The sequence below is a fragment of the Argopecten irradians genome, chromosome 6, assembly GCF_041381155.1.
Source record: "Argopecten irradians isolate NY chromosome 6, Ai_NY, whole genome shotgun sequence".
NCBI classification, from domain to species: Eukaryota; Metazoa; Mollusca; class Bivalvia; order Pectinida; family Pectinidae; genus Argopecten; species Argopecten irradians.
Genome location: NC_091139.1, coordinates 5,526,434 through 5,759,586, shown reverse-complemented (window position 1 = coordinate 5,759,586; position 233,153 = coordinate 5,526,434). Strand labels below are relative to the sequence as shown.

Genomic DNA, 233,153 nt, shown 5'->3' with positions numbered 1-233,153 from the left:
TCGCTGTTTCCCGTCTGGTGCAGTGATAGTCAACTACCGTTTGGTATAAGGACGAAGGCGGGAAAGATAAGACGACCCGCGTTATGAAAATTTACATTTTATTTATTTTATCATATTATTTTTTTCAGAAAATGACCATGAGTGTAGTATTAACGGTAAGTTAATAACTTTTGCGACTCTACAAAATGATTGATTTTGTTTTACATTCCCATTTTAAAAATTAACCCTAGTAATGCTGAATTGTCTCCTATTGTGATAGCGCTAATCAAATTGATTAACGGCAAGTTAATAACTTTTGTGACTCCACAAAATTATCGATCTCGTTTTACAGTCCAGACTTATACATTAAAAGCCGTTTCGAAATAGTAATGGGCCTTTAAGGAATGTTCGTGAAACTGGGCTCAGTAGCTGGTCATAATCTTAAGGCAGGCTAGCGAAGATGGAGGTCTAGAAGGTAAAATAATGGGAGACAAATCTTCGATCAGAGGTCTCCCTCAGTTTCTTCCGCAATCGGGAGCGAGGTGTCGAATGCTCAAGATTGTTCTAAAACAAGACACGTTTCAATGTAAGGATAGAAACATTATCATAATGTGACAGCCCGAAGTGTTTTAACAGAAAGTATCGGTGGAAAAAAGGTTAAACATCATCTACTGATCTAGTTACTGTAAAGTGTGTTTTGTTTTGAATACTTACGACTTCACATAACAAGCAGGAAAAAAACTTCTCCGCGGCATTGTATATGGGTCACATTACAAGTAGAGGGAAAGTACATCAACTAGCACGACGTGTCAGCTAGAAAGAAATGTCTGTTTCGTTTGTATATTATTTTTAACTTCTACATGTTTAAGTTTAAGTCAGACGATTTATTAAACTGTTACAAACTTTTAAACTGTCGGTTTATTTTAAGTAACACTTTATACTCAATTTTAATAGAACTATGAATCCAATATCTTATATTGAAATCACCACATGTTTTCACTCTATGTATTTATCTTGTATTCACCAAATGTTACTATGTACACGTCTTTTTCTAAATTTAATAATTCTTGTTTTCGTTAAACTTTACATATCTTGTAAAAGGTGTTTCCAGTGCCGAAGTTTTAGTTTGCCTAGATGTTTCCAGTGCCGAAGTTTTAGTTTGCCTAGATTTTTCAGGGAAATGAATTTATATAAGCTCTGAGCTTGTTTTTCGATTTCGATATATGCTTATGTATTTATGTATATATATCAATATATGAATGGGGGTCAAAGAAGTAATATCAACAGGATATTCCAGATGACACGGGATTCAAAATAGCCTCGAAAATTTTACAATTTTGTTTTGTCCACACGGTTGGAATTACTTCCTTGTCCCATATCAATATATGAATAAAATACTGTTTAAACTAACGTGTAACAGAATTTAGAGAGGAATAATTCATGCTTTGAAACAATGAAATGAATATACAAAAAAATCCCAATGTTTAAAAACATAAACAAAATATACTAAAACCATAATTCAGACTCGTGAGATTTAGTGTATTTTTACCTAGTATATATATATTGTGTACAGCTGTGTTTTTTACCAAGTATATATATATATTGTGTACAACTGTGTTTTTTACCCAGTTTACATTTATACTGTGTACACCTCTTAAGCTATCCAAGGAAACACACTGGGGTATAATTTGTAAATCAAATTAATTGCACACCTCGGAAATTGTAAATATTTAATAATACCACAAATACCATTAAACAAATCACAAATGTTGTGTATTAATTAACACCTGTTTTATACTACAGCTATCATACAAATAACATACATACGTTTTATTTCAACATTTCGATTGTTTAATTATGACGAGGCTCTAGATTGATAGACGTATTTAAAAGACCGGAAAGCAAAGGGGTACAACGCCTCTAGATATGTTTTTTGTTCTGTATCGAAAAAAATGACCAAACTGACGAATTGTTTGTTTTCATTGTACATCATTTCCCGTTATGATATCTATAGCTCCGCTAGGCGTTGTCTAATGTAAACATGACCGCACCTTAAGCGTTAGTAACACAGTTTGTATGTTTTTTGGCACTGTCGACATTCGATCTCTACTGGTTGGTTGTAAACCCTTAAGATGTCAACTGTTTGTGCGTGTTTCACTTATGTATGTATCGTAATTGATCGCCGGCTATGAAAATCACGTGACTTTCATTTTCATCCCGACCGCGCTGTTACTACATGTACATTACACATTACAACTCTACTGGCGCTACGCTCAGCATCTTAACGGAATTATGAAGTCTGTTTTGTGTATTGTTTTATTTTCCTTGTCAGTGACATCTGGTAAGTAGCACTTTTATTTCTGATTGCCTTTTAAGATTTATACTTCATAATGAATTAAAATTTCAGTGTTGAAATTGCAGTTATGTACATACTGTATAATGATGGCAGCATATACATGTATGCAGATCCATGGCAGCGTTAAGCGTTTGATAACAAGCGCTTTAGGCAACATGATGCATTACGCCTTAAATAGAATATATACCGTGTCAAAGACGTTTTCAGAAAAACAATATTCTTAAGTTACAATTTCCAATTTATATTTACCCAGAAAATTGTTATTTAGTTAAGTCCATTCGAGCTATTAGATATAGGAAAATGACTTGTTTATTAAATGTGCCATGCCAAAACAAATAATATCATAATGATATTTCATAAACAATGTCATTAACATATTTCAATGCACAATATCAAATAAGATTTGTTACTCGGTTTCAATTAAAACCCGGCCTGTTTTGAATAAAATAATCAGCGAATGTATGTGCCTGTATTTTGATGGTTAACTAAACTTAACAAATCTAGCACGTCACAAGTTAATTCACACTTTCAAAAAATTATGATAATAGATTTTGTAGAATTATGACGCACTTAATATCCGTTATAATTACACAGTCTGCTTACTCAATGGGGCCATACATCATCCACTCTCTCGGTGTATTTAATGTCAGTCAAAGAAAACACTCGTGTGTATACGTGGATATAAAACAGTGGAGTGTGGTGATTGAAATAACAGTTGTACATTTCATTTCAGTTGTGAAATTGACAACGGCAAATTTTCGTAATGCTTTCCAGCTGTTTGGTCGACCTATGATACAAGCAGACAAATAGTAGTAATAGTATATATATATAATCTACTTGGTATGCTGTTTGTAGTTTTTAATTATAAGCATAACTTAATTTTCTTCCCCTTCAGAAGATCTAGATGTATACTTTCACTATAAATATACAATAATTGACATCCGATTTAATAGGCTTATCTTTTAAGTTTTTTTCTCCTGTTACTTTATACTGTCGCCCGAGCGCCTGGCATCAAGTACTGCCCGAGTGGCTGTTATTTAGGAGCTCGACAGTCGTCGTTATAAAGATTATAACGATATAAGTTTATCATCTACATCAAACTATAGTCTGCAGTTCTGTCAAGTCACAGAATTATACAGGGAGGGGTTTATGTATAGTGCACGGAGTAATTAAGGAGGGGTGGGGGTAGGTAACAGTTGTCGCCCCTGGTTTTGGTAATAATGCCTTAATACTCACATAGTTTGTCCCTAATTCTCATGTACTCGTGTATTATTAGTTTAGTTTTTTTGTCTTTTTGTGTCGTTGTTTCATTCAGCTGTCTGGTGCCTTAAGATTAAATCTGGTAATATCACAATTAAAACTTAACAGAAGTTGTACCGGCTCGGAGAACAGATTGGGAGGGCAGACTTTACAGTGTGGTCTTATGTAGCGAACATTAAATCATTAATACTAACGACTTTTATACTCAAATGACTTATATAATTGGCTACGTGGAGGCAATTATAACAAAAACCAGAATATGACATTAAATTTACATGTACATGCAGTTACAATATCCATATTTAATGTCAAGCCCGTATGCTCGTGTATTTTTGCGGGAGAAATTAATACGATAATGTTTTAACGTAAAATTAGATGTGTCGTTCACATGTGTGTTTAGCGACTACAATATTTATGTTTTGTCCTAATGGTAGAAAAACGACCTGATACATAACTAGCACATACCATATGTACTTGGATATCTTAATTACGAAAAAACGGAGCGTATTTCTAGCCCTGCCTCGTAAATCCTGCCCCGTCCTCCCCTAGCCCTTTCCTTACTCCTTTACCCCCCCCCCCACCCCCCCCCCACCCCTTTCCCCGTCCACATATCCTCTACTATTTCCCTTCGTCCTCTCTCCCTCCTGATATTTCTTATCCTACATGCCTTCTCGTATTTCTCCATCTTGTTCGTTTTTGTCTACCTTTCCTTCTAACCTTTACATATATAGTACATTATGTATATCCTATGTCTATCTACATACTATCGCCCAATGTCCGTTTTTATTTCTTTCTTCTAATATACTAAATTTAAACACTCTTAAAGGTACATAATTATGCACATGGTTTAATTTATAACCGAAAAGCAGCTTTTAATTTCTAAAATGTGAGTGTAAAACGAGTTTTATGTATATTTGTAGAGTCGCCGAAAGTGATATCATCGCTTCTCTAATACAAATTAAATGTTAATTTTCACTGATAACGCGGGCCGTTTTATGTGATCCAATCATAAATTTACATATAGGGAATCTCGCATTTGTTCAGTTTTGTAACTTCATTTTAGGCCATCGATATACTTTCAGATGTTCTGACATTATAATTGTTTTCAATATACATTTAATTTTTCCTTTCGGAAACGAAGTAGGCTTTTACCATAGATTTACATAGGGAAACCTGCATTTGTTTTATGATGTAACTTTATTTTAGGCAACCGATTTAGATGTGCTAACTCTAATAATTGTTTGCAATAAACATTTAGTTTTCCGTGTTTCGGAAACGTCTAGTGTGAATTTAATAGATCCCTCTCATTTCATAAATTCCCCCTTATCCCTCTTACTAAAGACATGCTCCATTCTTCCTCACTAACAGTATATTTCCGAATCAACTATAATCACTCACGATTATTTTTTATATAATTTCCCCCATCCCACGTATCTGACTAATACACGTCAATTTTCTGTCTTTATTTTGTCTTCCTTCCTACTTCCCAGCCTCCCTATGAGTTCCTTCCCTTACATCCCCACTACCCCGGAGAACAATAGTTTTTTGTTTACCCCGATCGGCGGTGGTCTGTGTAATTTCCTCGTTGCTTTTTTATGACAGAGTTTGGCGGTAGTGAGGTGAGGGGGCACGGATGCACCTTGAAACAGCCCACAGACTTGTTTTAATCACTCTCAGTACTGATAACTTATCGCTTTACAAAGTCGACCGAATTTTTTCCCTACTTCGTTTTATCATTATACTTTTCTTTTATAATTGCTGTTTTGTGGATGGTATCGTATTTTTGTTGATATATACTCGATTGGGTATCACTTCGGAAGTCTAGTATCGTTGGATTTCTTCATGACGCCTGTTATGATTTTTAATCCCATCAATTTTGTCTAGATAAACCCGGGTTTACGTAGTGTATCGTGACAATACGGTCTTTGTTCCATTCCGTTAATCACTCGCTGAACTCTCAAAAATCATTCACGAAACCGAATGTTGTGACTTGTTTTCTTCTGTATATGTTCATATCCATGAACACAAACAGTATACAGATAATTTGCTATTCATTAGATTGTGCTTTCCAGAGCGATATTTTAGAAAACATCGATTGCGTTTTGTTTATATCTTTATCGTATTCAACAAATAATTCAGAATCTCTTTCTCATATTCTGACCTATACGTGCTTTACTAGGTAGTAACCTATATAGGTAAATTAATAAAATCCAGAAATGCTGATCAAAATGTTGACGCAAAGTTTTCTAAGCTGTATCTTCATTTATTCTGCCGATCTCTCTCAGATACCCTCAACTAAATCCACCAGGATATACATAAAACGCGAAGGTGCAGTACTATCTTACAACCCTTGTACAGTTTTCACAAAACCTTGAAAGATTTCTTCATTTCATTTAATAAATTTTTGAACAATGAAAGTCTTATTTCGTTAGCTGTCAAACCACTGGATATATATGACGTATTCCCGACAACTTTTGACGAGTTTTCATACGTATAATTTTTTCTGCTCCATCGTGCTCTAACTGATTTTATACCGGGATCCTGTAATTAAGCTTAGGGATTTATCTATGTACAGGAGCGGATATCACAATCGGAAGAACAATGTTCTACGCAGGATAATGTAGGCCTGCACAAAGTACGTATATCAGTAATTAGTTTAAAGTACACGCATAAAAAATACTGCAGTAGTAGTCAGATAGGACTGAGTTAGAGGGAGGGCCCGGGTGGGGGGACGAGGCGAGAAAACATGCAAGGACTACGAAGGGGTGGGAACATCAGGGACAGGAGGAGCATGAGGAGGGGGTAAAGCGGGAGACAAGATTGACTCAGGGACGGAAGGAACTCGATTGCGAAAGGTGTTATAAGAAAGACGAATCAGGACAAAGGTTAACGCAAACATGGAAACATTTATCATTGTTATTCACTGAGGTAGCCACTAGCTGCTACGTAAACTAGCTACACTACCCCCAGACGAACGTCCTTCTGTGATAACAAATGGAACACCGTTAAGATGTATTCTAATCAGTAAACTTTCACGCTGGATATTAGAGAAATTAACACCGAAAAACAGAGGTATGGCTTATCTCGGTTGACACCGGAAGTGACGTGTGCTGTCGAGCTTGCACCACAGGCGTCAAACCGATCATGATGAAGAGAAACATATTTAACCAGACCAGATGTCAGACATTCCACAACTCTAGCTGTAGTACATCCAATACCTCGCGGTCCTGACAACTCGCAAACCACATAAACTGGATCTGCTGCTTCAACGTCTCCAAATTGACGGATTCGACACCGGATATTGGTAATCAACAGATGCGCGGTAAAATGATTGAGGTATCGTGCCCATGGACACGGTTACATGAAATGCTTCCGGGATTGAAATGAAAATTTACCGGACAGTATACAAACTTATTTACGCAGTTGACAATAATATGCGCGTGACTGCTGAAGAAGAAATAGGTACTTTCTGTGATGACACATCCGTTCCATATTTAGTCAGCATAGAATATGAAAATACTCCGTCATAAGTTTTTTTTCATTGTTATTAAGTGTCTGATTAAGGTTTGAATTTGAAATAAGATACATTTACATTGTAAACATGGCCTTCACGCCCAAGTAAAGAGTGCTGTTTCCGAGTATGTCATTAAAAGATGAGTATACAACCGATGAATTCAAGTGGTTGTCTTGATGAAAGCCGTAAGAATTATTTAACTGTAGTTATAATGAGAGGCCATGCGTACCTCTGCCTCTCTTTGTTTAGTGTGTACACTAACCAGATGTTTTCTGACCTTGACCTTTAGGGAGATAACTAACAAGAATTGCATTGTAAGGATTAAAGTCATGATCATCAGTTTTGCCCAGATTTGACGTAAATTAAATGAAAAAGTTAAGTCTCTATCAAAGTTGTCATTCTTTTTCTCTGGATGGTTTTGTACCGGGATACACGCTATAAGTATATATTATAACAATATACAATGCTTGATTGCGGTTATTTAAAAACCTGTCATCAGACGTTTATCATAATAAAATTGCGCTATGTCATTCAAAGTGCTTTAAAGATGCAAATGTATGTTGAGAACAAAAGCTATATGTATAGTAATATCTCTGTTTGTATATTTTATTGGTTTGATGGGAGAAATTCATAATGCATTCTAAAATATAACCAGACGAATGACGGTGAAAAATTTACATTTAAGACTAGAGCTTACATGTTTACATCGTCACGAAAACCCCGTCATAATATGTATACAATTAACCTACAGTGTGGGGATGTACATGTATTTGTAGATATGTAATTCAGATTTAAGGCAGGGAACGCGATCTAAAGACTTTTCTGCAAAGACATCGAGGTCTACTTGGGGTTATCGGCTTTTCAAGGTTTACAAGTCTTAAAGTGCAGTTCAAACGAATCGCAGCACGGAACATGATAGACGGCCATGTTAGTCATTTTCTTCATGCCTTTTAGTATAACTATACAGATGTAGTTGCACATGTAAAAAGAACTTATTATATGATCTTAAGTTGATCTAATTATAGAGAATTTATCTTAAAGACTGAATATTGGCAAACAACGTGGGGAAATATATATTTTATGTGTATGCATGCTGTCAATCTAATACCTTGCTGTCAATCTAATACCTTGCTGGCAACGGACAATTTTTGTAAAATCTGACAGATTATGAACTCGGAAGGAATATTTTTAATGCATAGAGCAAAAATAACGATATTTTTGTGTACAGAGAGTTAAAATAACGATGATGGTGGTCTGAATTACAAATAGTATGATGAGTTCTTAAATAGTTGGTTACTAGGATTTAGGGTTGGACTGTATAGCAATACAAAAGAAATGAACCTCGTGACCTGTATATGGCAATATGAAAGACTTGAACTTTACATGTGATGATATATATTGCAGCGACAGGGAAGTATACCAATTATTAATATTTGGTGGTACACCAGAAATAACTTATAACACGCTCAGTCATTATTTAATTCTACAAGGGTGGTATAATACCGTATTATTAGAATTAGAGGGCTTATTTTCGAGGTATGGACTTTGTTTAATTGATCATATCACTTGATAGGCATATTAATAATATAAGAACGATAGCCTTAGAACACCGCCCTGTAGAACTCAACGTCTGTGCTATATATTTCAAGCCAATATCGGTTGGTTGCGACACAATACTATGTTTCTAAAATTGGAAACACCGAGTTCACATGAAAAAATATAAACCTTCACTTAGCCAAGTACAAAGAAGTGGTCAATGAAAAAGGCAAATCAGAGCAATTATAAAGTAAATGAGTCTTGAAATGTCTGAATACGAAACGAGGATGAGAGGTGGGCAAAGATTTTTCTATACCATTAGGTACAACAAAACATGTTTTTGTGTTTTGATAAAAGCATCTCCTACATAAGAAATAAAAAATGTTGCCATCCAATGACAATTTGACATTTCATCACGTGACTTACTATAAGGCTCCCTGTTTGGAAAGTTAAGTAGGTAACATCCGGTTTTCTTTATGGTTTATCACGTGATTGTTTTCGTTAAAAGCGACCACAACCATCTCTAAAGAGGCGTGCTACCACTGAGGTGCAGTTTCCCGCCATCTTCGCGACTTTGGTGACAAAGTCTACTTAAAGGGCCTTATCTATCTAAAAGACTCACTTAATCTGTATGTTCCTTGTCTGCCACGTGACTTCGTCTTGCCCGGCGCGCGCAATAATCGAGACCCTCAAACAGATATCTTACTTTTGTCAAGATGGCTGCTTGACCCTATTCGAATCCAAAAGCTTAATTATAACACTAAATGGGAACAATATCATCAAGTACTTCAGACTTTGTATATGTTTTGTTAGGTCAAACCGGGTGACACTATATATTGTCTAGTACTAGAAATTTTATAGAGTAACGACCTCTCTGACACGACGAGTATTTTGTAAAACATTGCCCCAGCAAAAGTGCCATTTGCATAAGAGACGATGATATGAACGCATCATTTTTTTAAAGTGGCAAGCTCTGTAAAATGAAATAATTTTTAAAGGGGAAATAAAATGTTTTAAATTCCAACCCTAGTGTGTTGATGGCAAAAACTAAATGGATTATCAAGCGTTTTCAGGATTTATTATGAGTAAAATTAATGTTGTAATTTGACAAGAGACCAAATAACTTCATCCATGTAATTTTCATGTATGCTGAAGGACTTACCATTTACAAATTATTGAAAAGATGAACTAAGAAATATATGTGTTGTTTTGTTTGTGTTGTGTTAGTAAACCTGATATCAAATATATAACTTCATATTTCAAAACTGCTGATGTTGCTACTAATGCTAATTTGAGCTCTTTAGTGTGTATTTTTTTATTGGTACTTTGAGCATATGCCATGCAATATGAACGTATAGTAAAAAGCCAATATTCAATGAACATTGTATTGTGATCAAATCGAATTCTTACCGCGCAGTAACGGAGTTTTGTGATATCTAAAACAAAATTGTATCATTTTATGAAGGAACATTTTTGAGTATCGCCGGAGATGATGTTGGACAGGAACTGATGTTTAAAGCTCAACTTTATTTATTTATTTACTTATTTCTTTTTGTATTCTAGAGATAAGAGTATAAACAACGTATTTTATTCCATGTATTTGTAATTCCGGTCCTGTTTTTGTTCAGAAGATGAAGTATGCCTTAGAAGCAAACCAATGACTGTGTATAAAGCTCGGTTCTATTTATTTATCTATTTACTTACTTCTTACATTCTAGAGAAAAGGGGTTTTTAGATTTTATTTCGTAGATGTGGTTTTCCGGGTCTGTTTTGATGACGAAGTATATCGTTGAAACTTGCCAGATAGAATCAGTCTAATCCGTCTTACGCTATACGAGTTTTACCTGATCACCCATCCCTCTCAAAGACTCCATTGTAATATATCATTTACTATCCACGCTCCGAGGGATGCTCCCATACATCGTCAGACTTAACGTTAGATAACAAGCCATTGTTTAAGAGTTGTAATCGCGGCCAAAATCAACATGTGTTTTTTTTCGTATGAAGTTATTACCTAAAGGATTTCCGCTCTGGTATCATAATTTTTACCTTTTTTTTCTATTATGCTCAAAATGTGTACATCAATCTTTTTTTATATCTACTGCAGAATAAAATGGCATTCATCAATATGACGTCATTATATAATTACTCATATAGCGGCGGGTAAATACGTAATTGAGTAGGAATGACGTAAATATTTCAGAAATATTGTTTTTCATTTGTTTGTTTTGTTCGATTGCCTTTTGATTATAACAAAAACAATATGGCCATTTTAAGTATGTGACAACTGAAGCTGGAAAACGTACAAATCTTCCATCCTCTCTCAGTTGCCTTTGTTCTTCCAGACACGTCCTTGCATGACAATTCATTGAGACTGATTCTGTTACATAATCCCGAAGCAAAATATGGCATAAATGTATTGTTCTTCATTCCTTATAAAACAATAACAAAAAATATTGAAAAATTCCATGACATTGCTTAGTATTTTAATTTTTACCGTTGAAATTCAAAATCATAAGGCAATACCATTCAGCAGGTTCAGTATGTACGCTGTACCCACACCCGAGCCAATGTCACATCAGTAAACAAATGCAATACATAACCATCGACGTGTTGATACAATTGTAGTTTGACAGGAGCATGCTCCAAATATGGTAAACACACTTATGTAACAACGATTTCAATACATCAAGACAGAGATTGATTTACTCTACAAGACGTCAGACCATGTGTAATGGCGGACAGCGAGCGAGTTTGAACATTCCACACACAATTCACCAAAGTAGGATTTTCTAGCATGTTGCAGTAAAACCAATCAATCTGACTTCAGTTAGAACTGGTTTGGAACTGGAACTGAATTGTCCCTTTTAACTAATAAAGCCCACAACCAAACCTTCCTGACCCCCAACTGCATCATCTGTAAATATTTTTGCTTCTTTATAATTTGACTTTTCTGTAAGGTTCAAGTCTCTTTTGAGACGGCATTACTTGATTCTGCCACTGACCGTCCGCTTTTCCGGAGTTTCCTTGGCACCATCTTAAACGTATCCTTTTCGATTTTCCTTTTTCCTTCCACATTTTTCTCAGTTTGGATAAAAATAGCTGAAAATGACAACATCTGGATGTTTAAAGTGTACACCAGATGTACAGAATAGATATATTCCGAATGTTAATGCTCTGGTCAAATATTTCTGTATGCACCAGTGCTTCAAAGTTCATAGCAATTCCGAAGACATCGTATGTATACATTATCAGACCTGCAATCGATTCTTGTCTACATATCGCAAGTAAACAAATTGTATGCTTGCTAACGACATGTAATTTTTGAGTTCATCGAGTGATTTGCAGCATTTGGGAATGGCACAATATCGTTTCCTCCCCAACGAAGCAGCTCTGGATCATTATTATATTCTCGCGAGCTCTCAGCAGCGTTGTAATTATGTTTTGCGTATCCTGACATATCTTTTGTATGTACATGTGTATGTACATGCCAACATGTATTTCAATACGAAGACAAGTTCACCAAGTGGATGTGACCCTGTTCCATCCGAATGGTAAACAAGTTGGACCGGATGTGGATGTCATTCAAGTTGTTGATGTATTCGTTTGCCGGAAGTGAGCCGCTACTGCGCACTTTAAACCTTCTAATTACGGCAGCGAACGGAAAGCGCCAATGCTTGTCAAGTAGTGGTCATTAGCTACTGTGACGTATTCTTAGACTACTGAGGGGTATAATACGCCTCTCATCGTACAGTTAATTTTTTTCGTGAAAATTATTTTCTTTGAAAAGTTTGCGCCCATGGATGTCATTCTAGCAAAGAGTCATTTAAAATGCAAGGAAAATTTCCACATTATTACAAAGTGTTTCCCGCCTTCGAGTTTGGTCTCCAGCAGTTTTGATAAAGCCTGAAGTCAAAACACTACTTCCTCGCCACGCCTAATGATTAAATCTTAAGATGTATATCTATATGCACTGAGCGATAAGACAACGCGTGTGTTTAAATGCAGTAATACGGTCACTTACATTTGTGTAATACCAGTATTTACATGATAATACCGGTGCCATCAGAATATTGAAAAAACATTCGAGTTATTTTGAGTTACGTTGCATGGGGTTTTCTGTGACGTTACAATGGTTTTTCTGTGACGTTGTATGTTTTTTCTGTGATATTTTTTCTGTGACGTTGTATGGTTTTTCTGTGACGTTGTATGGTTTTTCTGTGACGTTGTATGATTTTTCTTTTACGTTGCATTTCGGTGACGTCCTGACAAAGGAATGACAAATGCTCTCCCCTATCAAGTCTTTTTGTGGTCAAAGTTCATGGCGTTATTGAATAGTTCATATGACGTCAAATTATATGGCAATGATGTGAAATCTGTCACAAGTGTGGGATTAACAGACATATCGTTGCCTTGGGCAAAACATTGAAATGATAAATGGGGTTATCAAGTGGAAAGACAACCTAATGATGGATTACCTACTGTATGTGTAGGAGTTTAAACTATATGCCCATTGTAAGAAGTCGTATTATTTTGAAATTCATTAAACTGTTATATAATTAGTGAATAAGCTTTATTTCATTAAATGCTTTTTAAAGAAATCCCTATACCGGTTATATTCATTCCATGGTCGAGTGGTTAAGGTGTCCTAACGTATTACCAAAAGCCCTTCACCTCTGGGTTGTGAGTTTGAATCCCATGTGTGACAGTTGCCAGGTACTTACCGCTGGACGATAGTTTTTCTTCAAGTATTTCGACTTTACTCCATCATCTAAACATGGCATGTCCTTAAATGAATTAATCATACCAAAACATTCCTGAGAGACTGCTAGAAGAACGTGGCTTACATATTGTTTAATGTTAAAGTGAATAGTCGGGCAAAGAAAACCAGTCTAAATGCGTTCATTGGCCTTCCAAAAGTTCTCACATATTAATACGACGGCCAAGTTCTGCTTACGTTTCCCAGTTCTGACCATTAAAGTAAAGGAAAGTTGAAAGTATTGAAAGCGAGGCTGCGTGTAAATGTAACCACGGACATAGTCAGCCGGGAGGACGTATTAGGATTCCTATACTTTAAATTAATTTCTTCGTACGCAGACAGATTTTGGCGAGAGATTTTATTTTTCCATTTCATAAGAAATTATACTGGATACATTCACACCATTTTTACCGACTTTAGCCATCTTTGCCCGACTGTTCACTTTAAAAACACTGACTTCATATTTCTTGTTGTGGACCAGACTATCAAACTAATTGACGTTGAGTATATTTATCTTAAGTTCTTCCATACCATCAAAGAATTTTGTGAAATGGAGAGTGTGCGAATTAGACGTGACCAATCTTTCAACAGTTTTCGCGGGAGTTTCTGATCATGCGTTACGAAATCTCCGACTGAGGGAGTAGATTAAACGCCTGCCGACAGTTTTCACCGCAGATTTTGTAAAATCACAGTCAACAGTTTGTTATCATGTCAATGCTGGTTCTCAGAAACCACATTCGATAAAACTTCTCAAGATTTGTCGAAGTATGGCAATGGCAGGTGTGTGGGATAAACTAATATAGAGACTGTTCATGACTCACTATCCAGTCTCGTATTATACTGCGAGGAAAGATATACTTTCGTGATTCAGACATCACTCAAACTATTTATATTTGGGTTTTTTATTGTAAATAATAAATTTTATAAATATGAAACCTCGAAAAACAATTTGAAATTTTCTGTTATTATAGAAAAAAATAATTATTTTTAGCATTCCGTTTTTTTGGTCATACTAAATGCCATTGGTTGTAACGTTTCGTTTACGTGCTATCAAAACGCAAACATTTAACAATGGAGGCGGTTGGCCGGTAAATGCGAACCATAAGCCAATCGCAAGTTAATTAAATTGTCAGAAGACATAAACTGCCAAAATCTATTGCTGAATAATATGTTTATGGCAATTTGTTGGGTGTGGTGTCCTTTTAATGAAAGCTATCTTTCTAAGAGGTTTTAAAATAACAAAATGAACCAGTTGTTTATTTGTTTGATGTATGTAAATGTTGAAAACCTTTAATCACTTATGATGAAGGATGTTCCTTGGTCGCCATGGCTTTGTGGTCAGTATCAGGACCATAGAAACGTTAAATTTGACGAATTAATTTATATCATCATGTCGTTATAGTTCTAAAAAATGCATACGTGAGGAGTGCAAATCGGATCACCTCGGACAAATTTCCGCCAATCTTCGGAAATTCCGAAGTTTGACGGAAAATCCTCCGAGATGTCGCGATTGTGAGGAGTGTAAGGCCTTCATTTTACATGTACATGTATCTGGTGACAAGTCGATACCCCCATATCTCGGTATGGCTACCACTTTGATACAGCTTCTGGTTGTAAAAGGTTTTCAATTTCACTTTTAAATATTTATACAGCAATATTTTGTATAAACATATGTTCTGCTGTACACTAAGATGACGCTATCTCAAGCCTACCACGTATTGCTGTGACATTGGCTTTCCCTGAACTCCCACCCCAATGTTACACATACTTTTAGTACGTATACGGCCACACCGCTCACTATCTCTATTACATTAAGGAACCCTGCCTCTGTACTACATGCTGGGTTTACAATAACTGGTGTGTGTCACAGATTCCACGTGTGTTTCGTGATTAAATTCGATATAAACTTTCCCATAATTCCATTATATTCACAACGTCAACATAATAACAGAAGATACTACACATCAAAATTACACAAAGTTTTGATACCAAAGTGATTTTCATATCTCTAAGCTTGAGTTAATTTTACCAAAAACTAACTCTACTCAATTAAGCCTTTCTTCTGGCTGGGCGATGTCGGCCCTTGGAACAATGATAAGCGGTATAACTTTTCATAGAACAGAATAATATTACTTTTAATATTATGATAAGATGATAAAAAAAAGAACTTTCTTAAGACATGGCTGTCCAGCCTTGTTTGCTCCGAAGACGCCCATTTGCTGCGGCGTTGAGTTATCAAAATAAATTACCACATAACAAAGTTTTGTAAAAATTCTGGAACAGTTACAAGATAAGAGTAAGAAGTCTATGTTCTCTATGAAGTATGATTTCCTTTTAGTTTTATTATTGGATTTCTCTAGTATTGGTTTGTAAAATGATGTATGCATGGTGAACGCATTTGACCGAGATGGTGAGTCAAGAGAAATGACCAGTAGTGCGTGGTCAGTAGTAGATACTTTTGGTGGTCAAGATGTTTAAATATCACTTAAAATACCACTGCTAAGGGTTAGCAAGATCTGATTCAGTCTGGATTGCCATGAACATTTCGCTTCCGTAAGAATTTTTACGAAACGAAACTGTGTGCTGGAGACGACCAGTAACTTTCAACAAAACAAACAGCATTGAGACTCATCATTATAAGCACACAATATGTTTTTTATTTATTGATTGATTTACCACAACGGTAGATCAAGAATTGTAAAATATTAAATGTTGTGTGCTAATAGTAATACAACTTATAGAAACATACATTATTGAGTTGCCAGAAGTCACAATTGTTTGGGAAGAGCGCTACCGGCAAAGTTTTCTCGGACTACCACCAAGTATAAAACAGATTATTATAGCCTTAACATGTCATAATAGGATAATCAAGCGAAATCAATTGTTTTCAGTAGGCTTTATTAAGTTTACATTATTTAAGAAATGTGCAAGAACGATAAATCGTGTGTTTTAAGTAGCGCGTAGTGTAAAGGAACGAGAAATCGTGTGTTTTAAGTAGCGCGTAGTGTAAAGGAACGAGAAATCGTATGTACGAGAAATCGTATGTTTTAAGTAGCGCGTAGTGTAAAGGAACGATAAATCGTGTGTTTTAAGTAGCGCGTAGTGTAAAGGAACGAGAAATCGTGTGTTTTAAGTAGCGCGTAGTGTAAAGGAACGAGAAATCGTGTGTTTTAAGTAGCGCGTAGTGTAAAGGAACGAGAAATCGTGTGTTTTAATTAAGTAACGCGTAGTGTAAAGGAACGAGAAATCGTGTGTATTAAGTAGCGCGTAGTGTAAAGGAACGAGAAATCGTGTGTATTAAGTAGCGCGTAGTGTAAAGGAACGAGAAATCGTGTGTATTAAGTAGCGCGTAGTGTAAAGGAACGAGAAATCGTGTGTTTTTAAGTAGCGCGTAGTGTAAAGGAACGAGAAATCGTGTGTATTAAGTAGCGCGTAGTGTAAAGGAACGAGAAATCGTGTGTTTTAAGTAGTGCGTAGTGTAAAGGAACGAGAAATCGTGTGTTTTAAGTAGCGCGTAGTGTAAAGGAAAGAGAAATCGTGTGTTTTAAGTAGCGCGTAGTGTAAAGGAACGAGAAATCGTGTGTATTAAGTAGCGCGTAGTTTAAAGGAACGAGAAATCGTGTGTTTTAAGTAGCGCGTAGTGTAAAGGAACGAGAAATCGTGTGTTTTAAGTAGCGCGTAGTGTAAAGGAACGAGAAATCGTATGTAACGAGAAATCGTGTGTTTTAAGTAGCGCGTAGTGTAAAGGAACGAGAAATCGTATGTACGAGAAATCGTATGTTTTAAGTAGCGCGTAGTGTAAAGGAACGAGAAATCGTATGTTTTAAGTAGCGCGTAGTGTATGGCTCACTTTATCTGATACGTATGAATCAGACTTTTGATTTAATGGGTTAGATAGTTGAACCATTTACACAATTTTATAGTTATTTAATAAATTACCCGATAAAACTTCAACATTTACGAAATAAATTACCTTGATAGCCTCGTTACCGCAGTGTTATACATAATAATTTGTAATTATACGACTTCGATATCAGAACTTCCACCATCCAAAATATCACGAATAAAGTTTGTTAAAATTTTATGCAGTGTGATCCTAACAATTTTTCAGTGCACACTGTGAGAAACGACTTAAATGATGATAAGAAATGATGGTCAACATGAAAACCTCGTTACTACTGCTATTACCACACGCAAACCTCGTTACCATTGCCATTTTCCGAAAACCTCGTTACAATTAACATTTCCGGATGAAAACCTCGTTACCATTGCAATTCCCGGATGAAAGCCTCGTTATCATTGCCATTCCCGGATGAAAGCCTCGTTATCATTGCCATTCCAAGATGGAAACCACGTTATATATATATCAATGCCATTCCCGGATAAAAACATTGTTACCATTACCATTCCCGGATGGAATCCTCGTTACATTATCCAGTTATAAATTTGTAATCAGTTCTAATAAAAATCTAGATAAAAAACTTAAAATGGTGCACTTAAAAACTTTCTCTGTGTTGTTACGGATTTTAACGTGTTATTTAAACAGTCTATATCTAACTCAATCACCTATCGTCTTAAGTACCTTATTTACTTCGTAAAATTAAATTCTAAATTTATTCCGTGAGCAAATTGAATTATTTAACGTCAAATATTCCATAGATTAAATTGGACAAATTTGATAAGACTTTAACCCCTGCGATGCATTAACGGCATGATACCATGTTTTTTTTCAACGGCAATACATAAAACCGTGTCTGGTCCAAGGAATTCAAGGGAACGCGGAGATTGTTGATTTGTTGTTTTGCTAAACGTAAATCTTCCCTACAGATGAAAAGAGAAACATTGTTCTCATCTGACAATTTCATGAACTTCTAGAGTAAATGATACAATCAATATACATGTACGTTAGGTAATTAATAAGAGAAAAGAAATCTAAAATTTGGACTGTTATCTAAAACGTTTTAACAATATTTCAGAGGAAACTGCTTATTACTTCTATCGCAATGACCTAGTGAAAGTTTGTCATTACCGAATGTCTCTATCGTAATGACTTAGTGAAAGTATGTCCTCACAGAATGTCTCTATCGCAAAGACTTATTAAAAGATTGTCATCACAGAATGTCTCTATCGCAATGACTTAGTAAAAGTTTGTCATAATGGGATGTCGCTATCGCAATGACTTAGTGAAAGTTTGTCATCACAGAATGTCTCTATCGCAATGACTTAGTAAAAGTTTGTCATAATGGGATGTCGCTATCGCAATGACTTAGTGAAAGTTTGTCATCACAGAATGTCTCTATCGCAATTACTTAGTAAAAGTTTGTCATCACAGAATGTCTCTATCGCAATGACTTAGTAAAAGATTGTCATCATTGAATGTCTCTATCGCAATAACTTATTGAAAGTTTGTCATCACGGAATGTCTCTATCACAATGACTTATTGAAAGTTTGTCATCACGGAATGTCTCTGTCGCAATGACTTAGTGAAAGTTTGTCATAATTGAATGTCTCTGTCGCAATGACTTATTGAAAATGTGTCATCACGGAATGTCTCTGTCGCAATGACTTATTGAAAGTGTGTCATCACGGAATGTCTCTGTCGCAATGACTTAGTGAAAATTTGTCATAAGGGAATGTCTTTATCGCAATGATTTAGTGAAAGTTTGTCATAAGGGAATGTGTCTATCGCAATGACTTAGTGAAGTTTGTCATAATTGAATGTCTCTATCGCAATGAGTTATTTAAAGTTTGTAATTGTTGTTCCTGGTAAAAAAAAATGAGCGGTCACTCCTTAAAGAGCAAAGAACTCAACCCACCCGACGTTAAGCTTAATTGGTACACGGACACGGTGCTCATTTTACTATAATTTGAAATTTAAATTCATCAATATCATTGATAAATATATGTTGAATAAAAGCAAAAAAAGCGTGGAAACGTGAATTGTGTAGAAATGATAATCTGCACGTAGCTATGCTCTGAGAGAGTGATTTTCCATATTTACCCACACACGGGGAGCTGATTAAGTGTATGGATTTGTAAGGAGAATTGCTTTTCAACTTAAACTTAAATTTCAATTCCAAGTGCAGTGCACTTCATGATGCAGAATGTTGCATTTTGTTAGTGCACTTACTCCCAATACACATAAACTTAATAAAAGACTTGCATGGGGTGCCCGTTAAAAAGGACATACGGTTCTTGTCAAATGGTTATTAATAAAAAAAAAGTGTTTGAAATTTTTTCTTTGACATGTGACGTGGTACACATTAGGGTGTTTTGGTCCTGCTAAACATTGACAGGTGAAGTTGACTAGGTTATAGTGTTAGGAATGTGATATGTCCCGGGATTGGGGAGGGGGTTGTGGGGGGTTGTGGGGAGAGGGGATATACATATACGATGTCTGGGACGTTTTACAACCCTCATTCCAGCTGTGATATTATTGGTAAGCCAGCACGTACTGCATGTCAGGAATGTTCTCCAGACGCCGAGGATTTAAAATCACCAAAATACTCGAACGTATCGCGTCTTTATGTAATCCTGCCTTTGTAAGAAAAAACGAGTGTGAAATTGAAAAAGCATGTACATGTATACACCATTTTAAAATTCGGAGACAAAGTAACGATCAACATTCTCGGGTCAGAGGCAATCGTCTTGCATCCACTTTCGAGTGTTTATCGCTAAGATGTATTCTCTACATCCCACTTGAAACGCACAGTTTATCGTTTTACAAGTGTAGTCACTTTCGGATGGAAACCATATGGAATAACACAGACAATTCATGGAATATCACAGTTACATTGTAGGGTGGGGGGAGGGGTTCAAACAGTCCGCTATTGACAATGCTACGCGAAGGTTAACCCCCTAACAAAGTAATTAATGATTAACTTTATTGGCTTTATTTGTAACTGTCACTTTGAAATGAAACATGCCTGTATGAAATAAAAAAATGTCACTAAATCTCCGGTTTGATTAATTTCGGATGGAAAAATGGAAGACTTCTTGTTATACTAGGGTTCTAAACTAAATTATAAAGTTCGTTAATACGCAAGACTGTTTCATACCATATTTGGGATTGTCAACGAACCAACATTGTATGTATGTGCCCTTTTGCCCAGGAAATAACCTAATAATCTAGACTGAAATGCAAAATTTTCTTTAAAAAAGAGAGATGTAATATGATCATTATCATATTATATACAGAAAACAAACTTTCTTTCGCGGCTAATACATTTCACGATTTCCATTTCAAAAGTTCGCAAAGATAAATATTCGCAGATATAACAATTAAATGATAATTCCTATCAATATAGATGACGTAGTTATTAATTCGCGGAGATAAACTTTCGCAAATTTACTTAAAGAGCGGAATTCGCGATTGAAAGTTGGTTTACACATCATATGCTTTATAATAATAAACATATCGTAATATATTTAGATAGCACCCTTTCCAAATGTATGAAAATTCAACTAAAATATGTCCAAAATACTAAGCTCAGAATTTAACCACACAAGCCATGAATTATGAATATGTAGTTATGATAATGATAATCTATCATCAAACTTAAGCATGTAATCTAGGTACTAACTAAGATGTGTTTCCGCCTCGTCCGAGGCGAGTCTGAGACTGTGAGGGCGTGGTCCCATTGGACATTGATCACACTGATGAATTACTTCCGGTGTCATCAGGGGCACTGGAGTCACTCGGTCAAGTTTCATTTTGGACTTTTTCCAAAGTATTTTCGGAGCTGATGAAGTATTTATAGCCGGTGTTAGTCAGATATACAGCGAAATGGTTCGTATACCATACACCATAAACTGTACACAGATAACCTATAGACCATATGAACTTACATATAACTTCCGTATATAGATGTGTGTATTCCAGTAACACTACAGAGTTGTGGGGGTGTGGTACACATACAATGGAATGAACTCTAAATAAACCATCAATAGGCATGATCGTCACCAACAAGCTTTTATTAATTATTTCAGTAAGACAATAACCTAGGATATGTTTACTATAACGAAATGTATTGTTTTTGTTAAGAAATATTTATAATCCAATTGAAGCAGTCAATTATAATTAACGCAACTAAAACACTATATATTTGCCAAAACAAGACTTTTCTAAAAAAAGGTCATTGTCCTTTTTCTGTCTCCTCCATAAATTGACATTCCCTCCTTCTTCCCTCCCCAATTTCTCATTCCCTCCTTCATTGTCCTCCCCTCCCCTCCCCAATATCTCATTTCCTAGTTCATCGTCCGCCCCTCCCCTCATTACAATATCTCATTCCCTCCTTCATTGTCCACCCCTCCCCTCCCCACGATATCTCATTCCCTCCTTCATTGTCCACCTCTCCCCATAATTTTTCATTCCCTCCTTCATCTTCCTCCCCTCCGCTCCCCTCCCCACAATTTCTCATTCCCTCCTTCATCTTCCTCCTCTTCCCTTCCCTCCCCAATATCTCCTTTCCCTCATCCATTGTCCTTCCCTCCCCTCCCCTCCCCACAATATCTCATTCCCTCCTTCATTGTCCACCCCTCCCCTCCCCACAATATCTCATTCCCTCCTTCATTGTCCACCCCTCCCCTCCCCACAATATCTCATTCCCTCCTTCATTGTCCACCCCTCCCCTCCCCACAATATCTCATTCCCTCCTTCATTGTCCACCCCTCCCCACAATTTCTTATTCCCTCCTTCATCTTCCTCCCCTCCGCTCCCCTCCCCACAATTTCTCATTCCCTCCTTCATCTTCCTCCTCTCCCCTCCCCCATATCTCATTCCTTCCTTCATTGTCCATCCGCTCCCTCCCCAATATCCCCTACTCTCCATCATCATCCGTCTCCACTACCCTCCCCTATTGTGTATTCTCTCCTTCATCGTCCATCCTTAACCCCTGTTTCCCTCCCCATTTTCTCCTCCTCTCCTCTATCTACCATCCGCCCTTCTTCCACCCCCTCCTTCCCCTCCAGTCCACACACCTGTTCAGGTCGTAATAAATTACCTTAACCTTAAATATTTACGACCAAGCTGACGACGCCTATGCTGACCTCATAAAGTTCGTGAAACACACGTGCACCCACGTGAACTTTTGGAACACCTGTCGTAATTTATGGAATACTGGAAGCGTTGGTCACACAAACGTTGATACCTGATGGGAGTGAACTTGTTCATATAACAAAACATTGTAAACGTTTGTTTATATACTGTTAATGATATAACAGTTAAACACCATTATAATTCAATTTTGCTTGTTACGAGCATTTTCATTGGCTTAAAAATTTACTTTATCAGCCCATAAAGGAAAAAATGGCGTCGCCGTTTGTAACATTGCTTCTGACTGACTGAGATGACGGCGTAATGATTTCATAGACAAAAGAGTCCCAAAATGAATTTTGAATATTGAAATGATTATATTTAGTAAATTCAATTATAAGGATTAATTTGAATAGATTTTTATGTTATGGAGATATAACACAAAGATCTGAGTGTACTTTCATCATAAGTCACTTCGCGGTTTATTTAGAGTACACTCAGATTTTTGTGTTTTATCTCCATAAAATAAAAAAATCTATTCAACTTAATCCTTAAATATAACATGTAAACCACATTCAGTAGAGGTACATAAAGCACTAGTTGCCGACTCTCCCCTTATGTCAGTTGTCATTAGCGCTCATTCTCTCCGAACACCTGGGCTTATTTCCCATCTTCATTAACGTAGTGGCTTTGGGCACTGTTGAACATTTATACTTTTTCATTTAACATTGTGGCTTTGGACACTGTTGAACATTCTTACTTTTTCATTTAACATTGTGGCTTTGGACACTGTTGAACATTTATACTTTTTCATTTAACATTGTGGCTTTGGACACTGTTGAACATTTATACTTTTTCATTTAACATTGTGGCTTTGGACACTGTTGAACGTTTATACTTTTTCATTTAACATTGTGGCTTTGGACACTGTTGAACATTTATATTTTTCATTTAACATTGTGGCTTTGGACACTGTTGAAATTTTACTTTTCATTTACATTGTGGCTTTGGACACTGTTGAACGTTATATTTTCATTTACATTGTGGCTTTGGACACTGTTGAACATTTATACTTTTTCATTTAACATTGTGGCTTTGGACACTGTTGAACATTTATACTTTTTCATTTAACATTGTGGCTTTGGTCACTGTTGAACGTTTATACTTTTTCATTTAACATTGTGGCTTTGGACACTGTTGAACATTTATACTTTTTCATTTAACTTTTTTCATTTAACATTGTGGCTTTGGTCACTGTTGAACATTTATACTTTTTTCATTTAACATTGGCTTTGGACACTGTTGAACATTTATACTTTTTCATTTAACATTGTGGCTTTGGACACTGTTGAACATTTATACTTTTTCATTTAAAGTTACCAACATTTTAATAATTACAATACTTTCAATGCACAGGTTTCAATTTTACAAGTACAATTAAGGGCTGAAAAAGATTTCGGCAGCACTGTTATGAAGCCAACTTGTTGTCTACAATTTCATTTCACATTTTTACAGTATTTCTAGGAATTATTAAGTGATTCCTGCAAGTATGTTTCCATCTAAACATACATAAAGCATTAAAAACATGAATTTTACAGTGCATAACATCTGTCTTCTAACTAACATTTATAAGGTATCATATACTTATTTTCGTTTGCCCATTTGAATGATTTTTACAGCTTTATTCATCAATCCAGATGCTTTTTAATATTTTACTGAAGAAAACATAACATGTCAATTTTTTTGCCCAGTTACGGCACATATCACATTAATATTAGTCATATTTTAAGATTTCCCCCTTTTTATTGCCAGTGACTATCGGAGGAAAAGTGCGATGTCCAAAAACATGGGTAAAGGTCCATAGGGCCTGTTATAAGTTCATGAAGGAGTACCAGACATGGGACTCGGCGACCGCCAAGTGTCTAGAAGAGGGAGCAAACCTCGCTTCCATCGGATCCATGGCCGAAAAGGTAAACAACAACAACATGTCTGGATATGGTGCCATGGATACGCGGCCTTTTTGCACACAAAGTAAATAAGGTTGCAGCAAGAAGCATTTCAAATTATCAATAAATCAATATCCAATATGGCTTATTAAAACGTTCAATGAACACAATTTATTTTAGTTTAAACGTGTTTTATTGCAAACAAATTTACAAAAGGATTCAAAGGATTCATAATTTATGAATTCATGAAAACAAATTTATCGTATGATAATAGTATTTCTGTTGGATTTTCATTTAGTAAACAAAGGGGAATTGATTAACCCATATTAGGTGCAAATAAGCAAGACATTAGTGCTTCAAATTACCACAACTCGGAATACAGTTATTCGAATGGGACTAGTTCACGTACCACGTGATACCCGATAACGTGCGGGACTAGTATCTTCAGAGGTGACGGAACGTAACTCTCTGTAATCTTCCTGCTGAAATAAAAAAAAATAGTCCCGTACAAACGTTATCGGGTATCAAAAAATATAAAATATCAGATGGAAATAATACACAAATGAATGCAAATCACGTATTTTAATGCATCGTCGGAGACCCACGCACGGTTGATTGATAGGTCAAATAAAGTTATTCATTGTTTTTCAACTTATATTCTAATATGATATTCATGAGATTTCCTTGTTTGTAAACAGATGAAGATTATGAGGCACTTGACGTCTATCATAACCAAACCAAACCAGGACCGTTGGTGGGTGGGATTACGTCACAACCAAAGTCGCGCCGTCTGGCGGTGGTCTGATGGTGCGGAGCTCAACGGACGCGTCACGTGAGTATATGATTCACGAATCACAAACATGTGAAATTCCAAGTGAATATCGTCTGAGAACGAAAACAAAAACGTAAATGACCGCCTTTTGCTAATAAGCTAATACCTTATTTCACAATTCCATATTCATATTAAAAGTAAAGGAATAAATAAAAGAAAACATAACGCGTTTTTATTGTTTTTATGCATACCTAAAAGACAAATAAGGTCAATTCTGAGTCGTGTACTTATTGATAAAAATTATAAATCTTAACAATTTCCGTTTCATTTTTCTTTATATTTAAATGCTATCGGTGGTATGTCGCGAATCTATAACCTCAATGACTTATTCAGAGCGCCCCGTCTTTGTTTTCCAGACCTTGGAGTCCCGGCGAGCCCAATAACGGACGTGGTAACGAGTTCTGTGCGGAGTTCCACATCAGTGGCAAACTTAACGACGTACAATGCAGCTCGCATAAGTTTTATATCTGTGAATGGAATAAAAGTAAGTAAGAAACAAACAAACAAACAAAAATCAAGTCTGAATTTTGATAAATATTTAAGAGGCAACAAACCCAAATGTTGATTTATACTGCAATTATTCGTTATGTAAATGATTGCATCGAGATCATCATATTAACTGGTGACCAGTTCTCGGCAAGTACCATATTGTATGGAAATATGGATGACCTTTTCATATGTAATGATACAGATAGGCATTTGGCGAAAATGTGGTCACCAGCCAGTGGTCAACGTAAGATATTCAAGTATATTCTTAACATCTGCATGGACACCTGATTGAAGCAATTGTATTGTATAAAAAGAAATTTGAAACGTGACAATAAGTTCTCAAAATGAACACCATACTTAAAAAATACTGTATATATTTTATTTGGAATTTCACTCTAGTTCCTTACAAATAAATAAGTGTATTCTAACCCTCCTACCTGTCTGTCTGTGTTATGTCTGTCTGTCGTCTTTTTTCTGTCTGTCTGAGTTGTGTCTGTCGTTGTGTCTGTCTGTCGTGTCTTTAAGCTGTCTATTCGATGTCTGCCTGATGTTGCGTCTGATATGCAAGATATATTACTGTATGTGTGGGGATGTGTGTAGGTTATTGTGAATGTGTCTTCTCTTATGATGAATGTAATTAAATATTGGAAAAGTGAAACAATCATAAAAAAGTTCCGAAACTGATTACTCCAGTTACACCTGCGCCGACTCCATCCACTACATCTGTCCCGTTGACCACAACCGAGAAGCAGACGACACCTACAACAACTCCTGCTACAACCACAACAACCAGCACAACCACTGTCAAGGTCGTTACTACAGCTAAACCAACGAAAAAACCCAATAGGAAAACCACAGTGGCCAGTGTTGAAAGATCGACATATTTTACAACAAAGAAAGTACCATCTACGTCATCTGAAACGGTAGACTCTCATGAAACTCGTATTGCAAGTACAACGCCGTCTGACCGTGAAACTCCGTCTACTGTTTCCAATCTTCTAGAAGAGAATACATCACCAAATATGGTTGAACAAATCACAACGAACCAACCCGATACAGATCTAACAAATGAAAGAAAAAGCACAAAGATTCCAGGTCCTCGACAACCAACACATTGTCCTAGGCGAGTGGCTTATGGATTAATCTGGCCAGAAACAAAACAAGGCGAAAGCAGGACAGTTCCATGTGAGAAAGGATCAGGTAAGTTCTGATATGTTTTTCATATTTCGTCATTAAAATATTAGACTTTGTAAAGCCTTCCTTTGATGTTTTGAACATTACGTATTGGAAACATAAGAACAGCGTCTGTAAATAATTCAATTGTCCTTGTAAAAAGCATTTTCATTGGTTTAAAAATTATGTTATCACCTCGTAACGTAAAAAATGAATTTGCCATTTGTAACGCATCTCTGATTGACTGAAGCAACGGCGCAATGATTTCGTAGAAAAAATAGAGTCCTCTAAGAAATTGGAAATTTCACGAAAGTAGATTTAAAGATGCTCCAACGCTGACGAATGATATTTTTTCTCAATAAAAAACAGGAGCAGACGAATAAGTATTTTTCTTCAGTTACAAAAGTTACTTACTTTACACCATTACCACCATTGAAAAATTGATCTTCTAATTTTACTTTAAGATAAAAATATTTAAAGATAATTATTTGCGCCCCGAAAAAATTCCGTGGCACCATGTTCTATATGGAATCAAGTACTGATTGGTCATGCACTAGAGGCAAATGAATATGTTATATAATTTTTTGTGTTAATATGACATACATAAACGATTAAAACCAATTATTGTTCAAATGATATGTATCGTTTATACTCTGTCGGCGGTGGAGCATCTTGAATTACTTAAGATTAACTTGAAGAATTTTTTATGTTGTGGATCTTAAACATTAAAACCAGGGTGTACTCTTATCACAAATCAATTATAGAACATTCTGAGGTTTGGGCTCCATAGCTTCAAAAATCTATTCTGGATAAATCCATAAACATGTAAAATTACAAATATGGAAGGAATTAATTTTGATGTTTTTTTACACAAGGAACCGCTACATGGCAGTGTGGGCGTAACCCGGTCAGATGGTCAAAGAAACCGGACACACAAGCATGTGCATCAAAACAGTTCAAAGACCTTTTGACGAGGGTGAGTACTTGTGCGACAATATCAGTCCGCCATAGATATGTTATAGTGTTATATACGTTATCAGGAGTATAAAGATAGATCTTACCCGGTTTTATCATCAAAAATTTTATACAAATAATATAAAGGTGAAGACTGACTTAGATCTCATAATGGCGCAATATTTTTCAATTTTGTTATGCTTTATTCAATGTTGAGATCCCTCCCATGTTGGTGAAATGTTGGTAAAAGTTTCCAATGAAATACAATTATTTGCCAATTTTACATCTGAGATACAAAGACTGGTTTCTTGAGCTTTATGCAGAGGAGCATAAACCCCGACACCAGCTGATTCGGCGAGAAGTAATGAGAACCATGTCTATATAGGAATATACCCTGTAACGAATGTCTTTCGTAGGTTTCGCCCGGGAAGTCAGACACCTCCCCGATTGTAACAAAAGAAGCCATAAACATAGCCAAGGACTTGGTTACGAAAACGGATGTCTCCAAACCAATGACTGTGGCAGATCTGGCCATCTCCACGACGATCCTCCGGAAAGTGAGCAACGTGCGTCCGAAGTCCAAAGCCGAGGCCGTTACACTAGTGAAGGTAAGCGTCCACTGAATAAAACACAAAAGAAAAATATCATGTCAAAATATCAGTACAGTTAATGAAAATTCAAACAGAATTTCTAGCAAATCTCCTTTAATTTCCGTCTTTAAAAATGAAATTGAATTACTTAATTTAATTTTTGTTATTCGCTACAGGAGCTGGTAAAGGCAGGAAGTAATCTAGTCTCAAACACGGAAAGGTCGGCCGACGTGAGACAGCCAGACAAGCGTCGTGCCGCCGCCAGCATCCTGTCCGCCATGGAGGACAGTACAATGTCTATGGCTGAGGCAATAACAGTTCCAACCGTGATCAAAACCTCCAGCGAGAAACTAGGTAATGTCAGTGTTCCATATACAGATGTAAGACGGTGAGGAATAACTTGTTAGTAGGTTTGCTGTTATTTTGTTTGATGAAACTATAACCTCGAAACCTCTACTCCCATGCATAGATTTATGGATCATTTTATGCATTTCTTGTTTTATGGCACCATTTTGACAAAAATCACATATTAATCTATAGGGTATCTTATTGACTTCTGTCATGATAACTGGTTCTCAAATTATTAATGTCTTACTCCATTTGAAGGCATTGCCTTTTTCATAAGTATTGGATATGACATTGATAATTTGTCTATTTGATGTTGTTACAGTATAACGTAGAAAAATTATTTTCCATGCAAAATTTTTGTGTTTGGTCTTATAAGGTATTAATTATGACATTCGGTATGCTGAAACAGCGTGATTTTGAAGTCCCAAGTGACCTATTCTAATCGCCTTTTGTCCGTCGTATGTCCGTAAACAATTTACATTTTCGATTTTTCCATAACTGCTAAAGCAATTTCAATGCAATTTTGCACAAACCTTCTAAGGAATAAGGCCAATCAAAATTGTGAATTTTATGGTCCTCACCCCCAGGGGATGTGGGAGGGGCCAAAAGGGATAAAATTGACTAAAATTTCAAAAATCTTCTTCTCTACTCACAGATGTGGTAGAATCAAATACTCTTTATAGATAGAAAGGTCTTTAGACCCTTTACAAAAATTATGAATTATGTGACCCAGGGGTCTCTCCTTTCCCCCTGGGGAAGGGGTTGAGTGTACCATAGTTTATGTAGGGAAAACACATTTTTTGAGCATTAGTTGGTCATTAGTAATAAGAAATAAGTCAAATGTTACATAAGAATTTATCAATATGGGCTGGCCATTATATCCTATTAACAAATTTTCTATGACTGACCCCCAGGGGCCTTAGGGGCGGGGTCAAAAGGGGGTTAAATAGGCTAAAACTTCAAAACTCTTCTGAAATTCTGGAAATGTTATAATCAAATACTTTTCATAGATAGAAAGGTCTTTAGGTCCTTTACAAAAATTGTGAATTATATGACCCTGGGGTCTCATGTTTCCCCCCTGGGGAGGGGGTCATATTTTCTTTAGTTTATATATGAAAAACACATTTATGAACATTATTTGCTCAATTTTCATAAGAAATCAGTCAAACTTGATTAGAATTATTAGCCAGAGATACAATGTATAGCATTTTAACATCCATATCGGTCCTCGCTGACCCCTTAGGGGACCAGAGGGATGGGACCAAACAGGGCCAAAATGACTAAAATTAAAAAAAAAAAATCTTCCTCTTGGCTCTTCTAAACTAAAAGGTCAAATTTATAAAATCACTGACTAACTTCAAGGCCCAGTATATAGTGTTTATATGTCTTTAATTTGTTTCATTATATATTCAAACTCAGGCGACCGTAAAGGCTCTTGGGCCTCTTGTTAGAACTCGAGTTATTTGTCTATTTTTAGAACTCGAAGTATTTTTCTATTTTTAGAACTCGAGTTATTTGTCAAGTTACATTGTGTATTTGTCTATTTTTATAACTCGAGGTATTTGTCTATTTTTAGAACTCGAGTTATACGTCGTCAACACGAGCGACGTGTCGGAGGCTCTGGTGTGTGGCGACGCTGAGGACGAGGACGATATAGAAGGGGGAGATAAGGTGTCCATCCCGGCGTCCGTACTACAACATCTTAGCTCAGGTAAGGCCATACTACTTCTGGTTCAATGCAAGAAAAAATGGAGATCTCAACAACGATAACACACGGAAAACAAAGCAGTCAAAACGATCCCGTGAAATATGATATTAACACATCATATGTGTCAATAAAGTAAAGTGATAGGTTAGGAACAGGAATGTGAGGAAAAACTATGGGGTTAATGGTGTTGTAATGCAAAATCTGTAATTTTATGCCTAGATTGCTCAGAAACTAGTCTTCAAGTAGTAACTTCTCTGTGTTTCGAGTTTAAAAATAGAATAATCGATAGAAGTACTCTTTTTTAAAATAACATTTTCGCGAGCTTGAAAGAAGTCCCTTTCACTGTCTTTTCATTCTGTTATATAATTATGATTCCAGATTGTCATTTTCATTTTGCTTCGTTTTACCAGACGACCTGTCCAAAGTTGTTTTTATGAAGCATTCTGACATTGGCGAGTTTCTGGTGTCCGAGAACGAGTCCGAGAGCGCCAGACCACAGATAGCCAGTCATGTGGTCAGTGTGTCCATTGGTCACGCCGATACCAGTAAACTACCACAACCGGTTACATTCTCTCTCAAGCTGCTAGAAGTAAGTTCTAACTAGAACAGCATAAAAGATGGAAGACAGCGTTTGCAATACACTGTTATATATTAAATTAGGAGTTGTTATTTTTCTTATCTGCACGAATGGTCGAAGACAGTGTTTGAAATACATTGCTAAATATTAAAAAAGTAATTATTATCTTTTTCCAGGCAAGTCTTCATAATGTATCCACTTAACAATGCGATTTTATAAACCCTTGTTAACATTTATTAATGCAGATAAAATTTAATTTAAAGATGCAATTTTTGAAATGCTTAATCCATTTGATTTTGATTAACGTTATCGTTCCTTGTTCGTAGTATGCATCATTGCTCTGATCAATCTCTTGGCAAGCTCAAGACCAATTGCAAAGGAACTCTGAAAATGGCTTGTTCTGCTGCCAAAAATCTCACATTCATATTTCAATGTTGATCAGCTGGCTAATATTTTCCATGTTGTAGAAAATGTATTTATTATTTGACAAAGAAAACTAATCTCTTACATATATAATATACCTGAACAATTTCATATTTCAGCAAATCGATGGAGAATACGTTCCTTTATGTTCATTCTGGAATTTTTCTGAGGGGTAAGTTTAATATTTCCTGTTTACATCAAATCATAAATGATTATAAGTAAATACGATTGTACTTTTATTCATAAAGGAGATTTAAAAAAGTAACTTTGTTGTCTAAATTACAGTGAATCAGGGAGGTGGTCGCAGGCCGGATGTGACGTAACATCACGAACTTCTCACCGTGTCACGTGTCAGTGTAACCACCTGACCAGCTTCGCTATACTTCTGGACGTATCTGGAGTGGCGGTATGTTTAAAACAAAAATAATTAATACATTTGCGTAACCAACTCTCAAGTAAAAAATTTCCAAACCCAAAGCAAATAAGCAGATAAAATAATAAAAAAGAATAAAAAAACATACTATATCAGATAATACGTAAATAAGGGATTATGTTTTTTTCATATTTGTATAACGGTAGTATAATGCCTTCTTATGTCTGCTGATGGGAATGAATTGTTTTCATTAATTTCCACCGATTTTGTACATTTGTATATGCGGTAGAATACAACCAATATATTCAAATCGTTTTTTAATAGTGTCAAGCAAAAGGCAAATAATCGGTCATTAAAAATAATTGAATGAATGCCTACAAATATGACAAGTATATACATGTATGTAACCGTAAAGCAAAATTGCTTTACTGAAATACCACAAACAATGGGAATACATTTTGATTTTGATTTCTTACTGACATGTTATAACATTCTCCATGTCATCCTTGGTTTCTACAGATGTCGAGCCATCATCACTCTGTCCTTCGCTACATCACTTTCGTAGGCTGCATCATTTCTCTTATCAGCCTCTTCACCAGTTGGCTCACATTCAACTGTCTCAGGTAGGCTTAATCCATAGATTGCCTCGGGGAAATATTACCTGATAAACAAATAGCAATGTTTCCATAATTTGTACATATAAATGTAAATTTATTAATGTTCTCTTAAATGCATGTTTAGTACATATACTTTGAAAACAAATCACAGCAAAATAAATACATATATTAAATATTTTAAGATTCCGAATGTGAATACTATCGACTTATAACTTAACTAAACATGTTTCTTTTACAGTCCTCTTCAAGGAGAGAGGAATTCCATCCATAAAAATCTGGTCTTTTCCCTGTTTGCTGCTGAGTTGACCTTCCTCGTTGGTGTCGACCAGACAGATAAACAGGTATTGTTGTTCACCTTGCCGAATATTTTCTTAAATTAATTTTTTTGCGCTTAGTTGATTGAAGCGTGATAAAAACTATAAAAAGATGCTATCAGTAAAATCACTATACATAAACATTATCTTGTTATGGGGAAGCCTCGGATTATAATATTTGTCATTTTGGACTTTAAAATCTTACGAAATACTTTAAAATCTGCCGATGACTTCAAGAATCTTGGGATGAACTGCTATAGTAATTATAGATTTTGTTATTCAAATATTATAGATATTATTATCTTCCCCGTAAGTACGCCATCTGATATTATTCTTGCCCTCAATCCGTCATTCGACTTAGGGTTTACCTCATTTTGAAGGCTAACACTAAGAAAAAATATCCATTTTGCCTTGTATGTATCTAAATCAAAATATTTCACAGAAGTATGTGTGACATCCAAATGTTGGATTAAGACCCAAAACATTATTCTTTATTTTGTTTTTGAATACCAGCTTTTGGATCTGGCCGTCTGCATTTATTCTTTGAAATAAACATTTCAAATTTTCTTGACAATTTGGTAATCGAACAAAAAAGGTTTAAATCAAATTTGATTATTGATCTCTTGTAGGTTTCATGCGCGGTTATCGCTCTTTTGCTTCACTTCTTCTTCCTGTGTGCGTTTACCTGGATGCTGATGGAGGCTGTTCAGATTGTCATCATGTTGGTCCAGGTATTCGACACAGCCAAGTCGAATCTCAAGTACTTTTATCTCGCTGGATACGGTAGGTACATTTTAATATTCAAATCAAAATGATTGTGTTATAGCAAGATGTCACTTACTGTACAATATTAATTTGTATCTTAAATCTCATTCAAATGTTAACCGTTCGCTTCATTATTTGCCTATTAAAGCTTACATATCTTTTCTAGACAGTAAAAATAGGTATCTCATTTGTAAAATTCTGAAAGCACTATATTTTTTTCCCCATCACCTAGGTATACCTATAGTTATCGTAGCTACGACGGCAGGGATAGACTTCACAGCCTACGGTACATACCAATAGTAAGTATACAGACTAGACATAATCACTAACAGTTTTATGGATAATCCTTTCTGAGGTGGATCAAACTTTAAAGGGACATGAACCTACATAAATTGTAAAATTGAGTAAAATACACATTTAAGACGTGTCAGATACCTTACTAAGTAAAATATATCAGCTATTGTGCAAATGTGTCAAAAAAATTATTATAATGGAAATTCCATCTTTCTGTATTTTGAACCGGCCCGGTCGAATTTTGCAGACTGCGCAGTGTGATAAAAATAGAAGCGTTGAACTTAAGTGACCTCCCAAAATGCACTGCATGAATTAAATGAACGTAAAGAAAATGGTGTCGAAAACGTGGGTGCAGCGAACACAAACGAATTTCGATAGAAAACGGATTACGACAAGAGTCAGTAACGTGCGCGATTGGGAAAGTCCGAATGAAAAGTCTCGTTTGACTTCTGACTTATCATTCAAGTACGCTAAATACAAATTGTTTTATTACCAATCTTAACCAATATGGCTTCTTCTTCATATGTCAACGATCGTAAATAAGAAAATCATCTTAAAATGTGGAAAACTAATAATCCTTGTCGTGTCATCAAGTTTGTTGTTCATTATAACCTCGCTTTCAACCAGCTTTCGTTTTGTGTTCCAAAAATAGAATATGACGGTCTATTTTTATCATTTTTGGTGTAGGTATTCCCCACGTTTTCCTGTTGTTTTAGATAACCATCCATTGTAATAAAATATTCAATAGACATCTGAAAACCATATCTAAGCATACAGAACAACTTATTTTAGGTTCATGCCCATTTAACCAAACGACAAAAACGTTCAACCAATGAGATCAACAAATTTAAAGAACAATATTTTACAGTGAACTTCATAGTCGGTCGATATTTTGGTTATTTTCCGACTAGAAACATTGTACTTATAATATGGATGTTTGTTTTTAGTTGCTGGTTGACGACGGATCGATACTTTATCTGGAGTTTTGCAGGACCAGTCGCTGCTATCCTAGTAGTGAGTAAATCTATTTAATACTTGAAACAACACATCATACTGACATTAACTATTCAACTATCGAATAAGTATATTTTGACTTTTTGTTTGAAGTGACTGAAAATCTGTTTACATTTCTACATCTTTTCAGTATGCATAATGAATATGGACAATTCACATTTAGCACAAAATAAATTCATTGTTACTTGAACAAAAAGACGAAACGAAAGAGTTCTAAATTATTCTGATTTATCCTACAATGTGATCGAAATATAATAATATTATCTTTAAATCTAAATCCCTTAACCATATTATTGCATTGTTTCAGGTAAATGCTGGAATTTTGACGTATGCAATGAGCACAGTCTGCCGTCATTCCGATTACGTGTTTTCAAGAGAAAAGGCAAATGCTGGAAATTTCAAGTAAGACCTCATTGTGATATTTTTGCGTTTCTGTATGTGTAATTGCAGTAAAATAGTAATTACAGCGATAATATTTGCATAAAAAATACCTGCTTCATAAGATTATTTTTCTAAGGCCCCGAATGACCAATTTTAACACAATGCAACCTGTATATAAAGACCGACCGCCTGACTAAAATAATATTTCATTATGTCCCTTGTGTGGCATTAATAGGCAAAATAAACTGTGATACATTAACACTGAACTTACAAAGATATGTTCAAACTCTCATCAGACAAGGTATTTTTTGCCATGGCTTTGTTTCAAGGCCTTAAAAATTTAGACGTTTAACAGATACGGTGTTTCATTTAATGTCTATATTTCGGGGCTTTAAAACGTTTGACAGACGCGGTGTTTCATTACGTTTTTGCTTTAGGGCTTTAAATCGTTTGGCAAACACGGTGTTTTAATTCGTACCTTTTTACAGGGCCTGGATCCAGGGTGCCTTTGCCTTAGAAGTTCTGCTCGGCCTTACCTGGGTGTTTGGATATTTCTTCCTTAACGAAGAGACAGTTGCAATGGCTTACATATTTACAGTACTGAACAGTCTCCAAGGACTTTTCATCTACATTTTCCATTGTCTACTCAATAAAAAGGTACACCACATTGAAGTTTTCCCAACATTATAACTGTTATTCTTTTTTCATTTTAAGAACAAAATATCAATATATATTTGTCTCTTGACTTATTATAAGCAATCACAGTTGTATTGTTTGATATGATGCTTTGCAATCTACAGTTTTGTTGTATGATACAAATGCTTATTTCAAAAGACATTCTCAAATAGTGTTGTACGATACAAATGTTTAATTTTATAAGACATTCTCAAATAAAGTTGTACGATACAAATGTTTTTATAAGCCATTCTCAAATAGTGTTGTACAATACAAATGTTTTTTTTATAAGCAATTCTCAAATAAAGTTGTACGATACAAATGGTATTTTTTTATAAACCATTCTCAAATAGTGTTGTACGATACAAATGTTTTTTTATAAGCCATTCTCAAATAGTGTTGTACGATACAAATGTTTTGTATAAGACATTCTCAAATAGTGTTGTATGATACAAATGTTTTATTTTATAAGATTTTCTCAAAAAGTGTAAGATTTTTCAATGAAATCCAAATGGTAACACGTATATAATTTATTTTACAGGTACGGAATGAATACAAAAAGCTGGTACACCTCAGCAAAAAGACACCTGTTCTCTCCTCAACGAAGTCAGCGTCTCTGCGCAAGAACGACGGATCCTATGCACTTTAGGGTATCTACATACGAAGGAGGTACTTCAGCTCAAAGGCAAATGACGTTAGCGTCTTTAGAGGGCGTCTGAATACAATCAGCGCCACAAACAGTTGACCAAGGTACCCGTAGTGAGAGAAATTTAGCATCTGGATGAAGAATTCAGAAAAATATTGAACGGATTGGATGCTAATGTAGCCAATATTGCCATCGTTGTTAGGCGGTGTTTATACGTGTATATTGCTAGAGACATAGTCATTCGAAGAACGAGGAACTGAATCCTGGATCGACTCCGGTTATTCTACAGCAGTGATGATATTTAACACTTCAATGTGGTTGTAATATTCAGAAATGGATAATTTGTGTTTGCAACCCACCTAGCATTTTTCAAATATTAGGAGATCATCAAGCGAAGAAACTACCTTTAAAGATGCTACAATATTATATCATTTGTAACTCTATGTATAAGATACATGCAATCATAATTAAACATTCGTATACAACTCCCAAAGCAAACGTTTTACATATGATCAGGCAGATAATTTTGACATTGAGTTATTTTGGTAGTACAAATAGGTTACTTAGTAACTATCACGTGACAAGTTAGGCGATAACTCAGTTTGATTGGATGGTGATGTACACATCAGTTAGTCGGTTAATTGGTATCTTCAAATGTTGAAAACTGATCATCAATATATTTTGTTACTATTGTCTGTCTACCGTTTGTGCTTTACCAATTTTTTTTAGCAATCTAGGGTTATTTACAAATTTCTTCTTTGCATATTACAGTTATTTCCCTTGTTGGTAAGTATTAATTGTGAGATCATCATTTAAGTGCGAAACTCACGTCGTTTTCTCCGAAAGGTATGATGTTACATTAGCATAATGCCGTCACAATCAATACCTACCTGCAAGGGCAGATAACTCAACACATACAGAATCATAATGTGCCAGGTTATGGTGGTGAAGGAAATGAACGAGTACCAGGAGATAATCCACCGATCAACGTTTACTACAGCCAGCATTTGGCATCTGTTCTACATGACTTTCTAGATGTGCACAGCAGGCATTCGGAAAGGCCCGATTGCTTTTTTCTTGCCATAAGTTTGAAAGAGTCCTGTTGTAATTATTTCAAGTTTCGGTTACTGAATTTGTTATGTAAATATATATTTTATATGTGTATGTGCCAGTCCGATACCCGTTGTGTTCGTCACAGTTTTTATTTTAGTTAGCTTTTGTTAGAACTTTATATACCTTTATACATCTACGATACATGTTTATTTTGTGATATCTCATCCTTGCTATATGTATGATTTCATCATTAACACTAGAAACTAAAGAATAACAATCTTTGAATGTTTGCAGTGTGCTTCAAGTTCATTTTCCCTAGTCTGTAGAATCTTGATATAAGTTTACATTTGCATTCTCATCTCGTTGACCGTTCCATGTTAAACACATATACTAAACAGTTAGCGTTTGTTTCGCATTGGATGAACCTAAACATTTCGGTATATAAACAATCAGATAACAACTTGATGGATAGACGCTCTCAAAGCAGATTACATCTAGTGATTTCCAAATGAATTACTTACTTTAAAATAAAAATGGTGTATTAAAAGGAAAAACACTAATCAAAGAGAAAATCACAATTAGACAAATTGTTAGACACCATGCCAATTTTTGTTTCTTTTTCTTTCTTTTTTAAGATACTGTTCTTTCTTTATTCTGCTTTAAAAATAAAAAAAACTTCAAAAGTTGGCTGATTTAGTTGAAATGTTTTTAAACGTAGTAATCCTTCATTAATTAAGTGGTTAATTTTTATTGCTTGTACATTTGATTGTATTTCAAGTCCATTGCCGGACATTCTCATATTTTTCTTTATAAATATTATATTTTAGCAAGAGCGAAACGTAATATGGTTTACGTAATAATGGTCAGACTTTGTCCAAAGAGTAATGTCAATAAAGTATTTCTGGCGAAATTATTATCAGGTCCTGATGAGTGCCCATTGTCATCCATACACTCATAACATACTTATGTATTTGAATGTCTCTAAGTGTGTTCAATGTAGATAAATGATGAATAAAATCGTTATTTTTGTAGATAACATTGTGTCTGTGTTATTTTTAATCTTAACATAATTTTGATACACACCATAGTCTATAAAGATAGAAATTTCTGCTTAGCGCTTAGAATAATGAAAGTGGAACGACTGGTTTGCCCGTTGTCAGTATACTACGTTCAGTGTATCTGTTTGCATTTCAATCACATAGCACTATAAAATGCAAAGGTTTCCATTATTGCAAAGAAACACAACATGAATATACCGCAGCCTCCCAAAACATACAGACATCCACATACACACAACTTATCTTTTACGGGGGATACCGTCCTTTAATGACGATTGCTGTTCATTCAACGTACCAACAATCAATAGAAAATATATTGTTGATCATTGATAAGGTACCTCAAGGACTTTTCATATGAACATTACGGTTACTTTCGGCGAATGCACGCCCGGACAATGCTCAATTTCATATACATCAGATTAAAGTGAATAGTCAGGCAAAGAAAACCAGTCTAAATGCGTTCATTGGCCTTCCAAAAGTTCTCACATATTAATACGACGGTCAAGGTCTGCTTACGTTTCCCAGTTCTGACCATTGAAATAAAGAAAAGGTGAAAGCATTGAAAGCGAGGCTGCGTAGTAATGTAACCACGGGCATAGTCAGCCGGGAGGACGTTTTAGGATTCCTATACTTTAAATTAATTTCTACGTGCGCAGACAGATTTTGACGAGAAATTTTATTTTTCTATTTCATAAGAAATTATTCTGGATACATTCACACCATTTTTACCGACTTTAGCCATCCTTGCCCGACTGTTCACTTTAATCTCGAAACTCCATTTGAATATCGTGAATATCACGACAGTGATAGTAACCTGTGGAGTATAGAGGATAGCTAAAGACATTTATATGTATTGGACATACATTGTATGTGTGCCATCACCGTTGCTTGGTTTGGGATATTTAAGTTTTGACCCGGGATCTACTATCTTACTGAACGGTTGTGCCTATGACACTGGACGATTAATTCACACATGTGACATTAGACTAACAACAGGCAAGCAATACAAAACTCGGGCGCTAAGCAGAAGCAGAAACTACAGTTTATTAGACTGTTACATGTTTTGGTTTTGAACCGTAAACGCGGAATATAAGTCAGTTCGGAGAGATGTATTGGTAATAAGAATAAGTTTTTGAAAGAAAAGGAAAGATGGAATTTTTCTGTCTAAATGTACCTTGGTTGTTTGTTTGTTTGTTTGTTTGTTTGTTTGATTGTTTGTTTGTTTGATTGTTTGTTTGTTTGTTTGTTTGTTTGTTTGATTGTTTGTTTGTTTGTGTTTTACGGCCAGTCGAAAACTAAGGTCATTTAGGGTCAAACTACAAATCATGCAGTAGTATCAAGGGCAGAAAATAAGTAATGCTTGTATCTAAAAAAAATTAGAATAAGACATTGGCAAGTAAGAACTAAACACCACAGACTGTAAATTCTGATTGTATAAAAAGATTGTAAGGGATAAAATAGTTTTGGCTAAAACACATGAGAAAACTCATGCACAATGTTGATGTAATGATAAAATGTTGAGTTTATACGATAATAAGATGGGAAAAAGTACCGCAATGATTGTTGATGTGTAGTATAAGAAAATAAGGTTTTTTAGGATCACCATTATCAAAAATAGATTAGATGATGTGGTAATTGGTTCATGACTGTACATACAGTCATTCGTACTTGAGTTAACAATATAGAAAAACTATCAACATGTTGTTATCATTGTCGCTGGTAGTTTCATGACTATCCATATTGTGGTTAACCAAAGTTGTAGAAGCAGCAAATCAACAAAACTGAAGAAAAACCCACCTTTTGTATATTATTATTCATTATAAAGATAAAAATGATATGTTGCACTAGTAATTAACATTAATTTCGACAGAAATGGTTACTGTGTTACTGTTAATGAGACCAAAATGCAATTCCTTATGAAATCCAAATGTTGCCATAAGTTGGCGAAAATATCGTAATGTGATGCTTTCTTCAGTGATCTATTGAATACCATAAGGTTTGATGAATTAAACTGTGGCTGTATGACAGTTGAGACGGTGGTCCTGATGAGTAGGAGGGGTGAGAGTGTGTCCGACAATACCCACGAAACCGGGAGGTGACCCTTGACCTTTTCACGTCCGTTCCGGGGATCAAACCTCGTCCAGCTAGCTTACACACCCGAATACCTTAAATACGTACAAATGTATAACTCTTAATTAACATGCATTGTAATCTGTTTTTATCTAATTGCCCCTTACGTAGATGATCGAATGGAACAATGGGATCCATGTAAGAATGGTACTTATTTTCAATGGTTTTATGTATAACATAACATGCATATGTATAGGTAGGTGTGTGTGTCCTAGCATTCATCTCTGTATATGACCTGCTGATCTCGAACACGCGTTATCTAGAACACGCTAAACCTAGGCTAGTATAAACTGTCCCTGTTTGAACAACATCGTATTATCTGTGTCACGGACGAGTCACGGCTGATATATAATGTAACGACCTAGACTGACAGAGATTTACCCAGTTAGTCGTGTTTGTCAACAGTCTGGTTACCATAACCTGTTTCTGTATTGACATTCCGACCATTGTAGTATATAGGTCACCATGCCTCCGTATAAAGTCTGTGTTGTCGGAGCGGGTGTCAGTGGTCTAGCAACAGCCGTCAGCATACAGCAGAAGTTGTCCTCAAAAGTGACTGTCACCATAGTAGCAGAGAAATACACCCCGGAAACAACATCGGATGGATCGGGAGGCTTTTGGGGGCCGCATCTAGTTAATCCGGAACAGGCTGATGATATCAAGTAAGATTAAGATTGAATGGTTAGTTTATTTAGTTATGAAATTATTGTAGTCAGAAGCTGACTATGCATGTCATGAAAATCTATCGCATGAGGTCCACTTGTGTACTTTTCATAACGTTTGCGTTAGAGATTGATATAGTCTAAATGTTCTGATCCACGTGTTCATTTAACTGTATACATGTACATATGTAGCAACATACATGTATATTTCAATCACGTATAACATATTCTATTTTCATGAACAGAAACTAGGTTTTTATATAGTATATAATATGCAGACGTCGTTTCGAATTTTTATTCCGTTTAATTACATGCATGTATTTACTTGAACAGATTTTTTTTTGTTATGAGACATAACGCAAAAATCTGTATGTACTGTTATTAAACCGTGAGAGTGCACTTTTTGTGTTCTATCGCCAAAACATGAAAAATGTATTCGAATTAATCCTTATAATCCAATTTACTTAAAGATAATATCTTCAAAATTATGAATTAACTTTTTTCAATGAAATCATTACGCCATTATCTCAGCTAATCAGAAGCGACGTTACAAACAGCGACGCCATTTTTTCATTTGTAATGTAAATTTTGAAGCCAATCAAAATGCTCGTTACAAATAAAATCAAATGATTGATTTATGTTTTCGCCAAGAAATAAGTAAAATGGATGTACTGATCTTCAAACAATGTCTGCATTAAGCACAGCTCTAACGTATGCGAGGCAAATGTATATTTAACCTTAAATGAGTGTTCATTTCATACTCATGTCAAGGTTTTGATTTTGCTCGCCAAGGCTTACATTTTCTTCTCCACGTTTTACTGCTAAACCGCGAAACAGTATGCCGAAATGAGACCCTTCGTTATTGTCTGAATTACTATAGAACAGCATCAATACTCAGGGTTCTGATCAACACATCTCTACACCTGGTACCCATCCTGGGCAAAGAACAAGGAATTAGTCCTTTGATACTCAAAGAGCAGGGGTCTTTGATCACACACAAAATCTGTCTGTGATTGGTCAAATGTTTTCCTGAGCTGCCTTCAATTTCACTATGATATAGTCCAGGGGCCCGGATGTAGAGATCGTAAGTGATCTACACCCCTGGATTAACCCATAGTAACACTGAAGGCAACAGAACAAAACAGGCAATTGAGTCCTTTGATGTTCATCAAAAGAGTCGTATAACAGTACACTGTGGTTGTGTGGCTTTGAAGTAGGGCGTCGCTCTCTCTGTAGTTATCAAAGGAAATTTTTGCAGGCCTGTGATTGGTTCAGATTTGTTCCCCTGAGCTGCCTTCCTTTTCACTATGAGATAATCAACGGCTGTTGTAATCGTAAGTGATCGGAACCCCTGGAGTATCGAGGATGATAAAATAGTTGTATAACGAGTAAACTATTTGTGTAGAATGATTGCTTTATTATTTCAAAAATTTGATGTTGTAGCTGATGGCGTCATCCAAATTTCAATATAAACATGCAGTTAGATTGCTTCAAATATTAAATAAGGTGTTTTTGTTCATTTTCAGTAAATGGGGAAACGAAACATTTAACTATATATTTGACCTGTTTCGTTCTGAAAATGGCGGTGAGGTTGGAGCTCAACTTGTTTCCGGATACTGCTTTTCTGACAGCGCTGTGAGTGCCAGTGACTGTTTTAGGGTTATCAATATATAATTGATTTGTAGAATGGTTGGAGATGTTAGTTTAAAAGCATTAAGTTGAACTTGAACAAATAAAGTGTCAAATTTTAAGAAGACATACCCCGTCGTATCCAAGATTTTTTTAAGTCATTTTAATTCCCTCTTTACTTACCTGGATAGTCCTATATAAATACTACCTGCATTAGAGGGTGACAGTGCCTAATGTCACCCCGAGGATATCACTGTCACCCGAGGCAAAAGTCTAGAAACAAAACTAGTTTTCAAGTATTTGCAATATATTGAAACATTTTCCCGACGAGTTCATAAAAACCAACATATAGCGCTTTGACGGTTAGCGAAAAGACGTGAACGGAAAGCTCCGTCCTTGATATGATATTTTTATTGATAAACAGACTAATTTTGCAAAACTATTACTAAATAGCTCCAGATAAATTTTGAAGCGTCGCTTCAAAAAACAAAGATGGCGTCGAAATAAGAAACGAGTGCGCATCTTTTTCGGGCGGTTGATATTTTGCACTGTCAAAAATACACTATCACCCGTTGCTAGGGGGTTGCTACGAATGTGTCTATTGTTTCCTATTGTTCTAATGTTACCTGCCGTGTGATAGTGTAAAATACCAAATATCTCTCGACCAATCAGAATGCAGGATTTTCACTTGAGGTATAATAAAACACATTACTGGACAAGTATCACATTTTTAGGCCTCTTGTTTTATACCTGGTCATGCAGAAATACATCTAAGTGTGAAATTTAAATAAAAAATAAAACGTGTGTATAATATCCGAACGTGAATGTTTTTCAGCGTGCCATGTCAGTTTTAATAATGGTATTCTTATTTCTATAATTAGAAAGTTAACAATTAAGATTATAACACAATCTTCATATTTATTCCTATCATTTATGAGGGTATTAACCATGAAGTGACAAATTATATTTTTTATGAAAATAAAAAATAATAAATTGTCATAAGTTGGCATGAGTCCGGATGGTTTCACATCCTCTTGAAATGATATGAAATCGCTCATAGATGACATGAAATCATCCCGAATGTGATTTTATATCCTTCATTGGAAGAACAGGTCCCTCGCAAAAGACGTTATATCACATACAATGGCGTATTCTCCATCGAAAATTCTACCATAGACCTTAATACACTTACCGGTATTGTCATTTTTCTCGCGATTGAATCCATACCTGCAGAATGTAAAGACAGCGCATGTATATGAGGCCAACGAGTAGCAAGGGATATGACAACAATGATAATATATCGTAATTGATAAGCACAGTGATTGTCAATCACAATTACTCTTATATACAATGTTTTATTATTTTAATATCTTCTTATGTTTTGATAGAAATCATTTTGTAGCTGTTGAGATATCATGTAATGTCTGAAAGATGTTCCACCGCTGACAAATGGTTTTTTTTTGTACCAAAAAACAGGAGCAGACAATTTAGTATTTTTCTTCAGTTACAAAAATTACTTACTTTCTGCATTAATTTTTAATATGTATTTGTTTGCGTCCAAGCTGTATAAGTTATCATGCAATGATACTGTACATAAATTGTCACATATATTTCCCGACTGTGAACTTGTTAATATTAAATCTGTGAAACCACACCTCCATTTTTATTTACATCTCAAATGTAGCGTAACGTAATCAACCATCGATTTTAAACAAATTTTCAAATTGGCACATGTTTTGTTTCTTCGGTAAAGTGCTAATGTTAATTTGTGAAAATGCATATTTCATACTTAAACTTGTGGCTATTTCTAACATATGACTTACAAACGAATCCTAGTAAGCATCATCCACAATTTGGTTGATAAACATTTTTTTATATTTAAAAGATACAATTTGTTGATAAATGCTTTGGAGTCCGTGAGCTGACGAAGGAAGAAACGGCTATCCACCCGGATAATAGGTAAGTACAATAATTTTTCATACGGCTACGTCATAAATATCGTAAAATACCTCAAGGTATTAATGACGTCATGCAATTGCCTCTGTAGACGAGAACGTCGCATTCTAGCCTTATTTAGCATCTCTCTTATATATAACAACCTGTTATGTGATAAACAGAATTTTACTCTTGTGGCTTTTTGATGTGAAATACATTAAAAACATTAAATAATTTGATATGCCATACGCTTAAAGGCTTGTGAAAAAATAAAAAATAAAATAAAAAAAAAACTGGTCTAAGATAATTCATAGCACAAATCAAATAGCCACATATCATAAACTGGATTGTCTGTCGTAGTTTTTCTACTCTCCGCTAGGCTTCGCTCCGAAAATACAATAGTATTTGTGAGCGCAGCCTAGCGGAGAAAACTGGTACTAAGGCAGGTAATCCAGTCGTTTATGAAGATAGTGCTAACTCTTCCGATACGCCTGGTTCCCTCGTACTGAACCTTTTTTAATCATGTTTAACCTTAACGTATAGCCAGGGATGATATTATCGCGGTTTCCGCGGACAATGCTATGATCACGAAAATGCGAAACATTACGAAATATTAGAACTATTGAAAGATTGGCCCGCATAAATGAGTAGGTATACGGTGCTTTATTTTCTCTGTCGGGTTTAGAACTATCATTTCCTCATTTGTATATGTTTTAAGTGATGTATTGTATCTTTTCAGGAAAGGACAAACTTTCACAACAGTGATGATTGACGTCAAAGCCTACCTGCCATGGCTCATGAAAAAGTGATGGTTATCTTTTCTTCTTTTTTAATGCATTTAGAATTTAGAATAGAAGTCGTCGACAGTTTTTATATGACATCATAACCTAATTACGAAAATGCCAACCTAAGTTAATCTTTCTTTAATATTGTCGTTAATAGATGAATTAGCAATTGGATTGAAATTGCATTGACATTGCTTAAAGATGCTCCACCGCTGACAAATGGTATTTTTTCAGATGATTTAGTATTTTTCTTCAGTTACAAAAGTTACTTACTTTACACCATTACCACCATTGGAAAGTTTGAGCTTCTGATTTTACTTCAAGTTAAAATCATGTAAAATAATTAATTGCATCCCGAAAAAAATTGCGCATGCACTATATCCTATATAGAATGAAGTACTGATTGCGCATGCACCAAAGGCAATATATATTATTTTATATCATTTTTTGTGTTAATTAGATATATATATACGCAATTAAACACCAATTATTGTTCAAATGATGAATGTCATTTATGCTCTGTCGGCGGTGGAGCATCTTTAAAATAAGTACTTGCCAGAGAATATTTTACACTTCCAATCTTAATTGAATACAGTAAAATTCTGTGTATGTCACTTACCATGTGTAAGTGCAAGATTGAAACAAAGGAAGTCATATCGATAATGCTACTGATTTACTCATCATTTAAGGATAATAAAATTGGGATAATTGAATTTAAAAAAGTGTAAACTAAGATGAATATTTCAGGGGATATCATTGTATTAAGATTGGATGTTATGATGTTGATGAAGATGTAAGAAGTCGAATTATCATATAATTATCTTAATTTAGCGTAAAATTTTGTTTGTTTTTTTGAGTTGGGAAGGTTATTTTCTGTTACAATAATGGATTTTTTTTATTTCAGATTTCAGTCAAACGGAGGAATAGTTCAGAAACGGAAAATATCATCACTTGATGAGGTAGATATACATGAACCTTCAATAAGATGGTGTCAGTCTTTGTCTGTCCGAAATGTTTAATTGTTTCAACAACTGCTATCGTTTCTTGACCGCGTATCTACAATTGAGAAACAAGAACATTGTTCTGTATTTTAACATTGTTCTGTATTTTACAGATATACGACATGCCACTTCTTTTTGTAGTTGTCTCCTTATTATAATGTTGTTGTCAATTGCACTGGCATTGGATCCTATGACCTGTTGGGTGACCACAACCTCCGGCCAGTGAGAGGTCAAGTTTTTAGGGTAAGACCATAAGGAATGCAAGATGTTATATCGCTACTACTTGAATCATTGGGTTTGTTAGCTCTAATGTTGCAGCTGTAATATTCCTTGATTTCTATGGTAACTCATATTAGTTGGATAGATTTAATAAGATAATATTATGATGGTCACTTATTATTTCTTACTTACTACTAACTAATTTGGCAGTTATAACCGCTATGATATTCCATTGTTTTTATCGTAACTCATGATGTAATTCCATTATTACCGTATAACCGGTTATTTTTTTCGTTGAGTTGATATTTTCTCAGACATGGCTTTGATTGCGAAAATTTCATCCGTGAGTTACTGAGACAGAACATCAAATATTTTCAAATATTTTGTCTCGAGCAAATATCCGGCTATATGATTCTTTACTCTCAATAACCAATCATGGAAAGATTACACATATCATTCACACTGGTGTACAATAGGGTATAAATAGCGGTATACTCAGTACTACAATATGTTATGTAAACCAAATTGATTCTATACCATTCTATACTTAATATTTTAAAAATATTCAAATTGCATTATATTCTTACTTATATTTCAATTATTGCAGTAACAATATTGGTGAATTACAAATACAGGTGCGTGCCCCTTGGATAAAGCACTTCTATGTGGACATAGAGGACTCCAATCCGGAAAACGAGATCTACATTCTTCCAGGGTAAATACTAACAAAATATTGCTGTACGCTGAATGGCTAGCATTGAAGGCCCACTACCTTTACGAAACAACAATTTAAAGTTTCTTAAAAACACCAATAACTGACGAAAATGTATAATAAAGGCCTGAGATGAGGTTTCAACACCAAATGAATGCGGAAGATTCCCTCCGTATATGTTACCAATGGAAATTTGTTTCGCTGTTTTGCCGTCTGACGCAGTAATAGTCAACTACCGCACGGTAATTAGGACGACAACGGGAAATATAAGACGACCCGCGTTATGAAAATTTGATTTATTTTGATTAAATTTTTCAGATGATGAAGATGAGCCTTTATAATCCTTTATTTACCTGTCATATTTCTATATAATTACACATTAAAAAAAAAACAAAAACAAAAGAATGGATTAACTGCTGCGCTCCCAGATAGGCTTTGCCTGAAATTATAAGCTAATAACTTAAGCGATTCTACACAATGATAAATTTATTTTTACATTTCAAAATTAAAAGCCGTTTGCGAAAGGTGGTAGGCCCTTAAACACGTGTTTATGTTAGAGTTTGTTGCAATCAATGAACTTTCCAAAACACGTAAGACATAAAAGAGAAAATAAATTTACGAATTAACATGTAACCTGTTTTCAAATGATAAAAAAATCGTTAAATATCTATTTTAAACATGATATTTTATTTTCATTTACTATCTGTCGTTAAACTGTTGTTATCATCCCTTGAAATGAAGGCTGGGTATTAGGTTTTAGTTGACGAGATGTCTCGTAGTTGAGGATAAGATTTCCATTTTTTTTTAAATCTATTAATTAATTTATTTATTTTTATAAAAAATAAGTCAAAAATGCTTCATAAATAGAAACATAAGGATTTATTCACCGGTATGTACAATAAATTACTTATATTTTCATTATTCATAAATATTATAAATATTAAGATTTGAGGCACTGGACATTACTATAACCATTATTACCTATTAGAGGCACAGCATCCTCGATACTCCAGGTGTTAATATCACTGTCGTTTAATCCACTTTTGGAATATGTCATAGAAAAACTGAAGGCTCTGCGTGCGACAACAGATGGGAAGATATAGTTTCGTCCTTTTATGTACATCAAAAGAATCGAGTAACGTTACACTGTGGTTGACTTTGATTGGTGTCACACTCTCTCCCCTGTTACCTTCGACGGAAGTCTCTGCTGGCCTGTGATTGGTCAGTGTTTTACTACTGAACTGTCTCCAGTTTTTCTATGAAATATTCTAGGATATGAACATAACGGATATAACGACAGTGATAGTAACTCCTGGAGTACCGAGGATGGACATATTGTGACTCCACCTTTGTCTTTGTATTCAGTGCACGTGAAGTAGTGCTGGGCGGTACTAGCCAGGTAGGAGACTGGAACACTCAGGTGGACAGTGGCGATCGTGATATGATATGGAATGGTTGCTGTAAACTTCTACCCAGCTTAAAGGTACACAACATACAACTTACTAAATATAGACTACTATAACATGAAATGATCTTTCGAAATCTGACTAAATATAGACTACTATAACATGAAATGATCTTTCGAAATCTTACTAAATATAGACTACTATAACATGAAATGATCTTTTGAAATCTTACTAAATATAGACTACTATACATGAAATGATCTTTCGAAATCTTACTAAATATAGACTACTATAACATGAAATGATCGTTAACATGAAATGATCTTTGGAAATCTGACTAAATATAGACTACTATAACATGAAATGATCTTTCGAAATCTACTATAGACTACTATAAGAAATGATCTTTCGAACTAGCTTTCGTACATTTGTATATTGGGGTTTTCAGATGATTTCGTGAGGATTGGCTTATGGGGAAGTGAATCCAACTATAAATATAAAACAAAGTTATTTGGTTTCATATTCGGATTTCTACTGTAACCAAGAAAACAACAAAATAAAAAACCTTTGTCATACAGTATTATAACTACATATGTGAAAAAAATGAAGAAAAATAATATGAAAATACGTAACAATGTCATAAAAACCATCTAATCAACTTACTAAACTTTACAACAATAAAAATCATTTTATTATATTTCGTCTTAAAATAACCTTTAAAGTAAAATACTGGTCACTTGGTATGATACAGTACGCATACGATTGTTTCCCTATCTATGTTCAGAAAGCTGAGATTCTGGAGGAGTGGGTTGGATTACGTCCACAGAGGACATTGATAAGAGTTGAAATCGACAAGGAACAAACCGGTAAAGACGGGAAAGCTGTGGTAAGTTTTTTTTAATGATTTATCCGATTTTCCGATCGAGTGATTAATTAAAGACATTTTATTACATAACTGACTTGTTCAGCCATGCCATAAGGCCATACCATAAATATAGTAACACGCACGTGTAATAACACTATTGTGACGTCAAAGTAATAATGTTGTCATAATCAACATATGACGTCGCATGATGGTCTCGGTAGACGGGAACGTCACATCCATCCAAATCTGTTTCGTTTCTCTACAAACATAATGGAATGTTCTGTCTATATTTCAACTTAAATTAGGTATGTGATCAGTAGCTAAGTGCAAGCAATATCTAAATTATTAAATTCGCCAAAAAGCTTGTGGCAAAGCAAATGATTAAATTTGTTTACCATAAATATAAAATTACATACTACATGTAGCTTCCCATGTAAGATCCTCTATTTCTTTACACCAGTTCCATAGATAGCTTATGCCTTTATACCAGATGATTTGGCAAAGGTTATGATACAGTTAGGACAATCTTAATTAATTTTGTGATTAGATTAGATTTTTAGCTTGTTACGATAAAAGTTATAAAATATCATTTCATTAATTCATTACAATTACGTAATATTTCTAAAGATATCATATGTTGATATGAATCACATGATGATTTCACCAAAGCAACTTAATTTAATTTAATTCAGTTAACTATATGGGTTAGTGGAAACGATTCAACATCAAAAGAAAATGGAAACATCAATAGTGATAAACAAACAAAAACATAAATACTTACGTATAAAATTTATATCAATTGGTTTTCAGTAAATCATGTATATTTGTACATTGCGAACAATTCATTTTCATAAATTTCAAATATCGCTGTGGAATGTTTAAATTGATATACAGAAAACTATAATTCCTATTGAAAACATATTATTGTTCCGTTGTACATTGTTGTATATACAGTAAAATGATATCATCATTTGACGATAAACATAATGAAAAAAGATGTATTTACATACCTTTGGCAATGACATGGATGGCATTAAAATTCACAAAAGATATAAATATTGCAATGACATGATGTAGTTCAGTAAAATATTAAAATGGCTTGTAATGTTTAGTCAGTCATACTGATGAATATGTGTGACGTTAGAACAGCCAAATTAATAAATAAAATATCTTAATTGTCCTTCTGGTCCCTTTTTAAACATATATTTATAAAAAAAAACGATACTTTCACTACATATAAACAATAATTTAATATATGTATATATAGGCCAATCAAGACATAGACATGAGAGGATATCATAGATAAAATACCACAAATTTAGAAAATTTAAAAAAAAATCGAATAATTATTCATAGTGACACATAATTGGTGTTGCGTGTCAGTATTTAAGTTTATCAATCAGTTGCATTGCTTTGCTCATATATTAACTATTAATTAATTAAATGATCATGTTTTTATAGATAGTTCACAATTACGGCCATGGTGGATCAGGTGTCACGCTTCACTGGGGTTGCGCACAGGAAGCTGCGCGGTTGGTTGAACATGCGTTACAGAATGCTGTCCCGAAGTCTAATTTGTAAATCCCAATAGCATGCTGTTACTCGTTGTGGATCTTGTGTAACAACCTCGATAAGTCAGCATGCAGAAGTTGGAAAATGGATACTACAAATTTTTAGTTTTAAATTTTTATATTTTATATAAATGTTATAAATACTCTTAAAGTTTTCCTTGGGTTGTTTGTTTCAGTTACAATCTATTGTAAACAACGATAAACATGATATTGACATTTAAATTGTTAAGTATCAAATTGCATTGATTATTGATTAAATAACCATACGATGCATAGAATAATAACAAATGTAAGAATAAGATGCAACATTTTACTTACTGATATGGAATTCAATTAACGTACAAGACGACGAGGATAAAAACATGAAACATATTCACAATACAACAGGTGAAATTATGACGTTATATAGTAAAATCAAGAGAATGGGGATTTTCGTAATCTTAACTTACGTGAGCGGTCATCATTAGAAATACCATATTTAGAATTTCAATTGTCACGTTTCTATTTCAAAGACAAAGATTATCTTCTGCATAAGGGTTAGAAGAGTTGAACTGGATGCACGTTCCATACATGCATATCAGTTTGCGGATGGTCCTTCATAATTCTGGTACTCTGACAATGAATCGATGTGCGCCTTCACCTCACGATTGCATGTTACGTAGCTTTCCTGAAATGAAGATATATAAAATTTCAATAATCATATAATTATTTTTTCTTTTGTTTTCATACTAAATCTTGCTTTCTGGTTGGCTGATTCATTTATATATTCAAACCACTATGGAAAAAAATCCGAGAATGACCCGAAAATCCGACGTAATCGTGACGTCTCAATAGATACACTGACGTTGCGTATTAATTTGAAAAAAAAAGAATCTCTTAAAAATAAATTGAATCGTACAGTTGAACGTGTTTTTGTTATCAAAAGAGCAATTATAAGCATTGATCTCACTATGTTTTGATTTTATTGGGTTATGAAAAAGGAAATTGTTAGATTCGCGGATTCATACGGTTTGCAAAAAAGTTTTTTTCATACCCCGATGAAATTAAACAACAGTGACATCAATGCTTATTATAAACCCTCTGAGATTGTTTAGTCGTGTCCATTCAATACGAATCTACTTCTACGTTTTTGATTTGATGCCAATAATCTACGAAAAAAATGTCACGCATTATTATTCTGTATACCAAAAGTGAAAATCAAATTTGAAACATCATACTTTCAATTATAAAAAAAAATCAACATATCGAAAGACACTATTTCTTTTTATATCAGAAATGGTAAACTATAAATATAACAATAACTAAAATATTTCATTCGACATTGCAGATTGTTTATTCATTTATCAATAAAACCTTAATGCCACTCGTACCTTACATACACTGTATGTCTGTTGTATATTAATATAATAAATGTGGAGTAAAGTGTATGTTGGAAAAGCGAACTTATGTAATTATCAATGAATGAAGGACGGCAAAACAGTAATGTTACACAAACTTACGTAACTATCGATGAAGGAAGGGCGGCGATACTGTAACTGTCTCACCACCTGGACCAGACTGGTTTGCTGATTTAGATTCAAGTTTTCTATAGCATTGGCCACCGTGCAGAATATACCACATTTTGTGGACCCGTTTCTGTAAAACCAGAACTTTTATGTATGACAAAATTATACAAAAACATGACTCTATATAATATTGCATTCACTAAAATTAATGGATTGACAAAAATTCAAAGAAGCTTACCTGCAGACAACGGTGATTAGACCCTTTGAAGACAAACTTTTTTGATATCCCTGCGAAGCATACACTATTTGGGTTATAGAGCCCTCATCGCAAACTGTCTGTCCGTGCGGCCACTTGCACATTCTGAACACCTTGATTTTTCTGGAGCTGTCATCGCCCTATAAAAATCACACAATGAATTAATTTGTGAAGAAACATGTAATACCTTAAATGATTATTTTTTCATCTTTTTTATTTTCTATTAAAAACAGGAGCCGGACGGATAAGTATTTTTCTTCAATAACAAAAATTACTTACTTAACACTATTATTATCATTAAGATCAACATTGGAATTACAAAGAAACATTTCATTAAAATAGAACAGGAATTCTTCAAACTTCCATGAGTTGCTGGCTGAATCCTTATTTGAACCCTATCAAAGGTAATTATGTTGATGAGAAATTCGAAAGAGGTCAATATAGTCATACTTAAGATAAATTTCACTTCTTTAAAAGAAATCCTTCAGCGAAACAAATCTTAATGTGCATGTATTAATTCTAAATCTTACACACCTATTATTAAAAATCAATCATTGAATATTTCTTTATTTTTAGGTTTTTAGGGTCAGGATGACCTATTGTCATCATGCACCGTCCGTCGTCGTGCGCCGTACGCCGTTTGCCGTATGCCGTGCGTAAACTTTTCATTGAAACGACTTCTTCTCAATATATATAAACTTTATTTATTTTACATCGATTACGAAACAAGTTATACAACTTATGTAAATCACTCTCAATAACCGAAACGCCCAGGATACTCATATTGCCTGCAGCATGCTGGGATGAAGGGCTACAAATTTGTTGATCTTCATTTAATGTCACAGGCGTCAAATAGGTTAAAATCTTTAAGCGACTTCTTTAGAATTACTAAGTGGCCTAGAGACCTGGCTCAAATTTCCCGAAGGAAAGTGCAGACTTAAGTCAAAAACTTAAGTTTTTTTCCTTATACAACTTTTGTGTAAATTTTTTAACTTTAGTCAGTTTTTGACTTAGGTTTGTTTCTGGAAATGGAGGTCAGATATTGTGCAAGTGACATGCTGGAATGAAGGGCTACCATGTTTGTTCAAATGAATGACCTTGACCTTCATCCAAGGTCGCAGGGTCAAATAGGCTAAAATCGTTAATTGACTTCTCAAAACCAAAAGGCACAGAGTACTCATATTGGGTGTGCTGCATGCTGGGATGAAGGCCTACCAAGTTTGTTGAAATAAAAGGCATTGACCTTCATTCTAGGTTATAGGCGTCAAATAGGCGATAAACTTTAGACGACTTCCTGTGAATCACTAAAAGGCCTAGGCCTGGTATAGGGCCTGTGACATGCTGGGATGTATGGCTACCGAATTTGTTAAAAAATGACCTTGATCTTCATGCAATATCACAGGGGTTAAATACATTTGTAGGTTAAAATGTTTTGAACGACTTCTTGAGAATAACTAGTAGGCCTAGAGACCTGATATAGGGCCTGTGACATGCTGGAATGAAGGGCTACCAAGTCTGTTCAAATGAATGACCTTGATATTCCTTAAAGATCATAGGGGGTAAAATATGTTAAACATACAACTACTATGTATTTCAGTTTTACTCTATATTGTATTAAGTCATGTGACTGTTAAGGCCCATTGGGCCTCTTGTTTCTTCTTAATAACTTCCTTTCGACATTATTAGTAATCTAATACACAGGTTAAATGGATATCAAGAATTGAAATCAATAAATATTGCTTTAGCTCTTAAAGACACAACCATTCAACCAACTGAACCAAATAGTGTCTACCCGATTTAACCTCATACCTGTATTCCTGTAGCATTACCTATATGCCTGTTACGTCACATGTATACCTGTATCACCACCTTTATACCTGTATCATCACCTGTATACATGTATCACCACCTTTATACCTGTATCATCACCTGTATACGTGTATCATCATCTGTATACCTGTATCATTATTTGTATGCCTGAATCATCATCTATATACCTGTATCATCACCTATATACCTGTATCATCACCTGTATACCTATATCATCATCTGTATACCTGTATCATCACCTGTATACCTATTTCATCACCTGTATACCTATATCATCACCTGTATATCTCTATCATCACCTTATAATCATCTGTATACCTGTATCATCACCTGTATACCTATATCATCACCTGTATATCTCTATCATCACCTGTATACCTGTATCATCACCTGTATACCTATATCATTATCTGTATACCTGTATCATCATCTTTATACTTGTTTCATCACCTATATACCTGTATCATCACCTGTATATCTATATCATTATCTGTATACCTGTATCATCGCCTATATACCTGTATCATCATCTGTATACCTGTATTTTCACCTGTATAATCACCTGTATACATGTTATATCACCTGCATAGAATAAAATTAGACTTACTGCTTTAGACAGGAAGACTTCTACGACTGAGAGTGAGCCTTCCACACGAGTACTGTCCTTGATATACACAGTGAAGTTTCCTATCGTCAACTCTGAATCCACTTGTGATGGAACCAGATCTGGGTCCTACGTTAAACCAACAGAAATGTATCGCACATTTCATTTTATAAAATACACATTGAATTTCATAAAACATTGCTCAAATTGTTACCCCTGAGTTTCGAAATACCAAAACATAGTGGGTAAAGTAGTTTTTTTAGTTTAATTATCCGTGAACATAAAATATTTCGTGATCAGTATTAAAAATCGATGTTATTACATTTTAAGATCTGAGTAAATTATTAACGATTGAGCAAATATTGATGGGAGTCACAGTTTTGTCATCAGATGATTTCAAACGACATATTATTAACATGTATAAATTACATGAAGGAAAATCTTCATTGTATCGATAAAATATTTCATTATTTTTTTTTTGGAATGTTGATAGATACTAACATTGATGTCGTCATCGCTGTCCAGGATCACTATCGCTGTGGACTTGTAATCGTAGATCATCGCCCAGAAATCATCAACTGTGTCCGGGAGTGGCCACTGAGTAGCTAGGTATCCATTACAAGTCTGGACGCTCTGTAATACAAGGGAGATTATTCTATGATATTGATATTCAAGGGAGATAACTATATCTGTAATGCAAGGGAGATTAATCAATGACATTGATAGTCAATGGATATAAATCGATGACGGTGATAGTCAATGGAGATAAACAATGGCATATATAATTAAGGGAAATAAATCAATGTCGATGATAATCAAGGGAGAAAATTAGATTGTTAATACAACGGAGATAAATATTTCAATGACATTGATAGTCAAGGGAGATAAGCAACAACATTGATAGTCAAGGGAGATGAATTAATATCATTGAAAATAAGGGTGATAACTAGATTTGAAATACGATGGAGGTAAATCAATATAATTGGTAGTCAAGGGAGGTAATCAATGACATTGATAGGCAAGGGAGATAATCAATGACATTGACAGTCAAGGAAGATAATCAGTGACACTGGAAGTCTTATCAATGTTACTCCGATACTTTATCTCTGATAACAAAAAGTGATATCGGAGTTAATGCATTCGATGAATAACAATGTCATAAATATGTTATAGCTATTTGGTAACGCGAAGAGACCTGGAGTATAAATTAAGATAATTCGTATTTTATTAAATCAAAACTTTCCAGCTTTGCTGAAAATTAAAAATATATATAGTAATTCCAAAGTTGAACTTTGATAAAAAATTAATTAAACTTAAGTCTCTGATCAAAACTTGGAGTAGAAGGTCTCTGACCCCAATAGCCAGAATTCATATAATTAAGTCATTGCTTGTATCGCAACTTCATCATCATCTTATTTCGCTTCCAAATCCAAACGAACTTTTTCTGAAGAATCTAAACTCAATTTTGTTTCATTTCTTATGGAATGGTGGGTCAGATAAAATTTAGAGAGATGTTGTGGTTCAAAATTACATGAATGGAGGCTTGAAAATGATAATTATTGACACTTAATTTTTATTTGCTCGCTAAAATTGAATTGGATAAGGAGACTATTCCAAACCAATGAAAAATGGCAATCTATTTTGAAAACTTATATTGATATTGATTTATTGGCCAACTGTGGTAGCGAATATATTTATTTATGTATAAACAAATGTAAAAACCAGTTTTGGAGGGACGTCTTAAGATCATGGCATAGACTTAACCAACAACAGGAAAAGATGGAGAACAATGAGTCAGTTTGGGAAATACCACTCTGGTATAACAAAAAGATATGTATTGGGGGGGGAAACTATTTTTTATAAATATTGGTATAAAAAAGGCGTTGTTAATATTTTTGATGTAATGAAAGATATATCCACAGGATCTTTTTATTCTTTAAATGAATTCTCACAGAAATACCAGATTGTGACAAACCTTTTGCAATATTACAACTCTACATCAGCCAATAAGAAGGTCATTTTAGGTTTGGATTTGAGTAATTATAGAATTGTCTGTCCCTTTATACCATCAAATTTAAAATCATTTTTCGAGTGTCCAAAAATGAAAGGCTCAAAGATATTTTACAAAAAGCTTATGAAAAATAACACAACACCATCTAGTAAAAGAAAATGGACCTTGATATTTGATGATTTGAATGATACTGATTGGACAAATATATATAAAATCCCTTTCCAGGTCACAAAAAATACAAAGCTTCAGTGGTTTCAGTTCCGAGTGGCTCATCATTTTTTAACAACAAATTCTTTTTTATTCAAAATTGGTCTGGTTACCTCCCCTGTTTGTATACTGTGTAATTCTGAAAGATAAACTATTATACATATTTTATGGGAATGTATTGAGGTACAGTCATTACTACAAAGTTTTGAAATATTCTTACAGGCTTTATTAATTCCCTTTGCTGTAAATAAAAAGTCATTTCTATTTGGGTTGATCTCTGATAATCATCCATCAATAAATAGGGTTGATAATGAAATTATTATTATTATTAAACAATATATTTATAGGATGAGATGCTTTCATAATTCAATACATTTAAATTCTTTAATTAATACAATAATAGACCATTATAATATATTCCTATTGGAAAAGGAAAAAAGGAAAAATTTGATACAGAGTGGAGTAAGTGGAAAAAACTTATTGATTTCTCTTAAAGCCTGTTTCAGTGTTCTTTTATTATATATTCTGCTGACTTATTAAGATTTTTTAAAGACATTAATGTACATATAATTAAGTATTTAAGATTGTTTTTGACATGGCCGAATACCACAATTCTGCTAGCCTACCTTCCTCCTTTCTAAATCTTTATCTTACCTCCTGACTATACTTTCCTTTCTTTTCTTTCTGCTCTACTTATAAGTGCAATATACCTCTATCAATATATATATATACTATATGGCTTAACTTACACCTAATTTACTATTATCACCTTACTAATAACCGTCTTCATGAGTGAAAGATAGTATGAGAGAAGAGAATATATGATTATGTATGCTTCTTTTTATGTGTGGACGGAATAGTGTGATTGTTCTTGAATGATTAATATAAGATGAAAGTATGAAGTGTGATAATTGACAGTATGATGAGATAATAAAGACGATGTGATGATGAATATTGATGATGAAGATGAAGATGTTGATGATAATAATTATGTTGATGATGATAAAGATGATGGTGGTATTGATGATGAAGATGATGTTATGATGATGAGATAGATTATGGTTGTGATAATGATGATGATGATGATGATGAAAATCATGGAACGATGTTGTTGTGATGATGGTGACGATTGATGATGTGATGATGATGATGATGATATGAGTAAGATGTTTTGAGAATGAGCGTGATAGGGATATTGAATGTGAATAAGAATGCAAGAATTTATTTATTATGTGGTATATTGCACATGAAAATGAAATAAAAAATAAATTATAAAAAAAATATATATATATACATAGTAGCTATTTGTGTTGAACGGAAGTGGATTAATTAATAGGTTGTGGAAAGAATTAAATGTTGAATATGTCAGTGATAGTGATGTAAATGAATAAAATGTTGGGTTTTTTTTGCCCCCCCCACCATTTATTTTGAAAGATGGGGGATAGTTACATTGTATTAAGAGGTGAGAATATTATTGAAACAACAGTAGGTCTATTCTTTGATATTTGCGAATTTGCAGTTTACAACAAAATCCGACCACTGTGTTGCCGATGATTACGTTTTACTGATACTTTACCGGTAAAAACACTGCATTGATATAATCTGTCTTGTTTGCAGCATGGGATGTCAGTAAAGGGCGGTATGGGCGACCTACAAAGAATTGAAAAAACAAACCATTTGAAAATAGCAATTTTAAAGATCTGCCTTCAACGCGTCATACAACAGGACTTAGGTTCCTAAAGTAATGATAACACAAAACACCTTAGTCAGAAGCTTGGTAGATTGTTTCGTTATTCAATCGGTTATTATATCAATTTTCAATGAGACCAAAAGCTATTATAGGCTATAACAGGATGAATCGATGTGTAGATACGGTATTTACTTAGTATTACTCATGAATACAAACAATAAGACAATATACAGTAAAACTCGCTTACAACGAATTCATAATGATAAAGTAGCCAAGGTTCATGTATAATGTCTGCAACATTAGTATATAACGAAATGTGTTTATAACGAAGTATATCCGTGTTATACTTAAACAAAATACGACGAAGCCGAGCGTTTATCAACAAATTATAGATAATAGGTACAAGGCGAAAGAACCAAATGTTCCAGAAGAGAAAGTATCTATCACGGTAAGGGTACTTGTCGTAACACTTTCCCATATTTACAGTTATTGTTCCTCACGCCATGTGTTTGAGAGCGTAGCATTCAACATTCAATGAAGACGACATGGATTTCGCTAACAAAAACATGACGTTACAATCGATACTAATCCACACGGGAGGTAACTCTAATAAGCAAAGACATACTTGTTAAAATATATTTTTGCCCAATTTCAATTTTGCCCTCGTAAGCTCGAGACCATATTTAACCGTTTTATTGATACATGTATTCAAGAATGATTTATTCTATAAATTAAGCCGAAAGTCGGACAGTAAAATCACAATATCTGTTTCCATGGAAACCTTTATATTTGGCGAAGTTGTGCGAGTACAAACGTCGCGTGGTACGTAACCAGATAGAAGTATAGATTTACCAGGTATTATCTTTTGGTCTCTGTTCTTGCTTTGGTTTTCCGACGTCTGCCCATCGTTCAGGTCTTTTTTGGATATTGTTGGACGGTTAACATTAAGCTTCTGTTAAATACAAAATTGAAATAGCTGCTGTTAATTTGCATCTTTTTACATATCAATATATAAGTAGAACAATGACAAGATCGACGATGAAGCAAGATCCTTAAATTATAAAATGGTAGGCATAGCAACAGTTACCTTAGTTACTGTATAGCTGGTTGTTTTCGTGTTTCGAAAATCTCGCGATTTCGACTAAAGACGGGAAAACGAGAAAAAATTAGCGAATCTTAATTTCGCGATATGGATGTGAAACTATATATCATTTTTCAATTTCTAATTATTTCGCAGATAATATATTTAAGACTACACCTTTATCTTATGTTATCGTGAAAATTATAATTCCAAAGAAAATTGACTACTATGCAATTATATCTTTTAAAAAAATACACCCAGTAGGATTTATATGTTCTTTATTATTCGATTGCGTAAATTTGTTTCAAATCCTGTCTTTATTTAAAATTCAGAATAGTGTTCAACTGTTTAATCAATTCAATCATTAATACTTGCCTTATATTCCTGAACTAAGCGTGGTGATTTTAAACATTTAGAATCGAAGTCTCCAGCCGATTGATAAGTGTTGTCAATGAGGAAAAGTTCCACGAGAGCTCGGTAAATGAAAACGTACTGGGACTAAATTGATAGAAAATAAAATTAATTAATGAGATATATTGATTTAATTTTTCCTTAGTTTTAGATAATATGATAATTCTAAAATTCTCAAAAACATACGCATACTTTTACGCTTAAGCATGTAGGAATACATTAAGTTTGTGATGTTAGTGAAAACAATTCATCTCCTAAACATTTTCATCTTTCAAGAACACATTTGAATGCCTCCAAGGAGGTTTGAAATCTTTTTAAAGGTTATTATTTTGTTGGGCAGTTAAATTGAATATTCTATTACCTTTTTTTAACATAAAATGGTAAGGAAGTCTACTTTTCTTGATTTATGTTCCAAAACTTTTTAAAACTGCAATATTGTTGTATTGTATTACATAAAGCTGTATGTTCTTAATCAAATTTGTCTGTGCATTATTTTTATCCTATGATAAACCATATGTATAAAAACCAAATCAAAATGCAAAATCGTACAATTCTTTTCTTTGAAAGAAATTTAATAGTCTAAGCTTATTCCACTAGTCACAACTCTTTTCGCATTTTAGAAAAGCAGTTATCTTTGAACAGCCAGCTATATATCTATACATTTTGCAAATTTTGAAATTCGTATTACCAAGAAGTTAGAGAGTATAGGTATCGTTCATTGTATCTAGCGTATTAGCCTGTGAATTTTACCTCTTTCTGAACCATATCCATCCTATCCTCCCGCAAACTCCGCACATAGGCGGGAGGATCCACCCTACCCGTGAGCCTCCCGCTTTCGAACAAAACATCTAACGCAATGAACGTTCCTGTACGCCCGACACCTGCACTGAAAGATGGGCGAGACAAAGAAATTGTGATTCAAGGCTGATTTTACTACACAAATATTTTAACGTAATTTCATTAGCTGTAGGAAATCTGTATTCCCTGGATATGACTTCCTTTCAAATATACTTAAAAGGATGTTACATCAACTATGAAAATGGAAATGTTTCTTGATTTAAGATTTTCTTTTAAAAATATTGGACACGTATTACAGTCGGTAAAGTGGTTTTACATAATTTGTAATATGTAATGTTAGTATCCACGGCACTCTGCTTTGGTCTCGCCCCGCTCTGGTGAGGGAAACCAATTTGTAATGGTAAATACTATGCCTTACTATTCTTTTATATCCGTTTTCTATCTCCTAACCTCCATACCATTTAAGGGTCCGTGAACTCTATGAACGCAATTTATTTAAACTGGTTAAAATTAATTAACAAATTACTAGTAAAGACCAAGTTGAGCATTATAAAATATGCCACATACCAAACAACAATTTAGCCGACAAACTCGTGATTTGTATGGACTGGTCCAATTATCTAATGTTGTTTTTCAACCCTGAACTGCTCTATGCCGTCTTTGCATATTGCAGAGTTATCTGCCCTTGCGGGTAGGTATTGAATGTGACGTCATGTGTTTGCGAGCGTAACGTCATACTTTTCAGAGAAAACGACATGAGTTTCGATCACAAAATAATGACGTCACAAAGGATACCTACCAGCAAGGGAACTAACAATGTAATGTGCAAAGACAGAATATGGAGAAAGTAAAAGTAATGCCTGTAGTATAATTTTACATTCTTACCTGCAGTGGACAATCATAGGCCCCGACAAATTTGAATTGGTCGACCTGACATGCAGCAGAAGAAGGACAAATTGCATGACGTCAGGTGTTCCGTGGTCTGGCCATTTGGTGAAATGGAACTGTTTGATCACTCGCGTCGTACTCTCCTGCAGTAAAATGTATTTAAGGATTAACTGGAATAGATTTTTTATGTTATGGAGATATAACACAAAAATCTGAGTGTACCCTAAATAAACCGCGAAGCGGTTTATGATTGGAGTATACTCAGATTTTTGTGTTATATCTCCATAACATAAAAAATCTATTCAAATTAATCCTTATAATTCAATTTACTAAAGATAATCTCTTCATCATTTAAAATTCATTTTGGGACTCTTTTATCTATGAAATTATTACGCCGTCATCTCAGCCAATCAGAAGCGACGTTACAAACGGCGACGCCATTTTTTCCTTTATGGGCTGATAAAGTAAATTTTTAAGCCAATGAAAATGCTCGTAACAAGCAAAAATGAATTGTTCATTTATAATTAATATCTGATTTGATTTTGCCTTTGTTGAAGGAAAGACAGTTAAGGGTTCATAGAGTAAGTATTTTTGCAGTTTGTTGATGACATATTAGAATGTTTATTTCAATTCTACTTAATCTTGACCAATCACAAATATTTTATATCTTCATGCCTTTTGATAAATTCTTTATATGGCTTCTAGAAAATTTATGCCATATAACCTATGTTTTGCTTTTAAATCAACTTTCATTATAAATAGATACTAGTCTGTTACGTGTTTGATACCGTTCCTGAAATTGCATGCATATAAATCCAAATCTATCAACTGAATCTTACGTTTACTACTCTGAATTTTCTAACTGTGTAGGCTGCGTAATTCTCTGAAGATATGGCGCTGATCTTTACACCGCCATGTTCTATTGTAGATCCGCTATCAGGCCAGTATTTCTCTACTTTATTCTGCAATTAATTGAAACGTGTGGGTAAGCATTGTACTGTCATAATAAGAGATAACAGCAATTGATAACTACCAACAATAGAATATAAACTCTGTAACATGCAGAAATAGAATGTTTCTGTTTACATATTCCATTAGCATTTGAAGTTTTGAAGTAATATATTCATTTTCAAAATGTTTCATAAGCTTTTAAAATTCAAACAAAAATGCAAAACTGTAATTACTAAAATAGAAGTCACTTAAATATGCATTGATATACTGTACAAAATTTCGCTTCTTGTGGGAATAAAGCAACGATATTTCGTTTAAAGGCAAAGAAAAGTTCTATGGCCATAAAGGAATAATCAAATCGCTGTAAACAGTCGTTTGGTAGGAAATCAAGTGCGACAAAAATCAGAGTAAAATACTTCTTTAATAAAAGAAGATAACAACCTTTCCTTTTTCAACACATTGGGCCAACATGACTATCTTCCCTGTCTTCAGTTGCCAAACCATCTTCCAGAAATCATCTAGGGTTTTGGCTAAAGGACCTTCAACATTACAAAAGTTTTTGTCATTTTAAGCATAAAAACAAGACTGGTTTACCTATACCGTTTTGCTATATCTAAGAGTTATCTGCCCTTGCGGGTAGTTATTGATTGTAACGTTTTATGTTTGCGGTCATAATGTCATGGTTTTCGGTGAGTTTCGTTAAAAAAACCTATCTCTTCACAACTGAAACCTTCCCGAAGGGGTGATACAGCGGTAACATACAAAGACATAAACAATGTCATTATCCATCTGTATCTATAAAATTTTGTATTTGTATATAATATAGTTATCTGTCATTGTGTGTAGGTAAAGCTCTATCGATTGAAACGTCATTGCTTGCGAGCGTAAATTGCGCTCAGAAAATAATGACGCAACACAATGGATACCTACCCGCAAGGAAGCTAAGTCTGTAATATGCAAAGTAAGAATAGTTAAACTTAGCAAACTTTTCGTAATATCCACTGAAATTCACAAACAAAAAGGTTACTTGTTGATTACACATTTGGATAGAAATGTGATTGACCTTATTTACATTTAGTACATAGGTTACTGAAATAATAGTTACTGAAATAGTTATCAAAAAAATAAGAAGCAAATTTGGATGAAAAATAAATGGCCACCATAAAAACTTGAAAACATTACCAATATTTTCAATACATCTACATTTAACAATACCTTGAGTTGCCACATAGGCGTTCGTCTTATCCAAATTCTGAAAAAAGTAGAGTGTATTGAATATAGCAAGTGATTGAAGTGAAATGACAGACTGCAGATTAGCTAATTAGGATTCAATTATTCAATTGAGATAAAATACGTTTGTTGGGTATACTAGTAATTACGTTTTACTCGTATTTACATAATAATTCAGGATCGTGCATAAACTCATTCACATAACACTTACGTTTTACTAGTATTCACATAACAGTTTAGAATCATATATTAACAAATTTACCCCTTAAGGCGCATTAAGAATCCTCTGACACAAAGACTGGACCAGTCCATTATGGATTTTCAGGGGTGAATGAGTTAATGTTAGATCCAATTTCTTGATTTTCATCTTAGAAAATTATTGTCGATCCAAATCAGTTGATCTGTTTACTTTGAATGACTTTCTTATGGGCTGAATCAACAACTTACAACATTTTGATTTAAAACACGTATAAAAATGATTATTTCGGTCGTACTTACCCTGATGTAGTTGGCGTTGATGTAATTTTGATTTCCCTCTAGTGTCACTCTGGAATGGTCATCTAGAAGTTAAATATAAATTAATTTTGTTAAATATTTTACGGTATACAACATTCTACAAAAGCACAAACGTGATTTTTCCTGAGAATGTATTAATAAATAACTACAGTATAATAGACAGACCGTCAGGGCCCAGTTGTTCAAAACGACAATTTTTAAATTAAGTTAAAAATAATAATTTTAGGTGAACTTTAGGTGGGAATGCAGTTTTCCATCTATTTCTGTATTTGTTTTTAAGGTGAACTTACATGTGAATGTAGTTTTTGATCTTTGTATGGGTTTTAGGTGAACTTACATGAGCAAGTAGATTTCCATCTTTTTCTAGGATTGTTTTTAAGGCGAACTTACATGGGAATGTAGTTTTCCATCTATTTCCTGGTTTGTTTTATGGTGAACTTACATGGGAATGTAGTTTTCCATCTATTTCTGGATTTGTTTTCAGGTTTCATTGCCTCCTCACATGGAAACTTATTACCAGATGGGAACTCCTACAATTTAAAATAGTCAAGTTTGTGATATGTTCGCCATGCTATCTTTGACGTTCTGTTTGTCTTGCAAAACATTTAATAAAGAACTATTTATTTATGAACCATCTCTTTCAAATCTACCAAAGCGATAAAAATTACAAAGAAACTCACCATTTGATTTAGATGGTTTTTTAAGATTTTAGCTTCAAATTTAGATATGTTTATTACTGAATGTGTCAAGTTTTGATGATAAAGGAACATTCTGAAGAAAAATCTTCGATCACTGATCAATACCTGACTACTGTTAAAGGTGAGTCTCAAACTACAATCAATATGTTTTCGGAATGCAACGTTCATACGACTTATCTACGGGATGTTTAAAACCAAATGAAACTTTCCTTTAACCAGGTGCCTTTATCTACGGCATGTTTAAAACCAAATGGCAGAATATCCGGTAATTACTTAAAACAAAATGGCAGCATATACGGTGTTTATTTAAAACCAAATGGCAGCCTATCCAGCGTTTATTTTTTTAAAAAATGGCAACATATCCGGTGTTTATTTAAAACAAAATGGCAACATATCCGGTGTTTATTTAAAACCTAATGGCAACATATCCGGTGGCTGTAAGTGGACGGAACTACACAATGAATTTTGAAACTACATGAGGAGGTAACATATTGGTTTTGGAGATCTAGCAACAGGACATCAATAGAATCCGATGTAAAAATATTCCATAACTTTGGCATTGTTATAATAAAAAATATCTATATCATGGGAGACATCTATGATTTCAACATATATTCCATAACTTTGGAAATTTTATGATAAAAATCGATCTATCAGGGAGACAACTGTAATTTAAACAAATATTTAAATATTTCATAACAAAAATAAGATATGGACTATGACAAAATATGTCCTTATTTTTACGCGGTCACATGACCAAATCACAAATCAATATCTCCCATCTGAATTGTTGAAAACTGTATCTGACATCATCGTCTCTTTTGACCACGGCTCTTAATTCTTAAGCTTAATAGAGAACTAATTCCAGAAGAAATAACAGAATAATTAAATACGGTTATTTTTACAAACATCCCAATATTTCTGAATAAAATTTTGTATAAACATACGTTAAAATCTTTTTCAAACTCTTTGGTTTCCTCTTTCCTGGTAATCTCAAGAAGGAGATTATCCGTCTTGACTCCATTTTGTATCGAATTAGAACGGTGGATATTGCCGACATTTTCGTAGGTCAATTGATTCGTATGGTTCTGTTCTGTATCTGCTTGCACGTTCTGATCTGTATCCGCTTTCAGGTCTGCGGCCATGTTTACGTACAAAGCACCTAGTTATATAATCAAACACAAAACTTAATAAAATCATCTGACGGTTTAATAACAACCGATCGGTACATGCTTGATACACAAAACGGCACCGTCACAAAAACGTAAGCAAAGAAATAATTGGCTTCATGTTTTACTCATTGTGTTGTACGAATCAGTGAACATGTAAAATATGACCTAGATGTCCCTGTCGTAATCATTATAGTCTGCATTTTCAGCCATCAATGACTGTAGCTCTGATTTTTCTGTAAACAACCTTCCTTTCGCGGCTACTGAATTTTGAGGTTTCCATTTCAAAATAGGTTCGCGAAAATTAATATTCTTAGAATGAAAAATTCAAAGGAATTTCTTATCAATATAAATTATCACATGTAGATGTTAATTCGCTGATATAAACTTTCGCGAATTTATTTGGATCGAGAAATTCGCGAAAGTAAATCCCACCGCGAAAGAAATTTAGTTTAAAGTATGCATATTACACCTGTATTTCAAGCTGTTATCAAAACTATCATTAAAAAAGGTATTCCGTATTTGTAAATTAAAGAGTTATCTACCCTTGCGGAAATGTATTGATTATGATGTCACGTGTTTGCGAGGGTAACGTCACGCTTTTCAGAGAAAACGACATTTGTTTCGCTCACAAAATAATTATGTCACAATATATACCTAATTGCAAAGGAGGAAACTCTGAAAAATGCAAAAACGGAATAAATTAATACTGATGATTAAGAAACTGTCTTACCCATTTTTTGGTTTTTATTCTCGTCATTCTTGAAAGAATCTGGTACTTTGCGTTGTCTAGAAATATCAAAAGATAAACTTTACCGATTAAACAACAAACTTGATACTGTACGGACTTCTTATAATAACGTATTGAACGGCTTCTTGTATAACAGTTATAAAACTGGTTGAAATTGTTAGATAATATTTGTTTCGTACGATCCTGGCAATTGTCACCGTTCCAGTTGGACAGACATGAATACATGGTACTTTTATTTATTATTTGTAAAAAAAATATTTTCTTTACTACATACCTTTCCTCAAGTTCAGAAAAAAAGAATGAAATATTCACAACAAGACATCGTTTATCCCATGATATTAAAAAAATACCGATTGAAACAACATGACTTTGTTACTTTGTCAACTGTGGGCAGTTTTGATATTTTTTATTTCCAACATAAAGTTTGATGAGGTTTTGTTAATCTGTCATCCCCGATACTCCATGGGTTACTATCACTGTCGTCATATCTACCCATAAACAATGTCATAGTAAAACTGCAGTGTATCGTAAATCAATTCTTTTGGTGTACATCAAAGGTAAAAACTACGTGTTCATCTCTTGTCTCAGAGCTTTCAGTTTTGCTATGACTAAGTCCAGTGGTGAATATTACGATAGTGATAGTAACCCCTTGCATATCGATAATGTAAATATATATATTTGACCAGTAATTTCGCTTGCAACGTAACTACTAGTGGAAAAGTAGACCTATTTGACAGTATGAGATGTTCAGTTTATCATAACTATAGTGAAATCAATTCTTTATCATATCAGGAGATACGATAAAATGTGTTGCATGCTGTGATGTGTATATGTTTATTTTACCTTTTCTTCTTTACCATGTAAACCGCTGCGACCAGGAGTATAAGTGGTAGAAATATCCCTAGGATGACTCCGACTATTGTTCCAGCAGGCATTGGCGTCGGTTCGGAGGCTACGATGAATCAAGTTTAGACCAAGTGACGTTATTTAAATACAAATATAGTATACCAATGAAAAATAATCACAACAAAATATCTTATATCACCAATTTCAGCCTTGTTGTAAACATGTATCTTCAAACTGGCAACTTATTAATAGGTTTATAATTTTCTTTCGCATAGATAACGGATGTATCGACGCCATGTCAACAGGGAAATGTTTGCTAATCTTATGGTTATGATGATGTCTTGGCCAGTTTCACGAACATTCCTTAAATTTAAGTAATCCCTTAACTTCAAATTCCCCATAGGAAAGCATTACGTATTTTAAGGAAAACTCCTAAAGATTTTTCCCCTTAACTTTAGATTAAAATGGTTTCCTATGGGGAATTTGAAGTCATTATAGTTATATAGTTAAACAGTATTGACATGTTTATCATTGATTTTTATTTGTTTTCATACTAAATTCGAGGTTTTGGTTGGCAGATTATTTTTCTTTATTCTACTTTGAAGAAAAAACCCGAGAACGGCGCAAAAACACGACGTGATCATGACGACACAATAGAGACGTCGACGTTGCATATTGATTTAGAAAAAATAATCCATCGGAAAATCAATGAAATTGTACGTTTAAACGTATCTTATATTATCAAGTAGTTTGAAAAATTAATTATAAGAATTGATGTTGCTACGCGGATTCTCACAATTTGCAAACATAATTTCTTTCATACCCCGATGAAATTAAAAAAACAGTGACACCGAAGCTTAAGTAAAACTGGGCCCTGGGAGATTACAAAATTTATTTCACATACAACAATTACAAAGTTTTTCATGTCTCAACACGAAAAAGTGTTGACCAGGTCAAAGGTCACAAGTTACTACGGAATAATACGAGTCAATGGGGTTGTAGGTAATAGTCTGGAAAATCAGCGGATGTACCGGGCTTAGGAAGTGCAGAAAAACGGAGTACCATGAGAAAAATCACCGATTAATATGCATGCATTACCTGGTAACTGACCAACGTGAGTTGCAATCTAAAGTTGAAGGCTTGTGGATATGTTAGAACACCTAAATCACCTGGCCACCGCGGATACAAGGATATCGGGGCTAAAGATTTCCTCAATTTTTATGGATTATTATTATTAAAATGAACTTAAACTGTACGTTCTAATGGGGAAACATGAACTGATTTACATTGTAACTTACGGTTGAGTTGTTGGACGCATCGGACACCTCTCCATCCCTGTAGACATCCCTTTGTACAGTTTCCGGACACTGATTCACACGAGAAGTTAAAACATAGACCACACGTCAGGCTACAGTCAGGCCCATACTCAGTATTACTGCAACCTGTGGACAATTGAGCCATTTACTGACTGCCGTTGACCACCTATGGCATGTATTTGACATACGCCAATCACTATAACTTTCTTACAAAGTTCAAATTAATGTAAAAAAAAATCTTTTCCTGATATAATGTTCAGAAATATTATGAGCTATTGGTTTTCTTTCCTCGTGAGGCTTATTCTAGCATTACAATACTCTACCTTAATAAAATCTTTCTTGTCATAAAGATAAATTTTTCAATCCTCAAAAAATATTCCAGAGCGTGCCTGTTCCTCAAAGAAGACGAAATCATTACTTCTAATGTGCTTTTAAATAAACTATGATACGATCTAATATGCAAATTGTTAATTCATACCAGTTTTGCATTTCTCTCCTTTCTTCCCTGGATCACACCGAAAGGGTTGTCCAACTTTTGGGCATTTCCCGTCGACATGATTACAGCTGTTTTCCCCCGCACAGTCACCACAAGTCTCCGAACAGTTGTCCCCGTACTTTGTCGCAGGACATTCTACAGTAGCAGATTTATGATATATGAATAAGAATGATAGGACATGTCTTCCACTTAATTGAAAACAAAATTAATACAACAAAGAATGCCAATAAAGGTATTTCTTAAAAATAATATACATTGGATCTTCATTGTTAAAATGTGAACTTCATATAAGATGTTTTGAATGTTTTTTTGTTTTTTGTTTTTTTTTTATATATATATTTTTCAAGTCTTGGAGAGCTTTCTTTTTAATTTCACATGAAATGAATACAAATAAAGGTACGTGTTTGTACATAGTTATAATGTTTTCTATAAACATAGAAAAATGTCGAAATCAATTAATTATGTCGCTACGTATGTCTCGTTATTATTTATCATAACCTGTCAGGTTTAGTCAATGGAATTCGGCCCATATCAGAACCAACCGGACAGACTCCGGACAAAGTGAGACAAAACTGTATTTATTATGATTTGGTGTTGAAAAGAAACAATACAACTGTATAAGTACCTACTGTCCCTTTTTAAAACACGACCAGTGTTACCAAATAGGGAATGGACAGTGTTTTGATTGCGTTAACGGTGGTATGAACGCAATTGGATACATACATATATATGTAGCGCGTTAGTAAACTTTTCTCCTCCCTGCTTTTTATACTGACGAGAATTATATGGACTGTACCTCCTAAGGTAAGTCTTTAGGCCCTTGCGAGTAGGTATTGATTGTTACGTCATAACGTTCAGAGAAAACGACGCGGATTTCATCCACAATCGTACCCGCAAGGGAGGTAAGTCTGTAGTATGCAAAGACGGAATTCACTTACGTGTCTTACACTTCGATCCTATCCAGCCTGGACCGCATCCTTTTTCACAGAGCCCGTTACTATGGTTACAGGCCAGGCCATCTCTACAGGTCCCACATTTCTCAGCACACATCATCCCATAGTAGCCAGGCGAACACACTGAAATCGTAATGTATAGAAAAAGTATTCCTCCTACCAGCTGTTTTGTGACGTTTAGATAATGAAATATGTGATTGAAAACAGAGTGCTACATATTTTGTTGACAGTATTGTTATTATTTGAAACGAGAATCGCTTACCTCTTTTGCATTGCGGTCCTTGCCATCCCGGCTTACACCCACCTGGGCAGGTGCCATCTGTTATAATACACGAATCGGTACCCTGTTTGCACATACCACAAGTGTTCTCACAGTTTGGACCATATTCACCACGGGAACAATCTGTAACAAATCGTCTAAGTAAATATTGCAGAAACTTTTATCTAAACCCAAAATCTGTATATCAATCTAACAAAGTACACAATAATATTTCTTTCAATACGAATCATTTTTTTATTATCTGCAACAGTCCAGTTATTTCAGGAAAAATATACCTACACGAATAAAAATACATTCGGAACATTCTTATTAAATATGGCTTCCTTTTTCGTAAAATCTGGGTTGAATTTCTGATTTAAAACGCAATATCTTTAAGACATCGCTACATAAAAATTCAGTAAAAAAGATACTACTATAATACTCTAGGTCTACCCCTACTATAATACTTAAGGTCTATCCCTACTATAATACTCTAGGTCTATCGCTACTATAATACTTAAGGTCTATCCCTACTATAATACTCTAGGTCTATCTCTACTATAATACTCTAGGTCTATCTCTACTATAATACTCTAGGTCTATCCCTACTATAATACTCTAGGTCTATCCCTACTATAATACTCTAGGTCTATCCCTACTATAATACTCTAGGTCTATCCCTACTATAATACTCTAGGTCTACCCCTACTATAATACTCTAGGTCTATCCCTACTATAATACTCTAGGTCTATCTTTACTATAATACTCTAGATCTACCCCTACCATAATACTCTAGGTCTACCCCTACTATAATACTTAAGGTCTATCCCTACTATAATACTCTAGGCCTACCCCTACTATAATACTTAAGGCCTATCCCTACTATAATACGATAGTCCTACCCCTACTATAACAACATAGGCTTATCCCTACTATAATACTCTAGGTCTATCTCTACTATAATACTCTAGGTCGATAGGTCTACCCCTACTATAATACTCTAGGTCTATCCCTACTATAATACTCTAGGTCTACCCCTACTATAATACTCTAGGTCTATCCCTACTATAATACTCTAGGTCTATCCCTACTATAATACTCTAGGTCTACCCCTACTATAATACTCTAGGTCTATCCCTACTATAATACTTAAGGCCTATCCCTACTATAATACGATAGTCCTACCCCTACTATAACAATATAGGCTTATCCCTACTATATTACTCTAGGTCTATCCCTATTATAATACCCCTCTAGGTCTACACCTACTATAATACTCTAGGTATATCCCTACTATAATACTCTAGGTCTACCCCTACTATAATACTCTCGGCCTACCCTTACTATAATACTTAAGGCCTATCTCTACTATAATACTCTAGGTCTATCCCTACTATAATACTCTAGGTCTATCTCTACTATAATACTCTAGGTCTATCCCTACTATAATACTCTAGGCCTATCCCTACTATAATACTCTAGGTCTATCCCTACTATAATACTCTAGGTCTATCCCTACTATAATGCTCTAGGTATATCTCTACTATAATACTCTAGGTCTATCCCTACTATAATACTCTAGGCCTATCCCTACTATAATACTCTAGGTCTACCCCTACTATAACACTCTAGGTCTATCTCTATTATAATACTTAGGCCTATCCCTACTATAATACTCTAGGCCTACCCCTACTATAATACTCTAGGCCTACCCTTACTATAATACTTAAGGCCTACCCTTACTATAATACTTAAGGTCTATCCCTACTATAATACTCTAGGTCTATCCCTACTATAATACTTAAGGTCTATCCCTACTATAATACTCTAGGCCTATCCCTACTATAATACTTAAGGCCTATCCCTACTATAATACTCTAGGCCTATCCCTACTAAATAATACTTAAGGCCTATCCCTACTATAATACTCTAGGCCTATCCCTACTATAATACTTAAGGCCTATCCCTACTATAATACTCTAGGTCTATCCCTACTATAATACTCTAGGTCTATCCCTACTATAATACTCTAGGTCTATCCCTACTATAATACTCTAGGTCTACCCCTACTATAATACTCTAGGTCTATCCCTACTATAATACTCTAGGCCTATCCCTACTATAATACTCTAGGTCTATCCCTACTATAATACTCTAGGCCTATCCCTACTATAATACTCTAGGTCTATCCCTACTATAATACTCTAGGCCTATCCCTACTATAATACTCTAGGTCTATCCCTACTATAATACTCTAGGCCTATCCCTACTATAATACTCTAGGTCTATCCCTACTATAATACTCTAGGCCTACCCCTACTATAATACTCTAGGTCTATCCCTACTATAATACTCTAGGTCTATCCCTACTATAATACTCTAGGCTACCCTTACTATACTCTAGGTCTATCCTACTATAATACTCTAGGCCTATCCCTACTATAATACTCTAGGTCTATCCCTACTATAATACTCTAGGTCTACCCCTACTATAATACTCTAGGTCTACCCCTACTATAATACTCTAGGTCTATCCCTACTATAATACTCTAGGTCTACCCCTACTATAATACTCTAGGTCTACACCTACTATAATACTCTAGGTCTATCCCTACTATAATACTCTAGGTCTACCCCTACTATAATACTCTAGGTCTATCCCTACTATAATACTCTAGGTCTACCCCTACTATAATACTCTAGGTCTATCTCTACTATAATACTCTAGGTCTATCCCTACTATAATACTCTAGGCCTACCCATACTATAATACTACTAGGTCTATCCCTACTATAATACTCTAGGTCTATCTCTACTATAATACTCTAGGTCTATCCCTACTATAATACTCTAGGTCTATCTATACTATCTGTAATATACTCTAGGTCTACCCTACCTATAATACTCTAGGTCTACCCCTACTATAATACTCTAGGTCTACCCCTACTATAATACTCTAGGTCTACCCCTACTATAATACTCTAGGTCTACCCCTACTATAATACTCTAGGTCTACCCCTACTATAATACTCTAGGTCTACCCCTACTATAATACTCTAGGTCTATCCTACTATAATACTCTAGGTCTACCCTACTATAATACTCTAGGTCTATCCCTACTATAATACTCTAGGTCTATCTCTACTATAATACTCTAGGTCTATCTCTACTATAATACTCTAGGTCTATCTCTACTATAATACTCTAGGTCTATCTCTACTATAATACTCTAGGTCTACCCCTACTATAATACTCTAGGTCTATCCCTACTATAATACTCTAGGTCTATCTCTACTATAATACTCTAGGTCTATCCCTACTATAATACTCTAGGTCTACCCCTACTATAATACTCTAGGTCTACCTCCTACTATTATACTCTAGGTCTACACCTACTATAATACTCTAGGCCTATCCCTACTAAAATATTATATCTCTACTCTATATGGTCTACTCTACTATAATACTGTAGGTCTATCTCTACTATAATACTCTAGGTCTATCCCTACTATAATACTCTGGTCTACTTATAATACTCTAGGTCTATCTAGTCTACTCTACTAATACTATAGTACTTTAAGCCTAGTCATACTATAGTACTCTAGGCCTATAGGCCTAGCCATAATATAGTACTTTAAGCCTAGCTATACTATAGTACTTTAGGCCTAGCCATACTATAGTACGTTACGCCTAGTCATACTATAGTACTTTAGGCCTAGCCATACTATAGTACTTTAGGCCTAGTCATACTATAGTACTTTAAGCCTAGCCATACTTTAAACTTTAGGCCTAACCATACTAAAATACTTTAGGCCTAACCATACTATAGTACTTTAGGCCTAGCCATACTAGAGTACTTTAGGCCTAGCCATACTTTAGTACTTTAGGCCTAGCCATACTATAGTACTTTAGGCCTAGCCATACTAAAATACTTTAGGACTAGCCATACTATAGTACTTTAGGCCTAGCCATACTAAAATACTTTAGGCCTAACCATACTATAGTACTTTAGGCCTAGCCATTCTTTAGTACTATAGGCCTACTTCTACAAAGACTAAGAGTACACAAAGAGCATTTTATCTTATTTTCATGTTAAGTAGAACATCTTTCAATATAAATGAAAGTGAAGGACTTTTAAGGCACTAATATATTTTCAAAAGTTATATCGTCAGTAGATATATGACTGTCCAAGTATGTTTAAGAACGTACTTGTTTTACAGTTGTCTCCCTTTCTCCCGGGATCACATCCGGTCAGACACGTGCCGTTGACATGGTAACATGGTGTCCCTTGGAAACAGCTGCCACAGGGTTCTCTACAACTGTCACCATACGTTCCTGCGTCACACACTGAAAGTACATATAACGCGCTACATTGAATATGTCTGTATCCCATTGCGTTCATACTACCTTTAACGCAATCAAAACACTATTCAATCTATATATTTACATAAATAGGTCTATTTATACGTGTTCGTGATCAAATTTAAAACGATGTTGGTTGCTAGGTTGGGTAAGTACGGTAGTCAAGATGACCGAAGATATAGTTCTGATTGTTGAATGTTATAGCTGTAGTTTGGTTTGAAATATAGCAATGACAGCTTTCAATTATTTAAAAAATGAAGTGTTTTTTTTTTCAATTTATCATATATCAATAATTTTTATATCGAAGAAAAATTGAGATTACCGAGGCGGAACAACTACCGGTATGTATTGTTGTCAGGGTAGTGATGCGGTCCGAAGTGGAGCGGGCCGCCATTTTGATATTCAACCGAGGAAAGTTACTGTGCTATCTAGGCTATTGATGGTGTGACCGTTGAGCTGCTAAATGTTTGTTATGTATGTATCGGTCTACGAACGCGATATAGACTAAATACTTCATAGTCATGACTTTAGTTTTATAGTACGGAGGATAGACAAGTGTATGCATGTACGTGTGTGTAGGCCTATAATTGAATGCAAAGACGGGGGGGGGGGGGGGTAAATCTGATGATACTGCTTCGGATAGGCTACCTGGGTTTTTTTTTTCTGGAATCCTGAACATTACCTGTTTACCTATTGTTTGCTTACGCTCCCAGAATTGTTCTCCGACAATCAGATGGTCTGTATATTTAGGCGAGATGAGTGACCGTACACACATACTGACGTAACTATGAAAATTCTCGATCATTCCTAAGGAAAGCCCCCTGGTTGTAGCCTCGACCAGCGATTAATTTTGTTGTTTATTGCCGTTACAAAGCTTGAACACATCTTTTGTTTTGATGTCAAATAATATTCAATTAGATCTAATAAAAAATCTATTGTTTATTTGAAATCCGTCAACTTATGACGCAAAATCTTATCGAGACGTGAACTAGAAGTAGTCCGAACCTGCACTGCGTTTGTATTCATACGTCATTGCGATTACGCTAATTTGAACGCAACTCCCCTTCCGTTCAATATATAGGGTATATGTAAATATATCAATATGGTTATTAACAAGAAACTTAATTATACAAACTACACTCTAGTATTCTCGATTTTTATATTCTTTATTATACATTAAGCTGTTTTCGTTGAATATGTACGTTATTTTTTTTCAGCATCAACATCAAGTTATTTCCTTTGCCACTTATTTTCAGATTGAGGAGATAGTTAATCACCAGCGCTGTTTCTCCGTTATGAATAATTATTTTGAGATAGAATAAATCAAAATACTGAGATAAATACCTTGAATGCATTGGTCCACCTTATACCCAGGTAAACAGCCATTTGCACACGATCCGTCAATGTGATGACACGAGGATCTGCCTGATTTACAGGATCCACAACTTTCTGCACAGTTGTCGCCGAAAGTGCCTCTTTCACATTCTTGGGACAGATGTAAATAACATTCATTATTATTGCCAATTGTAATCAGAGCTATGATTAGATATGCGTCCAGCTTTGATTGGAGTAGTTAAAATATAAAAAAAAATATTACAAAAATATCGTATTAACGACAAGATTCGTCATACTACCTCAAGTACACAATTTAAAATCAGCTTAACAATCATTATAAATAAAAAAAAATGGTTTAGACAGTCCTTTATGTTATGTTATTATAAAATCAGTAGAGAAATCACCAAAAGTGAAATTATAAGATAAGGAATATCATTAAGGTAATGGTGGCTGGTACATTGTGGCAAACTAGATTCATACGCGCTATAACTCGCTATGAAGAAAACGCCAAACGGTCCTATCGACCATCTACCAGCTCATTCGGTAGAGAGACACCGGTTCGATTCCTGGTCGGACCACTTTATATGTGTATTTTCCCCAGTTCTTCTACAGGAATAAAGCGACTATAGGTCCCATTAAACTTACTAATGCAGTACAATATATTGGCTTAAAGATGCTTCACCACCGACAGAAAATAAACGATACCCATTATTTGAACAATAACCTGTGTTTAATAAGTGTATGTATACATGTATCTCATTAACACAAAAATGCATATAAAATGATTTATTTTGCTTTTCGTTCATGCGCAATAAGTACTTCATATAGGGCATAGTGCTGTAGATTTTTTTCAAAACGCAATTAATTATTTTTTTATCTTTTTATCTTGAAGCAAAAGAAGAAGCTCAAACTTTCCAATGATGGTAATGGTGTAAAGTAAGTAACTTTTTTGACTGAAGAAAAATTAAGAAAAATACAAATTCGTCTGCTCATGTTTTAGATAGAGAAAAATACCATTCGTCGGTAGTGGAGCTTCTTGAAACGACTGAATAATTCTGAACTTCATATCACAAGGACAGATGTTACCGCTTTGATCACTCATGGTAATTTAGATAAAATATACAGGTATGGAAATGCTAAAAATCAACAGTGCTTATAAATGAAAGGAGTCTATTTCTATAAGATTACCAATGTTGCAGTTTTGACCTCTGTAACCGGGCTGACACCCTCCCGGGGGACAATCACCAAACACTTTGTTACAAGGCCCCTCTTTACAGAAACATTCATCAGCGCATCCGTGTCCATAGAAGTAGTCATCACAATCTGAAACGTAAAACATATGCAATATTGTAGAATCACATACTAGTATGACTCTGCTACGACTTTTTGATTAGAAGATTCTTTTTCTTCATACTGCTATCAAGAAAAAATCCTAGAATTGCACGAAAACCCGACGTTATCATGACGTCACAATAGAAACGTCGACGTTGCGTATTAATTTGGAAAAAAAACATCCATGGGAATATCAATGGAATCGTAAGTTTAAACGTATTTGATTATAAAAAGAAGTCTGAAATATTAATTGTAATAATTTATGTCGCTATTTTTTGTTTTCATTGGACTATGAAATACTTTTTTTATACTCCAATGAAGTTAAAATATAGTGCCATCAATACGTAATTACAAAATGTAATACAATGGAAAACAGAAACACCTGTGCCTTCACGTGTGACTCCCGCCAGTTTTATCTTCGTAATGATTTTTATTTCATTATATGGTTTACTAACAAGAGGACTATGCGGTAGATAAGCCGTTGGCTAAACATGCTCATCCTCGGTCAATAAAAGTTAATATTAGCTGTCATAGAAATTTAACGTGGTTGTTACTCACGAAAAAAATGTTCGAAATGCTTAAACAATAATCAGATCAAATATTTCAAAATCATAATATTGCAATGAGTCGATCAGTCATTTTCTTGAATTTATATGTGCCAAAACTGTGCGAAAATTTTGACACGCAATTTTTTCTTCAGAAATCTATTGAAAACCGCACGGTTTAGTTAATTAATTGTGAAAATCCTTCAAATCGACAGACAAATATGTATGGTACCCTATATACCTGAATTCCACCACATAATTCATTGTACAATTCTTGTTTTTTATGCCTTATGTGTGTTCAGATGGAAACATGCCTGCAGAAATCACTTTACAACTACTAATAACACTGTAAAATGTGAAATGAAATTGTAGACCACAAATTGGCTTCATGGTCTGACCATATGTATTTATTTCACTACAATATAGATGATAGTGATTCTTGACAGCACTGCCTAAACTCATTTTAACTCTTTTTTGTTCTAAATTAAAACCTATGTACTGAAAGTATTACTATTTTCAAAATATTGATAACTATTGGTGGTGAATAGCATATTAAAACCTCTTCTTGATTCAATCATGAGTTGGAACGTTTCGACGTATATAACTTCAATTGAAATGTCAGGATAAGAAATAATCATCATTATGCAACGATAATTCCATCCCTTAGATAATTACCATCTTGACACGCGTCTCCTTTGTAACCTGGCCGACAACCCCTCATACAGGTTCCATTTCCTGGGAAGCACATGAAATCGATACAGTTGGTTGGACAGTTCTCTCTACAGTCTACTCCATGGGTGGTGATTCGACAACCTGTGAATAAACAAGAAATCTAGTTTGCAGAAATGTTTTACTTTATTTTAATTTTCTTTTCTTGGGATTTCAAATATTGATCCCAAACTAAACTTTATTTATACTTTGATACGCCTAGCAAATATACCATTAATTTAGTACGTAACGAAATTACATTGATAAATTATACAGAAAAGGGATGAGCATATTGTTTTGAAATCTTAACTCTTTATCATCACAACTAATGGAAACCAGTTTTACCAAATAAATAACAACGACATGATTGGATTTAAATGAGTAATGGGAGGAATTATCCTACAGAAAAAAATGGCATGCTATTTTTTCTTCATTAATCTATTAATAAGCATAATGTTTGACGAATTAATCTGTGGAAATTATTTAAATGGCTTCAGATGCCTTATAAACATTAGTTACAACACAGAAATTATGTACTGTAAAATTGGCTTCATGGTGCTGCCAAAAGTCATTTTCAGCTCTTATTTGTATTTGTAAAATCGAAACCTATGCACTGAAAGTACTGTAATTCTCAAAATGTTGGTAACTTTTGGTAATGAATAAACAATTAAAAGCGTATCTTGATTCGTGAGTATGAAGAATACGGCACATATAACTTTAACAAAATTTGACGTGAAAGGCCCACTACTTTTTCGGAGCAAAATTTAAAGGTTTCTTAAAATCATTAATAATATAAGAAAATATATATCGATGGCCTAAGATGAGGTAACAACACCAAACATATGTAAGATTTCCTGCATGATATATGATAACAGTAGAGATTCATTTCGCTGTTTTGCCGTCTGGCGCAGTAATATTCAACTACCACACAGTATTTAGGACGACGGCGGGAAACATAAAACGACCCGCGTTATGAAAATTAACATTTTATTTACTTTAATTAATTCTTTCAGAAGATGATGATGAGTGTAGTATTAACGGTAAGTTAATAAGTTTTGCGACTCTACAAAATTATCGATCTCATTTTACATTCCCATTTTGGGAATTGAAAGCCCTTTCGGAAGGCACATGTAGTGCGACTTTAATACTAAGTGTCTTGCCGTATCCATCACATATTTTGCGGGTGAAATTTTCGCAGATACTACAATGTCCCGTGAAATCGCAACAAAATACCCCAACGCAATCTAGCAGTTATACGGTAAGAAAATCACTTACCTATGACTTTGACCTCGCACAACTCCAGGATAGCAAATCCGCTATATCGTGGCGGCCTGAGGCTTGTCCTTTCGTTGTAGATCGTGACATATCTGCCTATGTTACTGCACGAGCGGTTGTCACGGAATCCAGAACTAAGGTCCGTATCACTATAACACGTATTGTCACGTGTCCTAGGTAGGTAAGTAGATGTCTCAGATACGATGATTGAGTAACCGTTCCGTCGTCTTTTATCTGGTTATTTTAAAAATAATGATGAAATGAATTTGCAAATGGTGACCCGTTGTATGTTGTCTTCTGTGTGCTAGCACGGAATCGTTACAATTGTACTATAAATGTACTAATTTTAACGAAGTCAAATTTCAGCGCAAATGTAGAAAATGGTGAATTATTTATGAAATTTATTAATCCCGTTTAATAATTTGAAAATACTTTTTTACCTTTGTCTTGACACCATTGTTATCTATTCGCTAATTGCGGCGAGTTTTGATTATGATTATTTACATTTAAAGTTTGTGGTTGCGCAGCGTCATAAAAACTAGGATAAAATTTGTTTGAACGATACATTGCGCCAATGGCTGCTGAGTCGATAAATAAAACAGTTAAGGGTAGGTGACTCTACAACATTATTAGGTGGCGAGTTCTAGTTGTCTACAACCCGTCTAGCAAATGTACCTTTTGTAAGTCTGGTCCTACTCCGTTTCTTATATAACTTATTGTTATTACCTCTAGTTTGTCTAGCTATGGAGAGTGTGAATAACCTATCTTTGTCCACTAAATCTATGTCATTGAGTATCTTAAATCGTCAATACTTTAATGTTAGCAGACCTAGTCTTATGAGTCTGGATGAGTTAGGTGTTCTAGACCTGAAACCCTAGACCTGAAACCATAAGTGGCTCCCTTTGTACGATTTCAATAACTATCTGGTCCTTTCTCAGTACTGAGGACCATACATGGGTAGCAAATTATTTAACGCATTTGCTTATACGAGTACTATGACATCACGCACTTCCAATTTTTATGGCATAGATAACATTGGTAAAATATTATTTGTCCTGTTAGATGAAGGGATCAACACTTACGCTCTGCTATATCTAGTCCCCTCCTAAAGATGATTTCCACGTGGTCTAATACGACTTCTTGAGCAAGGTCGACCTGCCAAAATGCCTCTGTCTGTCGGTCTATGGTGTAAAGGCATTGTGCCGTGGTCGCATTGTATGTTAACTTGTCGGAATCATTCCCGTCAACCACTAAACTGGAAGGTCCATATTCAATATTAGTGTCTCTCCGATAATCTGTGGAAGTCGTTGTTTGTTTCAGCGCCCAATTCACTGTAATATGAACAATTGTGTAAAAATATAGTTAGGTTTTCATGTAGTTCACGGACTTAAATCATAGACATACGTTTACCGATTACTCTGTCAATATAAGTTAGCAACATTTTCATCCCAACAACATCTTCCCTATACATTATCACGTATGGAATCGTAGGATCGCAGTGGCCGAGTGGTTAAGATGTCTCGACATATTGCCACAAGCCCTCTGGGTCGTGAGTTCGAATTCTATGTGGGACCTTTACCAGGTTTTGACCGCTATTCGGTGGTTTTTCTTCAACAACAAACCTGGAACGTCCTTACATGACCTTGGGTGTTAATAGGACATTAAACTAATAAAACTCAACATACGCATAAGTAATAATAGTTACTCGATGTTCGTTCCACAACGTTCGTTTCTTCATACTATTAGAGCGTCATAGATTTTTTGTAAATACCGATTATTTAAGTTTTCTCTAAAATAAAAATCATGGCCCCAGTTTCACGAACATTCCAAACTTTAGGAAATTCCTTAAAACTTCAAAATTTCCATAGGCAAGCAAAATAGAAGTTAAGGAAAAAAAAAATCTTAAGGAACCTTTCTTAAAATAAGTAATGTTTTGCTATGAAGGGAGAAATAAATTAATTAACTAAGGAATGTTCGTGAAATTGGCTCCTGTCATAGTACTATTCATCATGAATTAATATTGTTATAACTAGGTAAACCAGCTTCATTATAGATATGTCAATGTTACAACAAGTCAGTGTAATAAATAGATCGACAGAGGATATTGTATCATCCCATACTCACAATGCTTGTGCTCTAGGTTACACTCACGTATTAATTAATTAATAAATTTATTGAATACGGAGGTTTCGAGATCCCTAAAAGACGAGAGTAAAGTACAATTTACCGTCAATTTGTCCCACCATCCGGTGATTATGACGTCATCATTTTTACGTAATTTTTATGACGTCATAAACACCGATAATATGGGAATAATCGACGGTAACTTGTACTTTACCCCCGTCGTTTTGGGATCTCAAAACCCTCGTATTGAGGTAAGGATAAGAAAATATTAATTTGTTGTTTTTTAAAAAAGCTTAAATCATATTTTGCTTTTTCCTGAGATAAGAATTTCTCCTTTATTGTGTCTTCCGTATCCCCTTGACAGAATTTAAAAAAAATACACTATGACACTAGCCTAACATGTCCATATTTAAAAACAAAAATCATTATTCAGCATTGAAACTGATATGAAATGTGTAACAGCTTAGCCAAATGAACACAATCTATCAAAATGTAAACATCTTATTTTTATTCTATATTCATAAGAAATATCAAAGTATTTTAATATCGATTCTATTCATTCAATTCATATACAGTATAACTTTCTTAAGACGAATTTTCTTGACACGAATTTCTGGGGCCAAAAGAGATTCGAATGATAGAAAATCAAATACGATAAAACAAGTATACATTGTCAATTAATTGTGGATTATGGGAAATTTGACAAAGTACAATGTATATATTGTTGCCGACTTTGTGAGTGAGCTTTGTAAATACGTTAATTTTGGGTGCAATCATATAATTAACTTATAGTTTCACAAACTCTATAACGAATTTCTGTTATATTCTGTAGTATTATCTTATATTTCCTTGAAGGACTACAACTGCCATACGAATATACAAGAACAATCTTTAGAGTATAGGAGTATTGACATGGCAATACTAATTATGTGGTAATATAAATATCATCTCTCTACTCAATCCTTGACAGTGTCGAGTGTCGATATTGCTACATCAAGTTTAACACTTATACTTATGATTATAATGACCACGTTGCATTTTTTGCTATAGCCTTAACGTCATGTTATCTTCACTAAACATTGCTCTTAGTAACACAGATCTTTTAACATCACGGAACACTTTCGGTTTTACTAGTATGATATGAAAGGAAGTATCGAGCGGTGTTACATCAACTCAGCTACAATGACAAGAGAAGCATTATAGTCAGGGCACGAACTATTTTAACACAGTACATAGCACGAACATGTGCGTTAAAAGTCTGTGAGTGTGTAACAAATACATAACATTTATAACGTCCGCACATTCTGATCCACATCCTCGATACTCCAGGGGTTACTATTACCTACGCTATATCCACCCTAGACCTGTCAGTTTTACTATGAGCTAGTCCAGGGATGAATATAATGGCGTCAGTTAGATAGTAACCCCTGGAGTATCGAGGATGCATATAGCCTAGGACGAATTAAAGTTGCAACACCAAACCAATGCAAGATTCCCCGTGTAAATCTATGTTAACATTGAAGGTTGATAATGCTGTTTTGCCGCGCGGTAATTACGACGACATTTAGTTTATATTGTTCAGGAAGTGAGGATAAGTATAGTATTAACGGTAAGCTGATTACTCTTGGGATTCAACAACATTATCAAGCTTGTTTTATAGTTTCATTTTATAAATTAAACTTCGCTTCGGTTAAAGATGCTCCACCGCCGACAGAGCATAAATCGTACTCATCAATTTAATAATGATCGGTATTTAATCGTGTATATATAAAAACGATGTGTAATGAACACATTTTTTTTTTTTTTTTTTTTTTTTTTTAGCTTTTGGGGTTTGCGCAATCAATACTTCATTCCATATAAGACATAGTGCCACGGATTTTTTTCGGGATGCAATTTATTATTTTTAATATTTTTGTCTTGAATTAAAATTAGAAGCTCAAACTTTTCAATGGTGGTAATGGTGTAAAGTAAGTAATTTTTGTAACTGAATACTAATTCGTATGCTCCTGTTTTTGAAAGCGAAAAAATGCCATTTGTCAGCGATGAAGCATCTTTAAGGTTCGTATCTTTAACACAACATTATATAAGTATAACACCTAGTCAAAAAGGGTGTGATTTTAATGTGTTAACTTATTCTCTGCTTATTGCATTCATTCTTGAAATATTTATGAATATTATGAAATATATATATTACAAAATAAAATGAAACAAACAAATCTAATCAAAACGGTATCCGTATGGTAAACGGTCAAAACCTTCAAAGATGCTCCACCGCCGACAGGACATTAATGATATTCATCATTTGAACAATAATTGGCGTTTAATCGTGTATGTATATGTCTAATTAACACAAAAAATAATATGAAATAATTTATTTTGCTTTTTGTGCACCGATTTTTTTCGGGATGCAATTAATTATTTTTCATAGTTTTAACTTAAAGTAAAATTAGAAGCTAAAACTTTTCAATAGTGGTAATGGTGTAAAGTAAGTAATTTTTGTTACTGAAGAAAAATACTAAATGGTCTGCTGTTGTTTTTTTGATAGTGAAAAAATACTATTTGTCAGCGGTGGAGCATCTTTAAGTTGATAAATGGACAAAATTCCTTCGAACTAGGTGTGTTTCTGTACTCAGTGTGCCAATTAGGCATAAAACATATAACATTTTTGTGGTTTTGGACGTTAGCTAGATTCGTAGACATAACAAATAATGTGTTCGTGGAATTCAAGCTTCTGCCGTTTTCGATAATCTACGACTCAGCGATTTGTCTAGCTTTAGCGTATGTAACTGTAGCGACCAGACCGGGATTCAAACCTCCGAACACTAGCCAATCGCGAATGTTCTACCGACTGCGCTACCTGGCCTACTACACGTTTATCAATTTAACACAGTGGCAGTACAGGGTGACGTCGTAACTTTCATTTTAACTGGCTCTGGAAGGAGAACAGACGACGTTTTCTTGAAAATAGTTGTTAATTATCTTCATTTAACACATCCAGAAAGAAATATATTCACTGAATCGCACATCAGAGAAGCAAATGGGCATTGTCTTCATTTTTTGTTGTTATGCGTAAGCGTTGTTGTTAATGATAGAAATATTGTGATTTGTATGGAAAACGCTAAAAACAATCCTTCAATTTACCTCTGCATCCAGCGTCAGTTAAAATAAAAACCAAACATGATATAGGTCTGTATCGTCATGGTTTGTTAATTGGAAATATGCTTAAACTAGATAAATCGTAGGACCGTAGGTTATCGAAAAGGTCACGGGCTAGACTTACTCGCGCACATGTTTTGATAAACCGCCATAATTTGTGTTCGTCGCGTCCTTTTCCTCACTATTACAACGAGGACAAAAACGTACCTAGTTATTTTTGTTTGTTCCCTGTAACAATGCCAACTGCCGGCTGAGTGCCGGATGATATAACAAAAAAAGTCTTCTCTCACTGAATATAAACAATCAACAAACGATTTCACTAACCAAGTGATGAGACATGTGACTTTGACACAGCGCAAAACACACAGAAAAAAACACATGTACTATACTATTGATTACTTATCATCAACAATGGTATTATCATCACATTATCATAAAAAATCAAAAAACAATATTCATACTTTTATAAAAGAAAGAATATTCGGAAACAATATGTGTGGGATATTTGTTGTTCTCTTTAACATAATATTTACTTTCATTGATAAATTGCATAAACTTGAATATTTTGAAACATGTTGTGGCAATCCCCAAAACGTTAGTCATTTATTTTTAAGAAAAAAAACATGTCTCTTTATGTCCATCGGGTCATACATAAGATATTTCAGTACAACGATGGTCGGAAGAGGAACGGATGACAAATACGCCCATGTTCATGTAGTACACATAAACACCTACCACACTTTGTCACACCCTCACACTACACATTTATTCTGTCACACGACCTCTCGCCACATTAACATTACGGGGGGACACCATTGCGCCGGACGCACTTTAAACTACAAAGTAGCTAAAGGAAAACTTCAAACTAATGCATAAGTATAACTAAGCGCACTGTTAATAACCTATGTTAGATGGACTTCAGATGATGACACTAGTAAATGCATTTACGCTGTATCTTTTTTACTTTTAAGACTTTAATGTAGGTAAGTGATACATGTACTTAATTATCAGGAACTGAATATATTATACTCACACAGCGGTTGTCCAGGCTGAACATGTGTCAGGACGAGTCCAACGAGGGCAAGCGCCCCTCCCTTCATTACGGAAGCCGCCCTTATTCAGTCTCTGGTACTGCTAAATCGACACACAAGTCTGATGGATGTCTGAATCGTGAACGTCTCTACCAGGAAGTATTGTTGTAGTTATTGTTTGCTTAGTCACGTGCTCCGCTTGGAAATTGAAAGTTGTATACGTCAACACGGTGTATCCTTTTTGTTCTCTAACTTCCGACACTTAGGAACTCTGATGTCATGACATTTATACTTTATATTAATTTAGATATTATTTCACATCAAAAGTCCGCAGCTTTCTGGTGACTATAGTCTGCAAGTCATTGCATATTTCTATACCGAATGCCGTTTAGTTTTATTTGAAATTCATAGATACTGTATTTTTTTTTTTAACTTTTTTTTCTTTTTCTACTGTTACTCAGCTACACCAGCTACACAGGGTATTCCGGTAAGCACTTGTCCCCTTCAAACATACTCAAAAATTTTTACTTATTTAATAAGTTTAAAACAACAATAAGCACAATTATCTTTATCCATGTGAAAACTAAAAGCATCTTTTTCGCTATTTGCACCGAACAAGACGTTCTGATGCAGTTCTGACCTTTGAAGTATACGTTTCTGGTTCATAGGAAAACTTAACTTTTTAAATGTGCCTGCATCAGTAGAGAGCTCGTCTACTAGCGTGGGAACACGGGAGTGTGGCCACGTGATCTCTAACATTCGCTATGTTGTAAGCGAATACACAATGCACAAGAAACATAATAAGAAAATTTGGGGTTTAAACCGGCAATTTGTGAATTTGTAGTGTCTGAGTTTATTGGCTAAACGTGATTTGAACTTTCTCTGTATGTTTTTAACACAGTATAAATTCATTTTATACATCACACCTTCGTTTTTAAACCTAACTCAATACTCGCTCCACACTAATATTTTATAACCAATACTTTTACCTATGTTTACCTTTATTAATAATGCATATTGAGAAATGAGGGGCCGCGATGGTAAAGTGGTCTAAGTTATGTGTGCCGTAATTTTCATACTCACGAATCAAGAAGAGCTTTTAATACTTTATTCGTCATAAAGAATTACCAATATTTTGAGAACTACAATACTAACGGTTCATACATTTTAATTTTACAAGTACAAAAAAGAGCTGAACTGTACTGAGGAGTACTGTTAAAAAATCATTATATTTACATCTACATCGCAGTGAAATGAGTACATACGGTCAAATTTGTTCCATCTTAACATACATAAGGCATAAAAATGAATTTTACAGTATATAATTTCTGTGTTGTATTTGACTCTCCATTTGAATGATTTTCACAACTTAATTCATCAAACCTGATGTGTTTCAATAGATTGAACTAGACAAAATAGCATGTCAAAAATTTTTGCCATGTTACGGCACATTAGCTTTAAGATTTTCCAACATATTCCCATAGGCCGTCCACCTTTAGCACATTAGTTTGAATTCTTGTGGGGTAATTGCCAGGTACTGACCGCTGGTCGGTGTTTTTTCTCCAGGTAATGCCACCTTCCTCCATCATCTAAAACTGCCATGTCCTTAATAAGCCTGGCTGTTAATAGGACGTTCAATGAAATAAAACCAAAATTACTCTATGAAGCAAAAAAAAAAAAAAAAAAGATTTCAAGAATAGGATATGGTTTAATTCTGCATATATAATTTTTGTTTTAATTATTATATGGACACAATTGTAGACGTCCTTTAACGAATGGATTTTATTGTTAAAATCCACCATTTTTTGACTCCTGGTTTTTTTTGTGTGTTTTTGCATTGTTTATTTCCATTAACGTCCTATCAATAGTCAGGGTCATTTGAGCACTGCCTCTCATGCGTGTCCAGTGCTGCGATTGTATGATTTGGGAGGCTGCGGTATGTGAACCTTGATGTTATATGCTAGAACGTAATTTACCAATAACACTGTGAAAGTAGTCGAAGAATCTAATTGAACAGAAATGCATATAATGTATTTCAGTTCATTATTGCTCTCTCCTTTCAAAATCCATTGATGCATTATGTACGGTACAGTGTATGTTCGTATTATCATTAGTCATGTTGACACTGAAAGTGAGAACACATTTCTATGTTAATTTCAAAGCAACCTATTTCCGTCCGTATCAATAAAATTTCCTGTTTTTTAGACGATTATTTTCAATGCGTCATTGAAGTAGAGAGAGCAGTGAAATGTAGTTCCGGTTTATTTTATAACAATTTCAAGTATTTGTTTTTAATATAATAATATTGTCGTGTGAGCTATCGAGAAACTGAAGAAAAAAAAACAATTTGTCTGCTCCTGTTTTGATTGAGAAAAATACCATTTGTCAACGGTTGAATGTATATGAAAAAAAGTTTATTACAAGAAAATTTTGACAGAGGTGTACATCTATAAGTTAGAACAATTTGTGCTGATTTTTTTCTCAAGTTAATACTCTATATTTAAAGTTCAGTCAAAAGTTCTACTGTCAAAATAAGTTTGAATTAATCTTGAATAATATTGTCAATGTGATCCAAAATCTTACTAAATATAACAATAAGTCCTATTAATGATGCATGTCTCGATACCTCAGTTATAAACGTTATTTACTTTACATCATTACCACCATTTAGAAATTTGGGCGTCTGATTTTAATTCAAGAAAAAAATAGAATAAAATAAAAGAATTAATTGCGTCCCGAAAAAACTCCATGACACTATTCCCTATGTGGAATTAAGTACTTACTGTGCATGCATCAAAAGCAATATAATACATTTTATATGCAATTTTGTGTTAATTAGACACATATGAACTTAATTAGACATGAGTTATTGTTGAAATTATGGGTATCGTTTATGCTCTGTCTGCAGTGGAGTATCTTTAATCTAAGTGAAACTGATCTACAAGTGTTTAAATATCCTCTTAACCTAATGCAATTAACCGCCACCACCCGTCACCCCCACGGGTCATCCATCACCCCCGCCACCCGTCACCCCACAACCATCACCCCCTGACTTTCTCGCGCTATTAAATCCTGACCAAAGACTTTCGTTTCACCGGCAGGGGACTACAAGTTTAATAACACTGTAAATATGTCAAAGTGAAATAAACCTTTAGACCACACGTTTTCCTTATGGTCTGATTCTATGTACTCATTTCATTGCACTGTATATGTAATTATAATGATTTTGACAGTACTGCCAAACATCATTTTCAGCTCTTTTTTGTTCTTGTAAAATTAAAATCTATGCATTGTAAAGATTGTCATTCTCAAATGTTGATAACAATTGACGGTGAGTAACATATGAAAAGTTCTTCATGATTCGTGAGAAGGAAAAATAAGGCCTATATTACTTGTAAACTGACAGTGTCTATGTAAAGCAGTGAATGGATACATCTACAAGTTATGAGAGTATAAACGGGAGTATCCCCTCTTTGTTGGGACATTGTGTAAATATGAAATGTTTCTGGAGCATTAAAAAGTTATAGAGTTCTCTCGTGTAAATGTTGAAATGAGGTTAACCTATAACCGTAATTATTGATTTTTGCATTGATATATGATAAGTAGTGCTAGGTTTGGGGAATGAACAGTCTTTTTGGGGGAAATCTGAGGATTTTGAGAATTTCAAACGCTGAAAGGTTTTCATAGGTAAGGTGTGTTGTTCTCAAACAGCTATCGTTTTTTAATTATTATTTATTTTATTGCAATAACAGACTGTAGTTTGATGTATGTGTTTTATGTAGAACATAAGTTGTGAGTTTGCTTATGTGTACACTTTATATGAAATAATCACATATTTAAAAACTAACCTTCATGTTAGCGCAAAAATGAACATGTTTGTTGATAGTGAGGTCATACTACCGTATAAGCAGTCAAAATTGAGATTAATCCTTATATTTACATCCCTGTTTGGTCTTACATTGAATAATACTGGTAACTAAGGTTGCTTTGGTTGCTAGGATAAATAGACTGCTATTAATTTATAAACAATAAAACTTGACAAGGACGAAGAAGAGAACGATATAAATATTTCATTTATGCATTCGAGTCCACTTGCATTTCGAAAAAAAAATCCCACAAAATTCAGTAATAATTAGCTTGCCAGATAGACAAAATGTGGTTTCACTTCTATTGACCCCCTCCCCTTTTTTTCTTTGCTTTTTTTAATATTATATGTATGCAACTGTAGACTACATGAAAGGTATGTAAACGTTAAGATTTTGAAATCTCATATCATTTTCTATCATAAAGCGGGGATTATTTTCAGGAAAGAAATAATTACAGACTTTCTCAGAAGATTGGAATGATGGAATGAATTATTGGATGATTAATATTCCTAGTAATGACAAATGCACTTGTTTAGTGTATCATGTTTCTCTGGGAAGCCGAACTGTATGGAAAACACATGAGTCATAGTCATATGTATAACAATTTAAAAAGAAAAAATAAAGATATATATATATATATATATCATTACAGACTTTCTCAGAAGATGGGAATGATGAATTTAATTGATGGATGATTAATATTTTTAGTAAAGATAAATGCACTTGTATAGCGTATATGTTTTTTTGCTGGGAAGTCGAACTGTATATCATGAAAAATACATGCATGAGTCATAATCAAATGTAGAACAAATTCAGAAATTTTAAGCTTTCTTATGTTTGTCTTTCTTCAGCAAATATATATACATATACTTGGTATCCGTGTAAGAGTCTTGATTACGGGCTCTTCTGCTTTTGTTTAACTCCGGATCATATTAGCCTTTATATCATAACATAGAAATTATATAAGATAAAGAGTTATATGTACAAGTAGTGTTAAATTAAAATTTGGTGAGAAATGATCGTATTGTGGTGGGAAGTTAAAATATGTCTTCAACATTATGGATAATGGAAGCATCAAATTGAGCAATGAAAGTAAGTATCTAGTTAAGTGCGTTAACGCATCATGATATATATATATATATATATATATATGTTAGAACACCACATGTTACACACCAATGCATATGGTATTAAGACAACCAACACTTGTTTATATTTACTTTTAACTTGGTATTCCGTTATGAAAATGATGAAAAATAAAATAAAAGAAAAAAATGAACCTTATACGTCTACCTAGTTAAAAATATCTTTTAGTGGAACAGTCATTGAATCGATGATGAATATCGTTTCTGCTATGTCGGCAGTGGAGCATCTTTAACAAACAGTTCCTTATGTGCTTATAAAACCCTTCTATACAACGTATTCATCGTTTAAATACCAGGAAGGTAACATGGTGAAAATAGCAGCATATTGTCCGTTCATTCATATTGTTCTATTCATCACATGTCATACCAGTAACAGGTAAAGCATGCACATTTTCATTAAAATATTTATGAGTGCGGTCGATCGTATCAAAGCATTCATCACGTAAAAAACCCGTAGTGTACCCTTCAATAACGAATTATAAATTTCTAAAATGTCTTCCGAGGATGAACACAACCTTGCTTTGTCAAGACAACGTCTTTATTTGTGATTGTTTAAGTGACACATTGCGTCTAAAAACTGAAAGAGATTTGTAATGTTCGATTTAGTGTTTTCTGTCATATCTATAAAATAAAGTACACAAGAAATTATCATAGTAAAACAAACATCAGCTTTGCTTTTATCAGAAAGAAATCACTTAAATAAAATATTAAAAAAAAACTGGATATCTAAAAAAAATTGTGGGCCACAAGTGCTAAAAATCATTGAGTTTTGTGAATACTGCGTAATTTATGTCCATTAGACTTTTACAGCTGTAACTTTGTGGAGTGCTAGCCGCTGTGAGGTAGGCTTCGGGTTCTGTCCCTTGGCCAAGACACACCAAAGTCTATAAAAGTGGTAGTCTCTGCTCCTGCATTGCGCTCAGCATACAGGGAGTTGGACAACTGGTTCGCCCTTTTTCAGTATAATGTGGTCGGGTAGGGTGTGTTGCTTGTAGCCCGAGATATTCTGGCCCTGACACCAGACTTAGACATTATGACAGATAGATATCTGGTTTAGGGCCAGAGCGCTGTAGTACTCGAAAACCTGGAATAAGCCGACACCTTTTGGTATCGGGCCATGTACTCTGACAATATCCCATAAGGGGTCACGTCCAGATGACCTTTATACCACGTGAACTTCAGATCAAATAAATTTTCTACAACATCAATTGAAAATGTCTTTTCGCCCCAGTATACATATACAATTAGCTTTGATGTGCACTAAGGGCGAGATGGCTACTTACATGAAAATAATTCGGACAGCTTTTTGAAACTATTTCGTCCCCAGTCAAGTTTCCGGCAGTGCCAATTTGATTGGTCATTTCAAAAGGTCATCTTGACGTGACCCCTAATGGGATGTTCTCAGATCCTCTTATCCCATGTAGTGATAATAAGGATCGTTATTTTAATCAGATTGACCATATATTCAAATCTCGCTTGAAATAGTGAAGGATGCAAAAGAAACTTTATTTATTCCCGTCAATATTACATGCCAGTGTTGGTAATTTCATGTCAATATACAGATACAGATCGTTAACGGTAAACTACCGCAACACATAAATTTATTTAATATCATGTATATTAGTCGCTGTTTATGTATGTCAAAGTCTGATAGTGCCTAGGCGTAACGTATCTCACACATATTAACAGTAAGCTAACGCATGTTTTCCCATGGACAAACCAACAACATGATTATTTACTGCAATATGCATACAACATTAAGCCAATGAGTCCAACAGATTGATTTAAAATTACATGCATATACAGTGTACTGTATATATTTATTGCAGTCTAGAAGCCTACGACAGGAACCAGAACTTTCGCGGTGATGTTGTCCTTCTGCCAACACCATCACCATTACCTGATTGGCCAGTGGGAATGTTTGGGTTTCGGCAGTTGACGCTAGACCACAGAAACCAACTGCCAAGTCTAGGAATGTCACAGGTAGAAGGTACTGTATATCTTAACTTAATTAAAATACATAACATGAACCATACTTTTTTGTATAGACTTTTGGTTTGGTTTTATTAGTTTAACGTCCTGTTAATAGCCAGGGTCATTTAAGGATGTGCCAGGTTTGTCGGTGGAGGAAAGCCAGAGTACCTGGAGAAAAACCAACGACCAGTGGTCAGTACCTGGCAACTGCCCCACTTGGGATTCAAACTCATAACCCAGAGGTGGAGGGCTTGTGGTAATGTGGTGAGACATGTTAACTACTTGGCCACTGTGGCCCCATTGGTATACACAGGTGTAAAATCAAATATTGAAGTCCAATTCAAGCACATGTTTAACTTAGTATTCAAGGAATTGTAAGTAAATGTAGGTTGTAGTTATTCAGTAAAAAATATTGATCTTCACACGAACTTGGTATGAAAAGCTATTGCAGGATATTTATAAAATTGATTTAATTGACTTTGATATTTTAAACAGTATGATCCCAAAAATTTAATCATTCTTTCCAATTTGATATGATTTTGTTTTCGTATAACTATGTATAACTGTATCTTGTTTTTGTAGGTTATTTTTTGTATAGGATGGCTGTTGACAAACAACATCAGGCTGATATTCAGGCTATTACGAAAGGCCGTCTCCTATTGGAGTCCGGACGGGTCGAGGCCTGCAGCTTTAAGGCAGAAGCTTCTGATGTGTTTTTGACTGGAACAGTTGCAGCAGCAATGAAGAAAAGAGTAAGCTTGCAAAATATAACCAGACAAACAATCTACTGAGAAACATACTTAAAACTTAGATATAAAACACCTTATTTAGTCCACAATGGTACATATACCTGGTGTACATTCAAACCTGTCAATAAAGACCACTCAATGGACATAGCAAAAATTGTCATAATTGCAAAGTGGTCATCATACACAGGTTGAATTGTGTTAAAATTGGTCATTTTAGACCTTAGAAAAATGGTCTTGATGTTAATTTGAGATTAGTTAATCACCTACATGACTTGTAGACTTTGTCTTACCAACAAGACAATGATCTGTCAGTGTGAAGTGGTCTTTATACAGAGGTGGTCGTTTAGGTAGGTTTTACTGTACAATTTTTACAGATTTCTTACAACTACAAAGTAAGACTCGGACCAAATGGCGAAGTCATAAATACAGATTGTGAGTGTCCAGCTGGTAAAGGTCCATGCGGTACATGCAAGCATGTCGCAGCCATTCTACTTGTCCTTGTTCAGTTTATTGAAACTGGTAGACTTGCTATTCAGGGAAGCTGCACAGAACAACTGCAAACTTTTCACAAACCAAAGAAGAATTACCAAGGCAATAACAAAACAAATGTTCGTTCAGTTTTTTTGTTTCTTTTTAATATAAATCAATAAACCAGTGGTGAATGGGCAGTAGGATTTTTAAAAGAAAAACACAGTTCCATTGTATATACAATTAAATAGTGTTAGAATAAAATTACAAAACACATATATGTACCAATTTGAAAGAAGACCTGAAACCAAATTGTAATTATCAATCTGCCTTTGGTTAATTGGTTATATTCAGTTTGTTTTCAGAATTTTACTTATAACGAGTATGGTATTTTGTATAATTACTGAACACATCAACACATCTTTATTGTTTTCATTTTTTTGTTCTTATTGCTGTTGTTTGGTTTTTATTGTTATTGTTTGTTTTTTAACATTGATAAACATGCAAATTATTTGGTGACAATAATTAATGGACTTTGCAATATTATAGCAATATAAAGGTACACCGGTGCTGGCAGTATTATATGGCAACAGAATATCAGCTAGAAATGCTAGTTCTGATAAAACCTATATTTCATACATGTACCAATATAATAAATAGCTTTTGAACAGAACATATTGCAATCTGTAATAATACTACACACATTCCCTTTCCATATACATGTACTATTAGAAATGTATGTTCGCCTAATCTATACCAATCATCATAATTTTTAACTCAGTATTACAGTGTAATATATATTTGGTTTGTAATATTGAAATTCACTGTTTATTTCTGCTACTGTGTTTTCTGTTCCAAAGCAATCTTATACATGTATATTGAACTGTGTTGTCTACATTTGTCATAGGTTCACCAGTGAAGGCAGAAGATATTGAATCCAGTTACGACATCAACATGGATGATCCTAGACCTGAGAGATACCGAGGTAATGCTGGTTACAACGCATTTGTCAAAACTCAAGTAATCAACTATTGCGCTGCATCATCCAAGGACCTTGCTTTTAGGTAAATTTTCAAACAGTGATTAAATTACATTATCATGAAATCTTTGTATGTATGAAAATTAAAAAAAAATATGTATAGATATATCAATTAAATTTGATGCAAAAATATAGAAACCTATATGAATCTAGATTCAGAATATTACTTGCTTAAGTAAATATTTTAAATATTGTATTCTACTGTTAATTGCTGAAATTTACTAGTAAAGTTGGAAATATTAATATTGCACACATGAAAATAACATTGAGTCAATTTGCAACAGATATCTCATGCCGAAGGCGAACATACAAGTGGCAGCAAGAGACCATGATTACAGCACACTACCTATTACTGAACATTGGGTTGATGCAGGAAATAAGGTATTTTTATATAAAAAAAAACTTACATTGAATATATGACTGTCAAAGAGTTGTTAACCCCTGTCATTTAAAAAACATGGTGAATGACATTGCATAATGAGTTTTTTTATCATGAGAGTCAATTTTCATTGAATATTGAGTTTATAATTTTATTTTGAAAGATTTGTGTATTATTTATAAGTTATTTATAGCATGTTTACTACCTGAATTAAATACTAACAATATTTTAAAATAAGTTAAAAAGTATTTAATTTTGTATTCTAGGTGTTATCTATGGAAGAATCCCTGAAAATTGAAGAAACTACAAAAAAACAAAGTCTATGTAAGAAGTGGCACAAGGAGAGAAAGTGGCGCCTGACTTCTTCCAGATTCGGGGATATATGTAAAGCCACTGACCGGCGGAACAAGGATCAGTTATGTCAATCTATGTTTGAACCTGCCACACTCAGTACACCAGCTATCATACATGGACAATCCTTTGAGAAGGCCGCAATTAAAAAGTTTGAGGAAATTAAGGGGACAAGAGTCTATGCATGTGGGTTGAGGGTGGATATCAATAATAGTTTTCTTGCTGCCTCACCAGATGGCATTACAAGCCAGGGTGACCTTGTAGAAGTCAAATGTCCATATAGAGGTAGACATTCTGTAATTGATGTAAACACTGACTTTCCATTTCTAGTAAAAGATGAGCATGGAAACATGCATCTTAAGTCAAATCATAATTATTACTATCAAATTCAAGGGCAACTGAACATTTACAAGAAACAGAAATGTTTTTTTGTAGTCTATACATTTACAGATATTTTTGTAGAGGAAATTTATGCTGATAATTCTTTTTGGTCAGGTAGTATGCTGCCAAAGTTAGAATTATTTTACCAAAAATACTACAGGAAATTTGTAGCAGGAAAAATGTAGGTTTGCAATATCTTTCATTTTGTATGCCTCTCATGAAATTATTCTGAGATTGTTATGACCAAGATTTATTTTTGGGGTAAATTCAAAATGACTATCACAGCTCCCAAGAATTCTTGAAAAACATATTAACATTGTTAAATACTCCTCCTGTGTACAACATTAAGGTAATCAACTATAATATTTATGGTACTCTGGTATTTTTCTAGAATTACAATACTATAAGTTACCATATTTTAATTAATATTCTGTTGAAGTAGGTATTTATTTTTATATACATGTACATTGTACTAGTATAGTGCTGATACAAAAAGATAATGAACTTGTACATTATTATAATATGTACGCCTATATATGTACATTACGTGTATGAAGGATATTTATATAATTAACTTACAATGGATTGTCTGAAGTTTTGAATAGCAAAGCATATATATAAAATTCTAGATCCAAGAGTAACCTTACAATGTGACAGATTTGAATTCAGTATTTTATATGTTTTTGCTAAGCCTATTACTCTTTCAATGTGAATTCTTTTGGAAGCAATACGCCTATCTCTAACTACATCTTCTGCCTCTAACTGACTTTTACCCTTTAACATTGTTGGGGTATTTACTTGAACATCTTTTGATGCAAATAGATCCTGTACCATAATCCCCCTATCAGCCATGATACTGTCACCAGATGTAAACATAGAATGATCTTGTACAAGGCGAGAACGCTCAATTATCTGGCGGTCACTCGCAGAGCCTCCGTAAGCATCTGATATGTAAGAAACAGCACCTTTGGGTGTGCAGCCAACCATAGTCTTGAGAGTGTTTTTGTTTTTATAGGAAGAGAATGTAGCACTTTGGGCATTAACATTGCGCGGCTTGTGAATTGGAATCTCTGTAGCATCCAAAATTACTCTGGTTTTACTGAACTGGGAAAAGTTATCTGGCATATGCTCGTCAACAACATCTCTTGATGGCCAAATGTCAAGTTCTTTCAATTGGAAATAGAGGAAGTTTATCCAAGCATTTAGCAGGGTTGAAACAGTAGTTTCACTGATGTGAAAAAGATGACCAAGTTCAATGTTTTCTGTTGCTCTGCGTAATTTCATTAATGTTAAAAATAACTGATTTTCTGGTGACAAGACAGAGCATCTGAACTGCAAGTCATATGCAGCAGGACCAAGTATATTGAAAAATAACTTGAAATGGTCATAGTCATCAAATCCTGTGTAGTATTTTAGTATTTTTGGAGAGCTGCGGAAATTTTCAATTGAATAACCTTGGCTACCCTCTTGAATTTCACACTGAGTAGACATGTCACTGAATGATTTAATTTGGTCAACATGTTCAGTAGTTGAAACTATATGTAACTCTGAAACTTCACTTTCACTTTCCACAACAACACTGTTACCTACACTAGGAATAGGCACATGCACTATATGACTTTCTCTTCTCTTTTGTCGTTCATTACGTGCTTTAGAGGAAGGACTGACAGTGTTGCTAGAGGAGAATGGGAATACTGAAGGGACAGCATTTGGTTTTAATCTTTTACGTTCTCCTGAAATATAATATCAAGTAAGAATAAGATTTTTGTATGGGAAAAACTTGGCAGTATTTTAATATAATTTAATTTATTTTTGGCTTTTTATGTTGCTGTGAAGCTGATATACAATGTAGGTACACAAAAAACACTGTTAAAGCTTTTATAGATAGCAATAATTAAGAGATCTTGAATTTATCAGGTATTACAATGTAAATCCTGTGTGTAGTTGTTTGTATGTTTTTTCTCTTTGTATACATTATGTATTTTTTCTCTTTGTTTGAATATTTTTTCTCCAACTTCTTTTTAATACTGCTACATGTACACTGCATTTTGTTGGTGCAATTCATATGCATAATCTTGTTTAAATCATATATGATCTTAAATAAACACCCAGTCACAAATTCAAATGGACAAGTGTTTTTTCTCATTCAGCTGTCATGTTCATTATATACATGCAATTTGAGAATTTCAAACGCTGAAGGGTTTTCATAGGTAAGGTGTGTTGTTCTCAAACAGCTATCGTTTTTTAATTATTATTTATTTTATTGCAATAACAGACTGTAGTTTGATGTATGTGTTTTATGTAGAACATAAGTTGTGAGTTTGCTTATGTGTACACTTTATATGAAATAATCACATATTTAAAAACTAACCTTCATGTTAGCGCAAAAATGAACATGTTTGTTGATAAGTGAGGTCATACTACCGTATAAGCAGTCAAAATTGAGATTAATCCTTATATTTACATCCCTGTTTGGTCTTACATTGAATAATACTGGTAACTAAGGTTGCTTTGGTTGCTAGGATAAATAGACTGCTATTAATTTATACACAATCAAACTTGACAAGGACAAGAAGAGAACGATATAAATATTTCATTGATGCATTCGAGTCCACCTGCATTTCGAAAAAAAAAATACTAAATTCAGTAATAATTAGCTTGCCAGATAGACAAAATGTGGTTTCACTTCTATTGACCCCCTCCCCTTTTTTTCTTTGCTTTTTTTTTAATATTATATGTATGCAACTGTAGACTACATGAAAGGTATGTAAACGTTAAGATTTTGAAATCTCATATCATTTGTTATTATAAAGCGGGGATGATTTTCAGGAAAGAAATAATTACAGACTTTCTCAGAAGATTGGAATGATGGAATGAATTGTTGGATGATTAATATTCCTAGTAATGACAAATGCACTTGTTTAGTGTATCATGTTTTTCTCTGGGAAGCCGAACTGTATGGAAAACACATGAGTCATAGTCATATGTATAACAATTTAAAAAGAAAAAATAAAGATATATATATATATATATATATCATTACAGACTTTCTCAGAAGATGGGAATGATGAAATTAATTGATGGATGATTAATATTTTTAGTAAAGATAAATGCACTTGTATAGCGTATATGTTTTTTTGCTGGGAAGTCGAACTGTATATCATGAAAAATACATGCATGAGTCATAATCAAATGTAGAACAAATTCAGAAATTTTAAGCTTTCTTATGTTTGTCTTTCTTCAGCAAATATATATACATATACTTGGTATCCGTGTAAGAGTCTTGATTACGGGCTCTTCTGCTTTTGTTTAACTCCGGATCATATTAGCCTTTATATCATAACATAGAAATTGTATAAGATAAAGAGTTATATGTACAAGTAGTGTAAATAAAATTAATGATCGTATTGTGGTCGGAAGTTAAAATATGTCTTCAACATTATGGATAATGGAAGCATCAAATTGAGCAATGAAAGTAAGTATCTAGTTAAGTGCGTTAACGCATCGTGATATATATATATATATATATATATGTTAGAACACCACATGTTCCACACCAATGCATATGGTATAAAGACAACCAACACTTGTTTATATTTACTTTTAACTTGGTATTCCGTTATGAAAATGATGAAAAATAAAATAAAAGAAAAAAATGAACCTTATACGTCTACCTAGTTAAAAATATCTTTTAGTGGAACAGTCATTGAATCGATGATGAATATCGTTTCTGCTCTGTCGGCAGTGGAGCATCTTTAACAAACAGTTCCTTATGTGCTTATAAAACCCTTCTATACGACGGATTCATCGTTTAAATACCAGGAAGGTAACATGGTGAAAATAGCAGCATATTGTCCGTTCATTCATATTGTTCTATTCATCACATGTCATACCAGTAACAGGTAAAGCATGCACATTTTCATTAAAATATTTATGAGTGCGGTCGATCGTATCAAAGCATTCATCACGTAAAAAAATCCGTAGTGTACCCTTCAATAACGAATTATAAATTTCTAAAATGTTTCCGAGGATGAACATAACCTTGCTTTGTCAAGACAACGTCTTTATTTGTGATTGTTTAAGTGACACAATGCGTCTAAAAACTGAAAGAGATTTGTAATGTTCGATTTAGTGTTTTCTGTCATATCTATAAAAGAAAATACACAAGAAATTATCATAGTAAAACAAACATCAGCTTTGCTTTTATCAGAAAGAACTCACTTAAATAAAATATTTAAAACAAACTGGATATCTAAAAAAAAATTGTGGGCCACAAGTGCTAAAAGCTAAAAATCATTGAGTTTTGTGAATACTGCGTAATTTATGTCCATTAGACTTTTACAGCTGTAACTTTGTGGAGTGCTAGCCCCTGTGAGGTAGGCTTCGGGTTCTGTCCCTTGGCCAAGACACACCAAAGTCTATAAAAGTGGTAGTCTCTGCTCCTGCATTGCGCTCAGCATACAGGGAGTTGGACAACTGGTTCGCCCTTTTTCAGTATAATGTGGTCGGGTAGGGTGTGTTGCTTGTAGCCCGAGATATTCTGGCCCTGACACCAGACTTAGACATTATGACAGATAGATATCTGGTTTAGGGCCAGAGCGCTGTAGTAGTACTCGAAAACCTGGAATAAGCCGACACCTTTTGGTATCGGGCCAGGTACTCTGACAATATCCCATAAGGGGTCACGTCCAGATGACCTTTATACCACGTGAACTTCAGATCAAATAAATTTTCTACAACATCAATTGAAAATGTCTTTTCGCCCCAGTATACATATACAATTAGCTTTGATGTGCACTAAGGGCGAGATGGCTACTTACATGAAAATAATTCGGACAGCTTTTTGAAACTATTTCGTCCCCAGTCAAGTTTCCGGCAGTGCCAATTTGATTGGTCATTTCAAAAGGTCATCTTGACGTGACCCCTAATGGGATGTTCTCAGATCCTCTTATCCCATGTAGTGATAATAAGGATCGTTATTTTAATCAGATTGACCATATAACTAGTGAAGGATGCAAAAGAAACTTTATTTCCAAAGATGAAATTAATGCATTTTGCTTCAAATTCTGAATACTGCCAATATTGTTTGTAAATGATATATGTTGTTCAGGATAGATACATACAATTGTATATTTGTAATTATTATTATCGTATTTGGAAACTCTTCTACGGTAACTGGTTTACATGTCACTGTCTAAAAATGATCACACGTAACCAGACTGCGGTTCAAAACCTTAATAGACCAGTTATGGGTAAATCCTGTACTTTCCACGAAATATAAACACAAGAAAAACAAAAAATATATTTTAATAAACATGGTAAAATTACAATTTACGTAGAATTGATTTTATACTATGTATTAATGAATGATGACGATACATGTAAGTTAATCTTCACAAACTGATTTTATGCTGATTACAGCAGCATGATGTACATAATGTATGAATGACTTTTATTCTAGTGCCTTATCACTTATGACTGTATATGATGAGATTATATTAAAATGATACATGTAATTATACTGATACTATGCTGATTACAGTATGATATATGGATGACTACTTTCCGGTGCGTCAATTATGACCATATAAGGAACAATGTTGACAGGATACATGTAAATATACTGATGATATACTGACTACAGTATGATATATGAATGACTACTTTCCGGTGCGTCAATTATGACCATATAAGGAGACAATATTGACATGATACATGTAAATATACTGATAATATACTGACTACAGTATGATATATGGATGACTACTTTCCGGTGCGTCAATTATGACCATATAAGGAGACAATGTTGAGAGGATACGTGTAAATATACTGATAATATACTGATTATGTTATATGGATGAATACTTCCTAAAACATGCATTATTAATAATGACGATACTGTAAGATAATCATCCTCGATATTCCAGGAGTTACTATCACTATCGTTATAACCACTCCAGTCATAGAAATACTGAAGACTCTGTGTGCAATAATAGATTAGACAGGTAATCTGATCATGTAATGAACATTAAAAGAAGCTTGTATAAGTTCACCATATGGGCGTCGCTAATTGCATAATATAAAGGAAGACTTTGTAGGCCATTTGATCGGTCAGATGTTGATCCAGTTTTTCAATTTTTGCTGTTATTATATTAAAATAGAGATGATGACTAACGAAAATTAAAATCTACAGATGCTTCATAATACCTTATATCATTATTTTTTAAATAAATATTTAAAACTTTTAATGAAAAGTAAAAATTCTGCATCAAATATCTTTAAAAAGGCTCCGTTTTAGATAACGTTCCATTGTAAAAAGCGTAAAGTTATATTGTAATACACATATTTAGATAATGTACTATGTACAAATGTTCAAGATTTTAGTATCAAATCATGTAGGCGAAGATTTATTTTTGCGGATCCAAAAAAACTGAATTGAAATATCTTTCATTAGTATCGAAGTAAATACTAATTCGTGGTGATAACTTTTCGTGTATCAAAACAAAACGCGAAAATCGCAGAAGTAAATCGCACGCAAAAAAAGTTAAAAAAAATTGTAACTGCCATGTGCTGTAATGGCAGTATATACTCAAAACATAAATATATAAAAAAAGATAATAGTAACCTTGTCAAAATGGATTAAAAAAGTTAGTGGCAGAGAAATGTTATCGTCCTTTTACAAGTCAAATTTTAAAATTTATGCAAAAAAAATGTAAAGTTGTTAAACATGGAAACATGGAAAATATATAGGCCCTCTATCTTTCCGAAACGGGTTTTAATTCTTTACATGGCAATGTAAAACGAGGTTAACAATTTTGTAGAGTCTCAAAAGTTTTAAGCTTGTTAAACGTAAAATTATCATCACCTTCTGAACAATTTAATTAAAATGAATCAAATGTTAGTTTTCATAACGCGGGTCGTATAACAACAACAGGGTAGGAAATCAATATAAAGTTTCTTGTGTTATTATTATTTTCAAACTTATAATTTTATTTTTGTTTCGGAAACGAAGAGGGTCTATAATGTCATTATCTATATGATTTTCTGCTTATTATTTTTTTTTTACTATATACTTTAATAATTAATTTTTCTTTGTTTTCATACCAAATCCGCCTTTCTGATTGGCCAATATTTTTTTGCATACCACTATGAAAAAAAATTCGAGAATGGCGCAAAACCCCGACGTTATCGTGACGTCACAAAAGAGACATTGACGTTGCGTATTGATTCGGAAAAAAAGAATCCCTTGAAAAACCACTGTAATGATGCATATAAACATACTTCATTTTATCAAATAGAGTATAAAATTAATTATAAGTATTGATGTCACTATTTTTTAAATTTTATCGGGTTATGAAAAAAAAATGTTTGCAAACTTTGTGAGAATCCGCTACGCGGATTCACACAGTTTGCAAACTATTTTTTTTCATACCCCGATAAATTTAAAGAATAGTGACATCAATGCTTAAATAATGCAGAAAACAATACTGTAGAACATTACCAATTAATAATTTTCAGACGTCAATAATGTTATTCGTGGAACACCCATTCGAACAAATTGTTCGTCAACAATTTATTTTTATAGTTTATATCAACTATTTATTACATAATGCGCCTGATATCCAGTGATTTCGCCCGTTTAATATTTTTATATATGTCACCAGTGTAATATGATCTGGAGCGATTTTCATTGTTTGGAAATTCATGGTGACGTGATGATAGAAACAATAAAATGACGTCAGGATTTCGAGGACGGCGGGACACAATAGCGTCCACCGCTGGATTTTCGCAATACATATTCACATTATTCCAAATGTAGGTTGTGTAGTTATGTGATGAAAATTATCTTAAATTCGTATTAATTTCATATGAGATTTTATTATCTATGCGCTAATAGGCTCGCAAAAATAAAACCTTTAAGACACTTTTCATAAGAACTCATCTAGAAATTTAATTTTTGCCCGCCAAGACTAGCAAAAAAGACTCGTTTCATAAAATCTCATATCAAATGAACTCTTTTATTTTGATCCTATAGATATTATATCTCTGGTCTTTGATGCGTTAGATTTTGATGGCGAAGGAAAACTGTGTTCCTTGTAGAAAAACCTCCAATCTCTGCTCAATACATGACAACAACTGCATTGCATACACGAGTTTCACTGGTTACTGTTCAGATAATAACGGAAAGATGTCAGTCGGCAATTGATTATAAGACTAGGACCATAAAATATTGGAGATGCTTTTTGTTATTCCTATCAATGTAACAAGAAATCAAAATAAATTAAAATAGTTCAATATAGAATTGATTATATTTTCATATATATACAAAATTGGCCTTGTAAACAATCCGTATTTTTTTTCTTTTTTTTTTGGCAATGAAAGGGAAACAACTGTCCGTATGTTATGAGAATAAAGAGAAGTTAAGCTTTTTTTGGACCATTCTGGATAATTTGTTTAAAGTGTTTTTAGCATTCCCTTTACCTTAGACAAAGAATCTATGCTGTTTGGGTTTTTAAGCCAAATAGGAATTTATACCAATATTGATAATGATAGTGTTTTGATATTGTTTTGTTTATTAAACAATATGTTTATAAAAGCAGATGGTTACATAACATATACTGGATTAATAAAACACTATTAAAAGGGCCAACAAAATATTTTTCGTGATACAGGGGAACAAATTGAAAAAACACACACAAAAAAAAAAAAAAACACACACACACACAAAAAAAAATGGTTAAAAATGTTAAAAGTAGTCCTTTCTTTTTCTCGTTTGTCTTACAGCTCTACTTTGAAATATGATATACAAGTATAATAATTTTCCCTATTAGACAAACGCTATTATAAAATTATCTATCTTGATTTGTTTTACATGTTTAACTACCAATTCCTTCCTCATTATATCTCTTTCTGTGATGTTTGTTATCCTTCAGTATACATGATTGTATAAAAGATAACTTTGAATGTCTTGGAAAAATTATAATTTGAAAAAAAAAATCAGATTTGTATGAATGTGTGTGTGAATTGTTGATGTTATGTCTTTTTTGAAAATCTTTGAAAAAAAAATAAAAACAATTATCCTATCTACACTTTTACAATATCCTACGTACAATATATTTAATGTAAACCGTCATAAATGTAATACGACATTCATTAGATAGTTAAAAGGGAATTTTGTTTCATCTTGAATTGCAAAAACAGTCATCAATATTTGTTTAAAAAAACAACAATCTGACTTTGTATATGCTTGCATTGCAATATATGTTTCAAAGTCATAAGATTAGTTTTTTTACTAACAAAATTTGAATTCCATAAACAGTCTTAAATATATTAAAAAAAAGAAGAAGATTTTATATGAATTGTTAGAGATTCATCCTTCTTGATATTCTACAGCACAATTTCGTATGAATTCGCTTCATCATTCTGTATTTCTTCACGCCGGACGGTATTGCCGAGTCTCTCGTACATATGGCTCTGCTCGGTATCCGCGTGCATGCCTGTGGCTATGTTGTCGTACAGGACACCTGGTAATATATTAACAATAATTATCATTCCACATTTTATAATTCTGTATTGGCATATTACAGAGTTATCTGCCCTTGCGGGAATGTATTGATTGTGACGTCATATGTTTGAGTGCGTAACGTCATACTTTTATGAGAAAACGACGTGAATTGTGCCCACAAAATAATTCTCACCAATCACACTGACTGAAATTCATAATGGGCAAGGTTCTATTCCATGCTTTGCATTAAGCGCGGTCCACAGAATAGTTACCACCAAGAGGTCATGCAATAATGAGATATCCGGTATATATCGCAAATTACTTCATTTGTAGGCACTGTTGAATCCAAATTTGAATTAAGCGATTTTTGTTTATTACTTTGCAGTAATTCAAGTCATGTGTCCAGAGTACGAGAAAGTTACAGTTGTTAAAGCTTTTCCACAATACACAAAGAATATATCGAAATTCGATTCCAAAGAAATCCCCTTACCCATTTCTCGATTAGTAATAGGAACTCTGCGTCGCCTAAAAATGAAAAATAGCAGAACCTGAGAGTTGGTACCAAAAATCTAAATGATGATGATGTAGTGGACAAAAAGAAATAAAACGTCAATATCATTAACATGAAAGTGTTAGATATTTTTATCCCATAACTATGCATGTATCACAATGTAAAAACATGTGATAAATTCCATAGCAGTTGGTTATCGTTTATGTTTACACACTCCAGTGTGTATGTTTACTCACTCCAGTGTGTAAACACCTAAGGCGCCTCTGATTGGTCAACTCCAAGATCTCTTGATTCCCATTTGCTTTCAAATTAGGATTAAATTTCATAGCACATTTTCTTTTAAATAGCATTGTATTTACTGTTAACAGGTAATTGCTATAAACAACACAATATAATTGCTCTCTATTTAGGCACTATATTTTATGGTGGAAAGATATCATTACACATTGTGTGGTTTCCCTGAATGAAGACGAGAAAATGGTCACCACGGTATAAATTTAGAGTTAAGGTTATGGGTTAAACAAGTTCCCCAACGCATGACGGTTGTTTATCATGTTTATCTAAACTCTCGTTAGTTAATTTTCAAATATTCAAAAGACACTGGTTTACCTGGAGCTGTGGAAAAGTTAAACAATACCAATGTAATAATGGAGAGTACCAGTGACATTCAATGCCATGTTTTAAGTATGATAAACACCTCAAACTGTGGAATAGTCAAGATAATGAATAGTTCTCGGCCCTTACGGGCCTTGAACAATTCATTATCTTGACTATTCCACAGTTTGAGGTGTTTCTCCTATACATATTTTACATCATTCACATTTGTTTCAGATACACTTTTGAGCTGATATATTACCTTTTCTTGATGGCCATAAAAACCACAACACCCACTATCATTACTGCTAGAAGTGTCCCAGTGATGACAGCAACGATGGTTCCAATAGGCGTTGACATGTCACCGGGAGCCACAATAGATGCTATCGATCAATTGTAGAGCAGGTAAGTACACAAGACATATATAAATAGCATTTAAAAGTTTATAGGAAATAATTAATGCAGCAACGATATACTAAGTACTGTAAACGTACTTATTTAAGCTGTAGTTTAGTTTTATCCCTTTTCGCGTTTTGTTTGAAGTGCTAAATCATGTACAGCGCAAACTTTTGCACAGCGGTATTTGCGGTATTGAACCATTGAATTGCGCTAGTTTATATCTGCACTAATGAATTATGATAAAAATATTATACAGCGCGAAGATCAATGCGTTTACAGTACTCAAACCTATGCTTTTATATATAATTTCACAGCTGCCATTTATTTTATTTAAGGATTTTTTTAGTATATGATTTGACTTCATGGAGACATGATGACAGTATGATTATTTTCAATATATGACATGGAATTATTTTTATTGTATTTCGTTATCTTATCCTTCACCTACATTATGGTTTTTTTCTCTCGTTTATTTTTGGATGAAATAATTAACTTAAAGAGATGATTATGGAGTTACGTTTTGTATATTGTATAGCGCAGCCGGTTATGATGACAGTACAATTTGATTTTTGTGTTACCCGGTATAGTTCTACAACATAAAAATATATTCAAGTTAATCCTTATTATTCAGTCTAATCCAGTAAAATATAAAATATTTTGAGGGACTCTTCATTCTATGAAATCATTGTGCCGTTGTTTCAGCTAATCAGATAAGGGGTTACAAATGAGATAATGGTTAAGCCAAACTTTAGACCACAGGTAGATACGGAGTATACAAGGTTTTGACAACAGGTACACAAGGAGTACACAAGGTTTTGACAACAGGTACGCACGGAGTATACAAGGTTAAGACCACAGGTACACACAGAGTATACAAAGTTTAGACCACAAGTACACACGGAGTAATTAAGGTTAGACCACAGGTAGATACGGAGCATACAAGGTTTAGACTATACGTAGACATGGAGTTCAAAAGGTTTAGACTACAGGTAGTTACGGAGTATACAAGGTTTAGACTACAGGTAGACATGGAGTACACAAGGTTTTGACAACAGGAACACACGGAGTATACAAGGTTTAGACCACAGGTAGATACGGAGTACACAAAGTTTAGACCACAGGTAGATACGGAGTATACAAGGTTTAGACCACAGGTACACAAGGAGTACACAAGGTTTTGACAACAGGTACACACGGAGTATACAAGGTTTAGACCACAGGTAGATACGGAATATACAAGGTTTAGACAACAGGTACACACGGAGTACACAAGGTTTAGACCACAGGTAGATACGGAGTATACAAGGTTTAGACCACAGGTAGACACGGAGTACACAAGGTTTAGACCACAGGTACACACGGAGTACACAAGGTTTAGACCACATGTAGACACGGAGTGCACAAGGTTTAGAATACAGGTAGATACGGAGTATACAAGGTTAAGACCACAGGTACACACAGGGTATACAAAGTTTAGACCACAGGTAAATACGGAATATACAAGGTTTAGACCACAGGTACACACAGAGTATTCCAGGTTTAGACCACAGGTAGATACGGAATATACAAGGTTTAGACCACAGGTACACACGGAGTACAAAAGGTTTAGACCACAGGTACACACGGAGTATTTAAGGTTTAGACCACAGGTAGATACGGAGCATACAAGGTTTAGACTATAGGTAGACATGGAGTTCACAAGGTTTAGACTACAGGTAGTTACGGAGTATACAAGGTTTAGACTACAGGTAGACATGGAGTACACAATGTTTAGACAACAGGTACACACGGAGTACACAAGGTTTAGACCACAGGTAGATACGGAAAAAGGAAACAAGGTTTAGACCACAAGTACACACGGAGTACAAAAGGTTTAGACCACAGGTACACACGGAGTATTTAAGGTTTAGACCACAGGTAGATACGGAGCATACAAGGTTTAGACTATAGGTACACATGGAGTTCACAAGGTTTAGACTACAGGTAGTTACGGAGTATACAAGGTTTAGACTACAGGTAGACATGGAGTACACAAGGTTAAGACCACAGGTAGATACGGAGTATACAAGGTTTAGACCACAGGTAGATACGGAATATACAAGGTTTAGACAACAGGTACACACTGAGTACACACAGGTTTAGACTACAGGTACACACGGAGTACACAAGGTTTAGACCACAGGTACACACGGAGTACACAAGGTTTAGACCACAGGTAGATACGGAGTATACAAGGTTAAGACCACAGGTACACACGGAGTATACAAGGTTTAGACCACAGGTAAATACGGAATATACAAGGTTTAGACCACAGGTACACACAGAGTATTCCAGGTTTAGACCACAGGTAGATACGGAGTATACAAGGTTTAGACCACAGGTACACACGGAGTACAAAAGGTTTAGACCACAGGTACACACGGAGTATTTAAGGTTTAGACCACAGGTAGATACGGAGCATACAAAGGTTTAGACTATAGATAGACACGGAGTTACAAGGTTTAGACAAGGTTTAGACTACAGGTTTAGACACACAGGACACATATACAAGGTTTAGACCACAGGTAGAATACGGAGTACACAAGGTTTAGACCACAGGTACATACGGAGTACACAAGGTTTAGACCACAGGTACACACGGAGTACACAAGGTTTAGACCACAGGTAGATACGGAGTATACAAGGTTTAGACCACAGGTACATACGGAGTATACAAGGTTTAGACCACAGGTACACACGGAGTATACAAGGTTAGACCACAGGTACACGGAGTATACCAAGGTTTAGACCACAGGTAGATACGGAGTAGACAAGGTTTAGACAACAGGTACACGGAGTACACAAGGTTTAGACCACAGGTACACACGGAGTACACAAGGTTTAGACCACAGGTAGATACGGAATAAACAAGGTTTAGACCACAGGTACACACGGAGTATTCAAGGTTTAGACCACAGGTAGATACGGAGTATACAAGGTTTAGACCACAGGTACACACGGAGTACACAAGGTTTAGACCACAGGTACACACGGAGTATACAAGGTTTAGACCACAGGTAGATACGGAGCATACAAGGTTTAGACTATAGGTAGACATGGAGTTCACAAGGTTTAGACTACAGGTAGATACGGAGTATACAAGGTTTAGACTACAGGTAGACATGGAGTACACAATGTTTAGACTACAGGTACACACGGAGTACACAAGGTTTAGACCACAGGTAGATACGGAGTACACAAGGTTTAGACCACAGGTAGATACGGAGTACACAAGGTTTAGACCACAGGTAGATACGGAGTATACAAGGTTTAGACCACAGGTAGATACGGAGTACACAAGGTTTAGACCACAGGTAAATACGGAGTATACAAGGTTAAGACCACCAGTACACACGGAGTATACTAGGTTTTAACCACATGTAGATACGGAGTACACAAGGTTTAGACCACAGGTAGATACGGAGTATACAAGGTTTAGACCACAGGTACACAAGGAGTACACAAGGTTTTGACAACAGGTACACACGGAGTATACAAGGTTTAGACCACAGGTAGATACGGAATATACAAGGTTTAGACAACAGGTACACACGGAGTACACAAGGTTTAGACCACAGGTACACACGGAGTACACAAGGTTTAGACCACATGTAGACACGGAGTGCACAAGGTTTAGAATACAGGTAGATACGGAGTATACAAGGTTAAGACCACAGGTACACACAGAGTATACAAAGTTTAGACCACAGGTAAATACGGAATATACAAGGTTTAGACCACAGGTACACACAGAGTATTCCAGGTTTAGACCACAGGTAGATACGGAATATACAAGGTTTAGACCACAGGTACACACGGAGTACAAAAGGTTTAGACCACAGGTACACACGGAGTATATAAGGTTTAGACCACAGGTAGATACGGAGCATACAAGGTTTAGACCACAGGTAGATACGGAGTATACAAGGTTTAGACTACAGGTACACACGGAGTTCACAAGGTTTAGACCACAGGTAGATACGGAGTATACAAGGTTTAGACTACAGGTAGACATGGAGTACACAATGTTTAGACTACAGGTACACACGGAGTACACAAGGTTTAGACCACAGGTAGATACGGAGTATACAAGGTTTAGACCACAGGTACACACGGAGTATACAAGGTTTAGACCACAGGTAGATACGGAATATACAAGGTTTAGACCACAGGTACACACGGAGTACAAAAGGTTTAGACAACAGGTACACACGGAGTATATAAGGTTTAGACCACAGGTAGATACGGAGCATACAAGGTTTAGACTATAGGTAGACATGGAGTTCACAAGGTTTAGACTACAGGTAGATACGGAGTATACAAGGTTTAGACTACAGGTAGATACGGAGTACACAAGGTTTAGACCACAGGTACACACGGAGTACACAAGGTTTAGACCACAGGTAGATACGGAGTACACAAGGTTTAGACCACAGGTAGATACGGAGTATACAAGGTTTAGACCACAGGTACACACGGAGTACACAAGGTTTAGACCACAGGTAGACACGGAGTACACAAGGTTTAGACCACAGGTAGATACGGAGTATACAAGGTTTAGACCACAGGTAGATACGGAGTATACAAGGTTTAGACCACAGGTAGACACGGAGTACACAAGGTTTAGACCACAGGTAGATACGGAGTATACAAGGTTTAGACCACAGGTAGATACGGAGTATACAAGGTTTAGACCACAGGTAGATACGGAGTATACAAGGTTTAGACCACAGGTAGATACGGAGTATACAAGGTTTAGACCACAGGTACACACGGAGTACACAAGGTTTAGACCACAGGTACACACGGAGTACACAAGGTTTAGACCACAGGTAGACACGGAGTATACAAAGGTTTAGACTACAGGTAGATACGGAGTATACAAGGTTTAGACCACAGGTAGATACGGAGTATACACAGGTTTAGACCACAGGTACACACGGAGTACACAAGGTTTAGACCACAGGTACACACGGAGTATACAAGGTTTAGACCACAGGTAGATACGGAGTATACAAGGTTTAGACCACAGGTAGATACGGAGTATACAAGGTTTAGACCACAGGTACACACGGAGTACACAAGGTTTAGACCACAGGTACACACGGAGTACACAAGGTTTAGACCACAGGTAGATACGGAGTACACAAGGTTTAGACCACAGGTAGATACGGAGTATACAAGGTTTAGACCACAGGTACACACGGAGTACACAAGGTTTAGACCACAGGTAGATACGGAGTACACAAGGTTTAGACCACAGGTAGATACGGAGTACACAAGGTTTAGACCACAGGTACACACGGAGTACACAAGGTTTAGACCACAGGTAGATACGGAGTATACAAGGTTTAGACCACAGGTACACACGGAGTATAACAAGGTTTAGACCACAGGTAGATACGGAGTATACAAGGTTTAGACCACAGGTACACACGGAGTACACAAGGTTTAGACCACAGGTACACACGGAGTAATAAGGTTTAGACCACAGGTAGATACGGAGTACACAAGGTTTAGACTACAGGTAGACACGGAGTACACAAGGTTTAGACCACAGGTACACACGGAGTAGACTAAGGTTTAGACCACAGGTACACACGGAGTATACAAGGTTTAGACCACAGGTACACACGGAGTACACAAGGTTTAGACCACAGGTAGATACGGAGTACACAAGGTTTAGACCACAGGTAGATACGGAGTATACAAGGTTTAGACCACAGGTACACACGGAGTACACAAGGTTTAGACCACAGGTAGATACGGAGTACACAAGGTTTAGACCACAGGTAGATACGGAGTACACAAGGTTTAGACCACAGGTACACACGGAGTATACAAGGTTTAGACCACAGGTAGATACGGAGTATACAAGGTTTAGACCACAGACCAGTACACAAGGTTTAGACCACAGGTAGTACGGAGTATACACAAGGTTTAGACCACAGGTACACACGGAGTATACAAGGTTTAGACCACAGGTAGATACAGGAGTATACACAAGGTTTAGACCACAGGTACACACGGAGTACACAAGGTTTAGACCACAGGTACACACGGAGTACACAAGGTTTAGACCACAGGTACACACGGAGTATACAAGGTTTAGACCACAGGTAGATACGGAGTATACAAGGTTTAGACCACAGGTACACACGGAGTATACAAGGTTTAGACCACAGGTACACACGGAGTATACAAGGTTTAGACCACAGGTACATGAGTATCAAGGTTAAGACCACAGGTAGATACGGAATATACAAGGTTTAGACCACAGGTACACACGGAGTACACAAGGTTTAGACCACAGGTACACACGGAGTACACAAGGTTTAGACCACAGGTACACACGGAGTACACAAGGTTTAGACCACAGGTACATACGGAGTATACACAAGGTTTAGACTACAGGTACACACGGAGTATACAAGGTTTAGACCACAGGTAATACGGAGTACACAAGGTTTAGACACAGGTAACACGGAGTACACAAGGTTTAGACCACAGGTAGTACACACGGAGTACACAAGGTTTAGACCACAGGTACACACGGAGTACACAAGGTTTAGACCACAGGTAGATACGGAGTACACAAGGTTTAGACCACAGGTAGACACGGAGTACACAAGGTTTAGACCACAGGTACACACGGAGTACACAAGGTTTAGACCACAGGTACACACGGAGTATACAAGGTTTAGACCACAGGTAGATACGGAGTATACAAGGTTTAGACCACAGGTAGATACGGAGTACACAAGGTTTAGACAACAGGTACACACGGAGTATACAAGGTTTAGACCACAGGTAGATACGGAGTATACAAGGTTTAGACCACAGGTAGATACGGAGTATACAAGGTTTAGACCACAGGTAGATACGGAGTATACAAGGTTTAGACCACAGGTAACAACGGAGTATACAAGGTTTAGACCACAGGTAGACACGGAGTATACAAGGTTTAGACCACAGGTAGATACGGAGTATACAAGGTTTAGACTACAGGTAGACACGGAGTATACAAGGTTTAGACCACAGGTAATACACACGGAGTATACAAGGTTTAGACTACAGGTACACACGGAGTATACAAGGTTTAGACCACAGGTAGACACGGAGTACACAAGGTTTAGACTACAGGTACACACGGAGTACACAAGGTTTAGACTACAGGTAGACACGGAGTATACAAGGTTTAGACCACAGGTAGATACGGAGTACAACAAGGTTTAGACCACAGATACACACGGAGTACACAAGGTTTAGACCACAGGTAGATACGGAGTATACAAGGTTTAGACCACAGGTAGATACGGAGTATACAAGGTTTAGACCACAGGTAGATACGGAGTACACAAGGTTTAGACCACAGGTAAATACGGAGTATACAAGGTTTAGACCACAGGTAGTACGGAGTACACAAGGTTTAGACCACAGGTAAGGAGTACAAAGTTTAGACCACAGGACAGGAGTACACAAGGTTTAGACCACACAGGAGTACAGATTACGGAGATGGATATACAAGGTTTAGACCACAGGTACATACGGAGTACACAAGGTTTAGACACAGGTACACACGGAGTATACAAGGTTTAGACCACAGGTACACACGGAGTATACAAGGTTTAGACTACAGGTAGACACGGAGTAACAAGGTTTAGACCACACAGGTAACACGGAGTACACAAGGTTTAGACCACAGGTAGATACACACGAGTATACACAAAGGTTTAGACCACAGGTAGATACGGAGTACACACAAGGTTTAGACTACAGGTACACACACGGAGTACACAAGGTTTAGACCACAGGTAGATACGGAGTATACAAGGTTTAGACCACAGGTACACACGGAGTACACAAGGTTTAGACCACAGGTAATACGGAGTTACACAAGGTTTAGACTACAGGTACACACGGAGTACACAAAGGTTTAGACCACAGGTAGACACGGAGTACACAAGGTTTAGACCACAGGTAGATACGGAGTATACAAGGTTTAGACCACAGGTACACACGGAGTATACAAGGTTTAGACCACAGGTACACACGGAGTACACAAGGTTTAGACTACAGGTACATACGGAGTATACAAGGTTTAGACTACAGGTACACACGGAGTACACAAGGTTTAGACCACAGGTAGACACGGAGTACACAAGGTTTAGACCACAGGTACACACGGAGTACACAAGGTTTAGACCACAGGTACATACGGAGTATACAAGGTTTAGACTACAGGTACACACGGAGTACACAAGGTTTAGACCACAGGTAGACACGGAGTATACAAAGGTTTAGACTACAGGTAGCACGGAGTACACAAGGTTTAGACCACAGGTACAAACGGAGTATACAAGGTTTAGACCACAGGTACACACGGAGTACACAAGGTTTAGACCACAGGTACACACGGAGTATACAAGGTTCAGACCACAGGTACACACGGAGTATACTAGTACACAAGGTTTAGACCACAGGTACACACGGAGTACACAAGGTTTAGACCACAGGTACACACGGAGTACACAAGGTTTAGACCACAGGTAGATACGGAGTACACAAGGTTTAGACCACAGGTACATACGGAGTATACAAGGTTTAGACCACAGGTACACACGGAGTACACAAGGTTTAGACCACAGGTACAACGGAGTAACAAGGTTAGACTACAGGTACACACGGAGTACACAAGGTTTTAGACCACAGGTAATACGGAGTACACAAGGTTTAGACCACAGGTAGATACGGAGTATACAAGGTTTAGACCACAGGTACACACGGAGTACACAAGGTTTAGACCACAGGTACATACGGAGTACACAAGGTTTAGACCAGGTACATACGGAGTACACAAGGTTTAGACTACAGGTACATACGGAGTACACAAGGTTTAGACTACAGGTACACACGGAGTACACAAGGTTTAGACCACAGGTAGATACGGAGTACACAAGGTTTAGACCACAGGTACACACGGAGTACACAAGGTTTAGACCACAGGTAGATACGGAGTATACAAGGTTTAGACTACAGGTACACACGGAGTACACAAGGTTTAGACCACAGGTACACACGGAGTACACAAGGTTTAGACTACAGGTACACACGGAGTACACAAGGTTTAGACCACAGGTACACACGGAGTACACAAGGTTTAGACTACAGGTACACACGGAGTACACAAGGTTTAGACTACAGGTACACACGGAGTACACAAGGTTTAGACCACAGGTACACACGGAGTACACAAGGTTTAGACTACAGGTACATACGGAGTATACAAGGTTTAGACCACAGGTACATACGGAGTACACAAGGTTTAGACCACAGGTACACACGGAGTACACAAGGTTTAGACCACAGGTAGGAGTACACAAGGAGTACACAAGGTTTAGACTACAGGTAATTACGGAGTATACAAGGTTTAGACCACAGGTACACACGGAGTACACAAGGTTTAGACCACAGGTACACACGGAGTACACAAGGTTTAGACCACAGGTACACACGGAGTATACAAGGTTTAGACCACAGGTAGATACGGAGTATACAAGGTTTAGACCACAGGTACACACGGAGTACACAAGGTTTAGACCACAGGTACATACGGAGTACACAAGGTTTAGACCACAGGTACACACGGAGTACACAAGGTTTAGACCACAGGTACACACGGAGTACACAAGGTTTAGACCACAGGTACATACGGAGTACACAAGATTTAGACCACAGGTACACACGGAGTACACAAGGTTTAGACCACAGGTACACACGATGTACACAAGGTTTAGACAACAGGTACACACGGAGTACACAAGGTTTAGACTACAGTTACACACGGAGTATACAAGGTTTAGGCTACAGGTAGACATGAAGTGCACGACATGTGAACATGGTGTCCACTACTGTATCTAACGTGGGATTTAAAATAAAAATAAACGATGAATGTTTTGGCTGAAGTTGAACTTTTAGGCATGTTGGTATAGAAACTTTTGAAATACATTAAAAAGAAAGAAAACAGTGTTCTTTACATGTCAAAAAATTTTCATCACTATTAAAATTTTTGAACATTTACAATACTTGATCATTTTTCCCTGGGGGAATTTCAACAAATCATTGGACATTACCAATGCGAGAATAGCTATCATTACTGTAAAGAAGTGTCTGATAAATTCAATAAAACTGATATATTTGCCATCTTGACACTCGTGTCCTTGGTAACCCGGTCGACAACCCCTCATACAGGTTCCATTTCCTGGAAAGCACAAGAAATCGACACAGGTGGTTGGGCAGTTCTCTCTACAGTGTATTCGTTGCGTGTTGATTGGGCAACCTGCAGAAAAGATAATCCCTTATAATTTCAAATATTGTAGAAAGTAAACTTTCTATCTAATTAACTCATTCACCCCTAAAAATCAGCAATGAACTCTTCCAGCCTTTGAACCAGTTCAAATGTATCTTAAGAGCGAATGAATGAAATTCAACTGATTGATAACTATTTCCATAATAGCAATATTGTTTCTATTCTGTGCCAAAAACATTTCCAAATTGTGTCATGGAAGGGTAAACGCCAGGAAGTCATTTACATTTCCGTATTCCTCAAAGGGGGTATTTTCCTATCTAGAGTTCCGCAACGGCTGTCATTTCCGTGTCACACCCCATAGGTAAGGAATGATTCTTTTTCTCCAATATAAAAGGACGGTTAAGGTGTATTTTGTGCTTTTGGGAACCCCTCTACCCAACAAGCTCAGGACGCTTTTCTGTGCCTTTACAGTGTCCTAGACCTCTCGAATCCTAACGCTAAACAGCCATTGGGGGTCAAGAGGCATTGCCAAAAGCTCCGATTCGAAGGCTGTTGATGAAAGGTCAGAGACTTTAATTATCTGGGCTTACCTGGCCTGGTGCTGAAGGGCAAAGGCCCTTCCCATGTGGTCCAAGGCATCTTGTGACGCTAGAAATGTGTCGGCAGCGTCTCAGGAAGGGTAGATAGCTCTGGCAATACACACCCGATCCTTGCTGAAGTGTAACGGAAGATGCCATGCCGGTAATGAGAGCCCATTGCACCAAGCACAAACTTGTAGTTAGTGTCTCCTCAGAAGTTGAGATAACTAGCCACTTATTCTGATCGACAGATTAAGGTCTTTCTTCCTAAGAAACATTGGGTCGATGTCCGGGGAGTTCTGCAAATCTGTTGTGGAACTATGTACTATGCACGAACCATTTATTTAGGCTTAACTCCGAGTTTAGTAGGAGCCGGTGTACACATTAACGACTTCGGAGATTATCTCTGAGATGGGTCAAGGTATACTTTAGGGGTATCATCGTTGTTTACCCCTTGAACAAGATTTTGAACAGTCCTGAAATTTCAAAATCTTTTGGGGTGGGATTTGTGGGCACACTGGATGTTTTAGCCTTAAAAAAGGAGTTGACTAAATTATCATTGTGACTTGTGTCCGGTTTAGAAACCGTTTCTGTTCTTTTGGGCTGCGCAACAAACAGTCTGGGTGGGTCCCAGTGGGGTCAAGCTAGTAGCCCCCTTGGCCTCATGTTTCGTTGAAACTGAAGACATCCCAAGGACACTGTCTGTGTCTGGAAGATGAATCTCTAATTCAATGTCCTCAGAACTTTTGTTGGAGTCACCAAGTGACGAAGGAGCTTTTCCCTCAGAAGAATAGGGACTCAAACCTCTAGTAAGGCTATTACTTGTAAGGGCACAGTGTTCGTGTCCGAAGGGCACGAAGCGCGAAGCACTTCTAAGGTAACATGCCCGGAAATATATGAAAAACACGCAATCTTTAACATTCAATCCTACATACTGACAACTTCAGTTTTTGGTGGCCATTTTTTACCCTATGGACGCTGTGAATATGGCCTTTACGGCCTTGCCATCAGTCATATTATTTTCAACGCCTTCGCCAAAATTTTTGACATTCAAAATGGCGGAACCACGACGTCCCTTGGCGGACCCGTGAAAAGAAAATGTCGTCGGATCACCGGTGTATTCCATAAAATTGAACTGAAAGCCACATGGAAATCCCAGGTATAGCATAGGGTAGCCGACAAAGCAATTTTGCGGCGAGTCCGTGACCAAATTTTGTGTGGGAGGGTAAGGGAATCAGGAGGACATGCTCCGGAATTTCCCGTCTCCTGCCAATAAAACCATATGATCCTCGAACCGAGATAGAGATCTTTTGGTATTCACGAGATGTCTACTCTCCCGATCTGAAGAAACATCTCTACCGGACGAATCATTGCTGTACTGGAGCTGGTAGGCCGAATGGTCATTCTTCGGTTCCGACCCACGAGGAGATTCCACGTGGGTTACTGTTATCCCCTCTCATCGTCGACCTGCAGGGTCATTGGGGTAATTGAGTTTATCAGAAAATCATTACGAAAATCTAAAGTAAATAAAAAATGAGTAATCGGTTTTACCACACCTCTTTACGTAATGTCATCCACAGAGAAAGAGGGTGTATAGTTCCACGGATGTAGAGAGCTAGGGCGCGTTCGTTTCGCTGTTCTTTAGCTCCCCGTATAGGTGGGAGGATAGTATAGGTAAGAATCAGGGATTTTGACCTACAGTGAGAAGCTTTCAACTTTCACAAAATTTCACAATTATTCTGAAAGAGTATAATTTAATGTCGTATCTATCACTTATAATTTAGCGGGTGAAAGTTTCGCTGACACTTCAAATGTCCCGTGAAATCGCAAAAAAAAAATCCCAACGCAATCTAGCTGTTTGAAAATCTCTTACCCATGACCTTGACCTCACACAGCTCCAGAATAGCAAACCGGCTGAATTCTGACGACCTGGGGGTTTTCCTTTCGTTGTAGATCGTGACATATCTGCCTATGTTACTGCACGAGCGTTTGTCACGGAATCCTGAACTGAAGTCCGTGTTTCTATAACACGTGTTGTCACGTGTCCTAGGTAGGTAAGCAGGTGTCTCAGATACGATGATGGAGTAACCGTTCCGTCGTCTTTTATCTGTTTAGTTATGTAATGTAAACAATATAAGTGTATGCAGTAACATCTGTCAAAGCGACCACCCCTTATAAAGACCATTTGATCTATAATTCAACTTTCAGGGGGTTGATTTTCCCTTCCATGCATGCCCTGCTGATATGAAACAATTTTGGAAAATTTTGTAATAGTTTTATGTCAATTATATATCCCGATGGAATAAAACGTATAATGAATGATTGCAAAAGTTATACATAATATAATATTGTTATGAAATAGGAGCTCGAAAAATCCGTAAACATTTAACCCGTAAAATCGTAGCATCATTCCCGTCACGTAAATTAAAGTTTTCTAACATACTCTTTGATGAACATATTTTTTTCTTTTAAATGTTTTAGCATGTTTCGAAAATATCAAATCAAGAAGATTATAAGATATATTAAAGGCTCATTACCTTTCCGGAGCAAAATATAAAGGTTTCTTAAAAAACATTAATAACATCAGAAAATGCATACCGATGACCTAAAATAAGGTTACGACACCAAACATATGCAAGATTTCCTGCGTAATATATGAAAACAGTGGAGAGTCAATTCGCTGTTTTGCCGTCTGACGCAATGATAATCAACTACCGCGCGGTATTTAGGACGACGGCGGGAAACATAATACGACCCGCGTTATGAAAATAAACATTTTATTTATTTTAATCAAATCGTTCAGAAGGTGATGATAAATGTAGTATTAACGGTAAGTTAATAATTCTTAAGACTCTACAAAATTATCGATCTTGTTTTACATTCCCATTTTAAAAATTAAAAGCCGTTTCGGAAAGGTAGTGGGCCTTTAAAGGCATTATTTTTTCATGAAAAGTAACATACACATGAGTATATTTTATTTACATGAAATTCCTCAATGATGTCTAACATCTCCATGCATAAATCCACATGCCACATATACACAAACACAACTATCAGAGAACAGAAACCATTGGTTAAATATAAAAAGCGTCCTGTTAAAGAAGGAGTTTTAAGACACTTACGCCCTGCTATATTTATTCCCCTCCAAAAGATGATTTCCACGTGGTCTAATACGACATCTTGAGCAAGGTCGACCTGCCAAAATGCCTCCGTCTGCCGGTCTATAGTATAAAGGCATTGTCTCGTGGTGAAATTGTATATCATCTGGTCGGAATCATTCCCGTCAACAACTAAACTGGAAGGTCCATATTCAATATTAGTTTCTCTCCGATAATCTGTGGAAGTCGTTGTTTGTTTCAGCGCCAAATTCACTGTAATACGAACAGTTTACTTTATTAATACTCTATCTAATTGTATCGATTAGTAAGTAGAACGTTTCATTTAGGTCTAGAGACTACGGGAACGGCTCACGAGAGTGTGACATAACGAGGGCGACATAACGGAATTTGAATCGACGCAGTGCCACTACCGATGACAACATTGTTTTTAATCACGTGCAACTGCATTAACTATTTATAAACAATAATACATGGATCTCCAGATTTTAAATAAAGTGTCTTCAATACTCGGAAATAGGAACGCGAAACTTGTTTACATGCATTTAAACGCCCACTGTCTTTCTTACAACGATAATAGCATAAGAAAATATAAATCGATGGCCTGAGATGAGGTTACAATACCACACAATTGCAAGATTTTGTGCGTTCTATGATAACAATAAATATTCATTACGCTAAATTTGACATCTGAATTAACTATCGCGCTGTAATTAGGAGGACGGAGGGAAACATTAGACGGCCCGCGTTATGAAACTTAAAATTTGAATTAGTATAAACAAATTGTTCAGAATGTTATGGTCAGCATAGTATTAACAGCAAGCTTATAACGTTTGCAACCAATTTTAAAAATTATACGCCGTTTCGGAAAGGTAGCGGTCCTTCAATAACAGTAAAACACACATTAGATTTACAAATCAAATATAGATAACTTTTTGATTAAGGTTTTATGGTGCATGCGATCAATCTGGGGTTTTCTTGGATATTGACTAAATAAATACAAACACCATCCACTCGCATCAAATATTTCGCTGCGCATGGGAATACATAAATAAACGTAAAATCTAGTATGAACAAAACTGGTATTGTATAAAACCGTTCGGTGGACACTAGGTGTCAATAAATATTGGATGAAGTATTTCTTTTTATAACATAATCTGCCTGATATCCAATCCCATGTAATATATTTGCATATGTCACAAGTGTAATATATACTCTAGAACGAATTTGATTGGTCGGCCTTATCACATTTTCCCACGACTTTATATTACTACGCACTACACTTCGTAGTAAAAATGGACGAGTGTACATATTTTCCTTTGGGAACATTCGTTAAAATTGATGGCAACTTTGATGGAAAGGTGATGAAGGTAACAGAATCAACTACAGGACCCGTGTATTAAGTGAGGTTTGATGGAATTGATTTTGAAATTGACTTAAATGGCGACCGGTTGACAAAAATTTGAAAATGTGTCATCAGAGCAGACGACGAATTAGCATTCTCTTTAGCTTTTTAAGTTGATGTTAACGTCACGCATGAATTCATTGTAAATTGTTTTTGTTGATATATTGATAGAATATATTACACCATACGGATCTTCATTGATAAGTTAACATGTATTTTGTATCAAAATAAAGCTATGCAATCATAAGCACTGTACCATAACAATCAATATACATATAATTATCTGCAGAATTAATATTTTTCCGGATATATTTTCCGGCCAGACGTCACTATTTTTTTACACGCCTTTAAATATGCGCCCCCTTGGTATTTGTCTGCACAGGAAATACGGTGGAAAAATCTGTCGGGTTCATTTTGATATCAGCAAACACATTTTCATGTTACATGTACATATCTCTGATCTATTTTGTCTGTATGAAGGAGTGTCGCAAAAGGGATATACATATATAATGTAACTCTTGATTTTACTCTTAAAAGAGATCGGTTTCATAAGCTTAGGAAACAATATCCAACAATTCAAAGTCATTTTACAATTGCAGTCTATTTGACCCCTGTGGCTGTGACTTTGAATTAAGGTCAAGGTCATTCTTTTGATCAAAATCGTAATTGGTAGCCCTTCAGCCCAACATGCTGCAAACGTAATACATGTACCATGCATATGACTACATCAGACCAGTCAATAATTGATAGAGGAGTCATTTAAAAATTTAAGCTCATTTGACACTGTGACCTTAAATTAAGGTCAAGTCCATTTATTTTAACAAAACTCTGTAGCCTTCCATTTGATTTCAGCATGTTACAGGCACTTCGAATTCAAACTGGTAGTTTGATTCTTTTAAGACTTATCCTAACCTTGGGAAGATAGTCCGATTCTATTACAACTTACCAATTCTTCGGAAGGTAGCCTATTCCTTCACGTATCAACCTAATCTTCGAAAAATATCTTAATTTCCTAACAAAAAGCACCTGAATGTACACATTCACATACCTTTTTGGTGAATAATGTATTTACTTGTTATGAATAGATGCATTATTTTGTCTTAAGGCTACTTTTCCTAATAAAAGTAGCATTAGAATGACTATTTAATGTTTTGTATTCCTATGAAAATCTGCCTTGGGTATGGGTCTACCAAATTATTTTTCATCAATTCTACATACACTACTGTACATTTATGGACCCTTTGACAGTGTGATATGAAGGTTTATTTATCTGAAGATGAAATATTTACTGAGGAATATAACATCTTAGGGTAAATTAACCTTCATACACTGTATCACACTGTCTCCGGGGACAAACATTTTAGTATATAACTCAGTGAAAGAGGAGCAGTTATACTAGAATTAAATATTTAGCATTATGCTTGGAAGTTTTGTGTTTCTTACATGTACCCTGAAAATATGCATGTTCATGAATAATCATGAAAAAACTCCCCTATATCCATTTTATCAAAAAGAAACTGTTTTTCCTCATATAAATAAGAAAATGAAATTGGTAATAATAAACAATATCGTCCTCGTCGAACACTCAATCAAATTGGTAAAAATAAATAATATCGTCCTCATCGAACACTCAATCCCTTACAAATACATACATTTTAGAGAACAAGATTAAACTGTTTAACAGTGTTTTTATATCATATCATCGAGAATCACATAATTACACTGTAATGCTACACATTAAATTAATATCCAGAATTCATGTAGTATGTATTGTATGACACCCAACAAGTTATTAAGAGGTACCAGGAAGTTTTGCAATGAATGTTAGCTGAATGCATGAAAGTGATCAATCAGCCAATTACCTCCCCTTTCCTATTCCAGATGAAAATCTTATTTTATACCTGCAATTTTAACCATTCAGTACCCACAGCCCCTAACAAGCTACTCCATCTTTTTCACCTTCTTAATAATTTAAAACAGTGCGTTCTAATATACGTGACCAATACTGATGAAAGAACGGCAAAGAAAATTAATCAGAAAGTTGAAATTAAAGAGATCATAAGACAAATATTATGCAATCATTGTGTGTTTGACTTAAGCGGTGTCTTGACATATTTACCACCAGCCCACTACCTTTGGGTTACGAGTTTGAATCCCATGTGTGGTAGATACCAGGTATTGACTGCTGGTCAGTGATTTTTCTCTGGGTACTCCAACTTTCCTCTATCATCTCCTTAAATGACCTTGCAATTAATACTGATTCTGATATTCAATTTAGATATTATAATGGCATGACATTAGCGATTTTGAAATGTCTTGAATATAAGGGGGCCGCGGTGGCCAAGTGGTTAAGATGTCTCGACATATTACCACAAGTCCTCCACCACTGGGTCACGAATTCGAATCCCATGTGGGGCAGTTGCCAGGTACTGACCGCTGGTCGGTGTTTTTTCTCCGGGTACTCCGGCTTTCCTCCACCAACAAACCTGGCACGTCCTTACATGGTCGTGGCTGTTACATGTAATAGGACATTAAACAAATAAACCAATCTTGAATAGTATAACCATGTAAAAGTCTGGGCCACGGTGGCCAAGTGGTTAAGAAGTAAAGACATAATTATTACCACAAGCCTATATAGCTAGCTCCACCTCTGGGTCGCGAGTTCAAATCCCATTTGGGGCAGTTGCCAGGTACTGACCACTGGTCGGTGGTTTTTCTCCCGAGTATTTTGGCTTTCCTCCACCAACAAACCTCACATCCTTACATGACCCTGGCCGTTAATAGGACATTAAACTAATACCCATGTAAAAGTCTCCGCTATCCCTATTTCATCAAAAAGAAACTTTTTTTTTCCTCATATGAATAAGAGAATGGTAATAATAGACAATATCGGTCTGGCTAAACAAGAGATATGTTACCAATTACATAAATTTTCATATTTTGCCTATTCTTTTAATTGTATTAAGCATTATGCTAGAAAATGAACAAATAGACAAATTACCTCCCTTTATTCAATCCCAGTATTAAAAGACTTTTTATGTGAACATGTAAAGAATGAAGTATTTAATTGTAAGCAAACCTTTTCAAAGTCAGCTGTCATTTTTCATACCTTGAATGTATACATGCATCAGATTACAGCAGATATTGTCAGAATACACTTGTAATTGATAAGATGTATAATTATAATGCTACTGAAAAAATTCTGAGGTGGGCATGGCTAGGTGTCCATCTTTCTAATTTTGTTCTTTCCCCTCTCTAACATGACATTTACGAGACCGCATTTCCAAGCGCTGACTGTTGGTTAGTGGGTTTTTTTTTCTGTAGGACCTCTTTTGTACATCCGAATTCGAAACTCATAGATATTATTGTCAAGGATATGAAAATCAATTAACTAAATTCTTGGTACATAAGACACAGAAATGAACTATTTTGATACTTTTTTTTATTATTATTTAGCCTTATTATTTTAGCCTCTACATGTTCAGGGGTCGATACTTACAGAAGCCTGACAGAACGGGGCTGATGAAAAAAAATCAGGCTGCCAAAATGTCAAAGTACAGTAGCCCTGTTATATTTCAGACATGTACTACATATTTAGTTGAGGAAGATAAAATGGATGCTTTTAGATCTGCAAATTCAGTACCAAAATTCACTAGAATGCCGGAAATTGAATATAGAAATTGTTCCCCGTCCCGGAGGAGAATCACCCCAACCTTTATGTACTCCATTATATACTGCTCGCGCCTTTTTACACAAATTAGAGAACATTTTTTATAATTATTTTTTTTAATATAAAAAAAATCAATTAGCCTAAAAATTTAGTTGGTTTCTGAAATGCTCGAAACTGAAGAGGCTGTTGAATGTTTGACATTCAGTACAATTAATTAAAAAAAAAACCTGTTGTTAACCCCCCACCCCCTCCCTCTATTCTAAGTGAACAGTAACTTACAAGGTAATGTACATACATGTAGGGTACGTGTCATATCCATTGTCAAACTACCAGATTTTTCAGGTTTGTCTTCTTTAGTTGTCACTTTATATGCCTGTATTCATGATATTTGGTTTACAGTTATCTCTTGCCTGACATTGTTGCATGGACGTGTCATATGCTCGCGCGATCGGTAAGTCTATTTTTAGACTGCAGTCGAAAACAGCTGACAACAAATCATGTGTCATCTTAACTATATTAGCAGTAGGTAGCAATTAAAACATTTATAATCAAGCAATATATTAGGAGAAACATATTCAAACAGTATCTGTCTCAGAGTCTACACAATAGACTGTCAATTTACGAGTTATTTTTTATTCATATCTAACGTTTCTGTCTCAGAGTCTACACAATAGACTGTCAATTTACGAGTTATTTTTTATTCATATCTAACGTTAGGGTAGAGTGATCTTAAGTCGGACACGATCTAGAGTCGGACATTTTTAACACGTCTTACCGCCCTTATTCCGGTTACCACGTTACAAAAAAAACGCTGTCTACATGCTAAATGAAGTATTGACTTTCTAGAGTTGTCTCCCGTTGATAACTTTCTCGTTTACATATTTTGCCAAGTCCGATCGCGAATAGTAGCAAAAGCGGTACATTTCACTGTGAGAGCGGGTAAAGTTTTGTGATTTCAAACTGATATGAGAAGTCATTTCTTTTGATTATTACGGCATGCAACTTAAAGCTGAAGTTTAGCTGTAAGATTTGTGTAAAACAAATGCAGAATTATCTTCAATTTGCCGATAGACACAGCATTTTATCTGATAATTTGGTTCAAAGTCGCAAACGTGATTTGATCTTGAGCCGGACACCAAAAATGTCCAAAACGATCATAAGTCGGACAGTGAATTTTAACATTATACCAGTGAATATATGTGATATATAGACATAAAGAGGTGCTGTAATTACCCTTTTTTCATCATATAAGTTTGAAACTTTCATCCCTTATTTTTTTTTTATAAAATATTTCTTATCTATTTTTTATTTTCTAATCAGTCTTTTAAGTTTCCTTTCAGGTCACCATTGGTATTCTTCTTTAATTTTTAATCAGAATGTATGGCAGCGCACATTTTAGTAGAAAAACGTGTGTAGCCCAATGAATAAATTTTAAATATACATATACAACAAGATTTCTCATATTTTATTGGTGCCATCCTGTTGATTGTACAGTTACATAATGTACTTTGTAAAGCAAAGAAGTGATATCGAGTACGCAATACACGAATATTTTTACTTGTCCATCAAATAGACAATTTTCTCTGACATATCAATGGTATATATATCAAAACTCATTCTCTGAATCATTTATCTAAAATATCGGCAACACAAGCTACAATGTAGACACAGAAACTTTAATTTGGGATGGCCATGACTCATGATTAGCGCGGGAAAAGGATGTTGTCCATCCAGCCATCCTGGAATTTGGACACAGCACTTTTGGTTGTATAGTTTTCAATTCTTTTTAAAGTAATTGGAGCATGTTCTGCATGTGTTTTTTTTAGGAACACCGGAGTTGCTATTGGCAATCGTCAATTCCTGAAAATGTTTGTGCTTTGCAAAGGACAAAGTCTCCTAGCATCAAAAAATGTACAGTGTATTTCAGAATGGGTTTAGAGCGACAGGCATTTCTCCTTATTCAACTTATGCAACCACGATAAAACACAAACTCAGATTAGGCAAATACATGTAGTTGTTTAATGATAAGGCCAGTGTGCTCGCCACGTCTGACCACGTAACATCGATACATAGCGCGTTTGAACTGCAGATCCCTTTCGTGGTTTGGTACGTCATGTTCTAAACTTTTACTAACATTGATAATTTTTTCCCTGGAATCTTAGAAATAAACTGAATATACTTTCAAGGAACATCTTATGTTAAAACATATAACAACCCAATTTCAAGCATTGTATGAAACAAAACCAATATACATTCCCTTATTAAAATTGACCGCAGTTTCTTTCGTTTTTCAGTCCATGAAATATCTACAACTATTTCGTCAGGCTCATTTGTTATACAAGCTATATTTATTGATTTCCCAGAGATACACTGTATGTAAGGTGGAAACATTTTAAAGTGAAGTATATAGCCACATCTCGTGCCCGCAAACGCACGTGTATCTATTCAATGTCGGAGCAAATGTAATGTTGTAGCATACACAATACAAAATGCATTTTTAGTCATGTGCAGTTTGCTTGACAACTGGCGATATGTCAATTACCGAAAGTAATATGAACAACAAATTTCTTATTTAATGATAAATGACTAATATTTTTGATTCAGAATTGTATATAAAATGTTAACTTAATCCGATTGTCCGACGTAATATCAAAGCAATCTGGACTGTCCGACTCATAGTCAAATGCGTCCGACTCTTGATCGAATTGCAGGTTAGGTACTTTATTTGCTCTGTATTGTATTGTAAGGTAAAAAACGAGAGTATCGAAATGGAAATATGATGCAGAAAGTGTGCTCTCTCGGACGGTACCCATTAGATTAATAGTGGTCTTCATATCTCGACGTACTGCTGTTCTGAACACAAAGGGTGTCCGACTTACGATCACTTTACCCTATCAGTTACATACTAAATGCAATTTGATATGCATCATCAGAGTCGGTAGGCCTACGCCAAAAACAATTATAACGGACAACAGCAACCTCAAATATAATATAAAGATACTAACATCCGCCGATCGTGATATAGCCTAACAAGTAAAATACACAACTAGGCCTACTTACCTAATATTGACGATTGTAACTTGAAAAGCGAGGCGGCTTTCAACATCAACACAAACCGGTTCAAACCGGATACACAAGTGACACAACACATTCCTCCTACCAGATGGCGCTTGCCGTTGGCATTTCTTTGTGCGGTTGAATGCCCAAAACAACACACACTTCCCAAATTCACGCAATCCCCAATATATACTTGGATATCATTGCAAGACATGTAAAACGTTTTATAAATTTAAGTAATTATTTCATAAAATAAACAGAATTTTTCATTAATACGACCCTTTTGTGAATGGTTCACTCGTCGATTCAATCGGTCAGAATAGCTTTGAAGGAAGGCGGCAAGTCCCAAAATATCTCGTCTGCCGTGGAAATTTACTGAGAACCTGTGAAATACCACCAATTTCCAAGACCGTCTTGTGGTCGGTCTTTATAATATTTTCAAAAACCAAAAATACCGTTTTGTTCAGAATTACTTGTACAATTAATGTGTAAAATCTCAATTTGTCAACTATGAGCGTTTGATTGCTAGGACGAATTTAACAGAAACTAGCGATGAAAATGTCGATTTTTGCCTGTTTGACCCTAAATTTCTCCCTCAAATGAATTTTCGCAGAGTCAACAACTATCTCAGAAGATAGATCACGCCTGAATTTACTTAACTGTAAAATATCATTAAAAACTTTCTGTCAATTTCCTTATTACCCAACTTGCGGTTATAAGCGTGTTGGTAGGTTAAAATCGTCGTGGTTAACATTCGTTCCGAAGGAACGATAACTCTGTTATCGCACCTTACGTCTCTCATTTCATACATATAATTATCTGCAGAATTATATTTTTTCCGGATATATTTTCCGGCAGACGTCTCCTATTTTTTACACGCCTTTAGAGTTGCGCCCCTTGGGTTGTCTGCACAGGAAATGGAAAATCTGTCGGGTTCATTTTGGATATCAGCAAACACATTTTTGTTAATCTATCACCACTATCGTTAACAACTACTGTGTAACTCAAGCAAATCAAGATAGGAGACATTAGTATCCTGTAAGAAATGCATATATTTGATGATACTGATGAATAAACGTGAATTTGAACTGTTTACAAAGTGTTTGGTGGTCGAATTGACTGATTTGAATTTACGCTGATAAAACGGATCCGACAACATTAACCAAAATTGTGAGTCAACATTACCGAAATGAACAATATGAGTCAAAATGTAGACGGTAATGTTGAAGACCTCTCCAAGGTCGATGCAGACAAAAGGCGAACTGACGGCCAAGAACAACAAAAATATGATGTCCGAAACGTCCGATGTCCAAATAAATGATGAAAGTTCGTCTCTTAAACGTCATGATCAACGTTTTAGAACTTTTACACAAACAGGAAGAGACTATAGTCTTGATCAATTAAACAACCATTATCAAGTTTTAAAGACACTTTCTGATTATATTAGTGAAATGGTTTCGGACAATGTTTCACTAAAAGTAATAAGCAAAAAGTACACGTCATGGATGCAAAACTATGAACTCTTTCTCCAAATACATGAACATTATTTACAAAGAGAGACAGATAATGATCAAAGGGACCTCTATACCGGATCGTTTATTGCCCGCGATGAGTTTCTCCGAGACTTCAAAGATAAGATAGAGGAGTATTTCGTTAAAATATCTGTCAGCAAAAGTCAGCATGAACAAGATGATGAAGATGATGAAGGTTCTCGTACTGGTAGTAGCAGGTCAACATCATCGATCAAAATATTAGCAAAAAGACTGAGAGAAGAGCAATTAAAAATTGAATTATCAGCCAGTAAGCTGGCACTGCAGAGAAAACGCGAGATTGAAATAGCCAAGCTGTTATCTTGACCGCCAAGTCGATCCTACAGAATTTGTGTAAACAAGGAATACGTTGGGATGACGACATCACTGACGCGGATCTTCGCAAGTGGAACACATGGATCTTGCAACTACACGAACTAGAAAACGTTGAAGTTGAAATGTGTTACAAGCCCAGTGACTTCGGAAACGTGACGTCAGTTCAGCTTCATAGATTCTCTGACGCGAGGGATACAGGCTTAGGAATGGTGATTTACCTTCGGTTTATCGACGAAACCGGTCGCATTCATTGTTCTTTCCTACTAGGGAAATCACGAGTCGCGCCATTGAAAACTATAACGGTACCAAGAATGGAGCTTACAGTGGCTACATCGGCCGCCAAGCTGTATAAAATGATAAAGGAAGAACTCGGTCACCCAATCAATGAAACGTTCTACTGGACAGACAGTGTTGCGATACATAGCAAATAAGAACGCGCATTTCCACGATTTCGTCGCTAATCGTGTATCGGTCATTCGTGACGCTACAGAGGAAAATCAGCGGAGGTACGTCAATACGAAAAAGAACCCTGCTGACTGTGCTTCTCGTGGTCTGAGTATAGGCAAGTTTCGGCAGAATCCGCAATGGATCAACGGACCAGACTTTCTGTGGAAATCGTAATCGGAATGGCCAGAGTACCACCTGGACAAAACAATCGAAAACGATGACGCGAAACGTGTGGTGAACACCGCATCCTTGGACAAGACCAATTTATGTGAGGGAATGGACAGACTGTTAACGCGATTCTCGGATTACACGAAATTGAAAAGAATCACCGCATGGATGTTAACGGCAATCGGAAATCTGAAAGCAGCTGTTCAACGGACAAAAGACATAACTGACCGTATAAAGTCATCTGAATCCAACACGCAAAACTGTGAAAAAAATGATGGAAACAGCGATACTTGCCGATAGACAGAGTAGGTTGGCAGAAGCGCTAAAACGAGTGAAATATTTGTTTCTGACGAGTGATGCTTTGAACCGATCTGAGATGGCACTCGCGCGGTATGTACAGCGAACATACTTTCAAGAGGAATTTGAATTACTTCAACGTTGTGGCAAAGTGAATAGGTCATCGAAGCTTCGCGATCTGGACCCTTACAAAGACAACGGCCTTTTGCGTGTAGGAGGAAGACTTGAACGCGCAGATATGTCGTTTGACGCGAAACACCCCATAATTCTACCCAAGGAATCGAAAATGTCTCAACTTCTAATCGAAGACGCACATCGGTGTGTTGGACATCTCGGGAAAAACTTAATCTTGACTGTTTTTCGTCAAAGGTATTGGATTATCAGAGCGAACGCATCAATAAAGCGATTAGTGTCGCGATGCGTTATATGCCGAAAGTATCAGGCTCCGTGTTCTAGGCAAAAGATGGCCGATCTACCCCGCGAACGTCTGGTTCCCGACGAACCACCCTTTACCAAAGGCGGAATGGACTATTTCGGACCATTTGAGACTAAGCGTGGTCGTAGCTGCGTGAAGAGATATGAAGTGATCTTTACCTTTTTAAGTACGCGTGCAGTCCATCTTGAGTTAGCGTTTTCTCTTGACACAGACTCGTGCATTGATGCGATTCGAAGATTCATCGCACGTCGAGGGAGACCGGAGTTCATCAGATCTGATAACGGAACTAACTTAGTTGGTGCAGAAAGAGAAATGCGAGAAGAGGTTCAGAGGCTTAATAGTGACAAGATTCGCGACAGCATGGCTGCGAAAGAAATTCATTGAGAATTCAATCCTCCCTCGGCTTCACACTTCGGTGGTGTGTGGGAAAGGCTACACAGATCTGTCCATCCTCAATGGTCGACCAATTTCCGAGTTATCGAACGATGCGAATGACGTGCGCGCTCTCACGCCAAATCACCTCCTTCTACTTCGACCCGGTGAATGGTTTCCTCCTGGAACTTTCAAGAAAACGGACGATTACGTTAAGAGGAGATGGCGCCAAGTTCAGTATCTCGCTGACATATTCTGGATCAGATGGATCAAGGAGTATCTGCCCTTGCTTCAGAGTAGACAAAAATGGACTAAAACTGGGAAAAACCTGAAAGTCGGCGAACTCGTGCTAGTAATGGACAGTTCTCCGAGAAACACTTGGAACATGGGACGAGTGCTCGAGGTTATCATGGACAACAAAGACAATGTAAGAATCGTAAAGGTAATCGTAAAAATAGTAAAACGCCTCTTCGGTTCTGACGCGACCAACTCAGAAACTGTGCCTCGTTCTGGAATCTGATGTTTGTGACATGTGAACACTCATGATTTAATGTGTAATATGTGAACTTTTGAAGAAAAAATGACTCGTATAATTGAGATTAAAACTACTAATATGTATAGGACATTGGAAAAGAGATTCATAAAATTAAGATTCGAAGTCATACAGTTTTATGTGTTTTCGAAACATTTTATTTGTCGCAATAAGTTGAATTTCAGTTGATTATCATATCTAGATACAAAATTGGCGTATTTACTTAGAATTTCGATAATTATGTTCCTATGTAGAACAGCAATTAAGGGGCCGGTTTGTAAATGCCGATTTTAGACGAATAATATTTTTTACGGATATATTTTCCGGCAGACGTCTCCTATTTTTTACACGCCTTTAGAGTTGCGCCCCTTGGGTTGTCTGCACAGGAAAAGGAAAATCTGTCGGGATAAATTTGGATATCAGCAAACACATTTTGGTTAATCTATCACCACTATCGTTAACAACTACTGTGTAACTCAGTAAATCAATATAGGATACATTGGTATTCGGTAAGAAATGCATATATTTGATGATACTGATGAATAAACGTGAATTTACACTGTTAACAAAGTGCGGGGTGGTCGAATTGAAAGATTTAAATTTACGCTGATAAAACGGATCCGACAACGATACTTATTAGTAAAACATACGCATGTAAATATGACGAAAATATATATAAAAAAACAAGCTTACAGTAAGTGTTGTAAACAACACACGTCCCCTGCCGCCAATTACATTTTCTAATATATGGTAATTTATTATTACTCCTTAGTTATGCTATCATTGTCTGAAGTTTGAACAAATCCTATTAATGTGTTCTCAAGTTATCATCTGGAAAATAATTCCGGACAGACAGACAGACGGGAACAAACACTATTTTCCCCTACAGTTTCACCGGCAGGGGACTAAAGATTCGAGTTAATAACACACAAAAAACCCATTGCTTATATGGTACTAATTGAAACGAATTTTAGAAGTTGAATATAATACTCACATAGGGCTAGGCCGGGCTGAGCATTTGTCAGGAAAAGGCCCATGAGGGCAAAAGACCATGCCTTCATTTGGAAAGTTATTGAACCTCTTGTGCGGATACAGGGGCAAACAGCTGATGGGATGTATGAGGCCAGATTTGATGACGACCAGGAAATATTTCTCTAACCCTTGTTACCTCGTCACGTGACCATCTGAAACACAAAAGCTTTTGGTTATTGTCATCATCCCGCATCATATCCTCCTCATGTCCACAAGACAAACTCGACACATCATATGAAATCGTTTAAGCAGATTTTTGTACCCACGATAATTTTATATCATACATGGATATTGTTGATTATAATACGCTGAAATAAACTTTTTTTTTTAAATCAGTCCAATCATTCAATGTTGTTGAAGACCTTTCTTGGTGAATTTATTTCTAGCAAATATTCCCGACCTTAAAAGAATTCTCAGCCAAGTTCATTAGTGCACTTTCAATTTATTTTATTAAGAATGTTATGTGTAATGAAAAATACACCCCATTTTTAGTTTATACATGCACGTAATAACATTGTTAAGATAAATGTCTATGTTTTAACAACCTGTTTCCGTTCTTGTGATATAATTTCCTGTTTTCAGGGGACGTTATATTCTAATACGTTTAACTGTAAGGACAATGAACTATATCTTCATTCAACTATCTGGTATTTTATGTAACTTGTAATTGTCATTTATCGCTATTGTTAATAAAATTTTCACTGCTGTTATAGGTTGAAAAACTTGTGCCTAATTCTATTGTATATAAAATATCGCAATAAAATTTGTTTAAATCAAAACTGCGGTTATACATACATAGAATATGTCAAACTACCTTAACGCAATAAAAACACTGTTGAATTTCGATGTATCTCTGAGAATCTATATTATCAGGTAGGTTATGGGGCATTTCGTAAATATTTATCATCTCCGAGATAATAGGTGCTAACTGTAATGGAGACTATAACAGGAGTCCCCCAAATGTTTACACAGGGGTACCACTGCATTCTTCATCTTCACTTTCCCGACTGTATACACCCTATGTGTTCACCGAAACGGTACAATCTGTCATGAGTAGAATGATGGGGGTTGTGCAGCCTGTCAGTAGGGGATCGTCTAATCACTCTTACACTTCGCCCACCATTGTACTTGTTGTTCAGAGCTGTGTGTTAGTAGTGTATTATAAGCCCAAAATAGCTGAATAGATTTTATTTATATGTGGTGGTACTGATCATGTTAATATATGGTGTAAAATATGTGTGACACTTGAATAAAATATTTCATTATCATTATTATAACAAGCTGACCGAATTTCTATAATATGAAAATAATGTTTCACAAAAATGATACGAGCAGTCACTTGAAACGTCATACTATACACGTGCATATCAAAATGTCTCTAATAAATGACATGAGTGTCAATTTACTAGTAAATGTTTCTGTCAGTACATTACACTTCTACTGGGCTTGCTGTAAAATCTAGTGATGATGTGGACATGACGCACATATTTTACATGGTGAATAATTTGCGTGCCCCTGCAGTGTACTTGGGCTAAGGTGACCAAGATTACATTTTACGGTCCCGGAATAGCAGTTGAGACTGCTTGTTTTTTATTTTGCACGCATGCACATTACACATGTTCATAGAAATCAGTATAACTTTCGAAAACATATATCTAGATATAATATCCGATGAAAAGTTACATAGTATTTGACTACGATCACGTCTATCGTGAGCAAAGATATGCCATGAAACAATATGGAAATACCTGAAAACAATTATTACCCTTATAAAAATTGCTTTCCAATTCATACATATGCCATCCAATTCATACATATGCCATGAGCCAAGAAAAAGACATCCGCCATACGAAAGTTTCGATATCGCAAAAACGACGTCATTCCGGTAAATGTGACGTCACTGTTTTGGCGGGACTGATTGACATTTCATTCACTCCTACTAAAAAGTGACGTCATTGGAAAGTGCGGATCAAATCATCAAACTTAGCATTATCAAAATAAAGAAATGAAATATTTATACTGACATCGTAATATTTTTCTATCGCAACTGGTGACTTTTTTATTTATTTATTTTTTTATTTTTTATTATCCGGTACTGTATGACTTATTTGCCCTACCAATAGCGATATTAGTGCTGAAAATACATTGTTTATTAATATTGTTCCGCTTCTTTTGTTGAGTTTGAATTGGCAAAGTCGAATGGCGTCAGAACGCGTGTTTTCAATGAAAATAAACACCGTAGTGACAAAGACCTTCCAAGTATGGCAAAAGTTAATATTTGCATCGGGGACAGGATAACAAAAAGTTGATTTTCTCCAACAGTAAGTAAGTTACAATAAATTAATTTTGCTGGAACACTAAAAAAATCCTTCTGATTTCAGAACAGTTGGAATTATGAAGATACCTTGAATATTATTTTTATTGTTATTAATTTAATAACTATTCATTATATTTTCTATCTTAAAAGTATTACGGATATAAAAAATATACCTAAAACGTTTCAAAATGCATTCAAAAACAACATAACAAATCCAGTTTCAACGAATATAAATATATTATGTCTATGTCGACGACAAATGAAATACAATGGTCTCGCTATCTTGGACTCAATTGGTACGCTTCAGCAAACGAACCACTTGTACCAGTGCGTCCCATTACAGATGCAGCAGATCCGCACAGATACAAGTGGTACGAACCCGCAAATGGAACGCCCACAAAGAGCCTAAAACTTCCGTATTAGTTCGAGTAAAGGTAGGTAAATACAATTAACATTTTCCCGATTTAGATGATATAACATAAAATCAGTTTAAAAAAACAATCGCTACAAAATAAAAATGTAAATTATCGTTTTTAATAGAACAGTGCCATTGGTTTTATAGAAAAGAAATATCAAAGTAACAGGTTTTTTCTAGTACATTAATTTACATATAACTACTTATAGATAAGTATAAATATAATACTTGTAACTTACCACAAAAATAAAACTTATATGTAATATCATTGGTATGATTTAAATAGATATTTAGACGAGTGGTACTTGAAAGTGATTTCTTCCGGGTCCCACGTTATTTTAGCCTGTTACTGTGGAGAAAATAGTATATGCTTCAGTGTACCATTATACCTTCTGAATGATGGCGGGGAGGACATTGTCCATAAGCTTGATTCTCACGGTTGGCACTCCCTGCTTGGCGCTATGTGAGTAATGGTATTTGATATAGATGGATAAGGAATATATATGATATAGAGGATCTTACACGAGTGACTATGTGATATGAAAATTATTAAACGAGTTCAATAATTCGATATGCCACGAGCATGTAGGCGATTTCATATCACATAGTCACGAGTGTAAGACTCTATTTATCACATAACTTTTAATAATAGAAATATCAGTATAATTTGAGATTTCGTCTCTATATAAATCCGACTTGGATGTTACTTTTCCGGCTACTGAGATAATCATGCGACGTCATATATAGATTATGCATTTTCCGTTGATTGGCTGATAGATATGTATAATCACATATGCATAAGATAAGCATGCATGTGTAGTCTTTTGCGTTATCTCGAAAACCTTCGATAGAGTTTCCTAATGACATAAAAAAAATCCTATGAAATTACAAGTGAGTTCTATATTCCTATTTGGAAAATTTGTTGGTGAAATTGAAGCTGAAGTTCAAGGCTCGATACTTGATCCTTTGTTATTTTTAGTATTTTTAATTGACATCGCGGATATACTCTGGTACATCCCGTGACTGTTTTCGGACGATATGTCATCAAACTCTTGTTAAGAAATTCAACAAGTATTAATAGTAATTTAGATCACTTAAATCACGGGCTACATCGATCTTGACTGGTGTATTTTAATCCTGATAAGTCTAAGGATATTTTTACATCGATCTTCACTCTAAGGATATATTTATTTCAAATTCTATTATAATTGATATTAATGAGAAGAATTATAATTTGACGAGGAAATGCTCAAAATTCTATAGATCGTCACAGACAGTCATTTGGACGTAACTTTTTTTTAAAATTAATGCTAAATGGAGAGAGGGCACATCAATGAAATTTATTCTTCAGTTATGAAAAAAGAGATTTTTTCTGAAATTGAAATATAGTTATGATTTTATACATTTTAATTAGTAATTTGTATTCATAATGCTATTCATGTGTAAATACCTATTTTTCTCTCATACCAACGGTTGTAATATTGTCTGGTCTCATGCCATATACTCATGTCGACTGAGGCTGTATTACATGGCTACTTATGCAATACAGCCACGTGAAGTCACGGCGTCAACAAAAATACTATTTTCACGGTACAATTTTAACATGTTTTTCAGCCCCTAGACTAGTTTTACTATAACAGATATAAATAACGGGATTAGCGTTGAAAATATCACTTTGCATTTTTCATGATTAGAGAATTAACTTTTTCGAGCTTATTTCAAAATGGCGGGACATAATAAAGTTGTAAAATTGCAAGAAATATCGAGGTATGGGAGAAACACACTATTCCATCTGTGGATATGAAGAATAGAGATATTCTACAAAATATTGTGAACCCCCGGCAAGCCTTGAGTTTTACAACATTTTGTGACCCTCGGGCAGAATACCCCTATCCTTCATTTCCACATATGAAGAGTCTTATAATATGTACTGAGAGAATGCGTTGATAATTTGTAATAACTTGTACCAAATCACAGGTTTTTTTTTTCTTTTCTTTTTTAAACAATAACTATTTTTAGATCGAAAGATATGTCAATACCTGAGTTGTATTAATTGTGCTGGATTGAAATAAATAAGTACCAGAGTAGTATTAATCATCTTTGTAAAATCTAGACTAGCCGAAACAATCAAAGTGAAAAACGATCCAATTTCTGAATTGTTTCTTTACCAATCAAATTTTTAATAAAATAGATTTTTAAATTGAATGTTGACATTACGGTATATATCAATCCTAATTATCTGTCTATAAGTAGTTATGCAATATCAGTCCATTAAAGAAAACTTAAAAATACTTTAATACAAAAACTAAAATTACATTTCTTTTGATTTCTCTGCCATGTATGCATAAAGGGGGAATGCAAAAGCTGATAAATATCCAATAATGCATTTCTCTTGATACAGATTTCAAACTGCCCTACACATTTTTGAAATACTATCTAAACTAAACCCCATTTGTCCAGTCGCAGATATCGCAGAGAGGAAAATGTCCTTTCTCGTCTCCGAACTGGTTATACCCACGTGCATCTGCTGAAAGGGGAGGATCCTCCTACATGCCAAGCATGAGATACTCCTCTCATAGTTCTGCACATTTTTTCTTATTCCATTGTGTGGGTGTAACATTTCATCAGAGACATTGATTAGGCTTCGTCTTGTCAATATACAATTAAGCAACATGGTTTTGTCACAAAAATAAACGTTTCAGCAACCACAAAAGCAGTCGATTTTTGTCAAGTGCTGTACTTTTTTTCAAATTCCGCTTTGTTTTTATTCCATTTCCTCAAATTTGTATTGGTCCGTATATATACGCCTGTCACTTTTATAATGTTGGTTCGGAGAAATCAGCAATCCTTCTTGATAGCAACCGGCTGAAAACAGGGCAATATGCTATCTGGACACCTAAAGCTGACATTTTGGTTTTTTGAGGCATAAATGCAGTGGATTTTTTAAAAATACTTACATTTACATTCTTTTTGTTGACCCCACAAAGTCTGAGAAAATGTCCCTTGTCTTTTGTGGCAGAGAAGAACCGACTGATGGTGCTTTAAGCACAAAAACAACATTAATTTTAATTAATTTTTGTGGAAGGGGGATATTTTGGCTAAGGGAAAGGTTACCTGCGTAACGTTTAATGTCACCTGTGTCCCATCAGAATGCCGAGTGCTATCAAGAAGGAATTTTAATTACTCCAAATTACGTTATAAAAATGATAGGCTTATACCAGCCAACACAGCATTAACGACTGTCTTCCATATAATTTTGCCAAGTTCAGTGTTTTTTAAGTGTTTTTTAAAGGGAAGCATATGATCGCCAAGTAAATCCCATGTGGGCAGTTGCCATGTATTGACCGCTGGTCGGGGGATTTTTTTTCTGCGTACTCCGTCTTCATCGTCCAACAAACCTGGCACTTCTTTTTTCTTCGGTTGTTAATGGGACGTTAAATGATTAGAACAACCAAACCACCATCATGATATCGAAATTATGAAACTATAGAATTTTACAAAAAAAATTGAAGAGACACATGAGCGAGGTTACTATTCACAAATGTCATATTTGTAAAACGATTTGTTTTTGTCTTCTTTTTTTTGCGATATGATGATTTTCGCGATTTCGCGGACCATTGCTATGATCGCAAAACTTTGATCTGCGAAATATTGAGCAATGGGTAAGTCATGTTAATATGCCTTTATTACAAGATCGCGAAAAACAGCTTAATTTTAACCCACGTATTTAACCGGCTATACAGTATGTATTAATGTTTGTATGTGTGTTTGTTTATTTATGTGTTTGTTGGTTTGTTTATTGTGTTTGTTGGTTGGTTTGCTTGTTTGTGTGTGTGTGTTTGTTTATTTATTTGTTTGTGTGTGTGTGTTTGTTTGTGTGTGTGTGTGTGTTTGTTTGTTTGTTGGTTTGTTTATTTATGTGTTTGTTTGTTTGTTTGTTTGTGTGTGTGTGTTTGTGTGTGTGTGTGTGTTTGTTTGTTTTGTGTGTGTGTTTTTGTTTGTTTGTTTGTTGGTTTGTTTATTTATGTGTTTGTTGGTTTGTTTGTTTGTGTGTGTGTGTTTTTTGGGTGTGTGTGTTTTTTGTTTGTGTGTGTGTGTGTGTGTGTTTGTTTGTTTGTTGTAATTTATCTATGTGTTGTGTTGGTTTGTTTATTTATGTGTTTGTTGGTTTGTTTGTTTGTGTGTGTGTGTTTGTTTGTTGTGTGTGTTTGTTTGTTTGTTTGTTTGTTTGTTTGTTGTGTGTTTGTTTGTTTGTTAATTTATCTATGTTTGTTTGTTTTTTATGTGATTGTTGGTTTGTTTATTCATGTGTTTGTTGGTTTGTTTATTTATGTGTTTGTTTGTTTTTTTTTTGTGTGTGTGTGTTTGTTGGTTTCTTTATTTGTGTGTGTGTGTTTGTTTTTTTGTGTGTGTGTGTTGTTTGTTTGTTTGTTTGTTTGTTTGTTTGTGTGTGTGTGTGTGTGTGTGTGTGTGTGTGTGTGTGTGTGTGTGTGTGTGTGTGTGTGTGTGTGTGTGTGTGTGTGTGTGTGTGTGTGTGTGTGTGTGTGTGTGTGTGTGTGTGTGTGTGTGTGTGTGTGTGTGTGTGTGTGTGTGTGTGTGTGTGTGTGTGTGTGTGTGTGTGTGTGTGTGTGTGTGTGTGTGTTTTGTGTGTGTGTGTGTGTGTGTGTGTGTGTGTGTGTGTGTGTGTGTGTGTGTGTGTGTGTGTGTGTGTGTGTGTGTGTGTGTGTGTGTGTGTGTGTGTGTGTGTGTGTGTGTGTGTGTGTGTGTGTGTGTGTGTGTGTGTGTGTGTGTGTGTGTGTGTGTGTGTGTGTGTGTGTGTGTGTGTGTGTGTGTGTGTGTGTGTGTGTGTGTGTGTGTGTGTGTGTGTGTGTGTGTGTGTGTGTGTTTTGTTTGTTTGTTTGTTTGTTTGTTTGTGTGTGTGTGTGTGTGTCTGTGTGTCTGTGTGTTTGTTTATTTGTGTGTTTGTTGGTTTGTTTATTTGTGTGTTTGTTGGTTTGTTTATTTATGTGTCTCTTTGTTTGTTTGTTTGTTTGATTTAATCATTAATGCGCATGCTTTATGTGCCATTTGTGTATTTCGAAATAAAAATAAATTTTGAAAAAAATGCATTTGTGAGTGATATACTTACTTTGAGATCTGTTTACGTGTCAAAGGGGGGAAATGTCGCCAGTGTGTAAAAAAACCATCTTTACTAGCTAAGGGTTACTTTTCAAGAGAAGTAGGCAGATCGTAACACATGGTTAGTTAATATGATAAAACACATACTTGTTTATTCTGTATTTGGGTCTTATAGAGTTATCTGCCCTTGCGGGTAGGTACTGATTGTGACGTCATGTGGTTACGGACGTAATGTCATACTTTTCAGAGAAAACGCCGTTAATTTCGCTCTCAAAATAATGACGTCACAATGGCTACCAACCCGTAAGGGAGATAATACGAAATACATGTAGTATCCTTCATGAACGTAATATATCGACACCTCTTTATTTATAGATGCATTGTATATGTTTGTTATATCGCAGTAAACCTTGCCCTACACCGACCCACAAAGTCGTCCGATTATAGAGAAACCTATGGACCGCCCGATAAAGTGGTTGACGGTAATGAGTCCAACAAGCTGAAAGATTCCAGAAACAGACCCATATCACAATGCCTGGTTACGGCGAAAAAACAGAGAACAGCTTTCTGGCAGGTCGACCTTGGTCAAACTGTGGTAGTAGACCACGTGGAAGTTATCTTCGGGACAGGAAAGAAGAAAAAATCACGTAAGTATCATTCTTATGAATGAATACTGACCACAAATAGCAGACGTCAATGTGATAAATCTAATCGAAATAGGACCTTTCCTCTAGAATACACTCAGTTTTATCGTAACACCTTTGAGTACGTATGTGGTTTGTCTTATGGAGTTGAGAGTGCTTTATATTTTTCAATAATACAGACTAAAAACTGTATTGGAGTCCAGGTATTTCACAATCTGATAGACTTTGCACATATTCATCCATTTTTTAATATATTTTTTTTATTTTTACATCTTTCATCGATGTTCCTATCCGTTGATACACTGTTTTCATTTTCACTCTCTTACAAAACCAAATCAAGCCCGGATTCCATAACATTTTGGACTTGAATGTTTCAACCATCCAATACAGGAATGCCCTAACCATCGATCATATTTCATATAATTTTGCTTTTTTTCCCTACGTATAGCTCACAACCTACGTCGGGGCTTATATGCACATCCTAACGGGCTCATCAGATTTTGAAACTTCCAATTTGGATCAAGATTACATCACATCATGATAATAAAATACATGTAGTAAGAATATTTTGACAATGGTAATGGTGATGCGAATTGAGTGATGATGTTAGTGTGCTAAGCTGTGACTATAGTGATGCTGTTTACTGAGTGTGATGATGGTAATCAAATATAAATTGCTACTGGGATATGGTGATTAATGAATGACGTTGTATGTTGAGTGAATATATGTATGATGATGATGATGATGATGAATGAGGGAATGAAGATTATGAATGATTTGTGTGCTGATGTCTAATGTAACTTTTACATTTTGAAAACTTCTGAAAAATAAAAATATTCAAAAAAAATATTACATCATAGAATTGTGACTGCTAATTCCGGAAGCATCTCCTCGGTTGATCCCAAATTGTTGAGTCCCAATGATTTCGATCTCATTTTACGTGTTTTTACGTGATTAGAGTTTGCGTAATTATCGTGTAGACATCCCTTGTTATCATTCAAATATTCGAAAACTTATAACGGACTATCAGCTTTTTGTGAACGGGTGTGTGAGGGATGCAGAAAATAAACAATAGTATCAAGATCAGCATTGATTATTTTCCATAAACGTACAAAATATGCCTAACACAGTGCGATATATTATTGCCATTCTCATCACTATATCATCATCGTCGTCGTCGTCATCATCGTTTCTATCTTTTATATTTTAATATTTACATCGACGTTTACTCTTTGCTATATAACCTTACAAACTGGAAATTTGTTTACACTTGGTTAAACGCAGTAGTTGCCAGGCAAGAATACACACACACCGGAACACTGACTTCCGCAAGTAGTGTAAATGCCCATCAGATAAAATCTTTTATATAATGAATGCATGAATGTAATGCCTATCTTAAATTATATTTCAGAAAATAAAATATTTAACATATATTATTATACCTCACTTTCATTGATAATGTTCTGATTGGATTAAAATCACATGACATTGTTAACCAGAATTGGAAGGCTAGAGAAATAATCCCAGGGCATTGCCCTCGAGAAAATAACTCTTTCCATGTAGACAATTCTTGATGTATCCCTCCACAATGGGCCATAATTGTATATTGTGTAAATAGGATGAAAAAAGCAGAAGTTAGTTCGGGGCTTTATTTAATGTACTCTCTGCTTTTGACAACATTTCTCGCCAAATTGAAGCTAGCTGTTCCGGGATTCTATCAATTGTATAACTCTGGAAAAGAGCACAAAGTTTAGAAATGGCCGGTCGAAATGTAAATATAAGAATTATATTTATTTATTATTTATTTCATATAAAAAAGATTCCATAATTAAAACTCATGAATCTGCATTCTGTCCACAGATGAATTACGCCGAAACGGTTACTCCATCATCGTATCACGGACACCTACCTACCTACCTAGGACACGTGACAACACGTGTTATAGAGATACGGACCGCACATCTAAAGCGCATGATAACCGCACGTGTAGCAACATAGGCAGATACGTCACGATCTACAACGACAGAATTGACCTCAATGGGCCACGGTACAGCGTCAATGCTGTGTTGGAACTGTGTGAGGTTAAGGTCATGGGTATGTAATAAAATATTTATTTTTTTGGTATAAATGCGTGTTATTATCTTATTTATTTGTGAACACGCGAAAGCGAAAATATCATCAATTGATAATTTAGAAAGATACAGCCGAAAGAATTATAAATTATTATAATAAAGTATTTTGTACCTTTGTAATAGACGATAAGAAACATACCACATATTTAAGAATTATCTACCCTTGTGCGTTTTCGATCGTAACAATTTTCAGAAAATAATGATACTATGTAAAATGATGACGTCACAATCGAAACATTCCCACAAGGGAGATAGCTCTGTAACAAGAGAGATAACTGTGTAATATTGAACGACGGAATACGTTGGTTATATAGAAATCAATATTTGTCCTATCAGTAAACACACTGTTGAAAAATAAATAAAACCATCTCAACATTACAATAAAAATTATTTTAATATTTTGTTTTTTTAAAGTCAAACATTTTAGGCAACATGAAAACGTGTCTACCAATTTGATACTCACCCTACACATTATGATTAAAGTTGTAGTCATAAGAAGACCTCTCTGGTTTAGAATACATTTCCTGAATCCAAATAATCGGTGGTAGATGTCTGGATTAAACCGGATCATTATGTGATAAAAACATATCTATATATCAGTACCTTATACCTTAAACGGTTCTGTTACAGGCTGTCCAAGAAGAAAATTCGGCGATATATGTGGCCAAACTTGCTCAGATAACTGTAAGGATGCATTTTGCTTTCCTCGAAATGGAACTTGTATGAAAGGTTGTTCAGCAGGTTATATCGGAGACACATGTCAACATTGTAAGTATTGTTCTGAAGACACATGACAAAATCATTAGTATAGATCTTATGCTGTTGGTATAACTTGAGAACTAAAAAGTTAATATATCGAGCACTTTAATAAAATTTAAATTTTTTTAAAATTTTTTTCGAGCAAGCAATGTGTTACTTCTGTTGTCTTGGGTGCCTTTGAAATATCACTAGAGTCGCCTTAAAATGGGAACTTTACACCGGTCATGATGAGATGTGTTTCTTTTTATTTTCACCTCATTTATTGATAAAATAGACACTATCGGCAAAAGAGAAGGGGGAGGGGATATCACTATTAAAATCTATGTATTCTTTTGTTTATTCATTTATCTGAAAATAGACTTGATTTTCCAAAAGATCTTTTTTATTTTTTGTTTTGATATTTAGATTTTTATCGCTTTTTATCTATTTATTCATTTTTTTTATTTTTTTTTATTTATTTCAAGGAATCATTTGATGAAAGATAAAACCTTTCTGTAAAGGTGTAGCACGTTAAAAGATAATTCATTTCTCAGTACTCGAAGCCACAAATATCGCTACAGATATGCACGAAATCTAGTGAATTTTGAAGAATACTTATGTATCAAGTCCTACAACATTCAGACAAGTGTCTTTTCCAGCTTGTGCCCAAGGAAAGTATGGTAACAATTGCGAGAATATATGTTGAAGCTGCTTAACTAGAGGGTCGTGTCATCATATCGATGGGAATTGTTTTTTAGGTTGTTCTCCTGACAAAAGGGGATATTACTGTAAGACAAGTGAGTTACATAGAGGTTATACAATGAGTGGCTGTTGAATAGCCAATTTATTTATTAAAAGTTACAAAAGACACGAGCTTTATAGTGTGGAATAAATTCAATATTCAACAACCAGTATTGTGATTTGTTTCTACAACAATCATATTCGTTTTTAGCCGATAGAAATACGGCGGGGATACGCGAACGTGTATTTACAGAAATATGCAAATAAGGTGTAGTAATATTTTCATCAGCAAAAAGACTCTAATGAGTATTCAAAAATCATCGTTTGATAATTAATCCATCGATATCAAATTCTTCTAATTGGGGTTAAATAGTATTCATTTAACGTCGTATTGAGTTCAAATCTTCATAATTGCTTCCAGAAAATAAAACTCAGATAATCATCAGGGCATTACCATCAAGATCAAGATCGTTTCATACAGGTTAAATATACGAAACTCATCATTGAAATTCTTGTCCGTCAGGATGTATTATTAGTACTTTAAAAGTCAATTTAAAATGTATAAAAACGTCATATATTTTGACACGACCACGACGCATACGCTTTCAAACAGCAGTTTTGGATGTCAAGTGGCGATCACTACATATAATGACGTCTTTTTCTTATTGATGACGTTGATGATGTGACACTGAGAAATAATTAGTTCGGTCAATGTTCAGCGTGTCAGCCAATCAGAATGCTTAAAGAGTTAATACCAATTAACAGTGGCAGTAATTATTTAATGACTTGAGAGTTTAATAACACTGCCTATTGTGGTAGAAATGCCGTTCACCTTGATGATACTTAAAATCATAAATCAGATTGTAATTTTACCGTTTTGAGATATCGAAAGCACTCAATATTAGTGTTATATGAGAGAGTTCTTTAAACAACAGTTTGAATGTGAGACAAACTTGAGGTCTATTGATCAAGGATGCGTTATACTTCCACAACAATATGTTTTCCCAGACTGCAATCCTGGGTCATACGGAGCCAATTGTGCAAGGAAATGCGGCCATTGTAAAAGAGGTCAAAGGTCATGTTCTATTACTGATGGGTCCTGTCCAGGAGGATGCATGGCAGGGTGGCAGGGACAAAATTGCCTGACTAGTATGTATAACTCTCAAACTTGAAACGTGTTTTAAAGATTAATGTCAAATCATCAGAACCTTATCTTCATTTATCTATCAAAACAAAAAATCGCATTTGTCAATTTTCAACTTGCAACTTTAAAAATAATAAAATTTGATGTTAACAATACTTTTCATAAATGTAGATTCTAAATGAATGACACCGCATGGAAATTATTAAACAATTATCAACCATAGTTACTTTCCTTCAACAACTATTAACAATTTTTACCATCCTATAACAAAAATGATTACGATCTTTAAACAACTATCAACAATGATTACGATCTTTAAACAACTATCAACAATGATTACGATCTTGAAACAACTACCAACAATGATTACGATCTTTAAACAACTACCAACAATGATTACGATCTTGAAACAACTATCAACAATGATTACGATCTTGAAATAACTACCAACAATGATTACGATCTTGAAACAACTATCAACAATGATTACGATCTTGAAACAACTACCAACAATGATTACGATCTTTAATCAACTATCAACAATAATTACTATCTTGAAACAACTATCAACAATGATTACGATCTTTAAACAACTATCAACAATAACTACTATCTTGAAACAACTATCAACAATGATTACGATCTTTAAACAACTATCAACAATGATTACGATCTTGAAACAACTATCAACAATGATTACGATCTTTAAACAACTATCAACAATAATTACTATCTTTAAACAACTATCAACAATGATTACGATCTTTAAACAACTATCAACAATGATTACGATCTTTAAACAACTATCAACAATAATTACGATCTTTAAACAACTATCAACAATAATTACGATCTTTAAACAACTATCAACAATAATTACGATCTTTAAACAACTATCAACAATAATTACGATTGCATCTCACTAATTTTCAGAATGTGACGATGGTTGGTTTGGCCAGAACTGTGCGTATAAATGTTTCTGCAAGACTGGTTCCTGCAATAAAACAGACGGCACGTGTGCATTTGGTGGATGTCGTCCGGGATACACAGGACCATCCTGTAGTCAAGGTAATATAATTTCATGTGTATTTGGAATATGGAACAAGGAATTAATCAAAACCGTGTAGACACAATAGTCGAATTTTCAACTATTGTTCATGTGACTGTGTTTGTTTTATAGGTTTTGATAAAGATGCAGACTGTCTTGAAATTCGGAAGTAAATATTTTGTATACATAATTGGGATGACTGTCAACCAACTACCTTTCGGGTGTGATTTACTTTCGCGAATTTCGCAATCCATATAAATTCGCGAAAGCTTATCCCCATTTATTGATATTTAGATCAAGATACAGACAGGACTTACTTGATTTGAAATTGATATCGCGAAATAAAGAAGTCGCGAAAGAAAATTCGTTTGCAGTACTTCCTTGCTCCATATCAACTATTTTAAGTAATTCGTATCCTACAGACACACGTTTGTAATGATCCTGTGTTACCAAGAACATGCTGTTAATATTATAATTTTGAACCTAACCTATAAACTTTATTCATTTTAAATTGATTGCGCTTACCGTTATACAATTCATACAAATCACTTTTGATGTCCCGGATGAAAACGCGCAAGGGGTCTTAGAGTGGGAGGAAACCGGAGTACCCGGATAAACCAATGTGATCTGGCAGGCGACCCTTGACCTATTCACGGCCATGTCGGGAATCGAGCCCCAGCTGGCTTGTGGGAACCTAATAGAAATTAGATATTCTTTTCGCCTCTTTATGTTTGAAGAATTCACATTTATAATAACAATGAGTATTTTATTATTTCAGCAAAACTACTTTTTATAGGCATTTGATGGAAGATGTTTTCTCATGAATAAAAATTCATTTATCACTATTGGCAATGTTCACATTTAAAGGGACAATTCAGTCTAAGAGAACATTACAATTTGTACATGTTTCGGAAAAACCCAGTTCTAATGGAAATTAGATCAGTCGGTTTTACTGTGATGTGCCTGAAAAGCCCATGGTGGTGACATGTGTGTAGATGTTCAAACTCGCTCGCTGTCCGCCATTACACATTGTGGTCGAACTTCTTGTATGCCGAACCCTGTCCCTTGCTCGTAGAGTAATGCAACTATTGTCTAGAACTGCTCAAATCGCTCTGACAGTAGTATGTTTACCTTATTAGGTGAATTGTCCTGTCTAAAAATTATTTTATCACCTTCTCAATGGTCATGTAGTTTATTTGTTTTACGTGTGTGACTTTGGCTTGGGTATGGAAACAGCGTCCATATTGTACCTGCTTAATCGTATTGATCAACGATTTGATATTTCAACGATATTAATTAAAATACTTAACAATGTCGTGGAATTTGTCAATGTTTTACGTTTTATGTTTCATAATAAATGTAGAACAATACATTTATACTATATTTTGCTTCTTGGTTATGTAAAAGAATTAGCCTGAGTGAATTGTCACTTTAAACAAAGGAATTCATTGCTGAGCTTTAATACTAACTTTACATTAGATAATGATAGATGATAAAGTATTTGTATACTTGCTACTATTATTAATTGTAGAGTGTCAAAATGGTGTATATGGTGAGAACTGCCAACACACCTGTGGTCACTGTAAGTACGGAACAACCATTTGTAATCACATTGATGGAAACTGTCGGGGTGGTTGTACCTCAGGATACCGGACCAACAAATGCAATGAAGGTAATTAGATATCCCAAGGAATGTCATATTCTGCATTTGAATATTACATAAAGGATGTTTCTTGTTTCAAGATGAATACTAGTTCATCGAGTGAGGTGGAAATTGCAATTAGTACGTCGTATTTTTGTGAGTTAAACGTCATATTTCTACATAAAAATATGACGTCATTTTCGCGCACAAACTAATGACGTAACAATCAAATTGATATGTTATAAATGATATATGTCAATGCTGCATTCCGATTGGTCAAAAGCGAGTGAACATTTTCAGTGGAGTGAAGTTTATCGCTTTTATGCTCAAATCGAAAAGTGTGATAAATAGAAGATATTCCTTGTTTCTTGATGGATACAGTTATATTTCATCGAGTGAGGTGGAAACTTTGATATTTTTCACGAGTGCGAAGCAAGATTGAAAATAAATCAAAGTTTCAACCTTACAAAATAAAATATAACTGGTATTCATCAAGAAACAAGTAATATTCTATTTATTACATTTGTTTTCTCACTTCCATTTACAGAAGACCATCACTACTAGTTCCGCCGAAGGTAATTCCGCCATTGTATTTTACAGAGTTATTTGCCCTTGCGATTAGTACGTCGTATTTTTGTGAGCTTAACGACAAATTTCTACACAAAAATGTGACGTCATTTTTGTGCACAAACTAATAACGTAACAATCAAATTTCGACTGTCAATGTTACATTCCGATTGATCAAAAGCGAGTGAAAATATCAAAAGTGATATTTTCACTCCAGTGAAAATATCACTTATATTTTTTACCATAAAACCTTATATTTCACTGCAAAAAATGTGATATATAGTTATCTGCCCTCACGGATAGGTATTGATTGTGACGTCATATGTTTGCGAGCGTGATATCATACGTTTAAAGTAGCTCCATACTTTTGGCAAAACCCATGTCATTTTTTTCTAAGAGGTCTTATTTTCTTGCATTTTTCATGTAGATTTCAAATCTGTATAGCAAAACGGGTGTTCTTGAACTACTTTTTGAGATATTTGAGCTTGAAATATACCATCCGTACAAATTTGTAAAAAGAAAAATTCATAAAAAAAATGTTTTCCGTAATATTAGGGTGAATGTAGTCTCAATCCTGTTGATTTTTTGGCCATAATTTCTAAAGATAGAACAATATAGAAAACTATTGTATTTTTACAAATGCTAACTAATATTCGTTATTTCCGAGGACTGCTTCTATACGTTATTATTATGTTTTGCCATATTTTCGCCGCTCAAAAACAATGAATAGGCCAAAAAGGAAATGAAAACCCATGTCAATTTCACAATATTTGTATATGATATGCGCAAGGTAATATATTTTTCAAATATCATATAAAAACATGGGAACCTCGATCAAATTTTCACAATTTTTTAAGCTTAAAGTTTGTAACTCACAACCCTACCCCCATTTCATGGGTCATACAATATAATGTATTCTACTTTTTTTATAATCATGCCACCAAAAAAAAAAAAAAAAAAAAAAAAAAAAAAAAAAAACATTCTACATCAATTCATGTTTTTGTCATATTCTATCTGGTTCATGTCTGTTTTTTATGATTTTCTTCAAATTTTCTGTTTAAGGTAATCCGTAGGCGATTTTTTTTTAGAATTCCGGAATTTCAGTCCGGACGGGTCTCCTCTTATCATTTATTGCGACGAACGTTACTTCCGATGTTTGAAAAGTCGTTCACATTACTTTTATTTGATTTATTTAATGATTTTAAACATTCAATATTATATATAGACAATTTTCACCTATTGAAAAAAAATGACGTAGCGTATCGAAAACCAATCTGGAATTCAAAACAACCTCGGCAGCTACCGGTTTAGCGTCATATGAATTGGCGCGGTATTCAATAGTATGGACCTACCTTAAGAGAAAACGCTAAATTTTGCTCACAAAATAATGACGTCACAATCAATACCTACCCGAAAGGGAGGTAACTCTGTATTGTGCAAAGAAATAATAAGATTTTCAGAAAAGATATATATCATATAGAACAGCAATTCAAAATCAATTAGATATTGATTCACGTCGAAAACAACAGGAACAACTAACAAATAAGCATAATGATAATAATGAAGATTTTAATTCCCAGTTGTTAGTTTACCATTTCCTGATGGTAGTATCCCTTTAGCTTCAATTTACGGCGTTTGCTTATCCCAGTTGTATTGATATTCCGGTGCTTGCTCAAATTACCACGTGTTAGTAACAATTTATCGACTACTGATGGGAGAAGGTTTTAAGATATCACAATCTCGTAGAAATACTTAATTTCCTTGTACATTGAGTCAGATGGGTTTTTTTTTCTTTTTTTTTCGTGCTTCTCAATATGCATGTTTGTTCAGTTATCGACATCACTTCCACGGTTGAAAATATGTGAAGGTTTACCTTGATTTGATCCAAATATCGTGTCTTTGAAGCAGAAAACTGAAAGAAATGATATACTATTTAAGTTAATTTAAATTTGGCTCCGAAATAAAATACAATGTACTTGCGTCATTATAGTCTGAGCTATTCAACTGCTTAATCATTTTATGAAGACCTGGAATAACACCTGTAGTTCAGTATTGCAGTAAATGTTTTCTGAACGTATGACTTTTGCGTCTATTTAGACAAATTCGCTCGAGAACAGATAGGTCTATGTTAATATTTTGTAACAGTGAGTTAAATAAAAACATTCTTTATTTCAGTTTGTGACAATGGCAAATATGGTGATAACTGTAAAGAAACATGTGGAAGCTGTTTAAATGGAACACTATGTCATCATGTCAACGGCACGTGTCCGACCGGATGTGAACCGGGTAAAAAGGGAGACAATTGCAAGAGAGGTACTTTCTTTTACTTGGCATACTTTTAAATTGTATTTCTTGTAATCATCACCATCACAAACTCTCATAAAACATACAATGTGTGAATATGGATGCTTATATATGATGGTTCAGGTCCATGAAAGCACCAAAATACTATTGACATAGCGGTAAATGTCGCATGAAATATCCCACGTTTTGAAAGAACCGCCACAGTCAACGCCATGTTTCAAACTTTCGGGTAATATCGGAAAACCGAGTTGCATCACGTGGTCAATATCGGCAATACCCGTACAGATTTGAATTGATCGGAACAGTTCGGATATTTCCAAGCTATTTTAAACGTGTTCACGTTAAAAATCAATATGCCAATTTGATATTGTTTAACAACTTTGCGAATGCGAACTTTACAAAAGTCGGTAATATCGAAAGTTTAAAACTTAGAGAGCCGGAGAAAAATATGTAGAACACTCTAAATACCTTTTCTATGCCAAAAATTCAACAAGTCACAGACCATACATCTTTAACATATTAATACTACAGTGTCGAAAATATTAATCATTCAAACGTATTATAGGGATACATGTTCTAGGCTAAGCGATAATGTTCGTTACAACAAAATGAAACAATGTCATATTTATCCTCTTTTATTTCATGTTGGTTTTTTTATTATTTTTTTTCGTTATTTTGCTTAATTTTTGTTGTTGTTCTTTTTTTGACGTTTTCTTTTTGTTCTGTTAAACTAGTTCATTTCTATATCGTCGTTGTAATGCCTTTAAAAGTACACATCACTTCTATGTCTTCATAGAATGCACTCCTGGGACGTATGGTTCAAACTGTGTACATAATTGTGGCAGCTGTAAAGGAGGTACACATCTATGCCTGAGAACAAATGGATCGTGTCCAAATGGATGTTCGACAGGATGGCAAGACCAACGATGTTTAACAGGTAACTCAACGTATCTATATCTATAACGTCTTAATATACTACTTACTTAAACTACATCCTACATTTCTCGACCATCGCTACCATCATGATTGAAAAGGTCCTTTAGTTTCTTTTTCTAACGTCACAGAGTCATATTGTATATAGTTTAAAAAACGGACTAAATAGATAAATATAAATGTCCTTATAAATATTTGAATTTGTGTTTCGTATTTCATATTTCTTCCAGCTTGTAACAAAGGTCAATATGGCGAAAACTGTTCTCAAAGATGTGGCAATTGTCGAAATAGAGAAACATGCAACCTAGAGAGCGGGAAGTGTGAGAATGGCTGCAGCCCTGGTTGGAGAGGGGCATTATGTCAGCAAGGTAAACAATATATGTATGAGGAGTGTATATATAAATTAAGGCAACCCATTAAGAAATACGAATATTTACTTTTACTGACAGTAACGGTACACAGGTTATTCTGCAATTATCCATAGAGCATAAACGATACTTATCATTTAATTAATACTTGGTGTTTGATCATGTAAATGTATGTCTAATTGACATAAATAATATAAAATAAAACAACCTGTTTTTCTTTTGGTGGATGCGCAATCAGCCTTCATTCCATATAGGGCATAGTATCATTGACTTTTTTCGGGGCACAGCTAATTATTTTTAATATTTTTTATTTTAAATTAGAATAATATGTTGTTGTTTTGTTTTGAGTTTTTACGGCCCATCGACAACTAAGGTCAGTTGTTAGGACCTAAAACTACAAGTCATTATGCATTTAATGACACGCGATAAACAGGTCAAGGATACAACAGAATACAAAGACAATGTAAAAGAATACAACACAGATTGTCAACGATTATTTTTGAAAAACAAAAGGGGCTTGCATCGGCGATAACAATTAATAGGTCTAAAACACACGAGTAGAATCTCATGCAAACAAGTTCTGATAGAGAAACAAACACCATGTCTCGAGTTGAAGACCGATTAGAAATGTTTAGATATAGATACGATGATCATGATAAATATAAACGTTGTTCTAGTCCTTATTCTGAAACTACCGATTTCCTTTGTAGATATACTTATAACTAAGATTGCGTAGCTCCTCCCGCAATGAAAACAAAGTCTGTACACTGCTCGAGGAGACATCGTAGGTGACTATATCTCGTATGTGCTTAAAATCAATACAGAGCCCTAAAAAAAAACACACTCGATGAAGCGGAGAAAACACAATGAATCAATAGTACCGTGAAGAGGATCCTCCCTTTCACCATAGCTAAGGAATAGAGTACAAATATCTCTGCTCCAGTTCGGAGCCTGCAGATGAAGAACACAACTACCCTCCTGACGGTCTCTCCGCGCTGGAACAGTTTTATGATTCATAAGTGTATGGGTACGAAAGATTAACACAGTTTTCATGTTAGATAATTCGGATAGAACACCACTTACCATCTGTATGCCCACCTGGGATGTTGAATGGCTTGAGCTGAATTATGGACAGTTTGAAAGTCGGAGTATGGTTGTATTACACAATACTGTATTTTGAGATGACTCAGTCGAAGAGCAATCCATAGCAGCTTATAATCATCCAAAGTTTACAATGTTCTCCCCAGTTTAGTAACGAGCCCTCAGATGACAGAGATGTTCCAGAGTGCGATTCAGTACATCTTTGAGTAAAACTCCTCAACACTAAGATGTGTCGTGATTACAATGAGATTATGGATTATCAGTAATTATCAAGTGGGTGAAGGCATACATTGATTTCATAGACCTAGAAGGAAACCGAAAGATAGTCTTGAACCAGAAGATTTGCCAATTTCAATGCGGTGTCTTCATTTCGAATGATGGTCAAGCAGCCAGACCGAACAGCACAAGATTCCGCAGAGTAAATGGGAGGGTCAACAACTGGAAGTCGAAGAGCGGAACATAGATTAGGATGTACAAGCATATCCTGGCCGCAACTTTTTCACCTATCACCATCTTTGAGCCGTCAGAGTTAGATCTTACCAATGAGCACATGGACAGTTCCCAGATCACTATCTTCCCGAAAGGAGGAATGGTATTGAAACTGTCTCTTCGGGTAATAGCCAACTGGGACCTTTCTGCCCTTCTACATGCCAGTGCAAAGATAAAATTGAATATCAGGTGATATAAAGAAGCCACGGTTGCACATCCGAATATAGGATGTAACTCGTCAATGGCGTCGAAATTAATTATTAATGGGTTCCTGCAAAAACAATAGCAATACTCTGATTCACAAAATTTTGGTAATGAGCTTTTGAATTATGTCTGAATAGTGTCCCCTGGTGTTTGTGGCATTAAATCACACAGAAACGAATGCGTGGTTATTTGGGGATTGGATTTCAGTAGGGCAGCATACTGTAAGGATAATTTCTTTTCGTCCGATCCGTCTAGAGAGTGGCTCATTAGCTTCCACATGGAGACTCTTCACAGGTGTTTGTTCGAAAAGCTCCAAGTGCGAGACGCAGTCCCTGATTCTGTATAGGGTCAAGCATCTGTAGATAGGAGCTGCGAGCCGATCCATAGACAATAGAGCCGTAGTCAAGTTTTGATCTAATAAGTGCCCGATAGATACGTAGAAGCATTTCACGGTCTGCACCCCAATCAGAATGGGAAAGAACTCGTAGAATGTTCAGCGCCTTCGAGCACTTATCCTTCAGATGTTTGATATGTGGAACAAAGGACAGTTTTCGAATCAAATATTAGTCCAAGAAATTTAGTTTGTTCAACTACTGGAATTTTAATTCCATCGAGTGTGAGGTCAGGATCATTGTGCGGTTTTCGTTTTTGACAGAAGTGCATACAGACAGTTTTTGATCTTGAAAATCTAAAGCCATTTTCGTCAGCCCAATTTTGTAATTTGCCTAAACATTGTTGTGGTTGTCGTTCTATAGTGTGCATGTTTTTTGATCTGTAACAGATCAAGAAATCATCCACAAATAGAGACCCTTCCGTAGATTGGCCAAGACATTTAGTTATGCTGTTAATTTTTAGTCCAAAAAGTGTGACGGACAGGATACCACCCTGAGGGACGCCCCATCTCCTGTGTTTTTCTGTTTCTGAATAGGTGGAACCCGTTCGCACTTTGAAATGCCTGTCAGATATAAAATTTGAAATAAACTTTGGCAAATTACCACGTATACCGATATCATGGAGATCGTTCATGATTCCATATTGCCAAGTTGTGTCGTATGCCTTTTCAAGGTCAAAGAATACGGCCACAAGATGTTCTTTCTTGGCAAATGCTTCTCGTATAAATGTTTCTAGTCTAACTAAGTGGTCTACCGTTCCCCTGCGGTTTCTAAAGCCGCTTTGCAGAGGACTTAAAATATTGTTTGATTCCAGAAACCAAACTAATCTCGTATTTATCATACGTTCTAAAGTTTTACAAATACAACTCGTCAATGAAATAGGACGATAGTTATTGGCATCAGTAGCATCTTTCCCGAGCTTCGGAAGGGGTAATAATAGTAGATTCCTTCCAAGACTCGGGGAATTTTGCCAGAAGAGTAAACTTTATTAAATATAGTTAAAAGACATTTTAGTGAAGATTCTGGTAATTGTTTTAAAAACATATATGGAATTTCGTCTGGTCCAGCTGCCGAGTCCTTTGATTTCTCAAGGGACTCGAGCAATTCTGGTATCTCGAAAGGCCTATTGTAACTTTCACTATTGGAGGATTTAAAATTAAGACGTCTCTTTTCCTTTTCTTTTTTAAATTTTTGAATTTTTTGGAATGATTTTTGCTGGATGAATTTTTAGCAAAATTTTTGGCAAAGGCGTCAGCTATTTCGGATTTTGAAGAAAATATTTTATTTTTGTTAATGAGGTGAGAGGATGGTGTCGCTTTTCTTTTCCCACTGATTTTACCAATCATTTCCCAAACTTTCTTCGAGGATGTATTGGAATTAATTTTTGAGACGTACTCTTTCCAAGTACTTTTCTTGTCGGATTTGATAGACCTTCGAGCTTTTGCTCTCCAAATTTTAAAATTGTTATAGTTTGAGACGGTTGGCGAAGCCAAGTACCGCCTCAGAGCGGAATTTCTACCAGATCTATTTGATAAATGAATCATTTGAGAGACGAAACTTTGTAGGTTTTGGCACGGATTTTGGTATGGTTTTTGTAGCGATAGAAGTGAGCGCTTCTGTGAAAATTTTAATGGGGTCATCGAGGTTCAAAAATTTATCCTCGATGAGCTCCTCTGCGCACAAATTTTTAAATTGAACCCAGTCTGCCTTATGTAGATTCCAACGAGGAATAGGCTCCTCAAGTTTTGGTGACCCTATGTTTTTAAGTATAATTGGGAAGTGATCGCTCCCACAAAGATCATCGTTGACCATCCAATCATAATCCAGAAGAATTGATGGATGGCACAACGATAGATCAATGTGGGTAAGCGAGCCAGAGGCAGGGTGTAAATATGTTGGGGCATTGGTGTTATAAAGACATAAGCTGTTTTTTATTAATAAAATCTTCGATACGTCTACCTCTATCGTCAGTGCCTGGGGAGCCCCAGAGGCTATTATGACCGTTAAAGTCACCCATGATAATATATATGGCACTGGTAGTTGTGATACGATGTTACTCAGTTCATCACAACTAAATGGAGTATTTGGAGGTAAATATATAGAACAGACTGTTATTTTTCGGTGAAGAGTTGCGCTTATAGCAACAGCTTGTAAGGTGGTATTTAGCTGAATGTGTCTGTGAGGGACGTTTTTATGCACCGCCACCGCCACACCACCTGATGGGCGGCCACCTGTTGTTGGAGTTTTGGTGTATAGTGTAAATTGTCTGAGATTGATGGTGTCTTTCAGCATTATTTCTTGAAGGCAGAATATGGATGGGTTTTTTTGATTGTATAAGATGTTTTAATTCTTCTATGTTCGCTTTAAATCCGCGTATGTTCCATTGTATGATAGTGTTTGTCTCTATGTTGGTCCCTGAGGATAGTTTGTCGGACCGACAGGACTACTTGAAGTAGGTTGTTTGGTGGCGATAAATGTGTTGTCACCAAACTCGCTGTCGTCCGATAGAACATCATAGATGTTCCGTCCAAGGATAGGGTCATCTGATCCCTTACTGGGTTTGTTGTTTAGTGCAGGGAGCCTCGCCAGCTTTACCTTGGTGGTTTTGGTCTGGCGTTGCTCCTGCGGTGGTGTATTTGCTGGTCGCTTGGCTTTCTCAGGGAGTTTTTTTTTACGTCAATAGAGACGGTGAAGATATAGCACGTCTATGACGAGCGGCGGTAACTTTTTTTCTAATGATCGGTGTTTGGTGTTGTGTAAGTCCTGGAGAGGCCGGTGGGATTGGCGTTTTAGCTCCAGGTGGTTTTTGTTGTGGTTTTTGTTGTGGTCTTTGTTGTGGTTTGTGTTGTGGCTGAGATGGACCAGACTTGAACCTGTTCGGGTCCCCCATGATTATTTTGCAGTCTTAGCATCAGCCATATCTGGGACATCATTGTCCCAGTTAGGCTTGTCAACCAAGGCCTGGACCGACGCATGTTTGACGGTGACACTGTCAACAGGCGTCTTTGCGCGGGTGATCTGAGCATAGGTTGCCACATTCAGGTCTGAACGCTTCGACTATCCTCCTAGCCTCGGGAAAGAGACACCTTGGGTATATTTGACCCGTAATATCTCCTCTCTCCCGAGTCCAGGCAGGACAGGTGCGAGCAGACGCAGCATGGTCACCCCCCCCTCGCAATTGACGCAGTGACGGTTAACAATGTCACATTCGTCTTTTTCATCGTGACCCTCACGGCCACAGTACTGACATACCATTTTTCCCGTCTACAATTGTTCTCATGATGGCCGTACCTCTGGCAGTTACGGCACCTCAATGGATTGGGGAATGTAGACGGTAACAGCATAACGCTGGTATCCAACAGTTACGCTCTGTGGTAATGTTGGTGTAGCGAATGTTAAGATAAAAGTGTGGTGTTGGGACCAAGCTCCCACTTTTTTCTCGTCATGATGCGTTTAACATGAGAGACCGGAATGTTCTCCTCTTGGAAGTATGACAGTATGTCAGCCTCATTGTCATTGCGCAAGGCTGGGCACCTGATTACCCCCTTGCTGCAATTTAATGATGAGTGTGGTTTTACACACACACTGAGGCCGGCAAAACTGTTGGTTCCAAGGAGGTTCTCCGCTTGTTGCTTGCGGAAAACCTCTATTAGGAGATCACCCGATCCCAAAGGCTTCACAGATTTGACATCTCCCAGCAATGCCTTTGATGCCCTTTCGCAATATTAAGGGTGATAAACCTGCAGTGGTCTTGCCACTCTGTGTAGAGGACATGACCAGAAACTGAGTGGGAATGTGTTTGTTGTACCGCTTTTTGTTTGTTGATTTGTGGTTGATTCCTTTTGGGGAGATTTTTGGTTGTAGTTCATTTTGTTTGTTTTTGGAAGCCATCTTTATAGGAGTTAAAATTATAAATTTCGCTTTAGAGCCGCAAGGGGGACACTCATGATGTTAATTATGTCCAGGGGTACACAGATAGTATAGCTCGGAAATTTCGCTAGCTGTGCCAGCCCTCGCAAGATTGTACAACCTGCAGGATCAGACATGCCAAAGACCCAAATTAAACTCACGATTGACCCTAAGCCACCGCCTTCTTTGGAGATCTACGAACCAATGGGCTCGGCGGGATGATGACTCAGCCGATTGATAATACAGGGCCCATATTACCTCTCGATCTAATACGGAGTCTGAAGCCTAAAGTAGTGTGTAGCAGTAAAAAAAGGAAGAAAAAAAGAGCAAAATACCAGTATATCAACCACCAGGACCTTCTTCCCCACGGATACGAGATGCAACCCACTGCAAAGAACAGGTTGGCTTCAATATTGGAGCTACTGTGAAAGCCTTCAAGCTACAACTGATATCGCGCGCGACGGATGCACATCACAACCCCTCAAAAGTGGTGCTGCATCCGCCATGAGAAACAGTGCAACCCAGTCTCGGGACGTGGACCCTGCTTTCATGGAGACCTTTTTTTAAGAATAAAGAAAACTTTTTCAGTAGTGATTTTGTTGGTTATGTAATAGTATGTAACTTTTCATAAGGTGAAGATAAAATCTATAACTTCCCGTCTGGCGTCCTGTGTTTTTGATATAGTGTGAAAAATAGAACAATGTAGCTCACGAATGGTTTGTAAGGAACAGCTGTCAAATTTTTTACATTCCTAAGCCATTTTCGAAGAGTGATATATTGGAAAGTATTTTTCCTTGTTTATGGTAACGTTGTTGATAAATTAGATATTTTTTTTTTTTCCTTACGTTGGGTAATATTATGTTTGTTGTGTAAATTAGATGTAATTTTCCCTGTTATGTATACTTAATATGCTTTGTAAATTAGATGTAATTTTTCCTATTATATGGTAAATCTGTTTGGCAAATTACATGTTATTTACTTATATGGAAATATCGTTGGTTAAATATCGTCTATTTTTCCTAGGCATGTCCAGCCGGAGAATGTACGGTGATGTGACGCGGTTGTCTTGAGAAGTGTTGGGTGAATCGGTCAAATGTGGCAGTAGGGGATTCGTGCGATCATAGGGCACCGGACAAATGCCCCTAGTGGTCCACTCTTATCGGTATGTGCTGAGGGATGGAACAGGAGAAAGAAATGCACCTACTGGTTTTGTGTTTATTTTTCTCTTAAAAGGGCTTCCAGCAGCGCAATATCTGAGATTACCTTTATAGCATACGTCATTTTAAATGATATTTTGTTACCTGTCATAAATTAGACTCGAATAAAGGGACGTTTGATTCTTTCCTTGTCACATTTATGTTATCCATAAACTACTTAAATGTGTTTTACTTAACAAACTAAAAAGATATTTTTGCCCTAATGTAAAGAAAATGACGACTTTGAGAAAAAAGACATCAACCTTTTTCTATTTAGTTCAGAAATAATATTAGTGTAATTTGTTAAGTATTTATACAAAAAACACGTCACGTGGGAGGATTATGAAGATGTATTTCAAACGTGGAATATGATAATCTAAAATCACGATAAGATAATAATAGTTTTTTGCTTAGTCTTAGGTACCTTACGCAGTAAAACTCATACTGTGCTGTCGAACACGGTTGAATCGAATACGTCGAATGTAGTTCAAGTAGTGTCGCGGGATTTTTTGCCCCCCTCTTTTTAATTAATAAATAAAGAGCACAGATGAATCTAATACGGTTGAAGTCGAATACATTTTGTGGCCCATTCCTTCAAAAAAATACCAAAATTTTCTTTTTGTTTCGAACACCCCTGAATATAGGTCTGTCGGACCGATTTACGCGAAGCATGACTGATCCACGCTTTCAGGTATTTTTATGTTAAAATGAAGGATAATATGTTTGAACGAACTAATTATTGGTCAAATCTCACACAATGATTCCCTGGTGATGAGGGCGAATTTTATTTGGCCTATATTAAACTTCAATATGTCGATTGTAAGAACGGCCAAACGAGCTGTTAAACAGTCGGTACACGTAAGCTACAACTACTCTCACGCGATCTAATGTCCTATCGGTAGAGCAGTTAAAATTGGCGGTAAGATTGTCCGAACATCGAGAGAGATAAAGTAGCAATATTTGTCCTAGTGATCCGTCCGCTTGACTTCCGACTTAACCATTGTTTTAGCTGTTAGTGTGATAATCCTGAATGGATATGGTATCAGGCCTTTCAAGTAAATTTGGGCTTCACTATTTTTCAAAAAATTCTGTGTATGTTGACTAAGACCCATGGTACAAACTCAATGCTTCATCACGAATAGGTTCATGCAGGTTTGCAGTGCTGACTGAGTATGGGCCCTGACTGTAGCCAGACATGTGGTCAGATGTTTTAACTTCTCGTGTGAATGCAGTTGTCCGGAAACTTGTTCAGCAAAGTAGATGTCATACAGGATGGGAAAAGTGTCCACATCGCGTACTAACAAATTATTTGGTAAGGTAAGTCAAGTTTGCGCCGATTCAAATTAAAAATGTGAAGCAGCGTCAAGGTATAAGTCATAATCAGTGAGAGAGATTATTCTTCTCTTCTCTGATGATTTTTCCTATCTTCTTTATTTGTGTTTCTCCCTAGTGTTAACGCCTCGTCATTGACAGTTCTAAATGAAGCATGCCCTATGACCAGGCCTTTAAAACGCTGCAATATGATCAATATACCATCAGTCTCCGGCAAAAGACTACACGACATTACCACAAAGCGATGCAAGTGGGTTGGTGAAGCGGGGGGGGTCCCTGGTGGTAGGAGGTCTCATCTAAGTGGGGGGGGGGGGGGGTGGGGGGGGGGGGGGGGGGGGGGGGGGGGGGGGGGGGGTAGCGCTAGGTAATCACATTCGTTCGAAATAAAGGGGGGGGGGGGTATTAAAGAGAGGCTCTACAGGAACACTGAGTGCAGATCACGTCAGTCACTCACTAATCATTATGTTCAAATACAGGTTCAAGCCCGCTATTGTAATAACGGCCTCCCACCGTCTGTATAAAGAACAGGCCCCCCCCTGCCTTAACTAAGAACCACTTTCTCTGGGTCCAAAACGATCTCAAAATCAACATCAGTGTTGCCGCTAGTTGTACATAAACGAGCGGCACTTTGCTATAAAAGAATCAGTTTTAGCCAGTGTCTCACACGATGGTATCTTTATAGCTAAGGTTTGACTGTAAATCGCATTTTTCCCCGCAGAATCTACGAGTTTTATTGTTCAAAAACCACTTTTGTGTATTAAATACTTTTGATTCGGTTTCTTCCAATTTCATATTAAAATACATTATTGATTTGTTATGTTTCGTTAGAGATCACAGATTTTTCCATATTTCACGTGCGTTTCTTCATAATATTCACCATAGGTCCCCGATTTCGTATGTTCGTCGAAACAACCAAGTGAGCCAATGTGAGGGCGGTATTGTATGTGGGCACTGGGTGGTTTGGATATCAAGTGGCGGTTATTGTTCGGTAATTCTGGTCGGTTCATAAATCTAAGTAGAAAGATAAGAGGTATCTCTTCCTCCTTTCTTCCTTCATCGATATGTGGTTCAGTTTTAAAAGTTTATATCTTGGGGCGCTGTAATTTTGGCATACTCACGAATCAAGATAGAGCACTATACTAACTTATTCGCATGAACAAATCAGAAATGATAAAATGTTAATCTGTTTGCATATACGGAGATGACATTTTCACGCTCATGAAAGTATCTGAAACCTGGTAGAATTTTAATAGATAACTGACGAAAGCATACATAAATGTCAGAAATTTTTCGTTCAGTATTATGGCGTCATGATAATTTTATCTGAGCCAATTATTATCAATGTCGAGATGTGGTGTTTTCCCTAGCAGAAATTCGTGCACTTGAACAACTGTAAAATCGTAATATTTGAAAATGTAACTCGAAAAGAATATATTGATAAAATATATAATTTGTAAAAATAACAGAGGGGACCCCAATGCACATAACTTCGGTATTCGTCATTTTTCAATTCTATTTCGCATCATTTATTGTCATGTATTTTTTCATGACAATTTACCTGAAAATCAACTCGCACTTCGTAGTTTGTAGTTGATAGCAAGTCCCAAGGTAGAATAGCATTAGTCTAGAGCTTAAAAGATCAGTAAATGATCACATAACCTTTAAAGTTTGTTTCATATTAAAATAAACAATCAAACTGGATTTAAACCTAGCTATTAAGAGTATTTGGAAACATCCTTCTTTTGTCTTTATTGTTGGCTAGGCTATATTGGACGGCGTCCGGACAGGTTGGTATCGTGGCGGTTATTGTTCTGGTCATTCTGGTCGTCATAATAGTAAAGAGAAGGTATTCTCCCTCCTTCTTTCCTTCATGCATATGTGGTCAGTTTTAAAGTTATATCTGCCGTAATTTTCATACTCACCAATGAAAAAGAGTTATTCGCCATAACAAATCAGAAATAATATATGTTTTCTGTTCATTAGGGTGACTTTCACAGCTTAATGTACCAAATATGATGGCTTTTAATAGATTACTGAAGAAAAAAAAATGTCAAAATTTTCGTCCAGTCATGGCACATATAATTTTAACTGACATTATTTAAATTGGAGATGTGTTTTTTCCTATGAAATGCTCATGAACTACTGGTAAATAATATTTTTCGGTCTTAAAGCAATTTAATAGTAATCTTAAGAATTTTTTAAAAATGAACTCGAAAAGATATTCGATAAAATACTATTCGTAAAATAACCCAATACTCATAAATCGATCGTCATTTTCAATTCTATTTCCAAATTTATTTCATGTATTTTCAGACCATGCCCGAAAATGAACACCACTCGTAGTTTTATGGATAGCAGTCAAGGTAGGAACATTGTCAGACGTAAAGATCAGTAAATGATCACATAACTGCTTGTTTCATATTAAAACACAAACTAAATTGCAGTTGATTATATACATAAAGATTGGAAACTCCTTCCTTGTCTTTGTTGACAGGCAGAGGCACCTCCAGTTTATAGGCATTTTCCCTTGGCTAACTACTTCATAGTGTATTCTTTTAAACATGATATTTCTGCATCAATGCAAAGTTTAAACATTATAACATGGTTTGGTGTGACCAATTATCCCGATTAATATGATTTAATATGATTTTTGAAAGCACAAAAACGACCAATTTTACCTGGTTTTTCGAAAATCAGACATTCAAAAGCGGAAGTGCATTTTATTTTATTAGTATATAAGTTCAAATATTATATTTTCTTTCTGAAATCGTACTCAAACCATCTGAAAATTACTGAACTTTTGTATCATATCAAAGTTATTCTCCTGTATTTAACTATTTAAGAGTATATCTAAAAACATAAGCACATACAGAGGTACATCTGCAGATCGTAAAAATGTCGGATTTGCCAATCTCTCTAATATATGTTTCTAATAAACACTAACATCGCCTGTCATTCCCCATCTCCATCCTCTCATGATCCCTCTGGATATTTTTGGACTACTTTTCATAACGGATTTTCTTTTAAATTGCATTTATTACAATCAGTTACTTATTATTAAAGTATAAACATAATATTGGCTCTTTATCTAGACACTACATTTTATAGCACAATACATGGGTTAGCTCCCCTGAACATTGACTCGGCGAGAGCCTAAAGTAAATAAATTATGTTCGGTGTAACATTTTTGAAATAGTAGCGAATGGGAATCATTCACGTACCACGTGATACCCGATAACGTTTCGGCGGGACTATTGTTTCTATTGGTGATGGAATGACGTCAAAAAATGAGGTAGCAGACCACAGAAGAACAGCCTGGCCGCGGTCTATCTTTTTATCATGCATAAAAAATAAAAATAAAATATATTCTAAAAATGGTACATCCAATATGGAGTTTGATTTAAGTGGTCACTGCCATAGAGGGCGCTTTCACTTGCGGAATCCTTTTTATTTTGAATTTTATGAATAATCAGTCTAATAACTACCACCTCTGTATAAAGACCACTTTCTCAGGGTTATAAACACGTTTGGCTTTTCATTTGATATAAAAAGACAGGGTCAAACAAAATCAAGAACTGAAATAAGTTGGTGCTATTTTAAAAGCATTTTTTATAATCTTTTTCACATAATCAAAGTAAATCCCACGATATTTTGTCCTTTTATTGTATTCTTGTTTGACAAAAGTTGATTTTTTTTAATTTTGATTTTAAAAATCTTTTGAATCAGTCGGGTATAATAACATGACGGTTACAATCGATGGGGAACACTTGTCTCCGAATCGTGACCACGTGCAATATGACATCACCGGGAATCACCAACATCAGAACGAGGCGATAGCTGAGAATCTTCTCGCGGAAATCACTCGAAAGGAGCAATGTGATGGGTTTGAAAAGGACTTTAAGGTAAGATTTTAACCTAATTAATACTCCTGTAAGTATACAAACTATAAATTGGTTAATGTGATTTAATTGAAGAAAACATTTTATTGAGACAAGGTTCAACAACAGACTCAAGGTCTTAGACCCAGTATAAACTAGTGATATTTTGAATGCCTAAATAGTACTTCTTAGGTTTGCTTGAACATAAATACTACGATTCAACAGTAATACCTAAGGTTAGGCCCGATGCATACACATTTTTAACAACTTAGTTATGTCCTTATAAGTACACCTAAGAAGTGATATATGGACATACATATATACAAATATCACAAGAGGATAAATAAGGTTTATAACCTTAATGTAACGTTAGCATCAATCTCTCGAATCGTCATGACTGAGAATGGCGTCTACCGTGCACATTATTATTTATTTGTTTTAAACAATATATTCTATTTTCAAAAACGAAGACAGTTTTTTTCTACAAATCTTGTCCTCTCGCAGGAGGGTTTTCACTTATCATTCTCCTTTCATTCTTTATTTTCAATCAATCAAAATATCTCTTTCATGCTATTTCACTTTCTTTCTGTTTGTTTATTTGTTTATAATTTCCTTAAGGCAATCAGAATAATTATTACAATATTTATATGTATATCGTATTAGGGTATATATATATATATATATATATATATATATAAATTCCGGAATATATTTGAGATATCCTACGAAAATTAGTTTTTACCTGCTAGTTGGAGGGATGGCGTGCACATTATTTAAAGTTTAAAGTAAATCAAAATAATAACACTTGTAGAAAGAGAAAATGCGATTCACTTGGGTGTATTTATAATTCCATGTGTTGTGTTATAATTCCATGTGTTGTGTTTATAACTCCTTGTGTTGAGTTTGTAATCACCTGTTTTGTATTTATAAGTCCCTGTGTTGTATTTGTGATTATCTGTGTTGTGTTTATAACTCCCTGTGTTTGTTATAGTCCCCTGTGTTGTCTTCATAATCCCATGTGTTGTGTTTATCATAGCCTGTGTTGTGTTTAGAATCCCCTGTGTTATGTTTAGAATCCCATGTGTTGTATTTATAATCCCATGTGTTGTTTTTAGAATCCCATGTGTTGTATTTATAATCCCATGTGTTGTGTTTATAATTCCACGTGTTGTTTTTTTATAATCTCGTGTGTTGTGTTTATAATTCCGCGTGTTGTTTTTTATAATATCGTGTGTGTTGTTTCGAATCCCCTGTGTTGTGTTTGTAATCCCGGGTGATGTGTTTATAATTCCATATGTTGTGTTTATAATCTCGTGTGTGTTGTTTCGAATCCCCTGTGTTGTGTTTAGAATCCCATATGTTGTATTTCTAATCCCCTATGTTGTGTTTCTGTTTCAGTCGTTCTTGGCCGGTATCCGGTTCACTTGTGATGAGGCTACCAAAGATGGAAATGCTGAAAGAAACAGATATAAGAATATAATTCCGTGTAAGTATTGTTGAATTTACATGCAAATGTGTTCTGTTACCGATTGATGTTTCCTGTGTGAAATATTGGTATAGATAAGTATGCAAAATTAGGTCACAGTGACCCCTGACATACACCATTAGGTCGAATTGGCTACTTGTTTTTGTCATCTTGTCCCCTTTTGGCTCCATTCTGCTGGTCTCTGAGGTAGGGTTTATATTATTCACAATTTTGTTAGCCCTGATGCCATAAAACTTTGTCATTGAACTTGCTTCAGTAATTTTAGAGAAGTAGTCGAACATGTAAATTGTTTATGGATACACAAAGTCGGACAAAATGCGATTAGAATAAGTGACTCGATACTTCGTCTCAGGTGACATAAACAACTGAAAAGAGAGTATCGCAATAAGATTGTGTTCTTTACTTACAGATGATCATTCGAGGGTACAACTAGCTGGAAAACAAAACTACATTAATGCCAATTTTATCAAGGTATGCACTGTAGACGAACTGCTAAATTAGACAATTAGAGGACAGGGCTATTTCAGTATGTGCAGTGGGGCAAGAGGCAATGGGCTGAAATGCCATGATTTTTGAATGAGGAAAAATACTTGTGGTAAAATTACCCCAATTTGTTTTCATATCATCAATGTTAACCCTGTAAATACCGCATTGTCTATTTCGAACAATCATGTATGTTCTAGTAAAACTGTTTTTTATTCGGTACAGCAATGGCTGTGGGGTCTTAGTGCTTCAGGCTTTTTATCAAATATGGATTAATATTTCAAAGATAATGTCACGAAGTATTGGATGTGACTCATTTTCAATTTTAGAATAACAGTGTACCAGACATATGGTATAAATGTCGTCAAATTAAAGATTTTTGCGTCCCATTGCACACTTTCAAATTCCTTGTTTCCTGGGTTTACATTTTCCTTACTTTTTAACATGTTAGACATTCTAAACATGATTTCTCCTATTTGTAGATTCAAAGCAATTTTTTTTAATTTTATATTTTCTATCTCTTTTGACCCTGTTTAAAAATACCTGTTCGTTTGATCTCCTTCTCGTTTTTCCGTCTTTACAAGAGTGTACATGTACATCATTTAATCAATTTCATACATTCTTCTTTATAAACCGAATTTTTGTTACTCTTGATTATTAAGTAAATTTCTCTTTTACTCTTTCCTATTTTCAGAATCTAGAAGGTAAAAACGCATATGTTGCGACGCAAGGTTAGTACTGTAGTAAATTCTTGAATGACACCTACGTCTAAATATACAATGCATAACAAAAAAAACAGAACATATTGCTTACGTACGTATTTTGGCGATAATCTCTTCATCTCTTTCATACGTCCAATGCTGCGCTTAAACATCATTACACAAAACAAAATATTTAGAAGTTTATAAAACATTCAATTCAATAAGCTTATTATTTTTTTCCTTCAGTAAATTTAACCCGCATATATCAGGTTTCCGAAAGCTGCTGGTTATAAAATTGCCCATGGCCCAATAATGGAAATAGAGGTAAATCCTTTAAATCGCTACTAGTCATAGAGTTCTACATGGATTGTAACCTTTGGCCAGAAACATCCTTGGGGAACATTAGCAAAGTGGTTTATCAAATATATACAGGAAAAGAACTATCCATGCAGTAGGTCGAGTTTATTTCAGGTTTGCTAAAATGACATTCCCTGATATAAGAAGAATACAATTACTTTATTTATAATTTAAAACACTTCGCTCCTCAGTTGTAATTGCTGTGATCGGTTTTATATCCAACGGTCTTTTAATATTAATTCAAAAGACTTTCTATTACAGATACTGACTATAAATTAAAGCAACAATACACATATAAACAATATTCTTGTTTCCGCTCTTAGATACAAAACCGTAATTTAAGCATACATGAAATGAAAACATGCTTCGGAGACATAAATTAGAAGACATATGTACGTGATCTTATGTTGACATTGCAGGCCCCCTTCCGACGACTCGCGGAGATTTCTGGACAATGGTATGGCAACTACAGACCGGAAAGATCGTGATGCTAGCAAATTGTGTCGAGCTAGCAAAGGTTTGTCTAGTGTTTATACGATTATATACAATTATTTTTGTCCTTATTTACTTAATCATTACAAAATTTAAATACAGCAAATGTAACATATTATATTTTAGTTACTGTTTCAAAGCAATGTGTAATGGTTTAGCTTTAATTTTTTTTTAATTATTATTATAACATAAAGATTGTACAGAATACGGGTCTGCTGAATTTTTGTTTTAAAACTTAATGTTTATTGTATTCATTACTTTAAAATCAGCTTTTGATTGGTTAAAACGGTAGCGTAATAATTTCTAAGAGAAAAAAGTCCATTAATAAAATTGGAATAACAGGTAAAAAAAATAAATTTATAAAGATTAATTTGAATATATTGTTATGGATATACAATGCAAAATACAAATATCTTAATGTACTCTCATTATAAACCGATTCACGGTTTATTAAGAATACACTCAGATTTTTTGTGAAATTTCAAAACATAAAAATGTAATAAAGAGTTAATATGTAATCTTATGTGTTTTTTGCACAATATTTTCAAAAGTTTTGCAATACCGCCTGCTGTTGATGAATGTGAATGAGTTATCACATACTAGTAATATGTCATAAAAAAACATGATTGAAATACAATGTCATCCATGACCACACATATTACTTTCTTTGTCAATTTACCAAATATTCAAAAATAATTCAATCCGTCATGTAACGAGCATATTCAATATTTTATTATCCTTACACGTAAAAATGACGTCACCATTTCAACTAGTAACGGCGCATCTGATTGGCTGATACAACGTTATAGATATCTTAAAGAAATCAATCCCCCAAGAAATTTAGATATTGACTTGAATAGGTTTTATCATAATGATTAATTTAATAGATTTCCTCAGCGCTCTGAGATTTATTTAGAATACACTCTGGTTTTCTTTATATCTTTGGGGTTTTTTTTTTGGGGGGGGGGGGTGTATTGTATCTTTGTTTTTTTTTCTGTTTTATGTTGTTTATGTTGTTGGGTTTTTTTTTTGTATTATATCTTTGGGTTTTGGGTTTTTTTTTTTTTTTTTTTTGTATTAATTCTCCATAACTAAAAACTTTATTCAAGCTAATCAATACAGGTCAGATGTCGCATATAATGTCTTTTATCTTGTGAGAACTGTTCTTCTTCTATGAAAATTCTTACATCCTACATTATTAATATTGTAACAATTTAACAAATATTTCATCTGTCATGTTTTGTCCACATTTATAGCCTAAAGTTAGCCAGTACTGGCCCAAAGATGGATCGACGGCAACGTTTGGTGCTATAAACATAACCTCGATATCCTCAAAAACATATGGTGTCTATACTGTTCGGGAACTCAGACTTGAAAACAAAAAAGTAAGATTTTTGCTATAACCATATAAAACTGCAGAATTCCAGAAGGGTGTTTGATAATGAAAAGTCGAGTGGGACTAATTTATGCGCATCCAATGAGTTAATTATAAAAGTCGCTTAACAATTGATCAGGTTGCTACAAAAAGTATTTGTTTACAGAAAAGAAATAAAATGTTTGTATTCACAGAATTTTTGATCAAATAAATCTTTTTCGAGAAATAAATTCACTCAAAATTTTGATCAATAAATCTTTTTCGAGAAATAAATATCACTCATTTGTCGTTGAACTACCAAGATAACATGTGTTATACAGAAATACCCTCGATAATCCGAACGCCGATAGTCCAGAAACCTCACAATCCGGATGGAAATGTCGGGGAACAGATTTATTTATTAACAAAGTAAACTAATTCCATTTATTAACAAAGGAAATTAATTTCGTCAGTCCGGAAAACTCGCAATCCGGAAAATTTTGATTGGGGATGCAAATATCCGTATCATCGAGGGATCACTGTATTACATTTTGTATTAATCCGTTCAGACGAAAGAGATAAGAGTTGTCAACCAGTTCCATTTCACCAAGTGGCCGGACCAGGGAACACCTGAAGTTATGCAATGTGTACTTTTTCTGCTCCATGTGCAGTCAACCGAATCCAAACTATCTGGACCAATGATTGTCCACTGCAGGTATTGTCTGTTTCTCGTGTGCTGAAACATAATCGCTATAGTCCTAATTCATGTTAAACCTGACCTTATGGATCATTCACAGTAAAATTACTGACAGAACATAATGAATTTTTGACATTCTTTAAGAAATACTAGATTATAACGGGTCTACCACATTCTTAATTAAGAATCTTAGAACATTCCTAGATATTCTTACATTCTTATTTAAGAATGAATCTACGACATTCTTCTTTATGAAATACCAGACTATAATGAATCTTCCACATTCTTGTTTATGAAATACCAGACTATAATGAATCTTCCACATTCTTGTTTATGAAATACCAGACTATAATGAATCTTCCACATTCTTGTTTATGAAATACCAGACTATAATGAATCTTCCACATTCTTGTTTATGAAATACCAGACTATAATGAATCTTCCACATTCTTGTTTATGAAATACCAGACTATAATGAATCTTCCACATTCTTGTTTATGAAATACCAGACTTTAATGAATCTTCCACATTCTTGTTTATGAAATACCAGACTATAATGAATCTTCCCACATTCTTGTTTATGAAATACCAGACTATGATGAATCTTCCACATTCTTGTTTATGAAATACCAGACTATAATGAATCTTCCACATTCTTGTTTATGAAATACCAGACTATAATGAATCTTCCACATTCTTGTTTATGAAATGGCAGACCATAACGAATCACCATATTATTTTTATGAATGCCAGAACATGAGTCTACCACATTTCTATATAAGGAAATGTGTTATATGTTATCAAATACGTTAGTATAAAGATTTAATATTTCCTATTTAGAATACAGAAACCTAATAGGGAAATATCCTGATCTTGAAATATTAATTCTCAATAAAAACCTTTAATTAAGTGGTATATACTTCGATATACAATACAAAGGCAGCATTCTTATTTGTGTAACAGAAATGTAAGATTCATAAAGCTACTATTTAAGTATGATAGACAAGAATAAAGGGGGGTAACTATATTATGGCAACGTCCATATCAATAACAGATAAAGGTTTTTATGGTGCCAAAATGCTCTTGAAAAATCGTGGTTCGATTTTCTTGAAAATTGACTCGAATTAAATTAAATGTGATTTTTTTATTATATTGTTTGTATGTAATAATACGATAGACAAGAAATCTTTCTTAAAGCATCAGATCATCTGTTGCTTTCCTTGCCCTACATGAAGTGCTGATGTGTTCTTAAAGCTATCTACCTTGGATATTTTCCTACTCGATTTAAAGTGACAGTTTTAATTATTGTCACTAATTTGTTAATTGTCCCTCATTTCTGACTCTGTTGAAAGCGCCGGTGTTGGGCGTACAGGGACCTTCATAGCGGTAGATGCACTGTTCAATTATGGGAAAATATCCGGTCAGGTGCCCGAACCCAAAGAGTATGTCGCCGAAATGAGGCAGGACAGGGCGGATATGGTTCAGAAAAAGGTAAGACTTCATCCCAATAATTTTCTTTTACATAGCAATGTATAGTATTGTATTGCATTGTTTTGCTATTAATCAATTAATGTACCTTCCATAGTGAGCATAAATTTCAAAACACATTTGTATAAGCAATTGCTAACTTGCCGTACTTTTGTTGCAACAGATCTGCATTTAACAGCATTTCACAACGTTAAAATTTAGATGGACGTGAGGACAATGTGAAAAATGCCCATACGTATACCAGTAGTATATTCCTGTTACTGTTGACATCCTCATCATAGTGTTTTGTGTAACCAAATTCATATGAATAATTCTAAAAGTTGACATTTTACCTATAATAAAGATTTTAAACTAAAACCGTTTATCACAACATTTGACGTTAGCTTCTTGAATTACCACCATAAAAAGCGCATTGCAAAGTACGACAAACCGTCTTCAAGGTGATTTTCTTGTTTCTAAAACTCAATTACATCATCACTATGTATATTAAGTACCTTATTCGACTCAATAAGCGCCCTTGGGGCTTAAAAATTAAGAGGACACTTAATAGAATAAAATTTGGACTAGACTTTCATGACATTCATTCACAAAGTAAGCCATAAATCAATTTGCAAAACTAAATCAAATAAAGAAACTTTAGGATTTTCAGTCTACATTTAATTTGAGATCAATAAAATTGAGGCTTCAATAAGGGGGAGAGAAGCTTATAGGGACGGGAAGCTTATTTGGTCGTCTACGGTATATCATGTTATCATTTTATTTTTGGAAATTGTGTCAACAGTATCATCATGTAAATATATCTTCTGTTTGATATAGCACCAATACGAGTTCATATACCGTGCCTTGGTGGAGCTGTTTCTCACCAATACTACAGATCCACGGCTGAGCAATATGGATGCTAAATCACCGCGCCTCCTTCAGGAGTATGGTGTCAGTATGAGATAGCATTGACAGCAATACATTTGATAGATTTCATGATTAAATTATATAATGACAGTCAAAATGATCGTTGAATATACTGTTTGTTTTATACATAACATTGTTTTAAATTTGTCTCAAGAATAAACACATAAAAGTACATAAAAAACCACACAATTTGTAACCATTTTCATAATGGACTAGATATGGTAATGGCTCTTTTTGGCCCCTAAATCTACCAAATTTCAAATTAAGTATTTAGAAATAAAGTTGCTGCGTTTGAAATATTATATAAGCCCCTGATAAAAACTTAAAGATATTTTTGTTGACAGAAAGTATGTTTTTGCTATATAACCATGGTTACTTTACATAGATTATGTGAATTTGAAAATTTTGCATACTTTTTGATAGTTTTTGTTTTAAAAGCAATAGAGCACAGCCTAGAACAAACCTTTATATTTTAAGGAAATTCGCAGACTCGAAGAATACATCATTTTGAGTAATATTAAGTTTGTTCTAGAATGCGCTCTATGTTAACTAGATGAAAACCTGCATAAAAAAGGCCAATTTTGATGATAATTTTACATTTTAGATAACTTATGAATAATAAAAATGGTTGCCATGGCAACTACACCTGCTATATTAACTAATAGCACTATCAAATATGTCAGTTATGTAGTTAATATTTGAAATGCAAGATTCACATTTTAAAGTAACAGACTTTGAAAAATAGCGGATTTGGGGGCAACAGAAGACCCTTACCATACCTAGTCCTTTGTTCATTTGCATATGAAAGAAGTTATTTTAGAAAGCTGATGCGAATGAAATAGGAATGAAAAGAATATTATTATAACTTCGGGAGTTGGTTACAGCAGTAAGATATAGTACAAATTGCTTATTTCATTATTTAACAGAAGCTTGATAAACATCGCCCTTCTATACCAAGAGACCAACTATCGGATGGTATGGCGAGAGAAAACCAGACAAAAAACAGAGACCCCGCAATACTGCCAGGTAATTAGGTCATATAAGATTTCATTGAATCTTTCTGAAGCAATATGACCGGTCTTCATGTCTTTGGTAACTTTTGCTAATCAATTAGATTAGGAATGCACATGCGTTAACATGAATCTGAACGCTGTTGGTATACTTTACGCTCATACAAGATTATGTCCTCGAAAGTACATCTTACTAACTAACTAACTAAGTAATTACCTTATCTACTAACGGACCGCTAGCTGTCAATCCAACCACCCGGGTAACATACGTCACTTTGCATTTTGTATAACGGGACATAATCAATGAAAACAAACGATGAAAATTCTTACTGACATTCGTGCATTAATATAAACGTTTTTTTATAAGTGAAGCATTTGATAATGCGTTTGAGCTCTCTCTCGAAATTACGTGAAATTGTATACCTCGCAAAAATAAAGCAGTTAACAGTATGTATAATTTGCTGTATCAAAACTTGCTAAATTTGTACAAAGCATCGTACGATACACAGACTTTTACTATCAAAGTTAAAGCTGCGTCCTTGGTACAAAGGCGCCAACTAAACATGTAAACAAATTATGAAAGAACTTATGAGAAGGTACAAAAGGCATTTATTTATTTTAAGCAATTTGTAATTTATTTGTCTTGTGTTTCATTTCGTGTTAATATTACTCCGACTTTGGGTAAACGAGTAAGCCCTCCCCATAACGACAATTGTGTTTTAATAGTTGATATAATTTTTATTATTTGGAAAGATTTCTTTGGGGGAATTTGTTCTCCGAAATGTATTATATTTACAATTTATTTGTGATTCAACCATATTGGTTTTGCAGGCAACAAGCATCGTCCTATTCTGTTGTCACACTCTCCAAACAAGACGGACTATATTAACTCGGTGATTTTACCGGTAATGCAGTTTTTTTTTCTTTTCATTTTTATAATTATTATTATTATTATTTTTTTTTTGGGGGGGGGGGGGGTCAAAATCACTCGTACGTGTACATATTTGTTTAGATGTACCAGAAAGACTTCTGATTTTTCATTTGTTTTTGAAACGATGGGTGTTATATAAATGTTTATCGAAAGAAATCCCGCTTATGGAAAAATCAATACAGTATGTGCCTTTTGAAGAAGACAACCTGCAAGTTACATTAACATTCGCAAAATCCTATGGTATCTTGTCTGATAAAAACAGGTTACCTTAACTAAAATCTGTCGAAGAATGTACTTTAATTGCAACGTAAATTAAAAACCAGTTAATTATCTCCCTTGGGTATCAATGCCATTGATTTATCTCCCCTAACTCTCTATGCCATTAATTTTTCTCCCCTATCAATATCATTGATTAATCTCCCTTGTATTACAGATATAGTTATCTCCCGTGACTATCAATGTCATTGATTTATCTCCCTTGTATTACAGAGCGTCCAGACATGTGAGGGATACCTAGCTACTCAGTGGCCACTCCCGGACACAGTTGATGATTTCTGGGCGATGATCTACGATTACAGGTCAACAGCGATAGTGATCCTGGACAGCGATGACGACATCAATGTTAGTATTTTATATATTCCAGAATAAGAGGCGTATCTACAAATCAATCTTATATTGTATCGCCTTATTTGTCAATATTTGCTATGCCTATTTATTTGCATATGTCATTGGTTTTTTTTCTGAAAATATAATAAGATGCATTTCAAAACCAATTATTGATATCTATTACTTATCTCAACATTTCTTTGATCTTGACCTAAAACATTTGTAATATGATATTTAGTTATGATATTATTAATGTGATATAATGTAACATTCTAATAGGGTCCTGACTTCACACCTTCACAGGACTCAGAAATACAAAGACTATTTTCTGAGCAAACAACTTCCAGTAGCCCTTATACTGAAGGTCCCGTCGCCATAACTGAAGTCAGCCTATCTAACACTGTAGGTGTGACAATACCGACTAAGTCCGGTTGTTGTTTCGAGTCTTTGAGTAATAATTGTAACTGTAAAGGGTGCCATATCTATACTATCGGTAACCAGAAAGTCATTTGGCCCATTAATTTACTTTTGACAATGTATATATTTAAATATACTTCATTTTAAAAAAGTGGCAAATTGATAAACGACATCCCATTCTTTTTCTTATTAACATTTTTGGTTAATTAAAGATATTTATTAACCAGTAGGTTTGTATATAAATAACAAAATACAAACTCTTTATTGATTTGGTTGATTTCAATAACTTTTTCTTTTGGCTATTTGTATAGGTCTTTTTATCTAACTCACTAGATATTAAGAAGAATGCAATATAACATGTATAAGAATAATACATCACATAGTATTGATTTTACTACTATTCAGGAGGAGGACGTCTTGCAAAACCTGAAGATATTCCAAATGCGTGATTGGCCACATGGAAAACAAACATGTCCCAACGGTTGCATTGCGCAAACGGTCAACGCAGTACAGAAATGGCAGAGAAACGTCACTTCCGCGGGTCCAATAACTGTCGTCTGCAGGTATCATTTCCTCTTTCAAACAATGACAAAAATAATTGCTTGGTTTTTTTTATCTTCGAACCTTTTAAAATAATAATGGACGCCACTTGAAATTCACCATTTAGTTATATTTCGGAAATTGATGAAAGTACTTACTCGGAATGCAACTGTCTGACGTCCGCCACGAATTAGCAACTACGATCACATGAACGCTCTTCCAAATCGACTCAATGGTGGAGAGCACAGTCCCTGTGGTGGAGAGCTAGTGGTAGAATGAGATATATCTAAACCATTTCGCCGACGCGACTGATCACACTTGATAACGATAACAAACGATAACAGATTAAATATGCAGAAAAATTAGTGACAACAGAACACGCGACTATGTGAAAATGGTTGTTCATATAAAAAAAAATTAAAAAGATTCAATCGATATTTTAGAATCTTGTTTGCTATCATTGTATTATTTTCTTAGTTTTTGTTTCCTTTTTTGTTTACGATGTAAGTCACAAACATCGTGGACGGATGCAAGATAAAGACAAAAGATAATAATGATTTGGTTTCCTCACTAAGCTACGACAATAACAAAAAATCTTATGTCTTTGGATATCAAATATGTCAATATCATTATTGTTAAAATTTAAAAAAAAAAATATTTTTCAGAAACGGGTCTTCAAAATGTGGTATATTCTGCACGGTGGCCAATGCTATAGAAAACTTAAATCTGAATCAGCAAACCAGTCTGATCCAGGTGGTGAGACAGTTACAGTACCGCCGTCCTTCCTTCATCGATAGTTACGTAAGTTTGTGCAACTTTACTGCTCTAATGAGCTTACAATACCAAACAAATTTAAGATTCACTTTGTACTCTATCTTAACAATGAAGATTCATTTCGCTGTTTTGCCATCTGACACAGTGATAGACAACCGACGTTCGGTAATTAGGCCGACGGTTGAGAACCAAAGATGATCCGTCATGTACATTTGAATTATTCGATTTAAATTGTTCAGAAGATGATGATAATTTAAGTGTAGTATAAACGGCAAGGTAATAAATTTTGCAATTCTACAAAATTTAACATTCTCATTTAAAAAATTAAATGTCGTTTAGGTTTAGGTATTGTACCTTTGTCACTTTGTTATGTTTTCACATACCTTTTTTTTCAATTTCAGGAAAGTTACATCATGTGTAACCGAGAACTGAATATCCACCAAAATACCAAAATGACAATGGAACACCAAGGAATTTCAGTTCCTTAAGTCTACGTTTAAAGCAGTATGCATTTAAAGTATTATAAAATTATATAAGATATTTATGTCCTTTCTGTAACAAAGCATGTAAGATCATAAAGACTTAAACTCACAAATGTTGCATTGCTAACTGAACTAAATGAAATAGGACTTAAATAAGAGAAGAGATATATTTTGCCATCAAAGACGGCTCAAGTTGGTAAAAACGCATACTGTGTGACCATCATTACAAATGGTTATCAAGATTGTGTTTATTGCACTATAGAATTTGTCTATAGTGGCCTTGATCTCGAAGGAATACTTGTAGAAATAAGTTTAACTGTATACAATTACACAGGTTTAGTTTTTATTTAAGGATCAATTTGAATGTATTTTTTGTTATGGAGATAAAAAATGTATATAAAAAAATGTGTTATATCTCCATAACATAAAGAATATATTTAATTTGATCATTATAATTCAATTTACTAAAGGAAAGTATTAAAAATTCCGAATTCATTTGAGACTCTTTTATCCATGAAATCATTACACCGTAATATCAGCCAATCAGAAGCGACGTTACAAACGGCGACGCCATTTTTCCTTTATGGGCTGATAAAGTAAATTTTTAAGCCAATGAAAATTCTTGTTACAATCCAAATTGAATTATACTGGCATGGTCACATTCCAAATATCAGGGGTTCAAAGTGTTTGTGAGAGGTAACAAATTATGTCTGATCCTCGCCTTGGTAGCAAATTACGTTAAGGCGATTCAGTGATGAAATATTTGTCGCTGCTTCCATTCCTTGTAGTTTCACAATAACTGGCATTGCGTTAAAATTATTGAATATGTTACAAAATTTCTTTTCACGATTTATTTGGTATATTCTAGAACCAAAACATTTCATAGAAGAGTGCAAGGATAATTTTCAGATAACATCAAATGTACATTTATATATCAAATATGCCATGTTTTTTCTTTATTTTAATTGGGTAATGATTGGCCACTTGGGGTTCAATATGTACGCATATCGACTCGGTGCTTTCAGTTTTAGAAACATCGAGTCAATATTTCTTCTGTGACGTCATTACCCAAACATTGAGTGAACTACATATATTATGTAAAAACAATAGTCGAGTTGGTCCATATAGTTTTATACCGCTTTGGTAGAATCTAATATAATGACCTCGGACTACGCTCTCGAATTCTACCAGGGCGGTATAACACCATATGTACCTCAACAAAGGTCCATTGATAAATATATACTATTTACATTAATTGATATTTCATCGTTGTATATGTCTATTGTACATTAGTTCTGTATGTCGTTTAATCTTTTTTTACATTATTTGTTATGTAATGGCATTGTTTTTTTTCAAGCAATTATGTCCATGTGTATAATAAATTAACACAAAGACATATGTCAAAATTGTAAGAATTAGGATTGCTTCATAGTGAATTGGTCTGATCTTATTTTTGTCGTTTAGTATACATAATAACAATTCACTAGCAATTTTCCTCTTTATACATGTTGTTCTGTTGACAATAACAATAGCCATTTACATTATGAAGCGTCTTTGCATATTACAGAGTTAGCTCCCTTGTAGATACAAGCAAAAAAATTTTTTTTTTAAATGAAAGTAATTTATTTATTGTTGTTTCCGTAAAATTTGGTTTATTATCATATAAATTAAGAACTTTTTCAATATGGTATGCACATACAAAATATGCAAATACGTGTACACTAGAGTTTATATATTACAGTAAGGTAGTGCCATATGAGAACTCCGTCTAGGTGGAATGTCGGACTTGAAAATTAATTAAATGAAGAATATATATGCACATGGATTTATATAACGGAAATTCCTACATGAAACTCAAAATTTCTAGACTAATTCATTTCTTTGTCATCTCACATTCTGTCACGTAATTTTGAGAAAATTTCAATCAGCAATCTATATTGAAAACAAAGAAAAATATAATTTAGTCCATTAGAGAATCATTATAAATATATATACATTGTAGTAGCTTGGGGTGTGGATGTGGCGCAGTGGTAGAAGGCGCAGATATGTTAAGCAGGCGATTGGGTGCCGCAGATCGTTAGTTCGAAGCCCGGATAGGGCACGAGTCAATAAATTGTCATGCTTTGTTAAATTGTGTTTCTTTGATATTTAGTAGTTTGTATACATTACATAATTTTACTGTTTAAATTCATCCTCTTGAACCACTCAGGACGTACCGTGCCATTAATTACACTGACTACTACTGCATGCGATTAGTTCTACAGTCAAATTAACTGACATTGTATACAGCTTAAAAACAATAATATAACATATTAAACTCCTTCTTTCATCTGATTATGTAGGTGACTAACATTACTAGAAGTTTTACTCGAGAACGTGAAAATACAACTCAAACAATTTTTCACGTTTTTGTTGACATCTTTTACGATGCAGAACACACGATGTGACCTTATCATACTTTATAAAAATGCAAATAATCTAGTATCAGTTTGAGTTGAAACATCAGGTTTTTTATCTCATGAAATCTGGAGTTTTCACAACATAACATAACGACAATAAAAAACAGAAAAGATCTCTTAACTTCAACACCTACCTACAAGTATAGAAACAACAACAAAAACAGACCAAAATATTTTTCTGACTGAACGGGTCCTTAGAGAAATTGCGTGAAGTTCCACAAAATCATTATAGGATATGCCAAGGAAAAGTCCATGTTAAGAAAATTACAATGAAAGGACATGCAGCTATAGTCCGATTGAGTTGTAGTAAAAACAAGCATCACTATAGTCTGTGGTCGTCCCCACCGTATATACCCAACAACAGATACCTGGTGAATTACCGTGGAATGGTTTGTAGTGGAATGCTTCCAGTTCATTACACTATACTAGAATTTTAAATGCAGCAGGAATTGGATGTGTTACAGAGGAAAAACGTCGAGAGGTTATGATATTCATTGATATTCAGCAGTATTGGAGAAAGTGGCAAGTTACGAAGAATAAGTAGATGGCATAGATATTATAAATGATGTTATAGGCATTAATTAAGAAATTTTCAAAATTTGTGTACAAACTTTGAGTTTACATTTGAAACCAACAGCTAGATAAACATGACTACTATGCAGGTAGAACAGTTTGTTAAAGCGCCATCCCTGGAAGTTCTTTTGCAATTAGTAAGAAGGATTTACTGTTATTGGGTAAACATTTAGGCCTTACTATCAAAACTAATTTGAGGAAAGCTGAAATTAGGAATGTAATTATAAGATATTTTGTTGACAATGGCAAATTTGACTCTAGTGCATTAGATAGTATAGAGGAAACAGTCAGTTCAGAAATTCAAATTAGACAAATGGAACTTGAACATGAAATGAAACTAAGACAAATGGAAATAGAGAAGGAAATGAAAGAGATGGAGTTAAGAGAAAAAGAAAAAGACAAAGAAAGAGAATTAAAAGAAAAAGAGATCGAGAGAAATCATATGTTAGAACTAGAGAAGCAGAAAATTCAAGCTGAAACAGAACTTAGAATTAAAGAATTAGAGCTAGCTTCCCAAGACAGTTCAAGTAATCCAACTTTTAGGGGTTTACAAGGAAACAGAGGTTTTGATGTCAGTAGAAACATTAGTTTAGTTCCTCCTTTTCAAGAGAAAGAAGTTGACAAGTATTTTCTGCATTTTGAGAAAATAGCTGACAGTATGAAATGGCCTGAAGATAAGCTCACAATGCTTCTTCAGAGTGTCTTGATTGGTAAAGCTAGAGACATTTATTCTTCTTTGTCTGTAGATGACATTTCAAATTACCAAGTAGTCAAGAAAGCTATTTTGAAAGCTTATGAGTTAGTTCCTGAGGCTTACCGCCAGAAATTTCGAAACTCGAGAAAGAGAGATGAACAAACTCATGTAGAATTTGCCAGAGAAAAAGAGCAATTATTTAATAGGTGGTGTGATTCTAAAGAAATTGATGAGGATTTCGGTAAATTGAGGCAATTATTGTTGATAGAGGAGTTTAAACGTTGTGTCCACACAAACATAAAAACTCATTTAGATGACAGGAAAGTTGAAACACTTAGCGAAGCCGCTACAATGGCTGATGATTATGCTCTCACCCACAAAGGCTCATTTGTTAAAAACAGTTCTCAAGACAAAAACAGTACCACAGGTACTAGTAAATTTGGTCAGCCTAGGAACCCAACCATTAGTGGCCCTTCTAACGACAAACCTAATGTAGGTGATAAGACTAAGTCTGATTCTTCTAAAACAGATCATAGGGCAGGTGTGGGGTCTCCTTCTGGTCCTGTTTGTAATTACTGCAAGAAAGTAGGGCATATTATGTCTGAATGTTATTCTCTCCAGCGTAAGGAGCAAAGGCGTAAACAGTCAGTTCCTTCTGTGTTAGCTATGTCAAAGCCTAGTCAGAAACTTAGTGATATTGTGGAAGATTCTAAAGTGTCTGTTGAGATTAAGAGCTCAGAGTCTGATAGTGTCTTGGAGAAGTACTCTCCCTTCATTTCTGAAGGTTTTGTTTCACTTACTAGTGATATTACCAACTTGAAACCTGTGAAGATTTTGCGAGATACTGGGGCTTCTCATTCTTTGATATTAGATGGCGTAGTGCCTTTGTCTGAGGAGACCTCATGTGGTAGTAGTGTTTTGCTTCAAGGTGTAGATTAAGGTTTTGTTAATGTGCCTCTCCATTCTGTTTATTTAAAGTCAGACTTGGTTACTGGGCCTGTCACCATTTGTGTTAGACCGGAACTTCCCATAGAGGGCGTGTCGCTCATTTTAGGCAATGACTTGGCTGGAGAGAAAGTTAGGGTAGATCCCTTAGTGTCCAGTATCCCTGATAAAACAGATGATGCTGAGACTATTCAACAGGAATTTCCTGGTATTTTCCCTTCTTGTGGTGTAACTCGTTCAATGAGTAAGAAGGTTTCTGATGTTGCAGTAGTTGAGGATCATTATAGTCCAGGGTTAGGTGACACTTTCTTGGCTCATGATATAGAGGATATCGGGAGCAAGTGTGATCTTTTGAGCAATCCTGTAGACTTTGATAGTGATAGAGTTGTTCCTAACAAGGGTACTTCTTTGTCTGACATGATGAGTAAATCATCTTTGTCTAGAGAGGAGCTTATAGTAGAACAGGAGAAAGATCCTGAAATCTCCTTATTGTGTAATCGGGCTTTGAGTGAGGAAGAGGCTGAGAAAGTCCCGGTTTGTTACTTCCGTCAGTCAGGTGTGTTGATGCGCAAGTGGCGCCCCCCTGATGTGTCTCCCGAGGAAGACTGGAAGGTTGTCAATCAAATAGTTGTCCCACCGAGGTATAGGCAAGATATTCTAAGTTTGTCTCATGACGTACCTATGGCAGGGCATCTAGGTGTGACCAAGACTTATAACAGGATCTTAGATCACTTCTTTTGGCCCAAGTTGAAACGGGATGTGGCTGATTTTTGTAGGTCTTGTCATACTTGTCAGGTGGTAGGGAAACCTAATCAGAAAATCCCTGTTGCACCTTTGCACCCCATTCCAGCATTTGAGGAACCATTTAGTAGAGTCATTATAGACTGTGTAGGTCCTCTACCCAAAACTAAGTCTGGGAATGAGTATCTTTTAACTATTATGTGTGCTTCCACACGCTTTCCTGAAGCCATTCCACTCAGAAATATTAAGGTCCCTAACATAGTCAAGGCTTTGGTTAAATTCTTTACATTGGTTGGTCTTCCAAAAGCTGTCCAATCGGACCAAGGTTCGAATTTCATGTCTGGTATTTTTCAACAAGTCATGTACCAGCTCCAAATCAAGCAGTATAAGTCTAGTGCTTATCATCCAGAGTCTCAGGGTGCTTTAGAACGTTTTCATCAGACATTGAAGAATATGATGAGATCTTATTGTTTTGACAACAAAAGAGATTGGGACGAAGGTATACACATGTTGTTGTTTGGCGTTAGAGAATCTGTACAAGAATCTCTTGGTTTCAGTCCCTTTGAACTTGTGTTTGGACATACTGTGCGTGGTTCTTTGAAAATTTTGAAAGACAAAATATTTTGGACGAAGATTCTAAAGTGAATCTCTTAGAGTATATGTCTAACTTTAAGCAAAGGTTGACAAGGGCATGTGAACTGGCAAAAGAAAATTTGGCCGTTACTCAAACCAAAATGAAAGCATGGTATGATAAAGATGCCCGTACAAGAAGTTTTGATCCAGGTGACAACATTTTGGCTCTATTACCAATACCGAGTCAGCCTTTGCAAGCTAGATATTTTGGACCTTATGTTGTTGAGAAAAAGGTCGATGATGTTAACTACAATGTACAAACTCCAGGGAGGCGCAAGAAAACTCAATTATGTCATGTTAATATGCTTAAGAAATATGTAGATAGAGAAGAGAGCAAGACCTCTCAACCTATTGCTACTTTGGCCTCTGTACCATCACAAAGTGAAAGTACAGCTGATATTTGTAAATTAGACTTAGATGGTGGTGTACAAGATGTAGGTTTAGACTGTGGTGTTAAGTTACGGAACTCAGATGTGCTCGCGAACTTGGACAAGAAACTGTGTCATCTATCAGAAAAGGAACGCAATGAACTGAAAGATTTGATACTTGAGTTTAAACATTTGTTTCCGGATACACCAGGTAAAACAGATGCTATCTATCATGACGTGGATGTAGGCGATGCGCCACCTGTCAAGCAACATCCTTACCGTGTCAATCCTTTGAAAGAAGAACACTTAAAGAAAGAAATTCAATACATGTTGGACAATGATATTATTGAACCAAGCAAAAGTGAATGGAGCTCTCCATGTGTTCTGGTGCCAAAGCCAGATAAGACATACCGGTTCTGTACTGACTTCAGAAAAGTTAACTCTGTCAGTAAAACAGACTCTTATCCAATTCCAAGGATTGACTCTTGCATTGACAAAGTTGGCAAAAAGTATGTTAGCAAGTTTGACCTGTTGAAAGGATATTGGCAGGTGCCATTAACAGAAAGAGCCAAAGAAGTGTCTGCATTTGTAACCTCACAAGGTTTGTACCAGTACAAAGTTATGCCGTTTGGTATGAAGAATGCCCCGGCAACATTTCAACGTCTTCTTAACAGCGTGATATCAGACCTGGAAGGCTGTGATGGATACATTGATGACGTCATCAACTACCACGACACGTGGGAAGACCATCTACGCGGGATTCGCGAATTCTTCGAGAGACTCACTACCATGAAATTGACTGTAAACTTATTGAAATGTGAATTTTGTCATGCAACTGTTGAATTTTTAGGCCATGTTGTAGGACAGGGGCAGGTTAAACCTGTTCAGGCCAAAGTAGAATCAATTATAGATTTTCCAACTCCTGGAGGCAAGAGAGAGCTGATGAGATTTCTTGGTATGGCTGGATACTACAGAAAATTTTGTCAAAATTTCTCTGTTATAGCAGCTCCACTTACTGCTTTGTTAAAGAAAAATGTCAAATTTGTCTGGTCAGACGAATGTAAGTCTGCCTTTGAAAAACTGAAAGCCATACTATCAAACTCACCAGTTCTGACTGCTCCAGATTTTAATAAACAGTTTAAACTGTTTGTTGACGCCAGTGATGTAGGTGTTGGTGCTGTTTTGATGCAAGAAGGTACTGAACAAATTGACCATCCAATTTGTTACTTCTCGAAAAAATTTGACAAACACCAGAGAAATTATTCCACCATTGAGAAAGAATGTTTAGCATTGATTTTGGCCTTGAACCAATTTGATGTGTATCTCTGCACTACAGTTGTGCCTGTGTTGGTCTTCACCGACCACAACCCTTTAACATTCATTGGAAAAATGAAAAACAAAAATCAAAGAATTCTCAGGTGGAGTTTGACTTTGCAAGAGTACAATCTTGACATCAAACATATCAAAGGGAAAGACAATATTCTAGCTGATGCTTTATCAAGGATTTAAATATGACTTAATATGTCAAGAAAGTTTCCTTTTCAAGAAAACTTTCTTTTCTTTAAGGAGGGGTGTGTTATGTATGACACTAAATACATGTAGTTATGAGATAAGGGAGATAACTCCTATAGCTTTTTTTATCAATACATCCTATAAAGGTCATATCATTAATCTAGGTTATAGAACTTTCTAGAATATAATCATGTATAAACAAATATGTTTGTAAACATGTTGATTTTAAGTAGAGATCTAGAATGATCTATTTCCAGAAAGTTACGTGTGTTTATTTGTTTACTGCTTTTAGTTAGATATTTCCAGAAGTAGAAGATTCTCCAATATTCTTGAATTAGGGTTTAGCTATATATACTCCAGCTGTCCAAGGCTAATCAGAACTGTAATGAGACCTGTAATGAGACATATCAAGAATTGTACAGTGCCATATTAGATTCTATTGGGGGAGCTATTGTGACTTTATCTGTGGATTATTACAACACTTTGTGTGGATTTATTCATATTGCCTGGAACTTTACAAATCATCTGTGGACATTCATTTTCCTCGTGGATCAAGGATTATACCGATAAGTAACACTTTAAATCATTGTATTACTCTTGTACCACCACCAATTACTTTAGATATTGTAAACCATCTCTGTATAATATTGTATATATAATTAAATTGTGTTTTGAATTTAGCTGCTGGTTTCTCATTTCTGTTATTATTTCATGTAACAGTAATGACTGCGCATGCACCAAAAGCAAAATAAATTATCTTATACGTACTTTTGTGTTAATTAGACAAATATGTACATAATTAAACATCTGTTATTAGTATCGTTTATGCTCTGCTGGCGATGGAGCATCTTTTATTCACATTGAGATTCTATAGTAGGCTGTACTACACGTGTTATAACAGGTAACAAAGACTAGACCCCACCTACTACTGATAAGAAATCGTACGGGTATCAAACTAGGTCGTCCTTAAGGATGTACTCCTCTGAGAAGTCAAAATTTTCTTGTATTAAACTTTTTTTCTCATATAGATTTTTGGAAAGAAGAGGTCATACCATGAAAGAAAATGAAAGAAAAAACATATGTCCGTGTGCTCGGTTTTGAGCTACTGTCACTCAAAGATACCTAGTTGACAAAATATTGGATTTTATGGGAATTTTGCCGTTTTGACCATATACACAAGATATTAAAACCATAATTTCCTAATGAGGTGTTTGATATGTATTTATGTTTGTAGAATTTATTTTCCAGTAGTCTTCTTTTAAAATATACCAGTTTTGATCAAAAAGACTAATATTTTTTCTCAGAATAACAAGATATGCTACCCCTACCCCTTAATTTTGAGCTACAAAATGCACCATTTTCAGCCATTTTTGCAAAATCTAACCCTTTATAGAAAAAGTTCTGGTATTAAACTTTTGTTAATATTTTGCATATCAATAGGAAAAGGGTTGTTCTTTCAGAATCATGCAGAAAAATGGGGGGTCCGTGTGCTTACTTTTTTGCCCCACTTGAATATTTGTTATTTTTCAGTATTTTAGAGTAAAAATTAAAAGTGCTCAAATTACCATTAAATGTAAAAATAAAGTAAAAAAGTGAATCATTTCATACATTAATGCTCAATATTTTAATTATCACGAACCAAGTAAAGATTTACAGCAAAAATTAGCTCAATACAGCTAAAAATGCTGGTGCAGTGATGATTTAAGTAAAAACAATTTCAGTAACAAATGGTAAAACTGTGGCTCTACTTGAAGCGAAAAAAGACACAATTCCAAAATGGCCGCCAAATGGGCCATTTCTTAAAATCCCCATATAAAAAAATCTGCTAAAGTTAGAACTGTTATTTTTTGACAAAATTTGCAACTGGCAACTTGCTACAGATATTGATAAATTGTATTTGAAAATCTCGTAACTTCTTTGATCTTTGTCGAAACGAGACTTCAACGGGACTGAAACCTCAGAAGAATACATCCTTAAGTATAGACTGGTTCCCTTCCCTTAGTTCTCTACTCTCCGCCAGGCTGCGCTCCGCTCACTAGGGACCGGTAGCGGGTAACCTAGACTGGTTCCCTTCCCTTAGTTCTCTACTCTCCGCCAGGCTGCGCTCCGCTCACTAGGGACCGGTAGCGGGTAACCATGATGATTTTTTTGATTGGTCAATCTACATATCCGGTTCGCTGGCATCACTTTTTTTAGGCGTGGGAAACCCCTTTACGCACGAAGCGACGGATCTTAACGTAAAGAATAAATAATTTATTTGAACGATATATAAACAAAAGTAAATAAGATCTTAAGTTTTGAAATCATTTCGTGCTAACAGAGTTTAGAGTGTTCATAGGAACGACGTTAATGACGTTATTTTCTCTTAACGGAAGTAGCCGTCTCCATGATGACATATCATGCGCAGAAATGATGCGCACTACTCTGGAGTTGGAATTCCCACTCAAGATGGCTACTCGCTACCGGTCCTCAGTGAAGCGTACGCAAGGGAGGTAACTGAGGCGGGAACCAGTCTACGGGTAACGCATGATGATTTTTTTGATTGGTCAATCTACATATCCGGTTCGCCTGCATCACATTTTTTTAGGCGTGGGAAACCCCTTTACGCACGAAGCGACGGATCTTAACGTAAAGAATTTAATAATTAAATTTAAACAGTACTGGCTGGCGACATATTATCGTGAAAAAATAGCGATTTTTCTCGATTTTTTTCTAAACGTTGTATTTAAATTTAGATTTTTAGAGTTGTAAATAAGCTTTAGTCCACAACACTTTAAATAAATAAGCTTTAAGTGAATTTATATGATATTTTACAATAAATACAGCCCTTTGAAAAAAGTCGGTCAAATAGGTTTTCGTGTCATTTTACTGAACATATTATCGTGATTTTTTTCAAAAAAATATTAAAAATAGTTACGTGTGATGGAATAAATTAAATTTGGTATCAACATAAAGATAAAATGACTCTTTCATATGTACAGATGTAGGATAGAACTATTCAACCCGAGGGTACAGAATTTTGGGTCAGAACCGAGGCTTGCCGAGGTTTCTGACCCAAAATTCTGTACCCGAGGGTGGAATAGTTCTATCCTACATAATTTACATATGAAAGAGTTATTTTCTCACATTGCTTGTCGAGTTACTTGCACGAAAGGTGAGGCAGCCATTTTGTGACAAAATTTTAAATTCTTAAATAATTGATCTATTTTAACGATTTTAAAAATAAGAACGCCATTCGAAAGAGCTCATCGAAGTTTGGTTTATATTAATAAATATAAACAAGAAATCTTAGGTAAAACGGTTTGAAATGCAAATTAAACAAATGAAATGGTAAATAAATCCGGCAAATCAATCGAAATAGAAGAAAAATGACGTCAACTTTGGCTGATATGACGTCATCTGATTGTTCGGCAATTGTGACGTCACAGCTATGTAAGATAGATTTTATCTTACATAGCTGTCTTTCATGGGACAACTCTATCTTACATGGCTAGCTATGTGAGAAAAAACATTTGAACTATTTTTAAAAAAATAATTGATGTAAAAACTGCGTTTCAAACGAGAGAAAACGTGTATTGTTTATAACATGTCAAATCGTTAGATTACGCTGACAGGGGAAATGAAGAGGTCGCCATTTACCAATCTATTTCTGGCAAAATGACAAATATTTCTCACATGTCTGTATAAATTATTAGCATTCTGAATAAATATAAAAGATATTTGAATGATTTCTGATGGTGATTAATTCTTTAAACAATAAAATAGCAAATCAAATCGGCATTGTTTACTACCTTGTATTTTGTCGTCTGGTCAAAAGCGCTTGAGTGACCCAGATAAGCGTTCTTTTCTAAGATTGAATTACCTCCCTTATAACATTAGTTTTTTGAACGCTGTTGTCTGTCATCAGAGGAAGCAGACGATATATAAATCGGGACTATTATCTTAGAATAAAGCCGATATCATGCATTCCCCTGGGCTTATGTTGTACTTGTGAGGTAAGATTTACTGAAATTTGGTATTTTTATGTTAAAAATTAAATTTTCTACTAAATTTGAAAATATTGTTGGTAATTTTGGTAGGTGTCATCTTTCTAAACACAAAACCGTTTTAAAATCGCATTCAGTGTAACCCGCCAATCAAAATCACGATAATATGTTCTTCACGATAATATGTCGCCAACCAGTATATAAACAAAATTAAATAAGATCTTAAGTTTTGAAATCATTTCGTGTTAACAGAGTTTAGTGTGTTCATAGGAACGACGTTAATGACGTTATTTTTTCTTAACGGAAGTAGCCGTCTCCATGATGACATATCATGCGCAGAAATGATGCGCACTACTCTGGAGTTGGAATTCTCACTCAAGATGGCTACTCGCTACCGGTCCTCAGTGAAGCGTACGCAAGGGAGGTAACTGAGGCGAGAACCAGTCTACCTTAAGTACATCCGAGGAGTTCCGATGCTTAGAAGGCAGCGTGGACGAGGTGTTACGATTGAAACTAGACGAACACAAAATGGCGTCAATCCAAATTGGTCAAATCGTAGTACGGGAAAAGGGACAAAGAACATGTGCCCATCACAGGGGACAGTTACTGATATTGTATTGTGAAACGTGTGATGACGTTATATGTGTCAAGTGTCTATCCAGCATTCACAAGAGCCACACCGTGTGTGAGTTAAGTGAAGTAATCCCGGCAAAGAAGACGGAACTTCAGAATCATCTCGACAAAAACAACAGAGCTCAAATCAAACAATATGTCGATTTTACTGAGATCGAAATGAAGAAGAATTCAAGCAGTTTTGACAGTCTCTGCCGTGACGTTAAAGCACAGAGCATAAAACTGAAACAGGCAATTGACACGAAAACAGAAGAGGTATTGTCGGCCTGTAAGGAAATGGAGGAAGGAAACATCAAGGCTCTGACGAATTTTAGACGGGAACTCCAGAGTAGGTTAGAATACTTCGATGACGATTTTCATGCCGAATGTGCGGCAGTCCTCAGGGATGGATCTGATCTCCAAGTCCACGACACACTGGAAGAGGTTCGGGCGAAAGCGAAAGTACCCCTGATTCCAATTCTAGGTACAGCGAGCTTCAGCCCTAACACAAACCCACACAGCTTCATGGACCGGTATTTCGGTACATTAACAACGTCTGCACATCGACCACATGGACAGTACAAACTTCTACCTAAAGCTATAGAGCAGTCAAGTTATGAAAACAAGGGAGATATCCAGGCAATTGCAACAACTTCTGCAAGTGAGGTTTGGGTGTGCTATAGAAAGAATCTTGAACTTTTGAATGTAAATGGTGTCGTACAACAAACTATTCCTTGGGAATTACCTATAGAAGACGCATGTGTTTCTTCAAAAACACAAAATTTGTGGGTCTGTACAAAGGACGCTGTCTATGAGCTGGACGTCAGCATGAAAAGTCCAGAATCGCTGCTCAGAACACGGCCATCCATTGAAGGAACCAGAGACACGCGCTGTATCTGTGTTACCATGGATGACCAGGTTTTAGTGGGAGGGATGAGTAAAATCACCAAATACACTAAAGATGGCCGAGCCTTGATCAGCACACAACCCAGGCAGTGCGGAGATCCCTTAGTGCCCCGTCCAAGAAAAATAGCGGAGTGTTGTGTTACACGAAATGTTGCAGCTATCAGTTCCAGGTCTGTAATAGTAATGAACACAAATCTAGAAAAAATATTCCAGAACAATGGAAATATTCCTGAAGGTCAAGGGAAGGAACTGGGTATTGGATCATGCAATAACATGTTCGCTATACAGTATGATACTACAGGGAACTTAATCATTTGTTGCGAAGAATATTTTCATATACTAAGTGGAAGTGGAGAGTTTCTTAAGGCTATCACTTTGTCATGGCCTCCAAACACCATCAACAGATATCTTCAGGTATTTGCACTAGATAACGATGGTTTGCTTTGGACATGGTGTTCATGGAAAGCGCGCCCATATATGGACCAAAACTGTAGGTACATGGACTTTGGTATAATTAAAAGACTACAATACAAAATGAAAAATGAGTCATGATTATGTCAAATAGATGATATAAAAACTCTTGTGATTGTTTTCAATTGTGACTCCAAATATATTTCTATTTTTGAACAATTTATCATAGTACACATAAAAAAGAAATGTGGCATTTTATCATCCAATTGATTGTTAAACACAATACATATATGGAATCAGTCCTTCCGGTTTAAACCTAGACATTTGTATAGGGAGGTATTATAAACCATTTCGTTTTGAATATATATATATATATATATATATATATATATATATATATATAGCAAATTATTACATAGTCTGAGATACTCTGGCCCTGGCTCCAGAGTTATATAGATGTCTGGTGTAGACATCTATCTGTTATAATGTCTAGTGTTAGGGCCAGAGTATCTTGGGCTAATTGTTATGGTATAATGTATGAAGCTTGTATGATGTATGACAGACAAGTATGTTGATTATGTTTGGTGAAATGCAGTCCACATTGATATAACTCACTATAGTGCTATATATACTATACCAGTATGCCATCAGTATCTGGTAAAATGCATGAAATGAAATACTAGTTTTCTGGATAAGTAAATGTGATAAGAATAATATGAAATTCGATTGACTGATGATGATATTGTCATTGTTAATACTGGATAGAATCCTGTTTCCCTAATTCCCAGCCATCTTGCCCAGGATGATCGGGTGGTGTAGTGGTAAAGCAACTCGCCTTTCACCTAGCCGGCCGGGGTTCGATCCCCGGCACGGACGTGAAAAGGTTAGGGTCACCTGCCCGATAACGTGGGTTTCCTCCCACATTAAGATTCCTCGCGCGCTTACATGCGGGCCATCGAAGTGATTTACAGAAGTTGTATAACCTGTTTCGTAATCGATGTAAAATAAATAAAGTTTATATTATATATTCCTAGCCATTTTATTGTTAATTAAAGCCGTAATTAATGCTAGCATTATTTATAATATTATCATTATCCATGTAAAAATATCACAATTATATATATAATATATATAATTTAAGTACAACCCTTCATAACTTCTGTCATTAAATGTTGTTGATACGGTGGTGATAGCTGCAATATTGTAGTTCAAAAGACTTTTAGACAGATAATGGTTTCGTCTTTAGAGCTACAATTTGTGTGTATTACTGCTAATGGAGCAAAGTAATGATCATGCAAATCATTATTAAAACAATTTTATGCATTTTGTCGTCCCTGTTTTATATATCGCAGACCTACTAGGCAATAAAACTGAACCGTATAAAATATCAAATTCACAGAGACATTATTTTTTACATATGAATATGAATGTCTTTTCGAAGGAAAATCATACGACAACTTGATGTCTTATGAGCGATATGGTAGATATTTAGAATGGTTTTTATGTTTATTTCGGTAAACTAACATACAAATGCATGTATAGACATATAATAATTGGAAACCTACAAAAAAGAATAGAAAAGTATAATCGAGTGACTTTCTGAGGCAGTGCTCCACTAAGACATATAGGGACCATTTCGTACCCAGCCGAAAGGTATAATAGGCCGGGTACGTATATTCGTTCTACGGTGGGGAAACTATGTGAAATAATTCGCTTCAATTTAGAAGATGGTATGCTTTCAATTGTGTCATCAATAACGATAATTTCATTTATACAGTGAGTGCACAGTACTCCGACAGTGTTACATTAGTTTACGTTATAAATCGCTCAATTTCTTCAAATACAATCTAAAAACAGTGCAAGTACCTGCTATATATTATGAACGCAATCGTGCATGGCTTTGTAAACAATCCAAATGTCTGCATATTTCCTATAGGTCATGTGTACTATAATTATGTCGCATATGAAAACTCATTGCATTACGTATCAATTCTTATTGTAATCTCTACTTTTGATAATCTTTATGATTTCTTTTAAAATTATTTTATCCAGACGTAAATTTAAACACTAGAAATTGTCATTGGACAAATTGACGGACTTTTCACCAACAAGAAATTTCAGTCAAGGTCATTCATATTAACAAACTCGGTAGCCCGTTTTCTTAATATGCTACAGGTCCAATTTCGGGTCTCTAGACCTAGAACTTCACAAAAGGTTAGGATTTTTTTTATCCATATGACCTTGAATGAATGTCAAAGTTATATATATTAACAAACTTGGTAGCCATTTAAGTCAACTTGCTACAAGCCTAATATTAGGTTTCAATGCCTTGTTGAACTTCACAAGAAGTCATTTGAAGAGTTCAGGTTTTTTGGCTCCCTGACCTTGAATGAAGTTCAAGGTCATTAATATTAACAAGCTTTGTATCCATTTATTTCGGCATGCTACAAACCTAATATTAGGTCTCTATAGGCTTTCTAGAACTAAACAATTGGTCATTTGAATATATCAGTTTTTCCCCCTGTGACCCTTAATATATAGGTCAAGGTCAATCATATTAACAAACTTAAATTTGCATTTATGTCAGCATGACACAGACCTGATATTAGATAGCTATGCCTTCTAGAACTTCACAGGCGACGCCATTTTTCCTTTATGGGCTGATAAAGTAAATTTTTAAGCCAATGAAAATTCTTGTTACAATCCAAATTGAATTATACCTGGCATGGTCACATTCCAAAAAACAGGGGTTCAAAGTGTTTGTGAGAGGTAACAAATTATGTCTGATTCTCGCCTTGGTAGCAAATTACGTTAAGGCGATTCAGTGATGAAATATTTGTCGCTGCTTCCATTCCTTGTAGTTTCACAATAACTGGCATTGCGTTAAAATTATTGAATATGTTACAAAATTTCTTTTCACGATTTATTTGGTATATTCTAGAACCAAAACATTTCATAGAAGAGTGCAAGGATAATTTTCAGATAACATCAAATGTACATTTATATATCAAATATGCCATGTTTTTTCTTTATTTTAATTGGGTAATGCTTGGCCACTTGGGGTTCAATATGTACGCATATCGACTCGGTGCTTTCAGTTTTAGAAACATCGAGTCAATATTTCTTCTGTGACGTCATTACCCAAACATTGAGTGAACTACATATATTATGTAAAAACAATAGTTGAGTTGGTCCATATAGTTTTATACCGCTTTGGTAGAATCTAATATAATGACCTCGGACTACGCTCTCGAATTCTACCAGGGCGGTATAACACCATATGTACCTCAACAAAGGTCCATTGATAAATATATACTATTTACATTAATTGATATTTCATCGTTGTATATGTCTATTGTACATTAGTTCTGTATGTCGTTTAATCTTTTTTTACATTATTTGTTATGTAATGGCATTGTTTTTTTTTCAAGCAATTATGTCCATGTGTATAATAAATTAACACAAAGACATATGTCAAAATTGTAAGAATTAGGATTGCTTCATAGTGAATTGGTCTGATCTTATTTTTGTCGTTTAGTATACATAATAACAATTCACTAGCAATTTTCCTCTTTATACATGTTGTTCTGTTGACAATAATAATAGCCATTTACATTATGAAGCGTCTTTGCATATTACAGAGTTAGCTCCCTTGTAGATACAAGCAAAAAAAATTTTTTTTAAATGAAAGTAATTTATTTATTGTTGTTTCCGTAAAATTTGGTTTATTATCATATAAATTAAGAACTTTTTCAATATGGTATGCACATACAAAATATGCAAATACGTGTACACTAGAGTTTATATATTACAGTAAGGTAGTGCCATATGAGAACTCCGTCTAGGTGGAATGTCGGACTTGAAAATTAATTAAATGAAGAATATATATGCACATGGATTTATATAACGGAAATTCCTACATGAAACTCAAAATTTCTAGACTAATTCATTTCTTTGTCATCTCACATTCTGTCACGTAATTTTGAGAAAATTTCAATCAGCAATCTATATTGAAAACAAAGAAAAATATAATTTAGTCCAGTAGAGAATCATTATAAATATATATACATTGTAGTAGCTTGGGGGTGTGGATGTGGCGCAGTGGTAGAAGGCGCAGCTATGTTTGGCTAGGCGATTGGGTGCCGTAGATCGTGAGTTCGAGGCCCGGATAGGGTACGAGTCAATAAATTGTCATGCTTTGATAAATTGTGTTTCTTTGATATTTAGTAGTTTGTATACATTACATAATTTTACTGTTTAAATTCATCCTCTTGAACCACTCAGGACGTACCGTGCCATTAATTACACTGACTACTACTGCATGCGATTAGTTCTACAGTCAAATTAACTGACATTGTATACAGCTTAAAAACAATAATATAACATATTAAACTCCTTCTTTCATCTGATTATGTAGGTGACTAACATTACTAGAAGTTTTACTCGAGAACGTGAAAATACAACTCAAACAATTTTTCACGTTTTTGTTGACATCTTTCACGATGCAGAACACACGATGTGACATTACCATGCTTTATAAAATGCAAATAATCTAGTATCAGATTGAGTTGAAACATCAGGTTTTTTATCTCATGAAATCTGGAGTTTTCACAACATAACATAACGACAATAAAAAACAGAAAAGATCTCTTAACTTCAACACCTACCTACAAGTATAGAAACAACAACAAAAACAGACCAAAATATTTTTCTGACTGAACGGGTCCTTAGAGAAATTGCGTGAACAAAATCATTATAGGATATGCCAAGGAAAAGTCCATGTTAAGAAAATTACAATGAAAGGACATGCAGCTGTAGTCCGATTGAGTTGTAGTAAAAACAAGCATTACTACATTCTGTGGTCGTCCCCACCGTATCTACCTTACAACAGATACCTGGTGAATTACCATGGAATGGTTTGTAGTGGAATGCTTCCAGTTCATTACACTATACTAAAATTTTAAATGCATCAGGAATTGGATGTGTTGCAGAGGAAAAACGTCGAGAGGTTATGATATTCATTGATATTCAGCAGTATTGGAGAAAGTGGCAAGTTACGAAGAATAAGTAGATGGCATAGATATTATAAATGATGTTATAGGCATGAAAGAAGAAATAATGTCAAGGATAGAGTGTTGTTGTCATCGGACAAAATTCACTTAAAGCTCCACGTCATATTCATGTCACAAAGGCAAACGACACAGTTTCCCAACGACATGAAACATTTGGAACTGAAAAACTTTATGTAGAAATGGATGAGAAATTATTATTAATAAACATTCAAACACATGACAGAAACCTGGCGATTATTAAACAAACCAATGAAAAATGTCAGCCAACATGCAACCAAAAATTTAAATAACCATTGCGTAACGTTTCAAAAGGTCCTGCTATCAGCAACGGAAACATATTCACCACTTGTTTAAGACAAAGTTGAAGTCACATTAACACCTGTATTTTGGTGCATGAAAACATGCAATGGGGAACCTGATCTACGTAAACGAAGCCTGAAAAAACATTATTAACATTACAAAAGGCACCACGCCGGGTGTTATACCTAAAGAAAATTTAGAATAAGCAAAATATCAACCTTTCAGTCAAATTCTTTCATACTTTGATACACAAATTCAGCTTAATATAAATATCCACAGTTAGAATTAATCCCTTGCATGCATTTAATGTTTCAATAATATGATATACATTTTTCATGGCAAACGAATTTCGTTCATAACTTTCAGTCTGTTATTGAAATTCAAATTTGGGCAGAAGTTGTACAATAATAAATCGTGATAATATTCTAAATGCTTGGAGGTCAGCAAAAGGGTAAAAAGCACACCTAGCTTTGAGCTACATATACGTATCAAACATTTGGAATAGAATGACGAGTGTTTGATTTGTGAATGAATACCTCTACCTGATCAAGGACGTAGATATTATCTTATAAATCCTTGACTTGATATAGTAAAAATGTTTTTATAGATTAAATTAAAGATGCTCCACCGCTGACGAATGATATTTTTTTCGCTATCAAAAACAGGAGCAGACGAATCTGTGTTTTTCTACATTTACAAAAGTTACTCATATTACACCAATACCACCATTGAAAAGAGTGAGCTTCTTATTTTACTTTAAGATAAAAAATATTAACAAGAGGCCCAAAGGGCCTTAACGGTCATCTGACTACCTTGGCAATAGTAAAATTAATTTCATATGGTGTCACTTTGTCAGGACCATGTCAGGATCATTTTCCATTTCCTTCAACAAATTTTATTTCAAACAAGAGGCCCAAGGGCCTTAACATGTAGGAAATTAATTAGATATAGTGTCATAGTAGCCTTCTTCAATTTGGGATCAACCAGAGATGTAACAATACTTTGTCGATCCATGTCAGGATCATCTCAGGCAAGTTTCAGCCAAATCACATAGGCAGAACTTGAGAAGAAGTTCAAAATGTGTTTTCAAGATGGCGGCTGTGGCGGCCATCTTGGATTTCGGATCGACCCGAAAAATAACAACACTTTGTCGGGACCATGTCAGGATCATTTCATGCAAGTTTCAGCCAAATCGAACCAGTAAAACTTGAGAAGAAGTTCAAAATGTGTTTTCAACATGGCAGATGTGCCGGTCATCTTGGATTTCGGATTGACCCGAAAAATAACAACACTTTGTCGGGACCATGTCAGGATCATTTCATGCAAGTTTCAGCCAAATCGCACGAGTTGAACTTGAGAATAATTTCAAAATGTGTTTTCAAGATGGCGGCTGTGGCGGCCATCTTGGATTTCGGATCGACCCGAAAAATAACAACACTTTGTCGGGACCATGTCAGGATCATTTCATGCAAGTTTCAGCCAAATCGCACCGGTAGAACTTGAGAAGAAGTTCAAAATGTGTTTTCAAGATGGCGGCTGTGGCGGCCATCTTGGATTTCGGATCGACCCGAAATATAACAACACTTTGTCGGGACCATGTCAGGATCATTTCATGCAAGTTTCAGCCAAATCGCACCAGTAGAACTTGAGAAGAAGTTCAAAATGTGTTTTCAAGATGGCGCCTGTGGCGGCCATCTTGGATTTCGGATCGACCCGAATAATAACAACACTTTGTCGGGACCATGTCAGGATCATTTCATGCAAGTTTCAGCCAAATCGCACCGGTAGAACTTGAGAAGAAGTTCAAAATGTGTTTTCAAGATGGCGCCTGTGGCGGCCATCTTGGATTTCGGATCGACCCGAAAAATAACAACACTTTGTCGGGACCATGTCAGGATCATTTCATGCAAGTTTCAGCCAAATCGCACCGGTAGAACTTGAGAAGAAGTTTAAAATGTGTTTTCAAGATGGCGGCTGTGGCGGCCATCTTGGATTTCGGATCGACCCGAAAAATAACAACACTTTGTCGGGACCATGTCAGGATCATTTCATGCAAGTTTCAGCCAAATCGCACCGGTAGAACTTGAGAAGAAGTTCAAAATGTGTTTTCAAGATGGCGCCTGTGGCGGCCATCTTGGATTTCGGATCGACCCGAAAAATAACAACACTTTGTCGGGATCATGTCAGGATCATTTCATGCAAGTTTCAGCCAAATCGCACCGGTAGAACTTGAGAAGAAGTTCAAAATGTGTTTTCAAGATGGCGGCTGTGGCGGCCATCTTGGATTTCGGATCGACCCGAAAAATAACAACACTTTGTCGGGACCATCTCAGGATCATTTCAGGTAAGTTTCAGCTCAATCCCACTGGTCAAACTTGAGAAGAAGTTCAAAATGTGAAAAGTTAACGCACGGCGGACGGCGCACGGCGCACGGCGGACGGCGCACGGCGCACGGCGCACGGCGGACGGCGCACGACGACGGACGAAACATGATGACTATAGGTCATCCTGACCCTTCGGGTCAGATGACCTAAAAACAATTAATTGCATCCCATAAAAAAATCCATGATATTATGTCCTATATGGAATCAGAGATTTAAATATTTAAATCTCTGATGGAATGATGTAATGACTGCGCATGCACCAAAAGCAAAATAAATTATCTTATATGTACTTTTGTGTTAATAAGACACATATATACACAATTAAACATCTGTTATTAGCATCGTTTATGCTCTCCTGGCGATGGAGCATCTTTAATAGACAGAACAGTAAGTACTCTTTATTCACATTGAGATTCTATAGTAGGCTGTACTACACGTGTTATAACAACAGGTAACAAAGACTAGGCCCCGTCTACTACTGATAAGAAATCGTACGGGTATCAAACTAGGTCGTCCTCAAGTACATCCGAGGAGTTCCCATGCTTAGAAGGCAGTGTGGGCGAGGTGTTACGATTGAAACCAGGCGAACACAAAATGGCGTCAATCCAAATTGGTCAAATCGTAGTAAGGGAAAAGGGACAAAGAACATGTGCCCATCACAGGGGACAGTTACTGATTCTGTATTGTGAAACGTGTGATGACGTTATGTGTGTCAAGTGTATAACCAGCATTCACAAAAGCCACACCGTATGTGACTTAAGTGAAGTAATCCCGGCAAAGAAGACGGAACTTCAGAATCATCTCGACAAAAACAACAGAGCTCAAATCAAACAAGATGTTGATTTTACGGAGATTGAAATGAAGAAGAATTTAAGCAATTTTGACAGTCTCTGCCGCGACGTAAAAGCACAGAGCATAAAACTGAAGCAGGCAATTGACACGAAAACAGAACAGGTATTATCGGTCTGTAAGGAAATGGAGGAAGGAAACATCAAGGCTCTGACGAATTTTAGACGGGAACTTCAGAGTAGGTTAGAGTACTTCGATGACGATTTTCAGGCCAAATGTGCGGCAGTCCTCAGGGATGGATCTGATCTCCAAGTTCACGACACACTGGAAGAGGTTCGGGCGAAAGCGAAAGTACCCCTGATTCCAATTCTAGGTACAGCGAGCTTCAGTCCTAACACAAACCCACACAGCTTCATGGACCGGTATTTCGGTACATTAACAACGTCTGCACATCGACCACCGTTACAGTACAAACTTCTACCTAAAGCTATAGAGCAGTCAAGTTTTGAAATCAAGGGAGATATATATATCCAGGCAATTGCAACAACTTCTGCAAGTGAGGTTTGGGTGTGCTATAGAACGAATATTGAACTTTTGGATGTAAATGGTGTCGTACAACAAACTATTCCTTGGGAATTACCTATAGAAGACGCATGTGTTTCTCCAAAAACACAAAATTTGTGGGGTCTGTACAGAGGACGCTGTCTATGAGCTGGACGTCAGCATGAAAAGTCCAGAATCGCTGCTCAGAACACGGCCATCCATTGGAGGAACCAGCGTAAGCTGTATCTGTGTTACCATGGATGACCAGGTATTAGTGGGAGAGAAAAGTAAAATCACCAAATACACTAAAGATGGCAGGGCTCTGATCAGCACACAACCCAGGCAGTGCGGAGATCCCTTAGTGCCGAGTCCAAGAAAAATAGCGGAGTGTTGTGTTACACGAAATGTTGCAGCTATCAGTTGGCCGAGGTCTGTAATAGTAATGAACACAAATCTAGAAAAAATATTCCAGAACAATGGAAATATTCCTGAAGGTCAAAGGAAGGACCTGAAAATTAATCCATGCCCATATATGTGCGGTATACAGTATGATAATACAGGGAACTTGATCATTTATTGTGATACATATTTCCATATACTAAGTGGAAGCGGAGAGTTTCTAAAGGCTATCACTTTGTCATGGCCTCCAAACACCGGGAGCAGATATCTTCATTCATTTGCACTAGATAACGATGGTTTGCTTTGGACAACTTGTTCATGGCGAGAGGAAACATCATGGAGCGCTTTAAAAAGCACTACCATCATTAAAAGACTGCAGTACAACAGGAAAAATCAGTCATGATTATGTCCAAATATGTGGTATAACAACTCTTGATTGTTTTCAATTTTGAAAATAAATTTCTATTTTTGAACAATTTATAGTAATTTATCTAAAATTCATAGTACACATCAAAAAGAAATGTGGCATGTTATTTGGTGTAGACATCTATCAGTTATAATATCTAAATCTGTTGTCAGCATGTCAGGGCCAGAGTATCTCGGACTAATTGTTATGGTAGAATGTATGAAGCTTGTATGATGTATGACAGACAAGTATGTTGATTATGTTTGGTGAAATGCAGTCCACATTGATATAACTCACTATAGTGCTATATATACTATACCAGTATGCCATCAGTATCTGGTAAAATGCATGAAATGAAATACTAGTTTTCTGGATAAGTAAATGTGATAAGAATAATATGAAATTCGATTGACTGATGATGATATTGTCATTGTTAATACTGGATAGAATCCTGTTTCCCTAATTCCCAGCCATCTTGCCCGGGATGATCGGGTGGTGTAGTGGTAAAGCAACTCGCCTTTCACCTAGCCGGCCGGGGTTCGATCCCCGGCACGGACGTGAAAAGGTTAGGGTCGCCTGCCCGATAACGTGGGTTTCCTCCCACATTAAGATTCCTCGCGCGCTTACATGCGGGCCATCGAAAGTGATTTACAGAAGTTGTATAAACCTGTTTCGTAATCGATGTAAAATAAATAAAGTTTATATTATATATTCCTAGCCATTTTATTGTTAATTAAAGCCGTAATTAATGCTAGCCAAGGATTTATAAGTGAGATACGTCCTTGATGCTAGCATTATTTATAATATTATCATTATCCATGTAAAAATATCACAATTATATATATAATATATATAATTTAAGTACAACCCTTCATAACTTCTGTCATTAAATGTTGTTGATACGGTGGTGATAGCTGCAATATTGTAGTTCAAAAGACTTTTAGACAGATAATGGTTTCGTCTTTTGTGCTACAATTTGTGTGTATTACTGCTAATGGAGCAAAGTAATGATCATGCAAATCATTATTAAAACAATTTTATGCATTTTGTCGTCCCTGTTTTATATATCGCAGACCTACTAGGCAATAAAACCGTATAAAATATCAAATTCACAGAGACATTATTTTTTACATATGAATATGAATGTCTTTTCGAAGGAAAATCATACGACAACTTGATGTCTTATGAGCGATACGGTAGATATTTAGAATGGTTTTTATGTTTATTTCGGTAAACTAACATACAAATGCATGTATAGACATAAAATAATTGGAAACCTACAAAAAAGAATAGAAAAGTATAATCGAGTGACTTTCTGAGGCAGTGCTCCACTAAGACATATAGGGACCATTTCGTACCCAGCCGAAAGGTATAATAGGCCGGGTACGTATATTCGTTCTACGGTGGGGAAACTATATGAAATAATTCGCTTCAATTTAGAAGATGGTATGCTTTCAATTGTGTCATCAATAACGATAATTTCATTTATACAGTGAGTGCACAGTACTCCGACAGTGTTACATTAGTTTACGTTATAAATCGCTCAATTTCTTCAAATACAATCTAAAAACAGTGCAAGTACCTGCTATATATTATGAACGCAATCGTGCATGGCTTTGTAAACAATCCAAATGTCTGCATATTTCCTATAGGTCATGTGTACTATAATTATGTCGCATATGAAAACTCATTGCATTACGTATCAATTCTTATTGTAATCTCTACTTTTGATAATCTTTATGATTTCTTTTAAAATTATTTTATCCAGACGTAAATCTAAACACTAGAAATTGTCATTGGACAAATTGACGGACTTTTCACCAACAAGGAATTTCAGTCAAGGCCATTCATATTAACAAACTCGGTAGCCCGTTTTCTTAATATGCTACAGGTTCAATTTCGGGTCTCTAGACCTTCTAGAACTTCACAAAAGGTTAGGATTTTTTTTATCCATATGACCTTGAATGAATGTCAAAGTTATATATATTAGCAAACTTGCTACAAGCCTAATATTAGGTTTCAATGCCTTGTTGAACTTCACAAGAAGTCATTTGAAGAGTTCAGGTTTTTTGGCTCCCTGACCTTGAATGAAGTTCAAGGTCATTAACATTAACAAGCTTTGTATCCATTTATTTCGGCATGCTACAAACCTAATATTAGGTCTCTATAGGCTTTCTAGAACTAAACAATTGGTCATTTGAATATATCAGTTTTTCCCCCTGTGACCCTTAATATATAGGTCAAGGTCAATCATATTAACAAACTTAAATTTGCATTTATGTCAGCATGCTACAGACCTGATATTAGATAGCTATGCCTTCTAGAACTTCACAGGAAGTCATTTAAAGGTTTTAGGATTCTTGGCCCATTTTACCTTAAATGAAGGTTAAATCATTCATATTAACAAACTTCTTATCCATTTATGTCAGCATGCTACAGGCCTAATATTAGGTCTCTGGGCTTACTTGGACTTGAGAAGAAGATTTTTTAAAATTGCACTTTTGAACCTTGACCCTTATTTCCAACCGAAAGTTGACATTTTACAGAAAAGTGTTACATTGGTTATTTTCTCCATTTTTTTTATTCTGCATAACATATCCAAAACTGAAAGAAATTATTCACGCGGTTAACGAGATATCGACTTAAAAAGCGAAAATGGTGTCATAGCGGTCATATTAGATTTTTGACCAACACAAAAATGCTGCTGTCACACCTTCAACTCATGACCTACAATATGGTGACACGTTCATTGGCATATCTCTTACTATCTTTGTATACAACTTTCTGTGAATAATAATAATAAAAAAACTACACCAGGACAAAAACAATAGGTCTTTTCATCCATAAGTAGTGAAAAGCCCTATTTAGTAATTAAACGGTCACGACTACGAATAACAGGATTATGTAGGAAAATGGGGTAAAACCACAGGGATCTGAGAATAAGTTGTAGTTTATATCAATTTGAACCCCAAATTCAAATAAACTGTTACTAATTCCCAGAAATTAATCTACAAATTTCCTAAATGAAGGAATGATAATTCATATTTGTCATGATAATTTATAATTTTGTTTCGTAAAATTTTGAACATATTTACATTTATGAAATGAATGACTATACTTATAAAATATTCATCGTAAGCAATGATGTGTTACACATCCAGCCTGAGGGATACTTTTTACCAACATTCAAATGACATTATCAATCAGGAGTGTTCAGTAGCACAGGGACTTGGCACAAATTTCCAACCAGCGATCAGGTAAGAAATAAAAAACAATAACGACTGACTAGTGAGCGTTTCGCCCCATTCAAGAGAGCTCTTCCTGATGAGTACTGATTATACACCAAAAGCAAAAAAAAAATTATTTTATATGCATTTTTTTCATATGCAATTAGACACATATAAACACGATTTTTGCTACGCCGCTTAGTCATGCAGCAAGAACGCTTAAATCAAACGCTTGATCCGTTACAAACATTTGCCTGTCGAAGTAATATTAAAACGAATTACGGAAACAGATTTGAATTTGTGCGGATTCAGACGCCATCTTCGAATTCTTGATAAATTATTGTCACAGGTCGCTTGCATCCGTTGAAATTTAAGCGTTAAACAACCATTCGTGGTAGACACCTTTCGTAATCTGCTTTCCTGCTCGGAAAAAGTTGACAAACAATTTCATATTCCTTCTTTAGCTTCTTCCTGTTCTTCTCTAATGCAAGGACAGATAACACTGTGTTTTGACGCCATGTATATCGTCCATCCGCCAACGCAGCTGAGCATGAATACAGGATGTGCTCTATATTTGCTAGTTTGCCATTGGGTTCCTCTGATATCCCCCGTGTTACAAAGTTTTTTGGTGAGGGCATTACGTCATATACTGACTTTGACAGCCGGAACTGCAGTTTCTGTACGTCCATAGACCAGATACAAACTCTGTACAAGCTGTCTATTCTCATCCGTAACTGCTCTAGTTGTTCCACCGAGTCCTTGCCTGTCCATTGCCACACTCCATGTTTCAGACGTAATTCTACTTCATTCACTGTCCTCTTTGCAGACCATTTTTGCCCAGATCTGACGACCACTTTTGCTCCTCCCACCTTACCATCTTTGGCATCAGTAGCTGTCTGACTTTGGTGGCCTTGTACTCCTCTATTAGTGATATCAGGGGAAGTTGTAACTTTGTCCCCGAACTGCAAGCCATCTTCTCAGCCATTGACTGTCGACATTGGCACTTCGTACACTAGAAGGGCCAAAGGCTTTGAGGTAGCACGCCGTGTTGATAAATCCATGCCTGATATTCCCCAGGTAGACCGCTTCTGTCCATAGTGTCCATCAATTATTTCATTTTCAACATCTGAAAATGCTAAGGAATATTATCATATTATTACTCTGGTCAAAACTAGTCGCAATATACAGCTCGGCTGGAGAGAACTTCTCTTTGGCTCGATCGGGTGAGCTTCAGACTAGTAATCCAGAGGTCCCGAGTTCGATCCCTAGCAGAGACAGTGATTAAATTTATTGAAAATCCTGCATCCTGTTACAATATCATTGTTTAATTTCCATTTTCTTTCCAAACAAAGGGTTAAGCTACTGCTTAGCCCATAAACATCAGTTAATATTCAAATGATGTGTATCGTCCATGCTCTGTCGGCGGTGGAGCATATCTAAAGACCCACTACTTTTCCGAAACGGCTTTAATTTTTTTTTTTAATGTAAAAGTAGGTCGATGATTTAGTAGAGTCGCAAAATGTATAAACTTACCGTTAATACTACACTTATCATCACCTTCTGATCAATTTGATTGAAATAAATAAAAAGTTTTATTTTCCATAACTCGGGCCGTCTAATGTTTCCCGCCGTCGTCTTATTTACCGCGTCAGACGGCAAAACAGCAAAATGCCTCTCCACTGTTATCATATACAACAATGTATTACGCAGGAAATAAGGCCTATTGCATATGTTTGGTGTTGTAACCTCATCTTAGGCCATTGGTATATATTTTCTGGTGTTATTAAGGATTTTAAGAAACCTTTATGTTTTGGTCCGGAAAGGTATTTATGTCCTTAAAATGAACGGCTCTAGACATTCTATATATATATTAGCGAGGCATATTTTACTTTAAAGAGAAATATTTCATCTTTCCTATGAGTGCTTGATGAATGAAATTGGCCAAGCATATCAATCCATATGTAAGAACTTCACAGGTCAGAATAGGACGTGAAGATGGGTAGTCTCTAGCCGCCGCAAATCGGTTTAAAAAGAAAGTGCAAACCAAAGCTCACAACCAAATAAAGCTCTAGATAGACTTATAAAGTTTTTAATTTGTTAGAGGGTTAATCCCTGTGCCAAGTAACGTGCACTGTACGTATAAGCGCAAAGGTTTGTCCACGCAACTTATGCACAATTTCGTCCATTTCTGGACGACCAGGACGAAACTTGTCCATGTAAATACTGTAGTAGATATACAAGGATTTAATTTAGATTTGGTATGACATATTTTTGAGGAACAAAAACGTATTTCATCATGGAGAACATTACTCCAACAATGTTAGAGGTATAGCACGACGAGACACTTTTGAGAATTTCCTCAATATCGAGATCTAATATTATTGGATTAGGAGAACATTTGATTTATTTATACTGTGAACAATTCTAGAGGAAGAATATACGTACTGGATTATCGCGGGATATCATAGCTTCGTGTTTAACTTACCTTTCATACCAAACCGCCATCGATAACTTATTTATGTATCATTAATTACCAGCGAGTGTGAAGCTGCCTGTAAACCGGAAGTGAGTTGCCGACTGGAATGTTATACAGAGCTAGCAAATTGTAAAGTATTTCTTTATCCATTTATAACTTAGAGGATTATATTATAAGATTTATATCAGAATTCTAGTATTAATTACTTGTTCTATTATACAATAGATTTCATCAGTAGTATGTTTTAATGATAATTTACGGAACTATATCTTTCTGATCAATTTGCTATGTTTACTAGTTTCATTACGCACGTCGTCTGCTATTACTACGAGACGGCTCAGGATTTACAAGATACAAGATACAAGAAACTTTATTTAGTGTCGAATATATAAAACATGGTAACATAAGCTCGTTCGAGCTTGTATTTCGACAAAACAAAGTATATTGTATATATAACAGAAATTAAAACTAAAGCATCACAGTTGTCAGTAATTATAAGTACAGGCACTACATAAGCTATCACAGAATTTTTTTACAAATTTATATTAAAAGGGGTGACAAAACAAGCAACAAAGCAAACCAAAATAAAAATAAAATAAAATAAAGACATAAAGACATGTGTTACACCACAGGATGCAGGGAGACATTAAGAACAAAGTTTACACTTACAGTCCGGGCCGTCCCACTTACGGAGCAGCCTCCGAAACTCTGCATAGTTTTCAACCTTACGCAGGTCATTTGGGAGGCTGTTCCATATGCGGGACGCCTCGTACCTGATTTATTTGTTTGTTTGTACCATACCTGGTGGTGTTAACTCTGGGTAGGTTTGCTTTGTTTTCAGATCTGAAATTATAAGTGTTTTCTTGTTTTTTAATAAGGTTACGTATGTAGTCAGGAGCAATATTGTTAAAAATTTTAAAAACCTCACAGGCCATCATTTTCATCCTGTGGACATGTAAAAAAGACAAATTTGATCCGGCTAGCAGTTCTTTAAGGTTAGAGGTGTGGTCATTATGAATGAATCGCAAGCCCCTCTCTTGCACTCGTTCGATTTTTCTAGTTGCAGAAATACTGCAGAAATGCCAAATAAGGGGACAATAGTCAAAGTTTGATAAAACAAAACATTTGTAAATTAAAATTTTTGTTGCTTTAGGTAAAAAATGTCCGATCCTTTTCAGAACTGCTAGTTGCTTAGATGCTTTCCTGCATATATCTGAAATATGTTTATCAAATTTTAAAAGATGGTCGATTTCGATACCTAAAAGTTTAACACTATCTTCACAAACAATTTCAGTGTTAGATATATTAAAATGTTTCACAGTGTTCTTACCCAGAGAGATAGCCTGAAATTTCTCTGGATTTGCCTTCATTCCATTTATGTCAAACCACTTAATTAAAACACTGGCTTCATCTTCTAAAACTTTCTTAAGATTGTTTATATTTTGACTAAAATAACCTAGGGTATTGTCGTCGGCATAGTTATATAATGTGGCTTCTTTGATGAAATAAAATATATCATTGATAAAAATGTTAAAAATCAAAGGCCCCAGTATCGAGCCCTGGGGGACGCCTTTAATGAGGGACACCCACTCGCTGGTGATGCCCCCCCAAAGGATTTAAATACTTGTCCTTTTTATGGATATAGTAGTTTAACTTGTCCTTTATAGCTAAATGGTTTTTAAATATGTAATTATAACTAAGGACAGTCACAGGACATAATGTTAGGGTTCTCAATAGTATAAATCACTAGATTTATAATATGGAACGAGAGAAACTTTTTGTGAGAGTGAATGTACTTGGCGAGTTTTGATTGGACGAGAGGGATCATGTGATCCAGTGAGAAAAGTATAAAAGGGAGCGCGAAACAAGTTCATGTCATTAACATATATAGGGATAATTCAAACATCACAACAAATGGCATCGGGAGTTCTTCCAGGCTCGTCCCCATTGCTGGGGCACTCTAGTAACACCAGGAGTGAGAACTGAAGTAAACAACCAGCCAACACATCACACACCACACACATCCAAATGTTATCCATCGACAACCACCCACTCCCCCCCCCCCAACCCCGTATACAATCCCCATTCCTGCCCTCATGTTTTTATCTCCCACTCTGTTGTCCACTATCGTAGAAATATTTATCTATAATGTTTTTTTTTCTTCCAAATTATCCATACATGCACTTTCGGCTCAACACCCTCTTTCTATAATAACTTCCTATAGTCGTCCTACTAAAATTCTCTACTCCCTCACAAAAACTAATGTCACAATATGCACAATCATACTTTAAAAACGTCGGAATGTACAGTATTATGTGTCGAAAGATAGGTATGGCAATACAGAAAGCAGAGACATTGACAAGATGAACAGTTTTTGTAAGGAATCAGTCTTGGTTTGTGTTTAAATGTAGGGACACCAAAAAATTCACAAGCACACGCACGACAACCACTAACTACTAACACTTAGTCCGTCGGATGGGACTTAAAGACGGTGTCCCGTGTGAGGATGCCCAGCCTTGCACGATAAAAACCCCTCTGCGGTCTTTCGATGAAGAGTAGGTGTGATAACGCCGGCCCAGAGGTTAGGGATAGGTACAGGTCATAGCTTAGATATTTTCACATAGATAAATTAGAAGGGCTTCAAAATTATAGAATCTATATACCAAATTGATAGATTAGGTTCCTTTCTTTCCCTCTGCTCTTGATGAGTTCATGTCAGACAATCCCTGTGTTCGCACGGTGTTCACGCTATACCAGTGAGCTCATATCCCGTATTACAGCATCTCTACCAAGGGAGATAATTGATTAATTTAGGTATGCTAAATTCTAGCTACATATCACTTATTTATCATAAAATATAGAAAGTGTTATTAGTATTATAGTAATTGTATTATCGGTAGTAAATGTAGTAGAAACGTATAGTAATAGGCCTAGTTCTAAATAGCTTATTTAGAACTTTATAATATTTGAAGGTTAGAGTTTTAATATAAAGTAATTTATATATTTTTCTCAACTACACTATTTGTATATAATATTTATAATGATAGCGGCACATTATTGTCTCCCACCACCCTGACTTCTGACAGTATGAGAGTGAAACGATAGTTGATGAGTGGCAGCACCTTTGTAAAATACAAATGATGGCGAATGTTAATAAAAACTCCATTTGAACTGTGTTTACGATGTTTGTCAACTATCTATATGAAGACCATATGATGACCAACGAGGATTGAGGCCAGGCCTGATACAATACCAACATGTGTAGTATTAGAGGACTCTAGTACCTCTTTTGGCCCAAGGAACCACTTACGTTTATTATTTACAAAAGCACTTCTTTTTTTTTCATTAAAATTTCTAAAAAGGGCCGCGGTGGCCGAGTGGTTAAGATGTCCCGACATATTACCACAAGCCCTCCACCTCTGGGATGCGGGTTCGAATCCCATGTGGGGCAGTTGCCAGGTACTGACCGCTGACCGGTGGTTTTTCTCCGGGTACTCCGGCTTTCCTCCACCAACAAACCTGGCACGTCCTTACATGACTCTGGCTGTTAATAGGACGTAAAACTAAACAAACAAACAAATTTCATTAAAAACAATAACAATGACGTAACGCACGATGTTGGTGACGTAACACATGAATGACGTCGTTTTGACGGTGCTTTTCTGACGAATTATTATTATACTGCATGTTTTACCGTTATCCAATATATATATGTACCATTAATAAAAGAATGATACATTATCATAAATAACGAACATTTACAGGCTGGACTATGCATATAGGAGTGAATTTCAATTTCCTCATGACTATGTTCACTATTTTTATTGAGGCTTACTGGAACTTACGGAGCCGCGATGGCCGAGTGGTTAAAATAATGCAATATCATCGCGTCGTCGTCGCGGATTTGACAGCACTTTTCCTATGACCGATGTTGATCAATTTTCTTTCAATTTTAGCACAGATCGATTTCTAATCACGCTTTTTAAATTGCGTGTCTAAAGTTACTAGATCTATTGAGAATCACAGGGGTCTGAAAATTAGTACAGTGTACAGTGATTATCAATTTGGACATAACAGAGTGCCCGTATATTATTTTTAGACGCTTTATGGATCTAGATAAAATTAATCGGTAATATTCGTATTCTACATGTACACTGTACTCGTATAATACACCACGAAGAGAGTGAAATTTCCTGATTTTTTTTATTATCTAGACTCCTACACATCTCAAAAGGGTGTGCGGACACTCTGGTGTGTCTAAATATATGTATGTATTAACTGTAACAATATATCAGATCCCTGTTTTATGCATTGGACACTAAAATATACTCTTTTTGTTCCAGTCTTTCTTTAGAGTTTAACACATTTCTAGATTTCAAGTCCAGGTTCTCAGGTTTATCTTCTTCTCAACGGCCACTTACATTCGGAAAATCAAAAATAATTTTTACGTTAAATTGAATAAATGTTTAAGTGAGTTTATTTTTTCAATGGCAAAGTACACCGTTAGGTCGCACCAGATATGCAGTCACAAGGACATTTTCCAGCATGCATCACGCACTTGTCAATTTTGTATATATTCTAGATCTCTTTACAAGTGAAATGATTGTGTATAGAAGAAACATGTACCTGTATGACAACGCATATGTCTTCTACAAATCTAATAGTCTGGCTTCAAATGTTAAGTAATTGTTTTTATGAAACCCAGTTTTAGCTAGGCATAGACCTATAGATGTAATTTGACATGTTTCAAACTGACGTTACGGAACGCGTCGTCGTGACGTTTGGTCTTACGTCGTTTTATAAGTGGACAAATTACGGAATTTTTAAAATACGCAGTTATTTTTTATTATTGATCGCAGAATCAAAATAAAAAGTGTTATAAAATTTTCAGTTAGGACACATTGCGAATATGATTTTATATCGATATTCAATATTTCCTAATATGCTGATGAATGTCACTAAAATCGCTATAGTTTCAAAAAGTAATAGAAAATCACTGGGTGGACAAATTACGGATTTTTTTATTTTCTGTGTTTTAAGTGAAAGCGTCCTTATAACAGGGCTATATCATATGTATGATAAATTCAATAAAAACACATTTCGTACATTATTTCATATACTTGAAATAACTTACAGTTTTCTCTCGATATTGCTATGAAAGTGAGCATCGTTTTCTCTGGGTTAAGCGTTACATTTTGGTAAAGGCGAAAAATGACGGTTTTACAACATCGTACATCATCTAACACAATTGAAAGATCATGAATGTCATTTGACATATAATAACGCATCTTTGAATCATGTTCATTTATTTTTGCGTATGTTTAGTGCGATTAAAGATCATTTTTAGAAACGAACACTCCGGTAAATGTTACGCGTTACATGCCGTTATCTTGGTGTTTTGGAGAAATTAAACGCGATTAAAATGTTTTTATGATTTGCTTTTCCGCCTTTATTACCCTTAAAATCAAAGTGCATTAAAACCGTTTTCAGTGATATATAATACGATGCAGGTATATGAAAAGAAAAGAAAAACAACGCTTTAAGTAGAGCATATATGTATTTTGAGACGACGTCACCAATATCGCGCGCTACGTCAAATTTAGATTTTAAGCATTGTATTCAAATCTCCAATTATAACTATATATATATAACAAGTATACATTAAATTGTCAAGATCATGTTTAGATAGTGAAAGAAAAACTATATCGTCTGCTTGAGTAGGACAAGTGACGTTAACGTCTTGTAGAAAAATGAAGACTTAGAAGAACATAATTCATTTAACAAATCATTAATGTACACAGAATAAAGCCAAGGGGAGAGAATACTCCCTTGCCGTGTTCCCTGACATAAAGGAAACCATTTTGAAATAAAACCTTGATAAAAAATTGCACTTTACATATCATTATATAATGAGACAATGACATTAATAAAATCACGATTAAAACCAAGGGATATAAGTTTGACAAACAGACCCTTATGCCAAACGCAATCGAAGGCTTTGGCAACATCCAAAAAACAAGATTTACTATTGTTTTCACCACAGTAAATAACAGATTCATGTACAAGATATGACGTCATAGTGCTACTGACATTTTTCTGAAACCCATTTTGTAAAGGGTAAACGTGAAATACGTTTTCTCTCACTAGTATATCTAGAATAAGCTTTTGAATATACTTTTAAAATAATAATTGATAATTGTAAGGATCAGATTTTGGTTTATTATGACCTTCATACATTTTTTGTATGTAAACTAACTGTCTAACATAATACAATAATAAGTTTTTTACGGTAATATTATATAGCATCCATTTTTTTACCAACCATGTTACATCCAGGGTTGTAAATTGGTGACCTCCACTGGATTTTTGCAACACATTTTTACGTGAAATTCTTATTTTTAAGCATCTGTTTGTTTGCATTATTATTACAAATAGACAATCTATACAGAGATCATCCTCGATATTCCAGGGGTTCCGATCACTTACGATCTCTACACCCCTGGACTATCTCATAGTAAAACTGGAGGCAACAGAATAGAACAGGTAACTTAGTCGTTTGATGTACATCAAAAGAGCCGTATAACGATACACTGTGGTTGACTCTGTGGCTTTGATGTTAGGCGTCGCTCTCTCCGTAGTCTTCATATGAAATATTTGCTAGCCTGTGATTGGTCAAATGTTTTCCGCTGAGCTGCCTTCAATTTCACTATGAGATAGTCCAGGGGTGTAGAGATCGTAAGTGATCGGAAGCCCTGGAGTATCGAGGATGTTCTTTAATAAAGATCAGCTAAATCATTCAATAGAAAGACGTGATTTTGTGGATTTTACTTCTTATAAATAATCAGCTGAACCGAATATAATATTCTTATATTTCAAAACGGTCTCGGATTTTTTCCCAATAAACCATAACGAAATTTTGTGGAATTTTATGGTAAAAGCATCCAAAAAGAGAAACTGTCGCTGGTCATAATTTTATCTAGAAATTTATTGGCTGTCTATGTTAGTAAATATTATTTACTGTCACTTCTGTTAGTACATGTATACTACTGTACACATAAGGTGGATGTTCAAATTACTGTCTGATGCCAAATGTTTTGGTCCGTAAGAGTTATCTCCCTTGTGATGAAGTAATGCAATAGAACCCGTATAAGGAAGTGACGTGATTCGAGGCGACTGATGAAGTCTGCCGATTATTGATCTGATATAATACCCAGAAATAGATATTAGACTGTCATTTTACACAGATTGACTTAGGAAATGACAGAGATTCGAGGACTGTCGAAGTTTAAGTAGAGGAGGCTCAGAGGAAAGAGTAATCTTCTTGCTCTTATTAATCGGACTCCGCCATTTTGTGTTATATTTGAAAAGCCTTGAGATGGCCAAAAAGACATATGATCTGTTGTTCAAATTGCTTCTGATCGGAGATTCTGGCGTAGGCAAAACTTGTCTCCTTTTTCGTTTTTCTGATGATGCTTTTAATACAACATTTATCTCCACGATAGGTAAGTCACGGACCGTCGTCTTCTTGACACCAGGTGCCCCCTCCCTATTATTTTTAAATGACCACTTCATGATACGACTCTTCGGTTGTTGAGTCATAGTCACGTATCCGTTTTAATATGATAATTGTGACCACACAAGATGACAATGGATGCATCGTGGGCATGCAATCAGCATCAAAATAATTCCAAACAATGTGTATTTGGTGGAGATTGAAAATGAATGCATGTGATAGTAACGCGATAGATCAAAATATTCAATATAATATTACCGACTGTTAGAGTGAGTGGTAACTTGGGGATGCAAATGAAACGATACTCTATACTGGGACCTAGCTACCAGTGTAGTCGTGAAGGAACATTAGTTATGATTTGGGAAAATAATAATTGTTTGCATCTCATGATACACATTATTTCCACACAAACAAAACCACGTTAACACCGTCATGAAGTTTTCGTCAGTAGCTCCAGACATCAGGAAATCTGGGCGCATAGTAGAATATGAACACAATCACGACTAATGTTCCGTCATGACTAATGGTTGGGTCCCATTACATGGTTATAAATAACAATGTGTCAAATAACATTTACAGACCCATATAGACAGGGGTTTCAATATCAGGCGGTACCTGTTACTTTTTGCCGGTCGAACCTGCATGGCTGTGGTACCGCCTGATTTGTGTTAAATTACATAAGATAGCATACAGATAGTATAAAAAAGTACCCCTTGAAATTGCAATTGTACTGCATGCCTGTCATGAAAGATAATGAAACCCCTACATAGATCTAGAGTCTAGTTATATTTTAAGACAAGCTTGAATTTCTGCTGAGGTCTAAATCTACCTACAGACACAAAAATATGAAGTGGGATGAAACAAAAAAAAAACATCTGTGGTACACAAAGATATTGGCATCATTGCATTTGTAACAGGAGAGGAGAAAATGTAGCAGCCAGACATTTGAACCTGGGACCCTCCAAACACTAGCCGAGTGCTCTTTGACTGAGCTACCTGATCACCGATGATCGACCCAGTCCAATCCCGCTACACTCCTCTCTCATTTCTCGAAGTCTTTGCCCTCAAAGACATAAGAGAGTAACAAGACCCTTCCAAACAACACTATACTGTAGATTATTTAGTTGGGCACCAATTCTGTAACAGGAGGGAAGAAAATGTAGTGGCCCGACCGGGATTCAAACCCGGGACCCTCCGAACACTAGCCGAGTGTTCTAATGACTGATGAGCTACCTGGTCACCGATGATCGACCCAGTCGAATGCTGTTACACATTTTACACAGTTGAATAAAAAAAAAAAACTATTATTACAGTGGGCTTTTTAGGTACATTTGGGGCCGAATAAAGACCCCTTCCCCTAGAGAAATTTTGCTGTGTTTTTCCAATTTTATGTAATTATTTTCCCTAATAAAGAAAAACTCTTTAGAATGTACATATTTCAAGAAAAATACACTGTAAATTTTTCCCAATTGAAAAGGTACAGGCCCCTGAAATTATTGAATAAGAAAATCACTGTATTATTATATACTTAGGTATGCAAAACTTTAAACGCAACATTTTTATCTTTATATATTGTACTGGAGTTCATGTTTTACCAAAAATATACACTGTAGTTGCATAAATAATTATAAATTTTAAAATACATGCAAGCTTATATGATAACCTCTATATACTATTATAAATATACTGTGAACACCTGAACAAATATGATATATTCTAAAAATCAAAAATTCGCTCATGGACAGTTTATGCAGACTGCTTCTCAAAATACAAATTTATGTATAAGTGCAATGTGTCTACTAGGATGAAAGTACTAAACATGTACCTGTATGACATATCAATCATTCAAAATTTAATAATTCATCAAATTATAACACAAATCGTCTGAAATTGGTATTTCAGATTGCGCACAGAGTCAACGTCACTGGCTGTTATAATGATGTGTGGAGTATTCGTACACATTAAACTTCCTGTTGGTGATAAATGCAGAGTCAGGATTATGTAGGATAGACCTGGTATACAATATATATGTTTACACAGTGTTAAATTGATAATAATATGAATCATGATTTTGTACTATATATGTATATATATAGATATCAATCTTAAAGTCCTTTCTTATTTCCTTCCAGGTATTGACTTTAAAATTAAGACAGTAGAATTAGGAGGCAAGAAAATAAAACTACAAATATGGTAAGTACTGATTTTGTTAGATCCCATTATCAATCTGATTCTACAACCTAGATAATATAAAGATCTGTATTGAATAAATAACCAGTTCACCTGACTTACTGGCTAGGAATTAGATATATAAACCATTCCTGTTTCATCAAAATTAAACAAAACAAAAAGTCATTAGTCAAGTCACTTTGACCAATGTATTCACCTTTACCAACATCTACCATAGAACACTTGGTTTATCCTTAAACAACAAAACCTGATTGATAGAATCATTCCTTACCTAGAGGGTGTGACAACAAAATAACAAAACGAGGGGTAACTCATGAACGTCCAACCTGAGGCTTGCCGAGGGTTTGGACATCCAGGAATTTCCCCGAGGGTTGTGATTTGTTGGCACACCCTCATAGGTAGGGAATGATTCTTTTTCTCCCATTTACAAAAGAAAATGAAGTATTTTCACTGCGACATGAACATGGTTCCATCGTCTGCACGTCAATATTGATGACGTCATCGATAATGCACACCACAGTCACACCGCATGAAGCCATGACGTCATGTAATTGTCTTCAGGTTCAAAAGGTTAGTGCGCGCAATCTGTCATACCCTAGGGGTTTCCATTAATAATAGTGACCCAAGATCAGCTGCTGATTATGCCACTATGACCTTGACCTCAATGCCAACTTTAAACCTTTTAAAATTATTATAAAACACCCTCTGTTTATCATAAGTTAGGTAACATTGTATTGGGCAACCATGAATTGAAATTTTAAAGTCAGAAATCAGGGGCTTTTGTTCAGCATGATTTGGGGTCGAAAATCGGCCCCATTCCCCATGACAAAACCTCTAAATTGTTTCCAATTCAACCCTAAAATTTCCAAAAAATCAAAATTTCTTGAAAACTATCCCAAAATATTGCATGACCTTAGTTGGTTAAGGCTTTACATATTTGTGAATTGTCTTCAAAAAAGTATATAAACTACACTGGAAATAAAAAATCTCAATTGTTAAGCTTTATTTCATATTTCATAATTTTCCCAAATCTTGGTTTTGACGCTCCATTTTCCCAAATTCAAAGCCACAGGCCCCATTCCCAAAGCAGTGAGAAAAAGCCCTGGAAATATAGAATTCAAATTTGGCTTGATTATATATGTTTGTCTCATATTGTAAGTTTCAAACTAGGAGGAAGAGATTTTATAATCGTATTAATGTAGTATTATAACTCTACTGAGAAAGTCTTCTAACCAACATATGGTCTGGTGATCAATCAGTCTACTTTAAATTGCTCTTTGTATTAATGCGCTCTCATGATCAGCATTAAGGGAGTGGGATGACTGTTTCGTCCGTTGTCAGTATAATGTGATCGGATTGGGTGTGTTGCTTGTTGTCTTTGGCGGCATGCTTCAGTGATATAGCACTATAAAGAGGACAGAGTTTCACTATACAAGAAGACACATGACAACACGAATATACCGCAGTCTCCCAAAACACACATCCGTATTTCATACACGCAACACACTGCGTAAATGGGAGTCTGTCCTTACATGACCTTGGCTGTTAATTATAATAGGACATTAATTTAATCAAACAAACAAATTGTATAAATTGACATTTATACAGCTACATATAGACTGGCCACCAGTCTCTAGAATATTGAAAAAAAAAATCACTTTAAATTTGGCTTGATTATTTTTGTCTCTACTACTTGCATATGTCTGATTTTAGAGTTTCAAACTAGGGGGAGATAATCTAGTAAAGAACTGCTGAGAAAGTCTTATCATTAACCTAGGGCCAGGTGGCCAGTATAAGCTACATACATTGATTAAGTGATTCCAATGTTGAAATGTTTTGTGTGTGTACTACAGGGATACAGCTGGACAGGAGCGTTTCCACACCATCACCACATCCTACTACCGCGGCGCCATGGGCATCATGCTGGTCTATGATATCACAAACACAAAGTCTTTCGAAAATATATCCAAGTGGTTAAGGAACATTGATGAGGTATGGCCACTCACCTTAATTACTGAATTTTAATTTACTGTCTCACTGCTGTTCTTATTCATTAGTGATCGACAGGACTCGTCTAGACAAGTTCTGGACTCAAGATTTTCCTGTGGGACTCGCCAAAATTTTGAGAACCTTTTTTTGTGCCGAGACTTATCAAAATTGGAAAATTATTTACTGTTCTAGCTATATAGACTTGCCTGTAAAAATCCTATATATTAAATTTCTGTTCATATGTGCATGTCCAGCTATAGAAGTAGTATATCATAATGGAGCATGATCTTATAATCTGTAGGAATTATTTTGATAAGTCAAAGTTGAACACGATTTATCCATAATTGGAACTCTGATATTTAAGTCCTTCCTAGCTATTATAATGGGACTTGACATTTTTAAAGACACTTCTTTAGGTTTAATAAAAAAGAACTGCTGAGTCTGACTTTAGTAGAGCGTTGATTTGAAAACATTCTAAGATATTGTTGTTGTTTTTCCAGCATGCCAATGAAGATGTAGAAAAAATGATTTTAGGTAATAAGTGTGACATGGAGAACAAACGTCAGGTGTCGAAGGACCGTGGAGAGTCTGTAAGTTTTATCCAGCTAGGTCTTTCTGTCATTACAATACATGTTGGAATATTTCCTTTGAATTCCTATATTAAAAGCCCATTACCTTTCCATAAAAGTCGGAAACAAAATTTTTTTTTTTCCAAACAATTTTAAGTTAAGAAATATATATTGATTGCTTAGATAAGGTTACAAAACCAAATAACTGCTAAATGTCCTACAATATATATGTAACAGGGTGCAGGATTTACAATAAATTTAATACCTGCCTCTGCCAGGGATCGAACTCGGGACCTCTGGATTACTAGTCTGACGCTCAACCGATCGAGCTAAAGAGAAGTTCTCTCTAGCCGAGCGATATATTGCGGCTAGTATTGACCAGGGTTACATACTCCCCCTCCAGGAATGAACTCGTCCGCGAGTTTCCAGGGGTCACAACGATTCCTTCGCAGGTATCGTGAAGTATCATTCCCGAGTCCCTACATGGGCGCCAATGTAACAGGGTGCAGGATTTACAATAAATTTAATACCTGCCTCTGCCAGGGATCGAACTCGGGACCTCTGGATTACTAGTCTGACGCTCAACCGATCGAGCTAAAGAGAAGTTCTCTCTAGCCGAGCGATATATTGCGGCTAGTATTGACCAGGGTTACATATATGTTAACAGTGAAGATTTGTTTTGAGTTGGTGTCTGGCGTAGTGATAGTAAAAACCAACACATGTGAACAGGAATTAGGACGACAGCAGTAAACATGACCTTCATTATGAAAATTAACATTTAATTTATTTTGATAAAATTGTTCAGAAGGTGATGTTAACTGCAGTATTAACGATATTAGCTAATAAATTCCGAATCTCTACCAAAAATTTTCAATCTCGTTTTACATTCCCATTTCAAAAATTAAAAGCTGATTTTGAAATGTAGTGGGCCATTAACATTACAATTTATTTAATGCAAATTAATTTTGCAATCTAAATGTATAACCCTTTCACCACTGTAGGCCATAATGGACTCATCCAAATCAATGGATGGTAGAGTCTACTAAAGTTACATAGGGGTGAAAGAGATAAGGTTCACCTGTGTTTGAAACATTACTTTACAGTTTTTGAAATGTTTCTTTATGTTTGTTTGAAACGTTTACGTTGGTGATTTATTACTATCCAGGAAAAAAGTGAATAAGTTGGTGTACACTATGGTAATACACTATTGTAATATTTCCAATTATAAGATTAGATATTTGCTGAAGCGTGTCCTCTGGTCAAACAGACTACATTACCAAACAAATTTCCGTTTTTTTCCCCCAGATTGCAAAGGAACACTCAATACCCTTTTTAGAAACGAGTGCTAAAGCTAATATAAATGTGGAAAAGGCATTTATGGATTTAGCCAATGCAATATTATTGAAGGTAAGTTGCTGGCTAGTGATGTTGATTTTTGTTAGTTTGTAAAGAAATATTTTTGTGATGGTTGAGATCTCTCTATAGTTGTACAAACTAAGAAACTTCTGTGCATGTACATGTTAAAGCTCTTTAAATGAATGCAGATCTCACTTTATTACACTGAGGATCTTGAAAACATTTCATAAGGATTCATATTAAGATGACCTTTTGCGTAGACCAATGAATTTACTTCTTCCAAAGTCTTGGAAGTAAATAATAAGTGAGAGAAGTCAGTTTGCAGGATCTTATTTGTGTTCCTTTTGCCAAGAAAACTTAATTAGATATATGAATGTGATGATAAAATTCTTCAATTGACATTATCTGAGATCAGTCTTGAAAGTAAATTTAAAGTACATGTACAGGGCCCAGTTTCACGAACAATCCTTAATCTTACATAAGGAATTCCTCAACTTAAATTTCCTTATAGAAAAGCATTAAAAAAATTAAGAAAAATATGTTCAGTTAAGGAGCCTTGCTTAAAATCTGTAATGCTTTGATATGGAGAGTTTTAAACTAAGGGATTCCTTTTGGCTGATTCTTTTATAAGTTAAATGAGTGTTGGTAAAACTGGGCCCCATTATGTGGAATGTTAAGGGCATATACAAGAATGTGATTGGTAATGAGATGATTTCAGACCCTGTATGTCCTAGAGTGGGAATAAGGAGCTGTACACATGTTAATAAGGAAAGGGCTTCTCATAAGTTGGAAAGTGGAAACCTTGTGCCCAATCCTGTTGTATATATAGTATTACAATAGAATAGGTTTAAATCGATCAAAAAGGATCTGTATACTTGTTAATAATAGATCCTGCATATTGTGGATTGAGAGTAAGGATATGTAAACATATGTTTATCAGACTGTAATCTGTTATTAAATCTTGTGTCCTAACCGTTATATGTATTTCATTTTAAAAAATATAGCAATTTTCTGTCAATTTCATCATGGCCTTACTTCTGTTTCAGACACCAGGTCGAGATTCAGAACCCAAGGGAGAGACCCTTACAAGTGGTTCAAAACAAGATAAGAAAAATTGCTGTTCAACATAATGATTATGTTGTTCAGCCTTCCAAAGACAATATCCTTGGCTGACTCTTGGTCCCCTCTTCTCCCTCCCCTGTAGATGGGAGCGAGTGATAGATGGAGCCTCTGTTGGCTCTTCCGATCCTTCCTCCTCTGTAGATGGGAGTGACATATGGACCTGGACTTCGTGCATCGCCACAGAAACACAGATTCATATGCTGCCACCTCACATTGACGCAGATCTAGTCGTGCAGTTTAGCCCGGAGGTTTCTGCACCTGACCGTAATCACTTGTATTTCCATAATACAGTTAATTTTCTTTTTTAAAACCTCGAACAAGAATGCTTTTGATAATGTATTGCTATTCAAGATTATCAAAATTATGTTGATTTTTTTTTCTTTCACAAAATGAAAATTTACATTCTATTTTCTAAGGAAATCAGACATAATTTTGATATTAAGATTCTTATCTTACTGATCCAGACAAAAAAAAAACCAATAATGCAATCAAATCAAACTGGTATCAAAACAGAAATTTTTTTATCTACAAATTTATTCTGAAGTTAAATAGCATAACATTTTCAACTATGTAATGTTTTGTTAAAAGTGTTTTAAAAAACTGATTATATTAGTTATTGAGATTGCCAAAATGAAGTGCAGTTGTATATAATCTCTCCAGTTTGTCGAAGCTGTGATTTAGGGGTGACCTTTAATAATTGGTTTTCAATCATTGCAGTCTGATATCACTTTAACTGTAGTGTTGGTCATAAAATGAAGGTTTATTTACGAGTATTGCTACTGACAAAGTCCTAAAGTTGAATTCAAAGATTTCTGTCATAATTTTCGATGTTCTACATATTTGATCTTGAACATTTTTTGTAAATATTGACAATTACAATATACATTTTTGAAGTCATACTTTAAAATAACATCTGTTCCTATAAAATTTGATGTGGGTGTCATATCTAGTGATTGCTGGGAGAATATTTAACAATAACAATATAAATGTATTGTTAGTCATAGACTAATGGAGAGAACAGTTTTCTTCAAGAGTTTATTTCAGTTCAAACTTTTTTAGTGTTCAGTTCAGTCTTTTGTTTATTTTATGTTAGTATTACAACTTTGTCACAGACGATTTTCTCATTATTTTGTACAAGTGATTTGTTCTCTGCAACACAGTAGAAAACTAAATGCACCTGTGAAGTTCTCTAAAGCTGCACATGTTTATAAAATCTCTTGAAAAAAAATGTATTGTTGCAAACCTAGAAGGCCATCCTTAAAATATTCCTCGTTGGAAATTGGAATTTACCAACCACCTTTGCAGAATGTGGGCCGGTAGCTATTGGTTGGAAAAAGATTTTATTTTATTTGCAAAATTTGAACCACATTTAATGTATGTACTTGAAATGGCTCTTTTAAAATTCATTCAAAAAGCTTTCCAGAAGTGAGCTTGCTTTATTTTCACAAGAACTATCATTGGCATTAACATTTTTATTTGGTAAACCAAAGGTTTTTGAAAAATTGAATAAAATAAAATTGTAATTTCAGAGGAGCCAAAAAACTATTTGAGTAGGGGCTTTTCGATTGGGTTGTTCGGTTAATCCCAAACAAACAATATTTTAATTTTAGCCTAAAACTGCTTTATACAAACGATGGAGTTCAGTCTTGTAGGTTTCTGATGATAAAGTAATTGTAAGCTTTACATTTTTCCCGCATACTGTGTATTCAATACACAGTTTTCACTGAAAAGGTGGTTTCAATATTTCTTAAAAACGTCTATGATAATTCCACAATTTTGTTACATGTGAAGTGACTCAGCTCATAAATATAGTGATTGTGAAAATTGCAGCTTATACAAATGCTTACTATTATAAAAAGTATTGATCAAATCTTTGCCAAGTGTTACTTTTAACACTCTACATCTTAATTTTTGGTCTCGCTATCTCATTTATGGAGACAGCATCAGTAAAATGTAAATTCTCTCTATGTTACCATGTTTGGCTTGCTGTATCCGTGTATTGGTGTTCAAATATTTATGGAACAGCGATTATAACTATATTACATTGTTGCCATAACAACAGTGGATTATGCTTTTCAGTCGGCTTAGAGATACATGTAATAAGTAAGTTTTTGAATGTACAACATATTAACAAATTTATAGTGAAAACATTTTTGGATATGCAGTCATTTTAACCAAGGACGTATATGAGAAGGATAAGTCAAACTGGGTTTTGGGGAAGTCCAAGGCAGGCGCTTTTGTGTTTGTGCACTGACCGTGACGTTGGGCGACGACTGCTTTTCCTTTGATATCCGTCGGCGCAGCCTTTGATGTAGCTTGCGGGTGCGAGGGTTACCGTCTTACTTTCTGAAGTGGGTCGTCATTTCATGAGCTGTCGTATTTTTTAACGAAAATTTAAGACATATCTTTTAAATCTTCCGTTCTTAAAGTAAGTAATAAACGTCGTGAAATTTAATAAACTTTACAGTGGTGTTTCGTTTGACTTGATAAGACAAGTATTATTTGAGAAAAATGGTTTTTATTCCTGGTTCATAGGCGTCTCGCGTGGTGTTTAGACAGTCACGAATCCTTCTCACTTATAAATCCTTGTTTTAACACATGGTCTAAGAAAAACTTCAGAATTGTAGAGATTTTGTAGGTTGATGAATTGATATGGTATGCTTTAATTGCCTTCTACTAAAAATTATTCATGAAAATAACCGCCGGAACACAGTTCCCTTGGAAGGTGTACCATTGGTTTCAACCCTAGTCTCAGAGTTAGCTATTCAGTCCTAGGACTTAGACAGACCTGTGAAGTTCTTACATATGGGTCGATATATCCAGGTCTATTCAAAATCCAATATTAGACTATGACTATGTATGTTAGTAAGTCTATTCATGCTCTGCTAAATATTGAGATATGAGCTAGCTTATTGGCATCATCGCAATCGGTTACCCACGTCGATCAGCCTACGAGCTGATGTGTAGCGCAGTTTAGGTTAGACACTGGGTTTCCGAGGGTGGCTAATTGGTTCCCATTTGCACAAGGAAGCTGCACCTTAAAGATCTAATAAAACAAATTAATGTCCCTCAAATAGTAAGTAAAGAACGGCTGTACTTGTTTCTCTTGCAATTTAACCAAATGCAAGTATTGTCCCATGAAAAATGAAGACAAAAACATATTTGAGAGTTGTCTCCCCTTTCTGAAGAGATTAATAGAGAGAGAGAGTTGTATCTGTGTACTGTTTATGAAGGCATACAACCATATGGCTCTTATTCTTCAACAGTATTTATATTCATTTCTGTTAAAAGTATGATTTTTTTTGTGTCAAATGTATCTGTACGTTTTTATTGAGGTTCTGAGTTTATGTGTGTTTTGTTCACTCTCATATAAAACTCCTGGTATGATTGATTAAGAAGGGAGCAATGTTAGTCACATACATAACAAGATGAAAGAAGTAGTTCAATCTGTTATATTATTGTTTTTAACCTGTATTGTATATCTCACTTTTAATTGTACACAATGTTAGTTAATTTGACTGTAGAACTAATCGCATGCAGTAGTAATCAGTGTAATCAATGGCACGGTACGTCCTGAGTGGTCCAAGAGGATGAATTTAAACAGCAAAATTTTGTAATGTATACCAGCTACTATATATATTTATAATGATTCTCTACTTTTGAATATGTAGATGGTACATGTATCCGAGTGCAATTTCTTTGGGTAAATTGACAGTGTGATTTACCATTTCAGTTACGAATCCAATTTCTTATATAATTCAATCATATCATTTCAAATCGAATATCAAGACATTAATTTCTTTAATTGGCAATTCCATTCATGATAATTCCCTTTACTAAATGTGGTTCAATATGTATATTTTGGGGGCTCGATTACCCGGTATATATTCCTTAATGAAGTCTGTTGATTGAAATTCTCTCAAAATTGCATAACAGAATGTACACATACAATGGCAGAGAAATAATATTTAGAGTTTTATTTCAGTTTTCTAGTGCTGTTTAGTGCTATGATAAGTTTTTTACATTTTCCCAAAGATTTTGGTAGATAATCCTGGATATAATGTAGATACATTTCCTGTATTTAATTTATTTTTAAGTCTGAAGATCCGTCTATATATAAGTTCTTATCAATATTAGCCTACTATGTATCAACTCAAATATATTTGTACATGTGCATCATACTCAAAAAGCTGTTTATATACAATAATAAACCGAAGTTTAGGGAAACAACTTTAAAGAAATAAATTATTTTATTGAGTACATATTGGTTTTTTTATCTGGCAAACTCCATTAGCTTTATTTACTCTCTTTATGAATGAAGCAAATTTTCAAACACAGTAGATTGCAAATGGATTGATACCGATCAGTGTTGAAATTAAAAATTGTATCCATGCAATGATATAAACCTGATTGTTATAGTCAAAGTTGATTGTACATTGTACATGGTTGGTTTCCAACAAGTTGATTGTCCTCATACAAAACCTATAAAGCTTTGTAGATATGTATAGAATCTGATGTGAACGATTAACTCTTTAATGAAGTTTGACTTTACAATTAGATGGATAGGTTAATTATACAGTATCTTGTTTCAATCATGTACGACTTGAAAGCACTGGCCATTGATTTACTCGTGCTTTTAATTTAGAATCACAATGTCGGCCAGTGTGCGTTATTCATGGTGACTGAATGTATTGTATGCTGGCTGTGTACCCCCTTAGTATTACTGCATATAGGTATACCAGGGAGACTAGTGTGTGTGTGGAGGTGTGTGTGTGTGGAGGTGCGAGTGTTGACGCTTTTAAAAGTTCCCCTTCATTATATTAATGTCCCATTTTTTCAACAAAGCTGGTTTGGTGGATGCTGTCCGGGGATATGGTGTTTTGTTTGTGCTTAAATGATAAAGGTAAGGTTCCTCTTATAGAATTTAGAATGCAACAGAAGACTTTGTACAAAAACTTTTTGTTTTCATTTGTTATTTATATACAGGTACATGTATTCACTATTTTGTTGGTATAAATTATCCACCCCTTGTAAGTCTATGAAAGAAGAAAACCACAGCGCTGATTTATATATAGCTACCACCTCATGTAGGAAGGAAATACACTGATGAAAGTCCCAATAAATATAGTATTTTTATGAACAATATTAAACAATAATACTGTATTCGCCTTAATTAGTGCCCATGGTGCTTATTAGGGAACCGAAATGTAAGTACGTTGTGGACAAAAAATTTATAAAAAAAGTCGACCGTATAATGATAGTCGACCATATAATATTTCGGTAGTCATGGGACATTAATCTGTCACAGTAAACATGCATATGTAAACTTTGTACTTTGAGACACATTATTACGCCGTACGTGGTTCACATACGAAAGACTCCCAAGTTCATGTAATATGGGAAACAATACCAATGTAAAGCATCACACGGTTATAAAACATCTTTAAATTCATGAGATGGGGGCATTTATATAACTTAAAGGATGTTTACCTAACTTTCCAGAAGAGGGGAGGGGGATGTATAAGGTGAGGGGTGCTAATTACGGCGAATAGAGTATTATATTATTAACCAGTTATCTAAAACTCCCACAATGGAGAGAAGCTGATGCGTGACCAGGCATAGGCTTACTCATAAATTGTATTTTCACTGTCGGGGAGTAGCCTAAAAATCAAGAGGTTGGTTTGTCATGACCTGTTGTATATGATCAGCAGGCCCTATACTTGTACATTTGCTTTAGCCTTCTGATATAACACTGAATAGATCGTGTTGGTTCCTGTAGTAGATATAAAATTAAATGGCTTTTGTTATTGTTCTTATCCCTAAAACAACAAAGAAGAGTATTGTTATTGTTTTTATATTTAATTCGACAAAAGAAAAAAAATATGGGGCAATATTCCAAATTACATATGTTTAGACCTTTATCATCATATTTCACATATTGTGCATTATACGAACTACATTTATAGTTTTTATTGATTGCTTGTTTATATATAAGTTAATGATAATCACCAACAAACTTTGTTCTGTGGTCAACATACTGTGTTTTCCAGACTGAATAGACCAATATTTTTAAATATAACCGTTATTATCATTATGTATATATCCAGTGTGCATTGATGTGGCTATGTGTGTGTGGACCCTATAAGAGGCACTGCATGGCCCGATATTGTGTTGCTCGTCGGATGTGTGTACAAGGCGTCTAGATCATAATGGATCTGTCCACGCTAACTTTACATGATGTAGCTTCTAATCAGTTTAGATTACGAATCATTATTATTTAAGTGTACAACATGTATCAGCCTATATCATGCATTCACGCATCAGTTCAGTATGTATACACCGAGTCATAACTAAGAGGAATAAAGGAATTCTAATTCTTACAATACTGACTTGTGTCTATTTTTTTGTTCCATAAAGCATTTGGACTTTATGCATGGCACATGGATCCATCTAATAGGCAAGACAATCTGGTGCGAAACAAAATCAGGTCGCTGTGACCTATACATTTGTATTTTGTAAAAAGCTTGCTAGTGCTCTTATTTCTACTATTATTAGAAAGCACCAAAACTTTTCAAACTGTGACCTTTCACCTCCAACAAAATAACAAAAAAATTTGTCCCCTCTAAATACAACCTCATAACATATACATCAAGTGACTTAATTCCCTCGGTAGTCTTGTTGCAGCCGAATTCTTTCACATTTACTCAATATGTACTATGTATCATCAACAGAGCAAATTCATATTTAATCAAGTCCAAGTACCATTCAGAACATCTTGATAAAAAGATTATTACCTGTTTTGTTCTGTTGCTTCTAGTTTTACTAATGAGATATAACAACAGTGATAGTAACCCTTCGAGTATCGAGGAGGGTACAGTGATAGTAACCCTTCGAGTATCGAGGAGGGTCTAAGTAATGAAGGAAGACAATTAAATGTACTATATGTACACTCACTACACTAAATCTATGGTCATCTGTCAACTCGAAGATTGAAGTGATGAGACACTGTCAAGTTGATTCTTTAATTCCTTTTTAGGGA

At 35.2% G+C, this 233,153-nt stretch overlaps 10 protein-coding genes across 16 annotated transcripts; 7 read left to right on the top strand and 3 right to left on the bottom strand.

The window, feature by feature from the left end:
* The first annotated feature begins 2,168 nt into the window (after positions 1-2,168).
* LOC138324790 (adhesion G protein-coupled receptor L3-like) lies at positions 2,169-38,647 on the top strand. Its single transcript, XM_069269939.1, has 20 exons — positions 2,169-2,320; positions 24,252-24,409; positions 25,084-25,217; positions 25,574-25,701; positions 26,400-26,906; positions 27,755-27,855; positions 28,250-28,441; positions 28,600-28,777; positions 30,348-30,482; positions 30,890-31,068; positions 31,599-31,651; positions 31,765-31,885; positions 32,372-32,475; positions 32,708-32,810; positions 33,413-33,566; positions 33,781-33,847; positions 34,790-34,856; positions 35,164-35,258; positions 35,726-35,894; positions 36,454-38,647. Exons 1-20 carry the CDS (start codon positions 2,272-2,274, stop codon positions 36,559-36,561), a joined length of 2,802 nt encoding a protein of 933 aa, XP_069126040.1. The 5' UTR covers positions 2,169-2,271; the 3' UTR covers positions 36,562-38,647.
* A 2,454-nt stretch (positions 38,648-41,101) lies between these two features.
* Positions 41,102-52,489, top strand: LOC138324789 (D-aspartate oxidase-like). Its single transcript, XM_069269938.1, has 10 exons — positions 41,102-41,461; positions 42,988-43,096; positions 44,976-45,049; positions 45,765-45,830; positions 46,715-46,769; positions 46,953-47,054; positions 47,666-47,745; positions 49,108-49,225; positions 49,933-50,034; positions 51,475-52,489. The coding sequence occupies exons 1-10, from the start codon at positions 41,265-41,267 to the stop codon at positions 51,592-51,594; spliced, it is 1,023 nt and encodes a 340-aa protein (XP_069126039.1). The 5' UTR covers positions 41,102-41,264; the 3' UTR covers positions 51,595-52,489.
* On the bottom strand, positions 50,788-88,314 carry LOC138324788 (receptor-type tyrosine-protein phosphatase epsilon-like). The gene is made up of 29 exons (XM_069269937.1): positions 87,922-88,314; positions 82,691-82,939; positions 81,609-81,842; positions 80,301-80,438; positions 78,937-79,071; positions 77,758-77,898; positions 76,261-76,398; positions 72,054-72,194; positions 71,777-71,914; positions 70,821-70,973; positions 70,325-70,468; positions 69,024-69,132; positions 68,163-68,218; positions 67,208-67,422; positions 66,005-66,092; positions 65,545-65,606; positions 65,032-65,068; positions 64,258-64,355; positions 63,705-63,827; positions 62,863-63,008; positions 61,930-62,065; positions 61,144-61,266; positions 60,540-60,639; positions 59,574-59,647; positions 56,281-56,412; positions 55,783-55,908; positions 53,328-53,485; positions 53,084-53,219; positions 50,788-52,251 (listed from the first exon to the last, which is right to left on the bottom strand). Exons 1-29 carry the CDS (start codon positions 87,986-87,988, stop codon positions 52,162-52,164), a joined length of 3,687 nt encoding a protein of 1,228 aa, XP_069126038.1. The 5' UTR covers positions 87,989-88,314; the 3' UTR covers positions 50,788-52,161.
* A 6,157-nt stretch (positions 88,315-94,471) lies between these two features.
* On the top strand, positions 94,472-98,590 carry LOC138324787 (uncharacterized). Of its 3 annotated transcripts, XM_069269934.1 has the most exons (5): positions 94,472-94,920; positions 95,487-95,656; positions 97,029-97,185; positions 97,445-97,541; positions 97,806-98,590. In XM_069269934.1, exons 3-5 carry the CDS (start codon positions 97,076-97,078, stop codon positions 98,454-98,456), a joined length of 858 nt encoding a protein of 285 aa, XP_069126035.1. In that variant the 5' UTR covers positions 94,472-94,920; positions 95,487-95,656; positions 97,029-97,075; the 3' UTR covers positions 98,457-98,590. The 3 variants fall into 3 exon arrangements, with proteins under 3 accessions (XP_069126035.1, XP_069126037.1, XP_069126036.1); XM_069269936.1 differs by lacking the exons at positions 94,472-94,920; positions 95,487-95,656 and adding an exon at positions 95,708-96,261; XM_069269935.1 differs by lacking the exons at positions 94,472-94,920; positions 95,487-95,656 and having other exon boundaries at positions 96,290-97,185.
* Positions 98,591-98,620: 30 nt separating this feature from the next.
* On the bottom strand, positions 98,621-100,431 carry LOC138324786 (uncharacterized). Its single transcript, XM_069269933.1, has one exon. The coding sequence runs from the start codon at positions 99,760-99,762 to the stop codon at positions 98,842-98,844; it is 921 nt and encodes a 306-aa protein (XP_069126034.1). The 5' UTR covers positions 99,763-100,431; the 3' UTR covers positions 98,621-98,841.
* A 3,131-nt stretch (positions 100,432-103,562) lies between these two features.
* LOC138324784 (uncharacterized) lies at positions 103,563-144,515 on the bottom strand. Of its 5 annotated transcripts, XM_069269928.1 has the most exons (9): positions 144,464-144,515; positions 136,566-136,755; positions 123,329-123,577; positions 122,080-122,313; positions 119,521-119,658; positions 109,798-109,869; positions 109,144-109,264; positions 108,267-108,301; positions 103,563-107,795 (listed from the first exon to the last, which is right to left on the bottom strand). In XM_069269928.1, the coding sequence occupies exons 2-9, from the start codon at positions 136,630-136,632 to the stop codon at positions 107,659-107,661; spliced, it is 1,053 nt and encodes a 350-aa protein (XP_069126029.1). In that variant the 5' UTR covers positions 136,633-136,755; positions 144,464-144,515; the 3' UTR covers positions 103,563-107,658. The 5 variants fall into 5 exon arrangements, with proteins under 5 accessions (XP_069126029.1, XP_069126028.1, XP_069126031.1 ...); XM_069269927.1 differs by lacking the exon at positions 144,464-144,515 and having other exon boundaries at positions 136,566-136,917; XM_069269930.1 differs by lacking the exons at positions 108,267-108,301; positions 144,464-144,515 and having other exon boundaries at positions 136,566-136,923.
* Positions 139,166-183,905, top strand: LOC138326165 (receptor-type tyrosine-protein phosphatase F-like). Its single transcript, XM_069272293.1, has 29 exons — positions 139,166-139,354; positions 139,622-139,798; positions 144,858-145,100; positions 146,958-147,191; positions 147,860-147,997; positions 149,717-149,857; positions 150,786-150,920; positions 152,432-152,572; positions 155,285-155,422; positions 156,210-156,350; positions 156,577-156,754; positions 167,100-167,183; positions 167,651-167,700; positions 169,064-169,239; positions 170,614-170,701; positions 171,111-171,172; positions 171,879-171,915; positions 172,662-172,759; positions 173,991-174,119; positions 174,658-174,803; positions 176,138-176,276; positions 177,090-177,203; positions 178,106-178,205; positions 179,021-179,094; positions 179,610-179,741; positions 180,006-180,128; positions 180,549-180,706; positions 181,349-181,484; positions 181,859-183,905. The coding sequence occupies exons 2-29, from the start codon at positions 139,732-139,734 to the stop codon at positions 181,943-181,945; spliced, it is 3,489 nt and encodes a 1,162-aa protein (XP_069128394.1). The 5' UTR covers positions 139,166-139,354; positions 139,622-139,731; the 3' UTR covers positions 181,946-183,905.
* Positions 183,906-194,104: 10,199 nt separating this feature from the next.
* Positions 194,105-197,102, top strand: LOC138324783 (uncharacterized). Its single transcript, XM_069269926.1, has one exon. The coding sequence runs from the start codon at positions 194,379-194,381 to the stop codon at positions 195,918-195,920; it is 1,542 nt and encodes a 513-aa protein (XP_069126027.1). The 5' UTR covers positions 194,105-194,378; the 3' UTR covers positions 195,921-197,102.
* Positions 197,103-204,129: 7,027 nt separating this feature from the next.
* LOC138326164 (uncharacterized) lies at positions 204,130-205,035 on the top strand. Its single transcript, XM_069272292.1, has one exon. The coding sequence runs from the start codon at positions 204,130-204,132 to the stop codon at positions 205,033-205,035; it is 906 nt and encodes a 301-aa protein (XP_069128393.1).
* A 13,460-nt stretch (positions 205,036-218,495) lies between these two features.
* Positions 218,496-231,070, top strand: LOC138324782 (ras-related protein Rab-10-like). Its single transcript, XM_069269925.1, has 6 exons — positions 218,496-218,877; positions 221,021-221,081; positions 222,932-223,070; positions 223,568-223,657; positions 224,942-225,043; positions 226,039-231,070. Exons 1-6 carry the CDS (start codon positions 218,751-218,753, stop codon positions 226,120-226,122), a joined length of 603 nt encoding a protein of 200 aa, XP_069126026.1. The 5' UTR covers positions 218,496-218,750; the 3' UTR covers positions 226,123-231,070.
* The last annotated feature ends 2,083 nt before the right edge of the window (positions 231,071-233,153 follow it).

Coding starts and splice junctions, on each gene's coding strand:
- LOC138324787 (XM_069269934.1), top strand. CDS start 97,076: ATGGATGATCCTAGACCTGAGAGATACCGAGGTAATGCTGGTTACAAC. Junction 97,186..97,444: donor TCCAAGGACCTTGCTTTTAG/GTAAATTTTCAA, acceptor AATTTGCAACAG/ATATCTCATGCCGAAGGCGA. Junction 97,542..97,805: donor GGGTTGATGCAGGAAATAAG/GTATTTTTATAT, acceptor TTTGTATTCTAG/GTGTTATCTATGGAAGAATC.
- LOC138324782 (XM_069269925.1), top strand. CDS start 218,751: ATGGCCAAAAAGACATATGATCTGTTGTTCAAATTGCTTCTGATCGGA. Junction 218,878..221,020: donor AACATTTATCTCCACGATAG/GTAAGTCACGGA, acceptor ATTTCCTTCCAG/GTATTGACTTTAAAATTAAG. Junction 223,071..223,567: donor GGTTAAGGAACATTGATGAG/GTATGGCCACTC, acceptor TTGTTTTTCCAG/CATGCCAATGAAGATGTAGA.
- LOC138326165 (XM_069272293.1), top strand. CDS start 139,732: ATGATGGCGGGGAGGACATTGTCCATAAGCTTGATTCTCACGGTTGGC. Junction 169,240..170,613: donor GGTTTGAAAAGGACTTTAAG/GTAAGATTTTAA, acceptor TTTCTGTTTCAG/TCGTTCTTGGCCGGTATCCG. Junction 179,095..179,609: donor TTAACTCGGTGATTTTACCG/GTAATGCAGTTT, acceptor CTTGTATTACAG/AGCGTCCAGACATGTGAGGG.
- LOC138324788 (XM_069269937.1), bottom strand. CDS start 87,988: ATGAAGGGAGGGGCGCTTGCCCTCGTTGGACTCGTCCTGACACATGTT. Junction 76,399..77,757: donor GGTGGACCAATGCATTCAAG/GTATTTATCTCA, acceptor ATGTACTTTCAG/TGTGTGACGCAGGAACGTAT. Junction 70,974..71,776: donor AGGATCGAAGTGTAAGACAC/GTAAGTGAATTC, acceptor CTGCTACTGTAG/AATGTCCTGCGACAAAGTAC.
- LOC138326164 (XM_069272292.1), top strand. CDS start 204,130: ATGGCGTCAATCCAAATTGGTCAAATCGTAGTAAGGGAAAAGGGACAA.
- LOC138324786 (XM_069269933.1), bottom strand. CDS start 99,762: ATGTCTACTCAGTGTGAAATTCAAGAGGGTAGCCAAGGTTATTCAATT.
- LOC138324783 (XM_069269926.1), top strand. CDS start 194,379: ATGGCGTCAATCCAAATTGGTCAAATCGTAGTACGGGAAAAGGGACAA.
- LOC138324784 (XM_069269928.1), bottom strand. CDS start 136,632: ATGAAGGCATGGTCTTTTGCCCTCATGGGCCTTTTCCTGACAAATGCT. Junction 109,870..119,520: donor AGGACACGAGTGTCAAGATG/GCAAATATATCA, acceptor TTTATGTTGTAG/AACTATACCGGGTAACACAA. Junction 109,265..109,797: donor CGCTATACAATATACAAAAC/GTAACTCCATAA, acceptor ATTGATCGATAG/CATCTATTGTGGCTCCCGGT.
- LOC138324789 (XM_069269938.1), top strand. CDS start 41,265: ATGCCTCCGTATAAAGTCTGTGTTGTCGGAGCGGGTGTCAGTGGTCTA. Junction 45,831..46,714: donor CTGCCATGGCTCATGAAAAA/GTGATGGTTATC, acceptor TTTTTATTTCAG/ATTTCAGTCAAACGGAGGAA. Junction 47,055..47,665: donor TGAGAGGTCAAGTTTTTAGG/GTAAGACCATAA, acceptor TTACAAATACAG/GTGCGTGCCCCTTGGATAAA.
- LOC138324790 (XM_069269939.1), top strand. CDS start 2,272: ATGAAGTCTGTTTTGTGTATTGTTTTATTTTCCTTGTCAGTGACATCT. Junction 31,886..32,371: donor TGGACGTATCTGGAGTGGCG/GTATGTTTAAAA, acceptor TGGTTTCTACAG/ATGTCGAGCCATCATCACTC. Junction 32,811..33,412: donor TCGACCAGACAGATAAACAG/GTATTGTTGTTC, acceptor GATCTCTTGTAG/GTTTCATGCGCGGTTATCGC.